At 37.3% G+C, this 288,358-nt stretch overlaps 11 protein-coding genes and 1 long non-coding RNA gene across 17 annotated transcripts in view; 4 read left to right on the top strand and 8 right to left on the bottom strand.

Moving 5' to 3' along the window:
* The window catches only part of pde4bb (phosphodiesterase 4B, cAMP-specific b), a 61,348-nt gene extending 4,373 nt beyond the window's left edge, over positions 1-56,975 (bottom strand). Inside the window, exons 1-8 of one of the 4 annotated variants that reach the window (XM_082173786.1) lie at positions 56,919-56,975; positions 47,915-48,135; positions 36,795-36,992; positions 34,064-34,100; positions 33,878-33,948; positions 33,536-33,585; positions 5,615-5,727; positions 1,283-1,376 (exon numbers count right to left, since the gene is read on the bottom strand). In XM_082173786.1, the coding sequence (XP_082029912.1) occupies positions 1,283-1,376; positions 5,615-5,727; positions 33,536-33,585; positions 33,878-33,948; positions 34,064-34,100; positions 36,795-36,992; positions 47,915-48,135; positions 56,919-56,960 (826 nt within the window). In that variant the 5' untranslated portion in view covers positions 56,961-56,975. Of the gene's footprint in view, positions 1-1,282; positions 1,377-1,533; positions 2,508-5,614; positions 5,728-31,392; positions 31,454-33,535; positions 33,586-33,877; positions 33,949-34,063; positions 34,101-36,794; positions 36,993-46,518; positions 46,740-47,914; positions 48,136-56,918 lie in introns of those variants that run through there. The other 3 variants (XM_082173787.1, XM_082173788.1, XM_082173789.1) reach the window with 3 other exon arrangements.
* A 15,966-nt stretch (positions 56,976-72,941) lies between these two features.
* leprot (leptin receptor overlapping transcript) lies at positions 72,942-79,513 on the bottom strand. Its single transcript, XM_082173854.1, has 4 exons — positions 79,379-79,513; positions 78,797-78,872; positions 78,524-78,707; positions 72,942-74,139 (listed from the first exon to the last, which is right to left on the bottom strand). Exons 1-4 carry the CDS (start codon positions 79,392-79,394, stop codon positions 74,023-74,025), a joined length of 393 nt encoding a protein of 130 aa, XP_082029980.1. The 5' UTR covers positions 79,395-79,513; the 3' UTR covers positions 72,942-74,022.
* Positions 74,150-75,923, bottom strand: LOC309501657 (uncharacterized protein; the record flags this gene model as incomplete). Its single annotated transcript, XM_082173821.1, has 2 exons — positions 74,150-74,849; positions 74,899-75,923. 2 exons carry the CDS (start codon positions 75,921-75,923, stop codon positions 74,744-74,746), a joined length of 1,131 nt encoding a protein of 376 aa, XP_082029947.1. The 3' UTR covers positions 74,150-74,743.
* A 428-nt stretch (positions 79,514-79,941) lies between the features above and the next one.
* LOC309501624 (tyrosine-protein kinase JAK1-like) lies at positions 79,942-98,010 on the top strand. Its single transcript, XM_082173764.1, has 24 exons — positions 79,942-80,090; positions 80,355-80,533; positions 80,616-80,739; positions 81,262-81,394; positions 81,490-81,641; positions 82,445-82,784; positions 82,944-83,105; positions 83,205-83,362; positions 88,903-89,017; positions 89,383-89,578; positions 89,791-89,888; positions 90,961-91,104; positions 91,184-91,271; positions 91,393-91,520; positions 92,449-92,584; positions 92,893-93,044; positions 93,186-93,345; positions 93,676-93,770; positions 94,585-94,768; positions 94,914-95,038; positions 95,870-96,042; positions 96,503-96,620; positions 97,163-97,273; positions 97,406-98,010. Exons 2-24 carry the CDS (start codon positions 80,410-80,412, stop codon positions 97,511-97,513), a joined length of 3,324 nt encoding a protein of 1,107 aa, XP_082029890.1. The 5' UTR covers positions 79,942-80,090; positions 80,355-80,409; the 3' UTR covers positions 97,514-98,010.
* Positions 97,610-109,366, bottom strand: LOC309501641 (phosphoglucomutase-1-like). The gene is made up of 17 exons (XM_082173796.1): positions 109,000-109,366; positions 108,229-108,391; positions 108,012-108,158; positions 107,793-107,918; positions 106,965-107,155; positions 106,683-106,837; positions 106,477-106,592; positions 104,816-104,951; positions 104,551-104,734; positions 102,169-102,303; positions 101,622-102,063; positions 100,927-101,095; positions 100,775-100,811; positions 99,376-99,464; positions 99,071-99,167; positions 98,333-98,409; positions 97,610-98,249 (listed from the first exon to the last, which is right to left on the bottom strand). Exons 1-11 carry the CDS (start codon positions 109,255-109,257, stop codon positions 101,974-101,976), a joined length of 1,701 nt encoding a protein of 566 aa, XP_082029922.1. The 5' UTR covers positions 109,258-109,366; the 3' UTR covers positions 97,610-98,249; positions 98,333-98,409; positions 99,071-99,167; positions 99,376-99,464; positions 100,775-100,811; positions 100,927-101,095; positions 101,622-101,973.
* A 3,343-nt stretch (positions 109,367-112,709) lies between these two features.
* Positions 112,710-119,450, bottom strand: LOC309500211 (angiopoietin-related protein 3-like). The gene is made up of 7 exons (XM_082171776.1): positions 118,871-119,450; positions 117,425-117,535; positions 115,621-115,723; positions 115,424-115,537; positions 115,174-115,269; positions 113,545-113,814; positions 112,710-112,951 (listed from the first exon to the last, which is right to left on the bottom strand). The coding sequence occupies exons 1-7, from the start codon at positions 119,423-119,425 to the stop codon at positions 112,788-112,790; spliced, it is 1,413 nt and encodes a 470-aa protein (XP_082027902.1). The 5' UTR covers positions 119,426-119,450; the 3' UTR covers positions 112,710-112,787.
* Positions 119,451-128,456: 9,006 nt separating this feature from the next.
* Positions 128,457-139,526, top strand: LOC309501632 (KN motif and ankyrin repeat domain-containing protein 4-like). The gene is made up of 10 exons (XM_082173781.1): positions 128,457-128,615; positions 131,964-132,040; positions 132,156-133,682; positions 133,946-134,027; positions 134,129-134,461; positions 134,565-134,649; positions 135,640-135,859; positions 137,279-137,421; positions 137,563-137,763; positions 139,150-139,526. The coding sequence occupies exons 2-10, from the start codon at positions 132,013-132,015 to the stop codon at positions 139,258-139,260; spliced, it is 2,730 nt and encodes a 909-aa protein (XP_082029907.1). The 5' UTR covers positions 128,457-128,615; positions 131,964-132,012; the 3' UTR covers positions 139,261-139,526.
* A 1,315-nt stretch (positions 139,527-140,841) lies between these two features.
* LOC309501629 (low-density lipoprotein receptor-related protein 8-like) lies at positions 140,842-227,449 on the bottom strand. Of its 2 annotated transcripts, none has more exons than XM_082173777.1 (18): positions 227,323-227,449; positions 226,688-226,819; positions 204,434-204,556; positions 191,560-191,682; positions 170,800-171,192; positions 166,525-166,647; positions 165,957-166,079; positions 161,755-161,874; positions 161,095-161,220; positions 159,324-159,495; positions 156,459-156,686; positions 155,053-155,171; positions 154,774-154,913; positions 152,581-152,722; positions 152,037-152,189; positions 150,091-150,339; positions 148,754-148,822; positions 140,842-146,840 (listed from the first exon to the last, which is right to left on the bottom strand). In XM_082173777.1, exons 1-18 carry the CDS (start codon positions 227,387-227,389, stop codon positions 146,509-146,511), a joined length of 2,934 nt encoding a protein of 977 aa, XP_082029903.1. In that variant the 5' UTR covers positions 227,390-227,449; the 3' UTR covers positions 140,842-146,508. The 2 variants fall into 2 exon arrangements, with proteins under 2 accessions (XP_082029903.1, XP_082029904.1); XM_082173778.1 differs by lacking the exon at positions 140,842-146,840 and adding an exon at positions 147,788-148,335.
* A 9,326-nt stretch (positions 227,450-236,775) lies between these two features.
* ebna1bp2 (EBNA1 binding protein 2) lies at positions 236,776-246,461 on the bottom strand. Its single transcript, XM_082172154.1, has 9 exons — positions 246,287-246,461; positions 246,066-246,149; positions 245,111-245,286; positions 240,863-240,986; positions 239,600-239,689; positions 239,440-239,515; positions 239,232-239,319; positions 238,461-238,626; positions 236,776-237,267 (listed from the first exon to the last, which is right to left on the bottom strand). The coding sequence occupies exons 1-9, from the start codon at positions 246,359-246,361 to the stop codon at positions 237,220-237,222; spliced, it is 927 nt and encodes a 308-aa protein (XP_082028280.1). The 5' UTR covers positions 246,362-246,461; the 3' UTR covers positions 236,776-237,219.
* Positions 246,462-248,247: 1,786 nt separating this feature from the next.
* Positions 248,248-272,108, top strand: cfap57 (cilia and flagella associated protein 57). The gene is made up of 22 exons (XM_082171930.1): positions 248,248-248,492; positions 249,273-249,583; positions 251,853-252,103; positions 253,417-253,582; positions 253,663-253,815; positions 254,794-254,933; positions 255,964-256,129; positions 256,270-256,383; positions 257,088-257,300; positions 259,178-259,354; positions 259,453-259,614; positions 259,933-260,088; positions 260,483-260,576; positions 261,856-262,046; positions 262,954-263,127; positions 263,225-263,383; positions 265,446-265,589; positions 265,928-266,044; positions 268,801-268,935; positions 269,022-269,165; positions 269,451-269,580; positions 271,840-272,108. The coding sequence occupies exons 1-22, from the start codon at positions 248,336-248,338 to the stop codon at positions 271,998-272,000; spliced, it is 3,615 nt and encodes a 1,204-aa protein (XP_082028056.1). The 5' UTR covers positions 248,248-248,335; the 3' UTR covers positions 272,001-272,108.
* Positions 272,109-273,437: 1,329 nt separating this feature from the next.
* On the top strand, positions 273,438-277,766 carry tmem125b (transmembrane protein 125b). 2 transcript variants are annotated; one of them, XM_082173746.1, is made up of 3 exons: positions 273,438-273,650; positions 273,777-273,889; positions 276,518-277,766. In XM_082173746.1, the coding sequence occupies exon 3, from the start codon at positions 276,552-276,554 to the stop codon at positions 277,191-277,193; it is 642 nt and encodes a 213-aa protein (XP_082029872.1). In that variant the 5' UTR covers positions 273,438-273,650; positions 273,777-273,889; positions 276,518-276,551; the 3' UTR covers positions 277,194-277,766. The 2 variants fall into 2 exon arrangements, with proteins under 2 accessions (XP_082029872.1, XP_082029871.1); XM_082173745.1 differs by having other exon boundaries at positions 273,438-273,889.
* Positions 277,767-281,741: 3,975 nt separating this feature from the next.
* On the bottom strand, positions 281,742-283,867 carry LOC309501622. Its single transcript, XR_014206965.1, has 3 exons — positions 283,708-283,867; positions 283,210-283,340; positions 281,742-282,274 (listed from the first exon to the last, which is right to left on the bottom strand). It is a non-coding gene; the product is annotated as an uncharacterized lncRNA (long non-coding RNA).
* Between the last annotated feature and the right edge of the window lie 4,491 nt (positions 283,868-288,358).

The raw sequence follows: 288,358 nt of genomic DNA, 5'->3' as shown, positions 1-288,358 counted from the left end.
GGCCTGTTACTCATGAGATTGTTCATTTCAGCACTCGCACACTCAATTCACAACAGCAGCCAGGACTTTTCAGACTCATTGAGTGAGTTCAAATGCACAATTTTTTTTGTACAAGCCACCTACAAGTTCAAAAGTTCATGCAACAGTTAAGTGTTCCTAGCTGAAAATATCCATTTAAACCAGAATGATGGCCCAGGTTGGTTTATGCTGGTTTGATGCTGGGATCAGCAAAGCCATGGTCTTATTAGAGAAGCTGCCTTATGGGAGCAGAAGTGGCAGTGTGCCGATTCTTGTTTATTTTGAGCTTATTGGAGAAGCTGGCAGCCAAAGTCTTAGTGGGTTACATAAGTGTATTGTTATATTGGTCAAATCTAAAATAACGGTTTACGGATTAAACCTGTTTTGTTCAGTTTGTCAGCAAATAACAACAGAAACAGTTTTGTTTAAATAGTATTTTTGCTTGACATGAGAGAGCATTTTGATTCATATTAAATTACAATTTAAGGTTTGAAACAAGGCAAAAACGAACACATTTTCTTATAAAAAGTATTTTTTAAGTTGGCCCAAAGTATGTATTTTTAGTACTCCAGTTTATAGTACTTGTGTCTGATGTCAATTCCTACTGAGGTCTTTAAGAAAAACAAAGTTGATACTCAAAACATGTATTGAAAAAAACATCCGAGTCTCCTGAGATGAGAGAGAAACCTCTTGATTTATTTTCTCCGTTGACGTCCAAGAACCACACGTTCTTTCTTTTCGTTCTAAACACCTCTTGTTTGTCAGTCAGGAGAGCTTGAGCTGCGTGTGAGCTCTCAGTAACACTGCATATTAAGAGTGTTTGTCTAAAAAATCTCCCCGTTGATGACTCTCCTGTTGATGAGTAAGTGCGTAGGCTGTAGGGCTCTGAACGGCAGGGTTAGGGGAGTACAGTGACCCTGTGGCAACTAAAGCAGACTACGGTTTCAGCCCTCCTTTCTCTCACACACACTCTTGCTGCGTAGATTCCTGACCAGATCAGACTGGTTTGAAAAACAGGCTCACTCTCTCTAGCTATCAGTGTTTTCATGGTGAAGTGTTATCCACAATCTTTTATCTCTGTCACCATCTGAGACATGGCTTTCACCATATTTCTCATGATGTTTTGGTTTCTCAGTTGTTTAGCCCACATGTCTGAAACTCTGCATACTGCAGTAAAACCACTGTATGAATCTCTCCTCTCCCCATAAATCTGTTTTTATGCTATTGCCTATTATAAGACGATGAAAAGAACACTCAGACTCACCTAAGAATGTGTTGGAGATGAACTCGGACACCTGGTTTCCAGAGCGACTCATCTCAGACAGATGTGTCAGTTCCCGATTCAACATCCTTTTGAACTAAAACAAACAAGACAAGTCTTGTTAAACTCATACAGTATAAATATTTCTGGACTTCTCAATTGCCAGTCCAAGCAATGCAAGAAACTCAAGCAACATCCATATTAAACAACCAGTACATTCCAAGCGATGTGCGCCGGTTAACCCACAAACACACCTTAATGTAACCCCAGGACACTGAGAGCAGGTAGTTGACTTCAGGCATGATGGGAGTCTTCAGTTCGTGCCTAAACCCTGAACTCCTCTCTTCATTTGAGTTATACACAAACTCTTCTCAGCTCAAACAAAAGCCCAGCGCTGACTCTCCTAAACTCATCCCTCTGTATTCTCTTTCACATCCCAGCCAGGTTCCCATAAACAGCAACAATAAGGAGAAATCCAGATAGAGTTCCATGATATCTGCTGCATCTGCCATACAGTCTTGTTTCTCTCTCTGTTTTTTTCTGTCTCCCTTTCACCCTCCTCTCTCTCTCTCTCTCTCTCTCTCTCTCTCTCTCTCCTGTCTTTACACTCCACATCCTTTGCCGCAGCAAAGACGGATACATGCACATAAACACACAAAACCCACAATGCTCTGCTTTTAACCTGCAAGACTAACAATGAAGTTTTTCAATTTGTATATGCATATTTTTTATGCAATACCCATGCATGATACAAAATAGCTTTACAGTTACTGTATGATATGATCTTTGGTCTGTAGTAATAATCATATCACGAAAATTCTCACATAATCCGAGGTGTTTGCATGAAAAAAAACTCCAGCCAGACAGAAGTAGTAATTACTCAATATTATTAATCAGTCCCGCACATCCTCCACACTTAACAGCAAATATGACCCTTCTGACACATCAGCTTTATTCTCGTAATATATTGTTCTGGGAAGTTTTGAACATGGTTTTGCAACGGGCTATTTTTCTGAAACTCAAACATTGTAGCATGATGTTAGCCACGGCAAGGTCATGTGGGCAATTCCCAGGGAATGCAAAATTGCTAAAATATATATCTTGCCAGTTGCTTCGGATAAAAGCATCTGTTAAATGCATAAATGTAATGAAAGTACACTTCGACTGATAATATAGAAGAACTAGACTGTCAAACCGAGGTCAACAAGTCCAAAAAAATTTAAATTTAATGTAATTTGTTTTAATATAAAAATTATATATAACAAATTATAATCGTTATTTATACATAATACTTAAAATTTATTAAATGTTTTTTGTTTTTTTACATTTAGTATGTTTAGTAAAATAAGGATATAGTTTAAAACAAAATGTTTTAATTTAATAAAAATTGTAAATAAATTATCAGTTTAAATTCATTATTTAAATTGAACTTTATAATTAAAAATGAAGTTTTAAAATGAAACGTAATGTAAAACAAAATCAAGACAGTCAAACTACTGCACTATTCCCCGTTTTCAGAAAGTTGGCAATTTATTTATTTATTCATTCATTTATTCAACTTTTTGCACACATTCCAAAAATGAAAGACAATTCTGAGCTCATAAATTCTCATTTCTTTTAACAACAAACAACGATCAATAACAATCTTTAACAATCTTTCTTATACAAAAGAGGACAACCAATCAAACTCCAATAACTGAGACGGATGAATCGGTTGCTTTAAGATTAAACCCCAAAACAAAATCTCACCTCTCTCCAGCTTTTAATCACACCAAATTTGATCTGTTTCTCCGAGTAGCACAGTCCCATTGTTGCAGCGAAGGAGTTTCGTTCAGTACTGGTGAGCATGTGCAAGGCAGTGCCTGTGAGCTCACTCTGACGGCTGTCAGGAAATGCCTTAGACAAAGTGCTAACTGATTCACCTCACTGTAGACGACAAGCCCTCCTCCCTCTCGACTCTCTCTCAGGTACAGGCGCGCTGAGACCACGCTATTCTTGCTCTGACTGCACACATGGGTGGAACTGACTCAATTACTACTCACAGATCTTCAAAGGCGTGACGAGAAGACTCAGAGTCTTTTGTCGTTCATATTTAATGACGTGAATTGAAGACTTTCGCAATGTAGGTGGATCTCATTATGTGTTGCCTTTCCACTTTCAACAATAAATAATGAACTAACAATAACATTACTTTCAAATAAACAATATAATTATGACTAGAACTTGTTAAAGGGATAGTTCAACCAAAAATGAAAATTAGCCCATGATTTACTCACCCTGAAGCCATAGGTGTACATGCCATTCTTCTTTCAGACGAATACAATTGGAGTTATATTTAAAAAATGTCCTGGCTCTTACAAGCTTGATAATGGGAGTGAATGGGTGTCTGTCTTTGGAAGTCCATCAGAGCGCATCTATTCACGATTAAAGGGATAGTTCACTTTGAAATTAAATTTTGGTATGTTTTAGCTTACCTCAAGGGCATCCAAGATGTAGGTGTCTTTTTTTCCGCAGTAGTTTCAATTTTTATATTTTTAGGTCAAACCGTTCTTGTCTGTCAGTCATATAATGCAGGTCTATGGTCAACAATTCCTCATCGTAATTACACATTGATGGCCTAAGACACGAAACGAGCGGTTTGTGTGAGAAAACGAACAGTATTTATATCGTTTTTACCTCTTATACGCAGACATGTCGAAGTGATCTGATCTGACGTGTACGCAGACTGGTGCATAGATATATACACTAGATGTCGCCTTAAAGACATTCGTTCCAATAAACTGCCGTAGACAAGGCGACATCTAGTGTGTATATATCTATGCACGTACACGTCAGATCAGATCACTTGGACGTGGCTTTGTATAAGAGGTAAAAACGATATAAATACTGTTCGTTTTCTCACACAAACCACTCGTTTCGTGTCTTAGGCCATCAATGTGTAGTTTACGATGGGGAATTGTTTAATTTGGACGACGGGGAATTGTTTTAATTTGGACTCAGTGCTTGCTCTTTGAGACAGTGACCATAGACCTGCATTATATGACTGACAGACAAGAACGGTTTGACCTAAAAATATCAAAATTGAAACTACTGCGGAAAAAAAGACACCTACATCTTGGATGCCCTTGAGGTAAGCTAAAACATACCAAAATTTTATTTCAAAGTGAACTATCCCTTTAAAGTGCTCGACACGGCTCTCCGGGGGTTAATAAAGGCCTTCTGAAGTGAAGTGATACGTTCGTGTAAGAAAAATATCCATATTTAAAACTTTATCAACTAAAATAACTAGCTTCCGGCAGATGGCCGTACGCATCGATTTACGCCAAAAGAGTAACTCTTGAACTTGATGCACAACGTTGTGTGTATTTGTGTGTGTATGTATTTATTTATCACATATATATATGTGATAAAATGCAGTATAATACAGTCTGGAATGCTTCAATGTCAGTGAGGTAATGTGTGTCCTCTATAACTCTATGCTCTCTATCTAGATCTGATTAGGTATCAGGGTAAACAAAGCAATGAGGTCACAAGTGAAAGAGAGGCCAGTGCCAGTGGCAGTACTCAAATAATGCCTGCATGAAAAACTCTGCTTCAATCATTTGGTTAAGTAATGAGTGTTTCAACAGTTTCCTTTCAACATTGATTCCAGTAAATCCACTGAATCCATAACCACCCACACTTACAGAGTTGAATTCATGTGTTTAAAATAAAATAATAGCCGATCGGGCCAAAAGCCTTTCACCAAGACAACAAACTGGATATAAACTATAGGCTATTACAATTAATACACATTATTTTAGTGTTTCTTATTCAATTCTTTGGGTAACAATCAGGCAATCACTTCAAGTTATTGCATGCTTTCCTACCAACAATATAATTGTTTTGCGACAACATCTCAAGATCCCACATCAACAACCCATCATCAATGACGTTCCCAGTATTAACCTCACAGACATGACCAGACTGTTCATGAACAACCGCATACTCTATCCATGTATCAGCATAACATTTTTTTTTTTTTTTAATCCAGGATTCAAAACTGCATTTGAGAGATGTGACTAACCAATAATGGTGCACTATGGAAATAAGATGACTAAACTTTTCAGACTGTCTGAGACTGTATGATAGACCATCATTAAAGATACTTCAGTAGGGTTTGCAGAATATCACAAGAGGTTATCAAATCCTCCTTATTCCATCTAATTCATATACCAACAAAACATTGACTTAGGCTTTGAAATAAAAAAAATGTGTAAGGCATCAAAAAGTCTATCACAAAGAAAGTTAGCATTAGTTCAAATTTGGAGTTTTAAAGAGCAAGTGCCATCTCACCTTGTTGGAGGCCATGTCACTGACGGAGCGGTACGTCTGGATGGTCTCCAGCTGGTCCAGGCACCAGTCTAGCTCCTCCATGGTCTCCACGGCCAGCTTCTGGTAGGACTCATCTGGTAAGAGACACACGGACATGTATTGAGGATCCGGCCTCTGAAAAGGTGGTCCGCAGTGATCTTTCATGGTGGGCTGAGTGCTGCTGGTGTAGTCATTCTGTTCTGATAGCAGCTGGATTACTAGCTCACTGCTCGCTGCATAGTCCTTTCCATTGTGTCTCCAAACTCACCTACTGTGCAGTCTGTCAGCTAGTCAGTCTCTTTCTCCTCACATCGCCTTGTGCTGATGTGTCAATGAGCCTCAGACCCGGGGGAGCTTAGTGGGAGGGACTCTAAAACTCATTCCCTATTTCTCTCCTCTTCTATTGACTGAAAATGCATTTAATTGAAACCAAAATGAGGAGAGAATAGTGAAAATGATTAATGCTCAATTATCTTGTTCGTAAATTATCTTGATGGATAAATCTGATAAAAAAGGAGTAAGAGATAAAAAAAAAAAGAGTAAATAAAATAATATTTTTAAGACCATAAAAAAAAAAACATTTATATTAATGCAAATTAAGCACATTTTTCCCTCCAGGTGTTCATTATCATAATAAGTCTGAATAGTTTACTTTTGTGTTTTTATTTTTGTCTTTATTTTCATTGCTGATTCTCATTAGATTAGAAGTGTATGGATAATTTCCATTAAGTTAACAAACATTTCCTTTAAACCTAATACACAATGCAGTGGTTACTTCAAAATACTGGGGAAAACACCTATGAAAATTTATATTAATTATTATTTTCTAACTTAAAAATATACTTCAATACAAATATTTTTACTTATTTAATATATTCATTGTAAATTCATATGAATGTATTATATACAATAATGAGAGTTAGAGTTTTGCATTATAGTATTGAGTGAGAATGTACTTAATTATCATGAAAATAATGTCATGATGCAAAAAACTCCCATAAGAGTCAATAAGTAAGTTTCGTTTTCATAAAGGGTTAGTTCACCCAAAAATATCCTGGCTCTTCCAAGCTTTATAATGGCAGTGAAAAGTAACTGAGATTTTGAAGCCCAAAAAAGTGCATCCATCCATCATAAAAGTAATCCATACTACTCCAAGGGGTTAATAAAGGCCTTCTGAAGCAAAGCGACATGCTTTTGTAAGAAATATATCCATATTTGTCTGGCTTCCGGCAATAGAGTGGCCTTTATTAACCTTCTGGAGCCGTATGAATTACTTTTATGATGGATGGCTTGAGGGTGAGTAAATTATGGGATATTTTTTTTTTTTGGGTGAATAACCCTTTAATAAAAAATCATTCTGGGGGTTAAAATAAGTATAAAGTATGACCCTTGAATTTTTTTTTTTTTTTGTCAAATGTAATATTTTATCTAATTGAACAAGTTAAAAAGATATACTTTTGACAAGACTGCTGGACAAAGAGTTGACAGGACAACAGTAAAAAGGCCTAAATCTGAGAAGAATGAATTACACCCACTACAAATTCTGCAGATGAAAGACTCCACCACCCTTACAGCGAGCCTCTGATCTTTTAGCAGACACAAGCCTTTTCCAAGGTGGTATTGGGATTTAGCGAGAGATCAGGACTCATAGAACCCCCACCACCTCCATTTGATTCCCCGATAGGGCTAACTAGAAGGAGGTATGAAATCAAAGCCAGGGCTGTGTTTGCAGGAGCAACCCGAGAGGCAAACTTTACTCCCCTCGCTGGCCAGCATCCAGTCAAAGCTCAACAGGAGCCAAGCAAAGTAAACCACTTCCCCGGAGGTTGAGACGCCGCTAAATCGTGGAGCGGATTTCCGTGCGACACTCAGGCTGGAGTCTCCCCTCAGGATGCAAATTTTGTCTAAATTAACCATTTATTCCCTGCCTTGTTGCAGGATGACCTCGGAAATGTGGCACTGACAAGTTCATCTGGCTTCCAGTTCAAACTTTGCTCACAGATCTGTATTGCACACAAACCAGGTCAGTCTCAGGTCAGACAAATGCAAATGCATGATCAATACATAGCAAACATGATCCCATTGAACATAGGGAAAAATATACCTAACTCTTTCCTTCATATACTTCCCCGCCATGCAGCAATTTTTTTTTTAAGTTGCCGGCTGGCGCCCGCATTTTTGACCATTTTCACAAAATTTTCATGGCCCTCAGAATATTGTGTCGTATGAATATCTGAACATACAATATATTAAAAGAAAGAGCAGAGTCTCTGCTTTTAAACAAACAAATAATTTTTTTTTTATTCTAGCTTCATGCATTCTTTTTTTATCAAAACTTAAATGTGGGTAAGTTTAATTAAAAAAAGCAAAACTTTCAACAAAAAGCTGAGAAAATCGTGTTTTTGTCAAAGAATACGTCTGGATGGGATTCAGAACGATGATCAAAATACATAGTGTAGATAGAGTCCATCAACACCCCCAAAGGGTCGACGTTTCATTCAGTAACATCAGGCAGTTTTAATTTATAGGCTGTTTAAAGTTTGATGATAATGTTAATGTGTAAGCAATGATCATGCGTAAGCAATGCTTCTATCGCTTGTTCATTCATTCATTCATTCATTCATTCATTCATTCATTAGACTTTATTGTCCACCTTAGTGGAAATTTGTCTTCGACCTCTCCGAACAGATATGCATCAGTGACACCACTGCTGTTTCTGCTGCTTCTTTACTTTGCCTGTGTTTTTTTGTTCTGGAGATTTTGTAATAATTCAGAAGATATGTAATAGTGGTGCAGGGATGACATCAAAATCCGGAAGACGCTGGTTCCCTCAAGATTTTCGTATGGTTTTTCCATTTATGAGTAAAATAAGGTCTGTTCTATACTTTTAAAAATATATTCAAATAGAAAACTGTTATTTTAAATTGTAATAATATTCCTGTTTTTTTTCTTTTCTGTTTTTGTTGTTGTTGGATTAAATAAATGCTGTCTCGGTGAGCATAAGAGACTTACAGACTCCAAACTTTTGAATTTTATCACACGTCTAATGTTTATTATCTTGTGGCTATACAAAACCAGAAATGTAATGTGCTTCCACTGTTAAAAACAAACCGTGGCAATGCTGACAATGCAAATGTCCTTGCGTTGCATTATAAATTGCACACTGACACAGCCAGGAATGCAGTGGCATGTGACTCGAGATTACTAGAAGTTCCTGTGTTCACGTACTTGAGCATTTTTCAGGCCTCATATTATCCCCACATAACATTTTACCTTTTTAAATCACAACAATATCTTAAGCCAAACCACCGTCATTTAAATCCAAACATTTAGCAAGAAAAAAGGCCCGATTTAAACAAAACATTCAGCAAGTGTGGCTTTCTGCTGTGGATTGACTAAGACAGCCAATTAATTACTATGGTATTCATCATCATGATCCTATAATTGGTCATGTGGCACAAATACCACATGCATCGATTAGCATGAACGCAAACGCTTCAATAAAGTTTATCCCTTGAGTTTAATTGATGAGTTAATCACTGAGTTCCAGCGAGCACCTACAAATAAAGTGACCACATCCAACAATGAGCTCCGGATCCCATGTGCGTAACCGCTGTAAAACCGAGCGAAGGGTTTGCATTAACCCTGCTGACGTCTGTGAGGGATATACAGTGCATTACTCCTGATGAATAAGGTCATTTTAGAGAAGCCTCCTGCGCTCAAGATGTTTCACATATGGAGTCCATTTAAGCCGTGTGTGTAGATCTAAAGCCTGGCATGGATACACACGAATAAAAGCATCAATATGTCAACGCCACGGGAGCTTGAGAGAGAACAACGACTGGGCAACTTTCACCAGGGGCCTAAATGAAGCCAAGCATGTGCCACTGCAACTAGTGATGTCTAAAATTATGGTTAGGATCATTTTGGTAAAATCAGATTATTTTAGATATTTGTAAAACATAAATATTATATTGTCCATAGTTTTTTTTTTTTTTTTTTTAAAGAAACTGATACTTTTATTAAGCAAGGATACATTAAAGTGATCAAAAATGACATTTATAATGCTACATAAGATTTCTATTTCACATAAATGCTATTCTTTTGTTCTTTTTATTGATCAAATAAACCTAAAAAATACATTGTATGGTTTCCACAAAAATATTAAGGAACACTTTTCAACATTGATAATAAGAAATGTTTTTTGAGGACCAAATCAGCATTTTAAAATCTATGTAATATAATTTTGAACATTTTTCTTTCAAATATAATAGAAAATCGACAACATTATCTTAAATTGTAATCATATTTCACAGCATTACTGTTTCTGGTTGTATTTTGAGCAAATTAATAATATAGCCATATGAACATCTGAATTATCTTTATATAATCTCAAATAATGTTATTTATTACAATTTATTGTGTATAGTAAATGACTAAAAATCTACCACAAATCTATTTTCAATCTGATTTAGATTTTTCCTCTTGATGCACATTGTGTTTTCTGTTGCTAGCGTGACACCTGGTTTAAAGGGAGTAAAGATCAATAGTTCCACTTCAACAAGTACAGTAGCAGATATAATCTTGACAACACCAGAACATTGTTTCCTATCAAAACAGGATGAATCTCACCTTTCACAACAGTCAAAAATCATCATGACAAACTGTGCTGGGCAATGTCATTTGTACACGTACGCAAATTCCCAAAAAAAAAAAAAAAAAAAAAAAAACTGTTCAAAATGAACATTATGGTCATATGGCTTGCATAACTTTCATTAAACAAAGACAACAGTATTGTCATTCATTTATACAAATCAATTTCGGCATTATCTTATCAAATTTTTGTCTCATTACAGGCAAAAAATTAACAAAAATCAAACTTCAAACACATAAATCCTACAGGCGTCACGCGTCAACACTGATTAACCAGATTTTGACATGTACATACTGACATTGCACATTTTCAGTACTGAAACTGCAAATCTGATCCAATTACACTAGTAGACAAGTTGATTATTAGACTCAAAGTAAATGTCACAAGGTGTTTCACAATTTCCCTTTCGCCCAACCCCATGACGTACATCACCACTAAGTGAACTTTGAGACTTTTTACCATTGACCTTTAAGAAGTCAAACCTTCCTAGCTAAGGTCTACAGAGCGTCTGACTTTCTGTTTGATCGGCCAACGGTTTGATTCTCTTTACAAAAAACCATAGTGTGAATTTACCCAACATCCTCTCTGTCCCACAAAACCACCTCTGTGAGAGCGTTTGGCCGTTCCAGCCGCCCCTCCTCCCCCTCCTGCCGTACACTGCCCCTCTCTGTGTCCTCGTGTCCCCAGCCGCAACGCTGATATATGGGCCAGGTTTTCCTGATTTCGCCCATAAAGAGGCAAAGAGTCGGCAGCTTCTCGTTTTCGACTGGTCTGCTGGATGTGACTCATAAAGCAGAAAACTCACGACAGATGTATGATTCAGATGCTTTTGATAGTCATGGCCAATTCTATGTCATTTCAAAATGGAGTGGACAGGCTGATGCCGGTAAAATTCTTTCTCAAAAGGTTCCAAATGAAACAGACTGTAGCTGTAGACCATGTGTCTTTTTTAAACTATGGGTTAAAAGGGGACCTATTATGCCCCTTGTTACAAGATGTAAAATGAGTCTCAGGTGTCCCCAGAATGTGTCTGTGAAGTTTCACCTCAAAATACCCCACAGATCATTTAAGTCAAGTCAAGTCAAGTTTATTTGTATAGTGCTTTTCACAATACAGATTGTATCAAAGCAGCTTCACAGTATTAAATTAAAATAATACAACAAAGTTTGTTTCAAGAGGAATTTATTAATTGATAAAATTAAATTAAATATCCCCAAAATATCCCCAACTGAGCAAGCCAAAGGCAACAGTGGCAAGGAACCGAAAAACTCCATCAAGTGACCTAATGGTGTCCTAAAACTCCATCAGGTGACATAATGGTGTCCTAAAACTCCATCAGGTGACATAATGGAGAAAAAAAAACCTTGGGAGAACCCAGGCTCAGTCGGGGGCCAGTTCTCCTCTGGCATTTATGAGCTAGAGGCCGGATTGTAGTTTGAACTGTAGGATTATATGAATGCCTGGCTGAAGAAATGCGACTTTAATCTAATTTTAAACTGGCAGAGCGAGTCTGAGCAACGAACAGCATCAGGAAGACTATTCCAGAGTTTTGGAGCCAAATGTGAAAATGCTCTCCCTCCTTTGGTGGTTCTGGATATCCTAGGTATGACCAAAAGCCTTGAATTTAGTGATCTTAAAGAGCGCGATGGATTATAGGGCGATAGAAGATCCGTTAAATAGACTGGAGCTAAGCCGTTTAGGGCTTTATAAGTCAGTAGCAATACCTTGTAATTAATACGGAACTTTATAGGTAACCATTTATTATACCGTGTTGTAGAGATGCGCGGTTGGCGGTTATAGCCGCGGACTCCACGGGTAAACCGTGGATCGGGCGGATGACGTGACGAAAAATATTATTTTCATTAAATTTGGTCGGGTGGCGGTTGAACCAATCAAATGATTGTTAGGCCTGCTGGTATAAAATGAATTGCACTGTCTGCCAGCTCTCTTCCCAGGCAGTCAAAATTAACGGGAGTCTTCAGAACAGGCTCCTCCTAGTCGTAACCCTGACATGACAGTGCGTAGAGTTAATTAGCCTATAATGTGAATGACTTGTTATTTTATTTCGAGCTTTCTTTCTTTTTGCAAAAGTGCAATAGGCATTAATTAGTAGTAGGCTAAATAGCAGCATGTTGAAATTATTTGCCAAATTGAGTTTTTTATTGCAATGCTAAAATTGTACAGTAGCCTAATCAGGTACGGTCAGGTTTGTCGATGTGCGTTTTATTTAGGCTATTTATTTATTTTTGTCCCTGTGCGCCAATCAGACACGGAGTTAACCGGTGATATTCTGGAGAATGGGGATACAACATAGCCAATAGTGTTCAAACTGCTCTGTGAGGAAGAAATGCGAGCCGATCCTAGAGTGTTATATGTGTGCGTGCATGCTATAAAGTGAGTTAATTCTTGTTAATATGCACTTAGGAGAAAGTTTATGTTGTAATCTTGCATATAACTGTTGATTGTCTGAGTTATTGTAACTAAATTCAAGTGTTTGATCGTGTCTAACTAACGATCGTTACATGCATGATCATATTCACTTCTGCCGTCGAATTATACAATCGCTTTGATTATAATGCTGTCATATTTTATGTTGAGAGAGATCGTTTTTCATGTTCAAGATGTCTGTAGTAAATTGCCAGTATAAGTGTGAGTTGATTTAGTTAAATCAGTTAGAGATTATAGTTAAATGGCATATTCAGATGCTAATATGGCTAATCAAGAAGCTATTGTATTTCACTCTTATTGCAAGTAATATACCACACAAATTGTACTATTGTTTACTATATTGGATTGTTAAATAATTGGATCTGAAGTCTGTATTATTTACTTATTGTAATTGTTATTTATCTTTGTACAGACCACACACAAACATATGCTTCAGTAAAGACATCAAAGGAAAGAACTGTGGTTGACTGAGTTCCTGGGTTCTGATAGGCCCATCCAGGGCGAGTGTTGCTTATCCTACAGTCCTTAAGAGATAACATTCAAATTTCCAATTCCAAACCCAACAAATGGTCCTTCGAGCCGGATTACACTTCCCTGGATTAAGATGTCAGCCAGTTCTGCACCAGTAAACCCTTCGGTTCGCCCAAAGCGCCGTCCAGGCTATTTACAAGATTATGAGGTGGATTTCCCAAGTGTTCATAAATCAGCTTCACCAGTTAGTACTAGAGAACAAGCAGTGGAGTCATCTGATGATGATTACTCTTCATCAGAGTATCTGCAGCAAAACCTCAAAGAGCACACAGTTTACTTGCTTTTTCCCCTTTGAGGCTGACTGTCAGGGATGAGCATCATGACCTCCCAAACCTTCTACAGCAGCGCATTTCCAACTCTTCCCGCCAGTCATCACCACAATGTCCGAATTGACAACTACAGTTTGAATCCAATGCAGAGTCCCTTCCCATTGGTGATGGATACCAGAGTGATCGGTCAGATGCTAGCTCTATAAAGCTGCAAAGGATACCAGAAGAGAATTCCAGACTATGTGAAACACGGCAGGCCATTAAAGCTGACCTTAAACTAATCGAGCCAAAGAAGAGTTGATTCAGCTTTTAGACAGAGCTTGTAGTCTGCAAAGGCCTTTATCTACTCCTAAGACCCAGTCTAATCATCCATCAGTTAAATTCCACCATGCAGAGCATGTGAGTGATGAAGACTGGCCAGAGCCTTCTCCACCCATCGCATATGAAGAGCCAGTAATTATGAATCAGCATGACAAGCAAAGGCTTTACAGCAGCACAAGGTCCACACCAACTTTCACCCCCTGACTCACTTCAGTAGAGAATACTATGGATTTCCGCCATCCAAGTCAGTATAATAAGCAGCTGAGGTATGGTCAATACCCTGCCCAAAGTCGTAAGTATGTTTATGACCACCCATGGGAATCATCCACACATCCTAATACTGAACATCACAGAATGGCATCCTATAATATGGCACCTCCCATGACATCTATGGATCTGACTGAGAAATATTACAAAGGACCATGCCCCACCATTCCATTTTTCCGAAACAAAGATCCAAATGAATTCGCCCGATTAAAAATTGCCTTAGACAACCTCTTGCCACCTGACAGTACTGAAATGTTCATATCAGGTTCTGGTTGGCCATCTGAAATTGGACGATGCTTGTCTAATAGCACAGGGGTTCCCAAACTTTTTTGTTCTAGGACCCACCTAGACAAGTATAATCAATCTCAAAACCCACTTTCACTGGTGCTACCAACTTTATCAGTTGGTCGCACCAGCATGATTTGGTCGCACATTTTTTTTTTCTACATGCAATGGGATTAATCAATGCATGCTGATGGTCTTAATCTGCATTCCCGTTTTGCACTGATGTAAAAAGGCTGACAGTGACAAGCCTTCATGTTAGCAAAATATTTTAAACTTTTAACTCTTAAAAAAACTTTTAAAAACATGTACTGTATGTTCTTTATTGTTTGATTATAATTTTACCGTCTTCACATAGAGATGGGAAATTATAAGATTTTATCAATAATAATAATGCCACTGACGATTCTGATTATCGATCCGATTCTTTAACGATTCTCTTATCGATTCTTGATAGCACTGTGTGGAAAAATGTAGTCATATGGTTTTCAAAAAAAAAACAAGGGGTTTTTATTTATTTTAAAGCTTGAGTAAGCAAACTGTACTTTTTATGTAATTTATGTAATAAATAGAACTTTATTGTAAAGTGTTACTGATTCAAACGTCTCCTGAGTTCACTGTTGGAAAGATCAGGGCCCGTATGTATAAAACTTCTAAGAAATGCTCTTAAGAATAGTCTTAAGCTTTGACTTAAGTGTCAGAAAATACTTAGTAAAGAGTAGGACTTTTCTAAGAGTAGGAGACTTTTATAAAGCAGCTAAAAGCAACTTTCAGTAAAGTATAAGACTGATTCTTAAGTGCTGACTGAAGTGGGACTTAAGTGTTGTAAACTAAGGACTACAATGATGTCAACCCAAAATGGCCGCCCTCAACCACTGAATCAGCCAATTGTGAGCCTGCAAGGATGAGGTCACTGCAGCATGACACCAATCATTTAATCTAATTATAATAAAATAATTTAATTAAGACACTGAAGCTTTAATATTTAAATTTATTTTAAAAAATGTTTTGCAGTGCATTGTGCAAAATTATCACAAATTAGTATTTATGCTGTGGAAACCCTTTTCTATTGATGCGTGTCTCCTCATTCACAGTTGGAGCAATTATGCAAACATGAGTTCCATCAATGGATCCAACAACTCAGGAAAGCCCGAAATACTCAATAAAGTGGCTTTATTTTACTGCGAGATTTGAAGATCAATTGGAAAGTCAAAGAACTGCCATATAGTATTGACCAAAAGTGAGGCCAAGGAAAATTGACACTCACCCTTCATTCAAATAGGGTTACAAATGTGTTAAAGATTTTGTACGCGTATTGTGTAGTTGTGCTTGGAGTCAATTGTTTATTTGTGATAACACAATGAAACATGTCAAACTGTACAGACATCATTTTTAGCCAAGGCTGTCAAACAAATGAACAAGAGAGGACAATGAAATATTAATAACTGACTATGTTGCAGACAATGTATGATTTTTTTCTTATCCTGTGAGCTTTTTAGTAAAAAAAAAAAAAAAAAAAACCTGTTGGTGTAGTTAGCCCTTTTTTCAACAATATTATTGATCTGCCTGGATTGACACCATTGTCTGAGAACTGAACTGGGCTGAACAATGACATCACTGTTTTCTCAGAGCAGCTGTATAATGAACTAAATAGAAACTAATGATCTTTTACAATGGAAATTAATCATCATTGAACTAACTTAAGCTGCACAATGACACTAATTTCTTCTAGAGCTGCTGTACAGCCCAAACTAACTTTGTTGCATTATTTTCCTGTTATCACTGTAAAGCTGCTTTGAAACAATCTGTACTGTAAAAAGTGACCTGACTTAGTCATAATTTGTCAGATAAATATCTTCACTAAGTTTTATTTTCCTTATATTTTGATGGTTTAAGCAAACTTGTAGGGTCATAAAAAAACAATAAAAAAAAACTCTGCACATCACTTTTAGCCACTACTGTATTTAATGTGGTCAGTGACACAATAGTGCTATTAAGACCCTGCTTACTGTGGAATGATGAGCTCAAGTCATCACCGGTGCACTGCTGCTTTTTTCCAGTCAGCAACAATGTAATTATTACTTTCCTTTTTATTTCATTGCTATAAAATCAACTCCGTCATCATTTACTGTAACTCCAATACATCATATTTTCATTGAAAAGTGCGTGGCGACATCCTCTCTGCTGCCATCTTGTTACTCCTAACTAGGTTAAGAGACCTCTTCAGCTCTCTTAAATAATTTAGGAGCTGAGACCTAGTCTTGACACTTAGGAACCTTTATGAATCACACTTATTCTTAAGTCTAGGAATAAAAGTAAAATGACATCATTCTTAGAATTTTGACAGACTTGAGACTAAAATTTTACTCTGAGTGGCTTTATACATACGGCCCCAGTTGTCCATTCATTAAAATGAATCGTTCAAAGGAGTCATTAGTTCTTGAATTGGACATGTCGTGCGCGTTGTGTGATTATCCCAGCAGTTAGGACATTTGTGTCAACACAGAAAACATTTCATCACTGGATAGTTTTTTTTCGTTTAATTGAAGTGTTGTTTTATGTCAGCTGAATGTCTGGGATGCTTTTCAGAGAAGATAAGGCAACAACTTATTTAGCACAATTCACACCCAGCGGTAATTGAGGAAGAAAAAAAAAATCTCCGAATGCTCCACATGAAACTTTGGTCTTCCGACCTTTTACCACCGTGTCGATTTATTTTTATTAATATGTGCGAGGGAGAGAGCGCAGGACAGCGCTTAGTTTGGAGACGGTGAAGTCTTTTTTACACTTTCGCCTGGCTCCGAATAGAGAGAGAGAGCGCGCGCGCGCGACCGAGTACTCTCTCTGCTCGTTCTTTCAGTTAAACATGCACTGTGACTCTGTCACAAGCGCAGCAGTTCATCTACATTACTCAGCGATCAAATAACACTTTGGCGGGCGCTAAAACTCATAGTCGTTTGGTCATTAATCGGACTGGTTTTGTTTCACTCATCATAACGTAAATTTAGCTGCAGCTAAGTGCCTTTGTGCGACCCACCTTTTCTCACTGTGTGACCCACAAGTGGGTCGCGACCCACAGTTTGAAAACCACTGTAATAGCAGACTCCTCCTTACACTCCCCTACACTTTACAGGGACACCATGATGGCCCTCAATGAATGGTTCGGACAGCCCCACCAGGTAGCATTAAGAAGGATTGCTACTATTCTTGATTCTCCTGATATAAGCCGCAATGACCCATCAGCCTTTGAAAAGTTCTCCCTTTAGTTGGTCTGCTAAAGACAGATCAAACTCACATAATCTCACCAATTGAGCCAGTGAGACTTGGTCCACCACACACAAACATATGCTTCAGTAAAGACATCAAGGGAAAGAACTGTGGTTGACTGAGTTCCTGGGTTCCTATAGGCCCACCCAGGGCGAGTGTTGCTTATCCTACAGTCCTTAAGAAAAAACATTCAAATTTCCAATTCTAAACCCAACAAATAGGCTATACTAGTAGGGACTTAAGCCTTTAAATATCTTTGCTGCATTGGATCAGTATCCTTTCTAGAACAGGCAAGAGCTTTCTAGCCTCGCGGCTCGCGTCAGCAGCGCCTTGCATCACCCATAGACCTTAAAACAATCCGCGCATCTATACTATGTTGTAAATGCATTTTTGAGTGGAAGGAAAAACATGCTGTTTTTGTGCATGTATCTTTAAACCTTTAAAAGGGATTTTTTAAACCCATTTTAACATCTGACAGAAATGGCAGAGGGCTACAAAAAAGTGCCATTGCAAAGTGCAAAAAGTGTGTAGCACACCAGTCCTAAACAAGAAAATAATAATACTAAATGTGACAAGAATTTTTACAAATTTTGTTATATGGGTCAGTAACATATAAGGACCACAATACGGAAAAGAAAAAACTTTTGATAATTTAGTAAAAACACAAGTATTTTACCTTTATACTTAATTCTGATTCAGAAATATCATGAATGTCATGAAAAATACTAATATTAAATATGACAGTTTTTGGGGTGTTGCACTACATGACAATACAACCTGAACTAACTTTGTCTTGTCATAAAAAGGTAAAATTATCTGATATTTAAAGAGACTTACTGTATTATTATTTATGTACCATTATATTGTTTATTATTATTTTGAATAAGATTTATTTTTCTGTTCAAGAATGAGTTTTTCTTAATTAAGATATCAGTACAACTGCATAACCTATTATGACTGTGTGTAGAGAAATAAAAATTCCTAAATTTGTTAATATAAAAGTTGTTTTACAGTATGTGTGAATCACATTTTGTATTTTTGAGTAAATTGGAAGCTAGAAAAAAAGATTGTCACGTCATTGACCCATTTTGTGAATCTTTACAGCTATTATGTTTTTGTCAGTGTTATTTTGATCCAAATGACATATCCAAAAATAATGAAACAGTCTGGGACCCCTGCCCACGTCTAACCTACACAGAAATGAACGAAGCGCAGATGTTGAGTTATTTGTTGGAGCTGATGGATTGGTGGAGTTTAGCTCATTGGATCACGTTCTAGAGGCGAGCACATGTTTGTCCTCTGGCACGGCTCATTGGCTCTCACCATCCCACTCTTGTTTTTGTTTGTCTGGGCTTCGCACGTGGGCAGGAGGAATAGAATGCCAAAAAGCTCCATGAATCAACACTGTGTCATCGGGGTCAAATGCACTCAGACCGGCTGCCAAAAATGACGGGCGTGCTTATCTGCCGTCCGAACAAAAGACTTGTGAACAAAAGACTAGCTAACAATAAAAAAATACTCAATTATCTAAAATATCATCATTGATAAAACAAATCATTTTTGTTGGGAGAATAATGGGACTTGGAAAAAAAGAAACATTCGGTTGAAACAAATGATCACAATTTATTCCTCATGTGATTCTGTGGGCCTTTTGCAGTTTTGCCACACAATCTGCATTATGGGCCGAGAGGGTCTTGTGTAGGTTATTTGACATTTATTGCTCCTACGAAACACTTACTCGCGGGGTCTTACTTTCACTGTCTATGACAGTGGTTTTTATCTCAACCTACATCTAATGCTGCATCGCCGGCAAACAACTCTTTTCACGCACTTCCTCTCCTTTGCTTTCTTTCATTCTTGCTCTCTTTCACGTCTGCAACTCATCTTTTGCCTGTTTGACAGCCTCCACAATGCACCATAGAAAGCTCTTGGCCAGAAATTACTTTAGGGAAGGAACGCCGGTCAGCTTTACAGCTCTGCTGACGTCAATGGCATAATTCAAATACTAACCAGGGTGCACGCTTTAAGACCCGCACTGCCACTCTGCAGCCTGGGTGGATCAAAACTCTGGACTGGATCTGCACTGCGAGAAAACATTCAGACCAGTTTAGGGAACACAGAATTCTGAGAATGACCTAAATATCCAAACAACAAGAAATGTGTTTCCAAGCATTTTGAAACAAAAGGGATTCATGTTACTGTCTTTTATCTCACCAATTTGAGCAGGAAACATTAGCAGTGTCATAAATTGATCCCTGAGCTATAAATATTAAAATACTTAACAAGGGTAATAAAACTGATTGAATATATACCGGTAATTGCATATTTGCCAATGGCATATTTGCAAGTTTTGTAAATAATATAATATAATATAATATAATATAATATAATATAATATAATATAATATAATAAATCCTTGTGGTATATAAGTTCAGGTACAGAAGTGAGCTGCAGCTGAAGTTTATAAAAAACTATTCTGATGGATTAATAGTTAATAAGGTTATATCGAATCTAATCTAATCGAATCGAATCTAATCTAATATATATATTTTTTAAAGTAACTAAGTAAAAGTAAGTGTAAGTAAATAAGTAAAAGTAAGTGTAAGTAAATAAGTAAAAGTAAGTGTAAGTAAATAAGTAAGTGTAAGTAAATAAGTAAAAGTAAGTGTAAGTAAATAAGTGTAAGTAAATAAGTAAAACTAAGTGTAAGTAAATAAGTAAAAGTAAGTGTAAGTAAATAAGTAAAAGTAAGTGTAAGTAAATAAGTAAGTGTAAGTAAATAAGTAAAAGTAAGTGTAAGTAAATAAGTGTAAGTAAATAAGTAAAACTAAGTGTAAGTAAATAAGTGTGAGTAAATAAGTAAAAGTAAGTGTAAGTAAATAAGTAAAAGTAAGTGTAAGTAAATAAGTGTGAGTAAGTGTAAGTAAATAAGTAAGTGTGAGTAAGTAAATAAGTAAGTGTGAGTAAGTGTAAGTAAATAAGTGTAAGTAAATAAGTAAAAGTAAGTGTAAGTAAATAAGTGTGAGTAAGTGTAAGTAAATAAGTGTGAGTAAGTGTAAGTAAATAAGTAAAAGTAAGTGTAAGTAAATAAGTAAGTGATAAGTAAGTGTGAGAAAGTGTAAGTAAAGAAGTGTAAGTAAATAAGTAAGTGTAAGTAAATAAGTAAAAGTGTAAGTAAATAAGTAAGTGTGAGTAAGTGTAAGTAAATAAGTGTAAGTAAATAAGTAAAAGTAAGTGTAAGTAAATAAGTAAAAGTGTAAGTAAATAAGTAAAAGTAAGTGTAAGTAAATAAGTAAGTGTAAGTAAATAAGTAAAAGTGTAAGTAAATAAGTAAGTGTGAGTAAGTGTAAGTAAATAAGTGTAAGTAAATAAGTAAAAGTAAGTGTAAGTAAATAAGTAAGTGTAAGTAAGTGTAAGTAAATAAGTAAGTGTGAGTAAGTGTAAGTAAAGAAGTAAGTATAAGTTAGATAGATAGATAGATAGATAGATATTTGGATTTAATTGAAATAGTTAATGAGGTTATATTTTCAGAATTAGGTAACAAGTATAATTATTAAGAATATTAGAAAAATATTATTATAAAAAAAGTCTAGCTGCAGCTGACCAAAAACTTCTACCACCAGGGTTTCAAGTACCAAAATAGGCTAGCTGACTTAAGTACAAAAACATGTAAACACACGCACACTCTAGCATGCAGGCATGGTGTGTACATGAGCACAGATTGTTTACACATCCTGCAACATCTCATCAGAATATGAGCAAAAGCAAACCTGCAACAGTCTTGCTAATATGGTGTATCAGCACAGGTAACCACAAAAACTGTTTACTGATTCACATCCAGTCTGAAGAGAGTATAACAAACAGACATTATGCAATGCCTATTTTGCAATAACTTTTAACCAACCGGTGTTTTGGTGATTTTTTTGTGGATGTTTTAGAGTCCTAACAGAGTAAACAAGGAATCACATTAACTATAAAAATGTCCCACTAACCTCTGACAAACCAGAAATTGTCACAATACTTATTGTCTTCATTTGAAATAGTATTGTATTAAATACTTAAATACTTGAATTACAAGTTGAAACCTAACAAACTTACTTTCTGTACTTTTAGTTTTTTAAGTTGTAAGAAAAATGGTCATGAGCCCGATCGCAGTGCTCCAGTCCAGACAGTGATTTCACACAGCTGCTTTTTCTGTTATTAAACGTTCATTCATCCTGATAGTCTGCTGCACGACCTTGCTTCTCCAGCATGACGGGCTCTTGGCAGTGTGAGAGACAGATTTACATGAGAAAGGACAAACACAGGCCAGAGGATGAGACCTCTCTCCCTAAAGAGCTCCTGATGAAAGTTATTTTCTTCATTTTCTGTTTTTCTTCTCCCTCTCTCCCTCCCTAATTTCTCTGGAAGCGTTTTATGAAGCCGAGCTTCAGATTCAGTGGAAGACACGCAGCTGAAAGTGTTTTGTTATCCATATAACGTGTGTATTGTGAAAAGTTTGTTTTCAATAGAATCTGTTGAACACTGTTTTTACAATGAAAGACCGACGTTTATTTATAGAAACAACAGGACAGTATGTTTGGTTTGTCTGGTTGTGTTTGTCGTATAAATTGTTTGTTTATTTTTGATGATGATGATGATGGCGATTATGACTAAAATCAACAACAAAAAATGACATCCATGAATACAACTTTAATTACTTTATAACAACAATAATTACGGTCACAATTGTTCTTATTAAAATCAACAATAATAATTAAACCAATAATAATAATCAAAATGTATACAAAATATACATAATAAAAAATATATTTATTTATTTTCTTAATGAAAAGATACAATATGCTGTCTATTTATATGTACTTAAACCCACACTAAACTAGATACAGACATAGAATAAGATATAATAAAATATAGCAACGATTAGATAGATTTAAAAAAAGAAGAAGAAATATTTGGTGCATTTTTGTCATTTCCCATGGTACTTTTGTTCATTTCTGCCCAGACATAAATTGCAACCATGCTAATAGTCAAGTCAAGTCAAGTCAAGTTTATTTGTATAGCGCTTTTCACAATACAGATTGCATCAAAGCAGCTTCACAGTATTAAATTAAAATAATACAACAAAGTTTGTTTCAAGAGGAATTTATTGATTGATAAAATTAAATTAAATATCCCCAAAATATCCCCAACTGAGCAAGCCAAAGGCAACAGTGGCAAGGAACCGAAAAACTCCATCAAGTGACCTAATGGTGTCCTAAAACTCCATCAGGTGCCTTAATGGAGAAAAAAAAAACCTTGGGAGAACCCAGGCTCAGTCGGGGGCCAGTTCTCCTCTGGCATTGGATAGAGGCCGGATTGTAGTTTGAACTGTAGGATTATATGAATGCCTGGCTGAAGAGATGCGACTTTAATCTAGTTTTAAACTGGGAGAGCGAGTCTGAGCAACGAACAGTATCAGGAAGACTATTCCAGAGTTTTGGAGCCAAATGTGAAAATGCTCTCCCTCCTTTGGTGGTTCTGGATATCCTAGGTATGACCAAAAGCCTTGAATTTAGTGATCTCAAAGAGCGCGATGGATTATAGGGCGATAGAAGATCCGTTAAATAGACTGGAGCTAAGCCGTTTAGGGCTTTATAAGTCAGTAGCAATACCTTGTAATTAATACGGAACTTTATAGGTAACCAATGCAGTGATGATAAAATCGGTGTTATATGATCATATTTTCTTGATCTCGTAAGAACTCTAGCGGCGGCATTTTGGACTAACTGTAGCTTGTTTATTGAGGATGCAGGACAACCAGCTAATAAAGCATTACAGTAATCCAGTCTCGAGGTCATGAATGCATGAACTAACTTTTCTGCATCAGAAACTGATAGCATATTACGTAGCTTAGCAATGTTTCTAAGGTGGAAAAAGGCTGTTTTTGTAACATAAGAAATATGATTTTCAAAAGACAGGTTGCAATCGAGTATAACACCCAGGTCTTTTACTGTAGAGGATAAAGTAACAGGACATCCTATGATGTTAAAGTTGTATTGTGCGAGGTTTTGTGGGCGGTTTTTTGAACCGATAAGTATTACCTCTGTCTTGTCTGGATTTAATAAAAGAAAATTACGCGTCATCCAATCTTTTATATCTTTAACACACTCTGTCAATTTGGAAAATGTAGCGTTTTCATCCGGCCGTGATGAAATATATATTTGAGTGTCATCAGCATAACAATGGAAACTAATTCCATGTTTCCTTATAATATTTCCAAGTGGCATCATATATATTGAAAATAACAGGGGGCCTAATACAGATCCCTGCGGCACTCCATAGTTTACTGGAGTTATGATCGATTTTTCTCCATTTAAATAGACAAAATGGTAGCGGTCAGATAGGTATGATTTGAACCAGCTTAGTGCTTGTCCTTGAACACCAGTATAATTTTGTAGTCGATCTAAGAGTATTGTGTGATCTATAGTATCGAACGCAGCACTAAGATCAAGTAAAACTAGTATTGAGATACAGCCTTGGTCAGAAGCTAAAAGTAAATCATTTGTGATTTTAACGAGCGCAGTTTCAGTGCTATGATGCGGTCTGAATCCAGACTGAAACTTTTCATAGATATCATTTTGTTGCAAGAAAGAGCCCAGTTGAGCGGACACCACTTTTTCTAATATTTTAGACATAAATGGAAGATTTGAAATGGGTCTATAATTTGCTAGATTATTATGATCTAATTGTGGTTTCTTAATGAGAGGTTTTATAACTGCCAGTTTAAATGTTCTTGGAACATGACCTAAAGATAAAGACGAGTTAATAATATTGAGGAGAGGCTCTTCCACTACAGATAACACTTCTTTCAGTAGTTTAGTTGGTATAGGATCTAATAAACATGTTGTTGTTTTAGATGAAGTGATAAGTTTATTTAACTCTTTTTGTTCTATAGTTGTAAAGCACTGTAATTGTTCTTTCGGGGTGATAATTGAAGCTGAATTGTAAGGCGCGATTGAAGATTGAACGTTTATAATTGTGGTTCTGATGCTTTCTATTTTCTCAGTGAAGTAGTTCATGAAATCATTACTACTGAACTGTAACGGGATATTTTGTTCGGGTGACGTCTGTTTATTTGTTAGTCTAGCCACGGTGTTAAATAGAAACCTTGGATTGTTTTGGTTGTTTTCTATTAGTTTGCGGAGGTGCTCAGCCCTGGCAGCTTTTAGGGCCTTTTTATAACGTGACATACTGTCTTTCCACGCGATTCTAAAGACCTCTAAATTAGTTTGTTTCCATTTACGCTCTAAAATACGGGTTTCTCTCTTTAAAACATGCGTAGTATTGTTATACCATGGTGCTTTATTTTTCTCTCTGACCTTTTTTAATTTAATAGGTGCAACCACATCCAATGTTCTAGAGAGAATGGTGCTCATAGTGCTAGTTAGTTCTTCTAGTTCATCTGTTTGTTTGGGTTCAGGCAGCAGCTGAGACAGATTAGATAAGCAATTTGAGAAATTATCTATGGTGGATGGGAGGATTGTTCTGCCTGGTTGATAACGCGACGCCGCATGACATATTACAGCAGTACGTAATATGCAAGTTACCATGTAGTGATCAGTGACTTCATCACTTTGTGGAATGATATCTATATCGGTTGGATCGGTTCCGTGTGATATAATTAAATCGAGTGTATGATTAAGACGATGAGTTGGTCCGGTGACGTTTTGCTTGACCCCAAATGAATTTAATAAATCTGTAAACGCAGCTCCTAACGCATCATTTGGATTATCTACGTGTATGTTAAAATCTCCAACAATTAATGCTTTATCGACATTGACTAATAGGTCTGAGAGAAAATCTGCAAACTCTTTTAGGAAATCAGCGTAAGGCCCTGGCGGTCTATATACGGTAGCCAAGGCTAGAGATAATAGGGATGTTTTTCTAACATCTAAGAGCGTAACATTTAGTACAAGTACTTCAAATGAAATAAACTTATAACCCGTTTTCTGAGTAACATTTAGAATATCTTTATAAATGGTTGCAACACCTCCGCCACGGCCAATCAGACGGGGCTCATGCTTATAACAGTATCCAGGAGGAGTAGACTCATTAATACCGAAATAATCATTTGGTTTAAGCCAGGTTTCAGTAAGGCAAAGTACATCGAAGCTATTATCTGTGACTATTTCATTTACAATAACTGCCTTAGGTGTGAGTGATCTAATGTTTAGAAGACCTAGCTTTAGAAATAGTTTTTGTTTACTAATAGCAACATTTTCTGTTTTAATAACAATTAGATTTTTCCTAGATCCTGCATTAGATTTATTATTTGATCTCACTAAACGAGGAATAGACACGGTTTCTATGCAATGTTCTACACTAGTATTTATATCAGTTGAATTGGTGCAGCAGAGACTATGATTTGGACTTTTGGTTACTAGTCAAAGGGTATTTAACATTTTGGAGATGTTATCTGACAGAAGATCCGCTCCGAATCTGCTTGGGTGTAAGCCATCAGCACGGAAAAGCCTAGGACGCTCCCAAAACAGATTCCAATTATTTACAAAGAGCAGTTTCTGCTCATTGCACCATGACATTAACCATTCATTTAGCGCAAATAATCTGCTGAATTTTTCATGCCCTAGTCGGTACGTGGGAAGCGGTCCTGACACAATGATCGTTGTTTCAGGCGATGTGCTGCGTACCGTATCGATTAGATTCCTGAAGTCTTTCTTCAGAATCTCCGTCTGGCGCAGCCTGATGTCGTTCACTCCCGCGTGCAGGACCACAGTTCCGACGCGCTCGTCACCGTTCAGGATCTCGGGAACGCGAGCAGCGATTTCAGAAACACGAGCACCAGGGAAGCAGTGACTTTGCACCTTACTTGTACCTAACGTAGCGTGTCCGTGCCGAACGATGGAATCGCCGATGATCACAGCATCGCGTTCTGTTTCGCGTAGAGGGGAGAAGCGGTTTTGTGTCGATAACTCGAAAACCGGGAGGGTCGGAGAAAGTCTTGGTCTAAACCTGACTCGCGTCTTCCGCTGCGGAACCACCCAGGCTTCGTGGTGGCGTGTTGGAGCCGGAGTGAACGAGACCATGGCTGATTGCGACCGATGCTGAGGAACGCACGGAGTAGACGCGGTCGGAGTCAGCGGGTTAGTAACGTTAAACACTGATTTGTGTGCGTCGGCGCGTGATGTTTCAAGAGCCAAACACCGGTCTCTCAGCTCGGCCTGTCTCAATAAAAGGTTGTGGATCTGTTTCTCAACAGCTTCCAGCTCAGACTGCAGTGCGTGAAGCTCAAATGTGTCCTCACCTGCACCAAGCGGTAGACTACTTACATCTGATATATTCGCCATTTTAACAGATGGACAGTGAGTTAGCAACGAAGCTACCAGTGATGCTATCAATATTAATACTAATTTATATTATAAGTTTGTTTGTAAATGAGTGTGGAGAAGACGCGTTCAGCCGTGATCCACGGACGTAACCTTTAAGAGTATGCAGCGTTGGATCACTAATAGGCTTGAGACGCGTCTGCTCAACAGTCCGCGTTGTAACTATGAGGTTTTTTAGTGGTAGGGGTGTAGAGTAGACGCACGATAGGCGAAAAAAAAGTGTTTGTTTATAAGTGAGTGTGGAGAAGACTCGTTCAGCCGTGATCCACGGACGTAACCTTTAAGAGTATGCAGCGTTGGATCACTAATAGGCTTGAGACGCGTCTGCTCAACAGTCCGCGTTGTAACAATGAGGTTTGAGCAGTAGTGCTTCTCAGTGAGGAAGAGTAGAAAATGTTCGTTGTAAGCGGGTTTAAAGAGAAAAATCAAGAATTATAAATCAAATCGATAGAGCTCCAAAAACAACAACGCATTCAGACGCAACGCATGATAATGACAGGACAAGACATTATTCACCGTGTTTGTTGAGTGTTTCTTATTCACCTGAGCTTTTATGAACTCAAAGGCGCGAGAGAAAATAAATAAATAAAAATAGCTGAGCGCAAGGGTGGCGCGTTAACAGGCTAGCGAATTACTAGCGTGTTATGCGTCAGGGTTGGGTAAGCTGTATTTAGTAGTAATATAAACAACTAGAAATTGTAGTAAATGATGGTTCAAAACAAGGAAATACGAGGCTAAGACGGAGCTTACAGCTCCGAAGCAAACACACTCACAGCAGGCAGCGAGAAAAATCAAGAATTATAAATCAAATCGATAGAGCTCCAAAAACAACAACGCATTCAGACGCGACGCATGATAATAACAGGACAAGACATTACTCACCGTGTTTGTTGAGTGATTCTTACTCACCTGAGCTTTTATGAACTCAAAGGCGCGAGCGCGCGAGAGACAAATAAATAAATAAAAATAGCTGAGCGCACGGGTGGCGCGTTAGCAGGCTAGCGAATTACTACCGTGTTGTGCTAGTAGCAACGGAAGCCAGCGATGTTGGGCAAGCCGTATTTAGTAGTAGTATAAACAACTAGAAATTGTAGTAAATTCTGGTTCAAAACAAGGAAATACGAGACTAAGACGGAGCTTACAGCACCGAAGCAAAAACACTCACGCATTAATAAATAATAGATTATGGTCTGTTTATCTCTCTTTGAGTATGTACTTGAGTATGTATGTACACCAGAAAATTTTAATTCCCTCATCATTTATTCACCCTCATGTCGTTTCAAACATGTATGCATTTCTTTTTTCTGCTGAACACAAAATATGTTATTTTGAAGAATTTTGATTCCCACAGAGTTTTGGTTCCCATTGACTTCCATGGTATTTTATGTCCATACAATGCAAGTCAATGGGAACTGAAACTGTTTATTACCAACATCCTCTTCTGGAATTAAGAAGTGCATACAACAACTTTCATTTTTATCCCTTTAAATGAATTATTTACTTAATGTAATTTTTTTAAAGAAAATGTATTTCTTAGCCTTCCCCTTGTGACTTGATAGTGGGATTTGACTGACTTCTGCTGCTCCTGAATGCTTTTAGAGGGAAAAGTTGCCCATAACATCTGGTCAAGGATCAGTTTTCACCGTGATAATGGCGTATTGGCGATTTGGCAAACGATCCCTTGCTTATAAGTGTTTGCGCTCTGGAGAGCATCAAAGGTTTCTATTTACGTGTTTTTACGGCATCTAACAATGTAGCCAATCACAAACATATCTGTTGATTTCTTGAACGCAATGTCCAATCGGAAGGGTTTAAGTTAGAATACACTAACCCGAGTGGAGCGCTCTTTGCACGCTTTCAAGGCGATATCTAATAAATTCAGAATTAGAATAAAACTTTAGTTTTTCATGCTTGACCAGCAGCCACATACATGCAAAGTTTTGTGAGTGACATCCGCTAGATTCATGTATTTGAGCAATTCTTATTTTCATGTATGCATGATTTTTTTCTCCTTTCCCACACATTTTTTTTTTTTTGTATCTCATTTGATTAAGTGTACTAGCCGTCAATCTGAGTGGGCCAGTGTCAGCCTGACCCTTATGTAGCCTCGAGTTAACCCGTTGTAAAAAATGTATCGAGTAAAAGTGAAAGTCAAGCATTTAGTCATGAAACATTTCATTAAAAGTATTAAGCAATGAAGCCCCCGTAATCAAATAACAGCAACATCCTCATGCTGTGTTATTACACACACAACAAGCCATCAGGGACAGCGGTCTGCGTAATACTGCGCAACATTCGATATACTCTGATTTCGTTCTTAATATGCTTGTGTTGAGTTTTATACCATTTTCAGTGTGTGAGTGAGTGTGTGTGTATCTTCCTGCCAGGACCATGAGGCGTCTACGCTTTCAAACGCACAGGAAGTGAAGGTCCTGGTAGGTGGGTGGTGAATGACGTCAATGAGGCTAAGAGGCCTCTGAAACAGGAACCAAAACATCCCACAATCATTTGCCCCCTCCTCTCAACGCTCAGCTCAGTAGATCAGTGGCGTAAGCCTTTACACCTGGAGCGCGTGCACACACACACACACACACACACACACACACACACACACACACACACACACACACACACACACACGCACACACACACCTGCAGGCATTTACTACACATGTGAGCATTACATTTTTTTTGTCGCATATGAAATCACAAAATAAACGTATATATGCAGTAGAAATATTGCCTAGTATATTAAAGGGATAGTTCACTCAAAAATTAAAATTGTGTCATCACTTACTGAACCTCATGTTGTTCTAAACCTGTATGGGTTTCTCTGTTCTTTTGAACACAAAAGAAGATATTTTGAAGAATGTGGGTAACCAAACAGTTGATGGACCCCATTGACTTCCATAGTGGGAAAAAAAAAATACTATGAAAGTCAATGGGGTCCATCAACTGTTTGGTTACCCACATTCTTCAAAATATCTTCTTTTGTGTTCAAAAGAACAGAGAAACCCATACAGGTTTAGAACAATACGAGGTTGAGTAAGTGATGACACAATTTTCATTTTTGAGTGAACTATCCCTTTAAAAGTCCATATGTGTGTATTTGATCTTTTATGTGGTTGTTTTTTTTCTCTAGAAGGTCTAAATAAAAAATGTGCACACACATAAATGGTTCCAATAATGTAATGAAATGCAATTTCACCCCTAATTTAAATAATACATCATTTCATTTAGTATTTCTTTCTTTTGATTTTGGGGTGAAATATGACCCGAATATGCTTAATGAGATTCACTTACTTAAATTCTTACACAAACCTCTGAACACTTTCATGAATTTTATTAACAGCTGTGCACACATAATCCTGCTCTCGCATGCTTACGCACGCATAACTATTCACACCCGCACAAACACACACGCACACATGCATGCAATAAACACAGCTTTTTATATGCGCCGCGGCGCTGCATTTACGCACATTGCGTCTCTGTGGTTTGTATGAGTGTAAGAGGTCATGCAAGCATGTTATCTTACTCAAACTTTCATTCTCCCCCCTCCACCCACACTTCTCTTTTCTTCAGAGACGCTGGGATTTTCAGGCCGCTCAGATGGAGAGAGTTGCGGTGGCCATTGTACTAACCGTGATAAGGGAGTGTTTAAAACGTGCACAAGAGCCCAACAACACCTACTGCTTCATTTCACAAAAACAAGAACATGCCTGGCTTATATTTCACCCCAGAATCAAAAGGATTTTTTTTCATTGCATTATGAAAATTATGCTTATTTTTAAGACAATTAACAATTATAAGAAAAATATAATTAATTCACCAATATATTATTTATATAATAAAGTATTTCAATGTAATAATAAAAAAAAATATTGCATTTGAACAGAGGTGTAAAAAGTACCTGAAAACCATACTTAAGTAAAAGTACAGATACCTTACAACGAAAACGACACCATTACAAATTTTAAGTCACCAATTTCAATACGACTTGAGTAAAAGTCTTAGAGTATGTGATTTTAACAGTGCTTAAGTATTTTACTCGTACTGAATAGGCTCAAAGATGCTCTAGTCTTCAATGCCAGTGAAAAACAAGAAACAGTTTATTTGTGAGGAGAGCGATCACGTTTATTTTCTAAAGTCAAAATAAAACTGAACACCTCAATATTGTAATCGACATAACAGCCTCTTAAACGTCTACAGACACTCAAGTCTCAGTTAAGCTCAAGTGCTCATAAAGGGCATAAGTAAACCAATATCCTTCAAAAGGGTCTCTTCAGTATAACAGATTAATGGTTAAGTAAAGAGAAATAGTCAAAGCCTACTTGCACTGGATGTGCTGGTTTTGGCCTCATAACCGGCTGCAGTCATGTCCTCATTTCATATATGAACACCTGCGATTCACAACTTCCTGCTAATGCACTCGCATTCGCGTAAAGTAGCCTTTACAAGATTTGGTGAGTAAGCCCTGTAACCCTTCAATGCCCTGTAGATGGCGATATCACTTCTTTTGTAGCAGAAATAAATAAACTGCTGCAGAAAAAGTTAGGTGTCATGCAAAATGTAAATGTATCACAATTCACAAATGTATTGGAGTAAAGAGTACAAATACTCATTCAAAAATATAGTCAAGTAGAGAGTTAAAGTAGCAGATATCTTTGATACTCAGTCAAATTACAAAGTAGCCAAAAAGATTCTTAAAGGGGTCCTATTATGCCCTTTTACGAAGTCTTGATTTTGTTTCGGGGTGTACTAGAATATATTTTCATACTTTTATACACATTTTTTTCACATATTTTACATGATTACATCTCCTCTCTCCCCAGTCTGGTTGAGTTTTCGATGAAGCCCCTCCTACCGAAATACAAAATGTGTTGTGATTGGTTAGCTGGCCCAGTGTGCTGTGATTGGCACGTGTTCGGGAAATGTCACACCCCTTCATAACCGCAAGCTCTACTCAGATGTAAATATTAACGATGGCGTCAATTTCAAACCAATGTGCAGAACGGATTTCAAGCACAGACTTTGCAAGCACAGATTTCACAGGACGTTTCAGAGTAATATGTTTTTTTTCTTTTTTTTTTCTCATAGATACGATGTCATCCACCATTTAATCATATTTGTCGGATAACTATGGTCATACAAACAGTGATTGATCACAAAATCATGGATACTTTTCCTAAGTGGTGGTGAGGTCTTACAAAAGCAAGAGCTTACAAAAGCTAAAGTAAACACTACATCAATACTGTAATGTTAGTTAGCAGGCTAGCGGAGCCCTTCGTTAACTTTACATCATAGCTATCATAAAACTACATACAGCTTATAATTGGAACTGTTAATAGAAAACGACTACAAATAATAAGACATACGTACAAGTTGTGATCCATAAACAACAGATTGTCTCGACAAAATGGGAATGGCTAACGTTACGTCTTTCAGGAGAAGCTTTTTTTATATAGCCTGCATTGTACTCTCTTCTAGAAGCTGTTCTCCGTAAAATAAGCAGCACACAGACAAACGTTCAGGTTATAATGTTCAGGAACAGTGTTACAAATAAATGTTAACCTCTCTAAGTTCGTCAGCCTTAGGACAAACGTTTTCCGGGGTGTAAAAACAGCGACAATAACTCTTCATCTTCTCTAAAGCAGCCCAACATGCTTTACTGCGTGTTCCCAGGGGAAGGATTAATGTAAATGTCACCATCCCGGGAAAAAGCTCGTTGTAGTCCCTACCAGCCATTTGTTTTAGCCCTTAAAAAGCAATTTCTGTCAAAGCAAATATCTCCCTTTGCATTGAACTTTGAGCGTCGTAACTTTGCAGATGCTCAAACAGCAACATTACACACTAACTAAAGTTAAAAAAGTGAAATCATAATCAATGACCCCTTTAAGTACAGTAACTAATCGCTTTTACTCAAATACTTTACACCACTGCATTTGATCACCCCATGAAAACCCATAAACACCCAAAGATAATATGGCAAACTGGACTGGAAGAATTGACTAAAAATATTGATGGCTCATCTTGGACTCAAGCATACAAACATTTTTGAATGACTGATTGGGTTCTTCAATATGTCCTGCCCAAACATAGCAAAGAAACATGAGTCTGTCAAGCTACTTCATTGGGCCTTTAATGCTGATTTTAATAACAAAATAATTTGTATTTAATTGACCTATGTCTGTTTTGTGGTGAAATACGAAAAGGCTCCTGACAGGTGACATAGAATTTGAAACGTTTTACATCTTCCACTGAGATGACTCTTTTCCCCAAGTATCCTTTAACACTCTCTTAACTTAGCCAATAAGTAGTTTACCACTTTATATTTATTCATAACACAAATCATAGTCGTCCCTTCATGATACTGTTCAAGTGAAGATGATATGAGTAATTTACATTGAGGTTTACGACCACTATAAGGGAACTTTCCTCAGTCTAACGTCTGTGAATGGATTCAGAAGATCTTACCTGACAGGTTGCCTTTGGTCATTGGCGGCTGACTGCTGACTGGTGATCTTCTATTAAGTGAAGCAGAAAAATAAATACATTAGAAAGAAGAGCAGGAATATAAATAAGAACATTCAATAGAAACTGATTATTCCATCACCAACTGATCACACTAGACTTAGCATCCATAGACATTTCAAAAGACATCATTAGACATTTACTATTATCATTATACGAATGAAGGCCAGTTCAGTAGGTTAGTGTCTCTTCCATCCAGTCTGACAAAACATATTAAGTGAGTTCTGCCCTCTTGTGGTATTTTCTCATATTACATTTTATGAAACGCATGTAAACGTCACTTACTTGCTGGAGGGACACGGCACATTTGTCAGGAAGCTGACATTATTCCTAACAGTGCGAAGACTTGCAAGCACCTATTGAATGAAATAACAGCAAAACACAAAGGACGTGAATAAGTCCACATGTGTAAAATCATTCACATTTTGTTCATTATAGTCTTTCATTCCAGAAAGCAAAAGCCAAACGTACCTGAGCAAAAGGAGTGACTATCAGATCTTCACCATGTCTGACAACCAAAGAACACAAAAATATCATACAGAATACAAAACCTGTGTACTGTATTGTCCATGCTATAATTCGCATTCCGTTCAAAATATTTTACTTTATATACGTAAAGGTTATATACTTTATTAGTTGTTTACTTCATACTAACTTCATGTAATATACTGAGCAGATTATATACTCTCAGATTTAAATAGGTTATGTAATGCATTATTCCTGCATTGCTTCTATAGTTTCACTTCTTTTTGAACTGCAGCTGCAAAGACTTGAATAATTTATTGCAGACGTACTGAGTCCTATTCGTGAAGATCTAACTTACTGCAGAGTTTAATGTCAAACCTACTCTCACACACTTACCTGTATGTGTGTGGTTTGGTGAACCTGAAGACCTTGATTTACTGATTCAGGTGTGTTAAAATGAGCTAAATTCTACTGGAAGTTATGTTAGACTGTGAAATAATTCATCAAGTCAAGGACTATTTCTCCGAGGAGGCTAAACAATAGTATAAAAACAGTATAAAAATAAAATAAATATGATGTACTATGAGATCAAATCATATATAAAACACAATGTAAGGTAACAGCAAAATTCAGCCTGAAAAAATATATATAAGCTTCCTAATTTCAGAAGTCAGTCAAAACTTTAAAATATAAAGAACTACAGGAATAAATAAATGAAGGAATAAATCAATATGGGGGAAAAAAATCATACAGTGTAATATATATATAAATAATAATATATATATAAAAAAGATTAAATAAATGTACTTTTTTTTTTTTTTATAAATTACTAAATAAATAAAAAACTAAAAATATAACATAAATAATATATAAAATAAAAAACTAAAATAAGTAAACAAATGAATAATTAAGTAAAGACTAACTACATACACTCTAAATGCCAGAGGAGAACTGGCCCCCGACTGAGCCTGGGTTCTCCCAAGGTTTTTTTTCTCCATTATGTCACCTGATGGAGTTTTAGGACACCATTATGTCACCTGATGGAGTTTTAGGACACCATTAGGTCACTTGATGGAGTTTTTCGGTTCCTTGCCACTGTTGCCTTTGGCTTGCTCAGTTGGGGATATTTTGGGGATATTTTGGGGATATTTAATTTAATTTTATCAATCAATAAATTCCTCTTGAAACAAACTTTTTTGTATTATTTACATTTAATACTGTGAAGCTGCTTTGATACAATCTGTATTGTGAAAAGCGCTATACAAATAAACTTGACTTGACTTGACTCTAAACAAAAATGGTGCTAAATAGCACTAAAAGTGGTTCATTGGCTTGTAATCATAGGGGAACCACTTTAAGTGCCATATAGCACCTATCTTTGTCAAATGGTGCTTAACCACCCCAAAGAACCGCTAAAGAACCGCTGAAGAACCAAACTGGGCTTAACAGGTTCTTTAAATGGTAGTGGTGCTATATAGCACCTTAACCACCGCAAAGAACGGTGAAGAACCGCTGAAGAACCATTTTTTTTTAGTGTGTATGGTAAAATCAATTAAACAAATGCAGTTTAAAAACGACAAATAAACAATAAAATAAAATGAATAAAAAATATCAAATAAATTCAAGAAAGAATAAATAAATAAATAAATAGTTTTCTTGTGATCTCGACTTAATTTTTTCTCATGATCTTGACCTAACAAATGTTGTTTCTCGTGATCTCTATCTTAAAAGTTGGTTATTATTGGACATTCGTTAGACATTCAATCATTTCTTCAACATTAAATGACGTGTAATCACAAAATAGTGTCAGTTCATGCTGTATATCGTTCAGATCATGTATGTAAAGCATAATTTCGAAACTAAACAGTTTTTTTCATCGGGTCCAAGCACCAATGGCCCATGACCAAGTAAACATTTTAATAAATATATCATGTTTATTTATGAAATATTTTTTCAGATATTATAATATTTTATAATACTGGAATGCAGAAACACTACACAGTATTTATATAACTTAAGACATGTTAGTAAAAAGTAAATGGAATACCGTAATTCTTGCGCTGCATGTGCTTCTGAGCTGGTGCCAGGTTATATGAGAATTAACTAGATCTATGCATTTGTTTCCATTCAAAGGGATGGAAACCGATAGAAAAAGATTAAAGGTTCATTATCCTGTGGCTTCCTCTAGTAGGCAACATTAATATCAGTTTAGAATTTGCTGTTAACCTCCCGAGCATCATAAATTCATGAAACTAAGCTTGTTTGCTCAGATTTGTTCTCCACGTCATTTAATGTTGAAGAAAAGACTGAATGTCTAATATCAAACCAACTTTATCGCAGTTATAATTGGGTTTTTTTATGTCAAGAGCAAAAGAAAACAACTTTTGTTATGTCGAGATCACGAGAACATTTTTAATTGACTCTTAAGGCTTCCGTACTAACAAATAAATAGTGCTGTTTTTTGTGTAAATTAATATCTTATATCTAGTTAGGATGTTTATAATTTTTTTTACATTTTGCTATAGTATTTCTCGACACTTTTTACAATCACAAACTTCTCGACTTTCATTGCAGTTGTGGGCAACATTAAATGGAAAGCATGCATGGATACACACTTCAAAAATCCCCTTGAAAAAGTACATCGAATTTGGCTCACAATTTTCAACAAACTGTGATGAACTGTAGCTGGACTAAGCACTGTTTAACTAAGTGGACTAAGTGCTGAGTTTTTACTCACAACTGTTCTCCAACAAGGGAGGAGTTGCGAGAGGTGGATTTGGGCGAGAGGTCATAGTCACTGTCTGAGCGGTAAAGGAAAGACTCTCGCCGTTGCCCGTGACTGGCCATGTTGGGATGCAGGACCATACCAGAGCCCGGTGACACTTGTAGGTCCAATGGACTGCAGCCGATAGAGGGTCCATTCTCCACCTCCAAACTACACAGACAGAGACAGACACGTAAGGTCAACATGGTGATTACATGAATAGAATACCATCCCACAAACTAATAATAAAGTCTGCAAATGGAAAATGACGATCTGCATGCAAAAATCACACCCTTTATTGTTTAAATCTATAAACAGCACATCAAAACCAAACCAAACCAAATGTGGTTGTCACTTTAACAGAAGTCTGTCAGACGGTTTCTTCCTGTAGACGCGGCTGTTTCTTATTGAGAGTAAACTGCAAAGTGGACCAGACTAAATTACTTTGCAAGAGAGAAAAGACATTTTTTAGTTTATGAAAGTACACACTGAAGTGTACTCTCAGTAAACTACTAGTAGTTTATACTGCAAGTATACTTGTATGTTTTCTTTAAGTGAACATAACATTATACTTATAGTTTACTATTTATATATTATTTTTGCACTTGCAGTATACTACTATGTTCAAATATAGATATTATTTTATTATACTTGAAAAATACCTTTAACTGTACTTTAATTTTAAAAACATTTTATTAGCTTCATGCATCCTTTTTTATCAACACTTGAATGTCGGTAAGTTTCATAAAGAAAGGCAACATTTTAAACAAAAAAGTGGAGAAAATCACATTTTTGTCAAAGACTACGCCTTGATCAGATTCAGAACAATGATCAAAACACAGATGGAGTAGATCGAGTCCAACACCCCCAAAGCTTCACAGTCGTGTTCTCTTCATGGGTTCGACATTTCTTTTGGTAAAATTAAGCAGTTTTGATTTACACGCTTTTTAATGTTTGATGATCACGTCATTTTACATTTGAGTGAGCAATCTTCTATCACTTGTTTCAGCTTGTTCTTCTCCTTTGTTTTGATCCGGAGATTCTGTAGAAGATGTGTCATAGCGCCCCCTACCGTATAACAGTGAACTATGTAAAAAAAAAAGTATATTTAGGCTACTCGATCAAAAGAGTTAACACAACTACAAGCCAAGTATACTTTGAATACTTAATTATACTTTTAAGTAAACCTCGATCAAAAGATTGAGTACAAGTACAGGCCAAATATACTTGGACTTTTCTCTCAGTATAAGTCAAGTACACTTAAGTGTGTATTTCTGAGAAGTACATAAAGTATATTTCTGAGAAGTATATAAAATGTAGACTGAAAGTATTGTATAGTATATTGTATATGTATTGGGCAGCCATTGTAAAATCTGGTTCCTGAAGCAAAACCAGATGAGATGCTAGACAGTGTCACATGAAAAGCTCAGAGACCTGGAACACAAGTCAGGTTCAGTCAGTCTCCACAGAGTGAAGACCGATAAAGTCATTAGGTACAGGGGGGGAAAAAGCACACAAAAAGCAAAAAGGCAAAGGAGAAAGAAGGATGTCAGAGTTTAAAAGAGAGATGTATACAGAAACTATTGAGTAGAAAATAATGTAGTCAATGCAAGAGCTAATAGAAAACAGCACTGAACAGAGATGAAAACATTGAGAGGGAAGAAAGGGATTGTGGAGAACAGGTCAAAATTGATGCTTTGAAGTGAAGGTCATTGAGCTGCCTGCTTCAGTGAGAAAGCAAAGCAATCCATTTGAGAAAGACAATTTCCCTTAAATAATGTTATATATATGTGTGTGTACTGTATATATTTATATTGAAAACGTCTCATGTTACGACTGTAACCATTGTTCCCTGAAAAGGGAACGAGATGCTGCGTCAGAAGTAGTGAAGCTAAGGGAATGCCTCTGCATGATTGCGTCTGAAGCACCTGTGTAATCACTCATTGGTGGAACGTCGTACCGTGATGCGTGTTGGCGTACCGCGGAAGCTATAAAGGATGCCTGGACCAAATATAGTCAGCTTCTGAGTAATTTGCACACAGGCATACAGGAAATATGGCAGGGCGACGCAACATCTCGTTCCCTTCTAAGGGAACAATGGTTAAAGTCTTAACCTGAGACGTGTCGCAACCTTCCGAGGGAACTCGTTCTACATCAGAAGTAGCAACGCTATGGGAACGATAATACCCACTATGCCAAACTGACAACTGCCGAATAGAGGAGGATAAAAGGCCTGCAAGACTACTGAGCGAGAAAGCCCTTGAACTCTCACATGGACAGCAGGTCTTTACCTCTGTGTGCCATGAAGGTAACATGATACTAGAGGGTGTCTCCCTTGATATAAGCAAGAAGCTATGGCCAAGCAGAAAATAAATCCCGAAGGAACTCCAGCACTGAACCAACCTGGCAGGGTCCAACTGGCGATTCCTGCACCATGAAGTAGAGACTCCACATCAAGGCATATATTTTCCTCATGGAGGGAGCTCTAGGGTTAGGATGGTCTCAACAACCTCAGTTGAGAGATCAGTGTTCATGAGTTGGTCCCCTCAAGGGCCAAACCCATTTGTCTGGGCAAAGGTTTTTGCCCCCTGCCTGGGACAGAAGGTCCCTCCTGATGGGAATCTACCATGGAGAGGCACCTGACTCCCTCCATATCTGCTCTGCCTGGCTGCAAATTACAGCTTTCATTCAAACAGAGAGAGCTTGACAGAGACAGAAACACCATTACTATATCCACTACATATATACAACACACTATAAAAAGCACAGCTAAATGTGACATGTATTATAATGTGTTTATGTGCAGATTGTTTTAAGTTCCTTTTCGAGGGAACTTCTACACTGCATCAGCTGCTGACGCTATGGGGACGCGTCCTTGTGGAACCTGGTGTCTGAGGCACGTGTACAAACACGCCATTCAATAGCCAACAAAGTGCTATGACGTCGCAAGGTGAGCCCTAGTGCATAAGAAGGGTGCCTAAGAACACATCATAAGATTCTTTGTCATCAGGAAGCCGTTTGTTTGTGTGCTGTGTGAAGATAGCTGTGTGTAAAGAAAGAAAGAAAAATAGAAGGTAAGCAGACATTCAAACACTGTGTTCCTCCATGCCCTTGTTTTTTAATGCATGGCGATGGGCACAAGCTGTGTGTTATTTGTCTGGGATTCTCAAATGGGGCTGGATGCATTCATTGCGATGATTCTTCATTGAGGAAACTCCCACTCGGATGGCTCAAGATGCTGAGCCCCCGGACTCAAGCCCTGCAGAGTCATAAGTGTGCAGCTCTAATGAGCCTTCCTTTTCTCCCAGATCTACACACTGGGGTGCATGGAGACATACATACTCTGCTTGCGTGGTTCATTTGGCTTCGAGTTATTCAAATGCAGAGGCGCTGCGCAAGCAGGGCTCTGGGTGGATGCCCCTGGTGTAAAGAAATCTAGCGAATTACCTTTCCCCGGGGGTATCCTCATCGTTTAAGGCTCCCCTTTTGCTCTCTAAAGCACCTGAGGCGGTCTCTGAAATGCGTATAGCCACAGATCTACACTGCCGTGCAAAGGCAAGAGGCCATAACTTAACATAACATAAAGTTTTTGGTCGAAAATGAGTTATTGATCATTTTGGCACATTCAAGATCTCCTTTATCATGTGGATAAGTATCTTGAGTCAATTTCGTTGTTTTTTCGAGAAATGTGAGAAACCAAGGCAGAACCCCGTTACACCAGTTACCGCTCTTTGGCTTTGTTTTGGAACGCTCAAATTGAGTAACGGTACTCTGCCTTTGTTTAGCCGTGCGTCAATATTAAGTTACTGTGCCGGTGTTCTGTCAAATAACGCTATCAGATTGTACGGTGTTCTGCCTTTGTTTTACTGTCCATTAAAATTTGCAGCATTTAAATCACGGTGTAGCCTGTGTACAGCTACCATCAGTCCCTGTAACCTCTGAAATGTCCTCAGAGGGACAGCTTTTTCCTGCACAAATGTGATCAGTTTAGTATGTTCTGAAACCGCTCCATTGACAAACGTGCGATATCGCGACGGATATATGCAGAGTTGACAGAAAAATTTTACACATGCCGCAGCAGGTGAATACAACAAAGAACTAGCGCCTCGCCTCACCCAGGTTGGGTACCGGACCTGTTTGAAACACTCATGCATCTAGCTGGCAGAGTGCCAAAATGGCGCCGGCGCCTTCAGCACCGTCCTGATGCTGGCTACTGTATACAGGCCACCATACAGACTTTATCAAATAATTTGCTGATTTTCTATCAGAGTTAATACTGGCTGCAGATAAAGTCCTAATTGTTGGTGATTTTAATATACAGTTAGTTAACGAAAAAGATGCATTGAGATTGGCATTTAAAGACATTCTGAACTCTATTGGAGTTAGACAACACGTCAGGACCAACTCATTGTCGTAATCATACTCTAGATCTAATATTATCACATGGAATCAATGTTGATGCTGTGGAAATTCTGCAGAAGAGTGATGACATCTCAGATCATTATCTAGTCTTGTGTATACTTAATTTAGCCAAGGCTGCAAAGCCGACTCCGTGTTACAAATATGTTAGACCAATCACTTCTGCCACTAAAGATTGCTTTATTAATAATATTCCTGATCAGTTTAATCTCCTCAGCATCCCAGATAGCTTAGAAGAACTCGATATTGCGACAGAAACTTTAGACACAGTTGCTCCTTTGAGCTTAAAGAAGATTAAACAATCCAATACCGTGGTACAATGAGCACACTCAGGCCCTCAGGAGAGCAGCCAGAAAAATGGAGCGCAACTGGAAGAAAACAAAACTAGAGTTTTTTCGCATTTCATGGAAAGAGAGCACGATTGCATACATAAAGACCTTAAAAGCTGCTAGATCAGCTTATTTTTCAACCCAATTTGAAGAAAATAAACAAAACCCTAGGTATTTATTTGAAACAGTGGCTAAATCAATGAAAAAATAAAGCTTCAACCTAGACGTTTCCAAGCAGCACAGCAGTAATGACTTTATGAACTTCTTTACTTACAAGATTGATAATATCAATCTTAGAAAATTATAAATATGTAACCGTCTACTACATTTGATACTATTGACCACAACATTATTTTAAATAGACTCGAAAATTATGTTGGCATTAGTGGAATTGCATTAGCATGGTTTAAATCATACTTATCTGACCGTTATCAGTTTGTAGCAGTAAATGAAGAGATGTCTTATCGATCACAAGTTCAGTATGGAGTACCACAAGGCTCAGTACTAGGACCATTGCTGTTTACTCTGTACAAGCTATCCTTGGGAGATATCATTAGGAAGCATGGCATTAGTTTTCACTGTTATGCTGATGATACTCAGCTCTATATTTCTTCACGCCCTGACGAAACTTACCAATTCACAAAATTAACGGAATGCATAGCTGATATAAAAAACTGGATGACTACTAATTTCCTACTACTTAAAGGGATAGTTCACTTTGAAATTCATTTTTGGTATGTTTTAGCTTACCTCAAGGGCATCCAAGATGTAGGTGTCTTTTTTTCCGCAGTAGTTTCAATTTTGATATTTTTAGGTCAAACCGTTCTTGTCTGTCAGTCATATAATGCAGGTCTATGGTCACGGTCTCAAAACACAAGCACTGAGTCCAAATTAAAACAATTCCCCGTCGTCCAAATTAAACAATTCCCCATCGTAAGTACACATTGATGGCCTAAGACACGAAACGAGCGGTTTGTGTGAGAAAACGAACAGTATTTATATAGTTTTTACCTCTTATACGCAGACATGTCCGAGTGATCTGATCTGACGTGTACGCAGACTGGTGCATAGATATATACACACTAGAGGTCGCCTTGTCTACGGCAGTTCATTGGAACGAATGTCTTTAAGGCGACATCTAGTGTATATATCTAAAAAAGACACCTACATCTTGGATGCCCTTGAGGTAAGCTAAAACATACCAAAAATTTATTTCAAAGTGAACTATCCCTTTAATTCTGAAAAAATAGAGATTCTAATTATTGGACAAAAAACGTCCTCACGTAATAACCTAGAATACTGTCTAACACTTGATGGCTGCTCTGTCAAGTCTTCGTCGTCGGTTAGTAACCTGGGTGTGCTCTTTTGATACCAACCTTTCATTTGAAAGTCACGTTTCTAGTATCTGTAAAACCGCATTTTTCCATCTTAAAAATATATCTAAATTACGTCATATTTTCTCAATGACAAATGCAGAACAGTTAGTTCATGCGTTCATGACATCAAGGCTAGATTATTGTAATGCTATTATGGGTGATTGCCCTACACGCTTAATAAACAAACTACAGCTGGTCCAAAACGCAGCAGCTCGAGTTCTTACCAGAACCAGGATGTATGACCATATTAGCCCGGTTCTGTCAACACTGCAAACCTGTCCACCACCGTTTCAATGGCAGTGCCAAACAGTCCCGAGGGCGAGACAGGAGCATCAAAGAGGACAGCTTCATCTGACTCCTTGATCCCTGACAAATTAAGCCAATTGCTGATCTTATAGAATGGCATGGCATTATATAGATCAGTGCTTAAGACTCGTTTGAAAACAATTCATTTCATTGACTCAGAGTCGACTCTTACTTTTGAAAGACAATAACTTTATATACGGTGCACTTTCAGATTTAAAACTTTGCAGGATGTTTTCATTCACTTAGAGCTGTTATACACTACATGAAAGGTCATTTTCAAAAATCCATAATTAAAAAAATCCCTTTAAATTAAAAGTTGAATATTTTTTAAGCCTATTAAATGTTACAATTTATGACTTTTAATTATACTGTAATGTTGATTGGCTATAATTACTCATTTCATCCCCAGGAAATTAAGAAAAAATCCATTTAACAGAGACATCAGTAGCAGTATTGGTATTGATTATACTGGCCTTCATGCATAGTATTTAGCATTAAACATATTTAAAATAGACTGTCTTTATGCTTTATCTATATTAATTTGGAGATTCACTAGTTAATTTATTTTAATCGATTGACAGTACTAATATATTTATATATATATATATATATATATATATATATATATATATATATATATATAGATGGAGCTCACAGTGAGTATTTAACCATTCTGTAGTCTCAATGAGTGTTGAAAACTAGATAAGTCAGTAATTATAATAAATATTGTACATGATAGTAAATTTTTTTCATATCTGAAGTTTTTAAATACCTTAAAAACAATTCTTTGGTACCTTGGAATGTTTTTAGTGATTTATCATTAAGATCACTGCTTATAGTTATTATTACAATATCTACTAACCAACTGTCTGTTTTGGGTTGACATAATGAACAGAAACAATGCAAATCAATTATAAAAGAAAGGATATTGAGACGGAATCTCAGCTGACAGAAAAATAGGTCACAGAGCGACATGGTTAAAAGGAACTGGGAGAAACGACATTGGGCATTATGCCAGAAGGTTGCGAAGGGTGTCTGACGGCAGACTCAGAATGATATAAAAAGCCATCAAGGGTTGATAGAAGAGCCTAGAAACTATCACCACCTCTTACGTGTATGTGTGTGTGGTAACAGGCAGCTATTGCAAGAGTCTAGTTACTGCTGAAAGTGCAGAATCATCATAAGTGGCATCTGGAGGGCAGAAACTCTGTAGGGAATATGAGGACCCAACAGTTTTTAGTTTTTTTTTCACAAATTCATTTTTTACTTTTTCTAAAAATGTGAAAAGTGCTTGCCCATAAAAAACTCACCACTGTGCTAGAGTGTTGTTGGTGATAGCTTAAGTGTTTTGTGTAGTAGCTAGGATGTTGCTAGGGTGATCTGGGTGATTGATTGTCCAAGTTAAAGTGCCAGGAAACATTTCATAAATGCTAAAAAAAATTATACTTTTTTAACAAGAATGCAATCCTTAAAGGAATAGTTCACCCAAAAATGAAAATAAGCCCATGATTTACTCACCCTGAAGTCATCCTAGGAGTATATGACATTCTTCTTTCAGACGAATACAATCGGAGTTATATAAAAAAAAGTCCTGGCTCTTCTCTGAATTTGACACAAAAAAATTGCCTGTAGGTGTGGGTGAATGTGTGTTTGAGTCCTGTGATGGACAGGACATCCATCCAGGTTGTCCGCTGCCTGTGGCCAGCATCCCTGCAACCCACAGGTTAAGGTGGAATGGATGGATGGATGCAATCTATTCCTGTGATGGAAAGGCTGAATTTTCAGAGTCATTACTCCAGTCTTCAGTGTCACATGATCCTTCAGAAGTCATTCTAATATGCTGGTTTGCTGCTCAAGAAATATTTCTTATTAATATAAATGTTGAAAACAGTTGTGCTGCTTAATATTTTTGTGAAAACCATGATATTTTTTTTTTTTCAGGATTCTTTGCTGAATAGAAAGTTCAAAAGAACAGCATCTATTTGAAATAGAACACGTAACTTAAAGGCACACTATGCAAGATTTGTACCTTAATATAACAGCTTCAAAATCATTTATGGTAAACAAACTCGTAGTAGGGCGAATCATCCCGATAGCAAAGCAGGGGGGGACGCCGCTGGCAAAACCAGCAATGCAGGTTTAAGAGGTGGCGCCCCAACAAATTTCGCGAGAATCACAACTTGCTTTACGGCACGACGTCACATACATCAACAACATATGAAGCAGCCTCTATGGAAGACTGTTACTGACCTCAAACTTTTGAACAGCAGTATGCACACATACATGCATACAATATACACAGTATTCATGTAAATATAGCAATTAACTTAATTTTTTTAATTTATTAAACTTAATAAAGACCTCTTAATTATTGTCAATTGGGGCAAGCAGGGTGGGGCCAAGAGCCGTGGGAACGGAGCGAGGCCGGTCTCGAGTTTCTCATGGAGGAGCTTCGGAAGGATAAAAGGAGGAGTGACGGCAGTGAAGGACCAGGCCTGGATTATATATGTTGTGCTTTATTATGTCATATGCAGCAGCCGTCCATGAGGGGCTGCTGCTTTACTTTCGTTGTTTGTTTATTTTATGAGATTAAAGTTTTGTTGAATGTTCGCCAGTTCCCGCCTCCTTCTTTCCTGAGCTTTAACTTTGCTACATCAAAGGTTTTTTAATTTTTTTTATTAAACCATTGTTATAGATTTGATCACATTATTTGCAATGCTCCATGAGATGGGTGTTTTCATATACTATTTTATATACTTTTTTGCTTCAGATCATAGCTAATGATGTATTGACTTTGATTCAGATGTAATGATGTGATTCCCTTCTGAGCTTGTTGGTTTGGTTTATTGCTTAGATCTCTGTAAACAACGCCTACAGAGAAATACTTCTGTAACCACAGCTTCAGGAAAATCAGACGGTCACTGTTTCACTATTCCGATCCTTAGAAATTGCTTAGATACCTCCCTCAGTGACGGTCGATAGATTTGTTTTAACCCATTTTACAGCTCACTGGGTGAAAATCCAATTCCATAGAAAAGTAATACCAGCACATCAATAAACCACACAATTTGAGGTTTCATTCATGTCCAAAGGCACAAATGCTGCACTTAAATATGAAACAAATTTCCCTAGATTAAAGAGTATAATAATCATCCATCCTGGTGGCAAATATATTCAAGAAGAGCTTTTGATTTCAATAAAAGCTCACAGTAAGACTCAATTAAAGCAAGGATACAGCAAGACAAAGCTGCAAACACTGAGTCTTACCAGGTATGAGACACAGCCACTGTGAAGCGTCTGCGTTGGCGGATAGTTTTATTCACCACCAGCTTTCTGAACATGCCTGGGGAGTTCTGAGGTGAGTCTCTTGCACCAGCTGTGTGCTCTTTCACATCAGACTGACAGCCTGTGTCCAAACTGATCTCCATCCTCTGACTGACAGGGCTAATGTCAGAATCTTGTTTTAGATCCATGAGGAAGTGTCATACACAGAGATTTGTGAAAACACTAAGCCTTAAATCCAGCGGTTTGGCTGTAGAAGTGTGTGTTGAGGTGCTATGTAGGCCGGACTCTGTTTACATTCAGTCTCTGTCACAATCTGCTTCAATCCAACCCTTTTCCCTTTATCCTCCCCTCTTGCCTACTTGTCAGGCCTCTACCCAGAACGCCCTCCCCTCCCAAGAGTCGCCTTTCTGGAACATTCTTGGAACTTCTACATGTGCAGCCTACTTGGCCCAGTTTAGATGGAGTATGAACTTGATCCAGACAGACAGGTGCGGATGGAGAGGCGGAGTTCGGTGAGACATTTGTTAATGTTAATACCAGGTTTAAACAGCAATGTTTCAAAGCTGACAATTTTTGATCGTATCACCCAAAACAGATGGTAAAACCAGGTGTAAATGGGGTCTGCGTGAAATGGTTTATTTTATTTTATTTTATAGGATTACTTAAGGGGTTAATTGATAACATATATTATGTATATTCCACAAAAATATATAGCATATATCACGCATAGCATGACAACTGTGATTTGAATGCCGTGTCAAGACAAAATTCTATAAAAAGAAACATTCAGCATTTGACATCCTTATAGAATTCAATAACAGAATAGGCTATTCTATATTAAGGAGAGCATTCTATGAAGTTCTAAACATACACTACTATACACAAAAAAAAAGTTGAGCTAACTTAAAAAGTTGCCTTATTTGTTTAAGTCAGCTCAACTTTTTTTTTTACAGTTATATATTATATATATATATACACACACACACACTACCAGTCAAGTTTAGAATAATTAACATTATTAAATAAAAAAAGAAATGCCGGTTTCTCTGGTAGTGGGCGGAACTAATGCGCAATCTGCAATCTCATTGGCTGGCGCTCCTCTATTACCGTCCCGTTTTGATTTTAGCAAATCAGTTCAACCGAACACTGACAACGTGATTAATATTCATGAACCCAGCAGCTCATCAATCCTTAGTGCATTGTACATTGTTATTAGTAGTAGAATTAGTAGTAGTATTTTGTAAATGGCAAAGTACAATAAAATGCAAATTAAAATACAAAGCACTTAAAAGTTAAACTTTGTGTCATCTTGAAATATTTATGTGCAGACGCAATTTTCTTATGTTGTATTTGTCATTGCATTCAAAATTGAGCTTACCTATCAGGGGGAACTGGTGTGATATCTATACGTGGTGGAGTAATGAAGCCCAGTGACGTGGGTCTGGAAACGTGATCTTCTTGAGGACTGCGGGCCCTCTCTGTCTGTCTCCATGACAGCGGCGGCAACACAAGGGTTCCTGAGTGCCGTCGGGGGCCTCGCCAGAGATCCACGCCCAATGTAGCGCCTGAAGATGTAGATCCCGAGAGGTCCTTGCTGTCCTAACATAATAAGAATAGAGCAGAAATGTATCCACTATTCAAGAAACACCTACACACAGTAGGATAATCCAATAAATCGATGAACTAATTAATACATAAATTAACAAATGAAAGAATATTTGCAAAGAATATGGACTGTTTACAAAATCCTGTAGTGTGTTCATGCACACACTCCACTACACTTCAATTTTATGAAACACATCATTATGGGAACTTACAAAAAATTACTTTTTCAGTCAGCTTGGCACATAAATGATGTTCTTCTCTTGGTTTGTTTAGGTTGGGTTTAGGTTAGGTTTCTTTGGGTGATCTGCGGCGCTCTAGGGAGTGAGCCTCTCAATTGCGCTACATGACTGATATATAGAGCCCTTTTCTGTTTCTACTACTCCAGAATGTTGACTCTATCTCCTGACAGTTCTTTATAGATACAGCGTGTTTAATGTCTGGCTCCCTCACAGTGATTGCATATCACTGTCAGTGTAGCCTCTGGACAACATCCTCTTTTAACAGCCTATAGCAGGACACTGAATATATCACCACAAAATATGTTTATAGTTCAATTAGATTTGCCAGGAAGAGAGGAGTGTTACCAGGAATTCCTCGAGGACAGCCTGTAGATTGGGAGCATACAACAGGGATAACTGATGAGAATCCAGAAATTGAGAAGGGAGAGAGAGAGAGAAAACAGCTACGGCTTCTGTTTGACTGCTTGAGTATCAACAGAAGTTTAAGGCTATAACTCTGGGAAATCTATTAAACACGTTGATGGACAGCTGTATGCAATTGCAGGAATTGGGTGGATCTCATGAATCCTAAAGCAATGCTATAGTATGATCATATGCATTTTAATGTTTTTATACAACAACAAATAGGGACTAACTGAATATACAGTACAATGTTGTCATTTGACATCTATATTGTCAGGGTTATGTTACTTTAAGTTTGGTTGTCATTTCATTCTTGTGTTGTTTCTGTTTCTTGTATTTCCTTTCAGTTTAGTTCTTGGTTAAACCTTGCCTTAGTTACGAATTAGTTTCACCCGTGTCTAGTTTAGTTGCCTTTGTTTGTCCCCCGTATATAGCTCTGTGTTTATGTAACCTCTGGTCAGTTGCCATCATTGTTTTGCGTATGGTTTTGCTTATTTATTATTCCTGCTTATTTATTCTCCAACGACCTCCTTCGTGTTTGATTTGTTCAATAAAGATTATAGAAAGAGTATTATTCTTCGTGCGTCTTTGATTACCACAGCAACTATGACAGAAGACAAGTAAACACAAATAAGAATAACATGGACTGCTTAGTGAAAAAGGGCCGTACACTGGAGGAGTACCTGGAGGAATTTCTTGAGCTGTATCACGAGGCGTGCTGGGATGATGAGGCCTTCTGCAGTGGGATGGATGACATTTTAGGCAAAATGCTGCTGTTGAAGAAGGGTCACAGCCCCATAATTGACTTCATTGTTAACACCTTGTGGGTGTGCGGATCCTCCTTGACCGTGGGAGTCATCAAAGAAGACAACATCAGCTCTGACTCCCCAGAACCAGTACCACCTCCAGCAGCCATCTCTCTGCCCGCTCCACACAGGATAACTCATCATCTCAGCCCGGAGTGTACCACAGTGGCAGAATAAACTTCCGCCACAAACCAGACAATGGACACGGCCACGGAACCAGAGCCCAAGCCCACCAGGGACCCTGCGCTAGAGCCCCCTCCAGCCACGGAGCCAGAGCCAGCCATTATGTCCGCCCCGGAGCCTGAGCCATCTTGAGGCTAGAGCTTGCTGCCAGGCTCGTCTTGGAGTCAGTGCTGACAGAGCAGTCCACCCCAGAGCCAGAAGAGGAGCGCTGGCTTTTTGATTTGTGGACCACAGAGCCAGTCCCAAGCCCTGAACTCTCTCCTCCTCAGTCTGTCTCTGTGAATTACCTGGATGTTCCCACCCGTTATTCTTCCCACCCGATTGTTCACATTCTCTCACTGGCTCCATGTACTTGCCTGGACTCGGCTGCTTCGCTGGTACCACTCAGCTCCTCTGCTCTGCTCTCGCCGCTGGTTTCCTCCAGCTCCGCCTCGGCTTCTTCACCACCAGCTCAGCCTTGTGAAGTGGATTCCCTCCAGGCCCATGATGCCACCTTGGCCTGTCAGCTCGTTGGCTCCACCTTGGCTCTACTCTCCCTCGGCTCCACTGTCATCCCTTGGGCTCCACCTTGGTCCTTCGTCATCCTGGATCTGCCACAGACTTACAGGCCTCTGGCTGCGCCTCAGCCCTCCACCCCTTCGATTCCTACAGGCTCCCCCTTCCCTCCGCCTCCTCCTTTTTCCTCGCTCTCCCTCCATTTTCACCCCAGTCTTTCAGGACCCCGTCTCTACCTCTACCTGGACTCCCAGTCCTGCTGTGTCACCCAGGACAGTCGTCCCCTTTGGGGACCCTTTGTGACAGGGCTTCATTCGTTCACCTGCTGATGTTGCATAACAATGCACAGCTGCTGACCTTGGTGAAACACATTTGTACCTATCCCTATTGACAATTTTTTGTACAAAAGCATTGTTACTGACAATTTTACTATACAAAAATATTTTCCAGGACAAATAATCATTCTTCTGCACACTTAGGTATTTTTTTCTCACTTTCTCTGACTGGAAATGACAGGTTTTCCAGTATGCATGAGAACCCCATTTCATTTCTGCAATGCAAAAATAAATGAATAATATATCAAATTCCAATGACTGCCATGTGAAAAAAGTATATATTACTGAAATTGTTATTTATATATATAATAACATTTGGTTTGCACTTTTTGAGATTCACGAATTTCAATTATATAGTAAAATTCCATCAAATTGAATTGAATAATCCTTACATATTATTCATATTATGAATTAAGAATTTTAAATGAGCAAAAGTATATTTGTCATGGATTCACCAAGCTCCACATTCACTCCAAAACGTTCATCTACCGAATACTAATCACCTGCACCTGTTTCCTATCTGCACCTCATCAGCCACTGCATTTAATCACACACCTCAGGTGCATTAATTGCCTAGTCTCAATACAGACTAAGGACTTTCTACCAAAGAAATATTTACCTGGGATACCTACCTCCAGCGATCCTAATCTCCATTGTTCCTCGTGATCCCCTTGTCTCTTCTGAGGATCTCTGCTCCTTCGTCTGGCCCCATCGTCACGCTTCCTCGTCACCTCGACTTTACTTACCTGCAGCAAATGAGGTGTGTACGTTCCAAGATTAAGCCGTCACAATCTGTCACTATCCCTGCAAAAATAAAGGGCTGGTTAATTCATTGTTTATTATTACAACTTGCCTATTGCCATATTTACTCACCTGTTTGTTTATGCTCCTCTGCATCAATAAACTGTTAAACTGCATATGTGCTTCTCTTGTCTGAGTATACTACCTGTTACAATATTACAGTAATGTAAATGATCAATAAGAATATGGTAATGATTTACATGAACTGTCATCTAAATAATGCCACCAAGCCAAATATGTAATGGTCTTAAAATAGAAATAGAAATATATATATATATATATATATATATATATATATATATTATTATTATTATTATTATTTTCTTTTTTCTTTTTTTCTTGAGCAATATTATACTGTAAAGTTAAAGCTGCAGTCTGTAGTTTTTCCTCTTTGTCACCATCTCTGTTCGAAATCTGCAATTGCAGTTTTTTGCGGAATTATCAACTTTACGTGGGTTGTGCCTCGGCACGGCAATTGCGGCTGTCAGTCACCGCGCCGGTGTGGATACTGTCATTCGGAATCACAGATTCTTCTTTTTGGAAGTATGACCAACAAAGAATTTTCACCGGAAAATGTCATCTGAACAAGTAACATCCACTTTTGTTCTGACCAACTAAGGGAAAAAAAGCATTGCAGTAAATCGCGTTGATTGAATCTAACGATCGCTTAATATCACGTAAAACCGTGCAAATTATGCTTTCTCAAATTGTTAATGTTAAAAACATCAGCACAGCATGGGCTACATTTAATGCCCTTTCGATATTTATCCTTGTTTTCACATGGGCCCGGTTGCAGTCTCTTTTTTTTTTTGTAGCCACTCCGAAGTCTTTTGCATTATACAACAAGTGAATCTCCAGTTGTCACTGGTGATTGTCGTTTGAACCTTTCTGGATCCGCCACCAAATTGATACGTTTAATTATATCAAGTGCTGTGAGAAAAGGCTATAAATCTCCACCTCCAACATCCTCACATACAATATAGCCTACTAGCCGAGACACCTCCTTTATGTGTGCAGATGTGACGTAATGACGCAAAGATATGCTCGAATTTCACGCAGAAATCCACCAATACCACTGGAATTAAAAACATTATTACAAGCTTACCCGTTTTGAATCGAGCTAAGGCAAGCAGATAGTGTTGAACACTGACTGGTTACTTGCTCAAATTTATTTTGGATAATTTTTAACCCAAAAAGGTTACAGACTGCAGCTTTAAGCATTAAAAAATACACAAACATTGGAAGGCCATGGAAAAAATGTCTCATATAAATGAGAGGGCCCAATTAATGGAGGGGAAATTAATTGAAAGGAAAGGGGACTCCCATGAGAAGTGTATGAAGTATCATCTAATAATCATGTCACGCTTTACAGATGTTACAAACAGTGGAGCCAATGCAATACGAGTGATGCCGCCTCAGTTCAGACAGCATTAAAGCCCTGAAGGCTTCCACGCTCTGGAGTGAATGAGAGCAACATTGAGGACGAGAGAGAAAATGAGAAATTTCCATTGGTTAAATTGAGAGGAACATGGTGAAGGGTAACACTGCCCATAGGCATTGATCTAATAAATAAGTAAACAAATACATAAAAGAAAAATAGAGATATACATGAACACTATGTCCAGAGACCGGACGATCGCTGGGAGGATCAGTTACCTTGGCAACCACTCTGACTCCTTTAATAATGAGTTTGATTGAGGGTTAAGCAACAAGGCTTGTCAGTAAACACGCACAGCCCGTGTTTCAAGAGGGGAGGATAGAGTCTTGGGTTTGGATACAACTGGAGAAAACCAATGCTTGGCTTCCTTTGGGCTTCACAAAATCCACTTCAAGTATTTAAAGTGGAAAAAATGTGGCTGCCCATTAAGAGTGGAATAATGGTGTTACTTTATGCCCTGCAGTTTGGGGAAACAGTAAATGCACAAATCAATAAATCCCTTAGAGACAGAACAGACTCTCTTCTGTAGCTTAGAGAAACAGATGGGCAGCATGTCCTCTTCCTGCGGTCATGTGAGAGTCACAGCGCACACCCTTCTGCCTCACATTCACAGAACTGTAAAACCAGACTACTAATGGTTCAATATGTGTCAAGTGAAAAATTGACAAATAATTGTGTGCTCTTTGAAATACAGATTTCGTAAGTAGCTCATATTATTATTATTATTATTATTAGTGGTTCATTTCAATCAAAAAAGGGAAACTGAGCTATATCTCGTAATATGTTAACACACTTAAAATGATTTCTCATCGTACATTGGACTTCTGTTCTATTTTTGCATATTTAAAATGTCAATAACATTGATTGGACAAATACAGCTCGCGGCAGACATGTGACCTGTTTGTCCAGCTGTGAAAATGTCCACTGATGCAGTTAAAGGAACCGTATGTAAGAAATGTATTTCAATTAATCATAAAATGGCCCTGATATGTCACTAGACATTAAGAAATCATGTTCATTTCAAATACTTATATCACTGACAACAGTAGTCCGGCCAGGATATTGTCATTTAAAAGTGAAGTTGCAGCCCTCAACTGATGTTGATGTTGTCATCTTGTGTTTTGGCCTGATGCTCCTCCCTCCACCTATCTACTAATCACGAAGTCAGTAGTGTTTCGGCATCCGGGTTGCCAGCTCTGCTCTAGTTATCACAGCTGCAGCTACAAACGTGTCGGATAAAAAATGGCAGCCTATCTGGCAACCTCGAGTCAGGGGGGAGGGGGAGGAGATACACCGCTCTACAGTAATTTGAAAGTGATTGCAGTACCAGTTTTGGCCACAATCTTACATACGGTTCCTTTAACAAATAATACGGTGAAATAATATTTAGATCCCTGTTTATTGTACACTGTAAAAATGTCCCGTTAAATTAATAACTTTATATTTCATTAAGTGATATCATTTTAATGTTAATAATTTCATAACTGATTAACTTTGCACTGTTATTGAACTGAACTGAATCAACACTGAACTAAAATGAGCTGAATAATGACACTTGTCTTCGGTAAAACTGCTTTACAGCTGAAATTGAATTTGTTTCATGATGAATTTTGCAACATTAACACTTTTGTTTTCCTATTGTATAAAGCCCTATACAAATAAATGTGAGTTGACTTGACTTATATACTCTATACTTCAATAAGCTCAACTGGAACTTCCCAAATTAGCTTTTTTCCTTATTGTACTGATAACCACCATCATAATACAGGCGGTACATTAGAAAGCCTCATGGTTGCCCTGGAACGATTGTATAAAGTCCTATAAACGCAGTATGAATAGTGTGTATGTTTAAAAAAATGTTTGGAGTCTTTCTACATCTGAGTGGCAGAAAAGCTCAGCCTCCACTCTAATCAGATGCACTTGTTCTAGAGAAGGATTTCAATGAAGATGTGGATGTTAATCATAGGCAGGAGAGGTGAGGGTCAAGCTTTCATTGAGTGGTAGCAAAAAAAGGTGAGAATAGCCTTTTCCGACAATCAATATCAGCCTCATTACTTCCCTTTATTGTGCACATACTTGCAAACAAGTGAAGGTAATGTTCCTCTATATACAGTAACCTAATCCAGAACTTTGTGGATGTTCATGAATTCTCCATCTCCAAAAGGCTTTGCTGACAGCTACCTCGAATGAACAATGTTAATACTGAGTACAACTTTTTTTAAAGGTCATGTATGCCATTTCTGTGTGATTAATGCTACACCAGATGCAGAATAAATAACCGTTTACCCAAACACTTTCAGTGCTGCTTCCACCAAACCTACAGTCACATCAATCATTTTTCAGACAAACCGGTTGTTCTGTTTCAAAGACATGCCATGGGTTGAGCCAGAAGCTCTAGGTTATTTAAATAAACAGAGCAATGTCTTGAAAGCATCACTGAGTGACAGTTTTAACATTCTGAGAAATCAATGCAGTTTCCTCTGCATAATAAAGTCAACATGAAATCACTTTTGACCAAATTTACTCGAAAAATGTATTGGGTCCTATTGTGAACAATTTATTATTGCACATTTTTCTTTGCAATCTCCCAAAATCACTCAAGTCCTCCACTCCAACATGAATAACTGTCATAGAGACCCATGTTCTTTTAAACGTTTTGCTAATGTTCCCTTTAATTAATGAAAATTAAATTTCTGAATGTTTTCTTGGTTATGAGAGCATTAAGGTAAAATTCCATTTAATCATTTTGCAAACATTATGGGAACATTACTTATGAATGTTCTCTGAACATTCTGAAACAAGTAGTAACGTTTAAAAAATGCTAGACGACCATCCAACTAAAACGTTTAAAGTCCCCCTGTGGTGAAAATCAAGTTGTTAATGTTGTTTATATGCCGATGTGGTGTTTTTAATATGGTTTAAGACAAACAATGTGCAAATTCATAAGTCAGCACCATGGCTGAGTATTTTCCCCTTAAAACTACAGTGAAAAAACACTGTGTGAAATCGCTGGTGTTTCTGACGTCACATACCTTGTAACCAATCACGTCAACATGTGACCATCAACGAGTGGTTCTCTGAGCTGGTGGGTGAGTGGAGGCGGGGCTAATTTGCATATTCATAGACCCGCGTATACTAAATGAGGCAAGCTACAATCAAGCTATTTTAAGGCATGAATAATTTTTTTCAAGGAAAAAACGCTTAAATATGTCATTTTGGTGATCAAAGATGAGTTTTACGAGATAAAATTATTGACTACAGGGGGACTTTAAAAAAACGTTCCATGAACGATGTATAAATAATGTTTTTGTGCTAATGTTTTAAGAAAATTATTAAAGACCAGATGAACAAACATTCTATTAACGTTACTGGGAGCACTTTTCCTAATCTAATCAATTCCTGAAGGACAAAAGAAAAAAATTCCGCCGACATTTTGGAAGTAAAATGGGTAGTGAATGCAGTTTCTTTGTCTCTACGATGACTTAGCCTAACCCTAAATGTAGATGAAATACTAAGGGGAAGAAACACTTCTCCTTTAAACAGAGTGTAAATAATATAATTTACGTAAATTAGAATTAAAAGACTGTAATACGTTAAGCCTAACCAACAGAGTTCAGGTAATTAAAAACATGAATAACACAAATGACTGCTTTTTTTCATCTCTGATCTGTCCTTTCTCTGTTAAGGTTTTATGGTGCCTGCCATCTCTTTCCATGTCCCTCATAAATAGCTAGCTATTAATAATATGTGTATGCGTGTGTGGGTGTGTGTGTGTGTACTTAATTGGTTGTTTATGTTCTTGTGGTCATGCTTGCCTAGAGCTTGTTGATTGTTTTAGTTCTTTCTCTTGAAATCGAAGAGCATAACATATTATTGCACAGAAAACCTGGCTGTATCTCTTCATGTAACATACAGTACTGTACCTGTATAAGTTAACAAAGGGCAAGAACCAACAAGTGATTTTGCTAAACGTCTAAATAGCATTGGCCTCTGTGTGTGTTGGAGTGAAGAAGACAGAAAAAGCACTGCGTAGCATTATCTTCTATTCATGTTTAAGCGCAACAGTAAAATGTCTCACATCAATAGGTGTCACTGCCAAAACACTCCGGCTCTTCCTCATGTTCTCAGCCGACAGCTACAGCTCAGAAGGTTCTTTTGTCTCCTGGGACTCTCCGCCGGCATACAAATGGACTTCTGCTGTGAACTGTAGCCAGAAGAAAAAAAATCATTAGCATAATTCTTCATCAAACCCTCCACTAAGCCAATTTACCAAATTAAAAGTCACTATTGTCTCAGTTTTGCTATATATTTCTTGTGTTAAATAACATGAAACTGCAAGACAATAAAAACCAAATAAACATCAGATTATAAACATAAGGGCGTACTATCTCACAAGAATAGTTCTAAAATATGATACTGTATTTCACATTGACTTAATAAATAAATAAAATAGAAAATAGCACACAATTTCATTGTACATTGTAGGTTTGTTTAGATTTGTTTACAGAAGTAAAAATAAAAAAAACTGTAAATAAAATATATTTTTAATATATTTTTAATAATAAAATAACATTTTGGGTGTTCAATATTTACACTGACTGACACCAAACTTATTCTTGTTTGTTTGCACGTGATAGCACCTGTCCTCATGTTTCGATAAATTGCTTGTCACTCTTACATTGGTGGAAAGTTCTTTAGTGCTCGGTACAGTCTGAACCATATCTATACTGCAAGACAGCAGCTCGATGAAACCGCACTGGATTGCTGAGAGAAATAGGATAATGACACCCATTATAATCAACAGAACTGAGCGTAGAAAGCTTTGCTGATTATAATGGGTGTTTATTCTATTTTAGGCTCTTTACTGTTGCACAAAGGCAAGCAGACCCATGTATTGATAAAAAAATTTTTTTTTAAAAGCTTCTAATTAATGTCAGTAACTGTTATCTGATAACATATTGAGAATCGCACATTGGGTGTTAAATTATGTCATTACAGATGAAAAGTAAATGGACCACCCGCCAAGCACCATTTTACAACCGATTTGCACATGAGCAAATACCCTATATATTGCATCTTCCGGGTCCAGTTGTTCAAAAAAGTTGAATCTGGATCAATATAATCTGGATTTGAATATTCTGCGTTTTGCTATCCAGGATCAGAGGATCTCTTAAACACAACAAATACTGATGGTTTGATCTAGAACAAAAACAAGACTTACATGATCCAATTTCAGAAACCGTTTTTTTTTTTTTTTTTTTACAACCAATTTTCAAGACTTTATCCAATTCGATAACCAAAATCTTATCATATATCTTTTGAACAGCTGTGCCCAAACAGTAAATATAGTGCCTGGCATTGCTGAATCATTCATACGTGCATTGGAGAAAAGTCCAAAATAAATTCGCATTTTTTTAGAAATGTTATATTTAATTTATGTGTAAGTCTGAGGAAGGTCGATTGATCAAAACGTTGCAAATAAAAGTTCATAATGATTGCAAGCATTTATATATTTTTTATATTGGAAAAACTAGGCCCAGCAGATGTCTAATGTCTGGTAACTTTTTCTGATCTTAGCAAGCTAGTTAACCATAAACATACTTTAAGCAATCTAGCTAGGATATTATAAAGCTGACTAGTTAGTTAATTTAGCTAGTTTAATTTCAGGTATGGTGGAAAACATGGTCCCATTATGGTCATGGTCCCTATATTTATACATGTATACATTTTTCTCTGTGCACCTAATCTGCACATGTGCTCTTGCAATAACATTTACATGTTTCCATTAAGTAGGGTGCCCCTTTTGGCTTATAAGCATCCTTTTGATCTTTCTGTGATTTACCAAAGCCCACGGACTCCACAAATGCTAGGTAGACTCCACTAGGTAGACTACGGCCCTGTTCCAAATGGCACACTTCATAAGCACTTTCGGTCTTGTGGACTTACAAATGCTGAAACCTAAAATGACACATGGGACACCCTACAGTCTCATGGACTTAAAGGCACAATATGTAATTTTTTTGCTTTAAAAATAGCAAAAATCACTATATCTATGTTATATATATTTTTTAGTTGTGTACTTACATTATCCCGACTGTTTCCAACAACTTTCAAACCAGGAGAAATTTTAATTTAATTTTTAGACACGGCACGTTTCTTTATTTCCGTTTTGTCGCAGTCAATGGCGTCATATCCGCGTTGTCCCTGGTTTCCGCTTGTACTGCCATGGCAACCAGAGCTATGAACCAGAGCCCTCTGATAGTAACCAAGACGACAGACGTGGACCACTGTAGTTCGCAATGTCTATCTGCACGCTGTTGTTATTTCGTTCACACATTATGGACCATGGCAAGCAGACTTTGGATAAAAAAGGAGAACTAAACTGAGAATCAATATCAGCGCGGCGTTTTCGAGATGCCTAGAGCTCCCATAGACAGTATATAAACGAGAGCTCCACGTCCGAGACTTCGACCGCTTCTACATGTACTTTATTAAACAGGTGAGCACATTTGCATAAAACTAATCAATGTTATATAGTTCAACAATGATAAAATGTCAGAATATGATCTGTATGTTATTCTAATGTTGATCTAGCTTACTGCTAGTCTCATACAGACAAACTAACACATACATTTCAACACATTCAAATGCAGTTTAGTGTGACAGTGTAATGTTAGACCAAGTGAAACAACGCTGCGTTACCTCACAAGTTTAATTTGTCTAATAAACTGATCTGTGAGTTGTAATTCTGCACTCGTGTAGTTCGGTAGAATGAGATGTCCATTCCTTTTATATCCGCGGGAGTCGCGTCGCGTGTGGAGCTGATAGCTGTCTCTTAGCAATCCCGAACTGCTTCATATCACAGTCATGATAAAAGCATCGATGTATTCAGTCATCCATAAACATTATTACATCGGTCGGCTTGACGTTGACGACAAGATCCATAATTCTTAGCAAATGTTGCGTCATCAAACTACGCCTTTGTTATTGTAAATATGTTAGCGACCCCTAGTGGAGAAAAAATTCCATAGTGTACGTTTAACGGACTCGCGCACGCGGCAGCCATTGTAAGTCCACAAGACCAAAAGTGCATATAAAGTTTGCCATTTGGGACAGGGCCTAGTCATTTTAGGTTTCAGAAGGGTGCTCGCGAGGGTGCTATGCGGTCGATATGCGCCCTCGATGCGCACTTTTGTGCGTAACGGAAGTGCGGACTCGTAGGAAGACCGCAAGTGTTTAGGGTGCCATGTGGGACATGTTTGTATACAATCACTTCTCATTTATCTTATTTTGGTTTGCTTTTATAATATAAATAAAACAAGAAGAAATAGACTAATATGGTTGAGAAAAATTGTTACACTAATATTGGGTTACTTGCAGCAATCGTTGCATATACAGTAGTTTGTTAATAATATCTGCCTATCCTTGTAGCAGATTTCTTCAAATTTAGGTTAGTCAGATAATGACAGTGAATCACAGTCTTCAAACGGTGCCATAACAATGTCTCATAATTGGCACTGAGATCAGAAGTCTGACTGGAACACTGTATGACTTTGTGTTCCTGAGCCACACCAGATGGCTCAGTCCCCTGCCTTTGAGATCCCTGTCCAGCTTAAACATTAACCTTTTTCCAAGCATCATTTCTTTTAACCAACTATGGCATGGAAATACTTATTTTGCCTGTACTATATTTTACATGCATTCTTTTTGCATGATTTCATAATTAAAGAGGGCCTATTATGCCCTTTTACAAAGTCTTGATTTTGTTTTGGGGCTCTACTAGTATAGGTTTTCATGCTTGAATATTCAAAAAACTTATCTGACCTTGACTTGATCTATTTTGGGCTGCAACCATACTGATTTATGACTGCAAGTACGAGGCAAGATGATAGGATTAAAGCTACTCCTACTAAGATAAGTCTTTATAAAGCAATATCACATGAGAAAAAGCACAGCTGATATACGGCCATAACACACTCCTGCAAGTATTAAATAAACAAGGAATAACAAAGGAGCGTAAGTGACAAAGAATCTCTTGTGTGTTGTGCTAGTTTAAAAGATGAGTCAGAGCCTCCGTTAATAATTCGAAAGCATAGTTAAAATTAGCAATGACACCTTGGGTCATTGGAGTAACAAGAAGGCAGCATGATTGTGCTGATTGATAATGCTTTTATACAACAGTTCATTAAACATGAGGTTAATATTCTGTAACTTACATTTAGACACACAATTGCTAGTTACAGTACTTCAAACTGCAACAGAACCGTGACACCAGGTCAGTTTTGTACAAATCAAGTGAATGATTCAATAACTACTTCACCAAAGAATGAATCAGCATTTTTTTATGAATTGATTGAATGAATGATTCATTGGCTTACTCATACAGACATCTACTGATGTAACAATATAAGAAGGACTCACTGAAAAATTCCAACCATTCGGCCTAATAGACAGACTGACAGTCTGTCGGCAGCGAGCAAACACAGACGAGCAGAATGATACAAAAAGTGAAAGTTCCAGCTTTTGGCATTGCGAATTACATAATCGAATTAAAACTATGGGGAAATATGTTGTTTATTTGTAAGTGTCTAAGGCAGTGGTTCTCAACCTTTAAAAAAATCATTTTAATACAATATTTTGGTCACACTTTAGTTTAGGGTACAATTCTCACTATATTAACTAGTTTTTTATTAGCATGCATATTACTAGGATATTGGCTGTTTATTAGTACGTATAAATCACATATTAATGCCTTATTCTGCATGACCATATTATACATCCCTTTATAATTAATACCTAATACTTAAACTTAACAACTACCGTACTGACTATTAATAAGCAGTAATAAGGAGTTTACTGAGGCAAAAATCATAGTTAACAGTCAGTTAATAGTGAGAACTGGATCCATAAACTAAAGTGTGACCAATATTTTAAAAAATTAAATTTTAAATCTTTGAGCTCGGCATTACTAGGAAATTGTGTATCCTATTTATGATAGACACGCCAATGGAGTTTTAGGATTTTAACAATTAACAAAACTTTTCCAAATCACACTTTTAAAATTAAACTTTTAAACATAAAATGATCCAGGATTTGCAAGACCATAGGAACCCTGGTTCTTCAATGGTTGTTATTGATTTTGTTTTATATCCTGAGGCCCGTTTGCTTGAGAGCCTCTGGTTTGATCCCCAGCTAGTTACTATACAGTATTACATTAAATTGAGTGGTCAACCAACCCTTTCACAAGTAAATTGACTTGTTTTTTCTACATTATCATGTGCATCATTACGTTCAATAAAATTCAGGGTTTCATAATACAGACAGATGGCCTAAATCATCAACAATATACTGTTTGCCTTTTATTAGCCTTTTCCAACCCAAATAAAGTAGCCTACTTGAAGTTTTTGGTCTGGGATATAAGTAATGAGGTCTTGATGGATTCTATCTCACTTGCATGCAGTTTTTATGCTCTAGGTGGAAAATGATTGCCTGGCCTCTTGAGCAGAACCTTGATTAGCCAATTTACATTTCTGCTCCACACTTTCTTATTTTTCAGTTTCTAATTTAGTGGTGGTACTCAATTTGTTGGACAGATTTTCCTAAGATAAAAGATTAGTTTATGCTAAATTAGAAAGGGTGATGGATTCAATTAGGTGGAAATTTATTTTACGTAGTTTATAAAAAGCAGGTATGAACTGTGTAATCATGTAAAGGGGAAGGAACAGGTAAGCTGGGATGTGATTATCTATATTTTACATTTTAATTTCTCCAGCCACCACCTACACTGAATATAACATTTAATATAAAGCCATCAAAACTGGTCATGTTAGCCAGTATTGCTAACACAACATGTAGTTTGTGATGTTTTGATTTCACTTTAAACAGTACAGTTGCCTTGTCTCAGAAAACCCATAGCTGGACAGTGGACGCCAAAAGTTCACATTTTGTGTTCTGTATCCACAATACAGACGTGTATTGTGTATTGAGTCAGGCGCAATATGTTATCTGAGCCGAAACAAAGACTCCATGGTGCTCACCAGCTCCACAATATTTTTACCAGAACCAGCGCTTGTTTATATCCACCTCCTGTCCCACCACTGATCTGAATTGAAGCACGGGTTATGTTTACTTGGTCGATAAAATAATGTGTCCTTGCATTAATATTTATGTATGGAGGAGAGCAAAATATTTACAGATGTACAGTCTGAGAGATTTGTAACTTCTTCAGTTGGATCTATTTATTTTTGTTCTGCCAACCATTTTAATTCAAGACAAGCTCTGAGAAGCAGGGTTTTTAATTTCCAAAACAATTACCTGCATTAAATGAGTGTGACACTGACAATACAACCGACTCCATTCCTAAACGAATGCGAGTTACACTGAACACTGAAAACGTCATTCCAAAACAACACTACTGGTTCCCCACGTAGCGTGACGGCGACGCCTGTAACTATAGTAACGTGGCCATCTTAACCTTAAGACTTAAGAGAACAATTAAGAAGCCAACACTCTTTATTACACCATGAATTACTCAATGATTTCCACATCCAACATGGAGCAAACTATTAGCCCGTTAAATTGATTCCAGGATGAAACTGGATGTAATAACAACGAGGCACAGATTTGTCATCGTAACTATTGTATTTGTTACATTTCACAAAATTGGTGTCGAAAAATATATCGTTCAGAACCGGTTTCGAAGTCAAGGTATCGGTATCGATATCGAAAATCACACGTTCAAACTGGTCCAATTAACCAGTAAAATGTATCTATTTGCACCCATAGTAAAAACTATGGTGTCACTGCCCAACTTCCTCACATTATTTAACAAAGATGTCTATACATCAAGAGATAATGTATCCAATTGCTATTTTAGCTCAACCATTTGGGAGCTGAAGAAAAATCGTTTCATATTTTAACATTATGTGCAGACGAGACACAATAAAGTGATCAACAATTAAAACTATTTTATGTAAACCTGTTATCTGTTTTTTTTCTTTCATTTATTTATTTTGTCCTTTAATTAATATACTTTTATTCAGCAAATATGCATTAAATTGTTCAAAATGGCAGTGAAGACATTTATAATGTTAGAAAAATAAAATAATTTTCTATATTTCAAGTGTTGCTAAAATTTCTATACTTCAAAGAATCCTGAAAAATTTATCCCTGTTTCCACCAAAATATTAAGCAGCACAACTGTTTTCAACTGATAATAATAAGAAATGTTTCTTGAGAAGCAAATCATCATATTAGAATGATTTCTGAAGGATCATATGACACTGACGACTGGAGTAATGATGCTAAAAATTCATCTTTGAATCACAGGAATAATAGAAAACATTTAATATAAATAATAATATTTCACACTATGTCTGTTTTACTTTCTTTTTTATTGTATCAAATAAAAGCATCCCTGGTGGACATAAAATATTTCGTTCAAAAATATTTCAAAATCTTACTGACACCAACCTTTTGGACAGTAATGTAACTGTTAAGCAGCATTTCTATTAAGCTTCACAAACTATTTAAAACTTTTGTGATTCCTGACCTGAAAAAAAAGAAAGAAAAAAAACATTAATCCCAATTGAAGGGGTTGGGGGTCGGGGTGCAAGGACTCCTTGGTGGATAGAAATATTTTAAAATAATTAAAATAATGATTTATTTTTATTTTTATGCACACACACTCAGAACCATAAACGTGTGAATTTACACTACTGTTTAAAAGTTTGGGGTTGATATCAATGTTTTATGTTTTTGAAAAAAGCCATGCTTTTTTGTTTAAATCAAAAACAGTACAAACATTAATATTGTGAATATTATTACAATTAAAAATAACGGTTTTCTATTTAATATATTTAATTTTTCAAATGTATTTTTCCCCTGTGATAGCAAAGCTTAACTTTCAGCAATTTTTATTGTGCACCCACCCCCCAAAAAAATTTTGTTTGAGATTTGTTTACAATCCCAACATGGACCCCCTGTTGAAGCCCCTGACTAACTGCAATATCCTGTGGGCAAAGGCAATCACAAACAGATTAGCTGATGTCTCTCACTGGCCTCTGGCCTGCAGGACAGTCATTGGCTCTGTGCTGTAAACAATCTCAGGACAACACAATGTCACGCTATACGATGCATACTCATTAATGTACTCACAATGCTCAGTATAATTATTGAACATCACTGTCTATACTATACAATCCACTGGCACACTGCAACAACTCATTACAAAACAAACAGCCTCTGGGTTCGCCAACTCTTTGTTTCTCTATCTACATTAATAAATTTGATTTGTACCATGTCATTGTCTATTGATTGGGCAGTTATGTAAGAATTACATAATTACATGTAAGAAACAGACAGTCCATCATGTAACACCAAGCAAAACATATTGGGGAATGATAGCTCAAAAGGTCATTTCAGGTAAATGCACTGCCCGATATTTATACATAAACTTCAAACAATTAGACCTTAAAAACATGTCCCAGTTAAAATCCCAGTTTTTTTTTTTTTTTACCTCAAGGGGGCCAAAACAACACTTTCCATGGAACATTTCACTAATGTTAGTGAATGGTTTCCATTTGGTTATTTATTTTGACGTGAAACCAATATCTAACATTTTAAGAACATTCTTTTTAGGTTTTTAAACTAACATTCATATAACATTTTGGGGACCAAAATATGTTAGTTGTGCTTTCATTGATCTTGCCTGAAAACAAAATATACAACAAGGGCATATGAGCTGTTCTCCTGATGTTAGTGTATTGCACAATTTAAAAAAAAAATTTTTATCTAGCATTCTAAGAACATTCTAAGAACATTCTTAGTTTAGAAATATAAACTAACATTCCGAGAACGTTTAGGGGACCAACATTTGTTAGTTGTTTTAGCATCAATTTTGCCTGCAAACAAAATATACAACAAGGGAGCTGTTCCCCTAACATTACTATAAGGTTCCATTTGGTTATTTTTTGGGTGGACCAAATATCTAACGTTCTAAGAATGTTCTTTTAATGTTTTTTAGAACCTTAAACTAACACTTCCAGATCATTTCGGGGGCCAAAGTTTGTTGTGTTTGCATCGATCTTACCTGAAAACAAAATATACAACAATATGAGCTGTTCCCAATTAATGTACGGTTCCCATTTGGATATTTTTGGGGGTGAAACCAATATCTAACATTCTTTCTGGGCTTTTTAGGATCATAAACTAACATTCCCAGAACATTTTGAGGACTAAAATTTGCGTTTTCATCAATCTTGCCTAAAAACTAAATAGCGATATAACAGGGGCATTTGAGCGGTTAACGCTTCCCATTTGGTTATTTTTTGGTTATAGATTGGACCAATATCTGATTTTCAAGGAATGTTGTTTTTAGGTTTTATTGTTAGAACAATAAACTAACATCTTCAGAACACTTGGGGAACCAAAGGGCTGTTATTTTTGTTTGCATCTAGGAGTTGTTCTTTTTTAATTGGTATGATGTCTAACAGATCCAGTATACAGTATGTCCACTACTTCTAATGAATGGCAGAATACAGTATTGAACAATGTACAATATGTATGTCAGGGTAAGAGACGGAGAGACAGAGCTGGAGGAAATGAGGATGGGAGCTGCATGGGGTTGGTGGGGAGAAGATAGCGTGATGTGAGATACATTTTTATTTGTCCTATTAGGTTTCAAGGTGGCAGCGAATACTAGATCTATTTCCTGCACACACAAAAAAAGTCAATAGAAAATTCCAAGAGTAAACAGGAATTATTATTCAAGCCTACATCCTACATCATTGAATTTTCCATTGAGCAAGCCGTCACACAGAAAGGCTAGTTTTAATGTAATAGTTTGAAATTGAACATTAAAGTCCAAGTGGAGTATATAAATCAAGTCGTCTCTATATGCCAAACTGCATGAAAAAGTTAATTTTTCAAATGCATATGGTAATGGTAGTAATGTAATAAGTGAAGTAATGTGGTGGTATACACAACTTTTATATACAATACAATTGGCTGCTCATTGGATTTAAGGCAGATGATAGAAGGAATGAATGAAAGAAAGAACCACGTTGACTTATTGTGCATATATTCAACACAGCAACGCAGTTATTAGTCTGATAGCATGTCCATGAAATTTGTATAACGTCAATAAATATTCATGAGATTGGATGATGATCACACTTTTCCCAGAACAAACAGTGAAAAGGGTATCTGGCAATAAAGTTCATCGAGTTAATTAACAAAATTAAACATTAAAAAGCGTTGTTTTAAAGATAAAACAACCGTATGTCAGTTAAAAATATTCAATAACATGACATCTCCCAAAACACCTTCACGATTCACTGACAACCTGCGCGTGCCTTGTGCACCGTTTGAACAGGTCGTCTTCATTAGACCAAACGAGATGAACTTCAAATGGCCTGGGATTTTCATATAGTCCAGATATTTCGTCATTTAATATAATTGTATCGGCACTTTAACAGATCACTCTTACATACATGAACGAACGATGTCACGTTAACGGATGCAACTAGCAACTTACATCTGCCTACACAGTCACGATGATCGCGAGGCGATTCAAGTCGTAAGTCAAAATGCTTAGAAAGCGACAATGTAATGTTCTCCTTTGTCAATGAAGTGCACGAACTAGTGCACGGTTGCTTCGTTGTATGCAACGAATAATAGCCCGCGAGACCGAGAGACCCGTGCAAACTTACCTTATAGCCTATGCATGCGCAGTTGTTTCGAGATGATAGTCGCCGATGAACGAATACAAACGGCGTGAGAGCAAATAAAACAGACCTTTCCGTAAACCCCTCCTATCCTATTGCAAGTGGTCACCCATCACCAGCGGATGGGACAACCCTCCTCCTCCTCCTCCCCATCCTCCTCCTCTCTGGGACTCTGGCATTGACGGTGTGCTGTGATCCTCCTGACACCCCTATTCCCTCCAAATGAACGATAATGGAGAAGATGAAAGAAACCAGAAAAAAAAAGAATCACAGGCATTAAGGGAGACTGCGGATTGGTTCATGTTCTTTATGCTATCTATCTATCTATCTATCTATCTATCTATCTATCTATCTATCTATCTATCTATCTATCTATCTATCTATCTATCTATCTATCTATCTATCTATCTTTTTCTTTCTGTCTGTTCTTCATCCTTCCTTTCAATATATGATTATTTATTTCAGATCTGAGTTTTACGCTGCCTGTCACAACTCTCTTTTGTCCTCACCAGGAACATACACTACACTACCCGATTTAAATAGGGAAATGCTTAAGAGTCTGTGATTGGATCATTATTGCAGTAATTATTATTTTTGTAGCATGTTATGTATTTGGCAGCAGTTCTTCTAACCCTAATAGCTTTTAATTTCTTAAACAAACATGTAGTAAGACACATCATGGCCAACTGTCCATATTCCAGGATGACAATGTCAAGATTCATCAGGCTCAAATTGTGAAAGAATGGTTGGGAGGGAGCATGAAGTATCATTTTCACATATGAATTGGCACACATGAATACAGACCTTAAATTCATTGCAAGTCTTTGGGATGTGCTGGAGGAGACTTTAAAGAGAGCTGGACTCTTGTATTGTCAATACAAGATCTTGACCAAAAATGTATGCACCTCTTCCAATCATAGACTCTTAAGCATTTGCCTATTTAAATCAAAAGAAATTTGGCAGGCAGTGTATTGTCAAACATGTCTTTCACAAGTTATAGGCTCAATTTACAGTTTATCTTAATCGCTTGGGCACATTTTTCTTAACATTCTCTAAACTGTAAGCTCAATTGTCACAAAAGTCATTTTGGGTAACACTTTATAATAACGTTCAGTTGTAAGTCGTTTATAAGTGGTTAGTTCATGATGAACAAAACATTCATAAATGATAAGCAAGTGATGTGCTAACATTTCATGTATGTTTTGTAGATTCCGTTACCAGTCATTTACAAGTGATTAGTAAATGATTAACTAATCATTTATGAAACATGACTATGCGTTCATAAATTATTAATAAGTGATATGTTAATTATTGTATGTATGTTTTGTAGATTAAGTTATAAGTCATTTACAATTGATTCGTTAATGATTAACTAATCATTTACAAAACATGACTATGCGTTTCATAAATGTTGAATAAATTATGTAATTTTTTTTGTATGTATGTAGCAATTAGAGAGAGCAGAAAGTGTTGGAAATGTATACACGTACAGATCATTTGTAACAGGTAAGGAACAGTGATCAACACAATGATGTGTAACACATTTACAAGTGATGAATAGTTTACACTTTAGATTAGGGGATGCAGAAAGTGTTGTAAATGATTTATTCATGCATTTACACATCATTGTGTTGAACTCTGTTACTTACCTATTACAAATGATCTGTACATGATCTGATCATGTTTCGTAAATAATTAGTTAATCATTTACTAATCACTTGTAAATGACTTGTAACGGAATTTACAAAACATTCATAAAATGTTAGATTATCATTAACTAACCAATTATAAATGGCTTACAACTTAACGTTATTATAAAGTGTTACCTCACACGGAGATCTGAACTTATTGTTTTGAGAGAAAAAAATCTCATTTGAGAATTGAGTCAAAGCGATTGAGAAAAACTGTAAATTAAAAGTTAATTTAGCTTAAAAGTGACTATTCGGGGACATAACCGTGTCTATTCCATATGAGCATTCATCTCTATACAGCCTCTGTACACTAAGTTGCTTTATATATTGTGCTTGAGACACATCACTAAACTTACAAGGGGAAAAAAGCGCGACCAAACCATCTACAATGTCATGCACAAGGCCAGTGTTACCTGTTGAGTAATTATAAAATTAAATAAAAAAAGAATGAGTAAAATTTGGTAAATGAATGAAATAAATATATCAGAGGATCACCGGGCTGTTTCCAGGCAACGGTTGTGAGGTATGAGATTCATGGCCACTGGAGGGCCCTTCCTAACCCACAACTGCCATTTTTAGAAGAACTATCCTGTATCTCTCCAGCGTCTCCAAATTATGAGCATTATCATTTATGAAAACTAATTCTGAAAGATTTTTTTTTTTAGAGGCATGAATGCAAGTGACTTAGCAGTTGCCAGTCAAATACGCTTATTCATTGATATTTTCTGAAAGTAAACATCATGCGTCTCTTATGAATGATGCTGTTGTATTTCAAATGCTTGTCAGATTGACAATCCTGGCAGCATTTCTATACCACTTCCCTCTTTAAGTAGAATATGTGCCATTTAGAACATAATTTTTAAGGCATCAATATTTGAAAATATGCACAGATATTCTTATTTAGGACACCTCTGAAGACAGTCTTCCTCCTCTTTAATAATCATCATTCAGTCTGGCCGCTTTGATCACGCTTAAAAATAGAGCAGAACTCCCCAGGGGAGGTCATTACCGAGTGGCTTCGCCGCCGTTAGGACCACTGTCTGCGGACCACTCATTTATTTATTTGAATCTGAGCACAAGAGGAGCGCTCAGAGAAACACACAACTCAGCAGGATGGGTCTGTCTTCCTGTCTTCAGCCTGGGTTTCTGTGGCATTTAATCCCTCCATCATTAAAGTATTGAAGATTTTTGAAACTTTAGCCCTTTCCTTGCAATACATTACAGTATGCCTGGGATTTTGCATAGTAAAGATAAGTCTGGATATTTTAAGTGTTCATCTAATGTGGTCTACTATCGACAGGGAGTGATGCCCTCAAGGTTAAAAAAAGAATGCAAAAGCATCATAGAATTATCATAAAAATAGTCAAAATGACTACTACTGGTTTTTGAATAATACTTATTCATTTGCTTATTGGATTTTTAAACTAATGCAAAGTTCTGTGATGAAATTCTAGATGGCTCAGACTAAGAGATCCTTAACTCAATCTACTCATTGATGGCCTAAGACACGAAACGAGCGGTTTGTGTGAGAAAACGAACAGTATTTATATCGTTTTTACCTCTTGAACACAGCCACGTCCAAGTGATCTGAGAGCGCGGGCGCATCCTGCTGTGTAACGTGTGCGCAGACTGGTGCATAGATATATACACTAGATGTCGCACTAGATCTAGTGTATATATCTATACCCGCCCGCGCCCTCAGATCACTTGGACGCGGCTGTGTTCAAGAGGTAAAAACGATATAAATACTGTTCGTTTTCTCACACAAACCGCTCGTTTCGTGTCTTAGGCCATCAATGTGTACTTACGATGGGGAATTGTTTAATTTGGACGACGGGGAATTGTTTTAATTTGGACTCTGTGCATGCTCTTTGAGACAGTGACCATAGACCTGCATTATATGACTGACAGACAAGAACGGTTTGACCTAAAAATATCAAAATTGAAACTACTGCTGAAAAAAAGACACCTACATCTTGGATGCCCTTGAGGTAAGCTAAAACATACCAAAATTTTATTTCAAAGTGAACTATCCCTTTAATTTGTACAGCAGCCGCATGTCTTACTCTTACTTGCTCACAGCAGCAGCAATAACAGCAGCAGCATAGCAGATCTATTCTGCAAAGACCAAACATCAACATTGTCATATCCATTACCATGCCAAACACTCCAAGAGTTGTCATGACAGAACTGCATTTATTTTGGTACAAACTACCTATTAGGAATGGTATGGAGCCCCTAAAGGGATATTGTGATGGAAAAAATATGAGATGGGAGGAAAAAATATTTCAATGCTTTTGTGGTCTCTGGCAAAAGTTCTGTATTCCCCCGAGAAACTTTGGGTTCCCTCGCAAAGAACTGAAAAGGTTTGTGAGCGAATGCAAAGTTTCTCGGGGGGACGCAAAACATTTGCGAGAGACCACAAAAGCATTGACTTATTTTTTGTCCCATCTCTTATTTTTTCCACCACCATGTCCCTTTAGGGGCTCCGTCTTAGGCATGCAAAAGTCTTAGGCATGTTAATACCCCCCCATTAATTGTAATAATCCAGTGAGATTTGTGTATGCACAAGGAGTCTGACAACAGCCAGTATGGCCATCTTGGAGACGTTCCCGCAGTTCTTCTGGATTTAGTCTGTCTCAGTTTTTTCTGTTTCTTCATGTAATCACAGACGGACTCGATGATGGTGAGATCAGATCATCCCGGCTGTTGTCAGACTCCTTGTGCATACACAAATCTCACTGGATTATTACAATTAATGGCAAAAAGAATATTTGGAAATGTAAACTGAGAGAGGGGGGGTATTAACATGCCTAAGACTTTTGCACAGTACTATATATATTGCTTCTCAAATAAATGTCTCTTGTTTGTAAGGATGTTTAATTGTTTTTACTAGAAAACAAGACATTAATATTAGGAAAATTAGGTTTTCATTGTAACATACAGTGTATGAAAAAGGATCATCTTTGAAAAAGGAGGATTTCATAAATTAAAATGGAGGCCGATTCATTTTATGCAAATACAGCCCAAATTACCAAAAACACTTATGAAGACATTAGCAGGAGACCACTTAAGTTTATAATAAGCACTGAGATTCTGGAGACCAAGACCTCCATCGCCTAAACTTTTCACTTTACCAGAAAAAAACCCTGTTCAGGATAATCAATTGATATTGACAGACCATACAGGTGCAACAATCCAGAAAAAGTATTTCTTTTTCATACCTATCCTATTGAAGCTTCAAGTGATTTCTCAGCTGGTCTCTGCTCAAACTCCTACAATAGTTGCCACCTCCATATATGAAATCATTTGTTATCCATCTAGCATGTAACATCTTTACTCTCTCCACTGGCATGCAGTATCTGCAGCAAACATTGGGAATTAAAGCCAGATGTAAGAGTATGATGTAAATCTAGATCTGTCATTGTGCTGTCACTCACGTACATGTTATATTGCTATGTAAATGTCTTTAAAACAGTCCTTATATACTGTAGTCACAACCTTTGAATGGCCATCCTCTGCTCTGTAAGTAGCTTGGCACATTTATTACATACCTGACATTGACAGAAGTCAAGACATTAGTCAAAAGAGTGTAATTTTAAACAAACAGTTATGCCATTTATGTATATTGGTTACTGTAATGGTATTTGGTTACTGAAAAAGACAAAATGATGACAACAAAAAAGAGAAAAAAATCAAGTGTATTTAATTCGTTTGAAAGTGCTTAACAGAATCAAAAGTCACAAATGTATATCAAAACATGTGATTCAATGAAAATTGAGTCTAACCTCAAACCAGATTTTAAACAAAATGAAAACCATATGATCCATAATCCTTTATAAAATATTAATGACAATACCAGTAGTGTGAACCTGAACACCATGCCTTTCAGGTGAAATTGGATCTCAAAGATTGCATTTGCTACATAGCCTATATTGAATTACATAATCATGTCATAGTGTTTCATAAGATTTGATGTGGAATTATGTCAGTTATAAAAAATTTTTTTCTGGAATGGCATGCATCATGCTGTTTTAATAAAAAGACTAACTGTAATAAAAGAACATTCTAAAATCAATGGATGGCTGTTTATGATTGTGTTCTGCACACATTTTCTTCCTTTTTCTACAAACTTGTGGATGTAAACAAGGAATGAAGGAACAGAACAGCAGGAAAATGTCTGCTTTGGTAAACGGATGTAAACATTTACAAGTTCAAGAAGGTTAAAGCTTAATGGTTCCAATTCATAATTGACATTAGTGGCATTGCAAAAAAAAACACACACACACACAAAAAAAAAAAAAAAAGGCAACAGCAAAAACACTCAGTTGACTGCCATGGTTACAGTGCTTCTGTTTTCAAACACAAAGTGTGGCTTTAACTCTTAAGGTGACAGTGGCATTGTTAGTCAATTAATTACGCTTCATAACTGGTAGAACTGGTAGAGAAAAGGATCATCATTAATAATTTAATCAAGGTAGTTAAGTACTAACAATTCAAGATGCGAAAAAATTTATTTTTTAGTGCAACTTCATATTTAAGTTTTTTGAAGCAAATCATTGTATATATAGAGTCATGCATAGGCTAACATGTATGCAAATGAAAAGGCAGAAGCAGAGTAACAGAGCAGATAAGATGTGACCGAGAGTAAAACAAAGCAATGGACACAGTCTCTGTCAAGGCCTGGGTTCATTAGCATTACCATTGGAAACTATTTCAAGTTTCATAATTTATAGTGTAGTGATGTACTTCCTCCTGGTGGGTTTTACCACTGTTCCCAGCTGAAGTCATCCCCACGCCCGAATGTCAGGAAGAAACCCAGAATGGTCAGAAAAATGACACTATTGCCTCCAATTACCAGGCCACAGGCACCCCACTGAATCTGAAGAGGAAGAGAGACATTAGTTTCATTCATGGTGACACATTTCATTCAGTGTACTATCTGGTAAAACCCATTCGCTGCTTTAGAAAGCATATTCTGCCTGTGTATGCTTTTAAATCATTTTGTGGACATGTGAGCACTAAATGCAATCTGAACAAAAATGGAATGAAATTTAATTTGTGCCTCCAGTGATATTGGAACATTTAGAGGTTTTTCCCTCTTGTACAAAATCTGAATTATTGCCATAACATCGGAGATATTATTATATGAACAAGCAAGAAATAATTTAATTTAAAACCAATAAAGGGTAAGTTCACCCAAAAAAATGAAAATTCTGCCATTAATTACTCACCCTCATGTACCCGCAAGACTTTCGTTAATCTTCGGAACACAATTTAATATATTTTTGATGAAATCTGAGAGATTTCTGTCCCTCCATTAATAGTCTATGCAACTACCACTTTGATGCTTCCAAATCTTCATAAATAGATCGTAAAACTAATTAATGTGATTCAGGCGGTTTAATCCAAATTTTCTGAAGAGACACGATCCTTTATATGATGAATAGATTGAATTTAGGCTTTTATTCACAAATAAATATTCATCAACGCACGTGTTCTTGCGGAAGCTCAAACGTGTTGCGTAACACGAGAATGAACCTCATTGGTTCTTGCAGAAGCTCAAACGTGCTGTGTAACACAAGAATGAACCTCGTTGGTTCTTGCAGAAGCTCAAACGTGCTGCGTAACAAGAATGAACCTCATTGGTTCTTGCTGAAGCTCAAACGTGCTGCGTAACACGAGAATGAACATCATTGGTTCTTGCAGAAGCTCAAACGTGTTGCGTAACACGAGAATGAACCTCATCGGTTCTTGCAGAAGCTCAAACGTGTTGCGTAACACGAGAATGAACCTCATTGGTTCTTGCAGAAGCTCAAACGTGTTGCGTAACACAAGAATGAACCTCATTGGTTCTTGCAGAAGCTCAAACGTGCTGCGTAACACAAGAATGAACCTCGTTGGTTCTTGCAGAAGCTCAAACGTGCTGCGTAACACAAGAATGAACCTCATCGGTTCTTGCAGAAGCTCAAACGTGCTGCATAACACGAGAATGAACCTCATTGGTTCTTGCAGAAGCTCAAACGTGCTGCGTAACACAAGAATGAACCTCATTGGTTCTTGCAGAAGCTCAAACGTGCTGCGTAACACAAGAATGAACCTCATTGGTTCTTGCAGAAGCTCAAACGTGCTGCGTAACACAAGAATGAACCTCGTTGGTTCTTGCAGAAGCTCAAACGTGCTGCGTAACACAAGAATGAACCTCGTTGGTTCTTGCAGAAGCTCAAACGTGCTGCGTAACACAAGAATGAACCTCATTGGTTCTTGCAGAAGCTCAAACGTGCTGCGTAACACAAGAATGAACCTCATTGGTTCTTGCTGAAGCTCAAACGTGTTGCGTAACACGAGAATGAACCTCATTGGTTCTTGCAGAAGCTCAAACGTGTTGCGTAACACGAGAATGAACCTCATTGGTTCTTGCAGAAGCTCAAACGTGCTGCGTAACACGAGAATGAACCTCATTGGTTCTTGCAGAAACTCAAACGTGCTGCGTAACACGAGAATGAACCTCATTGGTTCTTGCAGAAGCTCAAACGTGCTGCGTAACACGAGAATGAACCTCATTGGTTCTTGCAGAAGCTCAAACGTGCTGCGTAACACAAGAATGAACCTCATTGGTTCTTGCAGAAGCTCAAACGTGGTGCGTAACACGAGAATTAACCTCATTGGTTCTTGCAGAAGCTCAAACGTGGTGCGTAACAAGAATGAACCTCATTGGTTCTTGCAGAAGCTCAAACGTGCTGCGTAACACGAGAATGAACTTCATTGGTTCTTGCAGAAGCTCAAACGTGCTGCTTAACACGAGAATGAACCTCATTGGTTCTTGCAGAAGCTCAAACGTGCTGCTTAACACGAGAATGAACCTCATTGGTTCTTGCTGAAGCTCAAACGTGCTGCGTAACACGAGAATGAACCTCATTGGTTCTTGCAGAAGCTCAAACATGCTGCGTAACACGAGAATGAACCTCATTGGTTCTTGTGGAATCTCAAACGTGATGCGAGGTGAATCACAACACTAAAAAAACTTTGATTTGAAGCAAAAAAGTTTTTGAAATTTGGACAAAAAGACAAAGGTACAAGATTGTGTACTTAACGACTTTAGTGATGGAAAGAACTACAATAGCATGAAGCATTATGAACAGCATGGTCAAATGAAAAACAATGGAGAAATATATAAAACTAATCATTTACAGAGGTTGATTATATATATATAATATTTTAAGTTTATTACATATACAAAGATTTAAGACCGAGTGGATTACGTAATTTGCAGTGCATTATGGGAGTGGGCGGAGCTAAAAAGCTCTTTTGAAACGTGTTGCTTTTTCGACTCTGACTGGTGTAATTTTCTGTATAGCATCATGGTTAATGTCGTTTTTCACCAGTAATTTTGCTGTTAAACATGATTATTTTTTATATTTTTTTATAAGCTGAAATAATGCGGGCTGACGTCTTCAGCAGAAGCTACCATACCAAATACCAAGTTCAAAATAATTTTCCTTTGGAGAAAATGAGTGGATTATTTACTTCCGAAACCCGACTGTTGCACTTTATTTTCAGTACTACTGTATAATTCAAAAACATCCTCATTCTTCTTCATCTGTAATAATATTAATTGATTCATTTTTTTATTAAAATTAAAATAAATATAGAAATTAAAGTAACATTTTACAAAAAGGTCCCATTTGATACTGTATTAACTAAAATTAACATTGAGCAATACATTTATTACAATATTTATTCATCTTTGTTAGCATTAGTTAATAAATATAAAACTGTTTATTGTTAGTTCATGTTAGCTCAGGTCCATTTAATAATATTAAAAACTTGTATCAACTTTTGATTTTAATGATGTAGGCCTATTAAAAGTTGAAATTAACATTAACTAAGATTAATAAATGCTTTATAAGTATTCTTCATGTTAACTAATGTAGTTAACCTCTCAGGTTACAACTGTAACCATGGTTTTCTGAGAATGGGAACGAGATATGGGATCGCTCCTAACTGCCATTAAGTTTTATTTTATGCTCTGTCTCAGTACTACTCACAAACTGTTAGAAAATGTGTTAAAGTCCCCCAACTATGTCAATACTAGGGATGGGTATAGTTTTCAAAATTGATACCTTGACTTTGATACCGGTTCCTGTATGATACTTTTTTCAATACCAATTTTATGAAATCCGTTTTAACAAGATTACATTGTCCAAAAAAAAAACTTTTTTAGACTCATAAAGGCCACTGGGGGGCAGCACTGGCAAAAGTAACCTAATGATTATCAATGTGTCGGGAAAAAATAGCAAGGAGACAATAATTGTTTATTAACAAACTAGTGAGTTTATTTCTGAATCAGTGTTGGCTGCAAAGATGAAGCTGACATTGCTGACTCGACATCTCCAGTATAGTGAACGTGTATGCGCCTATAGATAGAAAAGCACCTTTCATTCAAGCTTTCTGTGAGGCAAGTAGCCTATAAGCTGAGTTTCGGTTCATCTGTGACGTGCTCCAGTTTTTGTAGCAGTTGAAGACGGAGCAACTTTCTGCTCTTAAGTTTATTCTGTGCACTGTCAAGTGCTTCATTAGATTTGTTGTGTTGCCATCTTGTTATTTGCAACCTTGTTTCAGTTCCTTAACTTACTTTCGATGTAAAAGTCTTTGCTATGGACTCATAAGGACAGTCTTTGCTGCCATCTAATGGTGCAGTAATGTCGAATAAAGTCGAAATCACAATCACTAATGGACCCTTCTCAATACCAAATACAGCATGTTATTTCTATAAAATAATATTTACTGAAATAATATATAATTAAACAATATTAGTCATTATAAAAGTATTAGAAGTTTGTACAATAGGAAATAAACAAGCAAACAGTTCAATCAAAAGTACAAACGCAGAGCTAGTTGTAGAACATAACAGAAATACCCAAAATGAACTATACCTCATGTGTAAACTATCTACATAAGAGCCAATGGCAAATTCCCAAAGGACTGGCCGAGACAAAGCTGTTCTCGGCGGGTACATGAGCGCTGAACGCTGATCAGATACGAGACCCAGAACGAACTGGTTTATAAAAAAGAAATAAATACTTATAGATATAAATACTAAATAAAATAATGGTCCTAAAAATAGAATTATTTCGTTTTGTGTGTTATTTTATTAGGTTAAATGTGACATGGATATGTTTTTACTCTATATGTATAGGCTCCATATCACCAACCCTGTCAAAATGTTTAGAATAAAAAAGATACATTATATATTGTGTACTCACCACAGATTTTCTTGCTAGCACAATGGGGAGCCCATAGGCTGACACCACGATTCCAGTGGTTAAGAAGTATGCAAGCTCTCTGCATGCATTGCTTGACTCTGTGTCATCTGCATGCCTCTTGGCTATTAAATTTGGTATAGGTGACAGAATATAGAAGATCAGGACAAACATGGGCCAGTACTGTCTGTGAGGAAAGAAGCACAAGTTAGTTTCTTGAATTTCTGCACTTCAGTCAAGTAAAAATCCTTACAGATGGCAAAAACATGGACCTACCCAAAATGTTGCAGTGCACATCCCAAAAGGAGAAGGGTCAGTCCAAGTGCACCACTGAAGGACAACGCAACAAGAGCTGAAAGGAATAATAACTCAGATAAGTCAAGGCCAAGGCTTTGAAAACATTACGTGTATTTGTTGCCTCCTTGCGGCAATAGCTCGCTACTGCAGATATGACGTACTTTAAGTAAATAGACTGTAAATAAATAAATTCTGTAATTTTTTAAATGTATAAGATCATTTTGTATGTTCCTTTTCATTGGTTAATTACTGAATCGAAAAAAGACTGGAGCACAACAGTAAAAGAAAGTTCCTAAAGTAAAAGTAAACCTACGTAAAACTTGAACTCTAGTTGACAACTTTACCCTAAAGCAACACGACACCTAATATACTTTATTTAATCAATCGACACCATTTGCAATTATATCTTTACTTTGATGCAACGATTCATGTAACAATCGGTAGTTTAAACTCAACAGAGTTTACAAGACTTTTTAGCTGAATGCGATCTAAAGCAGAATGCACTCGTAAAATGATCGGTGTGGTTTTGCGATCATATCAAGAGTTGCGTTTTAACTTTACCTTTTATTCCTGCCATCACTCGCAAACGCCTTTTGTTTTTAGATCTTTGTGCTAAATGTTATGGACTGACTTCCTATTTCCTCTTCAACTACTGATCCACCCTTAAAGGAGCAGAGCCTTTTAAAATCTACGAGATGAGAATCCACTGATCTGAAGCTTTTCAGAAAAACAAGTACAACATCTATCTATCTATCTATCTATCTATCTATCTATCTATCTATCTATCTATCTATCTATCTATCTATCTATCTATCTATCTATCTATCTATCTATCTATCTATCTATCTATCTATCTATCTATCTATCTATCTATCTATCTATCTATCTATCTATCTCATCTGTAAGGCTGTCTAATAATAATAATAAATATTATAATTATTAATGTTAAAATAAATGAAGGTCTAAAATGCATAGTATTTAACCGAGTTTATATTGGGACAAACTGAAACACTAAAAAATGTAAGAAGAAAAAAAGTTAAACCAAACAAAATGACAAGATCCGAGAATAGAAAATGGCATTATGTGGAAATGATTTGAACGCATTTCTTACCGTAAATACAAAGAGTTTTTTTTTTTAACCGTCGAGCAGCCAATCAGAATCAGCGTGTTGGTCACGTAGTTTATCAGAAGAATGTCATCATCAGTTTCCTCGGAAGTGAATTGCTGTCTGAGAATCTGACGATCTTGTTTCCTGCTTGTTTCGCACTGGACGGTAAGTTAAAATCTTTTATAAGTTTATAAGTTTATTAATCATTTATAAGTTAAACAGACTTTGCTGTAATATTCCAGACACAGCGACGACATTCAGAAACCAGACAGAAGTGTGTTGAGCGTTTCCGCAAACTTTCTGTTTCTGTTAAACTGCCTGGAAAGACTCCAGTGTTCGTGAAGACATGCCTAACTGTATTTTAAAGAGGAAATGTTGTTATATATGTGACAGAATATCCATTTTGCTTAAGTGTTCTGTAATTTTTAGGTATAGAAAATGCCCAGCACTTCGTTAATATAGTGGTGAGCAGAAGAAGTCGGTCATGGCCTCGGCGATATTACAGGGGCTCGAGGTCCATTTTTACCTGCCAGAGAAACACCAGATCATTCATCTCTCAGGGAGTTTCACAGCAGAGGAACTGTGTATTGAAGCTGCTAAGAAGTTGGGTACGTTTTTCAGCCTTTGTACAACTTGAACATTGTATTACGACAGAGAAATATGAGACTCACTGTTGTCTCATTATTACAGGTATATCACCTTTGTGTCACAGTTTGTTTGCCCTATATGATGAATATAGCAAGCTCTGGCATCCGCCCAATCACTCCTTCAACATTGATGAGACAACCAGACTGAAGCTTTTCTATCGCATGAGGTATTCCTCTTCTTAGTCTTTTCTCATCTAGTTTTCCTTCCCAGTTTGGTACAGCAGCATTTTGTGAAACTACGGGGGTGATGGCCTCCCTCTAGGACTGTAAAACAAATGCACTGTAAAATAAATGTAAATGAAAAATGACTTTACTCTAGAGTAGAGAAATTGCCCTAATTTCTTCATAATTTTGACTTTTGATCTTATCATTTAGATTTTTTTGGTCATAATTTAGATTTTTTTGGTCATAATTTAGATTTTTTTTGGTCATAATTTTGACTTTTAATCTCATAATTATGCTATAGTATGTTATACTTATGACTAGAATGTAATAATTTCAACTTTTGATCTCATAACTTCTTTTTTATATCTAGCGCATGTCATAATTTTTATGAAAATAATGCATGAGGTGCCCGTTGCGTTCCCAAATGCTCTCGCAGGCTGTCAGATTATAGGCAATTAATGGGAAAAACTGTACAGATATTTGAACTCTTCCCTATTTACATTATAACCACATTTTTGTGGCAGGTTTTATTTTACGAACTGGCATGGGAACAGTAAGACATCTCCTGCAGTGTGCAGACACACTCTTAAACGAGGGAACGGTTCTGTGGGCGCAGCCGTGCTGGATGTAGCTTCACTAACGTACCTTTACGCACAGGTACGGTGACACATAAACACTGGACAATGTTAAAGGACTGTTGTTCAAGAAAGTCGTGGCTGCTCATTAATTTAATGTGTGTTTGTGTTTGACAGAGTCAGACTGACTTTCAGAGTGGTCTGGCACAGCTGCGTAGCGCTCGTGATGACAGTGACGTCCAGCAGATAGAAAATGAGTGTTTGGGTATGGCTGTGATGGCCATCTCCCATCAATCCATTGAAAAAGATATTCCTGTCTGCGACTTTGAGTAAGAGCTTTATATTTCTTTTTCTTTTAAATCTGAAATACATTTTAAAGTACATTTAAAAAAATATAAATCGATATGTTTTTCTAAAATATATATTTTTCATGACTGAGACTATAGGCTATATTACCAAACATCAATATATATATTTATTTATTTATTATTATGTTGTTTTTATTTATTTTTATGTCAAATTGTATGATGGGTGCAGTTTTACACACACACACACACACACACACACACACACACACACACACACACACACATATATATATACATACATACATACTGTATGTATGTATGTATGTATGTATGTATGTATGTGTGTGTGTATTAGCTTTTATACAGTATACAACCATATTCATTTAAATTAATGTGATGTGGTTATTTAATTAGTAATTCAAATTAATAGTTATTTAATTTGCTTTATTTAAAAAAAAACAAAAAACTTAAAACAACAAAAAACTTAATAAAAGTGAAGTATATTTAAAAACAAACATACACAAATGTTATTAATGTATTATTGTTAATAAGTATGAATTATTAAGCCATTGCTTGTTATAGAAAAATAATTAAACTAAATTAACAGTTGACTTTCATAGTTTTGATACATGTTTAGACTGAATATCCTAATGAGCTTTGATTTCTGATCCCCTTTTACATGAGATGGAGATCACAATTATAAAGTTGAATCATCCCAAATTTCACCCCCATGTGATCTAAGAAACGATTTTAACATTGATGAGTCGTTTTATAACTATTAAAGTCTATCTGTATCTTTCATTGTTACATTTTATCTTTGTCAGGTACAAACATTACATTCCCAGTGTCCTTTACCAGTCCATACGTCACAGGAGCATTCTCACACGTCTACGCATCCATAACGTCTTTAAAGTGTTCCTTGAAGAATTCATCAGGAATACTGTGGAAGGCAACAAGATCAGTACGCATGACCTGAAGGTCAAATACTTGTCGACTTTAGAGACTCTAACTAAACACTTCGGCCAGGAGGTGTTTGAACCCTCTTCCCTTATCATACATGACAATGAGCAAATGCTCAAAGACTCCAGCTGTGTCGGTGGTGTTGACCACAAAATCCTGGTGTCTGGCACCTCTGGCATTCACTGGTGTAAAGTCGCCTCTGTGGTAAGAAGGCCGTAGTACAAATAATATCCACATAATAATCTAACATAATAAAACAATAACAACTTTATGACTTCTGTATTGTAGTGTAGGTGCTGAAGTTTAACACTTTGGTTTAGGGCTTGGTTGAATTATCTCTTGACAATAAGTTTCCTTTTTCAGAAGAGACATAAATCAAAGAGAGACCGTAAGAAACTGAGTAAAGAAGCATCAAATGATCAAGGAGAGGATAGATGGACACTCTTTTCAGACTTTAATGAGATAACGCATCTTGTCATCAAATGCTGCGTGGTTACCATCCACAAACAAGACGACAAAAGCATGGTGAGGATCACTGTGAGATTTGTAATCTGTCAGTTTTGGTTCATTTAGGATAAGTCATAACTTCATAAACCCTTTTTTTATGTTCTTGATTTTCTCCAGGAGCTGACGTTGGCATCCCACGAGGAGGCGTTGTCCTTTGCCAGTCTTGTAGATGGATACTTTAGGCTCACAGTAGATGCACATCATTTCCTCTGCAGGGATATTGCTCCTCTCTCATTGGAAATTAACCTAAAAGAGGGCTGCCATGGTCCAATCAAGTTAGTACATTCACTCATCGTATTTAAAGAAATAGTTCACCCAAAAATAAAAATGTTAAGGAATATTCACAGTGATTTTTTTTTTTCCATTCAATGAAGTCAGACAGTAATCAGGGTTTTGAATCTGAAAAATAGCTTTTTTTGAGGAACAGACCAACATTTTATTCAGTATTCACCAATAAACTTTCCCTCCGCGGTAGCTCTCAAATCTGTATTTTTGCTTATTTAAACCTGAATATGTTCAACAGAATTTTGAAACTTTGGGGTCAGTAATATTTATTTTTAAAGAAATGAATACATTTATTCAGCAAATTCATCAAAAGTGACAGTACCGTATTTTCCGGACTATAAGTCGCACTTTTTTTCATAGTTTGGCTGGTCCTGCGACTTATATTTAGGTGCGACTTATATATCAAAATTAATTCAGACTGAGATGAACCAAGAAAAAACATTACCGTCTACAGCCGCGAGAGGGCGCTCTAGTTGGCGGAGTTGTTCAAAAGCGACACCAAGGATGAAGAAAATGATGTGGAATGAGATCGCGGGAGCTTGGTGAACTTGTTTACTGGTAACTTGCTTGTTGGACTCGCTGGCTTATGTTCATTTAGCCTATCCAGCCTCCTAGGTATATGTTCTTTATGCTATTGTGTAGCTGAATAACTGTTAATGTGTTGCGTTAACATACCGGACACCTATTCAGCATGTTGTTCTGTGTAGTTGAATAACTTGCCTTTCCAGATTAAATGTCTGTTCTTGGTCTTGGATTTTGTGAAATAAATTTCTAAATAAATGCGACTTATAGTCCAGTGCGACTTATATATGTTTTTTTCCTCTTCATGATGCATTTTTTGACTGATGCGACTTATACTCCGGAGCGACTTATAGTCCGGAAAATACGGTAAGTACATTTGTAATGTCAACAAAGCTGTATGTTTGATATAAATGCTGTTCTTTTCATCAAAGAACCCTGCAAAAATATATCACAGTTTCCTCAAAAATATTAAGCAGCACAACCATTCCCTTTCGAATGAAAACTCGCACTGTGTCCTAGGACGCTAATGGGGAATGCCTCCAGAATGACAGGTGTCTGAAGCACGTGTCAAAACACGACAATAACATTGGCCGGCGACAGCCTATGACGTCACTACTGATGCGACCAGAGTATAAATAGGGCGCCTGTAGTGCACGTCATCCTTTTCTTGTCTTCAGGTCCGTTTGTTTATGTACATGTCAGAAAGACGATCACTCAGCCACGCGTGCCTCCGTATCAGAGCGATTCTCCTGGGAACTGAGAGCACTGCTCATTGGCCCTCATTTATCAATCTTGCGTAGAAACGGGCGTATATGTTGGCGTAAGATTATGCTTACACTCCTCTCACCGCCTGATTTATGAAGCTGTGCGTACCTTTGAAATCCAGGTGTACGCAATACCTGCCTTTGATAAATGCTGCGGCTGAAAACGATCGTCATTAGAATAACACGCCCCTATATATTCAAGTCTCCGCTTCCCCCACGCCCTCATTTTACGCCATGGACACACGGAAGACGGCAAAGAAGAGAAACTTGGATGAGCAAATGACCTATCACAATGCATTATTTTACAGCACGTGTTTTGAAACAATTAGCATTTAATTTCGTATCACCTCACATGTATTGGGGTGTACAATGATGATGTGATGTGGAGTACCATTCATTCACATTAATAATTGCATGACAATTTGTAATATTCTTCTTCTTATTATTATGGTTTTTATTATTAATGACGCTTATTGTTATTTAGAAGAAGAATGTCGTTATTATTATTATTATTATTTGTATGATCATTATTACAGTATTATTTAAAAGAAGAAGAATGTCATTTTTATTATTTTGTCAGTCTGAATTATTTTTTGGTCATTGAAAGCCTTTCATTACAGAACCCAGTCCGTGCGCACCTGCCGGGCCTAACCATCGTTTCAAAGAATAGTACGACGGCGAGCGCGTCGAGTATAGAGTATTACCAACGCATTCTCATCCTAGGGCGTCATATTTGGGGAGGTGCGGGAGCCAGGCGAAAGTATAAACAAGGCTTGAAACGTCAGGTAAACCGCACAGGCTCGCAACTGAAGGAATACGTATATGCCTACAAATCAAATGCTTTGGTAAAGTCACACAAATTAAACATTGAAGTCCATGTTGCACAAAAATAAACACTGAAGTTTATAATTACTATATTGTTTTTTTGTTAGTTTTTTTACAGTGGGTCATAATATATCATATATTTTAGTTTGTCAGTGCGTTTTGTGGTGTTAGGAATTGTTTTTCTGCGCATTTCCACACTCAGTCAAAACGTGCGTACACCACCTCCTGAGCTGGCGTAGGATTTGAGCGTGCCGTACGCCAACGTCCATATTGATAAATCTCAAAGTCACCGTGGTTTTGGGTGTACGCTGGAAATTTGGTGTACGCACTTTTGATAAATGAGGGCCATTGTGAGGTGCGCTTTGTGATGCATTCGCGAGACTGACTGAAAGAAACAGGTAAGAAGCTTTTACTTATTTGTTCTGTCCTGAGGGATAGTAGTTGGTGTTTGCACGAGCTCGTTCGGCTCTCGAGGGAGTCGAAGATACTCACAGTGATGTGTTTGTTTCTGCTCTATGCGTGATTCTTTATTAGTGATAAAGTCAGGCATTTAAGCGGAAAAATGTTCAGTTGACCGCGCTCTTTATGGTGCGGTCGCTGTGATAACCTCCTTTGTTGTTTATTCGGTCTCAAGGAATGAGAATAGAGCACCTGCACCCCGTGGTTCGGGTCACAGAGGTGGTGGGTGGAGCAAAGGGAGAGTCTTATGAGATTCTGTTACTGATGTGTGAGGCCTAATTCTGTGGAATTAAATACAGAGAGAGTGAAAGCAGTTGTTATTTTCTATCTCACAATAGCAGTGCTCTTTGGTGGCAATCTCTGGAACATGACAGGAAGCAGGTTTTTTTGCCCTAGTTGCGAACCTTTCCTAGTTGCATCTTCGTGAGTGTTGGAGTCTAGAGAGCCCGTTTTTCCTCATGTTTGACTGAAGCACAGAACCCTAAGTCGGGTCTTGAAGCAGGGTCCTCCAGTACCTGGGATGAGCTATTTTGATCTTGAGAACCCGACAGGAAGTGGGATTTCTTCCCAGGTTGCAAACCATTCTTTGCGTAAGGTACCTTCAGGAGTGTTTGGAGTTTGAGATCCTTAGAAAACATTGTTCCCGAGTGGTCGCAGCTAGCACTCAGCTGGCTCCCCTTGATGGAAATGTTTTCATGGTTGAAAGTTAGTGGAATCCTTAATAGTAGGATTCCCAACTCCCAATGAGAGAGCTTGGTTTGTTGATGGAGTCTCAGTTGAGCACTTATACGATGCGGCTAGCACTTTTGCTTAGCCCTCTTACACTCTCCTGTGATCTGCGATCAAGGAAGGCTTAGAGCTCTTCTGGTCTCTGGACTCCAACAGGAAGTGGTCTGTTTGCCTTGGGCGAACCCCTCCTGTTGTACGACACCTCTTGAGAGTTCTGGAGCCTAGAGACCAAATCATATTACAGGTTTTACAATGGTTGTAGCTAGCCTTAGCTGGTAGCTACCATTGGTCATTTAGGATGAGCATGAAGTAGAACAGTGGTTGCCTCCTTGGTAAGCAGTCCTTGATGTAGAACGTAGTTAGGCCTATAGATAGATAGATAGATAGATAGATATTCTTAATAACTATATTTATTTATAACATTTTATAACACACCTTTCCACGACATGACCATTTTTATCTTATTTTCCCTTTAAGTATAATGCTAACACTTTTCTACTGTCCAGTGATAATTTGGAAAGAAAATGATCAAATATACAGTAGCAATGAATGCAACTTTAATTGTATGGAAATGGAAAATTAAATAACACCCAGAGTGTGTTTTTTCATTCCAATGTGCTACTTTTCCATGTAAACAATGTAAACATCACCCTAGACGTGATTGACCGTTGCGCTCACATCTGACTTCCATACTTTTATGCATAGTTGTCTATCATGCATGACGCGGCTTTCTAAAACGCAGCACTCAAGTTAAAACAACTTTCGTTTTTAGACCTGCACTAAACTTTTTTAAACCGCAAAAACGTGTCCTGTGTGAATGGGCCCATAACTGATTAGAAGATAAACAGCACACGCTTATTTCAGTGCTGTTATTTAAGACAACAGTTTGCAACGTTCATTCAGTTTCAGTTTAACAGCATTAACAGCAAGCCAAAGAGGGCAAGGTTTCAACTGAACTAAGCTATACATATGCATTTTAAACACTTACATTATGTTCTTGCTCCATCCATGCAATAAATGCACGTTCTTAAATGAGCGAGGTTTTCTTGCTAATTTCATCTGGGTTTGAAATGAATCAAAAATCAAATCAGGGCAGTATATTAATATTAACACTACAAGTTTACATACATTACGAAGATGACAGGTAATTCACACCTTGATAGTTGCCTTCGCCAACATTTCTGCCCTTTTTCGCGTTTTTGTCAGCCTCTGCTTTTCTGCTACAGATTTGAAGCGCGTGACGTGCCGCGCCGCGCCGTTACTTTCAAGGAAATGTAGGCTACTGAAAATTTCTGGTGTTATTTTTGGGGATTGTTTGAGGCATTCTACAGCCCTTCATTAAACCGTTCAACACATAATCCACTTGCTTTTTATTAATGCACAAATCATAAAAACAGATTAATACTATCTGTTCCTAAATTTTGATTGGGTGGGCAAGGCAGACGTCTAGGCCCATGCCTAGAAGCTCATGAGACCTCCATTTGTCAGGGGTGTGCCCCTGTGGCGACTGACAGGGTATACTTAAATCCATAGCAATATTCGCTTTACGGTATTCTTTGAATACCAGGTGTAGCCAGGATTTCTGGCCCTCGGGAAATGAGTCACAACGACCGTTGGTGCGTACTTCCAGGACGGGAAACTGTGACTCCGAATCAGTTCCCCGGTTGTTTTCAAACAAATGTATCTCTGGTGAGCATACGAGACTTTCAAAAACAATAAAAAAATTGTTACTGACCTCAAACATTTCAATAGTAGTCTAATAAATTCATCCCATAATTCATATAACATTCCATAGACCTTATTCACTGCAGCACCATCTTTGATTTTCAACGGGAATGAAAGCGAGGCTGTGAGGCATAGACATTCATCTCTTCAGCGGGTTGTACCATCATTTAATGTGTTTTGGGATTGTTCTGCTGACGAAAAAGCAAAAATGTTTTTCCAAGAGATTTCAGTTGACAAAAAACTCCAGACAATATGAGCTGTGGAAAATAAGTGATCTAAGAGCTTTATACAGCTTACAGCAGATGCCATTGAAAACACAGTAAGACTATCCCTCACAGCCTCGCTTTCATACCTTTCATACCTGTCATGGCGCTGCTCTGAATCTATTGCTCTTATTTAATTGCTCAGCATGTTCATCAGCATCTACAAATGTAATCAATAATCACATGACAGAGAAGAATGTCTTTGGACCGCAGATGTAATGGTATCTTATTTGTACCCCTCAGTACTGAATATGCCATCCATAAACTCAAGCACGAAGGTTATGAGGAGGGCATGTACCTGCTGCGCTGGAGTACTCATGACTACGACACTATTTTCCTGACTGTCATATGCAATGAGGTAAACACTGTTACTGTACATGCTGGAAAAGAGGTTTCAGTAAAAGTTGTGTATGTCAAGCAAATGTAGAATAAAGGCCGATTCACACTGCACCCACAGACGGCACTGCGACAGGTTTTGTCGGATCAGTGTGTTACCCCTGTCGGAGCTTGTTTTCGGTAATTGAACGCGCTGAATCAGCGTTTGTCAGTCTTAGACTGCCTGAGAAGTGACGTGCTGTAATCGGGTGACTGTCGCGGTTGGTCTGCGGCTGTCGGTGCAGTGTGAATTGGTCTTTAAGAAACATACCTTAAATATGAAAATAAGTTTGCGTAATAAGATATTGAACTGAAGTTGAAAGGTCAAAACTGACCTTTTTCTTTTAGAGGGATTATGATGGTGGCATCACCAAAGCCTTCAAGAACTTCCAGATTGAAGTGAGCGCACAGGGCTTCCTCCTGACTGGGACTGATGTTGCGAAACCCACTCTGAGAGAGCTGACGGACCACCTGTCTTGCCAGGATCTCTCAACAGGCCAAACCAGCATAAAACTTGAGCGTGGCTGTCCACCCCAACCAAAAGGTACTGGAGCTTCCCTCCAACATATTACCTTCTTCAACATATTACTCTCTATATCAGTAAGCACTGAGTAAGCACTCCCAGAAACACCTCGATTGTAGTCTTGGGTTTTCTTCTGAGAATGAAGTAACTGTTCGTAACAGGGTGACTAAAATCATCCTTATGACTTAAAATATTGCAGAGACATGAATAATCTTCCATTCGCTGCTTCACAGAGCAAACCAACCTCGTCATGATGACCAGAAAAGATTCAGTGTCACAACACTCGTCATTAAACATCTTCCATAGGATCTTCAAAGAGGACATTACCCAGGTTGGACATCAAAACTGTGTGTTTATGTACACGATATTAATAAAGCTAAATCTGTTTACTAGAAAACAAAGAAGTTTTCTTATAGTGAGAAGTTATTTCATGGTGTGTCCTGCTGGAAGATCTGACCAAAGCGGGCAGCTGTTGTTTGGAATATAGTAAATGGTTTTAAACTGCCGTTATGTTGCAGTGCTTAAAACAAACAAATCCGCAACAAAACATCCATTAGCTGGAATTAACCAGCTATATATATATATATATATTTATTTATTTATTTTTTCTTGAATTTGGCATGAAATGGAAGTTGCGATTAGTCTTTTTTTCTTCTATAATTGTGATATATCTGAGAGAAACATGTAGGGCGGGACTTGATTTTGTCCATCAGGAATTGATTGGATCATTTGATATTGCTCTGATGTCATATGAATGACAGGTTGTCCCGCCCTCACTCCAGTAAACACGTCATTAGTGAAGACATGCAAGAGGGAGGGGGAATGCATTTTGATTAAATATTATGAATGCACATTAATAAAAAAAAAATGATGTGCATGGATAAATAATTTGTAATAAATACTGCAATATTCCATAAAAATAATATTTGCCCATTTTAATTTCGTGGTGACTTTATCCTGTGTTTTTGCCTTAACAATCTTAACACCCTTAAAAAAAGATTTGTGTAAAATAATAAGACTTAATTTAAGCATCAAGCCATGGTAGTGTGATGTATGTTTAAAACCTGAAAAATAAATTTAAAATGTGTTCTCTAAAAGCAAGTTTTACTTTACATATCAAGTCAATTTGTCTAGTTTTAAGGATGTTTATTTTTACTGGAAAGCAAGACAAAAATACTGATTAAGAACATTTTGCAGTCTTGAAGCTGTAAAATAATTGAGGTTTAATTCAGGTTTCGCCTGAAGATGTCATCTTCAGGTTTACAATGGTCTACCAGTCCAGATCAGCTATTGTTTTCTAGATCAGATTGGGTTTTCCAATAGGGACGACTAGATAACTTTTATCTGGAGCTTAGAAATGGAAAGAAATGGTCTGTCTTAAGAAGCTGATGCTTGTTAAACAGGAGAAACACCTGGGTCAAGGCACTCGCACAAACATCTATGCTGGGAAGCTGAAGTTGAGAAATGAGGATGATGAGGGGTTTTTGAGCCATGAGGTGGTGGATGTGGTTCTGAAGGTGCTGGGAGCAGGACACAATTACATTTCAGTAAGTGAAAACCCATCTTTTGATACATGAGTAAAATAAGGGGCAATTGCTTTCACAAATACTTCTGTACTTCTCTTAGGCCTTCCTGGACACAGTCAGTGTAATGCGACAGATATCCCATAAACACATGGTTCTGATGTATGGCATATGCATGCACAGCATGGACAGTAAGTGTTCCCGCTCCACAGGACAAAAATGCAAAAGAATGTATTTGTATTTTTAAAGTTAAAGGAATAGGTCAGCCTTTACTGCAGATGATCTCACGTCTCATTGCTGTTGTTCTGCCAGTCATCATGGTGGAGGAGTTTGTTCAGCACGGCCCTCTGGATCTGTTCATGAGAAACCATCGCTCTGATCTCACACCCTCCTGGAAGTTCCAAGTTGCGGAGCAGCTTTCCAGTGTCCTCAGTTATTTGGTACAACATTTAAGTTTGAACTTGACGTAACAAGTTTCACCCTTGTTTACATTCTGTGGAATATTTCAAAGTTATGGGTCAATGATTTAATGACTGTAAATGATGTATTTAAGGTGTACACATCTTAAATATTTATAGAAATTTTTTTTTTTTAGAACACATTTAGTTTAGATTAGTTCCCAATCAGTGCTATTTTATTATTTTATATTAGCTTTATTTTTGTATTTTCAGTTTTCATATTCATTTTACTTGAGATTTTTCATTTTCTTATGTTTTTTTTTTTTGACAATTGTATTAGTTTTTGTTTTTTTAAATATTTATATTTAGCTTTAATTTCAGTTAGTTTTAGTGTTGGTAATTTTAGCTTAGTTTTGAAGGTGTACACATCTTTTAAAAAAGAAAATGAATAGTGTTAAATGTATTTTTCAAGGTAAACCAGTTTTAGTGACAGCCCTGGTTTATAATAATTTAAAAAACTTTTTTAACAAAGAAACAATAATGCATGATTATGGCACACTGTTTGACAATACATTTTTAGCCTTTTATTGACACTTTTTTTCTTTATTGCAATCACTGGACAGTTACACCACCTAGACATTTTACTTTAAGATAGCAAAAATATCAAATTTATTCATTTTAATTCAGAAATGTAAAACCTGTTCATCAAACATGTGTATTCAAGTCATTGTCTGTATGACTTGCATTTTAATGTATTTTTGAATAACTAAGTAATATATCCAGTAAATTATATTTACTGTAATTATTAATGGATCCCAATTATAAACTACATTTCCCAGTGGATGATTTGATGTCCTGCTTTACCCATAGAGGTCTTAATAGTAATATAATTTGTAAATGCGTAATTTAAAACTCTCTAGTGGAATCTTTGGGACAGAAAATGGACTCAGTCTTATTTTCTCTCTTTCAGGAGGATAAGAAGCTTGTCCACGGCTATGTCTGCGCTAAAAACATCCTGTTGAAGCTGGATGGTCTAGAAGGACAGAGTGGTCCTTTCATTAAACTGAGTGATCCTGGACTGTCCATTTCTGTGCTCAGCCAAAGGGGTAATATGCTAACCTAGCTACAGTAGTTCTTTTTATTGTTGCCATTTTATTCGATTTAAATATCTTAAAGTAGAAGAAGAAAAATATGAAAACTTTTAGATATCAACCTGTATATGCGATGGACATCGGTTACACTCATCTTTGCTCACTGCTCTGAAGGTATCTTGAGTAAAACGGCTCCATATATAATGAAGCACATATACAAGACCTGAAACCGGAAGCAGTGCGACCTGTTTTACAGAATACAGAAGTTTGTTGAGCATAACCCCTATTTCGCACTACTAACCCTCATTGTGCCTGTTGGACAGAGTGTGTTGAAAGGATCCCCTGGATCGCCCCGGAGTGTGTTAATAACCCCAACGCACTGAGCGTTGCAGCAGACAAATGGGGGTTTGGGACCTCACTGTGGGAGATCTGCTACAATGGCGAGGTGCCTCTGTCTGATAAGAAACTCTCAGAGGTGCTCGACTCTTTCTAATACGTTTCTACATTTATACTTGAATAAAGCAGCTGTTGTTTTATTGTAATTGAAAACCATGTATTGTCATTTGCTTCTTAAACTATATTGTTTTTAATCTAATCTCTATGTGTACATGAACAGAAAGAGCGATTCTATGAAGTGTGCGGTACTCTGGTCACTCCCAGCATCAGTGAACTGGCTGATCTGATCTCCCAGTGCATGAACTATGACCCCCGGAAGAGACCGTTTTTCAGAGCCATAGCGAGAGAGCTGGGCCGCATCAAAGAGCAGCGAGAGCAAGGTATCTGTCACATAATATCATACAATGACTAACACAGATACTAGTCTTTAACTCTATTTTAGCCAATGGATTTTTTTATTTTTGTAAGAATTTTTTTTATCAAGTGCATCAAAAGATTTTATATTTCACCCGACAACCAAAAACCTTTTTTTTTATTTATTAAAAAAGCATCATCATTATAGTTTAAAACCCTCTTTTAAAAATCTAATTTTCATTACTGTTATTTCGGGGGAAAAGGTATTATTTACATTTTAAAATACAACTGGAAGTATACATCATGTTAGTATTTGCTGTACTGAATTTAATTAACTTTTTATGTTTTATCTACAGAACTTCCCATTATATCAGGGGTAATTCCTCCACAGGAGACTGATCCTGCAGATTTCAAGAAGAGATTCCTCAGGAAAATCCGAAAACTTGGAGAGGTACTGGACTTTTAGTCAAAAAAAGTTTGGTCCGTAAATATTTGGATTTTTTTAAATAGAATTCTAGAACATGGAATTTTTAGAACACATTTTAATTTAGTGTAATTTTAGTATTATTTATATAATATATTATTTATTCATTTGAATTTTGCTTTCATTTCTATATATTTTTTTTTTTTTACATTTGTGTTCAGCTTTAATTTATATTTATTTTAGTTTTAGTACTTTCAGGTAAATGCTAATACAATATTCTTTTTATTAATTTTCTTTAACTAATATTTATATTTGATGTTCGAACATTATATTTTTCTAGTAGTTTTAGTTAACACTGTTGCTCCTAAAAGGACTATTATGATTACCAATAACCCTAGTAGAACAAAAGAAATGGTTACACCTTATTTTAAGGTGTCCTTGTTACAGTGTAATTATACATTTAGGTACTGAGTAATATTAATTAACTACGCGTACTTACTATAGGGTTATGGTTAGGATTAGGTTTGTTGTAGGGTTAGTTGCATGTAATTATGCATCATTTATAGTTATTACTTTAGTAACTCAATGTAACGTGTAACAAGGACACTGTAAAATAAATGTAATTTTGTATTAATTTTTTTGTATAGTATAGAATTTATAGAATAATTTTATAGGAATACTGTATAAATTCTTTAGAATTGTGAACTAGGGATTCTAATTGGAAATCTGGACCAAGTTAAACCAATTTCACACTCATCCCTCCTAAATCTCATAATCCCCCTGGAATAATGTGTCCTTGAATCATTATCTGTTTATATCGTTCTTTGTAAATCTTGTCCAGGGTAACTTTGGGATGGTGGAACTGTGTCTGTATGATCCTAATGGAGATCAGACAGGTGAGCTGGTGGCCGTCAAATCTCTGAAAACAGAGAATGAGAGCAGCAACCTGAGAAAAGAAATCAACACCATCAGAAACCTTTACCATGAAAACATCGTCAAATACAAAGGCATCTGCAATGAAGAAGGCAAGTGTTCACATCTGTGTCTAATCTCGATGGCTTACACCTTTATTGAAAAGATTATATACCTCAGTTACAAAAGATAATATAGCCCAGTTATATATACACTCGCTGTATTACTTATCGCTTGCGGTTAATGTGTGTCACTCAGGGGAAACGAACATCATGCTCATTATGGAGTATTTGCCCGCTGGCAGTCTGAAAGACTACCTGCCTCGTAACAAATCCAGCATCACACAGAAGAGACTGCTGCTTTATGCTCTTCAGATATGTCAGGTAATATAGCCAACATGGTTACTTTTAAAAGTAATGTGATACTCCCTAAAAAAGTAACTAATTACGCTACTTAGTTACTTTTTATGGAAGGTATTGTCGCGTTACTTTTTCTCACCTGGCTGTAACTATCTCTTTTTTGCAAGTGTTTAACACAGTAATTTATTTAACAACATAGCCTAAATAACCCACCTTCATTTTCTTTTAAAAACATATAATATTACTATAGTCTGACCACTTAGAATATTTCCTGACCCCTATAGCTAGGTATGCCATAGAAAATATCTCTTAACATAACAGGTTAATTTTACCTACTGTACAGCTCTTTTTATTGAATGTTGAAATTAATGTGCTTTGTTACATTTGTACTTTTTGTCTGTTCCCGCGCACACGAGTGTGCATTTCTAAGTGACTATGTTATGGAGAAGAGAGAGAATTCAGTTGTCAAGTGTTTAAGCAAATGAATTGAACTTAAAAAGTAACGTGCGTTACTTTTTATAAAAGTAACTAAAATATTAGTGTAAATTTATAATGTTACTTTACTCAATGCATCAAAAAAGCTGTTACACTTCCCTAGTCAAATAAAGCGATGTATACTGGATTCTTACTGGAATTTCTATAAATATTGGAAATGTTTTTATAGAATTAATAGAACAATTAAATTTTTTTTATAGAATTCACAGAATTTTATTTAATTCATAGAACACATTTTAGTTCCCAGCCAGTGTTTTTTAGTGTTTATATAATTATAGTATTTATTAATATTTTGAATATTTTCAGTTTTACAGGTATACAGTATATTGTGGGTTTGACTGTTTCCTGTGTGTTCATCAGGGAATGGAGTACCTGGGATCTCAGAACTACATCCACAGGGATCTAGCAGCAAGGAACATCTTAGTGGAGAATGAATCACTTGTGAAGATCGGGGATTTTGGCCTGACTAAGAGCATCAAAGATGATAAGGATTATTACAAAGTGACAGAAGAACAGGACAGCCCTGTGTACTGGTAAAGCAGCACCCATTTCTGCTTAGATTGGACGTTCTTTAACTTTAAATATTTTAATCATCACTGTTATCATCTTGTTTTTAAATTTGTTGAATATTCCTATAAAGGAGGAATAGACTTTTCTGAAGAGTTCTCAGATTAGCCAATGTTTTATACACTACCATTCAAAAGTTTAGTATCAGTAAGATGTTTATTATTATTATTATGCTTATGCTCACCAAGGCTGCATTTATTTGATCAAAAATACATTAAAAACAGCAATATTGGGAAATAATTTTATAGTAAAATAATGTTTACTATTTTAATATATTTTTAAAAGTAATTTGATCCTTTGATCATTACTCCAGTCTTCAGTGTCACGTGATCCTTCAGAAATCATTCTAGGATGCTGATTCGCTGATCCAGATATTGTTTAATTCCACAGCCGCTACCGTACACTGATTGTGCTCTGTGTGTGCAGGTATGCTCCAGAGTGTCTGATTAGTCGGAAGTTCTATAAGGCATCTGATGTTTGGTCATTTGGGGTCACCCTCTATGAAATTATGACCTACTGTCACCATGACAACAGCCCTCCAAAGGTGAGCCACCCCTGGCCATTACAAACCTGATATTGACTTCATTGAATACTTCAGGTAACCCAGTGACCCATTCGCTGGTTCCTGTTAAATGTTGCCAAAGTCCCTTTCAAGGAAAGTCTGTTCACTCGGCGGCCATATTTGCAACCCCTCCGGGCAGCTATTTCGAGCATCCAATACCAAATCCTATCTACTTGAATGGGGGAAATCCTGAAATCTCAAATACTGCTTGCCAAACTCACATTTGAATCACATGTTTCAAATCAGCAACAAAATCTGACATGAACTATCCCATAAATGTTATGTTAAAAAACACATTTTTCATGCTAGACCGGCCAATGCGCATTTGCAGCCCTAAAATGCACCTCTCTCAGAACACTGTTTCAATAGCAACCGGAGCTTCTAACAGCAGCTGCAATGACTTGATTGGCTTTTTTATTTAGAAGGCTGGACTTACTATTCCGCCATGTTGCGCTTTCTCCCACGTGTGCACCGTCTTTGTTTATTTAAATTCTTTGATGTTGCTAAAAATGTGTCTCTGGTAGGTTTTTCTCAGCACGATTGGTCGGTCTAATGGGCAGATGACTATGGTCAGACTGGTAGAAGCTCTTGAGAAAGGCTGGAGGATGCCATGCCCAGATTCATGCCCTGATATGGTAAGATACTTGACCTCTGAGAAACAGCCACCCATGGAGGGGCTGTTATTTGGTGCATTTGCACACAAAATGAACCGATATTACACTGTATTGTGGCCAGATTCTTCAATGTATGTGTCTCTGTGGCTGCAGGTGTACACTCAGATGCGCAGGTGCTGGAGTCAAGCCCCAGAAGACAGAGTGGACTTCGAGAGCCTGATTAAAGAGTTTAAGTTTCTCATCTCTAGAGATAACATCTAACGTCCTTTCATCTCATCAGGTTCACCTACAGAATTCAGATTCATTTGGTCATGTTTTTCTATACCTATTTCTCTGTATTAGATTTCATTTTTAAAAATATTTTTCTATACCTTCCTCATTATACTACTAACTATTTTGCACGTTTCTTTCTCTTTGAATCATTGTCAGTTAATAACCTACCTCCAAAACCATCTCTGTTTATACAGTGTATTCTTCCAGGTACTTGGCTAACGAAACAGCCTACACTTAGCATTTAAGGATCAAGTGCTAAAAAAGACTAAAAAACTAAACCACATTAAATATAATGTATAAAAAGTTATTTTATTAAAGGTAAAATGCAGAAGTGCCTTATATTATCACAGGAGACATTTGTTATATTTTACTGTAATATCTATGACGATAGATGGATGGATAGATATATAGATAGATAGAGGAGTGGATGAATATTGTCATAATTGTCAAAAAATATTTTAAATAAAATGCTCCTTGGTTTTAAATGTGTCCTAAAGACATTGTTTATTGTTCTGTAAATCCAGTTCTGTTTGAAAAAAAAAGTTCTGATTTGTGTTTATAGGATCACGTTATATTATCTAAATGTGTGCTAGAAGTCATAGGTTATCCAATTCTTTCAAAGAGAGAGAATGAGTCCATTCCACCAGTTCGTCCATTTCTTGCTCCCAGTGTTCCCGCCCATCTGAACCCTGAGCAGGACCAGGAATCTGGGGGATCAGCGCTTCTGATGGGGTACACATAGCAGAAACTGAGGTGAGGTGGGATCTCCGAAAGGACACACACAGTCAGATCTACAGGACCAATCACCTGGAGCTCTGCACTGCATGTAGAGTCTTCTCATGCGTTCCACACGGCTGCGCTTCTTTGGAAGCTTCTGAACATGGCTGCACATAATAACCGAAAACTTCAAATACTGTTCTGGTGTTCAGCATTATAAGGGTGTTCCAGTATTAGTAAAGCCCATTATATCCACTTATTAAAATCAAGCATTGATAATGAGCTTGTATGTTTGAATGGAGTGCAGTTCTTTACTACTCTCTATTCTACAAAATTAGCAAAAACAGTTCTTCGGATGATATCGATGTGCATGGAAGCCCATTTCCTCCACATAAGAATCATGCTTTAATCACAAAAAAAAAAAAAAAAAAAGAATCATGCTTTGGTAAATCATAATTATGACATAAAAAGTCACAATTCTAAGATTAAAAAAATCGAAATTATGAGATACTACGTTGTAATTTTGACATAAAAAACAATATGACATAATTATGGCTTTTTATCTAGTAATTTAGACTTTGTCAATTTCGACTTTCTATATCAGTCAAAATGATAAGATAAAATGTCATAATTACCTTACATTTGACTTTTTATCTCAAAATTGTTTTGTGGCACCACAAGGAGAGCCTTACATATAGGAACAGAGGGATACAGGACATTACAAGCGTTCCTTCATCTCAGAAATGTAAACTATATTTCATTGCAACTAAATTGTAATAATATCTAAGCTTGTATGTAATGAGTGGGATGTGTATTACATCAACTCACATGTTGCGCTGCATTTGAACAAGACAATCTTTATCACCACTTGCTGACCCAAAATTGACTGCACATCTCTCTGTATATTTGATGAATTCATCCAAAGCTGTAATAAAAAATATCAACTAATTTTGGCAGACCATCTCCTCACCAGACTTTATATTTTTTAAAAATATGAAAATATTTTTAAAAAATATGAAAATATTTTTTAAAGGAAAACGTTGATAGCAAATTAAGCACTTCTTTTGCTTTTCTGATGTATTCCACACCATCATCACTATACAGTAAGTAAAGTCTTAAATGAAATCACTTACATTCAGTTCCGGTCAGAAGTTCTGGGTTAGTGGTGGCGATTTTCATCCATATGACGAGATACTCCTCAAAGGCAATTCTACATACTCGTCTGGTAAAGAAGAGGATAGTTCACAAATCCTATATATTTTTTTTATGATATACACTCACCTAAAGGATTATTAGGAACACCTGTTCAATTTCTCATTAATGCAATTATCTAATCAACCAATCACATGGCAGTTGCTTCAATGCATTTAGGGGTGTGGTCCTGGTCAAGACAATCTCCTGAACTCCAAACTGAATGTCAGAATGGGAAAGAAAGGTGATTTAAGCAATTTTGAGCGTGGCATGGTTGTTGGTGCCAGACGGGCCGGTCTGAGTATTTCACAATCTGCTCAGTTACTGGGATTTTCGCTCACAACCATTTCTAGGGTTTACAAAGAATGGTGTGAAAAGGGAAAAACATCCAGTATGCGGCAGTCCTGTGGGCGAAAATGCCTTGTTGATGCTAGAGGTCAGAGGAGAATGGGCCGACTGATTCAAGCTGATAGAAGAGCAACTTTGACTGAAATAACCACTCGTTACAACCGAGGTATGCAGCAAAGCATTTGTGAAGCCACAACACGCACAACCTTGAGGAGGATGGGCTACAACAGCAGAAGACCCCACTCATCTCCACTACAAATAGGAAAAAGAGGCTACAATTTGCACGAGCTCACCAAAATTGGACAGTTGAAGACTGGAAAAATGTAGCCTGGTCTGATGAGTCTCGATTTCTGTTGAGACATTCAGATGGTAGAGTCAGAATTTGGCGTAAACAGAATGAGAACATGGATCCATCATGCCTTGTTACCACTGTGCAGGCTGGTGGTGCTGGTGTAATGGTGTGGGGGATGTTTTCTTGGCACACTTTAGGCCCCTTAGTGCCAATTGGGCATCGTTTAAATGCCACGGCCTACCTGAGCATTGTTTCTGACCATGTCCATCCCTTTATGACCACCATGTACCCATCCTCTGATGGCTACTTCCAGCAGGATAATGCACCATGTCACAAAGCTCGAATCATTTCAAATTGGTTTCTTGAACATGACAATGAGTTCACTGTACTAAAATGGCCCCCACAGTCACCAGATCTCAACCCAATAGAGCATCTTTGGGATGTGGTGGAACGGGAGCTTCGTGCCCTGGATGTGTATCCCACAAATCTCCATCAACTGCAAGATGCTATCCTATCAATATGGGCCAACATTTCTAAAGAATGCTTTCAGCACCTTGTTGAATCAATGCCACGTAGAATTAAGGCAGTTCTGAAGGCGAAAGGGGGTCAAACACAGTATTAGTATGGTGTTCCTAATAATCCTTTAGGTGAGTGTATATTACAAAACTTTAAAGTAAGAGTCAAAAGATTTGTGGTCTTGCCTTGCGCTTGACTTCGGCCCCATATCTGCCACACCGTCTGATTTAAATGGTGATAAAGTATTGTTTGAAAGTATTGTCATTTTAATATGATTTTGGTAAATGTGATTTATGATGTGCAAGGAAGAGTTTGTGAACATGTGGGTTATTCTTACCCTCCAGCTCCTTGCTGTTCGTAATGATCTGTGTTGAAGGAGAGCAGGACAGCATATCATATGCTTCCATGGCTACTTATTTCTTTAGCAATATGCAAGAGAACAATATAAAATGAGTGTGGATTATAATGACTCATCAAAAGCACTGTATGTGCATGAGGCCTGTAACCTGTTGGAATGTGAGGGAAAGTTTGGCTAATCATGGAATAGGCTCGTCTGATTTAATTATTTAACTTTCTTTTCTTTTTTTAACCTGTAATTACATCAGTAAAACCAAAAAAAAAATTAACAAAGATTATTGAATACTGTGACTTGCTTATAGTTAGTTGACTAATGGGACCTTAAATAGCCTTAAGTGGAAACCTTTTAACTACACATCAGGTTGTTTAACCTTGAACCTAAAATATACATAATATAAGTTATGGCCTAATGCCTGTATCAGAAGAAATATATAAATATATAACTCTCTTTCTGGGTAAACGAGACATTTATTCAAAATTTACTGAATATACAGCATAGAACAAATGGGACAGATGGGCAACTGTGCAATACTCTTTTACACAGACGTTTTACCCAACTCTTGACTTTACATCAAAACCCGTAATGAATGAATCATGCTGGAATAGCACATTTAATTGTTTTAAAGACACCATTCCTTAAATTATATATTCGTTATCATAAGTTACTTAGCCTACCTGTGTGACAGCTGCTTGCCAGTATTTCAGCCAGTATAATATTACATTATTAGTTGACATCAGTGCTTGTTTTTGAGTCCAACATGTCGTTGTTGGGCAGCGAATTCACGAATACAAATTTCGTCAGTAGATAGCTCATGAATATTAATTAGTTTATGGCCGCGTTGCTCGGTAACCTTCCTGAAACGTCAAGTGACGTAATTAATATCCATAAGCCAAGCAAAGGTGAAGCTCGAGAGCGTCTGACTCTGTACTCTCTCTGATAAGGCGAGAACACGTTGCAATTATATTTTTCGCTGAAAACAATGTATAGAAAAAAAAGAATGAAAAAGTAAAAGGACATTAAAAGTAATCATGTAATAACAGTTGGGCCTCTTCGCCCGGTTCTTTCATGTATCTGTGAAAGCTGTAGGGCAATGGTGACGAGCTCTGCCAGCGCCACCTGTGAAAAAAAATGATTCAGTTAAGTTTAAATGTTATATGATAAGCAAGACCTAAGTATGAATTTTAAAAGAATAAGTTCCATACGAAACAAGTCATCACTTACCTGTGGGTCCTGAAAGAGCTTGCTTAAATCTTTCTCAAAACTGTCGATATACAGGCGAACTGTGGCTCCGAAACTATCGGTCCCACTAAGACGAAAGATTATGCGAGAACCTCCTTTAAAAATGATCCGCAAACCCTACAGGGAATGTTTACATGTTCTTAATATTTATGTTGTAATGTTATACAATTCATTACAGACATTAATCACAGAGTATCCCTATTCCCATTCCCTGCCTGCCTCCTTTGTCAGCGAGATCTTCCCTTAAACAAGTTAAACGCCAACGGTAACTCGCCCAACACCCGGTTTCATTGGTCAACTCAATCCACGTGGCCTGTGGAAAGGTTTAGACAAAAACAATGCAAAAACTAATTTATTTATTAAATTAATGCTTTAGATGTAAAATAAAAGTAAAATGTATTTAAATAAATAAAAATGTTGAGTTAAATAAAATAAAAAGATGTAGGATAGAGAAACTAAATATTTTCCAAATAATATTTTACACTTTTATAATACATATATTTTTATAGTATGTTGGGACTTGATACATAGGGGAGCGCGGGGCACAACCTAACGCGGGGCTAGTTGTAACACGCTTGTTTTAAATACTTCCGCACATGCTTGGATGACGAAACTTTGTGTATTTACTAGTTGCCATATCAACACTATATAGAAAAAAAAAATCCGCCAAAATGGTTTTTTTTTTGGAAGATATCCATAGACATTTATTAAACCATAGCAAAAGTAAATTTCTTACTTAAGTTAATTTTTCATCTCTATTTTTTGTGTTTATTTAAAATAAGACAAATCTGATATTATTTTAATCTCCAAGATGTTATTTAACTGTTGAGATAGTTCTTTAATGCTTCACTAACTAGCAGAAGACACTAGCAGGGTTTAAATCCCATTTGTGCAGGCGGGGGCATGTTCTAACACTGCGTTACAATGTGCCCCTATTAGAAATATGCTATTATATTCTATACTTTTATTAATTTTATTGAGAAAACGTGAGAAAAAGGTGAATAAAGACTGAGAGTCAATGTTCAAAAATTACTAATTATTTATTTGTTTTGAACTATGTTGTATAGCTGTGTTTTCATGTGTTCGTAGTCAAAACTCAAAAATGAGTTTATATTTAATTATTAAAAATTGCCATTATTTTATATGAAATTTTTTTTTAATTGTATTTTATTTAGAAAATATTTTAGTTTGTTTTGTATATTTTTTTTATTAGATCAGATAACATTTTAAGCTGTCATATGTTATGTTACAATGTGCCCCCACACATGTTACAATGTACCCCACCTATGGGGCATGTTGTCACATTTCACTTCCATTCTTTCGGGGTATATCAAGAAAAAAGTATATACTGTATTAATAAAACAAAAACACATAATTGTACTAGACATGTGGGAAAGTAATGTGGGAAAAAATAAATACTCTGAACCATAAGTAGATTTACACAAACTGAGAAAGTCAAAAAGCGTTACTTTGTGCCCCGCTCTCCCCTATATAGCTGTCTGGAAAAGGTTTTTGTATATAGACTAAAACTATTTCAAAATGCTATATTCTGCTTCCAGGCCAGTAGTTGGCGATGTCACTTTGTAAAGAAACACTACGCTCCTAGACTGAACATGTAATACATTTTCACAAATTCTCTTTTTTGTAGTTTACATTGAGACGATAACGATAGTTTTCAAAAACGGTCAATTTGAACCCCCTTTAAAAAAAAAAGTGTTTTGATGTGTTTGAGTAAATTGACCCTATTTACTTTGTTAGCGCATATTACTAGTCTTGTGGTGAAAAATGTATCCGTGCAAGTTAATACACAGAAAAAAATAGTTTGCCGTCGTAATCTTTAATCAAAGTCTGAAAAGTTACTTCCGGTCTGGAATGGTGTTCCTTCTCTGATGATGTAGGTTTGACGGCTTGGGTTGGGAAATGCTTAACCACTCCCCTCAAACCGTTGGTCTGTTATGAGCAGAGATGGAGAGGAGGAGCGCTAGAGTAAAACCCTGCCCTCTGGACAATATTCATTTTCACTGGGAAATACGTCACAACACTGGAGAAAAGTCGTTTGCAACTTCCGGTTCACGAAGTTTTCAGTTTTTACGTAAACTCCCCCCAAAAGATAGAAAACCCAGGATGTAGACAATCAGCACCGTCATTGACCAATGAAATCGTTAGAATCGGCTACTGGGCGGAGTTAGCACTTAACTGGTTTGGGGGAAGAAAATTAAGGTTATTTTATCAAAATGGCATGTTGATATTTCATGTTAACATTTTAGCTACATAGTTTTTAATAACAATTAAATAGCTAAATGTCTGCTTTTTTGGTTTCTTTACTTGTATAATATATATGGAGAATCTACTATAAAACAGTACCTGATTTCTTGAAATGGTTCCATCCACAGGGTCACTGTACTCAAAATTGTCTGCCGCCTCCACTTGGTATTTCTTTCCCCCCACAGTAAACACTTGCCCAATGAATGCCTTGTCTGAAACCACCAGCTCAAGATCCAACATCATCTCCACAGCCGCATCTAAATCCACCGCCTCATAATCAAATCTGTCATGTGTACATATGTCATCAATATGAAATGTCTGACTTGACTGTATATGAAGAAGTGGTATTTTACTGATAGTACACCTGGTGTAGTAGTTCCTCCCGTAGGTTCTCCAGTGGTCTGTCATAATGTCTTCTACACTTTGCCTCCTCACTGCTAAGATGGACAGCCATGCTAGCACTGCCCAAAGCCCATCCTTCTCCCGGATATAATCTGAACCTATCAAGAAGATATAGCAAATTTAATCATATCTTCGTTGCCCCATTTTTTGTTGTGGTTGTTTCTTCAACTTCAACTAATCAGTTTTTTTCTAAAGTTACTTTACTTGTTTACAATGGAAGCAGAAATGTCAGTGATGAGCATATGATAAAAAATAATACATGTTTGAAGAAAACAAAATAAATCACAGCAAAGCCATAGAATAAACATTTGGGTTTACCAAATAACTTTTTTTTTTTTTTGTGAAGAACAATTAAATAACCTGAAGAACTTTTTTCAAGAACCTTTTGTACAATCGAAAGGTTCCATGGATGTAAAGATTTCTTCATGTGCCACACTGTTACTGTTTGAGCATTAAAAAGGTCTGCAAAGTTACAAATCACACATTCCCTATTCTCTATATCAGTAAATGACAACGTCTCCCTGAAATGCCTTCATAGTTGTCTCGAGTTTTCTTCCAGAAACGAACACGTCACATTATTCCTTATTTAAAAAATTCCCCCCGACATGCACAAGAAAAGGGGGAGAGGCCCTGTTTGCATTAATAGTGTGTTGAAACTTATGGTTATGGTAAAGGGCGTGACATTTCTGAAACATGCTCGAAGTGGTCACCCAATCACAATACACTGATCCAGCCGACCAATCAGAGTACATTGCGCTTTTCAGAAGAAGGGGCTTCACAGAGACAGGAACTAGACAGAGGTGCGTTTCCCGAAAGCATCATATGCAAACTATGGTCGCAAGTTCCGTCGTTATTTGCATAGTTCAACGAGTTGTGTTCCCCATAGTTCTAACGAACATTCGCAAACAGCATCGCAAAGTTGTGTGTTTGGAACGACAGCTCTCGACCTGTGGTTAAAAGCATAGTGTCTAGTTTGCATGACATGTGGATTTAATAAATCCTTATTTTGAGCAAAATAAGCAAGCTGACATTCAGTACAATCTGTATCTTTTATTTAGAGTATATACAAATGTAATTTACGTCTTTTAGTTTGTCAAGAGATTTAAAGCACCATTTTTGTAGAGTGCCGATTACCGTACATGCTCTAGTACATAAGATCGAGACTATGATTGAATCTGGCAATAAAGCAAGATAACTGAGAATTAATTAGATCTCAAACAGATTCATCAAAAGTAGTTGTTACCCACCACGTGCGTGACGTCATTAACCAATATGGTTGAACGACCAATTTGCGACAATATGGATTCTGGAAACAGTCGTGACTGTGGTAGTTAAGCAGAGAGTTATGTCGCTGTCCGGGAAACGCACCCTTGAGCGTTACTAACAGACTGGGGAGAAAGGAGGTGCAACAATGTCAAATATGAGAAAATAATAATATTTTTTGAACATTCAAGCATGAAAACCTATTCAAGTAGACCCCAAAAACTTTTGGAAAAGGGCATTATAGGTCCTCTTTAAGAGATGTTATTGTCTGCATCGCCAAAAGTTGCCATAATTGAGAACAATTTTTTTTTTCTTATTATATATTTGTCTTTAAATGATTTGGTACTGTACATTCATTACCTGTGCCAAAACTTTCCTCCCCACCCAGTGAGAGACGTCCTGCGTCCATCAAGCTCCCAAAAAATTTCCAACCAGTTGGAGTCTCGTATAGTTGGATCTTGGTGGCCCTGGCCACCCTGCATAGAAGCACAGAGTGAGTCGAGATGCAGATGATCTTGGTAAGTGAACATCTTTAATAATGTGAAACATTTAGGAGTAATATTCACATGTCTAGAGCTGCACTGGTGGGCATACTCCTAGCAAAGCCTCTTACTCCTGTGTGCTGGAAGTAAGGAATGCAGAAGATGTTTGCAGCAATGACGGCAACTGAGTCGGAGGGGTTTACAAAGAAACCATGCTTCCCAAGGATCATATTACGGTCCTAGAAAGAGAGCGAGAGAGTGACTGGGTCAGTACGGGGTCAAGAAAATGTTATACTGACTGTTACTTGAGCACTTTTGCTTGGGTCAAAAGGTTGTATAGCAAGGTCGTGATGTCTCAAAACCTACACCGTCACCATCAAAAGCAGCTCCAAAGTCATACTGTCCACTCTTCATTGTCTCAACAAGGTCTGCGCCATAGGTCAAGTTGGGGTCTGGGTGGCAACCTCCAAAGTTTTCCAGAGGTACACAGTTAATGGCTGAATTTGCAGGGGAGCCCAGCTCCTCACACAGGATCTTCTTCACATACGGCCCAATCACTGTAGAACCAATGGAGGTTCAATAACAAAAGTTCAGAATCAGACGTTTTAATGAGTCACAAGACCAAGTTGTACATATAATGATTCATACTGAGAGCCATCCTTTCTTTACCTGTTAAAACATTTTCATTGATTCAATTTGAATAAACTCTCGCTGAAGGAATGCTCTGGGTTCAATACAATTTAAACTGCATCTACAGAAACCATGACATTCTGTTGATTACCAGACTTAAAACAAGCAAACATTGCATTTACAGTAATGCAATTGCAATGGAAGTCTTCCATGGACTCCAATAATTTCAAGGGACTCATCAATGTGGTATGGAGTTACTCCCAAGAGGAGAGCTGAACCTGCTTTTAATATTATGTCAGATGGCTTGTCTTAATCATTCAGATCACAGCCTGTATCTGGAAACTCAATCTCGCAGAGAAGTGGGCAGCAGTGCAAGTCTAAACTCATCCCTATCCAACTGCCATGCATGGAAGCATCTTCGACCCATTAAGTAGATGCAGCTGCTACTCTTAATGCTCTTTTCAAAATGTGGAGAATGAACTTGATGAAGCGTTGGCTATGGTGGTAACTCAATGGCTAGATCAGTCTGTTTCTATATCTGTGGAAAGAAATATGGTTCCTCACCTCCATGCATGGCATCTAAACGGATTTGGATGTGATTGTCTCCTGATAGTAACTCCTTCAGGATGGCAAAATCGAAGATGTTCCTCAGAGAGTTGGCATAGGATTCAACTGGGTCCACAATTTCTACTGCATGACAGAATATCGACAGGACATTCTGTTTATTTTTTAAGCCATTCTTTTGAATCAACAGCTCAGAAGTTGTGTTGCAAATGTTTTCACCTGTAAAAGGTTTGAATTTGTTCTCCAGGTCGAAGGATTGCTTGCCAATAGTCCCTAGATCAACTCTGAGTTCAGGACAGATGGCATATTCCTCTATGATTCTGCTCATTTGGAAGATTTTATTTGTGACAGCCTCTGGTGCTGGACCTGCATTGAAGATTTACAATGATAAAAAAACAAAAAAACAATCTTCATAATCACATGTGAGCTATTTTACCTCCATTGGCAGTATTAAATTTGATGCCAAAGTCTCCGTCAGGTCCTCCAGGGTTGTGACTGGCAGTAAGAATAATCCCACCTATGGCTTTAATCTTCCTGATCAAGCACGACACAGCCGGCGTCGACATGGTGCCATTCTGACCAATCACAACACGACCCACCTAAGAAATTCATCAGCCCCATTGAATTAAACACCATTTGTTGCTGGTCATCGTTTTTAGCACATCATGTACAAATTTGGACCAACATCATATGAGAAATTATAGAGTGGTAATGTGTTTACTGTAAAAAGTTAATAGAGCAAAAACTTGATCAAATGCTCTTTCCACCTGTGTCAGATCCAAATGGGCAAAATTAGAAATCTATTAGAATCTATTAGAGAATGTTCTCTGTTAGCTGGATCTGTACTACCTACCATTTGTGTCAAGAATAAATATGGAAAGTGTGGAAAGTGGAAAATATGGGAAAAATTTTAAGTGGTCAGTAATAAACCAGTTATCTATTTGATATTTATTTCCTCACACTGTTTATGTTGAAAATGTACTCTATTTGGAGACCTAGTAATGTACTCTATTTGGAGACCTACAGTATTTCTTGCCATCAAACTACAAGAGTATAAAGTAGGCCTATAATATACTACAAAAGATACAGTGCAGGTGTCATGATGCATCTGGGAAGAGAGCCAGGTGTATATAATGATAACCTGGATGAGATTTAGAAACACATAGTGGTTCCTCATAAGAAAATAACTGTAAGAATTGCAACTGACCCCATTAGCAGCAGCCATCTGCACTATGACCTGAATTGCAGTCGAATTGAAGTAGCGTCCATCTCCACCCACCACCATAGTGGAGCCCTGCCTGTCCCGCAGGTCGATGGAGGAGAAGATGCACTGAATGAAGTTGTGCAAGTAGTTCTTTTTAGACTGGAAAATATGGACCTTCTTCCTCAGGCCACTGGTTCCTGGCCTCTGGTCGAGGTACGGAGAAGTAGGCAACGTCAGCACTTGCAAGGGACTATCGTTCATTGCTCCAAACCGTTGAGGAAGACTAAAGGAGAAGCTGTTATCTCCTCGCAGAGGAGAGAGAGAGAGTGGCGGAAGGAGAAGGAGGAAAAGCCTTGTGCCCTTATGGCATTCCCGAGAGTTGGATTGAAGTTGTTAACGGGCTAAAATTAAACTTGGTAACTGAAGACGGCTTCTCACACATGTGCATGGGCATCACTGTCAGATTCTCTTGCCTCCAAAGGCCTATTGAGGCAGATGCATAAGACGGCCAACAAGGGCTCATTCATGTGCACTATTTGCCCAGGCATTTACTCAGAGGCTAAATAGAGCTGGTTCTGAGTGAATAAGCCAAGGGTGATCGGGCTGTAAACACTAAATGGGTTGTTTTGACATTCTAAATCTCCCAGGATTATTCAAGATCTGAGCAGCTAATGAAAAACATGCCACGTCGTTTTATAACAGGACAGTCAGGGTTTGGGGACAGTCAGGGGGGTTTGGGTATTGACTGCAGCACGTCTAAGATCCTTATGGATGAAATTACTGCGTTGATGTGTTGATTATAACAGGTGGTTTAGCTGGCTCCAGAATAAACTGAATAAAAAAAGACCCAGGGTAAGTCCTTACTGCAACAAGACTAGGGCAATTGGGGTAGAAAGAAAGGAAAATCATTTAAGATCCAGGCAAGTTGCGAGGTGAGACCACCATGGATCAGATTTGTTTGTCCAGCATAATTGGGTTGAGATAGGGAATTTGGAGGCCAAGGCAACACTTTGAACTCTGTGTCATATGTCTCAAACTATTCCTGAACAATTTTTGAAGTGTGGGAGGGTGCATTATCCTGCTGAAAGAGGCCAGTGGCATCAGGGAACATTGCCATTAAGGGTGTGCATGGTCTGCAGAAATCTAGGTAGGTGGTACATGTCAAAGTAACATCCACATGAATGCCAGGTCACAGGATTTTCACAGCGCAACACTGATTCCCTTTGCCTGCCTTCTTCCCATAGTGCATCCTGCTGCCATCTCTTCCCCAGGTAAACAATGTACCTGGCCAAACACCCAATTTATCTGACATAAAACCTGATTCTTCAGACCAGGCAACCTTCATCCATTGCTCTAAAATAAAGGAAATAATGTTCTGACACTTACTTGCTCCTTGTAGGTGCTTTCGGCGGTGGACAGGAGTCACTCTGACCAGCTTGTGGCTATGCATTGACATAGGCAGCAAACTGTGATGCACTGTGTGTTCTGGCACCTTTATATCATGGGCTGCATAAAGTTTTTCAGCAATCTGAGCTACAGTAGCTCTTTTGTATTGTGCAAGACGGGCTTGCGTCCGCTACCCATGTGCATCAGTGAGCCATGGGCTCCCATGACCCTGATGTCGGTTCACTGGTTGTCCTTCCTTGCACCACTTTTGGTTGGTACTAACCACTGCATCCCAGGAGGTCATTGTGATTTTGCCAAGTAAAGCCGCGTTTCCACCGCAGGAACTTTCGGGGGTGGGACTTGGGCACTGAACATGTTGATTGGTTGATTCCACGCAGCATTTTATTCAACTACCATTCTTAAAAGTCTGTTGCGAAACAATGGTGATGATACACAGAGCAACTTTTTGAGCAATGTCGCTGGGCAATGTTGCCGTGACCGGGCAACCAGATGAGACACAGGGCCCACGACCGATCTAAATTATCCAGATAGAAATGTATTGCCCAATGGGAAAGTGCCCAAGCAACAATCGCTCGGCAAGATTGCCCAGCAACATTGCTCAAAAAATTGCCCTGTGTATCATCACCTTAAGAGTTGTTTGCTATTCAAATCAACAATGGAGTTTAAAAATACGACCAATGGGCCGACAACAAGGTTCAGGCTTTATTAAAGGGGAACCATGCCGTTTTTTTTTAGCTTAATTTACCTTAACTGAACAGCTTCGCAGTCATTGGAATGGTTATATGACTTTTTTCGGGTTGAATGGTGGCTGTCTCGCTTCCCCCTAGCGCCTTTGAGCGGAAAAACCACCCTTGCAACTTTGGGCCGGCGGGCCACAGGCCTCAGCGTCAGGAAGTATCGCGTGATATCAGGTCCCGTGATGTAACGAATTGCTTTACGGCACTGCACACATGCTAGCCTTCTGTGTATCATACATGCCTCAGTTGACATGGCTCTGTGCGTTTGCCGGCTTCTTTGAAAACAAATGCACATACCAGAGGGAGAAGATGGGAGGGGGAGAGTCACCAACGAGTTTTTATGACAGTGTTGTCAAATATCTATTCCGAAGCTGTAGGGGGAGCTCTATAGAGAAACTCGCAAAAAGCGAAGAAATTGCCAAAACTGCATAGCGCCGCTTTAAGTTTATATGCAGAGGACGAAATCCAGCATGAACTGGAAAGCCGTGCATAGTCCTATGTCGTCGGACTAATTCCTGGGACAATTTGTTCCAGGTAATTTTGGTGGAAACGTGGCTTAAGACATATTTTGTAGATCCTAACCATATAAATGTAGTCCTAACCATATCCCTAACCTAACTCTACTAATATCTTATCTATAAAATCAGAGGTGATTGATACATTCATAACACTGCTGTAGAAGTACCTAACCCTGGTTGTAAGCCTAAACTTGACATAAACTTTAAACTTGTCCCTCAAATCTGATTGGTTGATTTGAATGTTGTTCCAGGATCAACAAAGATGCTGATGCAGGAACATGTTGTACTTGCACTTTCACCTGTACAGTCAACACCCCACAAGACTTACTTTTTCCCTCTGCTTCCAACATATGAAATTCAAGAACTGACTGTTCACTTGCTGTCTAATAAATCATACCCCTTGACAGATGCCATTTTAACCATATAATCAATGTTACTCTCTTCATCTGTCAGTGGTTTTAATGTTGTGGCTGATCAGTGTATGTATTATTTTAACAAACTTGAATAAAAAAATGACTGCAATTATTGACAATGCTCAGAAGAGGGCAATGCTGCATCAGCTACGAACGTCCTTGCCCGCCCTCTCTCTCTCTCTCTCTCTCTCTCTCTCTCTCTCTCTCTCTCTCTCTCTCTCTCTTCTTTCTCTCTCTCTTGCTCTCTCTTTTTCTCTCTCCCCTCCCCCTCACAGATTTACTTTTTACTTTACTGTCATTTATTTTATTTTTTAATTACATAAGATGTTAAAAAAACAGCAAATATAATTGAATTTAATGTTAATAAAATTATAAATATAAGAGAATATTTATTAGAAGTAGTTCAAAAATAGCAAATGACAGTCAATATGACATTTGAACACATGGATGAAACTGGCTCTCAGAAGGTTAAATGAGAGGTTTCCTGGTTGGACTCATTGCAATGTAATTAAGATGACTGGTGGAGAAACTGAATCATATGTCCAGCGGCCTAATCATAGTGTAAATGTCCCATTTTTACTGCATCGTACTTGATATTTTTATACTCAACAAACTTTGTCATGTCCATTAAAAGGTTATTGTAAAAACCAGTATTCATTTGTTCAACATGAATGTGAATTGGATCCCATACTGTGTTTCTGCACATACTGTTGATATTAAGGGGTTTGTGGCTTTGTGAGATGACTAATGGAGATTTTTGAGGCCTTGAAGATGGTGGTTCCCCTGCCAGGTTTCCAGTGGGTTCCCTTTTTAGGAGGTCTGCTCTGAATACACTTGCCATTCAGGTTAATGTCGCCGCAAATGCTAAACCACCACCCACCTAAAGGAAACAGCAGCAGTCGTGTACAGAATGACACATTTAATTAGCAATTTCCATGCACACAAAAGCATATTATGCACAAAAAAACACACAGGGTTTTTCCTCAAAATAGGCTCTTTAGGCACAGGCAAAGCAGTACTTTATATATTAATTTTGCACAGCATCTCTCAATGAAAGCTAACAGGGAACATTCTCAGAACGTTCTCTCAAAGTTATAAACAAACGTTCTTCCAGTAACGCTAATGGAACAATCGTTCAAAGTCATCTGGTCTTTAATAATATTCTTAACTTAAAAAAAACCCATTATTTATACTGTACTGTGCATCGTTCATGGAACTTTTTTTCTTGAAACATTTTAGCTGGTTGTTCATCAAACATTTCTTAAATTGTTAGCTACTACTTGTATGTTCCAATAGTTTGCAAAATTATAAAACAGAATGTTCCCTTAACATTTGTACAACCATGAAAAAACGTTTTTAAAACATAAAGAAAAAAACTGGACATTTTGAACTTTCAAAGAACATAACGTTTTCATAACTTAATGGGAACGTATTTATGTTAGCTGCAAATGATGGCATGTAGGCCTACTGTACCTGTGTAGTCTTGGGCACAGTTTGGATCCTGGTTTCCATCGTTGTGGTCTTTAGTGGAGAACCTGAAGCCAGTGTGTTCGTCCACAGCAGAGCCGGACTCAGCCGACTGCAGCTTCAGATGGATGGTGTAGTTGGAGGCAGCATCCTCCAGGATATACTGATAAACTATGAAATGCTTCTCCTTCCTCCAGTCCTCTATCTGAACGTGCAGGAGAGAATGTCCCTGATGGGCAACAGCATAGATCTTCTTCAGCCCCAGCCAGAACTCACCTATCAAACACAGACATCTGAGACATCTAGCTCTCTGTAGTGTTAGAAATTTTAATATTACTTTGGAATATTATGGCATTCCAATATCATAATATATACAGTATGATGTGATCTAATTACTATAGGCATTATTTCACATTTTTACAAATTAACATCACTCATTTTAATAATGCTACAGTTTAGATATATAAAATTATTAAAAATAAAATAATTATTATTATTAAACGTATATCAGCCAAGTTGCATGCAACCATATTAATTATTTAAATTTTGCACTTGTAATGAAAATTATGCTTTCACGGTATGTGTAGTTTTGTTTCCCTGAAATATATTATGTATTATTCTGAGAAAATGCTGAATATGCCACTCATTTTCTTTTCAATGTTATGATCTTTCGGACATAATTTCTGGTGGTCATTTTAATTATGTTTCAAACAGGAATAAGCTTCTGAAACACTGCAAGTTAGTATAGGATTTACTTTGAAACCATTTAAATGTGAAATGTTGAAGTAGAAAGACTGAAATAGTATTTTTTTTCTTCTTTTTTTTACAGTGTATACAGTTAGAGTTACATTGTTTGGTCAAGCTCAACGTTTCAACTTTGTAAAGGGAAACAAATTTTTTATTTTTATTTTTTTTTTCACAGATTTTCGTTTTCAGTTTTATTTTTTATAATGATCCACTAGTTTTCCACTGACCTTCAAACTCTTATTTTAAATTGTATCACTGGCACAAAATATTTTATAAAATACATTTTAGAATATTTATATTTATTTTTGTATTTTTTACAATAATTTACAGTAATTTGCCCACTACCAGAAATGTTCAAATCTTTTCAAATGAAATAAAGTCTATATAAAAAAGTTTCTGCCTTTTATTTTTAAGTACAATCAACTTGGTTGTGTAAGTCATTTCAACTTAAAGTAGGCCACATTAAACTGACTTATAAAAAAGATGAAAATTGCTTAACTTATTTTGATGAGTTAAAGCAATGTTAAAATATAAGTTGTCATCACTTATTGATCATATATTTGTTTAGCCTGCACTACGACACAAGGCTGTAACCACATGCATGACACTATATTTCTTCAGTAAGTAGGCCTATTCTAAAAGATATTATGCCTGGATTTCTCATGAGAACAGATTAGGACAAGGATGGCAACATCATAAAAGTGGAATGCTGGTCAAATTGCACATACTGTGAAATTATGTTGTAAAAGATTATACTAAAAGTAGAATGTTAAGATGTCAGACTTTCTCAACACCAAACACACAGCACTCCATTGTGCTCCGCACTATAATCACAGACTGAACACATTTACTCAAGTTTATGAGCACAACATCCTTCATTTAACTCACTGCTGAAGTCTCCAAATCCATCTTCATACTTCTCCCAGGACTGGTCAAAGTCCACAGAGCCGTCATGTCTGCGCTGGATGACAGTGAACACTCCCTCTGTAGATGACAGACCAGTATGCCACAGTCATCTCAAAGTTTAATGCGTCTTTTGTTGTTGTTGTTGTTGTTGTTGTTGTTGTTGTTGAAGGGAAACACCTCTGGATGTTTTAAGAATTCAGAGATGTGAGAAAGAAATATGCTTTATTCTTACCCTCGGTGAATTCACAATTCACAAGAAAGGTTTTCGACTCGTGTGGTTTAATAGCATACAGGCCGCTGAATTTCTGTCCTCGGTTGAAGACCTCGCCGCAGTCTTTTGGAAGATCTACAACACAACGTGACATGCTGGTGTGTAACTGAACAGATGCAGTAACATGTTTCAAAGCCGTTCATTCCTGCCTCCCCTACCGCTTGAGAAGCTCCCGTCGGATGTGAAGTACGGAAGGTATCCCGCGAGGCTGTTGGTTTGGCGGTTCCTTCGCGAGTTTTCAGCAGTTTCTTGGATGCTGAGCTAGATAGCAATTTTGAAAACACAGTTTTACTCAAAAAAACTTCATAGTCTATTCAGACCAAGGACAGAAGCTACAATAACTATGACGTTTTAATAATCATTCTAATTCTATGAGAATAGCAGTCGACAGTAGCCTGGTTAAAACCAGACCATTCTCAGTAGTAACTGAGTTATGGTCTGGCAAAGCTTCATTAATAACTCATTTCCAAAGGGGCGTCACCAACGGACGTCACTCAAATGCCTCTGGGCACAATTGGATAGACCTAAAACCAATCAGAGCGATCGTCATCATGTAAAGCCATATGCTGCGTCCCAATTCGCCTAAGTTACACTACGCCATAAAAGTATGTACTCTTTTTGTGAAGAAAAGGTATTTACTTTTGAATGTGTAGCAAAAAAGAAGGCAAGCTTTGGGACATACTACTTCGTCATCTTTATCGGACGGATCTGTCGCGTGCATCCTGTCACGTAAACTGCCCTGTCAATCATCTTGTCACAGTTAAAATCCTCTATTAAATCTAATTTCATTTCCTACCGTTTCGGAGAGAAATGTAGTAGCACGTTCATCTGCCAGTGGGTCTTTCATGGAGACTGTCCTCATGTGTTTTCAATTTGAATATAATAATGCATTTAAAAGTTGCTGCGCTTCACCAACGGATGTCGCTCAAATGCCTCTCGGTGCAATTGGATAGACCTAAAACCAATCAGAGCGATCGTCATCGTGTAAAGCCCGCCCCAACGTTTCTGATTGGTGCCGCGATTTCGAGGGATTAGAAATGGGCTTGAATGAGCTCTTTGCCAGACTACTTGCAGAGCAAATCTAAATTTGCCGGAAGTTGTCTGGGTTTTCCCAGGCTAAGTCGACAGTGGAGAGGAACAATATTGTTGGAATCACTTTCAGAAAGATTTTTTTTCCATCTGATGAACAATAAAAACATTAACAGCCAATCAGAATCCATTATGCTTTCAAGAGCTAGAGCATTTAAAGTCATCATGAAATCAAAATGGACAATTCATCTTTTTTATGGGACATTGAAGTATTTATTATGAATGATTTATTCGTGCACATATAGTTTTTTTTTATTCATGTGGCCACATAATCTTTAATCAAAATAACTTCCCCTCCCTCTTGCTCATCTCTTCTCTTCTCTGATGAGTGTTTACTGGCGTGAGGGCGGGACAACCTGTCAATCACATGACATCATAGCAATAACAAACCACAACCATCCAATCAATTCCCGATCAAGCCTCACCCAACATTTATCATCTTTTTCAAGAAGCTGTTTCACTCAGATATACATAATTTTAGCGAAAGAAAGACTATCACAAACTTCCAAGTCATGCCAAATTTAAGATTACAGAACTGCAGCGCATGCTTAAAGAAACAATGTTATTGTGTATTGGTGTGGATGCTAATATAGTTATCGCTCTTGGTGTGAATGGGCCTTACGGGGGCCTCCAAATCCCATATCTGGCTCAGGTCCTGCTTTCATTATAGGTCTATGGGGTATTTATCCTCATTTTATTGTCTGCTGGATGAAAAGTTCCATCACTTAACAAAGCAATAGCATACTTCATCAACAAGCAGCATGATTTAAAATAGCATTCATTTTTTTAATTGCAAACTGTGCAGGATGGGTTACACACTGACAGATCATATCCACAGTTATAGTTATCTTAAATGGTCTCTTAATATTGTACTTTATTTTCCAGGCCCTTGATCTTGGTCCTTTGGTTGTTGAGCTGCTCATTTTGTTCATTCACAGCCTTCAGCAGATCAGTGATGCTCTTTTCCTGGGTCTGGATTATCTCCTAATAGACAACAGCAACATCTTAGCATCTTTTCACCCTCCTGGCCACGGTATAGACACTTCACAATTCACATCTGTTGTGAATGAGATGTTTTCTCTGCGTTATTTTTATACATCATTTATCAAACATAAATGTGAACTTGGCAGGGTTATGCACCATTCATAACTGATATTATGAACAAATTTTTAATTCCTGAAGTTAAACTGAGGTAGCAAACAGGATATTTCAAATCAAATTTGGAATGAATTAATGCATTAAGATTAAATGTAGACCTGGAGTGCAATGTCCTTAAAAAAAAAAAAAAGTACTATGTTAATAGGAAGGTTGTATCATTGTATTATGTTGTGCTAGAAAACACATTGTAATTTTGTGTTGTGTATTTAATTTAATGGAATTTTTTTCTGGCTGAACATTACTTGTACCTTTTCCGTTTTTCTACATTAATATAATGATATGCATCATTTATGTACATTTCACTATGTAAATCATTTTTGGACCATGGCAGGAAAACACATTTCCCATTATGCACTATTTATGTCACATTGTCAGTCTGTTTTGATTTCTGTCTTTGTCTGTGTTCTGTCAATTAGTTCAGTTCTGTGTGATTTTTTTTTATGTTGAATATTTGTTTTTTATGTGTCTTGACTTTTTTTGTATTCTTATTCTTTATATACATTAAATTGCCTTTCCCCTCGGGAAACTCTGTTAATTTGTTTACCTTAGTTTAGAGAAATATTTAGGTGATACTTTATTTTACAGTGTCTTTGTTACACATTACTGTAGCAATTACTTTAATCATAATAATATTCAAATAACTCTAAACCAAATCCTACCTAACCCTAACCCTATAATAAGTACATGTAGTTAATTCAAATTACTCTGTTCTTTAATGTATAATTACACTATAACAAGGACACCTTCAAATAAAGTGTTATCAATATTGATATTCAGTTGTGATTTTATTTATTTTTTACATATCAGGGTATAAATAGACATATTTTGTTGAATACAATGTTGTGAATATAAATGTTTTGCACAAAACTTGGAGTAATGAAATTATTATTTTTTGTATCGCATTTGAGTGATTTCCTTTTTCTTTTCAAGTCTTTTCAAATTCCACTTCAACACATGGAAAACATGTGACCGATTCAATACAAATTCACAATTATGTATTAAAAACAAAGAGCATAACATTGTGAACCCTAGAACCTGAATAAATGTCAGAAAACTCTTTACACGCACCAAATGAAAACAAGAAAGATGATTAAGATGTTAGGTGTGACCTATTAATAAATCATCTAGCGTGTTTGCATTTGAGCCAATTCATAATCATACCTTGAGCGTGGAGATTTCTGCAACCTGCTCAGTTGAGAGCAAACTCTGGGACAGACCACTTAACTTCTCCTCCAAGCCTCCCACCTGACTCCTCAGATGATTCCTCTCTTTTATGATATCTTCCACTTTGGAGTTGATCTTCAGCGACAGACTCTTTATTTCCTCATTATTTGCTTTTAAGAACACAGTGGTCTTCTTTAGTTCTTCCTCCTCCTCCTTGATTTCACTGGCCAGCGCAGAAAGTTGGTAGAAGGATTTGTCAAAGATGTTGAGCTTTTGGAATATATCATTGATCTGATTCTTGGTATTCTGCACAAAGTCCTTCAGGCTATGGCCCAGCTGTAGGAGGCCGTTCGCCAAAAGCCGAACTTCGTCCAGAGCCGCAAAGTGTAACCGAGTTTCTGTCTGATGTTCAGGCAAGGTGAGCTCTGTAGGAAAGGAATGAGACAGAGACGACACCAGAAGGAGCGACAGTAAAAGCACTATCATGGTTGTTTCTTTTAAGCTAAGACTGATCAGTCGAGTAAGAAGGCCACGGTTTTGAACTTGTTTCATATGCCTCCTCCTGTCGGGCTGTTGATCATTAAACAGCATGGTGGTGACCCCATTTAGACCTCTATAAACCCCAACGCTGTCCCAATAGGTAAATAAAGGGTTGAAATGCACAAATACCACAACATTTCAGCTATATACACATCATGTATCAACATCATCCGTCAAAAGAGAATTTGGATTAGAGCATGGTAAAGGTTCAATGACAAATGATAAATAAAATGTAAAAAATCTTTTGGAAATCTTATGCCAACACTTATGCCAAATTCATCATTGTTATTAGGGGCCAAGCACTGAAGGTGCATAGGTACTTATTGGATCCGTTAGTGCAGTGGTTCTCAAAGTGTGGGGCGCGCCCCACTGGTGGGGAATAGAGACGTGACAGGTGGGGCGCGCCAAACGGGAGGAAATTTTCCTTTTTATGGCTTTATATCTTTATCCAGACATCCCAACTGTCCCGGAAGTTCCAGGAGTCTCCCACATATTGATAGCTGCTCCTTGACGCCCGCAAATGAGATCCAATCTCCCGGAATTGTGCACTAGAGAGTGACTGCGCGCGCATGTGTGTGTGTGTGTTTGTGTGACTATAAAGGCATATTAATATTAGCGGAACAAACTTTCACGCCCATAGCTATATCTATGTTTCGTGCCGATGGGTAGCATGCTAGTGTGGGCAATAAATAAATTGTGCAATGCAAAACAGGCTCATTGCAGCCACTAATGCAGGGATAAATAGACCTGTCTTGCCAAATGGATTTATCTTCTTTTCTTTTTTAACAGATTGCAAAGTGGCACTTTTATTGCTTTTCTATTTTTGAACTTGATACAAATTTTGACACAGCTGAACTTTTATTTTCTCTATTTTTGAATTTCATGCAAATTTGGACACAGCTGCACTTTTATTTTCTCTATTTTTGAATTTCATGTAAATTATGACACAGCTGCACTGTGTATTTTTGAACTTGCTGTTATTTGATGTAGATAGTTAGTTTGTATTTAGATATAACTTGTTACTATACTGATACTACTTGTTAATTCAATAAATTTGAACATTTTATTTCTTTAGCATGTTGAGGCAGGTGGGGCTTGGAAATTCCCCCTTGTCCAAAGTGGGGAGCTACCGAAAAAGTTTGAGAACCACTGCGTTAGTGTTATTCAAAGTATTATTCCATTTTCTTCTTCCACTCCTGAAGTCTATGGCAGCCCATAGAACTGCTTGTGGGAAAGTTGATGAATTTGGTACACAGATAAAGGACAGTCACTCTAAGCTGCCCAGACGGCAACATAGTGTCAGCCCAGATCCAGCCCAACACATGGATTCCACACGGCCCAGATTTGGGCCGGATCTGGGCTGACACTATGTTGCTGTCTGGGTGTCACCAGAGCAATTTGGAGTTTCTAACTTAAACCCTCTAGCGCCACCAATTGTCCAAAGTTTATACTAATAACTTTTGAACCATAAGGGCAGGAAACAAAATTTTATGTCATTTTCTGTTAGGAAAATTTTTCCGCCATTTTGAATTTTCCAAAGTACTTACTTTTTCGAACTCCTCCTAGGCCGTTGCTTCGATTTTCACGAAAATTTTACCAGATCATCTTCAGACCATGCCAACAAAAAAAAAAGATGTAATTCAAGTTGATTCGTGAAACTGTTCTCGAATAACGTGTGAATGAATTCAACAAAATGCACGTCAAAATGAACATGGGGCTATATCTCTGCAACCCTTTAGCGTATTCTGACTAAAATTGGTGTGTGTTATGACAACCATGACCCGAGGCTACCTGCACAGTTTCGATGCAGTGCCACCTAGTGGTCAGGAGATATGAAAAATGGCTCTTTTTGAAAATTAATATTTTCTAATAAATAACAATAAAAAACATGCAAAACTATTTTAATTCTTGTCAAGAATTACAATTGAATTTTTTTCTTCATTTATCATAATTCAGTACAGCTGGACAACTATTTTTAATGTATATTTTGAATTATTTTTGTAGTATTTTGAGTAGGCTTTATGTGCTCTGATTGTGAGCTATATTGATTTAGGAGAATGAGCTGCTGTACCAGATTGTTTTGACAAGATGGAAGAAATAGTAAGGATTTTTTTCAGCCATAAACATCTCTTCTAGAAGCTTACTATACCGCACACTATGAAAATGTCCAGGAGACCGACAGTAATTTGAATAGTTGGCTAGCAAAACAGCAAAACAGTTCCTGAAGTTCTTATAGGGCCAGTTCACACAGAACAATTTTTGCATTCCATTGCACTGCTTTTACATTTTTTTTTCTTTGTAAATATGCAGTAGAAGAGCATCTTGACTGTTTTTAATGCACCAGCCGCGCAGTTTCAAGTTCAACTTTTAGTTCAACTGTGTTCTTTTCCATTCCACTGCCATAATAAAAGTCGGTTTCAAAATAGTGGACCAATCAGAAGAAGCTGTGGGCGGGGCAAGCATGTCAGCATGAGTAACACTTGGGGTGAATTTGGAATAGCAAAATACCATACTAATACATACTTAAAGTGTCCCTATTATGCTTTTTCAAAAAATGTATTGCAGTGTGTTATATAGCTGTCTGTGAATGTAAACGGTCTGCAAAGTTGTAAAGTCGAAAGTGCAAGATAAATAAAGTTATTGTCATCCAAAAGAAAGAATCGACTCTGAACCACCTAAACGAGTCGCCAGGAATTCCAGTCTGCTGGAACAAGATTTGTTTTACAATCTTTAATGTTACATCGGTCAATCACGTTAGTGGTCAGCGTATTCTTCCAATGTTTCATAATCAGATTGATATGGTAAACTCAATGCCATTGTTACTGTCTTTACTGTATGAACAATCGCTGAGGACTGAGGAAGCCTCCGGAGCTGAAATTTAGTCATGGTAATGGTCGTTCGATTTCCGACACTTGCTGTAAGCGGTTGACCAATCACAACAGACTGACAGATAGTGGAACACTTTTTATATTTTACCATTATTTTGAAATTCAAGTGGCAACTTGCCCTTTCCGATTATAGAGCACTATATGTGACACACTGTGGTTATTATGACAAAATATCCCTCCATTTAGTAATGACAGTTTGATTTTGAAAAATTAAAACAGACCAAAACAACAAGGTTGCCCAAGACTGTTGTGTGTGTGTGTGTGTGTGTGTGTGTGTGCGTGCGTGTGTGTGTGTGTGTGTGTGTGTGTGTGTGTGTGTGTGTGTGTGTGTGTGTGTGTGTGTGTGTGTGTGTGTGTGTGTGTGTGTGTGTGTGTGTGTGTGTGTGTGTGTGTGTGTGTGTGTGTGTGCGTGTGCGTGTGTGGAGTCATTGGGCTACGGCTGCTAATATCATTAGCTCTGACTTCATACAGCTCTCCAGTGTCCTACTCTTCAAAATACAAAACCAACTATTAGCTATAACTACACCGCTGTCCATTGCCATATGGCACTTAGATTATTTCCTGGTTTCCTGAAAGATCATTCTGTCTCCCTGTGACTTCTATTTAAGCAGAAGACTCAGGATGGGGTGACCTCAGAATTTTTAATGACAGTCGATTTTTTTCAACTGGCTCAAAAGTCAGCGAGTGAGCCAAAGAAAACACAGATGATTTTATAAGAGGTTAATCCTAACAACTTCATGAACTTTTGTCATGACCTTCACAAGCAGAGGTCTAAAAATAAAAATGTGTGAGTTCTGTTGCAGTCAAAGCAGATTTCCAATAAACGTAAATCAGAAAGCTTTGGGCCTCTTCCAGTTAAACGTTAACTTGCATAAGGATAACACAGTAGAAACAACAAACCTGACCTTATACCTCCATTTCTGTCCAAAACAGGGAATATGTGTTTGTCTGATAAGGTGTCCAAGTAAAAATTTGTGTGTGTATCTTGGGTTTATGAATCATACTTTTGTTGTTTAGGGCTTGGATGAATGCTTGAATTTCTCATGGGCCAGCAATCAATCTTTATCCCTAGTTTGCAGTTTGTTTGGTTTGTGGACTCTTTTGAAGAAGGATTGATGAGGCCACATTTGCCTCCTAATTATGGGTTTACTGCAGCAGAATACACACAGGTTGTACACAATGCACATGATTTACAACCTTCTCTTACATCACTGATGAGTCAACATGTGGTACACATGTGCATACAAGCATGGATAAGTGCACATGATGTGAATATATTTGAGACAAATATAGACAAAATCTGAATTCAGTTAAGAAGGAAACTGAAATAGCTAAATTACAGTAATTTCAAGACAGACTATAATGTATGTTATCATTTAGCTAGTAAAATAACCATACAAGTGAAGAATTTATTAGCATAAGTAAATAACAAATCATAAGACATGGTTCAGAATTGGGTTTATTATATTTGATTTATTTAGGGCTCTACAAATGTCCATTTATTTCCCTGGAGGCAAACACATATACAGGTAAATAATCTAAGCAGGGAAATGTTTTATATGCTAATATAGTTTCCTATATAGTTTCCTCTCAGAGACACCATTTGATCCCATTAAAATGAGTTTGCAGAACTGAAAGCTTTTGAAAACTTTAAAGGGCATTGTCACAATTTGAGTGTTTGTCACGTTTTTAGTGTGTTCATGTCTGATTTGACTTTATTTCTAAAAAGAGACTGCTGCACTTAGATCCTGTTTTTAATGTTCAGTTCTGTCACCGTTGGTTGCAGCAGAGATGAAACAGGATCTAAGTGCACCAGTCTTTATTTAGAAATAAACTCAAATCTTAACAAAACAGATTCTCAGGAACCGGATCATGAACAGAACACCAGACCACAGATGGATCGAGCAGTCTCCCTTGTCCGACTGCGCGTCTGCGCCAAGGGATTCACTCACTCGAGGACCACATCAGAGACTTTTTGAACATTGCTAATATCACTGACCTTCCAGACTTCGCTTTGACTTTTTCCTTCATTTTTGACTCAACAGTTACAATCCAAACTCATCCGTGATGGTCCTCGAGGGTCACTGAGTGAGTTCCTAGATAATGCCCTTAATAATGCGGCTCTGCTCTTACGACATTCATGCAGTACCCATCACACCAGAGTCCCCAGCCGCACGCCTGAAGCTTCAGCCAAGACGACCACTGTGGTGAAGAGATGAGTCCCACCTTAGGACCTCAGTAGTATGCCTGATCTAAAGCTGTTCTCACGATAACTTGTTGAAGCTAACGTGAGCTGTTATGTAGGCCAACCGCTAAATCCCACTGCTATGTACAAAATAAGATAAAAGCAGTCTGTAAAAACATTTTAAGCAAGTAGTCTAGCAGTTTTCTACCATCAAGTAATATATTTATTTGTAAATGCTTTTCACAGTACACACAGCTTTACAGAAAAACAGACAACTATTGCATAGTATATGAATTGTATATGTAAGCTAACTAAAAAAAAAAAACCCACTAAGAACGAGAAATGTTTAATTTCAAAATCTATAGCTTCAGTTATAAACTAGTATATGAAACATACGTTAAAATACTGTAAGGCAGTAGGCTATGTTGTTGTGGGAAGAAGGAGACGGGAACCGGCAAACGTTCAAAGACTTTATAAATAAATAAATACAAAATGAAGCTCTGTCATGAATCCTGTCTTGTGTTCCCCTTGTCTTGTGTGGACTTTTGTTACAGTATTTCCTGTTTTGCGCCATGTTTTGTAGTCCTTTGTAGTTTTTCTTGTTGATTAGTTCCTGATTGTTCCCAGGTGTGTCTTGTTTGCCAATCACCCCATGTGTAAATCAGTGTTTCTCGTGGTCTTTGTCTTGTGTTGTCCTATGTGGATGTTATGTGTGCTCTGTTACTGCATTTGCATCCTCCTCTGTCATTTCTGAACTGCCTCATAACAGGCCAGTTCCCTTTCGAGGGAACTAGTGTCAACTTTCGTGTCAACTAGTCTATTGGCGAGAGTGAGCGTCCCGACCAGGAAAGGATAACAGCACATCCGATCTGACCGGCGTTAGCTTCTGTGCGCAAGCGCTCTGTGTTTATGGCCAGGCACAGGTTTATGTTGTGGCCATTGCAGCCTACCATGTCCCCCTGGGGGGTTTATCTGTCGGAAGAGATCCTCTTATAATACGTTTCCTTCGTGGCACCCTAAGGCCTGCAGTTCATACCAGAGTTCCAGCTCTGTTTCTCCCTTCGAGCCTCTTGATTCTGTCTCAGAAAAGTTTCTGACCCTCAAAACTGTGTTCCCTCTAGCCATTTCCTCACTAAAAAGAGTAGGAGATCTTCAGGCCCTAACGGTATCTGCTTCGTGCCTTGAGTTTGCACCCGGGATGGTCAAAGCGTTCCTCTATCTGAAACCAGGATATGTACCAAAGTTTCCAACCAATGTACCATGGCCTATCGTACTGCAGGTGTTCTGTCCTCCTCCTTTTAAAGATCAAGACCAGGAGAAATTGAACCTCATCTGTCCAGTCAGAGCACAGAGCTGCCCTTTGGAGAAAGTCTGATCAGCTGCTGGTATGCTTTGGGCCCCCTAAAAAAGGCCTTCCTGCAAGACAGACTGTTAGCAAATGGATAGTTGAGGCTATCTTTCTTGCATATGAGGTTGTGGGCCAGCCTTCAACTTTGGCCACTAGAGCCCATTCTACTAGTGGTATGGCGGCCTCCAAGGCCCTAATTTCTGGGGTGTCTTTCAAGAAGTTTGTGATGCAGCAGGCTGGTCTTCGCCGCTTCACTTGTCAGATTTTATGACCTAGACATGGATTCCCCTGGGTCTAGAGTTCTCATGTCGTGACAGTTTTAACACGACAGGTTCTTGGCCGAATGGCGTTCGGGCATTCTCGTTCCCAAAGTGTTATCGACGCAGCGCGAGTTCCCTCGAAAGGGAACGTCTCAGGTTACGACTGTAACCATAGTTCCCTGAGTAGGGAACGAGACGCTGCGTCACTTTGCCATACTTCCTACATCCCTGTGATCGACTTGCTTCGGCTTTTTCGAAGCTAACACCTGTCAGACGGGATGTGCTTTTATCCTTTCCTGGTCGTGACGTCACCCGTCACCCGTCACTAGTTGACACGTGCTTCAGACACAATCACGCAGAGGCGTTCCCAAAGCGTCATCAACGCAGCGTGAGTTCCCTACTCAGGGAACTATGGTTACAGTCGAAACCTGAGATGTTTTCAGGAAACTGTGCCATTTGTGCCTTTTCCTACTCTTAGACCCAAAGTACCAGGGCTATAACTGTCAGAGACAAAATATTATGAGAGTAAGAAAAAATATTATGTGGTTATAGCCTTGCACAAAGAGTTTATTTATTTATAAATCACATTATTTCAAACCAGTACGTCAGTTTGGACTTCATATCATTTAAAAATACATGGTTTATTTAATTTACATAGTTTATATCTTGTCTAAATATATCATTGTTTTAAAGTTGGGAAGTCATAACATAAGGTTGAGCAAAAAATGCGGGATGATTTTAGGGGACAAAACTGTAGGAAAAAAAACTAAGTTGTATTATAAACAATCTCAATTTAAGAATTGTTTTCTTCTGCTATATAACCCAATCAAACGTAGATGGTGATGAACAGAGACTTGCAATTTGTCTGATATTCTGATGAACAAATAACAATATTTTAATTTAAAATGTGTTTTGCTTCACACAGTGTAAACAGTGTTAGGTCTTTAAAAATAAAAAAAATGTGTCAAGAACGACAAACTGACAAAAGCAACTGGCTGCTATTGGCAGCAAAAGGAAAGTGGACCTGCATGTTTCTTTTGTCACTGAGTTGTGGAAGTCTAGCTATGCATGCTTGTTCCCATCACTCATGCAGGACCACCTCAGATGACTGAAGTCATTCTGTTTGGTGGGTGTCACATGCAAGCCATGCATTTTCTTGTGGCTGTTTTATGTCCCACATTGCATGTTAGTCAAACTGTTAGATTGTTCCTGTAATTTTCATAGTTAGCTCCACCAAGTGACTTTACACATTATATACTGTATAGAGCATAGAGCCACAAGCATGCAAACCATCAAATTGTAATCAAAAAGTGTTTTTTATGCACTGCACTTTTAAAAAGTGTACTTTGTAATAATGTCAAATTAAAAGTTTTACTTTAAAGTACATTTTAAACCATTGTTTTAATAATCTTTTATCATGCTTTAAAGTACATTTATTTTGATGTGTTGACTAACATACTAAGTGTGTGTTAAGTGTAAAGTGCTTGATTAAAATTAGTAAAGTAATTATGAAATTACACATATACTTAAGTCCTACATAACTGGGTCAAAATCCACTAATGCATGTAATATATCTTTAAATTATAATATATTTTATTTAATTGTAACTAACAAGCAATCAAGTGTCTGAAAACATTACATTCAGTTTGCACAAGTATATTCGTTTAAAGTATGTTGTTTCTATAATAAGTACTCTTTTTATAAGTAGGCTATGCTATACTTCACATGGGAAACTAAAAGGGAAAAAAAGGACATTCCTTTTCAGCTTTTTAATCAGTTGTAAAAGTAGTCAGCCTTGTTTTCTGATCAATAAGCACCGCCTGGTTGATGCTGATGTTGAAAATCTACAATAATACTATTAAAAAGAAGACCAGAGGAGAAAGGAGATACATAAAGAATGAATGGCATGTCCTGAGGGAGCCTCAAACACTCTGTGCCCTGTACTCATAAAAAAGCCCTGAACTATTTTCATGATTATAATGGATGGTGAGCACTAAGTTACAGTGGATTGAATTACACTTAAAGTGTGTGGGTGGGCGTGTGTGTGTGTGCTCTGAGATTCTGACAGGTTACTTTGGGGTCCTCTTTCACCCAGTTTCATGTGGGAATAGTTTTGTGAGTGCCCCAGTCCTCTTCAAGTAATCTCGGGCCCCCTGCCATCACATGAATCCTGTTTTGAGAAACATCCCTCAGTTGCAGTTATGCACAAAGCCCCGCCCACCTCTCAGTTGTTAATCCCGCCCTCTTTCTTTCATTGGAGGAATTATGTAGATTGCCTCCCACCCACTCGCTCTGATTGGAGAGGGCGGAGCCATGAAAGGCCCGAGTGCCTACATCCCACCTCCTGTTCCACACACAATAACACTGCTTATGTTTTGCAAGAATTTTACATTGGCATTGCTTGAATGTCTTTGGTCTGCCTTCCCCTCTGAAGCCTCTCAGATGAAGGAGAAAAGTGAAGAGGTGAACAGGCTACACTTCAGCACGGAGAAGACACAATGCCAAACCTGTGATATTTAAGGTAAGATACAGCCCTAAAATACAGATTTAATTATGTCTCAATGTATAAATAAAGAACTCAGAGAAGTAAAGTCGGACACACTTTAGATTAGGGTCCAATTCTTACTATTAACTATTACTTGTGCCTCAATTAACTCTTAGTCACTGGTTATTAATAGTTAGTAAGGAAGTTGTTAAGTTTAAGTATTGGGTAGGATTAAGAGATACGATCATGCAGAATAAGGCATTAATATTTGCTTGATAAGTATTAATAAACAGCCAATATCTATACATGCCAATAAGCAAAGTTAATAATAAGAATTGGACCCTAAACTAAAGTGTTACCGTAGAGTCAAAGAGTTTGAGCAAAAGTTTATTTCATTTAACTCTGGATGTCCACTAATTTACTTTTCTTTTTCTTTTTTTTTACTCTATTAGAATATTGCAAAAAAGAAAGAAAAAGTTTTTAGTGTAATTCGGGTGTGTCGTTTTGACTTCACAAGATAGCCTACATGTAATCTGTTCATTTTGCACAAACAAATTCTCAGGAAGTCCAAATCTCAAATCTGATGAAGTGATTGTTTCGCTAAAACAATAGAGAGACGTCCTGGATTGCTTAGTTTGTGTGACAAGAGGTCTCAGAAAGTGACTTGAAAAGACTATTTTTGAATTTTTCTCAGACGCTTCGTGCTGAATGTTTCACGTGTGTTTGATTATACAGTGAGTCTGAATTTACTTTGCTGCACACACGTCTTCTCGTGTAACTGGTGTGCGTGTGCATATTGCTGTTGGCAAAGAGCCAAGATTGTCGACATGGTCCAAATACTGTGGACAAAATCGGGAATAAAGATGGAACAGACAGACAGACAGACAGACAGACAGACAGATAGATAGATAGATAGATAGATAGATAGATAGATAGATAGATAGATAGATAGATAGATAGATAGATAGATAGATAGATAGATAGAGTGTGTCTTTTCTCACAGTAGTCATTCTCCAGTAGCAGAGACTCTTCAACATAAAGTGAAAGGGTGATGGGGGTCAGAGAGCAGGAGAACCGATCTCTGGCTTCAGTCCTCCAGCCAACTCCAAACAGAGGAGAAAGAATGAGGATCTGAGCCAAGGAAACCACACCACTTACAGGGCCAAACAGGAAGAGTGAAACGTCTGTCTATTGTGTGTGTTATAAATGTGAGTGAGTGAGAAAGTGTGCAGGACCAGCAGTCTGTTTTATGTAAAAGTGAATCAGGCCCACTTGAGTTGTTAAAGGAGCATGTCAAAACACAGCTAGCATAACATTTGCTATTCAGAGAAGAAACAGAGAACAGGTAGTGTCATCTGACACCTTTTTAGTGAGAAGAGAAAAGCCACACAGTCATTTATAATTTATGGATTGTGCAGCAAAGTTTCCCTGTTTATGAAGTAAAAACTTCAAGTTTTAGCCGACTAGTTTGAAACTCTTTGGAGGAAATGTTAAGTTTCCAGTTTGGTCTTCTTTTTTTTTTCCATCCTCCAAGCCTGACCTAAAACCTGAAATTGTCCATTCCTTTAAGAGGACACTGTGTTTCAAATTTTGTTCTTACAGCGGTAGCAGTTTTTAGTTTGTCATGAGTTTCAATCCAATTTGTGGTGTAAGAAAGAATGCTGTGGAGAGAAATGCATTTAATGAGAGGAGGGATATTTTTTTCCCTGTGTGCGGCAAAAAAGGAAAGTGAACAATAATCATTACTGTGAAATGGAGTGTGCTGTACTCAGTGAACACAGACTACATTGTGAAAGTGACCAAGTAAATCCCAAATCTATAACAGTAGCTGAATTAAGATTCTGCATGAAAGCTGGTTGTATGCTAGAAACAATTACCAGCACTCATAATGATTTAGTATTTATATTACAGTTTTTTGTAATAGTGGTGCAAATAAAATTTCAGGCCAGAAATATACTCTACACAAGTACTCAAGGGGGCATTAACATCAAATTCTGTGTCTTTACACATCCAGTGTCCAGTGATTTGTATGCAAATCTGAACAATACATTTGTGAGACTGAGAGTGAGACAGAAAAATATCATATGGTACAACATTTAAATAAGCATATCAAGTAGTAGAAAATGTGTAAGATGTAGTAGTTTAGTTGATATCACTCTTGTAAAAGCTCTGGTTGAGACGTAGCAATGTGGCTATTAGTTTTGCGATCACACTTTGCTCATTTAATTCATAAAGTTTACAATCATTCACTCCACACTCTCATTTTTGCATAGTGATTTTAGAGGTTTATGTATAATCTCATCCTATGCTATACTCCTAGCTAACCTGTTATCCAGCAAACATAAGGATTGAATGGGTCTGCTGAATATTTCTCCTTTTATTCTGTAGAATTTGTTTGTTTTGAAGATATGATCATGCCTTTCTGAATAAGGTATTCGGCATCGGGCACATCACTAGTAGAGGTGATGCTGGGGCCATGACACTGTATGTGTGTCTTAAGTAAATGTGCACATACTTGTTTATGTTAAAAATGTGTGTCCATTCTTGCTCATAGAGGCTGTCTGTAATGCAGAGTTGACCTCAAATACAACTATCTGGAAGTTTTTAGTGATACCGAAGACCTTGATTTACTGGTTCAGGTGTGTTTAATTAGGGCTAGAGATAAACTCTGCTGGAAGGTGGCCCTCCAGGAGCAGGATTGAACACCCCCGGCTTACTGGCTATTTATGGATTTTCAGGATACAGGAAACATTTGTCAGGAAACTTTCTATGAGTGTGTTTCAGGCAAGAATCCTGCAGCCCCATTTTCCTGTCAGCAGAAGACAGTCTCAGCAATGCATTTTTTTTTTTTTTTCTGACAGTGCCCATATACCTTGCTTGTTATATCAGTTCTTTCAGATCAGTTTGCCTTAGCGGGAACTGAGGTATCTCACAACCAAAAAAAGATTAGCCCATATTTCTGTGCTTGTCTGGCTTATCTCTATCGATAGAGTAGAATGGTGGGACAGACAGGTATGAAGGACGGACGGCTGCAATTTTTGATAAGATGTATTTCTTCAACACGTGTGAGCTATGCCAAGGAGTGCATCTGTGGTTGTCTGTGTGTATGTGAGCCAGTGGAAGTGTTTGGTCTCAGCTGTTTGTGTGTTTACTGCATAGCTCACATTGTTTAGGCTGTGGCTGCTTCTGTGGTGCCTTGAAAGTGCTGCGTGGTCAAAGAGAGAGATGAGGAGAGAGACAAACAAGAAAGAGACTGGCTCTGTAAATCTGCTGAATACTAATGCACAACCTACTCTCACCTCAACTTGTGTTCCCAACATTCAGAAGCGCTTGATTCTGTTAAATTAAACATCAAAAGTAACAGAAATGTATCTTTGTCCTCAGGGGGTAAGAGACACAAACCCAAAAGCCACATGAAGCTGAAGACAGACTTATGCTAAGAACAATGGATACCCAAAAAGGTATGAATCACCCAGTTTTTGTTAAGTCGTAACATTTCCAATGATCTGAATAAATTTGGAGCAATTTGGATACTGTGCATCACTTCTACAACACACCTTTGTGTTTTTCTTTTAGCGAATGGCATCTCTCCAAAAGAGAATGGGAGCCAAAGAAGACCACCTTCCTATTCTGTAGAGACGCCCTATGGATTCCATCTGGACCTGGACTTCCTTAAATATGTGGATGACATTGAGAAGGGCAACACCATTAGGAGGGTGCCAATGCAGCGAAGGCAAAGAGGGCGAAATAATGGTGCCCTGTCACGTAACTTAAGCCTTCCAGGTTATGGGTGCAGAACTCCAGAGTGGAGCTCCATCAGTACTTTATGGCCCAAAACCAAACTAGGAGACTCTCAACAACATTTTGAGTTTCGATCTAGTGACAGTGTGTCTGCTGGCTATGCCAGGAGGAGAGAGCCCATCTACAAGTCCTTCACATCTGCAGAGATGGATGCTGATATTCAGGCTTTTGATGAGCAGCCTTTAGGACATTATGTCAGGCCAAATCTCTTGAGAGCCTCCAGTTTACCCTTGACTGTTTTACTGAGAAAACACTCTGAGTCAACCGATGGTCCAACTAGCCCCAGCAGCCCCAAGGAATATCTAATGCGGGAAAATGGTTCCTCTGAAGATGTATTTCATACATCCGACAGCAGGATGGGTAGGGCAAATGGGACCCTCCAGCGGCTCACTGCAGCACTTGAACGAGTTGGGGAATTGGAAGAGGAGATCAGAGTCATTCCTGAGCTCAAAGCTCAGATATGTATTTTGCAGGAGGAGCGAGAGAGGCTTTTAGTCCAGTCACATTCCCAAAACAAAACCACTGGGCCACTGAATGTTCCTACTGCTTCTCTACACATAAATAACTGGGGCAGTCCCTCTTCTGCCAGAGAAAATCAAGACAAAGCAAGTGATGACTGGATGAATCGAGAATATGACCGGCTTGAGGAAAATGTCAAGGCTTCTTCTGAACAAGTTGATGCAGTTGCAATGCCTTCAACTAGAATTCTTCCAGAGATAGAAAGACATAAGACAGTCTCACGAGAAAAGGATCTCTTAGATAATGGAGACAAAACCAAGTCCCTCACTGAAACTCTCCAGAGGAAAGTTGTTTTGTTGGAACAGAAACTTCATGAACTGGAGGTAGAGCTGGATAAGACAAGAACTCTTCTGAAGCAGCAAGTAGAGGCGAGTCATTTCAAAGATGAGAAGATTAAGCAGTTGACTATACAGCCTGTAATTGGGCACACACTGGCCAGGGAGATTTCATCTGAGATCTTCTTAGCAAGTAAACACAATCTTGAACCTGTGGTAGAATTGCAGGAACCACTAATAAGTGAGCAAGAGATGCCAACAGAGGAGGGAATCCCCCCTCAAGTTCTGGATCAACCTCCAGTATCACATGCAGACATGGAGCACCATGTGAAAAGATTGCAAGAGCTCCTTCAGGAGCAGTGGGAATGCCTTTGCAAAGGCGACTCATCAGGACAAATGTCTTTCGATCATTTGCCGCCAAGGGTCTGCACCATTCAAGAGCAGTTAGCAACTTTAGTCACGCTTCTATCCCTCTATGTGTTTCCTTCTGGGGATGTTTCTCAACCAGGTATGACTCTACACTTAGTCGTACCTCTAAGGATATAACAGCTTGTCACTGGGGCATTGCTCTCAAAAGGTAATAATATGCAACCTTCAGGGGTTGAAGCTAAAAATGTTGATTTGTTGAGGGTACTGTCCTAGTGATACGCTGCTCTACATGCTCTTTTTTCTGACTGTGTATAGTACAAAAATATTCTTGCCAATATATGACGTTATTAAAAATGTATATAATGCATTTTTATCTTTTGTGGCCTTTCTGTGAATTTCAAGACTATAAAATGAAGGAAATTCTTCCAGTTGTGAAAGAGAACCCCAAGACAGAACATTTGTGTAAAGTCAGCACAAGAGAAAGGTAAATACATATCCCCACATTGTGCACTTTTTTTTACAGACTAATTCACTAAAACAGTAACTGCAGAAAACTAATGCTCTTTGACCTTCAACTTTCTGAAGTGGGAGTGTGGAGACAGAGGGAGTAAGTAATGCAATCAAACTACAAGAGCATACAGAAGTGGATTCTGACCTCAACAAGAATACGACACAGGAGGAAGGCAAACTATGGACCACATGGACAATGGACTCCAGTGTGCAGACACTTAAAAGTAAAAATTCAGAATTCAAACCTACAGAAGATGTCGTATATGTAGAGACCACAAAAGAAGACGATCTGCACAAGCAAATAAGTCAGGGAAGAGCTCTAGAGGATCAGATAGAGGAAGAGAGGAAGGATCCCGATTGTTTGAGAGTGGATTCGGATCAGAAATCCCTGGCAATTAAAACAAACAGGTGAGCGCAACTGAATTCATCTTTAGATATTACAACAATATCTTTCAGTAGCTTTCTTATACATTTTAAACACAAATGGAAAACAACTTGTTTTGTTTTCTAGGGAAGCTGTTAATAAAGATTTCATAGAGGCATGTTGTTTCCTTAAAGACCATATGGATAAAGTGTCAGAACCTGATGACGAAACGGTAATATTCAAACTAACTAGTTTATATTTAATATTCCCAACTTATTGACCTATTTTGGGCAGTGGTGTGTAATAACTTAAAGCTAGTAACTGAAAGTTTTCTGGTCCAATCCCTGCAGGGAATGAGACATGAACCATCAAACCCTTGGGTGTTTTCAGGCCTGTAGATCATTTCCTTTGATCCGAAACAGGGATTCAAATTGTTACAGTGTTGCAATTTCTTCTTGGTTCTGTTCTCTTTCACAAGGCAACATTTCTAAATGGACCAAAATTTGTTAATACAAGTCTTGTGCGAGTAAACTATCCTCTCATTAGTCAAAGTGCATCTTTGTGCACATCTGTGTGCATTCCGCTCATCATCCATCAGCTCCGTCGTTGTGCTGAACTGTTCCATTGAGCGATTAAAGCCCATCTCTTGAGACTCTAGCTAAACACCTTGTAAACGTTGTTATTTTTATACGTTTTGGACAGTTGTTTTAAAATATGTTAATCTGACCAAATTTCAATCAGGCATTTCACTTCGTCTTTGCTATAAGTTAACCCACAATTCATTTTGAGAGGCATTAGCAAAACAAACTATTGCTTTTCATTCATACTGTACATTGTGATTCTGTACATTCATTGGTATGTTGGGTGGGATTGCTTCCTCACCACAAGCCAACCGCTCCTGAGTTCGAGACCACCTTTGTTTAGGCGTTCTTTTTGGTGTGGGTCCGAGCGCGATTGCTTTGTTCATACATGCCTAAACGAACCGAACTAAGGAGGGAAATGTACCAGGTTCCGAAACAAACACTCCAAACGAGCCAGGTGTGAAAATGAATATTTACTTCCTTTGGTAACATTGACTCTGCCAAGACTGCCAGTTAAAGTTTTTCAATCCTCTCAGTCCTATATGCTTGAAAAGGATTCTGTTGTTTTGTTTGTTGCTATTGTTGTATCCCTCTTTTGAGTGCTAACTTCAGTTCTGGTCTTCTTCTTTGCTGATTTTCAGAGCAAGGCTCTCACTGTTGTGTTCCAGCAATGGTTTCATGTCTCTGCTGAAGAGGGGGCATGTCCCGATATTGTTGCTTTGTATCTCAGTGAGGTTAATTCACGAACACCTACAGTCCTTCAGTTCTTGGTCAACATGTTGGATGACAATGGGAACACTGCCCTGCATTATAGCGTGTCTAATTGTAACTTCAGCATCGTAAAAGTCCTTTTAGACACAGGTAAGTGGTAATATGTTCACTGTTTTTTTGTCTCCTTTTTTAACTACTTGGAAATCAATGTTTTAAAACAAGTATTTCATTGTGATGTAGAAAATTACATTATAGAATCACTTAAAGATAATGAAAGCAAAATATACTTCAGTGGGAAGGGTCACATTCACTGTTTTTACAGTGATCAGCAAAAATCTAAAAGCCAACTGAAAAATACTATTGCCATTTTGTAGAGGGAACTAGAATAATGCTAATTTCCGGATTGGCTTTACCATAGATATGTATACATAGATTCCTTATTTGTCACATTCGAGAGCAAGTTGACTGAACGTCTGCAACCATAGTTAGATACATGAATATCTATATATGAAATAGACTTCAGCAGATGATTTTGATAAACTACAATACAAGACGGAGGTATCAGCTAACACGGCATTAAAAAGTTACCAAAGCAAAAACATTCAAAAGTACCATAGTAAAAACTTGTAATATTGTGTTAATACATATAAAAACACAAACCAACACATTCTCACCTGTGAAAGGTTATCCCATTTCTTTGAGAGTTTCACAACCAGAAGCTGCGCAATGTTGTGGCATCATTGATTCTTACTGTGAGTAACGACACGCTGACCGTTCCAAGATGGCAGGCAAGCTGACGTGTCTGGAGCGGTCAAATGTGGCATCTATGTACACATATATGGGCTTAATTTCATCTTGGTCAATGGATTATAGTATGTGCTGTCTTTTTATGCTCTGCATATAGCAATATGCCAACGTCAAACTCAATAAATCAATTGTCGGTTTAGTCTCTTTAGTGCTTCTTGTAAGTAGTGCTGTATTTTTAGTGTGGTGCACATGTTCCGAATGAGTCACTTGTGGAGTCCCCTTTAATTGCCTTAGAAATGCGGTAGACAGGAAGGCAGCTCACTAGCGCTTAAAGCAGAGCTACTCTGTCCATACACAACTTTGTTTGAAAATTCACCTTGAGGTTGTCCACTTTCCAGCTTTATTTTTTGGTTTCACTTTATTTTGATGGTGCTTTTAACATATTATGTTGACTAGCCTATAAGTACCATAGCACCTACAACTCTCATTAGAGTGTCAGTAGAGTATTAGTAGACTGGGTTAGAATAAGTTTACATGTAGTTGCAAAGCTACTTATTGTCAGTAGAATGTCTGTTGGAGGAGCATCACAATAAAGTGTTAACAGATGTTAAGCAGACAGTCTACTAATACTCTAATTAGTTGACATGTAGTTGCAAAGGTACTTATAATCAACAGAATGTGTTAAAATAAAGTTTTAGTAATGCAAATTGAAGAAGGGTTCAATTTAAACTTTACAGTATAGTACAAAAAGTGTCAATATTTATAAAGAGTATAAACCCTAACCTAATCTAATAGACACTTACTGTGATTGCTTAAACTTAGGTGTATGTGAAGTGGACCTGAGAAACAAGTCTGGCTACACCGCTATCATGCTGGCCTCCTTGACAGCCGTAGAAACACCAGGAGACATGAAAGTGGTCCAGCAGCTGATGGAGCTTGGTGACGTCAACGCCTGTGTTGGCCAGGTGATGGTGTTGCCAGCCAGATGGCACAGTGTGCACTTTATATCAAATGATTTGTTGGAAATGTTTGCATAAGATTTGGCATTTTCTGTAATGTTTCAAAAGATGGATGTGTTTGCTTCTGTTCTAAATAAATGTCTTTAGGTCGGACAAACAGCCCTCCACTTGGCAGTAAGACACGGACGTGTCCCGATGGTGCGTCTCCTGCTAGAACAGGGAGCGGATCCTAATGCCCAGGATCACGCAGGAACCACTCCACTGATCAGCGCCTGTGATCGGGGAAACGTCAACATTGTGCGCGTTTTGGTGGAGGAAGCAAACTGCAATGTCAATTTAAAAGACAAGGTAATTTGTCTTGCACGCTAGCTAGCCCAAACTTTAACAGAAAATAAAAACACCAAACTAGACGTTCATCTAACAGTTGTCTTGAGAAGGAATTGTTAATTCATAGTCATAATATCTTTCTTGTCATATGCAGGCATACAAGGGAATGCTTATATTATTGCTATAATAATTCTTTCATGCAAATGAATAGCTTTATACAATTGTTTAATTTACGGCTAGAAAAAGTTTTTCTCTTCTGAATGATATTTATTAGGCACAGTAGGTGCTTATTCCATTTTTAATGTCAGGCTTTATATATTTGTCATATTTACACATACATTAGATCTTTACATTGTCAAATTACTTTTGAAGTCATTTTAGAATGCACATTTTAATGTTGCTTCCCCCATTTACCTGCACATGAATGCATATTAATATTTTGTAATATACAGAAGTGAGCAAATTTTTCATCAAAAATGAGTTTATGCACTGTAACAAAAATACAAGCTGCACTTTATTGCTTTTAAACCCTCCATGATGGCTTGACTTCCCATGTAAGGGCATTACAAACACGATTCAGTCAATATGATTGGCTGTGGAATCATCATCTGAGGCACAGGGCTGTCCCTAAATTTCATAAAAATGCTGCTTTTGTCTGTCTTTAATATTTTGGTGAAAAAGAAAACAATGAAACTTTGTAGAGTATGTTCAGTGTGGGTTGGCAGAGCCGTTTCTGCCAGGCAGCTGAACTGTAAAAAACTGCGCCACCTACTGGACACAAACCTGACTCTGAACTCCAGAAACGGTCATTTCATTTTAACATGATGTCAGCCTCACTCTTCAAAACAGCAACAGAAAGTATATGTGAAAGACATCTCAGGAATAAGGTGTTGGTCTAATCACTTTCTGTGTTAGCTCGCCTCTATATCAGAGAATGAGAAAGAAAAAGAAAGTGAGATAATGTGAATGCATGATTAAATGAAATCTGTAAAGTCCACAGCTGAAACTAGCATGCTAGTCAAGTCGCATCTGTGTCACATCAACACAACTGAAGATCTGCTCTGAGAACTAATAAATCCTCTAAAACAGAGCAGGTGCTGTAAAGACTTCCTGAGATTTTTCAAGCAGAAGTTTCCTGTATAATGTCCACCTGTTCAATTCGCCCATATGACATTCAGGGAATGATGAATAATTACCACACACACACACACACACACACGTAAAGGGGGGGAAATGATTTCAACCGCATTTACCACTGATGTCAATTGGTAACATCAGTAGCAAATGTGGTTCAAATCATTTTTTGATAAAGACTAAATACATAACGATATCCACATGCTGTTTAGATTTGAGTAAATCTCATGCATTGTCATCTATCATATTCATACATCTGTGTTTTGTCTCTAGGCTGGTCGCAGTGCGTTATCTCTGGCAACACAAGCCTCTCATACAGAGATAGCAGACCTTCTGAAAGCCCGCACAGAAACCAAGAGCTCAGACAAATGCAAGGTGTCTTAACGTGGATCTCGCAGTCATTTAAACATTCATGTACAGCTACTGCTAAAAAAAATCAATAAAATGTCAATATTATAATTTATAACATTAATAGTAGTTTGCTAATGTAAAGCTTGTCAATGTAAATATAACAGTCTCAAAACTGACAGTAAAATCTAAAGACATGTATACCACTCTGATCAGGAAAATGTTTTGTAATTAACCCAGTTTCATTTTTAGTCATTATATGTCAATGAAATAAACTATTCAATAAAACATGTCAAATCCTTTGGGTGGTTGACTGTGTATTTAAGACGAACACAATTGAATGCGATCCTTCTGGCATTTTTAAGTAACATAGTTTGCTTATCTAGAGGACTCAGTACGGTAAATCATCTTGACCATGTACATCTAGATATGAATAAAGTCACTGTGGAAAAGGTAAGCATACAGTACAAGTGGGTAAATGCTGTTAATATACAACACAGCATTATATTTTGAGCTACAGTGGTATTGTTAAAAAGCAAACCCTTTTCACTGTAGCGACACAATTCCTGAGGCAGTCCAACAAGATATAGTGTCCTAGAATGGAAGACTAAACACCATATGTCTTGTTTGAGAAAGAACAGAATCTTAAATTAAGCATAAAAATGAAGGATTGCGATAATGTTGCTGGCAGTTTTTTGCAACTCCAAACGTCATTCTCCCTACAATTTTTTTCCAACATTTGACGTTCGTATTGCATAACCAGCAACATATGTTTGGCTTTTCGGTAGCTCACCTGGTAGACAGCATTGCCCTTATAATACGGAGCATCCGGTATGGGTCCTGTGAAACACAAGTCACGATAAAAGAGCTTAAAGACTTGCATCAGTCAGTGTTGCTTCAGTGTTTTAAGCTGACGTTTGCTTTTGTTACCACTCTTGGTTCAGGGCCGTGTTTAGAGTGTGTGCTACGCTTTTTTCAAACGTGATAGAGCATTAACCTTTAGCACCTCTTAGGCCGCAATTACATAAGTGACCCAATTCTATGTTTTTCCTCCCATGTGGCACAGGTCGGATATAACCCACAAACGAAGCTGTAAAAAAGCACATGGATTACGATATTCTCAGATTGGTTTCAGTCCTCATTCACATGTGGAAATAAGTCTAATGTGAATCGGATTTTGCATTTACGTCTGCCATGTAATCGGACAGATCGGATATTCCCCTGCAAATGCGAGTCCGTCATTGTCAAAAGTGAAGGTGGCGAATGACGTCAACTCAAGTGGACACCAACAGTGATCACATGACTCTTAGTAATGGTGCAATGGAGGACTAAGGCTAAACTCAATATTTTGCTGACCTTTAAAGCTTGTATTATAATTTTTTCTGCTTCCATAGCAAATCGTGCCATTTTAACTTCCTTTTCGGCCCAAGTTTTTCCTCGTCAATATTGGGTTGTTTCGCCAAGTGCCTAGCAAAGCCACTTGAAGGCAAGCATGCAACCTTCGCTGAAAAAAGGCAACGTTTGCTAACGCTTTGGTATGCAGAAAAGGAGACAAGAGGTTTTTTTTTTATTAATGGATGTCAATGGAGGAGAGGCTTCACTACACTGAATAAACGTCTTTTGTGGGAAAACAGCTTATCATTTAAAGGGGTGGTATAATGCCCCTTTTCACAAGATGTAAAATAAGTCTCTGATGTCCCCAGAGTGTGTATGTGAAGTTTTAGCACAAAATACCTCACAGATTATTTTTTACAGCATGTTAAAATTGTCCCTTTTTGAGGGTGAGCAAAAACGTGTCGTTTTGTGTGTCCCTTTAAATGCAAATGAGCTGCTGCTCCCTGCACAGAGGGCGGAGCTTCGCTCTGATTACCTCACGCAGACAAGCGCTGAAATGTCAGAAACTGTTCTGCCTTTTATGTTTCAACTGGAGTCGAACAATGATGGAGAGACTCAAGACGAAGTGACAACATGTAATGTGATTGGTCATCAAGACACACGTGATGCAAGTTAGCCGTTACGCTTTTTCCAATGGTAGAGCCACAGACCCTCATATCTGCCAATAATAAGACCATCTCTGTGTATAGTGTAAATGCAGATATCGGATATGGGACACTTTTAAAAGATGTCAGCTAGGTCGTCAAAAAAATTAGATATAGTCAACCAATCGGAATCGGGCATCAAGACCTGCAGTGTAAATGCGGCCTTATTGAACATTTCATTTACGAACTGCCGCAATACACACAACCAACATAATGCAACATCAGATTCACATTCATCAGTTGAAAAGTGAACACGTTTATAGCACCACTTACTGGACATTTCACTTTGAAAAAGTCGCGATAATTAGGCTATATGGGCTCAATCGTTAATTACCGATCAGAATATGTGATCTGCATTAAAACACTACCTTTGGGTAGCTATTTATCATTTCTTACTATGAAAAGATAAAAAAATTCAATGAAACTCCAAATGGCAGCAGATTTTTTATTTATTAATTTTTATACCAATTTATAGAGACATATAAAGAGAAACATTTGAAATACAATGAGAACATTATGCCACAATAAAGTTTATGCAGTGGGAGATCAGACAGAATCAAATCAGCGTTCATAAAAATCACAAAACAAGGCACCAAATAAAAGAAAGAAAAAAAGATTGAATTTTGTGTTTGCAAAATATAGTGCAATAACAATGTCGTTTAATAAAACTACTTAATTAAAATGTTCTACATTAAAGAACATTTAAAAATGGAAAAATAAAGAAAATTCAAAGAAAAGTAAAAAAATATTAACAGCAAAAATGAATAATACCAACAGCACAGAAACACTTTGGCAGAATATAATATTTTACCATCAGAAAACAATGATCATATATTCCAAATAAATTAGTTCATAGGCAATACTGTTATCTAAAATCTTATATACATTTTTACAAAGGTGTATCAAAAGTATTTGTATGAAAACATATTTACACTTCTCATTTCATAATCACATTACACACAGATTTAACTTCCACACCACAAAAACATGCACTCTGAATTTACATATTAATATCCACACACACACACACACACACACACACACACACCCGCACGCACGCACCCCCCACACACATACATGATATTTAATGCTCCTCTCTTATGAGGGAGTCTTCATTTGAAATCCTAGAGCGATGCTCTTTCATATTAATGAGGTAACATCTGAATGCAGAATCTGTGAATGAACAGCTGATCTTACTTCACACACTAATGAGAAAAAAAAAAATCTGTTCTTTTGTCTATTCAAAGTATACAACACTCAAGACACCTTCATAATATAAAGTATAAAGGGGGAAAAAAAGCCTCAGTGAGTGAATCTCACGAAACCTGACAAGAACATGTCCAAGTCATATTTCACCACAAAATCAAAAGAAAGAAATAACAAAATTAGATTTTAAATAAAGAGAACCAGGGACTATTAAGATTTGTTGCATTGACAAATTAACACATTTGCCCCTGGTAATTCTCATTCTCATGACAATCTACTTATTACTGTATGAAATCAATGAAAATTGTGTGTATTTTGTGTAATTTATGTATCATGATAGTATTTGTTCGAGGTAAGTATGATATTTAAAAAGAAATTAAGACATAACATTTCTGTGTCAAATAAATCAACGAATCCTTAAAAAAACATTTATCACAATTTCCCACTGTTTTCAACACTGATAATAATCAGAAATGTTTTTTTGAGCAGCAAATCATCATAGAGTGATTTCTGAAGGATCATGTGACTGGAGTAATGATGCTGAAAATTCAGCTTTGCATCACAGGAATAAATTACATTTTAAAATATATCCAAATAGAAAACAGTTATTTGAAATTGTAATAATATTGTCAGATTTATCAGAGAGCAATCTTTCAAAAATATAAAAAATCTATATGCAAATGATCTTTCTTTTCATTTAGGGTGAAACGTGACCTAGACAACAATACTAGAACACAATCCGATTCATTTCATCTACTATTTCAACAGTTATTGACAATGTAGCCCTCTAAGAAATCTCTCTTTCCAAAGCCACTCTTTATGCATCACATCCTGCTTCAACCCGCTGTACATAATGTCACTGCAAGGCAATCAAGATGCATTTGATGTTTTCAAAATTTTTCTCGACAGTGGATGCATTGTATCTCCGATGCCAATTGATAAACTGTAATCCGATCCCTCTCTCTACCATCTCCCTGAGACAAAACGAAACATTCCCACAGCACACGACAGAAGAACGCAGAGGAACCCCTGTGTCAAAAACAACCGCACGAATCAATGTCCAGCATTTGGAATGTATGGCCTTTCAGAGCGTCATTAAAGGTCGCCACGTCTCTTACAGTGAGGCATGAGCGCTGGATCTGCTGAGCAGGCTGTCTGCACATATGCCAGTCTGAGATACTTTTTCTCCAACGTTAACGTGATTCTAATGTGTTTAGACGTTAACATAGTGCTTACGTAACCTTTAGCTCAGCGCCTGTAGCTTTGCTAGACCCTCGGGGGGACTATCAGCTTATGTTCTCCCCGTTTCTCCACTCAGGAGATAAACAACAACATGAAAGTGAATGCAAGTGGGCGGCACGGCAAACCTGTTCCGCATGCGACAACCCCAATAACAGAAACAGACGTGTGAAACTGTGACATTTCAGAAATTACAGCTCGTGTACGTGTAGCAAAACGCCGTTCGGTGTGAACCACATGAGACCTCGCTGCGTAGCGCACTCGCTCTGACCCTCACAGCATCTATTCCGACTCTGTGTGATTACAATAGGGTTTGTTCCACTAACCAGCGTGCTCTGCCAGTTTCAGTGTCTTGCCAAGTTGTAGCTGCAGTGCGGTGGAGCCCCACGGGTCCGCAGCCTCAACACACACTCGCGTAATTGCAAGGACAATGGCTTTTCATTTGCATGCGAGTGAGTGATGAATAAAGAATGTCTCTGAATGAAAGAATGAAGCAAACACACCAAGAAAAAGTGGATAATATTGCTGAAACTGACAAAAAAAATTATCAAATTTTGTATTGATATCTTTCTTTGTTTATAGCTCATTTTTTAATAGTTCTTAGGTTCTAACTTGACCATCTTAAATGTATTTTGCCAAAGTTAATAATGAATATTTTATTATAAATTAGCATTAAAGTGCTCCTATTATGCTTTTTTGAATATTCCTTTTCATGCACTGTGTAATATTGCTGTTTGTAAATGTCAAAGGTCTGCAAAGTGTTAAAGATCAAAGTGGACGGAAAATAAAGTTATCGTCTCCTAGAAAAATGATCGATTGTGAACTGCTGAAACGAGTTGTCAGTATTTCCAGTCTCACTTGTTACAAACCTATGTAACAATCTAACAAATTTGCATAGTGCCAGTCTATGGTCTTCATTGGCTGCCCGCAAATGACGTCTACTTTGACCCGCCCACAAACACTGTAGTTGTAGCTGACTGTAGTCTGGAAGAGTTTGGTTAGTGTTGTCTACATGTCAAGAAGACGCTGTTTTCAGCGCTGTGAATACACTTCAAATGCACTGCATGCACTTCAAAAGGATTCGCGGCTGGAATTGATATGAAAAACCTACGCTATTGTTTGTATCTCTGTTTATCAAACAGAGGACGCCTCCAGAGCTGAAATTCAGTTATGGTAATAGGCGTTTCGTTTCCGACATGCGCTGTAAGCGATAGACCAATCACAACAGCCAGTGCTGTCTGACCAATCAGAGCAGAATAGACCAATCACAACAGACTGGGCCATCTGACCAATCAGAGCAGAGTAGACCAATCACAACAGACTGGGCCATCTGACCAATCAGAGCAGAGTAGACCAATGACAACAGCCTGGGCCATCTGACCAATCAGAGCAGAATAGACCAATCACAACAGACTGGGCCGTCTGACCAATCAGAGTAGAGTAGACCAATGACAACAGACTGGGCCATCTGACCAATCAGAGCAGAGTAGACCAATGACAACAGACTGGGTCGTCTGACCAACCAGAGCAGAGTAAGCTCTCAGTAAGGAGGAGTTTAAAGAGACTGACTCTTCGAAATAACCGATTTCAGACTCTTTGAGAAATTAGGTAATGGTTTTTTGACCTTGGATGGTGTAAACCTATTGTAGGAGACCTCCAAAACTAATTTATGAATCTTTAAAATAGCATAATAGGGGCACTTTAAATTCAACATGAAACAACATTTGCAGCCCATTTTACTTTCATAATATGACGTATTTGTAAATGAAATTTGAGTATTTCATGTGGAATAAAGGGCAGGTCTTGATTTTATCCATTGGGAATTGATTGGATCATGAAGAGTGGTCTCCATATGACAGGTGGTTGGTTGAAGGGGGGGTCAATCAAAAACAAAAGTTGGTTCAAAATAATTTTTTCTTTGGAATAATATGCAGAGATGAGTCGTGCGTGGTACGACCAAACACATAGGAAAGATAAGTCCATGTTCATTTTATGTTAACTTTAAACTATGAGGCTACTGGTCAATTACTGTTAAAATAAAACTTGTATGCGATACAGGTAAATGATTTTTAGAAATGTTGTACATTTTTTAAACAGTTCATGAATGGTTTATAATTTTTTTTCAATATTAAACATTACTATAATTATAAGAGATGACACAAATTGCTTGTTTGCATTTTCCAGTGGCATTGCTTGTCACCATCAACGGTCTACATCTGGAAATGTTACTTTTGTAATCGCATCAGATTTTTTTTATTAAGCCTATAAAAAGTACTTTATGATTATTTAAAATATTTCATTTAATTGTAATAAATGGATTCATTCATTTTTAATTATTTGGTTAATTCATTATGCCTAAATCAAACAAAGCAATAAGAGATTAGAATTAGAAATTAGGATCCCTTTTTTTCTCTCTCTACAGCTTTAGCTAAAGTGCTGGACATTGATAGTCTCTAATAGACTAGTTACAATATTTCAGTAGTAAATTTAATGCCAGTAACTGCGCTAGATTTCTCTAGGATTATAAGATAAATATAAATAATGGAGGTTTGAAAAGGCTTGGCCTGGTGGTTCCAACCAGCAATAAAATGACGATAAAATGGACCAGATGAATATGGGACTGAAATGATAACCCTTTCCTGTAGTCCAAGTATTTGCACTCCAGCATTCTGCAGCTCACTTTAAAACCTGGCCATGTTAAGAATGATTCAGCTCGATAAAATGCTATTCCTGCATAGCTTGGCATCCACATGTCGGTCCTGCTCTCTGCGGTCACAGTATTTCTAATGTCGTCTCCTTTTCACTTAGTACTAGAGATGGTGGGTTGCTCTGTGTACCAGTGAGTGGAAGGGTCTGGTAAACCAGTCCCCAGAGGCAGAGTGATGAATGGCGGGCACGTCCCGGTGCCGACTGGCGTCATGCCGACCACGGGTCCAGGGTAAGGGTGGTGATGCCCAGCGAGCCCGTCAGTCCGACCGATATGAATCTCGTCCTCTTCCGTCTCTCCTGTGGTTTTGCGGTAGACTGGGTTGTCGAAGTTCATGCTTTTGGTGCTGTTCCTCCTCCAGTTGCGGTAAACGAGATAAACGCCGGTACACAGCACCCCGAAGACCACTGTGGCAACAATAGGAACTGCATGTGTTTGACATACAGCGTGAGGGGACATGTTAACACACAGTTGACTGGCGGTGGAATGACTGACAGGACAGCCAGAGAGACAAACAGAATATACTATAAGATAGATAGAGAGAGAGAGAGAGAGAGAGAGAGAGAGAGAGAGAGAGAGAGAGAGAGAGAGAGATAGACAGACAGGCAGGCAGACAGACAGATAGAGATAGACAGACAGATAGAGAGAGAGAGAGAGAGAGAGAGAGAGACAGGCAGGCAGACAGACAGATAGAGATAGACAGACAGATAGAGAGAGAGAGAGAGAGAGAGAGAGAGAGAGACAAATAGATAGATAGACAGACAGATAGACAATAAGACAGACAGATAGACAGACAGACAGATAGATAGGCAGATAGACAGACAGGCAGACAGACAGATATATAGGCAGATAGACAGACAGGCAGACAGACAGACAGACAGACAGACAGATACAGACAGATAGAGAGATAGATAGACAGATAGAGAGATAGACAGACAGACAGACAGACAGACAGACAGACAGACATATAGAGATAGACAGACAGACAGACAGATAGAGAGATAGACAGACAGACATATAGAGATACAGACAGCAAGAGAGATAGATAGACAGATAGAGAGATAGACAGACAGACAGACAGACATATAGAGAGATAGACAGACAGACAGACAGACAGACATATAGAGAGATAGACAGACAGACAGACAGACAGACATATAGAGAGACAGATAGAGAGATAGACAGACAGACAGATAGACAGACAGATAGAGAGATAGATAGACGGATAGACAGACAGATAGAGAGATAGACAGACATACAAATAGTTAGAACGATAGACAGACAGACAAATAGATAGATATATAGATAGACAGACAGACAGACAGACAGATAGATAGACAGACAGACAAATAGATAGATATATAGATATACTGTAGATAGACAGACAGACAGACAGACAGACAGACAGACAGACAGACAGACAGACAGACAGACAGATAGATAGATAGATAGATAGATAGATAGATAGATAGATAGATAGATAGATAGATAGATAGATAGATAGATAGATAGATAGATAGATAGATAGATAGATAGATAGATAGAATATGTAAAATTAAAGGAATAGTTCACACAAAAATAACAATTCTGGCATTTATTCAGCTTTATTTATTCAGCCTTATACGTCAATGCTCTGTTCATCACACAAAAGTGTTCATGAGTCAGAAGGATCTTTTTTATGGTGCTTTTGTCATTTTTTAAGACTGACAGCCTCTGTAGACTTTATGTGTGGAAAAGAGCAGCATCAACATTCTACCTAACATCACCTTTTGTGTTCCACAGAAGTCAGTCAGTCAAAACGGATCGAAACAGCAGGAAAGTAAATGATGACAGAATTGTTATTTATGGGTGAACAGTTTCTTTAAATTGCCTGGATTGAAACCAATGATAGCAAAAGAGAATGAGAATAGCAGAAGAAAACTAAAACAGAGGAGAGAGGGTTGATAGGGAATGAAGAACAGGCAAAACTCAAATATTTCATGTTCATCAGAAAAGCAAATTGACAACATTCTTATATGGCTCTTAGAAATGTAACCTAATAAAATCTTAACATCTGCTCCATCTGCAATGCAGCACACTTGATGTTAGTCAGATTTTTCACAATATTACCAAGGGAATTTCTTTCTGGGTTCACAAAGACAATAAAGTAGAATACATCTAAATTCATACAGACACCACACACACAATCATCTCCATACAGCTGAGTCTGCTGCCCTGGGCTCACTCACCTTGCAGTTAGAGCATCGGTGAGAAACACTGGTGTCATAATGTGCTCAAAATAGCACAGAGCAGGACCCTAGCGGCCCCTGGGAGCCAGAGAGGTTGAAGATGTACATACCTATGGGAATTACGACACCAAGCACTGCCACTGTCAGATTACGGCCAAGGAGAAACAACTCATTGCCAGCTAGAAGAAAATTAAAGAGAGGAGCATCAGTTACACATTTGTTTAACCTATTTATTTAAACAAGATGATGTAGCTGATTGACTCATTCACTAAGCCCACCCCAAAACAGAGTGACAAATTAGGGCACCTCTGACAGGCTTTCAGGCTTTTTCAGTATGCAAAAGAGGACAAAAAGTTTGGAGGGAGGATCAAAGTTTACAGTCGTTTACAGTAGTGAAGTCCTGGTCACATTATCATCTAAAGCAGGGTTTCCCCAACCGGAGTTTGTGAGTTGATGAAAACCTAATAATTAACATTAACATAGTAACATTAAAAAAATGGGACAGCACACTTAATCGAAATAAAATAGAAATAGCAATTATTTTATTATTATTAGGAAATCAAAGGCTGTGATTTAATTGAAGTATATAGTCTGTTAAATTGTGTATTTCAGAGTGAAGATTGGCACTGTCTGTTAATTTACATGCAAGCAGCTTATAACACTGTTTTCAAAGCAGTACATTTCAGTAAATTCTGAAATGATCGATAGTTAGACAGACAGACAGACAGACATATAGAGAGATAGACAGACATATAGAGAGATAGACAGACAGACATATAGAGAGATAGATAGATAGATAGATAGATAGATAGATAGATAGATAAGATAGATTTACATTTACATTTATTCATTTAGCTGACGCTTTTTATCCAAAGCGACTTACAATTGCTATATATGTCAGAGGTCGCACGCCTCTGGAGCAACTAGGGGTTAAGTGTCTTGCTCAGGGACACATTGGTGTCTCACAGTGGATTCAAACCCGGGTCTCTCACACCAAAGGCATGTGTCTTATCCATTGCGCCACCACCACCCATAGATAGATAGATAGATAGATAGATAGATAGATAGATAGATAGATAGATAGATAGATAGATAGATAGATAGATAGATAGATAGATAGATAGATAGATAGATAGATAGATAGATAGATAGATAGATAGATAGATAGATAGATAGATAGATAGATAGATAGATAGATAGATAGATAGACAGATTTTCTCACTGTGTAAGCTCTCAGCTGATTTGCATTTTTTGCAGTCAAAGCATTTCACGCCAACCCACATAATAATATGAACTTCCACTTAAGAGCATATTTGAACAAATTTCATTCGGGAAATCGGTCCTCTGAAACAATCTGTAAACTCCTCCAACCCACCAGCAGTAACTAGGATGGTTTAGCGAAGGCTCAACTGAGCAAGGTTTCTCCTGTGCATGAAATCACACTTACAGTGATGGGACAGGTTGCTCAGGTCTCCTGGTGTGGTGCTGGATGCCCGTGTTGGCCTGCGCTCTGCTGTAGTATTAGAGGAGACGGCCGCTTCCTCTGGGCCGGAAGTGAGGAGTGATGAGAGAGTGGTTTCAGCCACACTATCGGACTGAGAAGTCACTGCTCCAGGGGACTCCGGGGCCCAGCCAGCTCCCGTCTCCATGGTGTTGTTGATGGGGACAGTAGATGTTGCGGCAGTGTCGTTCTGGACTGGTGGTACAATGACATGTTATTCATTAGTATACAAAAATAAGTTGTCAAATTAATAAAGCTTTGCTTAGCTCCAACATGCTGTCCTAAATCAAGTGGGGGGCTGGCGAGCACTTGAGATATTAATAAAACATATTTAATGTAATTCTTTTTAATTAATCTGTACTGTATATACAAGTGTTAATCTCAGATTCAACTGTTTAGTCGTTTAGTCCCTGTCTAGTCCTCGTTTCTCTAATTGTGCTCACCTGGTCCTCGTGTGCTTCCTTGCTTCTTGTCTTTGCTGGATGGTTGTGTTGAGTTCATGTCTTAGACCTTTATCTAGTTTCGTGTTCATACCCAGGTGTGATTGTCCAAAGTTCTCTCTGTAGCTTCTTGTATCCTTGCAGTTTTTGCTTTGGGGTTTTCTTCTCTTTATTATTTAGCCATCTTTAGTCTTCTTGTTTTACTTGAGCTTTTCTAGTTTAGTGATGGGAAGTTCGGATAATTTTACTGACTCTCTCGTTCGATCTCGTTCATCAAATTGAATGAATCTTTATTCGAGTCATTTCGTTCATTTAAGTGGCTTTGAATGTTATAATTTGAACAGCCAAATTCCCTGAACACACCCACCTACGCAATCTTGATCTTATTCTGAATTAAGTAATCATTATAATACAGCCAAAGATAATTTTCAGGGAACATAAATAATTACTTTACCTTCCGAGTCTTTCGTTCATTTGTCACATGACGCAATGAACGGATCATTTATGAATGACCCATCACTATGATTGATAGATTTAGTTTCTGTTACTGTGGTTTTCTCTTTGATTTATTTAGCCTGGGTTTACATTTATCTAATACCTAACTTTCTCCAGCCGTGGACTTGTTTTAGTTTCGTTATTTACCTTAGTCTTTTGTAAGTTTTCTTCTATTCTATGTATAGGTTTAGTTTTTCAGTCACATAACTCCAGTGTTTGCCCTGCCTTGTACTTATTTAATATTTTAGTGGTTTAGTTATTGTGTCTTGTTTCTCCCCTGTTGTGCAAACTACAGCTACATGTTTTGTTTTATTATGGAAAAAAATGCATAGAAAAACAAAAAGCTCACACAAAAAAAGCATACACTGACTACAACATAATCCATTTTTAATATATCATTGGTTCTCTGTTGTATTTGCATGTGTTCATAATTTCTTTGTGACAGCCAGGCCAAAAATTATGTCCACACATTTTGCCATGTCTCATTGCGTTATAAATAATTATAATAAACTCCAAACACAACTACATAATATGCTTAAATCTTTAAGACATTTTTAATAATGATTTAATAAGGGGTAAAGATTTCGGTTTTTGTTTTTGTTTTGTCTTTTGTATATATATATATTCATATATATTTGAGCTATAATTTAAATATATATATATATATATATATATATATATATATATATATATATATTTGGGACACCTTTTTTGATTGGAGGCTTGTGCCCCAGTAACTATGGAAGGCTAGAAACACCCCTGTTTGAAACTGTTGCATACTGTGACTAAATCACAGCCAATCAGATGTTTAAAGTGAAAAATCAAGCAATCAACAAATCATTCTGTTGCTTGATGTGATTAGGACAAAACTCCTGAAGAACTAAAACTAAAACTCATGGACGTGATCATGTCCCACCTAGCCAGGACACGGTATAAGGCACAATGTGATGAGCTCACCTGGTACACATTGTCGTGTGTCAGGGCTGAGCTCCTCGCCGTCGGGGCAAGCGCAGGTGTATTTGGGTGAGTGTTCGCTGATCTGAGGAGCTCGCAGACAAAGGAAGTCACAGCCTCCGTTAGTCACGCCGCCCAGGTTACAGCTGTCAGGAGCTGCGCGTACACACACACACACACACACACACACACACACACACACAATGATAAATCATCCATCAGGAGACGACACAACCATCATTCTCTGAGCCATATGGGTCAAACACACTTCATCTTCAGTCTGAGGAGACTTAAAAACTATGATTAATTTTCAATAGTAAACTGTTGATGTTTTTGGTTTTTGGTTCCAGATTCTAATATCAGAATTACTGACATGCAGATTAAAACAGAAATGGCTGGCAAGATGGATTACAAAAAGGAGAAATCCGATTCTGGGTGGATTTCATAAGGTGAATTAAAAACGTAGTATTTAGTACGCCATTAGTCAAAAATGTCAAAGAAAAAGGATGACAAATTAATAAATATAGCTGATCTGAAGTCCACACACCGCCAGGTTGGCTCAGCTCGTGGAAAACCACAATATCATGAGGGTCATTGAGGTGCTCGGCAAGGCTGGTCACATCTTGTCCTGTGAGTCTGTTTGCGCTGTAAACGGCCTCCTTCTCACGGTCCGTCCAGTACACCCGATCCTGAGAGAAACAAGAGTCAACATTGCTAGTTGGTTGCTAGGAGGTCCTGGGTGGCTTTAGAGCATTGCTTAGTGGTTTCTAGGGTTTCCTGGGTGGTTTCTATGGTGTTGCTAAGGTGTTCTGGATGGTTTTAGGCATTGCTAGTTGGTTGCTAGACCAGGGTATTGCTGTTTGGTTGCTAAAATGTTCTTGGAGAGTTTAGAGTGTTGCTAGGGTATTATGTGTGGTTGCTATGGAGTATTCTGTGGTTTTTGTGGGGTTGCTAAGGTGTTCTGAGTGGTTTAAGGACATTGCTAGGTGGTTGCTGGGGTTTTGTGGGCAGTTGCTAGAGCATTGCTTGAATATTCTGGGAGGTTTTAGAGTATTGCTATGTGGTTGCTAGGGATTCCTGTGTGGTTTCTAAGACATTGCTATGGTGCTGTGGGTGATTGTGAGAGCTTGTTGGTTGGTTGCTAGAGCTTGGAAGGTTTAGAGTGCTGCTATGGTGTTATGTGTGGTTGCTAGGGTGTATTAGGTGGTTTCTAAGGTGTTGCTAAGATGTTATGTGTGGTTTGAGGCTTTGCTAGGTGATAACTAGCATATTTATGTTGGTTGCTAGAGTGTTCTTGGAGGGTTTAAAGTGTTGCTAGGGTTTCGGTTTCTAGGGCATTGCTAAGGTGTTGAGGGTGGTTCCTAGAGCATTGCTAGGTGGTTGCTAGAGTTTTCTTAGAGGGTTTGGAGTGTTGCTAGGGTGTCCTCAGTGGTTTCTATGGTGTTGCTAAGGTGTTCTGAGTGTTTTTTGGGCAGGGGTCCTCAAAGACTTTGAATCTCCCTTCTGACACAACATGCATGATAGCTTGTGGTACAGTCAGCAAGAGATCCAGTCAGCAAATGCCACTTTAAAAATGAAGAGGAACCAGGCAAAGCACCTCTTCATCAATCTGCTAGCATCACAGATACTGAAGTTAGCTTCAAACAATGAAAAAAGGGCATCCTGGGTAAAACAAATATCTACCTAGTGACTAGTCTCTCACAAGCAAGAAGGCTGCCAAGAAAAAATTCCACATTAAAAAGTCACACATTATTTTGTGTGGAAGCTGTGTTACTGGGGTGAAATCCACAGCAGGATCCTCTGTCCAAACTACAGCTGCCACAACAAGACCATTAATTCTGCAGCTGATGTGTAGGTGTATAAGATAACAGCCCTTCAGCATTTAGTCCGCCTCTGCTGTGAGATCAAGTCAATCTTAGATTAGTGTTGCTAGGTTGTTCTATGTGGTTGCTAGGGTGTCTTAAGTGGTTTCTAAGGCGTTACTAGGGTGTTTTGGGTGGTTTTAGGGCTTTTGTGCTTAGATTAGTGAGCTCACCACAACTTGAGCCATGCTTGTGTGAAAACACTATAATCTTCTTTCTTCCTATCATATCCCCCACCCAGAACCCATCCCTATGTTACCATGGAGACCACTGAGCTTAAGCAGCAAAACAATAAAGGGAATTATCCCATATTAAAATACAATACATCACTGAAGTAGGATGTTGAACATGAATAATTCTGACCATGATTCAGTTTTACATTTAAAGTGGCTTCAGACACAGCTTCAATCAATTACCACAACATTTCACAGCCCATAGTACTAGCCCCTCACCTACACATGCCACTTCTATAGATGATATATCGCCCAGGGAAATTAATTGCTGATATTTATCCATTCTGAGACCACTTTGAGGTCAGATTTTTTAAAGTAATACTTTTATTCAGCAAGGATGAATCAAATTGATACAAAGTGACAGATTTCTATTTCAAATAAATGCTTGTATGTATATAAAAAATATCAATGTGATCTGGTCTTTAAAACTGTAATTCTGAAGAAAACAAGTTCTGCAGTTCTGAAAATGCTGCCATATAAATAAAATCTCAAAGTAGAAAATAAGAGAGGCTTTAATGCTAACTCGGCTATAAGTTACTGACCAAACACACACATTTACCGACTAGCTGGTGATAATCACAGGCATATAAACACACACATACAGTTTGTGTGGAAATAGAAGAAATATTTAGGAGGCTCACTCACCTCGAACACAGCGAGTGCGTAAGGGTGGCCGAGTCTCTCGCTGGAGAACAGGATGACTCTGCGATGGGACCCATTTAAATCCACACTGGAGATCAGGTGTAGTTTTGAGTCCACCCAGTACAAGCGCTTGCCAACCACATCTGCATTCAGACACACAACACTACTGTCAAAGAGCCTGGACACTGCAGATCACCCTTACTGATTCATAAGAGTTGCATAGAGCTCAAATGGTTTAGACTTAGAGTGCAAATAACAGAAAGGAAGGACCATAATTCCTACCGAGTGTGATTCCATTGGGCCACTCAATGTCCTCAGACACCAACACCTGCCGATCAACACCGTTCATGCCAGCCTTCTCAATCTTGGCCCTGATCCCCCAGTCAGACCAATACATGAACCTGTGAAGACAAAGTGTTCACCAGAAAAATAAAGAAAAAGAAAAAACATTACTTCCACTGAGGTTTCAACCTCCATAAATCCAATACGGCTTGATAACAGTGAAAATGCTCGGAGTTGCATGTTGTCGTTGACAGTGATTAAAAATGTATGTGCTTTTTAAAAATACATAAAAATGCAATTCATAATACAGTTACTTGAATACACATTGATTTTAATGTTTTGGGAGGGTTGAAAATGTCAAAACTGTCTTGATGCCAAAATGAATAGAAAAGCATCATTAAAGCAATGTAATTCTTAAAAAGACAACCTTATTAATTAGTATTCTTTATTTACTATTATAGTAAATACTAATGTTTTGAATTGTCATTTTTATGTTTTCCATTTTTATTTTTATTTAAGTTTGTTTTATATTTCTAGCTAATTTATAATTTATTTTGTATTTCAGTTTTAGTAACTTTAGTACTTCAGTTTAAACTTTTTTAATTTTAGTTAGTTGCCAATTGCAAAATTTCTCTTAGGATTTTAAGTTTAAGTTTTTTTTTTTTTTTACCTTTAATTCAATCAACAGAAACCTTCCCACACAGCGAGTAACGAATTGAGTTCCCTTTCGCATCCCTTTGCGCTTAAATATTTAAATTGGCAGGGCTTAAACTTTTGTGACGATGCAGCGCTGGCCCGCCAACTGTCCCGAGCGTCATTCACGTTTGTTCACGTTCATGTTCTCACAACATTGCATTCTTAGAATTCATAAAATTGTTACTAGCCAACTGGTGATTGGCACCGTTTCATATCCTCGTCAATACTGGCGCTTGGCAAATGTTCATTTTTACATCACATTTTTAGAGTCATAACATTTAAACTTTTCTTGAAAATGGTAGAAAAGTTTTTTTAAACCAAATGAAACCAACATGAACACAAAGATAAAATGTATAACTTGCCGTATAAATTTGAAACTAGATGTTTAAAAGATTTTTCTCTTCACTTCACTTTTTTGTCAGAGGTGAAGGTTATCGCAGAACAGTCTTAAATGACTAAAATAAAATAGGTTTGTCTATTTTGTGCCATTCACTATTGTGAGCAAACAACAGCATTTTTGCAGCTATTCATATGAGCGGTCAGGTTATCTCTATGGATTAGTAGAATTCAATAACATTTCCTCTGTTATACTCCACAGCCTCCATGTGCATGGAAAGCTTATCTTATCATTTCAGTGACCTTTAGAGGCAGTCTGGCCTTTTGTGGTTTTGTTTTTTAGACTGGCAGTGTAGAGTCTGATATGTGCTCACCCTCTCTCTGGATCCACAGCGATGGCCCGTGGTTCGCTCAGATCGGTGTTGATCAGCACGCGTCTCCTGCTGCCATCCGCTGAAGCCACAGAGATGGTTCTGTCGCCCGAGTCGGTCCAGTAGAGGTTGTGCTGAACCCAGTCCTGTGCCAGCCCTTCAGGGGAATGCAGATCCGAGTCGATCAGAGTAACGTGTCGAGACGGGTCGCTCGCCTCGTGGATGTAAGCACTGCAGAGACGTGCAGACAATTAGAGGTTCTGCTATTAGACACACTGGGTCCACTAGTCAAATCAAATAACTTCAGTTGGGATTGTTTTATATATCGTGACAGAATGAGGAAAAATCCTCTGTCGACAAAGATCTACTGTCATTTATTTTGTAAAACGTAACAGTCAAATATATTCAGAGTTATGCCAGTGAAAATAAAGTGAGGCTGGATCACTGCAGAAATGAACATTTGTGTTCACATTCAAGCTAGAATTTTTGATAACTGCCTGACTATACATGTTAATAAGCACATTTTAGAAATTGTATTTCCTACATGGTTTTCGCTCCAATCCAGCATTTATTTCAAAATTCACGTCAAAATACTAGCATTCAAAAGTTTGTCGGTAAGATTTTTTATGTTTTTGAAAATCACGATGTTGCCTTAAAGCTGACAAAAACTACAAGCAATTCAAACACGATTGTTGTTTGTTTGCACTTCTAATGAACGGAAAGTCAACTACATGTTTTTTATGCACATTTTATTCATTTTATTTGCATCTTGGTGTTTACATCCACCATTATTTGTTAATGATTTAGATTTTTGGGGGGGAGGAGCTGAAAATATCAGCATGGTACAACTGTCTTGATATCAAAATAGAGAGAAAAGCCTCATTAAAATGCAATTCTTGAAAAGAAAACCTGATTAAGTAGTCTATATTATTATTTCTTAGAAATATATCATAGTATCATAATCATATAAAAGTTATGTAGTCACCAAAATGAAGAAAAATCATAAAACAGGAAATGATAAGTCTCTTACAACATGTCTCTTACAATGTGAAATCCCCAAAATCACATACAAATATGTATTGGAAAGCCAGGTAATGTAGTACTGATACAACGGTTGGAAAAGTCTATTGTTGTATGTGGTATAGTTTCACATAATTTACATCTACAAAAAAATAGTACATACTGTAATGTGCAGAACGCCGTAAACAGCAATAACTATAAACATAATCCTTTTGTCAGACACTTGATGAGAATCTCATTGGTCCAAAAAACACTTATATTACTTAATATTATTATATTTACAGTACAATAATAGTCAAATATGTTCTGATTGTCTAAAATCGCTTTCTAATACTCAAACTTCACTTCACAGATCACATGATCTACACACCATCTGACGTGTTCATAAGTGTCACAGGTGTCTCAATAAAGTAATGCCACAACTCTCATAGCCTTCTATTATCAGCTTCCATTTCATCCCAAACTAGTTCAAGCTCACAGCGGAGACGTTACGGCTAATGACTTTACACTTTATCCTCAGTTATAGGTCCAAAAGAGACAGACAGAGAGAGTGCAGGGCAGAGTACTGCCATTTAATAAGATACCATATCATTTTGGGCAGCCGCAGAGGTGTCTATTATTAGGAAAGTGAATGTCCCCAATTAGCAAGATCAAATGGAATGTGCAATTAGGAGGAAAGAGATGGACTGTAGAAAAAGGGTTTTTTGGAAGTTTCAAATGAATTTGTAACAGGGCTAAATGGCAAGAGTCAAAAGATATCCTGTATTACATTTGACCTGATGCCTACACAGGGCACTTTGAAGGGAGAACAAGCATGGTTATGGCAGTCACGTTGCAGGGTCATTTCAAACCGTGCTCAAACTAAAAACTTTTCCGAAGCCAAAACTTTTTTAAAGGGATCAAATGATGGACAATCTCAGTGGATTGATATAAAAAAAAAAAGGCGATATTATAAAAGTCTTCCTATCGTCAACTATTTAATACACTTTTTAGCCCATCTGTATTTTGTTTTTATAACTTGTCATTGCTGCGGTGCCTGTGATTATACTGAAAATACACTGAAAAACACAACGTTTTTCTGATGAAAGTGTTAAAAGCACACACACATATTTAATTTTTAAATAAAAACAATAATATGTAATATATCATTATCTATTATTTCTGTTCTTTTTAACTTTCTATGAATCAAACAGTCCTGAATTGTTTTTATAATAGTTTCCACAAAAATATTAAACAGCACAACTGTTTTCAACATTGATAATAATAAGAATGTTTCTTGAGCAGCAAATCATCATATTAGAATGATTTGTGAAGGATCATGTGACACTGAAGACTGGAGTAATGATGCTGAAAATTAAGCTTTACCGTCACATGAATAAATTACAATAATATTTATTAAAATAGACTGTTGAAATTGTAATAATATCTCACAATAATCAAATTAAAGCAGCTTTGGTGAGCATAAGACCCTGGACTTTTGAAGATTACTGTGCACATATACATATTCCCAAGGAACACAGGCTTTTGAATGGAACACCCACATAATATTTGTTTCTGTAATATGGCAGTTAAAATGTTTCTTAAGTGCTGTTTTTCTGCCTCTCTGCATCTCATCAGAATGATTTCAATGGTGTGCTGTCTAGAGAGTAAGTGTGAGGGAGAGATATGTAAATAAATGGAGCCGTATCTCCTGAGTTCAAAATAATTAACATATCACAAGCATGTGAAGCAGCAATTTACTGTTAAATGAAGCCAGGCTCTCATAGTAATGGCCAAGGCTCCCTTTTAAGTGCACAGCCAAACAGTTTCCATATTTACAGCATAACTAAAAGGTCAATATGAGGTCACCTGTATATTTTGTGTTGAAAACGATCACACCAGAACATGCGGTTGGCGGCGACGTCTATATCAATGGCCACTGCGTTCTTCTGAGTAGGAACCACCTGTGTGTAGTCCCTCTTCACCAGGTCAATACGCCTGATCTCGTGCCTGTTCGTGAACATCAGGTAAGGGCTTTTTCCTAAAAATAAATACAAGGACAGATGATCACAGAGAGTAATAGATGACTTAGTATTGAAACAGAGAGAGATTAATTCTTCAGAAAGTTGCAAATGATAAAAAAAAATTCTGAGGTTGCTGACTACCACACTTTTGTAAAAGATATTATTTTTAAAATATGAATTTAAAGACATAAGAAATTCTTTAAGAAAATATAATTATAAATAAAATAATGTATTACAAAACGTGTACACACACACACACACACACATACATAATATATATATATATATATATATATTATACATATATATAATCTGTCTTGCAACTTGACAAATAGTTTTCACAATCATTAGGATGCATACAAATTCACACGGTCTTTTCATCTCACCTTATTTCATTTCGACTATAAACTCACAACTTAAAAAAAAAAACTGTTTTTGCTGAGGTGCTTCAGATGTTGCTGTACGATCAGTTTGTTTGTTTTTTACACACTGAGGGACAAATTGAAATCGTTCGAAACTATTAGAGAGGTAATCAGGAGCATGTCACAGATACTGCCGATGTAATTTAACCTGTATGCAACCCAGAATATTCCTGTAGAACTACGTTAAATTAACACAATGATTTATAAGTAACAGTCAGCATAAGCAGTGTCTGCTAACGATAACAAATACACAAAGCCATTTACAGAGAGAATGACATCTTTAACATTTACATGTACTGTAGATTGAGAGCAATACATAAAGATCATAATAACTCCAGTCACAAAAAGAGAAGCAATAGCCCTGTGTGGGATTCACTTATCTTTATCCTTCTTAAAAACTGTTAAGCATTGCATTTCTTTAGCTAGCTCTCTACATCACACACACACTGTATGTCTGAGCGCCCCGGGACTGTGTCTTCTACTTGAAGGCTGGTGAGCCGTAGAGGGCACAGGAAGTAGCAGTCAGTCATGTGATAAGATCTAATTGGACTGTCTGCAGTAGCTGAATGAAACGTGCTGGCAAATATTTAAAAATTATTTAAAGAGCGCACATCCTACATTGTGATCTAATGTAAGATGACCAGCTGAAATGGGTCAGTGTAAAGCATCAATGTTGGGCTGCAAAGAGCTTCTGCAAAGAGCTTTTATTTTTCAAAATTAAATACATATGTATACATAATATGTAATATATGTCATGCATTTGTATATTACACATATTATACTCTTAAGCTCACCAAGGCTGCATTTATTTGATCAATAAATACAGTAAAAACTGTGAAATATTACTATAATTTATTCCTGTGATTATAAAGCTGAATTTTCAGCATCATTAATCCAGTCTTCAGTGTCACATGATCCTTCAGAAATCATTCTAACATGTTTAGTGATTTGGTCCTCAAGAAACATTTATTATAATTATAGAAGTTGAAAACAGTTGTTCTGCTTAATTTTTTTGTGGAAACTGTGATTCTTTGATGAACAGGAAGAACAGCATTATATTGGAAAACTAATCCATAACTGAGCGGTTTAGTCCACATTTTCTGAAGAGACACGATCGCTTTATATGATGAACAGATTTAATTTCGGCTTTTATTAAACCATCATAAACATCTGCTTTTATAGTATATATCTTACCCTCAGCTTTACAGGTCTTGCTTACGGGGTCCATCTCATACCCAGGGTGACATTCACACTTGAAATCCCCTTTCAGGTTGATGCAGATCTGACTGCAGGCATCAGGGTTCTCACACTCATCAATATCTGCAGAGTAAACAGATACACTGCAGGCATGATCACTCACTCAAGACAGGTGAATATCATGGCTACACTGTATGGTACAAAGGAGGATGTTATGAAACAGAATAGTGAATAGACATTTTATACAAATAAATAATAAATAGTTTGTTCTGATATTCATGAGGTCTCGCACACACTGCAGTGACTAGTTTACAACACTGACATTGACCCTGTGGTGAAATAAATTTATGTTTACTGTACCAGCAAATGCTTTCTCACATTAGCTTTGTTTGGATTAAAACTTCAAGTACTTTTGAGTTTGAAAAATTCTGTACATAGTAAACATCAGAACATCTCTTCTCCTGTCTCGGAAAGCAGATTTTTAAATCTTCGTGTGGAAACTTATTTTAAGTGGCGTCAGCACACTGAAACACACATAACTTGGCACTAGCGAGTTGTAATATTTGAAAATTATTAGTGCAACTATTAGTGCAGTAGTCTATTATATCAGCTTTACTTTTACTGTCAAAGTCATCTCATCATTGAGTCAGGTCTGACCTCCACATGTCCTCTTGTCCAGGAGCTTATAGCCAACAGGACACTGGCACTCGTATCCAATGGGACGATCCACACAGATGTGTGAGCAGCCTCCGTTGTTTAGCAAACATTCATTCAAACCTATGAAACAGAGAAGGGATGGGTTAAAATGTAAGTTTGTAAATATAACCCTAAATAAAGTGACATTTTGGACAACACAAATATCAATTTAATGCACAATAAAAAACAAAAACAGATTTCCCTTGTTTTAAAGCATAAAAACCTATCACTTGTAAAAATTAAGTATGCTTAATTGAACTGAATTAGCAATTGTAGTGTACTTAAAAAAAGTATATTTAAAAAAAAACTGTATTATATTAAATAAAACGCTATTTAAGTGTACTTAAAAAGAGTACACTTTTCAATAATATTTCTTAACACTTTTGAAAAGTGCAATTTGTAATAATGTCAAAGTTGAAATGAAAGCTGTCATTCAAAGTACACTTTAAGTGTGTTTTAATAATCTGTCATCATGCTTTTTTACACTCATTTTTATGTGCCGACTAACATACTAAAGCACATGTAAAGTGCTTGACTAATAATTTGAACTGTGTCATTCGATATTACATTTATAGTTACCATATTTTAAATGTACTAAATTGCAACTTCATCATTAGTATTACACATGTGTAATTACAGATTTTAAATACATAACATACAAGTTTCAACAAATGACATCAAAGTATATTTCAGTTTCCCATAAATTCGAGAGTATACTTTTAACATTATTTCAAAGACAAAATAATTATGAATTCACATATAAAGATGTAATTAAATCCTACTTAAGCGGGTAGAAAAACACACTCTAAAGGTCAGTTAGTTGCATTTAATATAAATTTACATTTTAAATGCTTTTTTTATTTAATTGCAATTAACATTCAATTACTGTCAGAGTGTCAGAAAACATAAAATGTAGTTTGCACTCAAGTAAATATTTTTAAAGTATAATATTTTGGTAATAAGTGCCCTTTTTAAAAGTTTGATCAAGTGTACAAGTTCACATGCAAGAGATGATTTACCACATGATGATTTCATTTAATTGAATGCAAAAAATACAAGCCATTTGAAAACAAATTTCACTTGTATGCAGTGTAATGTTAATATACCATGTTATAAAAACAATTTCGTTTTTTTTTTTTTTTTGTAACAGGCATGCTGTTAGTAATAATAACTAGTGCTTAGTATGTGTAGTAATATAACTTAAACACATTTCCATATTGCCAGAAATAATGTTTATATCACTTCAATTTGTTCCACTTGTTTAATACCACTGGGGTTTCATTAGGCTAGTGGAAAACTAGTGCTGACTATAGAAACATGATCAAAAATCAAACATATTATTAGTCATACGTTTTTTTTCTTTCATCCAGCAATCTGTGTGTGAGTGAGAGTGGCAGTATAAAAGTTAATACATCCAGCACAATTACCAGCTTCATGCCTCGTCTACATTCTCAAGGGTCCGTTTTAAAAACACACACGAGTGCGGGTGACTTTACAGAGAGAGCATTAAGACGGCGTTGAAAATTTCAGGCTCTGACTCATCTCATGACTCAGTCTGTGGAAGCTAGTGTTGCAATATTTGCAGTTGAATCCCAGGAACATATTGTGTCTGAGAGCTTGAATGAACATATTGAGTACTCTGTGGACAAAAATTTAATGAGGCAAAATGGAGACGGCTATGTGGGCCAGAAACGAGCAACAATGTGCTTTCGCTTTCTTCAACCAGGTGTTCTCTCTAGCTCTGAGTTCATTAGTAGGTGCTGGCATCCTGACAAAATACATGGAAGTGAACAATTTAGGGCAAGGCAATGTCGCTTGGAGCCAGCCATATGCCAAATGAGCAGCAGAGGCTTCTGGATTAAAGAAGAAGACACAGAGGCCATTAAGACAGAGTTATGAGCTCTTTCTCTGGAGACTGCGATTATTGTGGCACATGGGTGAAGGTGGCATTTATGGGAGGAGGATAAGGGTGCAGGTTTGGAGAGGAGACACACACACACACACATACACACACACACACACACACACACATACACACACACAGACGCGTCTCTAGAACAGCCACAACGGGCCATCATTCCTCTTTGATGCTAATGAATTCTTTGAGAATATGGGAAGCTTTTCTTCTATTCATCAGAGGAAGATGGTGATACATCAGCTCTGCCCCAGATAGTGCTGGGGATATATGAGTGTGAGAATAAATATAAAAAAAAATCCTGTTTTCTCTTCCCTCTTTGAACAGCTGTATAAATTACGAAACACTTTCAACAGTTCTTCAGCAGCATCCTGGGTAACCCATTTGGTTTGGGTTTTTTTTAGCATGTTGCTGTGAAGTTGCAAATAAACAGAATGATCTGCTTATTTTACCTCAATAAACAGAATGATTTGACGTATCATCCCTATGATTAATGATATCCCTATGATAAGTGTGAGCAATAATAAAAGAGATGGTACAGACAGAAGATCAGTTAGAAAGAAAATAAAGACATTTGATATTTGTGGTTTTTAGTCAATGCCTGTTATAAGTTTATAAACTGTTTATAAACAGAAAGCTTAAAAAATTCAATGCAACCTGATGCATTCAGATTTTTAGGTTCTGACAAATATTTGACAAATAGTATAGACAATAATAATAGACAAACTAACCTTACTTTGCTTTTTCGGTTCGAATATGTTTGTTCACTAAATGCCTCATTCAAGTCAAGTCAAGTCAAGTTTATTTGTATAGCGCTTTTCACAATACAGATTGCATCAAAGCAGCTTCACAGTATTAAATCATTCAGCCAATTTAAGGCAACTACAGATTTCTTGTTTAACAAATTTTCACTTGGTAACACAATAAACTGATCTATCATTTGCCATTTACAGTAATGAGCCAAAACATTATTACCATCTGACTAAATTATGTTTAATTAACAAAGTTCGGGAGGAACACGTTCAAATTGCCTAACCAATCAGCAAGAAATGAGGCCTATATATATATACAGAGCCGACTTACCTATGTTCATTGACAGTTTTCTGCATCCTACACTCCTCACACCAGAGATACAGAGGGAGCACTCTGGGTTTGGGCCAAAATACCGAGCTCGGAGCCCTACCCTCGGACAGCATGCCAAATACGCATACCTTTTATTCTGTTTAAATATTTGTAAGTGTGAACTCGTGAATGTACTGTTAGATCTCAGCTTGCTGCCAAAACAGCACGTTAAGAGCCCTGAAGGTGTCCTGTGGTATCTGGGACCAAGTCGATAGCAGCACATCCTTCAAGTCCTGTGGGTTGTGAGGTGGTGCTGCAGTGGATTGAACTTGTTGGTCAGCAGATGCTCAGTTTAACTGAGATCTGAGAATCACCTTGAACTCTTCATCCTGTTCCTCAAACCATTCCTGAACAATGTGTGCAGTGTGTCAGGCTGCATTATCCTGCTGAAAGAGGCCACTTCCACCAGGGAACACCATTGTCATGGAGGTCTGTACCTGGTCTGCAACAATGTTTAGGTAGGTGGCACGTGTCAAATTTACATCCTCATGAATGGCCGGTCCCAGCAGAACATTGCCCAGAGCGTCACACTCCGACGACCGGCTTGTCGTCAGCCCATCACTTCCCCAGGTAAATGGCACACACTCACGTGACCGTCCATGTGATGTAAAAGAAAAAGAGAACCTTCTTCCACTGCTCTAAAATCCAGTTCCAACACTTGCAATCCCGTTGTAGGCACTTTTGGCGCCGGCATAGGCACTCTGATTGGTCTACGGCTATGCATCTTTATACGTAGCAGAGTATGTTGTGATGCACCTTGTTAGGCGATGATCAACACTATCAGCTTCACCTGTGACTGGTCATAATGTTTTGGCTCATCAGTGTATATAGTTTTATAGAACAATTAATATGTGAAGTGAACTATGCAATCATTGTTTCTGAAGGTGGAATCAGCTTACAAAACAAAGATATCTGGGAAAGGTTGTACATACAGTAGCCCTCAACACTTGACACACAAACCTCAAGAACGATTGTAAAACTTAAAAGTGTCTCAAATGTACGATCAAAAGTCAGAGGTTTCAGTATGAACTCAAATATTTGTAATCAAATTCTTCCAAGACCAAATAAACTATCCACATTCATTTTACAGCTCTTTGCTCTGTTTGTCAACAAATAGGTTTCTTACTGCACTCCTTCTTGGGTTCGTCCGACCGATCCTTGCAGTCCTTCACGTTGTCACACACCTTGCTGCCGTCAATGCATTCCCCATTCCTGCAGAGGAACTTCAGAGGTCCTTCACACTTTGTGGCTATAGCATGATGGGGGGAAAAAAGACAGAAGATGCTTACAGAACAGATGGCAGGTGATTTGTTAAGTTGATTTCAATTTTGTTTTGTTTCCTCTAACATAAGCATAAAAACTCAGAAGTCCCCAGTGCACAAATATAGACTGGCGTTTTAACAGACGTGGGTCATTTAGGTGAAGACTCTGCACATCTTTCTGAATAAAAGCCATTTTCAAAAGGATTGGCCAATTTATTTCCACACATGAAAGCTTATTACCGCTTAGACACAGCCCTCTTTGAGCAGGACACGCTTCTGCTATGGGGAGACAGGTCTGCACTCATTAAACTTTGAAGGGTGTCGAATTAAAGGGCGGAACCAATTTGATCTCTGGGAAACATTTCACCCTGCTGAATAAGCAGCACAAAAGATCTGTGGAAAGGACACATACACACACACACCAAGACGTACCATTGACACAGCCAGCCTCATCGCTTTTGTCGAGGCAGTCGTGTATTTTGTTGCACTGTTTGATGCCGTGGATGCAGGATCCGTCTCCGCACTGGAACTCATCAGGTCGGCATGTGAGCAGAGCTGCAGATGAGCACAAACATCAGCCAAACCCTGACACATAGACTCCAAACAGACCGTGATGGGGTTTTATCTTTACGGAACATGCTTTGGAGCTTCATAATTGGTAAAACCCTTATGAATACAAATGTAGTCTGTGACTCAGTAAAAAAAAAATTATAAACATTTTATATACACATCCAACCCATTTTTTATTCGATCACTTAAAGTCACTTGTGCATTTAAGATCACTTAAATGCATGTCACTAGCATAGTCACACTACTCCCTCTGAAAACCTCCAGAATCACCCTTTAAAGTCTTTTCACAAAATACTGATATAGTTCACTCATTCTTACACATCTACAGTGGTCTATCAGTCAGCATATATGTGTGTGTGATTCAGGTACAGGGACAACATTTTCCCTCAAGGATAGTAATACCAGAATCTTGTGGTTACATTTTTGGACCCCATGAGGAAAACAACTTATAAATCATACTAAATATATATATATTTTTTGAATATGTAAGAATACAGAAAGTTTTCTGAGATAGGTTGTGTTTAAGAGTGGGTTTAAAGGGGACCTATTATGCCATTTTCACAAGATGTAATATAAGTCTGTCCCCAGAATGTGTCTGTGTGTGTCCCCCCTATTTGGGGGTGAGCAATATATATATTTTTTTTGGTGTGTGTGTGTGTCCCTTTAAATGCAAGTGAGCTGCTGCTCCCGGCCCCCTTTCCAGAAGAGGGCGGAGCCTTTACAGCTTGTGCTTTGGCCACAACAAAACTGCAGAATCTCACGCAGCCAAAATGCCGGAAAGTGACGGCCTTGTATGTTCGAACAGGAGTCAACACTGGTTGAGAGACTCAGGAAGAAGTTACAACTTTTAACTGAAACTGAACGTTTCAGAATGGCTAGTGGATAAATGTATGTACTATGTAGTTGTTGTGGAGTTATGATGATTCAACTCAACGACTCCTAGTACCATCATGTTAATCTAAAAATCTTTCAGAAACAACTTTTGTGACCCTCGTTTGTGAAGCAGCCCAGCGTAAAATGATTTGCGCAAATATATAACACTTCAATGACTTTCTTCAACACATTTCCTTCATAAATGAAATTCAACCACAGTGATCAATCCTTAGTGGCTGAGATGCCGGGAGTCTATGGAGACGTTGGTACATCCAATAACATTTCTAATGTTTTTGGCGCAGACATTGTATATCTGAAGCTGCTACAGGGAGGAAACAGAAATGGCGGACTGCTGCGGCTCACTCAGGGCGGGATATATGCTAAAGGGGCAGATCGTCACCAGTCATGGGCGGAGCTTACGTAAGAAAAGGGGGAAATCTGGAACCGCTTGTTCAGAGAGACTGGTCATGATTTATGAGGATTATAAATAAAGGAGTGGGTGGATTTTTACCATTATTGGCTGATTTCCACACACACTGTGGACACACATTTATACTTATAAAAGTGAATTTTGCCCAGCCCTATTAAGGTTAAGGAATATAACATACAGCTTGTACAGTATTAAAATCATTATGTCTATGGAAAGTCCCCATAAAACATGGAAACCCAATGTGTGTGTGTGTGTGTGTGTGTGTGTACACATTTATACAAAGCCCAAACACACAGGCACAACACTCCACAGAACATTTTCAATAGGCAACATGAAGCTGTTTGCAGTAAGATTTGAGACAAATCCGACCTGATTTAAAAGTTTGCGTGGTGGGCATGACAGTTTAAAGGCACTTTCAAAGTCCAAGAAAATCTTTAAAAACATAATCTAATACTAAAGTGTTCCTCTTTAGTGAGTGTTTCTGGTGAGCTGCTTTTGAATTACAGAGGCTTAATTATGCAAACACATCTGAGTACACAAACCATATTGCCCATTATGAAGTTCAAAGTAAAACCCCCTGAAACTCTGCATAAGAACAAGGGATTAATGTGATTATAGAGCAGTCTGTGGTAGATGTACCCTCCCTATGTTTCAAGGGCTTTAAGATGCTCAAGGACATGCGCTCAAGTTGCCTAGCAACCTCTGCTTGCCCGTTTTCCCTCCGGCCTGGGCAAAGTGACATCGTAATTGACCTGGACGTTACCTGACAGTGGGAATGAAGAAAGAGGAAGCATGTTTAAAACAAGCACTCTGTGAACTTATCCGGCCCATGAAGTCAACCTCAGAGAACGAGAATGCATCGTAATTAAAATCAGGCCCTCTCATGGGCACCTTGTCTCTCTCCCATGACTCCTGGGATCTTGTTGTTTACCAAAGACGCTCTTCTGCTATGTCAGATAACAAACACCTTGAGGAAGCTCCATTCTGTCAGAGTTGCCTGGGGAACGAGCACGACAGCGGAGATGTGACATTTGAATTTTCCAAGCTTTGAGGGAATGATGTGATGCGGAGATGATGTGACAGAATTTTGACAAATCTGATTTCTGATGCACATCAAAGTCATTGCTGGTATATATGAAATTAAATTGTGAACCATCTTGTGCGATACCATAACTAGGGCCAGGCGGTAGAAATGCATTAGTTTAGAAAATGAAACGGCTTCAGATATGTGACTTGTCCAACCAAATTAATAATGTAACACTTGTTTGAGTTTTGAAAATTAATGTGATGCAGCTGTTTCTGTACTGATGCCATACTTCATTTGCTATGAATAATCACAACCTTTTGGTTTGTGGACATCAAATCAGTAGACATAAAATCCAAAGAAAAACTAAAATATCCAAAAGAAAAAACAAAACAATTATTTGGTTTATCAAAAAATGTGAATGACTACATGGTTATGTAACATATGTTTGTCAAAAAACTTTGTTTTATATACTGTTTCCGTGTTATTCAAATCACTGTGGTTTATGAGATTTTGGTTTTTGATTTCTATAAAGGTTACTACAAAGGAACAGGTTTATATCAAAGATCTAAAACAAGTTAGTCAACTTTAGTGATAACCAAGCAAATATTTAATGATCATAATATCTGATATCTCGGTAGAACTAATAAAACTGAATTATTAATAAAAAAAAAAAAAAAAAATTGAATTTAGTGAACAAACTTAAAGGGTTATTTCAAGGGCTATCCTTCTAAACCCCTAAAACTTATTTAATCTTCAACACACTAAGATATTTAGAAAACCATATGAATCAAGTGGTTTAATCCAAGCCTTCTAAAGAGAGTATTATTGAGTATACAATTATTTTGTATGATGAACAGATTTAATTTATGGTAAATATAAGCTCAATCACGCTTGCCTGATGCGTGAGAATCTTAGGTTTTTCAAATATCCCTCTATTTGATTAAATTATTACATTTTCTTTACACAAACTGTGTAATATCAAAGGCAGTGTACTATACATGCCTTCACTGTAGCTGTATGTCAAATCCTTTTTTACGCATTATGATGTGGCACAAAATGAAATGCTGTATAGGTTGTGCTGGGTAGTTGCTACATCCATGAGCATCACCCTTGTGCAGCAGTTAACCTCAGGATGTTGCAGGGGGCTTTCTATGTGTTAAGTGCACTGTAAAATCAGAAACATAGCGTACTCTACATGAATGCACAAACACTTGGCTAATATACTGCAAATGTGCATGAAAATGTGTGTCCTGCCTGTCTCCCCACCAAATGCTTTGACTCACGTGGCAATAATGGCTTCCACAATAAGAATTGTCATTGTGTGGGTGGAATTGCTAATAAATGTCAGGCAGTCAGAAAAATTATCTACTGTGAACTATCGCTTTTCCATCTTTGGCGAAACCTCACACTATCTGAGGGAATTTAATTCCCATCGGAGCATGTCAGTGCGACGTGCCCTTCAGAAACATTGTTGGGGTCGTGTGACTCGTGTGGATTCTTCCATAAATGTGGTGGTGATGCCCGAGCACCTTTATGCACACTGGGAGTGTTTGTTTTTTGTATATCAATGCTGCATCCAACAAGTTCAGTAGGTGAAAAATGAGTCTGAGGGAAAGATGCACATCTATGTCAAAAAGGGTTGAATGAATGGTTGAATGAACCAATTCCCTAAAGTAAACCAATCAAATTTGCTGAAATGAATCCCAACTAAAACACAAGTTGACATTAAAAAAATGATAGTCAAATTAAGGGAGCCACTTAGTTGTACAGTGAGATCCTACAGGAAGAAGTGATGGTGCACACTCACGGCAGTCCACCTCATCCGACTTGTCCTTGCAGTCAGGGTCCCTGTCGCACCTCCAGGTCAGTCTCAAGCACTCCCCACTGCCGCAACGAAATTCTCCAGCACTGCATTGCAGTCTCCGGGCGGGTGGAGGAGCCGGTCGACCGGACCCGCCCCCGCATCGCACCGCCCACTCATCAGAACCGTCAGAGCAGTCGGGGTCTCCGTCGCAGGTCCAAGGCTGAGGCACACACTCGGAGCTGTTGCAGCGAAACTCGTGCGGCCCACAGGTGGGTGGAGAGCACTTCTCCTCATCGCTGCCGTCTCCACAGTCGTCATCGCCGTCACACACATAGACCGGTGCTAAACATTTACGGTTACGACACTGGAACTCCCCCCCTGAGCAGGACCTGGCGTCTGGGGACAGGAAAACAGAAATGAAAAGATATATCAATGAAGATGAAGAATATAGATGGTATAGATGAAGAAATATAAAGGAAAAGACCGTCCGACTGACATGACTGACATCAACCACAAGTTCTGCTTAGTGGTAGCTCATTCAAAGTGTGCAAAATTGTTTATTTCATTCAGATGAAAGCACAGAGGACATTTTTACACTCGCCATCCAACTCGTAACATTTTAAGTGTTTTTACAAAACACACTGAAACTGAGTTATTAATGGTACTATAAGAATTTAATATTTAAAATCCTCTTCGTCCCGTGTGAGACAAAGGCAAAGTTTGGGGTCGTGAGATTTTGATATTTTAAATAAATTAATACTTTTATTCAGCAAGGATGCATTAAATTGATCAAAAGTGACAGTAAAGACATGTATAATGTTACAAAAGATTTCTATTTCAAATAACTGTTGTTCTTTTGAACTTTCTATTCATCCAACAATCCTGAAAAATGTATCACAGTTTCCACAGAAATATTAAGCAGCACAACTGTTTTCAACATTGATTATAATAAGAAATGTTTCTTGAGAAGCGAATCATCATAATAGAATGATTTCTGAAGGATCATGTGACACTGAAGACTGGAATAAGATGCTGAAAATTCAGGTTTGCATTACAGAAATAAATTTCAAAAAAATATTAATTTCAAAAAATATTCAAATATATTCAAATTGTAAAAACATTTCACAAAATTACAGTTTTTACAGATTTTTTAATGCACCCTTCAGCATAAGAGACTTCTTTCAAAAACATTAAAAAAAATCTTTCAATGATTTTTAACCAACCCCAAACTTTAGAGTTAATTTAGTTAATTTAGAGTTAGTTTGAGTTCATTCTAAACGTACTTTGACAGGACCTCACTAGAAAGTAAAATAACATTTAAAAAAATCAATACTATATAATAAATTCAAAACTACAAATACAAAAGACAAACAGGGTGAACAGTAACACTGGATGAAAATATAGCAGTAACTGTATGTTAGAAGAAAGTATATTTCATATTAAATTTTTTTAATTAAATTAACTTCACTTGTACTGTAAGATGTTTTTATCATCCCACCCACATTTTTTGCTTCTAACAGGTTTAGAGACTTTCCAACAGCACACATTTATCCTGTGTCTGTGGAGCAGACAGATAGCAGCTGAAGTGAGAGGGGGCGGGGAAGTAAAGCACAGGGGGCTCACAGAATGTTACCCGCTAGGAATGAGAGGGGCAAGGGAAACACAGAGTCTGAGCACACGTCAGATATCTACAGAAGCAGGGGGGCACATCTCAATATTTGCCAGGATCTGCTCAAACTCAAAGCAAACATAGTCACAATTCATTTACAGATTTGTTCATTATATAGTGGACTCACATATTGTGCCTGTTAAATTTAAAGAGAGGGCCTATTATGCTTTTTGACATTTTCAACCTACTTTAGTGTGTAATGTTGCTGTTTTTTTTTAAAGATGAAAATGGTCTGCAAAGTTACAAAGCTCAAAGTCACTCCAAAGGGAGTTATTCTGTATATCAGCAACAGTTTCTGAACACCCTGAAACGCCTCCATTGTAGTCTTACACGGTTATGGTACGAGGCGTGACATTTTCGAAACATGCTCAAAGCCATTGCCCAATCACTCACTACTCACTGGCCCAGCCGACCAATCAGAGCACAATGTGCTTTCTGGAAGGAGGGGCTTCATAGAGGCAGGAACTAAACAGAGCGTTACTGACAGACAGGGAAGAGAGGTGCTGAAACAATGTCATGTTGTTGAACATTCAAACATGAAAATCTTTTCTAGTAGACGCAATGACAAAATCAAGACTTTGTAAAAGGGCATAATATGGCATCTTTAAATGGATATTTCACCCCCAAAATTAAAGTTCTTTCATCGTTTACTCACTCTCATGTCAGTTTTTTTTTCTTTTCTTTTTTTGCATAAAATGAAAGTCAGTGGAGTCCAAAACAACATTGGGCCCCATTTACTTTTATTGTACTAGACGAAAAAAACACTGAGATACTTTTCAAATAATTTTCTTTTGTGTTCCACAGAAGAAAGCAAGTCAAACAGGTTTGGATCAACACGAGGGTGAGTAAATGATGACAAATTTACATTTTGGGGTGAACTATCCATTTAAATTGAAATTAAAAGAATTCAAATAGAGATCAGTAGAGATGTGTTTTTTTTTAATAAAGGGGTCTTAAGAGATCACATGAAGACAGAGTGAACGACCTGCAGATCAAAGGCAAGATTTTAATGGGATATCTGGGAAACCGGTTTGATGGTAGCGATAAGTGGAACACATAGGGAGCATAATAGGGAGGGAGACATGAAATTAGGAAAGACAAGGAACAACGGTTACCGAACGGTTGCAGGCATTTTGCTTGTAGTTAGTGTGGTCATTTTCACCAAAAAGAAAAATCCATTTTAACAAATATCAGCTTAATCGACAGATTGTTTTATAATAGTTAGAGGTGTTTACTAAGGTAAGCATCAACTACTATAGCTCATACTTATAGGTAGGGCTGTACTGTCCCAGTCGATTAGTCGATTAATTGGTCGATACGTTCTGGTTCGACCAAAATTCTGATTGGTCGATTTTTGGCCGCGTTCATTTCATCAGTTTTGCCGCGTTTGTTTCATCAGTTTTGCCGCGCTGAGGCGCGCTCATTTCATCAGGTGGAAAGCACTAACTGCTAATGGGGGTGTTTTCAGAGTACCCTTGTTTCACTGTAACAGTCTGTCTTCAGAACACCCCCCTTGTTTTCACCTTTTTTGGATTAGCCCAACCCAAGAGAGAGCGATAACTATAGAAGGTTTGATGCTGAATATTATTTATTTAATTGTGAGAGCGTTTAATAGTCAGGCCTCTTCTAACATGTCAACAACAAAGAAATCGACAGTGTGGCAGCATTTTGTTAAAACTGATAACAGGAAAAAGGTCGAATGCAAAGTTTGCAAGCAACAGTTTTCCACAGCTCGACGACAAACATGACATATCATCTAAAAGTGGTAAGCTCACTTGTCTGCGTTAGCTTGCCCTGTCTGTTTTGAGTAGGCTATATGAACATATCAGAATTTGCATATTTCAATGTTTTAGTGTGATAACCTAACTTTTTTATTTTTTATTTGGAGCCTAATGCGCAATTGCGCTGTGCTGTTGGTTGTGTTAGTTTTGAGCCTAGGATGCTTTATTTTTCAGTTATGCACTTTATTTCGTTTCTGCTCTTGATCTGGTTTGTTTAATAAATATTCTTTTTTTTTATTAAAGTGGACGTGCCTTTTGTGTTTATTGAGTAAAAGCTTTAAGTTAATAGTCTATTCGTGTCTCAGCTGCGAAGCTGAGCTCATGTTCAGCCTCGCTCGGTGCGAGGACATGCACGGTGAAATGATGTGTCTGACAGTTATAACTTATTATTATAACATATGACAAAAATAATTGTCTAAATTATGTTGCATATTCCTCAACAGTTCTTGTGATGATATCACTAGTTGACAACATAGTACTATTTTCGGAAATCATAAGCTATTATATTGCGTTTTTTTTTTGTTTTGTTTTTTTACCGTCATTTTTAGTCGATTTTAGTCGATTCTTAGTCGAAAATTTCAGGACTTCAGTCGACCAAGATTTTCTTTGGTTGAGTACAGCCCTACTTATAGGTTTACAGATTTAAACATTATCTCTATTATTTGTCTATGCAATCCAACTAATAATTTTTCTATAGACTCCAACTGTATGTATCCTATCTCCCAGTATTTTATTTAATGTATGTACAAGAGATTTGTGAATCATGTGAGCAGCTCCAGTATAAAGGCCTCTGGCTTGAGATTAGCCTAGATTAAGTGCAGATTAATGTGTGGGAACAGGCAATTATCATCACTGTGCTAAAAACTCCCTCCATTTAGATGATTCATTTATTCCAGTCAGGAAGCAAAATCCCTACAGCTCTTGGACATAATAGTATAACAAACAGTGATATATACTCCTCATGGTCTGACACTGTTTCAGATTAGAATTTGTATCTTCACAGGGTATTCTGGACCGCCATCTTAAGTGAGTCAATTAGTAGCTGCAATAGTCAGTTAAATATACAAGTAATCTATGTAATAAACATGTTTTAATTATATTTATTACATATATAATGTTTTTTTTTTGTATATGTATATTATGATTTTGATATGATACATTTTAAAGTAAAGTAAATTACAATATTTATGTTATATCATAATCTGCGTGACCCCGTCGTTGCCTTTCTTTGATAACGGTGTATGGAGTTCTAAATGAGCGATTATTGTCAGCGAAGTCCACTTCAACAGATATCCCGTGCTCAGGGAGTAGGGACTCGGGAGCAGTGAACACTGCGCAGGGTTGCTGTCAATTGGAAAACACCTTAGTAGAGAGCTTCGTGAACTGAACTGGGTGTGTCAGAAAAGAGAGACATACAAAAAGTGCGGAGCGGTGGTCCTAGGGACCAGGATCGAAAACAACTGATGTTCACTACAGGGAGCGATCCATTCCAGACTGACGTCAGATCTAAATGCAATTATGCAGTGAACTGTGGAGGATTACTGCCCTCCTGAAGCAAACCTTTTGTCATAGAGGATGAAGATTCTATCGTGGGGGACAGCCTACACATAAAGGCAGGTGTACATAGTGCTTATGCTCACCAAGGCTGCATTCATTTTATTTTATTTTAAAAAACGGTAATATTATAAAATATTATTACAATTTAAAATACATTTTCTTTGAATTTTAAAATGCTTTTCAAAATAGTGTACTGTATATAATGTAATTTATTCCTGTAATGCAAAGCTGAATTTTCAGCATCATTACTCCAGTCTTCAGTGTCACATGATCCTTCAGAAATCATTCTAATATGATGATTTGCTGCTCAAGAAACATTTCTTATTATCATCATCAATATTGTTGATAATAATAAGAAATGGAAGGAAATCAAATGATTATTTGATCAATAGAAAGTTCAAAAGAAATGAACTTATTTGAAAATAAAACTGAATGTATCTTTACTAATTTAATGTATCTTTACTGAATAAAATAAAAATAAAAAAACAATCTGACCCCAAAAATAAAAATATTATTAAAATATAAGGTTATAAAAAAATATTTTCTTATATTTTCTTATATTATAATTCATTATAATTATGACTAATTCACAATAAATTAAGGAGCTATTTCTATCTGACCCATGACATAAAAATTACTTTAATTGGAGTAACCATTGGAGTAACAATAATATTAAAATAAAATAGGAAGAGAAAAAAAATCGATTAAAAAAATGAAGCACATTTTTAGGTTACCTAACAAAAAGTGACCTCAGGAAGGAAAGTTATTCCAGAACTGAACCAAATTATTACATTTTCTTTTGAATGACCTGCGCCAATGAATTTTGAACAATACGACCAAGAATAATAGAGTCAGATTTGACATATTGACCAAAAAAATTCGTAGTATACTATTTAGCGTAAAAAGGCAAGGGAAAATGAATGAATATGCTTGGCAGGGTTTTGGAATCTGAGTAAATGATCGGTCTGCATTGATTTTTCTATAGCTTTGAGCTTGAACCCAGTCAGCAGTGCCTCTAAGGAGACCCGGGAGTGGTGAATGTTGGAGCGGAGCCAGTTTGACCCAGTTCCCTGGAAACTACACTGCCGTGCCTGTGATGATGAGGGGTTCTGATTAGTGGAGGTGAAGCTGTGGGCCGTGTCCAGCCTGAGGGGAGAGAGAGGTATGGTGGACCAATCCACCCACATTAGTGTCTAATAGTGCCCACTGAAAGAACACAGAATTCACCACAGTGAATCTTTTTTGTGGGTTTTTATATATATATTTATACAAGTATATATTTAAACCAGAAGATGGACAAACGTTTATGCTCTTGGGCACAAGTGTACTCAAAAGTGGGGCCAACAATATTTCAGTAATTCCATGCAACTGTCAGACACAAAATCCTTTAGTCTTCAACAAGACAACATTTTAAGAAGGTATTGCAGATTATTGCCAGTGGGAAAATATATATCTTATCTATCTATCGATCTATCTATCGATCGATCTATCTATCGATCTATCTATCGATCTATCTATACAATATATATATACACTCACCTAAAGGATTATTAGGAACACCTGTTCAATTTCTCATTAATGCAATTATCTAATCAACCAATCACATGGCAGTTGCTTCAATGCATTTAGGGGTGTGGTCCTGGTCAAGACAATCTCCTGAACTCCAAACTGAATGTCAGAATGGGAAAGAAAGGTGATTTAAGCAATTTTGAGCGTGACATGGTTGTTGGTGCCAGACGGGCCGGTCTGAGTATTTCACAATCTGGGCCGGGTTTCCCGATAACGATGTATCTTTGCTCTTAAGAGCGCTCTCTACGTGCAAGGTTACGAACCTTGCGTGGCAGCAATTCCACGAGCGTTTCCCAAAAATGCACTTAACATGAACGCGCGAGAACGCGTTTTACGTGCTACTTAAGAGTCGCTGTCCATTCGCGAAGTGCTGAAATATAACCTTATATGGAATCGTATTCTGAACGTTTAGCCTTAATTATTAGATTTAACCTAATAATCGTCATCTGTGGATTAGCAATCAAGACAAGTCTAAAGTCTGCATTCAGGCGGAGATAGCCTACTGACAGAATGCAAACAAGAAAAGATACCTTTCAAAAAAGATGAAATTAATGTAGGCCAAATTTTAGAGGAGATAGAGCGAAATAAAGATGTTATTTTTAACAGATTTAAAGGACACCATACAAATAAGGAAAAACAAAACATCTGGGTGGACATTGCAAACTAACTGCAACCCGGGGTGTTCAAAGATCAGGGAAGGTGGTCTGCAAGAAATGCCCAATACATGGCTGGTTTTCGTGCAAGTCATTGACAGATTTTTTTTTTTTTATTCATCCATATTTTGCCCAGTCTTTGAAGCATATATCCCACATTACTTCGTTCTTTTATGATTTTTTTTTTTATTCATTTAATTTAGATGTGTATTTTTTTCTTCCCTTTTTTATTATTTAATTTATACATTCATTTAAACAAAAAACAAGTACAATAAAGTGTACAATAAAAAAGTACAATTGTTATGTGGATGTGTGGAGATGAACCCAATTGCAGACAGTAGTCACAGCAACACAGTTTATTGTACAAATAACAGGAAAAACAAAGCCCACGAGGGGGCAAAACAAGACAAGACAGGATTACAGGTAACTAAACTAGACTATGACTGACAAACTAGACTATAACAGAAACAGGATCAAACTACTACTTAGACAAGACTCTCAACAGACTTTCTCACGGACAGATCTCACATTGATTAACAATGAACCGGCCCAGGACAGCAAACACAAGGGGATAAAATAGGGAGCAACTAATGAAGAACACAGGTGAAAGCAACAAACTAATCAGGAACACAGGTGAAACAAAGATGACTAAACAAGGGTAACAAGGGGGCGGGGTAACGAGAGACAACGCAAGCACATGGCCAAACAAATGGCCATGTGCTGCACATGAAACATGGGCCTGTCATGATCCTGCCTCAAGACCAGGGAAAATCAGAGACAAGAAGGCAGAATCATGACAACAATAAAAACCTTATATTTGTAATCACTTTGTAATCTGTTAAATCTAGATAAAAGTGTAATCTGCCGTTTGTCCTGCAGGTGACCTCATAACTCTGTCTTCTTACGATGCACTTGGGGATTTACGATTACTCCAGAGCACTCGTAGATCTACGATGATTTTTAAGTTCTACTTAAGTTACGATGCTTTTGGGAAACAGACCGTAATATTAAGATCAGTCGTACGATCGTTTTTACGAACTACTTCGGCTTACGATGCTTTTGGGAAACGCAGCCCTGTACCGCACAATGCATTGCACTTGACCTTCCATTTCCAGTGTGATGAATAAACCACAAAATGTACCATCACCTGTTTTTTTCTTGTTTCTAACTCATTTGATTTGACTGTCAAAATGAAAGACATTTTTATACTAAACTGGATTTGAAATGCAAAATATATATATTTTTAACTACAATTGGATGTCACTCACAGAATTAAACATGCATGTAAAAAGGTATTGTGTAAGATGTAATATGGTTATGTGACAATAATATAGCATATTAGTGTTAGAAATGTTTATTGTTGCATATTATTTTTAATAATACACTACCATTCAAAATGTTGGGGTCTGTAATATTTTTTTTAAATAAGTTAATATTTTAATAATTATTAGTAATTAATTACTAGTAATTATAAATACTTAATTAGGCTACTATTCATTAGTAATTAATAGTTGCTGACTTTTGTTCAGTAAGGATGCTTTAAATCATCATATCAGAATGATTTCTGAAGGATCATGTGACTGAAGACTGGAGTAATGATGCTGAAAATTCAGCTTTACCATCACAGGAATAAAATAAAATTATTACACTTTTATTGTATTTTGTATTTATGAAATAAATGCAGCTTTAGTGAGCATAAAGGACTTATTTTACCTATCCCAAACGTTTGAACAATAGTGTATAGTAAGCAGTGTACACTGCACAGTATGCACTGAGTATTATGCTAGTACTCTGAACATACCCTAAGATATCTTTTTGTGTCTTGAACGGCTAATCGATCAGGTAAAAGAGCTGAACTGTGACAATGTCAGTAAACAGTCATTTATTGCACACTAGATCTGACTAGATCTGATGCTGAGAGGGTTGTTGCATGTGATTTTACATGATGAGCAATTTGAGCGTCTAGAGGGGCTGATAATCAAACCTGCTCAGGAGAATCATGCATTATTCAATACATGAAAGACTCAATTAACCAAACGCCAAAAAGAGATTGACTTTAATAAGTTACCCACTGCTTGCTAACGCTGGTGATAAGGAAGGATCTGAGGAGGACGGGAAGCATGGTACCAGCATAGTGTGTTTTTGATAAATGACTGGCAAGGAGTGTATTTCTGTTACAGTGCATGTAAATCTAATTTATGTACAGCCAGGGATATGATGGATACTGAATGATGACAAAAGAGTTACGATCAGAAATAAGTCAGAGAACTGCAGTTTAGCACCTCCTACACAATGTGTGTGTGACGCATAACATACCATAATGTACAGAGCTGTTCAGTTTGCAGTCTGAAAAGCCAGAAGACAATTAACATTCAAACCATAGGTTCCTTTCTAATCTTATATTAGATATGCTATTGTGTTAGTAATTTGTTTAATTAATAGATAATTGGCCAATTTAGTGGTTCTATTTAGGGTCGAGTAACATTGGAGTTTATTTTAGAGGTAAAAACGTGCTTTTAGTGATTCATCATGAGTGTCTTTTAGATTTGTGTCGATTTCTTTAATAACAGTTTTGCGGTTGTAGCTGTAGTCAGTGGTGAGTTGAGCTCATGGTCGAGTTGAAGAGCGAGTGTGTTTAGAGGATGAGATTCTGCTGAGGTTTCATTGGCGAGGAGGGATTTATATTGGACTGAATCTGGATCGGACTGATGGAGTTGATGCCAGAACTGAACACATCTCTTCTGGATCTCAATGTTCAGCGGGTACAAGCTTAATTCAGCCCTGCAACCGTAGTTTGACGTGCTTCTGTGAACCCCTAAAATGTTTTTGTTACGATTTCCCAATCGTAGTTTTTCTACTGAAGTTTTATCCCAATATTTTTAATTTAGTACTGGTCCCCAAATTTCACAATCATATAAAAGAATTGGTTTTATTATTGAATTTAATTATATAATTTTATCCATGTTTTAATGGGTAATTTTAAGTGACCGCATCGTGACTTTATAGCATAAAAAGCCCTCCAAGCCTTTTCGCTCAGTGTTTTGAAAGCCAGACCGAAGCGTCCCGAAGCGCTGATGTCGATGCCCAGATGACTGTAGCTAGTGCTGTAGGACCTGCTCTTTATACGTGAACTGGTGTTTGTGTCCCTGAGATCTGGCCTTCTTCTGGAACACCATTCACTCACTCAACTCACTCACTCACTCACTCACTCACCTGAACTCACACTCATTCACTCACACAACTCAATCACATTCACTCACTGAACTCTCACTCACTCACTCACTCACTCACTCACTCACTCACTCACTCACTCACTCACTCACTCACTCACTCACTCACTCACTCACTCACTCACTCACTCACTCACTCACTCACTCAACCCAACTCAACTCACTCACTCATTCATTCACTCAACTCACTCACATTCACTGAACTCTCACTCTACTTACTCACTCACTCACTCAACCCAACTCAACTCACTCACTCACTCACCTGAACTCACACTCATTCACTCACTGAACTCTCACTCTACTCACTCACTCACTCACTCACTCACTCACTCACTCACACTCATTCACTCACTCAACTCACTCACTGAACTCACATTCACTCACTGAACTCTCGCTCTGCTCACTCACTCACTGAACTCACACTCATTAACTCACTCAACTCACTCAACTCTCACTCTACTCACTCACTGAACTCACACTCATTCACAAATCACTCACTCACTCACTCACTTATATTACTCACTCACTCAATCACTGAACTCTCACTCTCACTCACTCACTCACTCACTCACAAACTGCACTCTCTCTCTCTCTCTCTCTCGCTTATCTTACTCACTCACTCACTGAACTCTCACTCTCACTCACTCATTCACTCACTCACTCACCTCTTTCTCTCACTCACTCACTCACTCACGCACTGCACTCTCTCTCTCTCACTCGCTTATCTCACTCACTCACATTCACTGAACTCTCACTCACTCACTCACTTATATTACTCACTCACTCAATGAACTCTCACTCACTCACTCACTCACTCACTCACTCACTCACTCACTCACTCACTCACTCACTCACTCACTCACTCACTCACTCACTCACTCACTCACTCACTCACTCACTCACTCACTCACTCACTCACTCACTCACTCACTCACTCACTCACTCACTCACTCACTGAACTCTCTCTCCCTCTCTCTCACTCACTCACTCACTTATATAACTCACTGAACTCTCTCTCTCTCACACTCACTCACTCACTCATATCAATCACTCATTTATATTACGCACTAAACTCTCTCTCTCACTCACTTATATCACTCACTCACTCATCCTTCATAGTGCATGAACTCAAAATTTAAAAACGAACAAAGCCTCTTTATGAGAAAAGCGCCTGCCATGAACATTAATTCTGATTAAACAAAGTGCATCAAACCATTGCTCATATCGAACATAGACAAAAAGATACAAATAACCTATATCAGATATGTTTAGCCTTACCCTGTGGTACTATAGGTCAAAACAACAGGAAAAGAAATGATGCAATACTGAGAAACAAGCACGTTCATTGAGCACTTTGTGTGAATGCATTGAGACGTATCCCGTCTGAGCATCACTGCAGTAGATTCAAGTTATGAGGCTTTCAAAAGTGGATAATTAGAGGTGTATTACACTGCAAATACTTCACAAAGCAAGGCAGGAAATCAATTATCATCAGACCCAGGTGAAATATCATTTTGAGCCAGGGCTCCCGTTCTCCTGGCTCGATACTCTGATACTGGCACGGATGAACTGATCAGGAGTCTGAGCGGTGAGAGAATGCCTGGGCTCTCAGTTTATAGCTTGATGAAAATAGAATCATGATTACCTCTACAGAAGGAGAGAATGTATCAGTGCTGCCAAGACTTGAGCCTCTGATGAGGACGGCTGAATAAAACACTGATTGATAAAAATAATCTGGAAAACATACAACCATACTAGCCCATCCATCCAAAATGTGTTTATGGCTGTTATTGAAGATGCATAATGATTAATTAGCCTTTGTGTTTCGCCAGGTCTTTTAACACATATGAATTATCATCTCCCACCCCCTAGCGTGAAAAAATGGTTGGAGGCTGTTTCATTTGCTCTTAATAGGGCAATTAACATTCTGATTTATATCTTGTGAGATTGCAAGAGTTTTTAATGTTTCAGATGGAATTGACTTGCAACAAAGGAGGATCAGAAGCAGGTTGGTTTTCAATTTTCGATATATTATTTAAACTATATCCGAGTCTTGTGTTTAATTAAAAAAACAAACCTTTATTTAAATGGCCTTTCAGTAAAGGATTTTAAAATGGCATTAAAAATGTTGACACACTAATGCTTCCTCAGAGTGTGTCCACAGAGATGACCTGCAGGTTAATTACAATTAACAAGTGTAGGCTAGTAAAGGGACCAGATCATAATCAGAAAAGAACTAGACAACAAATTATTCAAAACACAGACAGATAAGAAATAATAAATTATGTAAAGTTAACTAAAGATAAGCCCAGAAAATGCGCTCTGGATGTTTAAATAAAATAATAGCTGGGCTGTAATAATAATTTAAATATCTCAGGGACACAATCACTAATGTAGACAGTCAGACAGACTTTCTACGATTTCATATTTTTTCTATAATAGTATAATAAAATAAATAAGATTTTTCATAATAATATAATATAATATAATATAATATAATATAATATAATATAATATAATATAATATAATATAATATAATATAATATAATATAATATAATATAATATAATGTTACACTTTATTTTAAGGTGATGTAGATACATTGTACTAACACAAATATGTCCTGTGTAATATTAATTAACTACATGTACATACTATAGAGTTACGGTTAGGGTTTGGTTTAGGGTTAGGGTTAGTTACTTGTAATTATGCATAATTTAGTGTTACAATTGTTACATAATTTATTCATCTTTGTTAATGTTAGTTAATAAATATACAACTGTTCATTGTTCATTGATAATATTAACAGATGCAACTTTTGATTTTAATAATGTATTAGTGAATGTTGAAATTAAGATTAACAAATGTTTTAGGAGTATTTTTCATAATTTTAACAAATGGAACCTTATTGTATTACCTATTTTATATAGTAATATAATTTTACTTAGTCATTGTATTCATTTTATATTATTATTATTATTATCATAAGTTTATACTGTGATTTATATTTGGATTATAAAATATGTAGCTCAAAATTATGATATTTTATCACCTGCGAGACTATCCTTTATTTTAACAGGCAGAATTGGAAGAAGAGACAGAGAGATTGTGGAAAATGAGGGAGTGTGAGAAGCCATTAATGAGAGACAGAGACTGGAGAAATACTATTACGAAGAGCAAGGGAAAGGGAAGCTAGAGAAAGAGTCAATTTTCACAGCTTCTCAAAAGTAGGGCAGTGAGATTCACAGCGGGGGTTTGTGAAGACACCTGATTGGCTGAGGTGAAACAACCATGTTTAATAAGCAGAGCTCAAGCACCTCCTACCAAAAGTGTTGAAACATTCAATGAGCATGACACATGAGTATGAGCCCTTCCACTAACATCAATTCCCAAGAGTCCAGACAATTTATCAAGAAAACCTTGGGCGAGGATGTCAAGGACACATTTTTGCCGGATCTGCTTCTCCTTAAGAATACTTACTTGGTGGTACAACAGCCTATAGCATTCATTCTTAGTTTAAGCTATACAGTGTCACAAAGAGTTTCAGACACCTAAGCCACACTTAAATAATAAATGTATTAGATAAATAAAATTGCATCTACAAACAAATAATATTACATTATTTCTTTGAACTAGCTTTTTGAATTGTTTTTGCATTTGAAGCCATTGCCTCCTCATGTTCACACCTAAACCACAGGTGTAGTTCATCACATTAACTAACATGATCCACTAACCAGAGTTTTTTCATTCATTTTGAACGATATCTATGAGTGTGTCTCAATCAGCTCCCTAGTCGTGACTATTCGGCCATTTTAAGGGCCTCAAACGCGAAATCCTACCAGTGCACTGAAACACTGTCCTGTCCAGTCCTACCACACTGTTTGCTCACAAACAAAGTCCCAAAATGCACCCTGAAAACCAAAAGTGTGCTTTCTTTTAAATAAATGTCACTTGGTTTGATATACTGCTATAAAATGCAATAACTTTCATTCATTTTAAACGTAAATACAAGATAAACTGTCGATTGATGTCTGGCCAACACAAAAAACTAGGGCAGCATGATTATGACAAAAATCACAATTGTTAGTACTTCCATTGATATTGTATTAAAGGAGAACTTGGTAACTTTTTTAACTTAATAAAACTGTCTAGAAATCATTTGGATGGTTAAACAACCTGTTCTGGTGATATTGGTGACTTTCCCCGCTCCCCCCAGCGTTCCCAGGCGGAAAACCAACCTTGCAACTTGCAACACTACCGTCCCGGCAAGTTCGAAATTGGAAGTCTCGTGATAAGCGAGAACTAGAACGAGAACGAGCGCGAAACACAAATTGCTTTACGGCAATTCAACATAAACACACACGCATGTATGATGTATTACCAGATTACCCACCTCGGTAGACATAGCTCCACGCGATACAGTTGGCTTGCTCCGATCAAAACAAACGCACATGAGCAGCGGTAGCGAGGGGGAGGAGGCCGCCGCAAATGAGTTTTTTACGACTGTGTTGTGAAATATACACCCCCCCACAGCTGTAGGGGGAGCTCGTGGGGAAAACATGCGACAACAAAAGGGAAAATCAGCGAAGAAGTGACAAGAGTTCGCTAGAGTTACCGAGTTCTCCTTTAACAATTAGCCTATTTAAATCAACAGAATTTATAATAAAAGAGATTTTGTTTTTATGTAGTTAAACATTTAATCAAGACAATTCGCATTAACACTTTTAGCAGCTTGACAAGCAAAACTGTTAATGCTGAATAAATTATGCAGAATGCGAGTACTGGAGTACTAAAATGGTCTCATCCCATAATAATTACTGAAGCTGCTCACACGACGGCTAGAGCTCTGCAGTTCAGAGAGAGTTCACTGCCTGAACCCTTACAAACACTCCTACAATAAATGAAGTTGTCCACACTGCAAAATTAACTCTTATTTACACTGCCTGTGCCTTGATTTATGAGAAAGTTGCAGTTTTGTTCAGTTATAAAACTTGTGTCAAGTGATGTTTAACACTGGTGTTGTTCATTGGGGGGTCACACTTATACTGTTGTTTGGTTAAAACAGACTGAAGACAATAAGCGTAACAGTTTTTTTAGTTGAATAATATTTGGAAGTAACAGGAAGTGGGCTAAACTGGGCAAATTAGCATGAGAGCGCAATTCCAAAAAAGCACTGATGGGAGAGGAAAGTTCTGTGTGTGATCTACTGATGACGTGCAAATTAAAGAACAGACGCAGCCAGATCATTTCCATAATGACCAACACAATCTACCAGGTAGTGTCTGGTTTAAGACTTGCTTTTTTGGGGCGGTAAATAATGGCGCAAACACCAGTAAATTGACAAGCGCAAACCTTAGTAAATAAAATCACCTTGCATGATTCATTTAAAGGTTGTATAAGTGATTTCAGGCCCAAAAAAGGCCCAAACATAAATGATCACATTCATCTAATCTTTCCTAACGATCTGCTAGCTGCTCGCCCCATAAGCAGGCCGTCAAAAAACGCGTCTCTGTAGGCAGCCTAGGCTCTGAGATCTGCACACAAAAACAATTGGTTTCACCAACCACTCAAAACCAAAATAAATAGTGTTCCAACCAATCACCGACAGGGGGAGGGTGTTGTGAGGTTTTGCGCTCGTGCACGGCTGCACGCGAAGTCACTCCTCAGAACTCACAAACACATCCTAAGACATTGCACTGCACAGTGCACACACACACACACCTGACTCCAGTATCTCCACCTTTCAAAAGCCTTCCCGATAACTATTCGTGTCTTGGAATAAACACGATGGTATTCCCTCGCCCTAATCCTCCTCCTCCTCTTGGGGATTGACTCAGCCATGTTCAATTTCTCTTGTTCATTGATAGACGCTGGCTTCTTCTTCAGCTCCGACTTCGCGTGCAGCCGTGCACGAGCGCAAAACCTCCCAACACCCACCCCTGTCGGTGATTGGTTGGAACACTATTTATTTTGGTTTTGAGTGGTTGGTGAAACCAATTGTTTTTGTGTGCAGATCTCAGAGCCTAGGCTGCCTACAGAGACGCGTTTTTTTGACGGCCTGCTTATGGGACGGGCAGCTAGCGGATCGTTAGGAAAGATTAGATGAATGTGATCATTTATGTTTGGGCCTTTTTTGGGCCTGAAATCGCTGATACAACCTTTAAATACTCTCCTCCCATAAATATTGCGTCTGACGGGAAAGTCCTACAAATGCATATGCAACAAGATCAGCTGCAAAAATAACCCTGTCCACACCTTTTCAGCGCTAATTTTTCTTTAGTAAATCCTGACAGTAGTTTTTAACACCAAAAGACGGTTTGCGCTAGCGCAAGCTGTTAGTAAATCTGACCCCAAATGGCTTAAAAAAACATACTAAACAGAGTTAAAAAAAGGCCAAAAGTTTTCTGTGATTTTTACAAAAATTGTATTAGCTCAGTACAAAAACCATTGCGCCTAAAGAGTGTCCCCGTAAACCATATATACAAGTGTGTGTGTGTGTGTGTGTGTTCACATATAGCAAGTGCTATAAAAGTCACCAAGTTTAAAAAAAAAATCAAAATGTACAATTTAATGACCAGAGCGAGAGGGTTAAATTCCCCCTGTGGTGAAAATCCAGCTTTTAATGTTGTTTTATGTCTATGTGGTGTTTTTAATATGCTTTAAGACAAACCATGTGCAAATTCATAAGTCAAGACCATTGCTGAGTATTTTCTCCTTAAAACTGCAGTGAAAGAAAGACAGTCTCAAAAACGAGGTTTTCTGACGTCACAAACAACCTTGTAACCAATCAGGAGTGCGTTTCCCAAAAGCATCGTTAACCAACTATGGTCACAAGTTCCGTCGTTATCAGCATAGTTCAACGAGTCGTGTTTCCCGAAACCATCGTACGAACATTGGCAAACAGCATCGCAAAGTAGTGTGGTTGGAACGACAGCTCTCGACCTGTGGTTAGAAGCATAGTTTCATGTTTGCAAGACATGTGGACTCAATAAATCCATATCTTGAGCAAAATAAGCAAGCTGACATTCAGTACAATCAGTATCTTTTATTTATAATACATAGAAATGTAATTTATGTCTTTTAGTTTGTCAAGAGATTTAAAGCACCGTTTTTGAAGAGTGCGCATGTGCGAACATGTTCTACTATGTAAGAACGAGCCTATGATTGAATCTGGAAATAAAGCAAAATAGCTGAGAAAAATTTGAAATAGTCCTCACCTTAGCATTAATTTGATATCAAACAGTTTCATTAAAATAAGTTATTACTCCACCTCCTGCTGCGTGACCTCATTAACCAACGTGGTTGAACTACCAATTTGCGAAGATACGGTTTTGGGAAACAGTCGTGACTAGCTAGTTGATTTCTTCAACGATGCATCATACTAAGGTAGTTAAGCAGCGAGTTGCGTCGTTGTACGGGAAACGCACCCCAGGTCAACGTATGACAGTCAACGAGTGGCTCTCTGAGCTGGTGTGAGTGAGTGGAGGCAGGGCTAATTTGCATATTCATAGAACTGAGTATACTAAATGTGGCAAGGGTTGCATTGAAATGCAATGAATGCAAAGTAAAAAAAATTCAAGGTTAAAAACATTTAAATATGTAATTTTGGTGATCAAAGATGAGTTTTAAGAAATAAAATTATTGACTACTAGTTGGGGATATTTTGGGGATATTTAATCTAATTTTATCAATCAATAAATTCCTCTTGAAACAAACTTTGTTGTATTATTTTAATTTAATACTGTGAAGCTGCTTTGATACAATCTGTATTGTGAAAAGCGCTATACAAATAAACTTGACTTGACTTGACTAGACAACAGGGGAACTTTAAATAAAACATACTTTTTCTGTACGGATCAGAGTGTTTAAAACTCAAAGGACTGTCACTGAATGACCTGTAGACTAACCTAGTGTTGCACGGTGTACCGATACTTCAAAAGTATCGCGATACTCGGAAATTAAAAACGTCACGATACCTACATTTATCAGTATCGATACTTAAAAAAAAAAAAAAATCGCCTCCCTATGGACGTCTGTTTTTTTCCTGACGCACGCAGCAAAGAACCTGCCGCTGTCAGTGTCATGTGACAAAACACTACAGCGAGATGGCTGCATGTGCGAGCACAAGTGGTCCACGACTCGTAGAAAAAGATGACGCGAGGAGTGACATATGGAAGTACGTTGCCTACTGTCGGTACACGATCCGTTCCACCTGCACGATCCGTTTCACGCATGCGTAGTAGACGCAGTAGAAAACGCACATGCGCAAATGATAATTCTGTTTTGCGACGATTTACGACACTGCACGATCTGTTCCACGTAGTTCTTTCTTCATGTAAGTGCAGATTGTCTAGGCAGAAATGCATATTATGTTCCTTATTGTCTTCTGTAAACAACATTGAAGGGATCATTTTCCTCATTTAGATTATATAGACCCATACCATACTAATACAAAATTACTCAACTTAAAAGTTAACTAATATTAGCAGCTTTTAATAATAAAAAAACGACACAAACCGTCTTTGACAATACTACTGACCTCAGACCAAAACACGGCAAGTTAAGCCTAATACCATACAGCAGTGAATCGCAAAGGAGAGAAGCCTATGGAGGAAACTGATCATGTATGTTAATGTAACAACTCACAACTCCTTTATTATTTTTGGATTGGCAACCACGTAAACACATCGTAATGCATAGCGTAAGCTACATTTAAAAGCATCAAAATAGACCCGCTGTGAAATGTTAAACACAATACAACGTTACACAAATATGCCGCAAGTTGTGCCATCGCATGCGTGGTTCCGATAGTGTAGGAAAACCGTGACGTTTTCTACTACGTAATTACGCGCATGCGTGTACGGATCGTGCAGGTGGAACGGATCGTGTACCGACACCTACCTTGCTCTGTTGCACGGTGCACCGATACTTCAAAAGTAAATCGGAAATGAAAAACGTCACGATTCCTTAATTTATTAGTATCGATACTTCTAAGAATGACCGCGTTCCAGATTTGTAAGGCCGGTCACACACTGGCTGCGTGTCGTGTCCGTTTTTATTTCGGCTCCCATGTTAACTGCCTGCGTGACACACGCGTCTGGGCGCAGCTCGAGACGCGCGGAAAACGTGTGCATGCTACAAATAGAACCGACGCCTATTTTTCACGCGACATGCAAGCCTGTTGGAAGCGTTTCCAGGCAAAATAGAATAGGAAAAGATGTTTCTATGTCATTTTGACACGAATACATATTAATAAATGACATTTTGATGTTTGAAAGTTTTGACATAAATACAATATCAATGTAATTAAAAAAAATATTATCGATTTTCAAATATTGCACCTCTCAATACAGAACGAATTATTCTGTAGCCTATTTTGCCGTCAACACTGCCGACGTTGTCTTTGCTGCTATATATTTATGTTTAACATGAAGTATAGGCCTTCCACACATCTCTCTCTCCCCACATGTCAAATATATCACCAATGAGGCTTATATATGTTACCAATATTAAACATTGTTTAATATAATCGCTGTTCATATTGTTATTCAAAGTTCAGAATCAAGATAAAGCTCTTATGTTTCTTATGATAAATGAGATAATGCTGCTAAATTTATAAAAAATTTTACCTTGAATGTCAGTGCTCTAATTTACTTTTTATATTTTTATATTTCATATTTCGTTCAAATGTTTAATATATCTGCTGTTCATTTGTTCATTTATTAGTGTGTTATATGATTAGTATGTTGTCCCGGTTTTAAAATAAAGCACAGCAATGATATTTGAGTGTTTCTCCCTTTTCAGGAAAAGTATCGAAAAAGTATCGAAATCGCAATACTTGACTTGGTATCGGTATCGAAACCATAATTTTGGTATCGTGACAACACTAGACTAACCTAAATGTCTCACTATTACATTCATGCGCACAACAGGTATATCTGTGATTGGTTACAATGCTCAACCTCTGCAAAACACTTTGTAAATAGAATAATTACACAACAGGCGCAGACCTAAATTAATTGCTATAATTGACTCTCAGTTGTAACTGTCTAGTACTACAATTGTCCAAACAACACGTAATTGTCCAGTACTAGAGTGTTTCAATAAAAGACAGAACATAGACTTGTGCTCCGGAAATAAAACATTGACTAGGTCTCTCTCTCCTCTCTGTGCCTTTCAGAGCCTCGACTGAAGCAGATCCACAGCACTGGGGTGAAAGTATGTTCAAAGTATCACCTCAGCCTTGAACAAAACTCTCTGTGGAGAATCAAACACACAGTCTGAGAGAAAGAGAGCAGACTCACCTGCTGCACAGTCCGCTTCATCTTCGCCATTTTCACAGTCTCTTTCTCCGTCACACCGCCAGGACAGCGACACACACTTTCCTCCACAGTCAAACTTCTCTGGTGGACACGTCTGTTTGACTGCTGTGGAATAGAAGCAGATGTTTGAACATGTTAACCTAAAACGTCAAATCATTCTGCTGATCTCACTGTGTCTTCTTGCCTAATGTTTTATGAATGCTATGAATTCGGACATACTACTCAGCACACATACTGTTTTTCAACAACTATATAGTATGGAAGTAGGTTTGTCGGGACGCAGGTTTGGTTCCCAATTGATTCCAACTGTTGAATATTAGCATGTTGCTAAGCTAATGACACAAACACAAGCATGAAAATAACCACCACAAATATTTGGTAAAAGTAATTAGTAGGTACTTTTTTTAATCAATACTTTTCAGTATTGAATGAAGTTTATATAATATTGATCAGTTTTTTTTTTTTACACATCACAGTGCATTCTGGGATTGTCTTGTTCATGAAGGACACCTGTCACCATTTACTCACCATTTACCATAATTCTGTCACCATTTACAGTGGTTAAATGGTCAATTTAAACAAAACAACATTGAAATTGGAACAACAAAATTATCACAGAACGAAGACAGAGTTTTATTTTGGGCTGAACTACTATATACTTTTAAAGCAGCATAAGTGTACAGATCATTTGAATTGGTGAATCAGTTCATTCAGTTAGTAGTTCATTCATTTGAACAGTTCATTAGTTCAAAGAGTAAATGATCCATTTTATGACTCACCGCCGAAATGTCCTTTTTGTAGCAAAATATATAGTTAATTGCTGCTCTTTGAGATGAGGCAAGTGGATCTAAATGCAGCCGTATACTTAAATAAACAAATAAAACAAAGAAACAAGCAATGATTAATACTAATTAAATGTAACAGAGTGCTCTTAAACACAAGCAACGCCAAACAAAGAACAGAAAAAAACGGAGGTTTAAGTGCTTCATTTTGGGCCCACCTTGAGAGTCCGTGAAAACTAAACTGAAACTAAAACTAAAGTGACAGTAACAATAAATGATTTCATCTTGCATGGGATCTGATCATAAAAAAAAAAAGTTAAATGCCTCATAAAAAAAAAAAAAAAATGTAAATATGATAATGTTAATGACAGCTGTAAACAGGGTCTCAGAGCTTTTCTCTCCTGGCATCCTTCAAAAGAATTGTTCACCCAAAAAAGAATATTGTCATTATTTACTCACCCTCATGTCGTTCCAAACCTGTATGACACAAAAATATGTCAAAATATCAGAGGGTGAGTAAATGATGGCAGAATTGTTGTTTTTGGGTGAACTATCCCTTTAAGTGATAGTAAACAGGGTCAGGCGGCAGATCAGAGGGCCCGTGGCCCTCGTTTTAGCAGATCTGTCCCCCTCTCTCCTTCACAGTCACGGTCAATCTGCTCCATTTGGCATGGATGTCTGTTGATATTAGATAACAGTTTGAGAGGTATCAGAAATGCAGGCATAAATAAATCATCTCTGGCTGCAGAGGCCTGGAGAGCCGCCACAGTCAATGAGTCTGCCGGGGCCATTCAGCTGCTCTTATATCATGAAAGAATTCACAGGGGCCCAACACGTTGTACCAATTAGCCTGGCCAAGGATATGTTGTATACAGCTCCATTGAAGCAGTCAGTTTTGACTTGAGTGAATTTATTATCAATCGCTGGATCTGTTTCATCATTTAAAGGAGTGATACACATCAAATGGGGGAGTGATTTCTGCATTATTGCAGCACTTGTCCAACCCTAAAGTATCATTCATCAACCAAGATGGCTGTCATTAATCTTCCTGACTTTATTCAAATATGCTTATATTGAATGCAAGTCAGCCTTGCTATTGAAATAGTGTGAACCAACAGTGTCATGTCATAACACTTCATGGCATACAAAGGATCTGCAATGCAGTAATGCAGTGTTTTAGTGTGCAGGAGGGTGTGTGTCAGTATTCATTTTTTAACTGAAACAATTGTAATGCTTCAGAGATTCATAAGCCACCAAGAGAGGACAGACTAATTCTGAAAACATCAACAGGACACATTAAATGTGGAGCTTTGTTCCCAAACCTAGTGAGCTGTCTTGCCGTCTACAGCCTACATCAGCTGACAGGATCTATCTGACATGGAACCTAATAAGTGACAGATTTGGAACGTTCTTCACAGCATGTGTGCCACACAAAGTAGCACCAATCATGTGAAACACACAGGAGACTTGGTACACAATTGTCAAACGGTAGAATGTCGCTAAGCTAAAGGCACAAGAACAAGCATAAAATATGCAGCACAGAGCACTCAAATATTTGCTAATGGTAATTAGATGGAGCTATCAACTAATAATTTTACATTCTAAGTATAAGTGCTGTTATTGTTCTTTGAAAATAGAACTAAAAAATTTTTTTTTTTTTTTTTTTTGAAAAAAACATTTGTTAATTGAAATAAAGCTGAAATAAATAAATAAATAAATATAAAATTAAATAAATTTAAAAAAAATATAAAAATTACATAAAATTACTAAAACTAAAATGAAAACAAAAATAAAAACTAGTTCAAAATGTTTATAAATGCTATAATTGTATATAAAAATACTAAAATAACAATGTGAAGTATCTTTGTCATTGACCAGGTTTTACATAGTTTTTTTGTTTGTTTTTTGTTGTTTTTTATAATCAGAGAGCATTCTGGGATTGCCTTATCTGTGAAGACACACATGCAATGCTGCAAAATGATCTTCAACCTTTACTCATCCTCATGTCATCCCAAACGTTCTTTCTTTCAAAAGATCAAAACAACACTGGACTCCAACATTTCAATATTTATACTGTGTCTTTTTGCAAAACATTTTGTTACACTAAATAGCATGAACAAAAATCAGCAGCCTCAAAAACACTTTCACAAGGAACTTTGTATAAAAATATCAGAAAAAACTACTTACTAATATATATTTCAAACATTAATAAAGACAATTAGTTATAAAATAAGAATAAATAAATTAGCAGTAGCACAATTAATTCTACTGAACAAAGTGCAAGAAATCAAATATAATCAAATGTAAGATAACACCGCATATAGTTTTTTTTTTAAATGATAAAATATAGATAAATCCTTATGAAAGTTACACAAGTTATTCAGTCAAGGTCAGTCACTTTACAAGGATATTTTGACATATATTTTGACCGCTCCCGGGTCCGCATGACAGCTTTCACATCACCAGCTTTTCATACAAACTGTGCTCTGTTCGAAGTAAACTGCCAGTGTGAAAGCCCCCTAAAAGGATTTGGTTTTAAGAGGTACGGCCTGCTATTTCTGCTAAAAAGCAGGAAAAGGGAAGAAAAGGAGAGTGAGAATGTCAGCAAGGTCAGAAGAGCTTTCTTCAGCCCCATGTAATCTCACACTTGTGTTGTCTGCAGAGAGGTGTGAGGTAAGAGTGCGGTGTCGTGAAAAGGTCGCGCGGTGGACTCAGAGGAGACATTGGGCTTTGCTGATGGCTATTTGATCAAGGGCTTCTTAACTCCACTTCATCAAATCAGCAGAGTCAAATATCACCGCTAGTCTCTAAACACATTAAATTGATCCCCACTTCATAGTCAATTCTGCTGTCAGAAGAGCTGCCATATGGAAATAGAGTACAGGAATATCATGTGCCGGAACATTAATGTAGTCACCTTTAACTTAAAGCTGCAGTGTGTCATTTCTAAGCCACAAGCGACACCAAATAGAATAGCAATATACATTAGGGGCTTTCGCACCAGATAGTTCTAGGAACTTCTAGTTTTAACCACCAGGGTGGTTCCCCGAGAACTAATGGTTCCCATAGGAACGTTTTCCTGTTGCATTCGCACCGCCAATAGGAACTCTGAAGTGACGTAAGCCGCGCTTGTTGTTGGGACTTTTATTTTGACGGCACTGAGAACGCCAGAGCCTGAGCAAACAAACAGTGCTCGCATTCTCCGTGTTCATTAGTTTACGATCTGTCTAACAGTCCCGTTCTAATACGTTATTGGATAGAACTGTTATACATAGAAAGTAGACAGTAATGAAAAGTTATTAGCGTATGTCGTGTTGCTAGCTGAGCAGAAATACATAATCATGATTCGCTTGGTCTCCTCAAAGTTCTCCTCAGCGTAAAGGTTAAGAGGCCCATCTATCACTGTTTTCCATGTTCGTAGAGCTAGTTTCTGGAGTAAATATATAGGCTATAATCTGTGTGTTTACACATACTTTTAAAAAATGGCGGATGCCGGTGTTTTGCGTGCGTCCGGCCAATCAGCATACACTAACGTCACGGATAGGTCCTATAGTGCTGGTTTAGACCCAACTCTGAAGTACAAGCTAAATGAGTTCCTCCAAAAGAGTTCCTAGAACTAAAATTGTTCCTAGTTCCTGCGGTGAGAACGCGCCAAAATCCGGGTACGTCCGCCAATAGTTCTAGAAACTATGAAAAAGTTCCTCCAGTGCGAAAGCCCAGTTTTGGAGCTGAATATGTGTTTTCTGAACAACAACAACAACACTTTTAAAAATTGTCTTTACTATAGAAGCTGGTTTCTGCCATGGAATAAAATTAATTAATTAAAAAGGTCATTTCAAATTTTTATCTCACAATTGCGAATTTATACCCCACGATTCTGACTTTATAACTTGCAATTGCGTGCTTGGAGCTTTTATAATAGCTTATAAAAGTTATAATAATATTGCGAGTTATAATAATAAATTTATCTTGAGCAGCAAATCAGCATTGAAATGATTTCTGAAGGATCATGTGACACTGAAGACTGGAGGAATGATGCTGAAAATTCAGTTTTGACATTACATTTTAAAATATATTAACATAGAAAACAGGTGTTTTAATATTTCACACTATTACTGTTTTTACAGTATTTTTTATCAAATAAATACATGTACTGACCCCAAACTTTTGAATAGTGGTGTATGTACAAAAACTCAACTTTAACACAATTCAATTTTACTTTTATTAAACATTTACAGAGCACTAGTACAGCGTGACTCTTGTTAGCTCCATTGTTAACATGCTATTGAGAAACAAACTAGGTCATTTCTAGATCTGGGCCAAATTAAAGAGACAGAAAGCTAAAAAAATAAATTATTTAAGCACTTTTTTAGTTCAGCTGGTATTATAGTTCACTTCATAGACAGATCAGCGAACTAGTAATAATCCTTTGATTATAACTGAGTAATGTTACAGCCAGACAGGCTTCGATATACTGAAGAAAAAGATTTCATGCACTAGTCCAGCAGTGATTTAAACATATTGGACAACATATGGCAGTCAATTACATAAAGTGGGGCAGCAAAGCCCTGGTTGTGCTGTATTTTGACGGTAGAGATCACAAACATTCTCAGCTTTCAGACACTAATGCTTTCCTTATGAATGTTTAGCTTTTCCTTTTAAATGCCGTTAAACCGGCTTTTATCATTCCTGTGTGTTTTTCTGCAATAGGAAAATGTTAAATGTGCTGAACATGGAAGCATCATTCATTTTTAAATAAGACATCCATAATAGTGTTCACTAATGTGAGAGCACAAGGTTACTCCAGCATGAAATCTGTGCGTGACAGACAGCGAAGGTGTGTGTGTGTGTGTGTGTGTGTGTGTGTGTGTGTGTGTGTGTGTGTGTGTGTGTGTGTGTGTGTGTGTGTGTGTGTGTGTGTGTGTGTAGGAATGTACTCATGCTGTACCTTTAGGTTTATGTGCATGTGTGTAAAGCGTGGCTTATTTAGCCATCATAATAGAAGGTGAGCATCAGTGATCCTACTTGGGAGGACAGGTTAGAAAAAAATGCAGATAAGCAATGAAATTTATTTAAATAATAAGGAATTCATTACAAGATTCCAACTAAAATTAGGGCTGTCAATTTGTATTTTGATCAAATAAATGCAGCCTTGGTGAGCATAAGAGACTTCTTTCAAAAAAAAAAAAAAGAAAAAAAAAATTATTCCAAACTTTTGACTGGTAGTGTATTGATATGATTTATTTTTAATAGATCGACAGCCCAAATAATGACATTAATTTGTTTTTAATTTACACAACTAAAAAGCACAAAAAAAAGAAAAGCAAAATGACAGCAGATTCAAAGCTTAGAGCAGTTAATGTAATGCGTTTAGCGTGGACAGACAGATTGCAGCAAGCCCGGTTTGGACATGGTGAAACTCTGAGGATATTGAACAGCTCTAGGCACAATCTCAGGGTTGCCATCTCATAACACTTTCTTTGACAAGACCTGAATGCTGAAGTAAGTCGTTTGAGGCAAAACGCTAAACAAAGCCTTTGAAATATTGCTGGATAAAGTACATGCTTCATTGTTTATGGCAGCTATACAATTTAAACACGAATGAGGTTTTGTTAAGTTACACAGGTTCAGCGCGGTCATAGTGCTTTTGGGGACAATTTACAAGATCCAATTATTCAGTTGCTATGAGTGTTGTAGAAAAGGTCTTCTTTCTTTGCAAGAAATCTCTCAAGTCAAGAAGCTGCAGATGGCAGCTGTACATCTACCAATCCCGATCGCATAACTCTCTTTTATACCATTTCACTGAGGCTGTCTGGCTTCTCTTTAAAGGTGGCATGCCAACAACTGGTCAATTATTTTTTTTATTTTTTTTTTTATGTCAAAACAGCATATGACATTTAAAGGTACAATATGTAAGAATTTTATGATAAAATATCCCAAAATCACTTGCACAGTGTGATATTTTTCCTGCAGTTGTGTACTTACAATATCCCAAAAGTTCCCAAAGATTTTTAATTTCAGAGAAATTCCAATTTTAAATAATTGGCCGTCCCGGAATCCCTGTTCACTTATATATGTAATACACACGTAATATCCGCGTTATCCCTGGTTTCCGCTCGTACTGCCACAGTAACCATGGCGACAGACGTGGACAACAGCGTTATGTTTAGCGGCACGCTCACGCTGTTGTTGTTGTTTTGTTCAAACATTATGGATCATGGCAAGCAGACTTTGGGAAAAAAGGAGAACTAAAGCAAGGATCAATATCAGCGTGGCGTTTTCGAGATGCCGAGAGCTCCACGTCTGCAACTAACTTCGACTTGACAGAGCTCTTACATGTACTTTATTAGACAGGTGAGCAAATGTACATAAAACTAATCAATGTTATACAGCTCAACATGATGAAATGTTAGAATATGATCAGTATGTTATTCTAATGTTGATCTAGCTTACTGCTAGTTTCATACAGCCAAATTAACACATAGAATAACATTATAACTTTCAACACACTCAAATGCAGTTTAGTGTGATAGTGTAGAAACAGTGCTGCGTTACCTCACAAGTTTAATTAGTCTAATAAACTAACCTGTGTGAGTATTATTCAGCACGTGCGGGTAGTTTGGTGAAATGAAATGTCCTTATTCCTTTATATCCGCGAGGACATTTTTCTCACTGTAAAAATTGGTCTTTATATATTAAAATATATATATCTAATTTTATATTTTGGTAAGACTATAAAAGTATATAAAAACAATCGCCAAAAAGTTGGACTAGAAACCTGTGAACTTAATCTTTAATCTTTGTCCCGCCAAAGATTTATTTTGATCTATTTTGATCATTTAATGTGACAATACCAATAACGGAACAAAACAATCTGATACTGTTTGTCAAAATGTCCTGTGCATTTAATCTTGGAGTGTAATAGATCTGCCACTTTTCCATGTAATGTGTTACTTTGTTGTTCACTTTGAGTCCCTCAGTGACTAATTACCAAAGTGATAATTTTTTTATTTCACGTATAATAGGATAAGTTAATATTGCAAACTGTTTCTTTGCATTTATTTTGGATTTATTATGAGTATACTGGGCTGGGTATAAGGTACTTTGTTGATGACCGTGTTTGTCCGCCACCACCGAAGACCATTTTTGACACGGGAAAAACTCTGTATAACTAAAATGAAGTAACATCAAATACAATCCTACACAATAATACTCAGTCTATAATGCATAACAACTATTTATGCAAATGAATAGACCTCCAAATAAACAGCATCTAATTGGTTCTTATATCTTGCCTGTCAGCTAATGGTTTTTACACAGAGCATCGGTCTTACTTTGTGAATTCATTAGAAGAGCAGTTGTTGAAATGTGCCTTGAGAATTTATTCCATTTAAATGCATTAGATAACTCTTTTGTGTGGCATTTCTGTTGAAGATGCTTCTTAAAGATTATGAAATCCCATTAGCATGCAAACTCATGAAATGAACAGTCGCCTATACTGATGAAATAAATAAATACAATAATATACCCATGCATTAGCTGGAAGTAAATGACTTATTTTTTAAATCCACATTACTGGCATACACAAATTGAACATGATTGTCTCTTTCTGCTGAAGTTAATGCAGACATGGAGCGGAAAGAGCAGAAATGCCGCAGGGAGCTCTCATATTTGAGCTGCAGTCAATCTAATATGACGTTTCATGTTCCACAGCTGTGCTCCTCACCTACAGATGCCGGTATACTGTAGTCATGGAAACAGAGCCATGGTTTTATTGTGCAACTCACAAAATGCTCATATTGGCCACATGAAATCAATATAATCACTGTCTATTTTTTCACTTGTCAAAACAGCAACAAGAGGCCTGTTGGACAGACTAAACATGTTGTTTTTGATTTACTGAGTACCCATGTGCTCAGCTGAACACATTGAAACAACTGAAACACTATGGTGGCTGGAGAAAGTAATATGGCCAAAAGCATAATGGCCTTGAGTGATGTAATGCTTTTATAAAAAGGCACCAATATAAAAATTACAGAACATCAAAACACCACATCCAAAAATGAGTTACATTAATAATACTCTAACAACAACATAAAGAATAGTAATAATAAGTAGCATTATTATTAATGCCAATAATAAATGTGACTATTTAATGGACATGGTGTCTTACTGATATTAACGTTGGTACTGTCCATATTAATCATAGACATTTTTCATTCCTAAAACATTTGTCTTCTTCCAGTGTTGAAATAGATTTTGAGTCCCAGATGTTCAGTGTAAAGACTGTAGTTTGCCTGCCTGGTTCATTAATTCATTAGACTGCTTACAGCTGCCAAGCCATGCAGCAACTCAGCACATTAATATTGAATCCGGCTAATGTGTGGTCACAGGTGTGCGTTTACAATAACTTTGAGCTGATATTCAGAATTTAGAGTTGGAACTATAATAACTTTTTTTTTTTTGCGCCTTTAAAGGAGCTTCTCAAAGCGTTTCACAAGGTAAAAATACAAGGAAAATACAGCATAAATCAACAATAGTACATTGGTGTATTAAAACAATAAGAAATCAACAATGTTACCGCAATTAACAGTAGGCTAATTTTCTTTAAATTGTGTTTCCTGAATTTCAACAGTAAGTTGGTTCAACAACCTGGGAGCAGCTACAGAAAAAGCTCTGTCACCCATGGAATATAACTGTGTTTGATGGACAGCCAACAGGCCAGGCTGAGAAGAGCCAAGCGGGAATAAATAAAGACTGAAAAGTAACGGTCCTAAAATTGAGCCCTGAGGTATGCCAGTAGAAACTGGTCCAATATCATGTTTAGAATAGCCTATGCTTCAGTATGCTGTTCAGACCAGTTGGATTCTTTATTACATATTTACATACTAAAAAGGAAGAATGGACAAACATACCAAATGAAGGAACAATCCACAGGACAAAAACTACAAGTCATTCTATTTTCTCTGTTTTATCATTTAGTACAGTGGTGAAGTTTTGTCTTGGGGTTTTGTCTTGACTGTGGACTCATTCATCTTTAATGGGAACTCTAGCACAAACAGCCCTTTCTGTAGATGTCTCTCATGTTTTCCCACTGAACATCATCCCTGAACACACATTTTCTGAACTGGTTGGGGATGGGGACTGAATCATTCATGATAAAAGTGCACACGCGATAGCAGAAGGTAAAAATGTAATTAAATACTAGATGAGATTCTCTGATGAGCTTTGAAATAACTTCCGCTGAATAAAATAACACTCCTATAATTTGATCCATGGGTACAAAATACATTGAAAAGGAACTGAAAAGAATTTCAGCCTTGAATACATCACAAAGCCGTGAGTACATAAGAGTTTACGTGATGCTATCTACATGAACTCTACAACATGTCACATTTAATTTTCTCACAGAGAGGAAAGAACATTAACTGGATAAATTAATCAGACCAAACATCAGACAAACACAATCATGTTTCTGGACAACAAACACACTGGGTGGCCAATCAGTGACTGTGTTTAAACTGAGAGGCCAGCTTGACTTCAGGTGCAGTTTATAGGAGTGTGTTTAATATTAGGAGCCTAAAGGAATGTTCTGGGTTCAATGCAAGCTCACTCGGCAAAAAAAAAAAAAAAACGACTCGTCCCACATTTCACAGTAATGCATTATGGATGATTCATAATAAGGCATTCTGGGGGGTTAAACAACTGAAATGTGAAGCTTGTATTAAAATTGCAGCATGTATATTAACTCTTCTGTACAAAAAGTATGTAACTGGAGCTGTTGAAAGTTATCTATGTGATCCCTTTAATGCTAAGATTTCTTATGTGGATAAATTTGCCCTGTTGACTTCTATTAGAGCGATACTGTAAAAACAATTGTGCTTGTTTTTACAAACTGAGGGTTGAGTCAAAATAATTTTCTTTTGCAGAATAGGCCTATCACAGATGCAATTTATAGTACTTAACTTAAATTGAAATTGTAACAATCCTTTAAATCATAAATTCTCAACCAGGGGCCTCGGCAAACTTCCCCAATAGGTATTATTTAAAATTAATTAAATCACAACAACTCACGGAATAGTTTTGCCATGTTTATGATAGGAGTTAAACGATTTCAGATTTTTTTAAGTCGACATTTATGTGATTGAAGTTGACGTCAATAATGAACAATAAGCCTAAATCTTGGGCTGAGACTCGAAAGCGGGTTACCTTATGCACAGCTATGGCATATGACACAGTGCTGCCCACAAGGCTATTGCTCCTACATAATAGCTTATTTTAATCAGTTCTTTTGTCTTTGGGTCATTATAGTGAAGCTGTGGGTTTTAGTTACTAATAAATATATGCTAGAACTTTTCAGTTTCTAAGCTATTTTATTGATAAATCACAGAACAGTGTTGACAATACATTTTCTGCGCAACTGAATGTTTCTGTGTGCGTGCGATCTGCACGTGATGTGCGCGCGACTGTCTGTATAGTGTGTGCGTTACAATGCAGCAGTGCATTCGTTTAGAACATGCATTTACCCGATTAATTTTGAGCATCCAGATGGTATAATCAAACTTATATTGTGGAGCGATCTCGTAGTATACATTGATTTGTCATTTTAACTGTTGGAAACGAAGCGTAAAAGTGGACTTCAAAGATTTCGTATCCTGTTGCGTCCTCTATAGCCTATGATCAGCGACTAGTTGATGTGAAGCCTAAATCACTCCGCAGAAGTAGCAGTGCTTCGCCTTCTGAGAATATAGTTCCCAGTATGTATACGGTTAGAAGATGGTTGTGTCTCATGTGACCTTGTTATTCGTACACGCTGTGACTATACAAATCACAACATGTAAATAGGAAAATGTTGGCGTTATTTTGTCACTTATTGGGAGCAGTATGCTAGCTGGAGCCTTTTACAAACAGTCTTTGTGCTAAGCTAGGCTAGCGGTGGGTGTGTCAGACAGAGTTACAGCACGCACGGAGATGAAAAAGGTATGTATGGACTTATCTAACTCTGGGGGATACGGTGAATAAGCTAAAGTCCCAAAAAGTCAGCGTGTTCCTTTAAAACATCATGGCAGAACATTAAAGTCGACTAGTCTGTGCAACCCCTAGTTGCAATGTTAAAGGGATAGTTCACCCAAAAATGAAAATTCGGTCATCACTTACTCACCCTCAAGTTGTTTCAAACCTGTATGAATTTCTTTTTTCTGCTGAACACAAAAGAAGATATTTTGAAAAATGTCTGTAACCAAACAGTTGATGGACCCCATTTACTTCCATAGTATTTTTTTTTCCTACTATGGAAGTCAATGGGGTCCATCAACTGTTTGGTTACCGACATTTTTCAAAATATCTTCTTTTGTGTTCAGCAGAAAAAACTAATTCATACAGGTTTGAAACAACTTGAGGGTGAGTAAATGATGACAGAATTTTCATTTTTGGGTGAACTATCCCTTTAATGTATTTGTTCTTGGTGGACTAGATTTGCTATGCTTACTGCTGCTTCAGAGCAAGTATGGATTTGCTACTGCTAATAGATACACAGACATGATGCTGTGAGCATGCAAGATATGCTGCTGCGGCATGAATAGACAAACATGTATCCTCTAGCAGATCTAGGCAGGTGAAGCTGGGGGAGGTGGAGGGTTACAGAGGAACTCTGATAGTGCGATACAGGACTAGTCTACAGCAAACACTGAACCAGACTATTTAAATTGTTGAGCAAGCAATCTCATTGGCTGTAGAATCAGCAGAGGCCAATCAGCTTGTGCCATGCAGTAATGATGTGATTCCTTGCAGATTGCATGTAAAGGACCCGTCAGCCTGCGCCCTCTAGAGTTTCATGACTGAACTAGAAATTTAAAAAAATGCAAAAAAACAAAAAAACACTGAAAGATGTACAATATTAAACTGGCTTATTTTTACCAGAGGTACATGGCTTACATATGGGAGGACCTTTGAATATTGTCTTGGACAAAGTCGGGCCTTGGAGTCAAAAAGGTTAAGACCCACTGCTTTAAGCAAACAATTAAACCAAGAAATGAACAGAACCAGTAAGAGTTTTATGATGTGATGTGACTTACTGCAGGTGGCATCAGCCTCATCTGATCCATCTGGACACTCAGGTTCTCCGTCACAACGCCAACGACCAGGAACACACTGACCGTTCGCACACGCAAACTCTAAGGGTGCGCATGTGTTCTTCACTGCACATGGAGAGAGAAAAAGAGAGTTAAATGCTTGTACAGAATAAAATTTCAACACAGAATTCGCTCCGATTTCATCATGACTATCTTCATTTGTGTTTCGAATATAAATGAAAATCGAATGGGTTTGGAATGACATGAGAGTACCGGTAAGTAAATTATGACAGAATTTTCATTTATCCTTTAAACAAAAATGTAGAAAGTAAATGCACTTGCCAATTGTCATTTTTTATAGTCTATTTCACTTAAAAATAATAATAAAATGGAGGAGAGGAAAATGAAAGGTACAGTATGCATAGAAAACAGATTTACAGCTTTTGTAATACTGCTGAACTCACTGATCAGAGCAGATGGAGCTGTATGCAATAGAGCATGGACAACAGTCTGGAGCCGCAGATATTATATGCAGAGACACTGCTCTCCACCTGCCGAGTTACTTACAAACTCTCACAGACCTTCAGTGGGCGGCAATCACAATACCCTAACACAACTCCACAAAACCTGTCAACAAACCTGAAGGATCCACTGCGGCAATGCTGCATCATATTCTTTCCCCACAGCTCTGTAAGGCCTCCTATTGTCCTTGGACTCTGGTAAAGGCAATGCGTGGTGTGGGCCAGTAACCAACCAACAGGGACGCGTCTAATCAAACGGAATGCACCCGCAGCCCTCCCCGAAACGTCAAGCTGTGCATCTGACTCATCCGAGATCGTGTTTTTAACAGGAACATTACATCAGCAGCTCTCTCTTCTCCTTCACAACAGTAAACACCCGTTTATTGAGCAGATTGTAATCATGATAGACCCTTCGCTAAGCCCCACTTTGCTGCTGACCAATCCTACCTTAGCAACTGTTGCCGGTTGCTCTTTTTAATGCAAGTCTGGGGATCTGTGTATTTGGACAGTTTAAAATAAAATTTGACAGGAATTACCTAAAAAAAAGTTGTTAGTCTGCCATTTTTGTCAAAAATGCCAAAATATGTAATTTTATATTATTTAAAAGAAAAACATCTGATAAATATATCATGCCAAACATTCCATCCAGTCCACATAAAGATTATTCATTTGGATTGATTAAATTGGTACATTTTACTTAAAAATCACACCGTGCACTGAAGTCTCTATTGTAACGCTTGTCTGAGTCGGAACTGTAAACAAGGAAAGCGGAGCTTAGCTTAGTTTTTTTCTATGACTACAGGCACAGCTGTTAAATTGGGAAATTGTACTATAAGCTGTTTAAAAATTAAATTGTACTTTTTTTTTTTTAAACAAAATGTGAGTGGTCAAAAACACCACCACAATGCTACACAATGCTGCTAGCTGAATTAAATCAACACTAAACTGAAGTGATCTGAATAACGACACTTTATAGCTGAATTAAATTTATTGTATCATTAATGAACTATTATTAATCATTATTAACTTCATAACTGATGAACTTCGCAACATTGACATTGTAACTGAACTGAACTGAATCAACACTGAACTAAAATGAGCTGAATAATGACAATATTTTCTTTGGTAGAGCTGCTTTAAAACTGAAATTGAAGTTGTTTCATAATTGATGAATTTTGCATTAACGCTCTTATTTTCCTGTTTATTACTGTCAAGCTGCTTTGAAACACTCTGTATTGTATAAAGCGCTATATAAATGTGACTTGGGTTGACTATATTATTGGATGTTTGCCAGGTATTTCTTTGTAGTTGCCAAGGTGTTCTGCTGTTTTTTGCACATTGATGCATTCTTCTCCTTCAATAACATTTTATTTGTATTCCCCCACTGAAGCGAGGTGCGAGAGTAAAGAGAAAAACGGAAAGAGCCGGACTAAAGTTATCTAGTGTTTTTGTTTTTTTTATGATAATTTATGCTCAGTTTTATCAGTCAACGACTGATAACAATTGCAGGATTAGAGTGAACTAATTAGCAAAATTATTATGTTTATTAATAATGATAATGTTAAAAAAATGAAACACTGCGCATGTGCACATGCCTGCACGTAGATGAAATTGTGATGCATTTAATTTCAGTGGGATGAAACTCTAATGGTTTGACATTTCAAGGACAATGAGGACATCTGCACTAAGATTCAGTGATACACTTTAAAGTTGTTTACTCACTAATAACTGTTTTCACCAACTAGTGCCATCTGTTAGGGAGGCACTGCTGCTTTTTTTTAAATTAAGACAGAATGGTACTTTCAGAGACAGAAAAAAGGAGGAAAAACAGGGATAGAAAGAGATGGAAAAAGAGAGGAATGTAAAACTTCATCTGAAATCTAGTTATAAGCAACAGTGTGTCGTAAATAGATGTGATGCGATAAGGAGATAACCAAAAAATGATCCTAACCACTCATATAGCTGTGATGAGTGGCAGGACATCTGAACAATAGCTTGGTCTCTACTTAGTAGAAACAGTGTTAATTACATTTATTTTTCTTTCAATACTTAAGTATTGATAACAGTTTGAATTAATAATGGACTATTTTAACACATTAGTGTGTTTTCCCCCTATTAAAAATATCCCTTAGTTAGCTTAGCAACATGCTATGCCATATTTAATTTGGTGCAAATGAAAAAAAGCCTATCCCTTGTGGAAAATAATTGCTCTTAATTATATTGAATGTGCACTAATGTGCTTAAAATCTTAAAAGTATATTTAAAAAAATATTATGTATTTGTATATGCAGATATCACTTAAGTGTACTCTTTCATGACGTTTCTTAACACACTTAAAAGTGCACACTGTAATAATGTCAGATTAAAAGTTTTACTTTAAAGTACATTTTAAATCATTGGTTTAATTTAATCATGACAAATGTGTTATTAAGCCTTGTTCAAATTGAATATGACATCTACCCAAACTAAGGTTCATCGTGATTTGCATAAGATGTTTCAAAACGGTCCCATTTTGGTTCGGATGCTGCCTAAGAAAGCAGCTACATATTGTATATAGGCACTAGATAGAAAGGCAGCTTGGTAGGTTTTGGATCAGATCAGATATGTAATAGTACTGCACATCATAACCCAATAACAAGATAGTTTGTATGTGTTCCAGTCCTTTGAGTTTCACCTCCTGATAAGAAATAGAGTTCAGCTTGAGCGGCTCAATCTGGACGCTGTAATCACCCGAGGCCTGCCCAGTATAAACCAGATATGCTTCTCCTTTCTGTCAGAACAGGGCAGACAAGCGTACTTCTATCCATCTCTACATCTTGTTTTGGTCCTGCAGTCTTCCATCACTGTGTTCTAGTGTGATTTAAAACTTTCTGTTTCACGCACAAAATAAAGTTGGAGCAATAGGCCTACCTGAAAACAGGATTGAGACATGATGGAAATATAAATATTTTACTCCCACACATACACATGCACACAAACTTACACCAACAAAACACTATGTCATAGTTTTGTTGAGAAATAGTTTATTTCTGAGTCTCCCATTCAAGCAAATGGAAGATTAGCATTTCATTGGTAAATATCATCCTTGAAATTAAATAGTGTGCATTTGGGAAATGAAATCACATTAGGCAGGATTTGCAGCAGTGAGTCTGGGCGCCAGTGGGAAGTGGGGTGAGAAGAGCTTCTGCAGTTCAAAAATCCCACATCTCTTCTGATGCTAAAATCCCGAAAATCAAAAGGACTCTCTGAGAATCCAAGTGCATCAGACAGTAGATGCTTATTTTATGGCAAACCACAGATCCTGGTTCAGAGTAGAGCTGGTAATCGAGTAAGCTGATGATTCTTTTGATGACATACAATCTGGTAAGAAAGTAATATGTTTTGTATATCTTGCAAATCTACTAATCTACCGACAATTTTGATGATTAATTGAGTAATCCACATTGTGTGGTTTGGAAAGCAATCTGTGACAAAAAGTAATCTGCCAAGTGTTTTGATAATTAATCGAGTAACTGTTTGTTGCACATCTTGGTAATTGAGTAATCTGCCAACAACATTCTTGATTAATCGAGTACATTTTTGTTGTACATCCTAGTAATCGAGTTTTTTTGATGAAAATGATGGTGGATAATTGAGTAATCTGCATTATACAGATTGGAAAGGGAGTAATCTGACAACTGTTATTGATTAATTTAATTTAGTAACCTTCAGTAATCGAGTAATAACAACTTTTTTGATAATTAATCGACTAACCTTTGTTGTATATCTTGCTAGTCTAGTAATCTGCCAATTATTTTACATTAGAGTAGAAGAATGTGTGGACAAACAATAGATCAATCTAAGTACTAATAGGTTTCTTTTTAACCAAAATTTGTGTTCTATGGGTTTTTTCTCATAGAACACAATTATTAGTTTTTAACATTATTAGCAACATGCTAATGTGTTTTTTTTTATCAATGAACCTTAGTGTAAACAATCTACTGATTATTTTGATGATTAATCAAGTAACAGTTAGCAACCAACACTTTTGTAGATTAATTGAGTATCATTATGGTGTACTGCAGATTTAATCATTTTATTTATTTACTGTAAATAAATATTCTTTATATTAGTAAATAATATAAAGTATTCTTGCTCAGACCCTGGTGTATGGATTGTCCCTCTATATTACCAATTAATTGAGAATAATATACATTTTAATACAAGATTTTTTAAATCAAGTACTCGTTTAATTGAGTAATCATGAGTCTTAAATGAGAGGAAATGCTCAAATCACACAAAACACACAAACATCTCTCTCTCTTTTTCATTTCCTCTCCCTTTCATATAATACTACAGGATTTCAACAGGAGTCTGATCCAGAATTAGGGCTTAGGGACAAATTGAAATACCTGGAGCTTTGAACACCCGCGCTCCAGAGAACAGCCTGTCCCCAATCATGTTTATGTGTGTAATCCTCAAATAAATGTCTCTATCAAATGATTGGACATGCTTCACATATCAGAATATAAACCCATGACATGCCTTCACATCTAATCCAGATTCACTCTTATTTTTATCCTCGTATCAACAAAGGAAAATCAATATTTGGCAGACTGGCTAGAATTAAAAATTATAGTTCATTATCACAGATGCTGATACAATTTTTATTTTACTTTACTATTTGCTATTGTGTATTTGAGTTTAAAGCCACTAGTAAAACAGTGTTGGAGGGATATATCTTCTATTATAGCACTATAAGGATTTGATAATGAGTGTACTTTAATACTCTCAGTGGTAGTTTTCTGCTGCTGTCTAATGGTCTCTCAAGGGAGGTTAAAATAAAATACAAATTTTTTGCAGAGCTTCACAAAGATGTATATACTGTCATCAAACCATTTATTATACTGATATTTAAAAATGTTTTTGTTTTTTTTACAAATATTCTAATGTTTATTGAAGTTTATTGAACTTGGAATGTGTAAAACTACACAATTTCATTATCAACTAGTCAGTGGGTTCTCTAAATGGCCAGTCAAATAGTTGGTGTCGGTTATATGGGCGCTAGTGCAGTAGTAGGTCGAAGGAAGGGCTAGAACTGCACTGGCACAGGTCCAACTTCATTACACTTCACTGAACAATCAATTTCCTTCCTCAGTATTACTGAACTTAAAACTTTATGTGCACAATGGCTACATCTAGTCATTAAATTAATTTATTACGGGCTGTAACTATGTAGGGACATCAGTGGAAAATAAAATAACTATGAGAAGTAATCAAGTCAAATAGCAAAACTGGTCACCAACTAATTTTTATGAATTATGAATTGTTTTGGCCCTAATGATTGACTTGATGGTATCAATTGTGTCAATGGTATCAATTCATTTACATTTACATGCAGTACAAATTACATGTGTCAGTAAGTGCTGCAGAGGAGACGTTGACAGAAAATTACGAGATCACTGAATGACACCAAATCTAGTCAGTTTGGTTAGATTTCTGTGGATGGGGAGTCAGACTACAACAGTGGTCTCCAATGCAGTGCCCACGGGCACCTGGTGATCGTTTGGAGCGTGTGAGTCAACCAGAGCGCATTCTATAAATAAACATATTTCATAATACTTGCTTGACATAAAAAAAACACATTTAAAGTCCCCCTGTAGTCAATAATTGTATCCCTTAAAACTCATCTTTGATCACCAAAATTACATATTTAAACGGTTTTCCTTGAAAAATCATTTCATAATACCTTAAAATAGCTTGAATGTAACTTTACACCCTTGACTTATTTAGTATATGCAGTTCTATGAATATGCAAATTAGCCCCACCTCCACTCACTCACGTCAGCTCAGTTAGCACCTAAGAGTCAGTCTTAGACTTTTCTAAACTTCTTTATAAAAAGCTCCTACTCTTAAACAAGTCTTACTTTTTACTACGAATCTTTTGACACTTGTGTCAAAGCTTCAGCTTATAATTAAGAGGATTTTTGAGAAGTTTTATACATACGGCCCCTGATTCACTTCATAGGTTGGTTTGGTTCTTGGCTTATAACTCTTTAACGAAGACTCTTTTCAAATGTCTAATAAAAATATGAATGGGAAAAATACTTGTGGAACTAAGGAACCAATCAGAAGAATCAATATCAACAATGAAATAAAAAAATAATATAATGCTTGCTAGAAATCATTCACAATATTTTCAATATTTCAATAATAAAAAAGAGATTTCATTATTATTCCTTGGAAATATGATATGAAACCAAATATATTTGCAGCCTGAAGCATAAGGTAGAGAAACAGCAGTAGCTCTCACTCACAATAAGGTTGGAGACCTCCAGCCTACACGTTTTTGATCAAACACATAAGAGTGCTCATGCTACCTCAGAATAAAGGGTCTCTGTGTGTGTGTGTGTGTGTGTGTGTGTGTGTGTGTGTGTGTGTGTGTGTGTGTGTGTGTGTGTGTGTGTGTGTGTGTGTGTGTGTGTGTGTGTACATTTGATTAGCAAAGTACACACAACTGTGTAGGCTGTTTCCAATAGACATCATTTAAACAGCAGTGTGCAAACATCAAAAAGCCTTCAGCCTTCTTCTCAAAAAGCAGAGCACCTCCTTCACAATTGACAAAGATCCCTCCGTATTCTTAATAGCAAATTTGTCTCTCAATCAATGCTGGATTTCTACACAGTAATACTTCACTGTTGACAAATTGGTCGTAATTGTTAATCTGCACTCTCCTTTCTTTCATCCTCTCAATATGTTTGCGATAAATGTTGAAGAAGGCCATTTCTTCTGCCACAGCTGCTCTGTCGAGTCTGAGCGTGACACTAGATGAAAACACAGCTTTCAACGCCCCTTCTTCTCTGGGCAGGTTTCAGCCCAGTTTTCCTCAACAATGATGCATTTGGACTCAGAGCTCAGTGCAGCTTTGATCACCGAGCACAAGCCTCGTGGGGGTCGGGCGGTGCTTGGCAGGGGGCACGCTGCCATCTGGTATTAGAGCTCAAACATTAGAGATGCACTACAGTGAAGCTTCAGAAGTCAGTACTGATGTTTGTTCTGCTCCTCAAGGCTAGATTTCACCTGTAACTGTGGATTAAGGATAGTTTTCCAGGTGGAGGAGGGAGCGTCTCACCTTCTAGACTTGGTTTCTAATAAGGCTCTACTTTATTGGAATTTACCACAATCACTCGATGGATTTGGTTTGGGATAATTCTGTACAGTTTAGATTCAGATTGGTCTTCATGAAAAGTTAAGTAGAAAGGAGTAGTGGTATTATTCTCTATATATGCTGGTCGAACTGGGACTAGTCACAGCACTTGCATATTGTTGCCCTATTGTTAGTTTGATTGCTTCTATTTCTCGCCTCATTTGTAAGACGCTTTGGATAAAAGCGTAAAACATTTGAATGTGACTGTGGCAACATTTTAATAGGTTGGTTTAATGCACATTTCCCAGCAATTTGGAATTGAAATGTCTGGCGAGTGGCGCTAAAAGGTGAACGCAAACATGAGTTAAAAACACATTTTCTGAAGCAACCATGACATTTTCGCTGTTTCTAGTCTTTCAGCTCTTTTATCGTGACTCATGTTTCACAGGAATCTAACCTTCACATCACAAGTGCAATGCTGTACCAGATGAGCTACTGAGCAAGTCTTCCACATTAGAAAAGCCGTAGATAAGGAGCTGGTTATGTGATGCAAACATCAAAATGTATTAGTTTACAAATCATGAGTTATGGTACAAGAGTTTTGAGGTCATTTAATGTAGTATTGTGTATGTAGTATATCCTATTTTCTTCTGGAAACAAACTTTGTTGCATTAGTTTCCTGTTATCTCTGTAAAGCTGCTTTGAAACAATCTGTATTGTAAAAAGTGCTATATAAATAAATGTGACTTGACTATTGTGCATGAAATTAAGTCCTTGTTAATCGATAATCTGCACCTATGTGCAAAGGGACAAAAGTTGTTGTTGTTTTACTGCCTCTTGTGTTCATTTGATCTGCAAAGCACAAAGCGAAATGTACCCTGAGCAACGTATTTCAGGTTTTGCAGAAATGTCACATATTTCTAAGGAGACTGGGTTGATAGCTTGTATTATGTTGTAGTGCTTAATATTTGAAACAACCCAATAAAGTAAATAAACATCTTTCCCTTTGGGGATTTAAGACAAGTTGGAGGTCATCCTAACTTTAAGAGATTAATTATGATGATTACATTTCTGATATTTTTTATTCTTAAGTTTTATCTTAAAGTCCCCCTGTGATGAACATCTAGGTTTTAATGTTGTTTATATGTCTATGTGGTGTTTTTAATAGGCTTTAAGACAAATCATGTGCTAATTCATAAGTCAACACCATTGCTGAGTATTTTCTCCTTAAAACTGCAGTGAACCAAAGACAGTCTAAAAAAATAGGTTTTAAATCGTTGGTGTTTCTGACGTCACAAACTACCTTGTAACCAATCAGGTCAACGTGTGATCGTTAACGAGTGGATCTCTGAGCTGGTGTGAGTGAGTGGAGGCGGGGCTAATTTGCATATTCATAGAACCACATACACTAAATGAGGCAAGGGTGTAGAGTTACATTAAAGCTATTTTAAGGCATGAATCATTTTTTTTAAATACATCATTTGGGTGATAAAAGATGAGATTTAGGGGATCAAATGATTGACTACAGGGGGACTTTATGTAAAAAGATAAGAATATTCTTGAATTTGTTTGAGGACACATAATACCCTTTATTCTTAAGTTAGAAAATATAGCAGTTAAGAAGAATTTCATTCTTAGGAATGTTCTTTGTGAATCCAGTCCCTTGAGTTCTGACTTTCTTCCACATCATCAGTCACATGGACTATGTTGTAGATGGAACATCAATTTACTGCTTTAACAAACATTTGAGCAGTGGCAAGACTAGCATTAAAATCATTACAAGTTAGACAACACTACTATTAGAATTAGCATGGCTGACTTAGCTTCAGAGAATGTTGGCAAACCAAGAAGCTCTTTTTTACTTACATAATTAAGCCCGCTAGCAACAATGTACCACAGTCGCAGACATAGCGTTCACTTAGCATTAATGCTAAATGGGTCTGTCAGGATTAGGCCATTTATAAGGCTATGTTCTGCTGAGTCACAGTAAGTCAGATGTGCAAAGCAATGTAGTTTTTCCTGCTGGCCCTCATTAGCATATGCCCAATAAGTCAATATTGTGGAAATAAAGAGACAATAAGTAGTTAGATTGCTTTCTAGTGTGCTGCTGTGCCACAAAAAAAAAATCAGAGAAGGCATTACAATGATTAAACTCTTTTCTAAATAGTCCCGATGGGACATGTAAGTTTTCAGTGAGAAGTAATTTACCTTTCTACACTAAAAGCAAAAATGTCAGTAAGTATTAATTCATAGCCAGAAACCTGCTGCATCTCTTCAATAATCAGACAGAAAAAGCATTTAAGCAGAACAATATTATAGATTCCTGTTAAGCGCAATAGTTAACAAATACTGAGTGGACAGACTGAGCCATCAGATAGTAGAAGCTCTCATAGAAGACTGTAGTAGTCAGTCTTTGATGTCTGCTCTGTTGTGGAGAACACTTCTAATTTTCTTTATCTCAAAAGAATTGAAAAATTCTGTCATCACTGAGATATTACATTCTCTCTTTCGGCAGTTTAATCTCTATCGTTTCATTTCAATTCATATCAGTAATGAAACAATGGATTTCAAGAGGGACAATCAATGTCAGAAGATAATAATGCTATTTTGAGCTAAATTCCCATTTTTGTAAAATCGGAGAAATAACACAGATGGTAGGCCTAGTCAGTGGTGCTAAAAACACAACCGTTCAGCATAGCTACACTGATCTGTGCGTTATGAAGCTCTTAGTTTTTGTGATTTTGAATGGCTAAAGCTAATAACATGGATCAGAGAATAATCACTGCAAATTCTTCGCAATTGCATGTGAGCCGCAAAACGACACAAATGCTATAATCATAACCTGATTTAACTCAAAACACACTGTAAATGAAAATTCCTTTACTTTCACAAAATCAAAGCATATTTCAACCCAATTTAAAAAATAAATAAACAATATTTTGTTGAAAGAAAAAATAAAGCCTAATTTTTGCACTGTGACTTTATTTTCAATACAATTCCCTCTCAAATTCCCATTATTGTAATGCAGAAAAAAAAAGAAGTCATTACTTTAATGAGGAAAAAAAGACACGTTTAGATATTTTAATATTTTGTAGTGCCTTAAATTTATGCTGATTTAATAAAGAAAAAAGTCATTTTACTGTAATACAGTAGAAAAAGTACTTCATAATAATACGAAACATCATTAAGATTAATGAAAATTACAAAAAAATACAAATAAAATATCCAGATGCAGTACAGTAATGAGAATTTGGGAATTTAAATTGCCTGACTGTAAAGACAATAATGTCACAGTGTAAAAAATCTTGATGGTCCTAAAAATAGCTTTCATTCTAACTTTTCTTTTCCTTACATTTTACATTTATGCATTTGGCAGACGCTTTTATCCAAAGCGACTTACATTGCATTCAAGGTACACATTTGACATTTTGTCAGTTCTTGCTTTCCCTGGGAATCGAACCCATGACCTTGGCGTTGCTAGCGCCAACGCTCTACTGTTACTCAACTGTGCTGGATTATTACACGTCATGTTTTCATGACATTCACCCTCAAACACATCATATGGACCTGACCGTAGCACCAGTTGCGAGACACACAAAATGCATTGTGTATTTTTTTGTTTTTGCACCAATAACTAGAAGTTAATATATAGAAAACATTACATACATTTGAATTAAATGGTCTCTCAAAAGACTAAAATCCTAAATGTAAACAGACGCCTACTGTCTGAAAGATTTTCTCCTACAGTATAAACAGCATCATTTTTATCCTACAGTATAAACAGCATCATTTACATTTATGCATTTGGCAGACACTATAATCCAAAGCGACTTAGTGGGCATTCAAGCAGTGGCGTGTGGTGGTCCCCACTGTGTGTATGTGTGTGTGTGTGTGTGTGTGTTTTTACTTATTTTTAGTTCAATGTAAATTCATGTTAATTTCCATATGATGTAAACTTAGTTTTCCATTTACGTTGCTCTAAGCAGACCATGACCATGTCTACATGCCTAAATGCATTGAATATACTGTATTATATATATATATATATATATATATATATATATATATATATATATATATATATATATATATATATATATACAGTATATATATATATATATATATATATATATATATATATATATATATATACTGTATACACATTATGTATGTAAACATGTTCATATTGATTCTAAATGAATAATAATATGATACAATATAAATACAATAAAAGAAAAAGCAATGCTATTTATCTGTATCTGTTATTTTTTAATAGTGCCCTTATTTTTGGCCCATTAGTCAATAACGCCTCTGTAAACACAACCATGGTCACGGGCACAGAGGTGCAGCTTTCATTTAACAGAGCTGAATGAAATACTCTAAAAGCCAGCTCTCTCACAGATCATTATTCAAGATCATTTTGATTCATTTTGATGTGACTGAAAGTGATGATGATATATGAGTGGATGAGCCGTTTACTTTGCAATTATTCTGTCCATTTCAACAGTCTGACCCAGATTTGTGGAAGCTTTGTGAACATGATAGGCGAGCATTATCACAATTGCAGAGTAATGAGCCAGACATAGCATGATTGCCAGGTTTTAAGGTGAACTTTGACTTGTATCTCGCCGCTACCACACCTAGAAACTTTATCCAGTGGTGTCGTTCAAGGAGAGTGTTACTTAAAGGAATAGTTTACTTAAAAATGAAAATTCTGTCATAATTTACTCACTCTCAAGTTGTTTCAAACCTGTATGAGTTTATTTCTTCTGCTGAACACAAAGGAAGATATTTTGAAGAATGTCGGTAACCAAACAATTGATGGACCCCGTTAACTTCCATAGTAGGAAAAAAATACTATGGAAGTTAATGGGGTCCATCAATTGTTTGGTTACTGACATTCTTCTTTTGTGTTCAGCAGAAGAAAGAAACTCATACAGGTTTGAAACAACTTGAGAGTGAGTAAACGATGACCTTTAAGAAAGACTATTTGACAAACATATGGGAAACTAGAATAAAAATGCCGACACATGCATCTCCACTTTGTCCAATCTCTATCGTTTCATTTCAATTCATATCAGTAATGAAACAATGGATTTCAAGAGGGACAATCAATGTCAGAAGATAATAATGCTATTTTGAGCTAAATTTCCATTTTTGTAAAATCGGAGAAATAACACAGATGGTAGGCCTAGTCAGTGGTGCTAAAAACACAACCGTTCAGCATAGCTACACTGATCTGTGCGTTATGAAGCTCTTAGTTTTATTGATTTTGAATGGCTAAAGCTAATAACATGGATCAGAGAATAATCACTGCAAATTCTTCGCAATTGCATGTGAGCCGCAAAACGACACAAATGCTACTTTGTCCTCAAACAATATCAGAGTTTTTCAGTTACGTGAACAGATATGTGTTGTGCATCCAACAACGGCTCATTGGAAAAACGTGCCTCTACCTACACTTTTTCAAAACTCCAAAGATGTACCAATACAGTATATACAAACCACTGCAGTTTCCAGGTGAAAGGAACACTAGAGGCAGTAAAACACCAACAACTTTTATTTCTTTTTACACAAAATTATGATTCCAGAGGTAGATTATCAATTAATTAAGACATATTTTTGTGCGGTTTCTTGAATGATACTATGTTATAACCTCAGAATACTTTTACAATAGCGCATGATTTGTAGACTAATACATTTTGATGTTTGCATCACATAACCAGCTCCTTATATATGGCTTTTCTAATGCGGTCACCTTGCTCAGTAGTTCAGCTGGTACAGAATTGTGGTGCCACGGTAAAAAGAGCAAACTAAAATGGCATGATTGCTTCAGCAAATGCGTTATCATCTCACATTTACTTTTGTTAACACTATTGGGTATCTTCTGGGTTTAGTGTAGGTGTTATTTGCAAACGCGATAGAGCATTCACTTTTCAGCGATACATTTAATTCCCGAGCTGCCGTACATGCAACAACAACCAGCATAAATAATCAAACATTGCCAGATTCACGTTCATCAGTTTCGGATCAAACTGAACAAGCTTTTAGTAGAGTTTTGCAAGAGGCAACGTAATTTGATTGAGCAGAAAGGTCGCCACAGGCACGTTTTTCCAAAGAGCCTGGTTTGTATGCATTGGGTGAATTGGTATGAGCTGATTCCATGCTATTCCTTGATGTCAACGTTAAGCTCTCCTGCTCAGCATCCACTAATCTTCCCGCAGCATCACCCTGACTAATCACAGATAATGTGTGGATTTGAACCACTGAGTTCCTAATAGCAACATCGGGGCGCTGGCTCATGAACCCAGATGACACAGGAGGGGAAGACAGAAGAGAGAAGACACCTCTCAGACGGATAATCTACCGTAGGGATAAGGAGACTTGGTTAGCTCAAGACACTAACCCCACAGAGGCCTAACGCTCGTGTCTCTCAAACTCGGGTAAAGGACATATCATGGATTTTCCTTTCTCATTTAAAAGACAATGCTTTGAAACTAAAGTTCAAAATGCATTCCATTTATGGAAGTTTAAAGTGATAGTTCACCCAAAAATGAAAATGTTGTCATTGTTTATTCACCCTGATGTCATCCTTATGACTTTCTTTCTTCTGCAGAACACACAAAAAATACATTTTGAAGAATGTTTTTAGCCAAACCATTTTGGTGGCCATTTGGGGCTTTCGCAACGGGTAGTTCTAGGGTGGTTCCCCAAGAACTAATGGTTCTCCTAGGAATGTTTTCCTGGTTGCATTCACACCGCCAGTAGGAACTCTATAGTGACGCAAGCCACGCTTGTTGTTGTGACTTTTATTTTGACGGCACTGAGAACGTCAGCCAGAGCCTGAGCACGCAGTGCTGCTCACATTCTCCGTGTTCATTAGTTTACGATCTGTCTAACAGTCCTGTCTAATACGTTATTAAATAGAACTGTTATACATAGAAAGTAGACAGTTAAAGTCCAGTGTTGCTAGCTGAGCAGAAATACATAATCATGTTTCGCTTGGTCTCCTCAAAGTTCTCCTCAGCGTAAAGGTTAAGAGGCCCATCTATCACTGTTTTCCATGTTCATAGAGTTAGTTTCTGGAGTAAATATATAGGCTATAATCTGTATGTTTACACAGCTTTTTTTTTTAAATGGCGGGTGCCGGTGTTTCGCATGCGTTCGGCCAATCAGCATACACTAACGTCACGGATAGTTCCTAGTGCTGGTTTAGACCCGACTCTGAAGTAGGAGCTAAATAACTTCCTCCAAAAGAAGTTCCAACAAAATTCGGTCCTAGTTCCTGCGGTGCGAACACGCCGACATCCGGCTACTTCCGCCAATAGTTCTAGGAACCATGAATAGGTTCCTCCGGTGTGAAAGCCCCTAATAGCATATTGCATAGACAAAAAACACTGCAACATATCTCAAAGTATCTTCTTTTGTGTTCCACAGAAGAAAGTCATACAATTTTGGAACAACATGAAGATGAATAAACGGCAGAATTTTAATTTTGGGTGAACTGCCTGAAAAAAACCTGATCATTCACAAACCATTATAATTCTATCGCAGCCATGCGCAAATAACACAAAACCAGCTATATTTACAGATTTGGCCCATTCTGATGATCAACAATGCAAACTATGTCTGTATGCAAATATTAGCCAATAACAGGAGCATTTACACATAGAAAATCTTAGAGGTACAGCAAAAAGCAGGCTGTTTGAAGTCAAAATAATACAGGTAGGTGAATTGCCCTAATGTGGGACATTTTTTTGCACTTTAGATTTTTGTGACATATTGCGATGTGTAACCAAAACATTAAATCCACACCCAATACCATTTTAAAAACCCCAGGATGTGCCCTAATCAAATCAAAAGAGAAAATTCAGATAACCCATTCATAAGAGAAATTATAGACATATTAGTGCTCTTATTGCAAGTCTGCAGCTTCCTAATGTGGGACAGTTGTGTCCCCAATGTGTGACACTGAAAAATCTATGATAAAAGACCAAAAATCACATTGATACATGTAGAATAGTAAAATCTTATTTTGTTTTAAGCCTGGAACACACCAAGCCGACGGTCGGCCGTCGGGCAGTTTCCGTGCGTCGGCCGACTAAATCTTCTCAGTGTGTTCCGCACCGTCGGCTGAAATTGGTCCTCGTCGGCTTTGTAACGGCCGATTCGACATGTTGAATCGGCGTCGGGCCGTCGGTGAAAGAGGGAACTCTGATTGGCTGTTCAGCTTAGTGACCGAGTCAGTGCACGAGAATAATAGCAAAATAGCGAGCAAAGTCAAAACGGTACAGATAGAAGGCTGTTCTAATGATATGTCATCTTATCTGAGTGTTCCTTGGCGAATATTTCAATATTAACACGAGAGGAGTGGAATAAAGACAGTGTTTAGCAGGATTGATATTCAAAACGGTAAGCACGCACTGCTTTGTTTACGGTTTGTGTAACGTTAACTGCAGCCGGCAGCGCCGGTTTCCCTTTTTGAATGACGAATATAGACGAATATATCTGCAGAAATAGACAGCTGTCTCATTTACACGCAGGCGCAGAACGTGCATTCTAGCTGACAGTCGGCTGTAGTTCTCTCGGTGTGTTCAAGTGCAGCTTTTTACCCCGACGCGAGGCGACAACACAGTCGGCTTTCATCAGCGCTAGTTCGTCTGCGTCGGCTTGGTGTGTTCCAGGCTTTAGATTCACTGGAGAGTAGATTTAGGGACATTCCATGCCCTGGCCAAAAGTCTCAGCTGAGGGACCCCACCATCCTCAACAATCTGCCTATACTCCTCTATGGCTCCTTTCATCCTGTCCTGCCTCCACTGATTAAGTTTCTTTCTCTTATCATTTCCCTGTTTCTAATGTTAAATCTGCATTAACAGTATTCTAATATTGCATTACATGACTAAAACCATGTAAATAACCATGTTTGTCCCACAACCATGCCCCACCACACATTTTAGACTCATTGAAGTACTGTCCCACATTAGGCTGATCATGCTGTCCCAGATTTGGAAACCACATTTCCTAATGTGGGACACTAGGAAATTTTATAAAAATATTAAATATATAGTTTATACACACAAAGTTACACAATTTTTTGATGGACAAACATTTTGATAAGCATATTAGGCTAAAAAGTAGCAGGATTGCTTTGTTTAAAATGTATTTAACTCCTTAATATCAAATTTGTTAAAACTCTGTCACTGGCCTTCGGATGGTCTTCACACAAGGTGCCTCCTGTTTGATGATTGCTCCACCCTCAAATATGATTGGACATTTGATAGGTCATGTGATTTTGATCACATGACACCACAGCTTTGTCTAACCCATAGTTGCACTGTCATTCATGTATGTATGGGGGACCTACAAACACTAGACCTTAGGTGTCCCACATTAGGCAGTGTCCCACATTAGGGCAATTCACCCTATGTGTTTCAACTGAAGCAGGATAATCAGAGACAATGTGTTTTGCATTACATTAATGGGAATTTGAGGGTAAAATAAATTGTCCTAAAAATAATGCCGCAACATTAAACATCTTAAGGCTCCTAATAGTAGACTTTTTAAAAATAATGTGCACCACGTTGTGTACAATAAACCAGGAACATGCATTAAGAAAGTGTAAATTGTGATTTCATGTTCTAAATGCTAATTCTAAAGGGCAGCATGAGGGTGGAAAATGGATATGTATATTAAATTATATAACTGTTACAAGTGCAAGAAACCTTCACTATAATTATATGTGGTCTTTAAGCAAAAAACATCAAATGCTACAGAAAGTCTAAGCTGTATAATACTATATTCATATGGTATAATTTAGACAGACTTGTAATATTTTGTTAGGAAGGTCTATCCAATGCTCAGAAGGCGAAAGGGTTGGAACTTGGTAATTGTCTTTTCAGTATAGTTAAAATGATGGGGAACGTCTCCTAACTCTATAATAAGAATGCAGACATCCCATGAGCCTTTTATCATTATTAGGATCTTTGCTCTTCGCAATCTTCTACAGAAATCCTTCAGAGACGCTTTCTTTTAAATAAAATTTCTCAGTCCGCTCTGTTTTGAATTACTCCTGTTTTCTTATTCCCTTTCATTCTCTTCCAAACATCAAATCTTACGTCTTACTCTCCTCTGGTTTTGCTCTTTTATTCTGCTGGTCCCTACATGAGTGCTTTCCACCATTCTATGAGTGGGAGTCTGCACACAAACAGGGCTCGCACTCAAGCCAAATACAAACGTTTTTGTTTTTTTCAGGTAGACGGAGGGAAAAGCCTCTTGAGGTGCCCACAGATGGGGGCTACAGCTGTGCTGAGGGCGTGTGGGGTTGCGGTGCTGTAGTGATAGTAAAAGGGCTGTATTTCAGTATCACCTGCCATACGCTATTAGTTACAGTGAATCATTGGACTTCTTTGTAAGCATTGATTCCTGTGAACCTGTTTGAAACAGCCAATCAGGGCCGTTAAATTTCACATTCAGGGTCGTCTGGAAATGCTGTTTCTCTGACGCAGCATGAAACAGAAACGCATATGAACGTTCACATTATGATTGCCACTGAGTCTGAGACGAAGGAAGCCTTCCTGCCTCCTCTGTCGTTATTGTTCATACAAAATCACCTCCCAAAATTGGCACAGCTTTAAAATACATTAAAACACTTTGCTCTTGACAAAAAGAGAATGCTCATTTCCATATACGCAACACGTATGGTCTGGAAATGTATTGTTTTATGAATAATTCTGGCTGGTTTCCTTACCCTTGGATGATAAAAGGAGGAAACTGAAAGGAGGAAAATATGGGAGAAAATTGAGGGAATTAAATAAAAAGAGGTCAATATGTTGGATCAACAATATTGGCACAGCTCAACACTTTGTTTCTGTGCCAGTTTTTAGTGGAACAAGGTGTTGAAATTTGGATCAGGATCAAATGGCCATGTGTCCAGTCATATCGGCAAAAAATCTGATAAGAAAAAAACTCGAGCAAGTAGATTACTGAAGAAATTACTATAGTCTACCGTATGGTGCTTCAGGAACCAAAAACGTGCCAAAAGTAATAGTGATAAATGACAATGTTTTTGTATGATAAACAACTATGGGTCATTCTCGCTGCTTGCCAAGTCTGCATTATATTATCATCTTCCAAAAAGAAAAAAAAAAAACCTGTAATATTGTGAAATATTCTTTCAATTTAAAATAACTGTTTTCTATTTTAATAAATACAAATAAATAAGTTATTTCTGTGATGGCAAGGCTGAATTTTCAGCATGAATTACACGTAGCAGATCTATACAGGTGGAGCTGAGGAAGATAAAAGATATATATATATATATATATATATATATATACTTATATATATACTTATATATATTCAAATTACCAAAATTTGAAGCAAGCTGCAGAAATCACTATTACTCTACTCTACCATATGGTGCTTCGGGACCCAAAAATGGGCCAAAAGTAATAATAATACATTTCTATGTTGGATTTTTGACTAAGACATTTTTGTTTATTTTGTGTACACTCGATGATACCCAAAGTAAAATCTGGGTCCTAAAGCAAAGCCGTTTCTATAACAAATGTGCTGCTTATCACAATTATCACTTGATGCAATTTACGCTTTTAGTTTCAGATTATTAATCATTTCATACTGCAGAAAGACAGTTCAGCACTCAATAAGCCTGACAAATATGAGTCATCTTCATGACACATGATCAAACAACTGCATCTGCACTATGGAGAGGGCAGGTCACGAATCATTTTAATCAGGAACACAGCACACGATTCTACGCATACGCATGGCCTTGTCATGCATTAGAGGCGGATGTATAGACAGTGTGCGGATGAATCTGTTGGATTTGACATGGGGGTTGGGATGGTGGTGTAGGGGGAGGATAAAAGGGACACGGGGGGTTGGGGAAAAGGACGGAGGAGCATCAGGGGAATCCGTTAGGGCGGAGGTCAGCTCTGTCTGTGCCAATAGTTGTTGGAACAAGGTGTAGAATTATAGATCAAGATCAAGAATCTATTTATCTGGATGTAATGCCAGAAATTCAAGCAGGCTTTTAAATAGCTTCATTTTCGCTCTGTTCTATAAAATAAATATAAATAAAATAATACATATATCTCCTAATATTGTAATACAGGTTATTGAATAAAGTGGAGAAAAAATGTTATGACAGATAGGATCCCACATGGACGTGTTGCATTGCTTGGATACAATAACTTCAGACTGCATGACTGCCCTTTGTTGAGAGCAATTGAAGGAGCAGTCAAAACAGTAAACTCAACAGGCGCATGATGCGGTGACACATAAACTGCTTAAGAAAACAAGCATTCCTTTTGGCCTGTTTTCAGCTTAGAGCAATAACCCGATGCAATGAGGCAAGACGCACTTGACAAAAAAGGCTAAAAAGTTGCTGTACAGAACACATATGCATGGATTGTTCTTTAACCACCTAATGAAAGAATGATGCATGAAATGCCTTGCTGGAAGAATTCCACCGTTTTTGTTTGCACAGTTTATGCTCCAAAACAGTCAAATCAGATGCAATAAGTAAAAAATGTGGGTACACTTTAGGTTCTCTTCCACTGCGTCATATGACTTGGCTCGTCTTGCTTTACTTTGGATCTGTTTGCTTTTCCACTGCAGTTTAGTACCGCTTCAATGTGGGTGGGATTATAGACTGACAGTTATAGTTGCGCCGCCTCTACTGCCGTGACATCAACGCCTGCACCTCGACTACTGACCACGATACAGCCATTTCTTTTCTCAAGTTTCGAGTGCGATGGTTTTTTAAAGCAAGTCGTTTAAAAAAGTCGAGCGAACAAATGATACTGTGGTGGCTGTTGCTGACTATTTAAATCTAGTGGGTTTGGTGTCTCGTGTGGCAAATCCAATGAAGCTGGTAGTGACGATTCTCTCTGACCAATCAGTGATCTGCGGTGTTTACACGTCACGTTTTAGTATCGGCAGAGCCCGTCTACGGAGAGCCTTGGCACTTCCTATTAGCCCCATTGTATCGATCTTGGTTGCAGTTCCATTAGAGTTCCACTGGAGGTGATCGCGGGCGAGTGCAGACTGAATGGGAGTCTATGGGGCTAGACGGCTAAATGTGTCTCTTTCACCCGACTGCCGTTGAGAAATCTCCGATTTAATTGTAGGTTTTGCAAGTTCAACATGGGTTATAGGTCGAAAGTTGAATGAACGAGTACTTATTTCTTTTCGATTTCTTACAGGTTGAGTTGTTGTTGCCCATAACACGCTAGCATTCTGCTAATGACGTCAGCATTCTGACGTCATTGACATTTTAAAAGACTTTTTAAACCAAATAAGTGACTCTAAAAAATCTAACACCCAGCAATGTGTAATTTCTTTGCATCTCCTTTCGAATACAACATTCAAATTACTAGACAAAAAATTATATCCTGAGAAAAGTGGATTTTGAGGGTTTTTCGCCATAGACCTCCATTCATTCTGCACTCGCCTGCGAGCGCCCCCGCATGGACAGAGACGTGTTACTGCAGCCAGTCCAGAAACCGGAAGTAAGCAGAGAGTGCCAATTCTCTTCCTATTAGACATTCTCTGGTATTGGTACGGCTCGCTTTGAACCTCAACCGAGGTGGTACTAAAAAAAGTACCAGGTTTTTGGGTGGTACTAAGAATCAGTGGACCCCCCCTCCCCCATTTCAGTAACTGTTCAGTTACAGTTACTCTGCATTAATGAAATAAAATATGAAATAAAATGTGTGATTTGGAATTTGAACATGCAAATGGATAATGGTATTGCTATGTATATACACTACTGGTCAAAACTTTGTGGTCAGTAATATATTTTTTTAAGAAATTAACACTTTTTTTCAAGTAAGGAAGCATTCAATTGATCTAAAGTCACAGTAAAGACATTTATAATGTTACAAAGGTTTTCTATTTCAAATTAATGCGGTTCTTTGGAACTTTCTATTCATTAAAGGATCCTTAAAAAGTATCAGTTTCCATATTAAGCAGCACAACTGTCTGTTTCCAACATTGATAATAAGAAATGTTTGTTTGCTCGAGCATTAAATGATTTCTGAAGGATCATGTGACACTGAAGACTGGAGTAATGATGCTGAAATCACAGCTTTTACACCACAGGAATAAATTACATTTAAAAAATGTATTCTATTAGAAATCAGTTATTTTAAATTGTGATGGTATTTCACAATATTATTGTTTTTAATGTATTATATTTATCAAAAATACAGCCTTGGTGACTTATTTCAAAAACATTAAAGAATCTTACTGACCCCAAACATTTGCAAAGTGGTGTATATTGTATACATGTCTCTACATTTACAAAAATCGACATTTAACAAATAGCCTACTCTGTGAAGAATAACTGAATGAAGAGTGTGACAACTACAATCCCCATTACTCCAATTAATTGAAAATAATTTCAAAAGGCTTTTGAAATAATTGATTATAGCTTTTGATGCTAATCAGTTATTATTTGAAAAGCTCAAAAGTCACTCAAACAAAGAAGTAATGCTTTGGTGGGAGGGCTGATTTTGACATCTCGTTATGCACGGCTGCTGTTCTCACACACACATGTGTGTGTCAGTGTGAGTAAACGCTACTCACGGCAGTTCTCCTCATCGCTGTTGTCAGAGCAGTCATCATCATCATCGCATCTCCATATGGTGGGAATACATCTCATATTGTTACACTGAAACTGTCCATCCTCGCACTCCGTCTCAGTGCCAGTTTCGGTACCTGAGAACGACAGTGAAGAGAATTACAGTCGTGCATTTGCTCTTCTACTCAAACCAATATAACCTGCAACCATTACATGAAAGGAGAGCAATATATCTACTACTGCACAGTAACACATTCCTGAACCGAGCAAATCCAAACACAATGTGACCAGCGATATGTTACTACACGCGCACTTCAATGAAGCCATGACAAAGAAAACGAAAAAAACACACTCAAACCTTTCTTTCTTTCATTCCTATTTGTTTCTGTTAGGATGGATATGAATATGAAACAATAAATTCATGCTGCCACATCATCAACCTTTAATATTTTACTCGTGCAAACTAGATTTTTAATCAAGTGTTGTGTGTGTTTATAGAAATGTGTAAACGCAAGGCTGCCCGCGTAGAACAAGTGTTTAGTCTCGCGCATCCACGAAATAACCAACACAGCATCATTCACACAGTCTAATAAAAAGGCAGATAATTTCATGTCGGGAAAAAAGAGAAAATACAACAAACCTTTTGCTAAGTATAATTCCGAAAGTAAGAAATGAAAAAATAATAATTTCCCAATTTCTGTCCACATTTCCGAAACGGGTTGGAGTGTTCATCCACAAACAAAAGCGTGTCCGGATGGCGTCGCTCCTTCGCTGAATCTCCAATAGATTCACTGGCAATTTGAATCAATGACGACATCAAACGTAAGCGAGTATGAATAACTGCACTGAAGGGTAGTGTGCCATCAAACACTAATTACTAGATAGAATATGAGGCATGATGGAATCAAAACAATAACAATCATGGTATTATTAATATTGTAGAGATTATTTTTTTTTTATCTATCATCATTTAAAACCTTTTACAAGTTCCCCAATTTTATTTATTTATTTATTTAGCCAGCCAGTATATATTTTATATAAAAATAAAAATAAATTATTTATTTAAAATATTATTTACATTTACGTCTTTATTATATATATATGTTAAAATGTTACAACTTGAAAATGTTGGTCTAGAGATTTTTGGCAAGACTAATACATTTCATTGTATTTATTAATTTCACTGATGCTAAAGTGACTAACAGTACAGTTAATTTAATCTATATATTATAATTATATATTAATCTAGTTTTTCCTGTGAATTTCCAAATAGATACATTGAAAACAGACATTGAGTGCATGGACAAACAACGATGTACTAAAAACAGGAACGTTTTTCCTTTGCGTTTTGTGTACTGACAACACGTGTTGTCAAAAAAATATATGGACGACGCCCCTTCGCTCTCTTCCATTGGTGAGAAGTGAAGCCGCCAGTGTCCCGATATGGCGCTGACATCTTGGGACTTGAGTCTGCGCAGTAGCGATTTCGGGACCAGACCTGCGCAGTAGTGAGCAGGAAGTAAAGCCGCGAAATCAAGGCCCCGCCCTCACTCTTGGTGTGAAATAATTAATTATAGAAATTTAGATATTAAATCCCCTCCTTGAACTGCCACCTTATCGTGGTGGAGGGGTTTGAGTACCCGAACGACCCTAGGAGCTATGTTGTCTGGGGCTATATGCCCCTGGTAGGGTCTCCCAAGGCAAACAGGTCCTAGGTGACGGGTCAGACTAAGAGCGGTTCAAAAACTCTTATGATGCCAACAAAATTGAGGACCGTGACGTCGCCCGGTATGGCGCAGCCGGGGCCCCACCCTAGAGCCAGGTTGGGATGAGAATCAGCACCTCCAAATCCGAGGCCATGGTTCTCAGTCGGAAAAGGGTGGTTTGCCCGCTTCAGGTTGGTGGAGAGTTCCTGCCTCAAGTGGAGGAGTTCAAGTATCTTGGGGTCTTGTTCACGAGTGAGGGAAGGATGGAACGGGAGATTGACAGACGGATCGGTGCAGCTTCTGCAGTAATGCGGTCGCTGTACCGGTCTGTCGTGGTGAAGAAGGAGCTGAGCCGTAAGGCGAAGCTCTCGATTTACCGGTCAATCTACGTTCCTACTCTCACCTATGGTCATGAGCTGTGGGTTATGACCGAAAGGACAAGATCCCGGATACAGGCGGCCGAAATGAGCTTTCTCCGCAGGGTGGCTGGGCGATCCCTTAGAGATAGGGTGAGAAGCTCAGTCACTCGGGAGGAGCTCAGAGTAGAGCCGCTGCTCCTCCACATCGAGAGGGGCCAGCTGAGGTGGCTCGGGCATCTTTTCCGGATGCCTCCTGGACGCCTTCCCGGGAAGGTGTTCCGGGCATGTCCCACCGGGAAGAGACCCCGGGGAAGACCTAGGACACGCTGGAGGGACTATGTCTCCCGGCTGGCCTGGGAACGCCTCGGGGTCCCCCCGGAAGAGCTGGAGGAAGTGTCTAGGGAGAGGGAAGTCTGGGCATCCCTGCTTAGACTGCTGCCCCCGCGACCCGGCCCCGGATAAGCGGAAGAAAATGGATGGATGGATGGATGGATAGATATTAAATTTAAAGCTCCAATCTCCTCAGTCCTCCAAAGATCCCGAAAAAAAGTCTGTTGGTGCTTCAGTGACTACTTCGCTCAGAGAACCTGTCAATCACAGCTGTCAATCATGACGTCACACCACCGTTTATATAGCATCAAATAACTAACTAAAAACAAACTTATTTTAAAAACAAACACTTGAATTTACATCAGCGTGATAAAAACTACAGTAAATGACAGAAACCACCTTCGGAAAAAAAGATATTTAAAGTGTAATTAAATTGTTTAGTTGGTCTCAAGTCCCGTTGAATAACACGGGGAGGCGGGGTTTATGACCTATACTAGGACCAGTCACTGGGGGGCGATCGAGACGTTTTGGCTTCACTTTTCAGGGCTTTTGCGGCACTTGGTTCACACAGATCCCGAAACAACTAAACGCTGTATTCTGCTGCCAGGCCAGTAGTTGGCGATGTCACTTTGTAAAGATACACTACGTGCCTATAGAGTAAAACGCACGTAAAACGCATGCGCATGACATCACCGTTTTCAAAAATTCGTGTTATTGTAGTTTGTGTTTTCAGGCCAAACGCTTGTCGTGTAAATGAACGCCTAAAACGCATAAAAAGTATTTAGCTGAAAACGGTGTCGTGTAAACGCCCCGCCCCCTTAGCCTAAAAAATTTCATGAAACATAGCACCACCCCTCCGGTATGTACACGTGCATATCCTCAAAAAGCGAATCACCCTGAAGCAATATACAGAAAGGAAGCAAGGCAGAAAAAGTATGAGATGATCAGTTTTTAAATTGCATTAATTATAACCCTTATTAGGATAATGGGGTTAGGTGACCTTGTAAAAGAGTTACAGTAATATATATACTGCATCTGTGGCACTGTGCCAGCCTGAACAATTCTGTCAGTCAAAACTAGGCCAGAGCGACCCTGACAGGATAATCAGTCATTTTAATAGCAGTAAGATGGGGCTGAACTCAACCCCTCCCCCGACTGCTTAACTGTGAATGTAGCCAACCACAACAAAGTATTCAAAGGGGGGAAAAAATGGACAGGGGCAAAGAGCCTATTGTCATGAACCTGGGCATGTACCCAGATTATGTAAACTGGCAGCAGGTGGCTGCCAATCCACTTTAGGGATACACACAAAATGCCACTGAAAAAATTGAAAAAGTTTTATAGAAACGTTTGAGCAGATGCTTTAAAAAAAAAGTTTTTACCTAATTGCACCTAGATCAGATTATACATGTATTCAAATAAATCAATTATACGTTTTCATGTGATATTTTGTAAATTAATGAGGAACAATTCTGCATTGTGTGAACTAGAGTAAGTGAAACCAAACTGAAACCAAAAGACTGGATTCTGTTACCTTTTTAAAGCTCTAGCTGTGACATGTAACAGAGTAATTAGATGAAGATGTCATGATTTGACTATTCAGGGTTGCCCGATTGCCCTTTCCAAAAAAATAACCAGACAGTTGACGTCACCCATTGACTTCCATAGTATTTTTTCTTTCCTACTATGGAAGTCAATGGGTGCCGTCAACCGTCTGATTACCAACATTGTTTAAAATATCAATGACCCATCGAACGGATTAGGAAAGGTTTAAACCACCCTTTCCAATCCGATTGAAATTTCAATCCGATTTGGCCAATTAATTCCGACTGACGTGGTTACATGTGACTTCCGACTGTGCTACTCCGATTAGGCTACAAATGGATTATGGGATCCATAAAATATTGTAGGCCTACATCAATCCCTTGTTTACAGCTTTGTTTTCTTTCACACATTATGGAACATCAGCCTTGACAGGTCAACACAAACAATTAAAAATTTCAACAAAATTCACTTCCGATATCGGAATTCTAATTTACAGAACATCCGAACAAAAGTAGGCTATCTAGCCTAATTTAAAAATGGTAAAGCTTATATTTGAGCTTCGATCTTCATTGTATTTGGAAACACTTTTTTTTTTCAATTTTGGTTATGACTACCACTATATGTCAGATATTTCTAAATATTATAGGTTACACCAGCAAACATTGGTCCGACGGCAACCTCGTGGTGTCCCTGCCAAAAATAGTAGCGTTAGGACGGCATAAATCGATATAAATAAATAAATAAATAAATAAACGATAGGCCTATCTATTATGTAACACAGAACAGACACATCAAAGACGTCCGTTCAACTTTCATTTTGGAACTATTTTTTAACCATGACGGGACGTGTTGGAGAGACGTATTTTCGGTCCAACGGTCAAATGTTTGGTGGGACATATGCCATCAATCATATTTTAATTATTTTTTGTTGAATATAAAATGAAAAGCTTTCATTTATGTCAGTTTGTTATAAATGTGCTTCTTGTGGTAAAAATTGCAAGTCAAAAGTATTGTTTAATTTGAATAGTCGCACCTGGCTTTAGGGGAATTCCGCAGAGTCTGGACGAGCATGAGAAAGTCTCACGCCACTTAGCATCACGTGACGTGAATCGTTTCAGCCAAATTTAATTCAGAGGACACACCCCTGCAAACGAAATTGATCTAAATGAGACACATTTATTTGATATTTCAGTGATACTGATATTCGTGTCTTTAACGATGGCAAATGTTTCAGCAGCGACACCGAATTATCGAATAACGGCAGGGAAAGCCGCGCGCACTCCGAAGTGCGCGAGATGCCGTAACCACGGCTTCGCAGTCCTGTTAAAAGGCCATTCGGGAAAATGTCAGTTCAGGCAGTGCGTGTGCTGGAAGTGTGCTCTCATCAACGAGCGGACGAAAATCCTGGCATCTCAAAGACGAATTAAATCCGTTCAGGGACACGAGTCTCCGGCTACCGACCGTCCCGAGCAGACCGCTCTATCTGACAGGAAAACGGGTAATAATAGTTCAACTAACGGAGTGAGCGGAGAACCCGACGTCAGCGCGAGAAAGGGTAATGCTATCAATGCGCCCGTTAGTCGACACGGCACAAGTGATAAAACGTACACTGACCTCCGCGGTCCCGTTAGCTCGGGCGCGGTTTATAGTGACCTGAAGACTCCCGCGGGATCGAGCGGCGCTCTTGGAGGTTTGTGCAGCTTTAAAACCTTAATTTCTAATTAGTAATTAACGTTATTTTATTTCAACTCTAACCTTTATGTTTAAATAGCCTGGTGCAGGTATGCCGTCACTTTGTAGGCCAACCTATTTCGCATCACACTGGTTCCCTCGACAAAAACCCAATAGGATTTTCCCATAGGCTTTCGGATTATCGCTAACCTGAAGTGCTAAAATGCTAACTTTTTAAATTTAATTATTATTTTTTATTTAATTTTTTTATTCAACTTTCAGAAAAGCATACAATTGACATTTAACATCAAGCTACCTGTTCGTTTCTGCGTTTTGGCCTACAAAGTGATGTCATACCCGCACCACTCTATTTAACCACTAGGATGCACCAATGTATAACGTTAACTTAACCAACGACTCTAAGTACAGCGTGTTACTAAATCTGTAACTGTTATATACACAAGTAAAACATTATATAATAGACCAGAATAATTATTGGAAACATTAGTACTATAATTAAAAAGGGATCAGTATAGTTTACATTCCATGTACAATTTCATGTAATTAAAATCAAATGAATCAAAATCTAATGAACTTTTCATGCATTGCAAATGCACTTTATAGTATTATTGAAAATAAATACATAAATAGGCACTTTTTACTTTAAAAAAATACTTTTTGTAACCTAATCAGGGTACATGCGAGTCCTTACAATGTATTATAAATGTCTGTGTCTTATATTCAGTTTGATCACATGTAGGGTCAGAAAAGACTTAATTATATTTTTAAAAGTTGAGTTAATATGTACGTACATCCCAGAAACAAACAGGCATTGTCTCTATGAAGAAAAGATGATTGGCTGACTCTTTTAACTGTAAGGCGGGACTTCCGGTCTATTGGCTGTATAGTTTCACCCATTTAACTTTATATTTGCATTAAATTAGTTAAAATTAGCTATTTTTTGTTACATGCCAAAACATTTTTACACTTCTAAGCGTAAATGTTTAAAAGTTATTTGAAAGCATAACCGAATATTGTATAATACTGGATATATCCACAGATTCACCACCTTTTCCTGGAGAGTACAAAATTACAGAGGCATACCCTGGGCAAATGTATCCAGCAGAGATGTTCGCAATCCCTCTTCCCATGCACCCGCAGTACACGGACCGATACATGTTCCCGGCGGTGCTGGTGAGCCTGAGACCACCTGCACCAGGAGCCTTCAGGGAACATGTTGGATTTGTTCCCTTTCCACCAGGAGCGCTGTCTTATCCACTGGAGAGTCGGGAATTGCAAGTATGTTCCACAGGCATGATTGTTCTGCAATGGCACTCATGAAAATGCCTACAAACTATCACGTTCGTAATCACAATGTGAGAGTAAGCACAACATTTGTAATGTATCTTAAGTCTTTTGATACACTACCATTCAAAAGTTTAGGGTCAGGAAGATTTTTTTAAAGAAATTAATACTTTTATTCCTTAAGGAGGCATTAAATGGATCAAAAGTGACAGTTAACATTAATAATGTTACAAAAAGATTTCTGTTTCAAATAAATGTTACTTTAAACTTTCCATTCATCAAAGAATCTTGGAGAAAAGGGATCAAGGCAAAAATATTAAAGAGCACAACTGGTTTCAACATTGGTAATAATAATAATTGTTTCTTGAGCAGCAAATCATCATAATATAATGATTTCTGAAGGATCATGTGACACTTAAGACTGGAGTAATGATGCTGAAAATTCAGCTTTGACATCACAGCAATACATTACATTTTAAAATATATCCAAATAGAAAACTGATGTTTTATATTGTAATATTTCACAATAGTGCTGTTTTACTGTATTTTTGATCAAATAAATACAGCATTGATGAACATAAGAGACTAAAAAACATTACCAACCACAAACTTTTGAATCATAGTGTAATTATTATATATGTTTTATTATTACACTTACATATAACTTTTTAATCTCTTCACCCAAACTTTTGATCAAAGGGCTTCACTGTCACAAGAATACTTTAGGCTGCTCTCACTTCTAAGAAAAAAAAAAGAGAAATTATGTCTATTTCTTATTCCCCGTTATCTACAGTCGACTTACAGTATGTGAGAGGTTTAAAAAACAACAACCTTGAAACCCCAAAGCTAGTTTAACTTATTTGATGTCCTTTTTCTACTAACTTCATTTTCCATAATCTGCAGACGGCAGTCCTGCAGCGTCAGGCTACAGCTGAATAAATCTAACATTAGGGAAGAGTGTAAATCAAGAGGAAGATCATGTTTATTAACATTCCGTTTTCAGTCAGTTCCAGATTTTCACACCAAACCCTGCTGTTGTATTTATGCTAAGTCTGAATGTCCTGTTCTCGTGTTTGCTCAATGTTCCACAGTATAGTCCGTACCTCCCATATCCAGGGCTGAGAGATGAACGTTCCCAGCATTCCCAGTGTCACATGAACGGAGAGCAAGGAAGATCTGAGGTTCCTCCTCAAGCTGCAAGTGTCCCAGGTATTAAATATTAAAACATGTATTATGTATTGTTGATTATTCTGATAATACTAGGGGAAAGGAAAAACACTCCAACTGATATGATGTGTTTAAATGTTTCCCATTTCCTTTTAGTGTGTAATGTGTCTATGCATGTATAAGATCTGCAGTTACAAAGCTCATAGTGTCCCACAGACCTGCCTAAAACGCCTCGATCGAAGTTCATATATTACTTCCTCAAACGTCTACGTCACAATATGAAATATTAGCATAATGCTCACATCATGCGAGGTGAATTGGCGAATTGAATTGTTGTCATCATGTCGTGGAGACGCTGTGTTTGGATGCAAAAGCAAAACCCCTTTGTTTGGCCTTCTGAAAACAGCTATAAACTCTGAAACTGCCATAATAAGGGCTGTTACATTTCCAACATACACCTGAGGTCTTTGACCAATCACAATGCACCATGTCAGCTGGCCAATCAGAGCGCTCTGAGCTTTTCGGAAGGAGGAGCTTTTTAGAAACTTGAATATAATCAGAGCGTTTCAGACAGACTGGAAATCGAGGTGCTGCAATAATGTTCAGAATGGCATTAAAGCACGTTAACCTATTATTCCACACCCAATAAACAAACTAATGAAGCATCATGTGGCCCAGTATATTTTTCCATATCAATATATGACCAGTTGTTGGCTGCATGTATTACAACAAACTTAAATATCACATCAGTGATTTTAACTGTTCAGCAGCTAAAATATTATGGATTATTTTGATGACAGTACATGATACCTAGCAAAACCTGAAATGATTGTTCAGTGTTCTGCTGTATTTTAAAGTGTCTTGGTAGATGCATTGATTTGAAATGCATTTTTTAGTAAAATATCTTTCTTTTTTTTTTTTACTCAAACATGATACTCTAATCAGATTAAAATTGTTCAGATAGATAAATAAATACACACTACATATTTTACAGATTAAAAATACATAGCCTACATGTAGTAATACATTCAGCTGCTGTCGTTTTTTTATGACAAAATAATTTCTTTGGTGCCAGAGTGGGGGGAAAAAAAGGTCAAAACTTTCTTCTAGTTTTCCATATTGTTCATACAGATGTCCGTTCTGCTTGCTCAATACAGAAAGCCAAGTTGGTGGTAACCAGGAACCAGATGCTGTGCCTGTTGAAAGTCTTTCCTCAAGGAACACACCCTGAAAAGATGAGCCCTTCAGTTTCTCTTCGACTGATACCACATCATTTGTACAACACACGCATTCAATACGTCCTTTTCAAAAAATAGTTCTCATATTCCTTTTCAAAAGAAGTTATGACAAGTTCATTACAGTGACATTACATGTTGTATTCATGATTTTCAGAAGATACAGCTGAAACCACTGCGGTCTTTGTTCCAGTAAAGGCAATAGTTTGACATTTGTTTTTACACTACAGTCGATTATGGTATCAGTCTTCTTGTGTTGTTGCACAGTTTTTGAACTTGACGCCTATAATTCCAATAGATACGATTGGAAAGTTGAATGTTAAAAGCAGTTATGCTTGATATTTTTATATATTTTGTCCTGTTGTTTAGACTTCATAATGAAGTAATGATGTTTAGGATGTTTTTCCCCCAAATCTTAAAAAATATTTAATGAATAAACGGTTCCATTCTGAAGATTCACTGTCTTTCTGATTTTGTAAAACTCAATCAAAGCGGCTCTCGACTCTTAAATCAGTATTTTCTACTCTGCATCTCAGAGATCCCGTTTGTACTCTTGAAAAGAGACATTACGATTCCCGGGATGAACGTCTCACTTCATTTGCTTATCTGAACCCAGACGGCACAGGAACGACACCGTCAGAATACTACAACCAGGACCAGTGGGCAGATAAACTAATTACAATCTCATGAATATTAATGTGCTCCTCTGGCACAGAGCATTGCTGAATGTGAAACTCAGATCCAGCGAGTGCCAAATTCACATTTGTATACAGAATGCAAGCAGTATGTTTATTCCCACTGCGAATACAAACATCAGTACGAAAAGAGAGTACAGCTTGCTGGATCAGGACATCTAGGTAAAACTAGTTTTACAGTCACTGTTTGTTTGTCTCTTTACATAAAAAAAACATCACAAGGGCAAAATAATGTAAATCTATGGTATACTTTTCAGAATTATGTTATGGTGATCATAAATGGTTTCCAGTGGCACCATTCTGAAGGGTTTTATGTGTGGTGTTAACATTAGTCTGCTAAATACAAACATTAAAAAAAATCTCTCAGGTGACATGAAGTCTTTTGAAATATACAAAGGTGTTTGACAGGGGAAAAAAGAACAGAGCCCTGACTTCACCTAAGTAATAAGAAATAGAGGAGATTAAAAAAGTCCTTTTAATGGCGCAATCCATTTCAGTGAGAGCTACTGATGGGAAGATACAGCTCATTTGCGTGCCTTCATTTTTCTCCTCGTCTCCTTCCCTGGCCGTTTCTATATAAAAAGAAAGAGATGAAAACATGTGGAGTCTTTAAAAATGTTACAACGAAACAATAGTAATTCGGCTACATCTACATTTGAAAACTTTTTCTTTACGTTTTGGTCTTTCACCCACACAGACATGTTTTTGTCCTGCGAAAAAGGAGCTTTATGGAAGCTCGTTTCGGCCACAGAAAAAAGAAAATTGCGTTTTTTTCTTCTGACGAGTTATAAAGTCACAATTACAAGTTATAAAGTCAGAGCTGTGTGATATTCTGAGAAAAACGTCAGTCTTTTTTTTTTTTTTTACCTCAGAATAACTCGCAATTGCGTGTTATAAAGTCAGAATGGCAAGATACTGACTCGCAATAATCTTTTAAATTGTTTTATTCCGTGGTGGAAACAAGCTTCCATAGATTTTTTGAAGATGCTCTTCCAAGTGGATAGATTTAAAAATGCAGTGTTCGCGTTGTAGTGTGGACTGTGAAAACGACAATGCATGTTTAGTCATGTTACACATTGTATCAATGAATATCCATGTTTATACCAGTATGTGCCTGCTATGCGCTATTCACTTTAACGGTTTTGCTTTAAAAATAAATGTTACTTTGTACAATCTTCATTACATTCCTGCAAAGATGACTGACAAATTTACTCACAACAAAACGTGAGGACGATTGTGTTTTACACCATACATGGACTAGTGATTGAGAGCGACCTGGACTCGCCAGTAAATAGTGAGATATTTTACTAATAAAATGAATCATCCAATTGAACAGCATGAGAACTTTATTGTCTTTGGCCGGTTGCATAAACTGCTTAGACTAGTCTAAAAGTTAGTCATTTTTGTCTTCAAGCCTTGTCTTAACTTTTTTAAAGTCTGTTACATAAAAAGGTAGATTGGTTTAACATGAATAGGAAAAGAAAGTCTGATTACTGAGATGATAACTTGTTTAACTGCTAGCTGTTCAGACTAGTTCTTAAGTGACAGTCGTAACATAGTGGCTAAGAGTATGCATTAGGCCCCGATCTCTCGGTGAACTTTTATTATGTTTTACACTAAGATAATTTTATCATTTTCTGACATTTTAGTGAGGATGAGAAACTTTTGGAAAAAACGCTTAAATGCTGGTGTGGACAAAAACGTCATTTTCAAAATGAACAGATTCAGCCTAAAAAAAAAAGTAATAAAAAAAAAAAAAACTTACATTCGTCTTGCCTCCTTTGCCGCCTCTTTTCCCACCTTTCCCATGAGCCATTTTGGCCTTGAATCCTGAAACGTCGTCATGGCTGTCTTTGGTGTTCCATTTGGTGCCCTTCTTCTTGCCCCCAAAGCCAAACCTCTGATCCTTGTATTTCTTCTTAGCATTAGGACTAAAGACAGCAGGACAAACATTTAATATCAAATAAATAACAGGGCTCCAGATTGACTATATTTAGTTGAGGTCGCACTGGTTGCCACGACTACGTTGCCCAACTGATAAGAGCTGCGATTTCTGTAGCATATGAGAAACATCAAACGGAAAACACCATTTGAGCTGCGCATTCAAATTCAGTGCAGATATCAAATCATACAGTGCTGATGTGGGAACCAGGAGAAACAATGTGCCATAAACGAAAAAGATATAGAAGGCTTTCCAGTCCACATATCACCAACAGTCACCATGAATCTTAATGTAGTAATGCTAACTGTAACCATGGTATTATGGCAGAAATAGTCAAATGTTTTTACAGTATTCATTGAGAGAAATTCAAACACTTTCAAGTGCTTCAAAGTTAGTCTGGAGCCATATATATATATATACACACACACATACTGTTACAAAACGGTGCATTTAAGCCGCATTTAACTAAACATTTTGCCTCTCAGGTCTTTAAATCAACTCTTTGTATAACCTGTTGAAAAATAACCTCAATATACAGTTTGAACAGCTGAATTATAATACTACTAAAAAACAGCAAATATAGTCATTGCTTACTTTTTTTTGTTTATTTGCTTTTTTGCTGCTGGCCCTTTCGGTTTCGGATCTTGATCTCCTTCCAGGAATTCCAGTTTATCTGTCATTCCTGTAAGACAAACAATGAGTGAAAATTCTCAACTAGTATAAGAAATACAAAACTTTACTCAGATAACCTTGGTAATGATCTGCGATTAAGTGAAAACATGTTGCTCTGATGAAAATGTACCTTTCTGATATTTCTTCACAGCTGACAGCATTGCTTTCTTCTGTTTCTGCCTGTTCTGAATCACCTGTGTCTGAACCTGTAGAGCCAGAGATTTAAAACAAATGTCTGTCCAGCACCCAATAACAAACCCTAAAAACATAATTTAAAGAGAAAAACTGACCTTTTTGCCATATTTCCTCTGTTCTCTGAGCTTCTTGGCCTTTTCTGACTTCTCCATCGCTGCTTGCTTAATAAGCAGCTTTTTCCTAACCTGTTACAAACAAACAAGAACCTGGAAAATTTAGATTATGAATTGACATTGACAGTGAATTTTAATTAATCCGTCTTGGATTGAAGATTTGCGTCCCTTGTTGCCATTATTATCTACTCAATTTTTGGGGGTCTGTAAGATTTTTAAAATGTTTTAAAATGATTAATGCTTTAAAAGTCTCTGATGCTCACCTAGGCTGCATTTATTTGATCAAAAATATAGTAAAAACAGAAATATGAATACAATTTACTATAACTTTTCTATTTGAATCCATTTTAGAATGTAATTTATTCCTGTGATCAAAGCTGAATTTTCAGCATCATAACTCCAGTCTTCAGTGTCACATGATCCTTCCGAAATCATTCTAATATGATGATTTGGTGCTCGTTTCTTATCATCAATGTTGAAAACCATAACAAGCTTATTATTTTTGTGGAAACAGTAGCTATGCATTCATGCAAAGTTGCTAATTTTACTTATGCGCAAAATTGGAATTTAGCTCATTTGCAAATAAAGTGCTTTTTCCATCCCATGTGTTCAAGAGAACAAAATTGTCACAAAACATTTGTAATAGAAATGGAAGTTGCTGCAATCGGGGAAATCACTGTTGCTCTTTTATCAAAAATGACTTGCGTCTCAAGAGCACGCCGACGAAACGCAGTCATGTCATCTTGCGTTCGGATGCTGGTGTTTGGGAACGCAATCATGAGAAACTTCTGGAATATACATATTTTTAAACACATTTTTAACATGTATGCGCATCTAGGCGTTTCCATCCAGCATTTCTTTATGCAATATACCAAAATGAGCATAAAAAAGGTGGATGGAAATATGGCTACTGATACGTTTCTTTCAGGATTCTTTGATGAGTAGTAAGTTCAAAAGAACAGCATTTATTTGAAATAGATATGTTTTGCAACATTATGTCTACTATCACATCTTTTGATCAATTGAATGCATCCTTGAATAAATGGATTCATTTCTTTCAACAACAAAAAAATTCTTACCGACCCACGAATGGTAGCATATATTCGTGTATCATTGGTTTTTTAAAGCTTGCCTATGGGATGGAGAGACTATTGGCTCTCCTACTCTCATTGTGCAGTGGACAAAAAAATTCTATAAATCAGAGTTGTCAAGTCAAGAGACCAACAGTTGTGCTCATTCTCTTACCTTCTGCATGTGCTGATCGGTCTTGGCCATCTCTGCAAAGTAATCTTCTGGTCGCTTGGTAGGAATCTTGAATTTATGCAGCTTTGGCAGCGCCAATAAAACAGTTGCTTGGGCCTGTCTGTAGCTGTAACGCAACAGTTCACAGTTATAGGGATACTTCACCCAAAAATGAAAAATTCACCTTCAACCTGTTCCAAAGACTATCATTAATTTTCGGACCACAAATGAAGATATTTTGAATGAAATCTGAGAGCTTTCTGTCCCTCCATTGACAGCTACACAACTGACACTTTGATGCTTCAAAACGTTCAAAAACAAATCCACATGAATTGAGCCGTTTAGTTTCTTTTTACTAAAGAAACATGATCGCTTTATATGATGAACAGATTTAATTTATGCTTTTATTCACACATATACATTGATCTGTGAACATGAAAAAAAGCTCAACTGAACCTCATTAGTTCTCGCACATCAAACAAGCATGCTTGAGCTTCTGTTTACCACAACTGATGTGCGCATTGAGGAATGTTTATATGTAAATAAAAGAATTAAATCTGTTCCTCATATAAAGTGAGAAGATTTGGACTAAACCGATTCATATGGATTAGCTTTACGATCTCTTTATGAACTTTTTGAAGCGCAAAAGTGGTAGTTGAGTAGCTGTCAATGGAGAGACAGAGAGCTCTCAGATTTCATTACAAAAAATATCTTCATTTGTGTTCAGAAGATGAACGAAAGTCTTACGGGTTTGGGACAACATGAGGGTGACTAACTAATTAATAACAGAAAAGACAAAAAATTTGGTGAACTAACCCTTTATACTGAAGTACATGACACTGAAAACTATGTTCAATATAAATAAAAGAGCTGCACGATTCTGGATAGGGTTGGGAATCGTAAGACATTTTCCGATTCCGGTTCCGCCAAACAATTTCAGTTTCGGAACAAATAAAAATTTGTAAGGGAAAAATGCACAATCCTTTTTGTGTTTATTTCTTATACTTGTCAAATGAGTTCAACAGACCGGTAATGTCAACAAATTCAACATATTATTTAGCAATTTTTGCAAAAATAATAAATTTTTCTCAAGGAAAATAAACATTTCTGGATTCTCTAGGATAATTTGGGACCTCTCCTAGCTTATTGTATCTCCAGCAGTGGAGAACATACCCTCTCAGAAGGGGTAGAATATGCTTGAACATGTAAGATGTGTGTAGAACAGAATATTTTTTAAATCGGTTTGAATGATTGATTCATAAAGACTTCACTTGTTTCATTACTGGATGAATCAGCGCTCTAGCAGTTAATAAACAGAACAGCATGCGTCTTGTGGAAGAACATTGTTGCCGGAGCTACTTCTCTCTGTTTATGTCTATGACGAGTCCCGCAGGTACTGGGTTACTCCGCAGCGGTGCTGACCTGACCAGTGTAACTAGTCCGAGTCTAAACGCTTATTACAGGCTTACCATAGTGATTCAGAATAAGACGGTTTGAAAAAAGGCATTCATGATGTACTCGCTCGTTGTATAAATTTGGTCATTTCTGAAGACAAAAAAGTTAAGGACTGCAGCTTTAACAACAGTCGTCTTGATGAATGTTTTGAAGCATCAGATGTAATCGATACACTCGTGATTTGAAGCGACTAAAAAGGTGATTTACTCTGTTTTGGTTGCTGCCGTAGACATCAGTGTTTATACTCGAACTATAAACTTTTATATCAGTACTTCTGTGATCATTTGAATATTTGTAACAGAAATATCGATACTGTGTGGTTGAAAAGACTGAAAGTAAAGCAGTTTCATATATATTGACAACTGCTCTCTCTGGGTCAACGACAGCGCAGACAGATTTGAATGTTCCGGTGTGAAGTATCCACAGTGTTCACTACTCACTACTCCTCCTAATGTGTGTGCACTAACTTGGATAGGTTAAAAGCAGAGGACAAATTTCAGGTATGGGTTACCACACGACTTGGCCTTCACATGTCATTTACTTTCAAAAAGTGGTTTGCTCTATTTTGATCGCTTCCGTAGTAGAGCTGTAGCGGTGCGTCGATGACGTCGACGCCAAAATTACGTCGACGTCATATTTTTTGCGTCGACGCTTCTTTATTTATTATCTTTTTTTTTTTTTCACCATTCCCGGAGGTACAGCTCGCCACACACACACGTCTCCTTTCTCTGCAGAATGCCACAAATCCGCTCAACCAATCACAGCGCACCATTCCACGCATTGTAAACAGTAACGGTGGCGCTCTGACACCCGGCATCCTAGTTTTCCTTATCTACTTTGCACTTTTTGATCAACAAACAAACAAAAAAAATAATACATTGATGAACCTGTGGTGGATTCTGCCGTAGGGAAGAAACGTAAGCCATCGAAATCTAATCATTTACGTGAGGAGATTAAGAAGATGAGGCACGCGGGAGGGAGAAATGCCGACTGATGCTTGTTCTCACACGACAGCGTCAAACTTCTGTCGAATGCTGACACGTTAACCCCAGGGGATCTTTTAAAAAACTTTCAATTCTTGTACTCAAAGTCAACGAAAACCGAGCAGGACCTAAGCCATTTTACAGCTGATCGCCGTCAAAAAAGAAGGTCGCCGTCGTTCAGAAGGTATTTCTAGCGATGGCTGATTGAATGTAGCCTATGTTTAGTCCAGATTAGTATTGACCGAGTTCAGAGGCTGTCATATGTGGATCAACTACTGTGTAGTTTCAATGTGAAAATTAACTTTTATATTGATTCAATGGATTAATTGCATGAAAAAAAAAAGGATTTATCACATTTATACTATATTATTCAGAAGTAAACATTGTAGCTGACAGTGTGTTTATGTCAGAATGTTTATTTTTAAACCACAACCTTCTAAGTGCTTCTTTTACCAATATATTTAACATATCTTTTGCATTTCTCATCCAAACAACGTCAAACTTGGCACTGCACTTACTCGTGCCCAGACAGCTGTCGAGTTTGAAATCCATCGGAGTAACGGCTCGACAGAGATATGCGAATAACAGACAGGATAAATAATTCCAATTAGTCGTTAGATTAGTCGACTAATCGATAAAATAATCGCCCGACTAATCGTTTAATTAATAATCGTTTACCCCAGCCCTATTCCGTAGACATCAGTGTTTATATCTAGCCTGGGTTTCCCCATGCTGCCTTGTGCGCAGCGCGATTTTATTCACGCTGCTGGGCAGCCTGGACACCATGGACTAGATTTTAGCCTCAGCGAGGTAACCAATCACAGAACAGGGAGGGAGCAGCAAGACGATGACGACGTCTATGCGACACACCAAAGCAGTTTGTTTATATCTATGGATCCAACATGGCATCAGACGCGAAGTTACCTTTCGATGCAGCTTTAGATAGTGTTCTAAGTAGTTTAGAACGCAAGTTTATTTCGTCTTCTTCCTCGTCGAATTTCTGTCGCTCTACATACGTCATCTGGTATAATTGAAACGATTGGCTATGAGCTACGTACAGGCGCATTTGATAGACATTCGTAGCGCCCAATAAACGGCTCTGGGCATTCGCAAACCACGCCTCAAATACGAGAAAATGAACATGTGGTTCCCAGACCACGTCTCAATGAGAAAGAGGTCTGACGTTAGCCAGGCTAGTTTATATCTGAACTATTAACTTTTATCACAGTACTTCTGTGATTATTATGAATATCTGTAACGCATAAATAACGATACTGTGTTTGAAGACACTGTTTCATACCTACACATTACAACTGCTCTCTCTGGCTCAACGCAGATCTGAATGTTCCGGTGTGATTTTGCCAAAGGTTTAATAGACCATGCCGAATTGTTGTAATTTAGGAAGGAGATTGCATGGGTGTTTGAATCGGGATTGTGCTCTTTTAATGATTAATCGTGCAGCTCTAAAAAATAGGTACGTTTAAAATCTACACCACCAGAAGACCGTAAATTATCACAGGCATCTGATCAGACATTTTGTTTCCAAATAATATAAATAGTATCAAATAAGTGTTAATTCAGAAATTTCTCATGCATGCTGGTTGCTATCATTAAATTGAATCTTAGCTTTCTAGATATCAGTTTCTGCCATTAAAAAAAGAAACGGTCCGTCAAGAATTAAAACTGAGGTACTCTCATAAACGCATGTGATTTCCAAATAGGGAACATCCATAAATAAGGTATAACATCATATACAAGTGCACAAAATAAGTCAAGCTGCATTCCTTGTTCTACATGACCAAGTTACACTTACAAATACATCTCCCTCTGAAAGTCATCCTCTGCATTGATATCGTCACCGCCTTCTGATTGTTGTGCTTTGCCCTCTGCTTTTGCTATGAGGTCAACAGCTGGGAGATTGGTGAGGTCAAGCCTTTCAGCCCATGGCAGGCTCCTCTTAAACTCAGCAAGGCATTTCTTCAAACCCTCCTGAATGAAAAACATTGATTATGGCTTAGATTTTTCAATAAATCACAATTTATATACTAAGCCTATGAAGCCTGTATCTGTACGATAATAGATGAACATTTGTAGCAAGTAAAAGACCTTTTAGTATCATTCTAAAAATGTCCACCTTCAGGTCATAGTAAACATATATTTTTTCTTTAAAATATTTAAAGATTTTTATAAAGTAAACAAGAAAAACTTGCCTTGTTAGCAATATTTCAATATTAAGATTTACTGGACTAATGCAACTTCGGTAGGGATGCACCGATATGAAAATTTTGGCCAATACCAATAATTGTTTATATTTCAAAGCCGACGATAACCAATGTATTGACCGATGAATCTAAATCCAATTTTTTATTGAATTTTTGAGAGCTTGATTACAAAAACAAAAGTCTCACAATAAAAAGCCATGTCCCAAGCACACAATTATAATGTTCTCATTATAATTGTATGTAGCCTATATGACAAGACTATAAAGCACATGTATGATCAAGACGAGCCTTGATAATAATATCATACTGTATGAGCCATAAAAGCCTGATGTATCAAATATGATACAAAACCTAAACATGCAAGCTTTTACTTGTTTATATTCTGTCTACAGTCTAAAGATTCGCTAAACAGTTCCATTTAAAATGTTTGTGCCTATTATTTCATGTCAGATTTTACATGGTATTATCATACAAATTATGTTAGTTATTAAGTGTTGGTCATATGTAATGTATGTTAATGTGTAAGAGCAGCTCTGGTCAACTCACCACATTGTTGATGGCTTTCTTTGGCTCAATCAGAGGAACATTCATTCCAGGTTTAAGCAAACCCTTGGCGAAAGCTTCTTGCAGCTGATCAAAGAAAATTAGATGACACAAATGTGTATTAAATTACGCACATTTCTTAACCACTGGTTGTGTTGTTAATTCGTAGCATGAAAATGTGTTCTAATGTAAAACAAAACACGTGAAATGCACTATATTCTCACCTCGTCGTCTGATAATTCCTCATCGTCTTCGTCAGAATCAAGCCCCAACTGGGGATCCTCAACTATTTCTACCATAATCAAATAATATAGAACGAAAATGAGACAAATAAATACAGTAACAGAGACTTCACAGCATCCAAACGCTTCACATGTGGACAGCACTGCTTCTTGTGGGTGTGCGGAATATTATAATCCTGACGGAAACAGAAAACGACAAAGAATGGTTCCGCCGCTGGGAGACTTGCTTTTTTCGTATTTATTGTAAGTTTACGGCATACGTGCATAATTTATACGTTTATATTAATATATGTAACAAAATAACAAACGTTTAAGCCCAAGAGTTATTTAATTGTCAGGAGCCCCCTCAGTATTCAGGTAAAATAGGTCAGGGGACGTCTACTGCAAAACCATCAATATATGAACAAATAGACAAATGCTCTTTTTAATTATATTTATATATTTATATAATTTAAAGCATGGCATCATAATACATGTATAAAATGCGTGTGCTGTGTAAGCATTTTAAGTCATGATAAAATAAATCCATCTTGAAAGTTGCTCATGAGTGCAGTTGCTCCATACTTTCAATAGGGCGAATTCAAGTAAAATGAGCCACTTTGTAATTTATACTTTTCTTTATTACTTTTGTAAACTTTAAGGTCCTGCTTTAATATTTTTATTGAGTTCAGTTCATATAATGTGTTATTAAAAGAACACCACAGACACAGTGTAATCACCATGGGAAAATATCAGAGTAAAACTGGGAGTTGTGAAAAATATGATACACCTGTGTTTTGCCAGATGAGAAGTTTATCTTTTTACTCGTTTAATTCATTTTATAACTGTATCAAATCTATCTTTACATTTCTTTTATAACTGTTTTCATTTTCCTTGCTTTTATTTTGTGTTTATTTTAATTCCTTTCTGTGAAACACTTTGAATTGCCATAGTGTATGAAATGTGCTATATAAATAAACTTGCCTTTCCTTGCCTATATTTACAATAAACATTTGGGGATCATGCACTCTTTCGTGGGCCATCGATGTTTTATCAAAAAGTCATCCTGTGTCTTAATTAGAAACTATAAAAACACATGGTTTATTAACACATCTAACAAAAATGTTCAACAACATCAACAACATCGTTATGAAATCTGATGATATAGATATTGATGAAAATGAACTCAACTGGGAACTGTGAGTGATTGGTTGTATGATTTATTGGTGTCATGTTTTGATGTTATTTTATGTTTCTATGTATTTTAGAGTTATTTACTATTTATGGACAGCACTTTGGTCCATTCTAATGGTTTGGAAAGTGCTTTATAAATAAAAGTTGAGTTGAACCAATAGGCTAACAAAAAACAATAGCCTACGAGGAACATTTAAAATGTAACAATACTGTAAAACTTTTTTCTTTCTGTTATCTCTAAACACTTCAAATGAACTGTAACTGTGTCCATATTTTAAAGCTTTGATGCCAATGTCAGGCCATTTAAATTATTAATAAATTATTTTGATACTTTTTTGTCACGTCATGACTTCATCGTGCTTTGTATGGACGCCATCATGTGGTCTTAATGGAGAACTGCAGCTGCGGTTTAATCGTCTTGAAACAGGACAAAACCATTCCTACTTCAGAAGTATTAAATTGGTTATAAAGATTCGTTTAAAAAAAATCTAATTACAGATTCTTACTACCACACCAACGTCGTCAGATTCCCCTATCCCCAATTTAGGACGCGTGAACCTTTCCCTTTTAAATAACGCGACGCTTCTTCAATGTCAGTGGCGCTGTTAGAAGTTCAGCATTTTCAGCACATTTTAGTGTACCATTATATATTTATTTAGACATTTAAAGTATTAGTTAGCTGTAAACAATTTGTGGGCGGTGTAACGGGCGTGTCTGACCTCTCTCTCTCTCTCTGTGTTAGCTTGTTGTTACCCTAGTAACTTATCAATACTGCAGCGTTAAACAGATGCAGAGCAAACCAGACAACTCGTTTAAATTGTATTTTTCTACAAACTGTTAGCTAATAATTTAGTCAAGATGGCTACTGTAGTGGCACAGTCTCATTATATATTCGGATTGCGGACAGGAGTGAGGAATAATTTGTTGTATTTTGATGAGCAAACCATCATATTTCCGTGCGGAAACAACTGTGTGCGCTATAACATCAACCAAAAATGCCAGAAGTTTATTCCAGGTACTTTATTATAGTAAACATTAATTTTTAAACACTTCATACGTATTTTAATAGGCTATATATTATATGTAATATAGTAGGCCTATGTCTTGTAGGCTATATATTATAGGCTCATAATATCATATGATAAGTATTAACGTAAATTATATCATTATCACTTGTCTCACTAGTCTTAATATAACTATTACTGGTTATTAACTGTATTTCTTGTGAATATCTGACTCATACACACATATGGGTCATATTTCTCCCAATATCAAATTAAAGAAATAAGAAGTTAGATTTTACTATAACTTGAAACAAATAAAATAAAATCTTAAAATATGTTAAATATTATTGTAATGAATGTAGCCTATACATTATAGTAAATGTAATCTACTACTTGAATTTATAATGATTTTAATAAAATAAAATAAAAAATTCATCTGTGTTTAACTGTCATGAAAATAATATACCAAGGCAAATAAAAAAACAAACTTAAAGGGATAGTTCTCCCAAATTGAAACCGGCTGTTCCCTCAAGTTGTTCCAAACCTGTATGAATTGCTTTCTTCTGTTGAACACAAAATAATATATTTTAAAGAATACTAACCAAACATTGACTTCCATAGTATGGATAGAGAAGAAATATTATAGAATACAATCAACTGATTGGTTTCCGGCTTTCTTCGTGTTCAGCAGAAGAAAGAAACTCATACAGGTTTGGAACAGAATGAGGTTGAGTATGTTGGTGACCAGCATCTGTTTCCTGTGTTCTACTGTCTTGTCTATGTCGGCACAGGTACCGAGAGAAGTCAGGGCATGAAGGCTTTGGCCATCAGCACAAACAGGCGTTATCTGGCTGTGTCTGAGTGTGGAGAGAAAGCCACCATCACTGTGTTTGATCTACAGCACGAGCAGAACAGGAAGAGCAAGGTGTTGACTGGAGGAGAGATCCCAGTGGATGAGTTTGTCTGCATGGCCTTTTCTCCTGACTCGAAGTATCTGATCGGTCAGGCGGGAGGGCCGGACTGGACTCTCTTCCTCTGGATGTGGGAAAAGAAGAAGCTGATGGCCACTGTGAAGACGAGCACCAGTGGCCCCATAAACCAGGTAAACACAACTGACTTCAAACGATCATATTTCACCCCGAAATCAAATGAGAAACTCAAGACATTTTATTTTCCATAAAGAAGATGAAGTCTATTTTTAGGACTATTCATATTTTTTGGCACTGTGCCATTATTTTCATGATTGAACATAACCCTAAGCAACCAAAAGGCTCATTACCGTAATGCTGGGCATTTTACTTCAAAGGGTGTTTGCTGGTGTAGTTAATAATTTTGTCATTTGTGATAATGCAATACAAATATATTAAAAATCACCATAAATTAAAGGTAGTAGAAAAGTTATAATTAATTATCATTGCTATTTAAAATATTTAATATTTTGCATTACATGAGAATTATGGTTAATTTTCATGATAATAATGTCACAATAAAAAGAGATGATATGGTCTTAAAAATATTAGTCATGTTCTTTAAGCAAAATATGATTTCTTATGTCTTTCGATTGTTGGGGAGAAATATATGACCCACATGTGTTCTTGATGGGTTTGAGTCACCTAGACATTGGTCATCAAGATATTATTAATTATATTAAAATGTATTATGATTTCTAAATCTTATCACATGGTATATGAGAATCAGTGATATCGGCATTAACTAAAATATATTAAAACCCTTTTTCTGAAGCTGAAATAACATAGATATTATAAATCATATAAATATTAGATGAAAAAGTTTAACTAAACGAAATTAGAAATGCTAAATTGAAATGACTAACGGGAAATAAATAAACCCTAAAACTTAACTAAATTTAAAACTAAAATTGAAATGCGAATTGTTTTAAAAACCTAAATAGTAATTTTTAAAGCACATTACTGTCACAGGGCTGGTTATATAAACACACAAATGCAATAAGGTAATATTTAATAAATCCAACAGTATATTGAACAGGAACAGAGCAACACTTTCACATTAGACGACACCAAACTGAAACAGAACTGAACATATACACAGGTGATAATGATTGTGATTGATGAGTGCACAGCTGAAAATAATTAGTGTCTTACACTCACCTAAAGGATTATTAGGAACACCATACTAATACTGTGTTTGACCCCCTTTCGCCTTCAGAACTGCCTTAATTCTGCGTGGCATTGATTCAACAAGGTGCTGAAAGCATTCTTTAGAAATGTTGGCCCATATTGATAGGATAGCATCTTGCAGTTGATGGAGATTTGTGGGATGCACATCCAGGGCACGAAGCTCCCGTTCCACCACATCCCAAAGATGCTCTATTGGGTTGAGATCTGGTGACTGTGGGGGCCATTTTAGTACAGTGAACTCATTGTCATGTTCAAGAAACCAATTTGAAATGATTCGAGCTTTGTGACATGGTGCATTATCCTGCTGGAAGTAGCCATCAGAGGATGGGTACATGGTGGTCATAAAGGGATGGACATGGTCAGAAACAATGCTCAGGTAGGCCGTGGCATTTAAACGATGCCCAATTGGCACTAAGGGGCCTAAAGTGTGCCAAGAAAACATCCCCCACACCATTACACCACCACCACCAGCCTGCACAGTGGTAACAAGGCATGATGGATCCATGATCATGTGGCTTCACAAATGCTTTGCTGCATACCTCGGTTGTAACGAGTGGTTATTTCAGTCAAAGTTGCTCTTCTATCAGCTTGAATCAGTCGGCCCATTCTCCTCTGACCTCTAGCATCAACAAGGCATTTTCGCCCACAGGACTGCCGCATACTGGATGTTTTTCCCTTTTCACACCATTCTTTGTAAACCCTAGAAATGGTTGTGCGTGAAAATCCCAGTAACTGAGCAGATTGAGAAATACTCAAACGGGCCCGTCTGGCACCAACAACCATGCCACGCTCAAAATTGCTTAAATCACCTTTCTTTCCCATTCTGACATTCAGTTTGGAGTTCAGGAGATTGTCTTGACCAGGACCACACCCCTAAATGCCATGTGATTGGTTGATTAGATAATTGCATTCATGAGAAATTGAACAGGTGTTCCTAATAATCCTTTAGGTGAGTGTATATGAATTGTATAAAGATTAATGCTTACTATAATAAAATATATCTGGAGTCCCTGGAATAAACTTCTGGCATTTCCACATGAAATATGATGAAAACTAATTATTTAATGTTCAAAGCACACCACCCTTTTGCCATATGCAAAAAATACTGTAACGTAGAATTATTTAAGTAAGTAAAGTGTTATTTTGACGACAGGTCAGAATTACTGCAATGATCGAGCTTTCCTAACACAATCTATCCATTCCCATTCACAGGTGAGCTTCAACCCTCAGGACAACACTCAGATCTGTGTGAGCGGCAACAAGGTGTTCAAGATCTTCCGCTATGCTGGAGAAACCCTGAAACAGTCCAGCGCATTTAAAACAGACGCCCACAACTTCCTGTGCCACACCTGGATATCCACAGAGAAGGTGGTGGCCGGAACAGAGGCAGGTCAGCTGATGATGTTTGAATCAAGTCGCCTACGTTGGGAGATAAATGTGGCGTCCGTGCAGAAGGTGAAGAGGTGAGTGGAATGAGCTGTGAGGTCATGTGCTGATGACATCATTTAATTTCTTTTTTCAGATCTTTTAAAACTATTTTTACCATTTAAAAATAAAAAGTTTGAAAAAGGAAAAATTCACTTTTCTATTTATTTCTGTTTATCAATGAACAATTGCAGCATGAAAAATTCATCATTTATTTATCAAAAAAAAAATTCACAAATATAATGAATATATTTTGTTAGAAAACATTTCAGAGTAATAATACTAGAGGTAATTCTCATATTAAAAGTCCTTTTTAATTAATTATTTTATTTTATTTCTCATAATTATTGATTCAATATTTTTTTCTTGTGCCATACTGGTTTTACTGTAGTTCATGTATAATTTGAAGCTTTTTTATAATTTATTGTTTATTGGTTAATACCAATTGGTTGACGGTGAAAATGACGGTTTTGAAAATAGTGTTTTTAACATTCCTTTAACAAAATGGCTTCTTTGTCTTGCTAAGGATAATTTCATAACTAGCATTTTATGTATCAATACATTCAATTCAATATTTTCACACTTTTTGCATCTTTTGACAAATTTCCACCTTAATATGTAAGAAAAAAATTCCGTTCAGTGGTATTTTTCTTTATTTTCTTCACACATAAGTATTTAATCTTAAGCTTTTTATTGACTCCTGAACACAAGTACAAGTAACCTTAGAAAAAAAGTACACTAACCTTAAAATTAAAATATAATGGGAAAAGTTGTAGTGGAAATGACCCACATGAAAGGAACATTTATATACAGTAAATCATTTCAAAACAGTAAATGTTCATACTGTTATTGTTTTTATTGTTTAAACATGCTATAAATCATATTTTTATGAAATATGAAATATTATTTTAAGATTGAAAGCAATAAAATCTATACATAAAAGGCATTAGAAACGTGTGAAATAGTTGAAACGTTTCTAAGACGTTTTTAATGTGACGTTCAAATTTCCAAAGAAAGCAGTCAAAATCTGTTATATAAAAATCACACTCTGGCACATAAAAATGTCACAAAAGTTGAAAAAATATGTAATAATTTCAACAGCATGTACATAGGTTTATTGAGTATTATTATGTCATGTGACAGTCTTATGATTGTTTTGATTATTACCAGTGTTTTAACTTCCTGGTACATTTAATGATGATCTATAACCACCAGGTCTCCTTATGACATTGTTTTGGCAAAACAATGGCTATAATAGGCCTATTCGCAATATTTTTAAACTCTAGCATATATTATGCTATGAATGGGGATTACTTTTTGCATGTTGTCTATTCTTGACTTTATCTTGCAGTCAGTCAGAAAAGCAGGACTCAAATGAGCCCTCCTCCGCCCTGCCGCGGGTGACAGCCATTGTAGGTTATTCTAGTGGATTCGTTTGCTCCGCTGGTCCTGGAACGGCGTGTTTGTTTGAGAAAATCGAGGACGAGGACCAGTACAAGAAGACCAAAGACATAAAGGTGCCTCCCCATTCAAATGATCACAATTAGTGTTTGGGGTTGGTTGATCCTGCAACTGTTTTCTCGTCTTGTCACCTCAGATTCCTCCAGAGGCGTTCAGTAATGATTCCAGTTCTGCAGAGCATCAGGAAATCAGCACTCTGTGCATCAGTCCATCAGAAGAGACCCTGACCGCCAGTACTGACCGCGGGCAGCTCTACAGCATCCAGCTCTCCGTAGTGGAGTTAGAAAAGGTGCCGTTTGTTTGTCTCAGTGTAATTTTAATGTTATTTATTTTATTATCAGGGCATGGATTTCGGTATTGCGCAAAATCAGTTAAATATGACTATTTATGTTATTCCAATTTTAGTTTTAGTTAGGCTTTAAATTAAACTTATTTTTATCTCATCTTTAATAATAAATAAATAAATTAATATTTACATTTTATTTTATTCCAGGTATATTTTAAAGGGGTGGTTGATTATGATTTCACTTTTGTAACTCTAGTTAGTGTGTAATGTTGCTGTTTGAGCATAACATTTACATAAACCCCGCCCCCTGAACACGATTTATAGATTATCAAGACAGAATATGCTTATCAATGACTAGAAGATAACTACACATATGCTACATAAATTCATCAACTAACCATTCAGAAATGTTGTTCTTGAGTCTCTCCATCATTGTCTGACTCCGGTTTGAACATAAAAGGCTCAAAGTTTTTGACATTTTCAGTGCATGTCTGTGTGCGTGCAAGCTGTTGTAGCTCCGCCCTCTGTGCCGGGAGCAGCAGCTCATTTGTATTTAAAGGGACAGACACAAAACGGTGTGTTTTTGCTCACCCTCAAAAATTGACAATTTTAACATGCTATGTAAAAATATCTGTGGGGTATATTGAGTTAAAACTTCACATACACACTCTGGGGACATCAGACTTATTTTACATCTTGTGAAAAGGGCATTATACCACCCCTTTAATGAACAAACTAGTTTTTATATGGTTTAAGTTCACAATGATTACCCTGGTCTGCCTTGCCCATCTTTACTGTAGTTTTGTGTTCAACAAAACTTCACTACTAAAATGAGCAAACAACTGTGAGAGCTATTGTGAGAAGCAAGAGCAAAATCTCACATCATAGCAGCCGATCTAAGAGATGATCTACACATAGTTCTGTATTTATCCATTATACCAGTCATGACTAATTCAGCTCTTTTTCCCATTGTTTTATCAGGGTGATCGTGCTCATTTTGAGTACTTGTCTCAATCGTTCCATTCCAGCACTGTCACCGGTTTGTCCACCTGCATCCGCAAACCGCTCATTGCCACCTGTTCCATGGACCGCTCAGTGCGCATCTGGAACTTTGAGACCAAGTATGTTTAGCTTTGTTAAAGAGACAAGGTGTTGTGTCCTTCTGCTTTATTATCTCTCACAGTGAGCTTTAAAGCATTATTCGTCTCATACTTTTGTTTGAAGAGACATTGTTTTCATTTTGGCTCTTTATGCTCTTGGAAGAGTCTGTAAAAGCAAAATTTTCAAATTATCATATTTTTTATCATATTTATCATAATAAAATATGATGATTGATAGTGGTCACTTTGCGAAAATATCCACATCTATATATTTTTAGATTGTGTCTTGGTTAATCTTACAAATATCTTACAAAATCTTACTAAACAATCATTTTAAATTCTAATAATATTTTACAATTTTACTGTATTTTTGATCAAATAAATGAAGCCTTGTGTGCATAATAAGCTTCTTTCACAAACATTGAGAAGTCTTACTGACCTCTTACTGAAATACTTTTGAATGTTAGTGTATTTAATATTATTTAACTTAGTACTTATATTAAAATATCATTGTTATTTAACATATTTAAATAATATTTTAAGTTGATTTTGACAGCCTTAAAAAGTTTTTAAAAAGCTAATAAATTCCAGGGGCCAGTTGCATGAACATAGCCATTATGTTAAGATCGTGTCTTAAGAACTAGTACAAATAACTAGCAGTTAGGTAGGGGTAATCAGTCTTATGTTTGGGTATCAAATTAGACCAATCTACGTTTTTATGTATCTGACTTAAAGCAGTTATGCCCAGTCTTAAAGAAATTTTCTTATGACTAATGCCAGGGACACATTTAACGGACTGCTTACAGACTGTTTCCAATGACTGGAGCCAATTTTAAACACTGACTGTGAACACAGACTGAACTGTCTCTGACTCTGCGCGTTCGGGCACGATCAGTCATAAGTATCAAATCATATTCATAATCGGCCTTACAGTCGTTAAATTGTGTCCCCGTCTTAGCAGTTTATGCAACTAGCCCCAGGTCTAAGCCGTCAGGTCTTTATTAGCAGGTACAGTTAGATATATCCAATAGAGTTAGTGTTTGTTGTCCAGTGATTTAGAGATGTATAAGGAGTTCCAGGAGGAATCCTACAGCGTAGCTCTTCATCCCACTGGACTCTACATCCTGGTGGGATTCTCAGACAAACTCCGTTTCATGACTCTGCTCATCGATGACATCAGGACTTTGAAGGAGTTCACTGTACGCAGTTGCCGTGAGGTGCGTCTCTGCATATCTGTTCAAATTTGCTATTATCTATTCATTAATGTATAGAAAGTAAGCATTGTTCTCATTCATCACATTCCTATACACCTTGTTGATTGGCTGTGGTGGCTAATTTTCCATACATTTGTTCCCAGTGTGTGTTCAGCAATGGGGGACACTTGTTTGCTGCTGTCAATGGAAATGTGATCAACATCTACTCCACTACCACGTTTGAGGACGTCCTGAATCTGAAGGGACACAATGAAAAAGTATGTTTTCTGAATGAAATAGATCCCTGGGAAATCACCCTGGTGAAAAAAACATATATCAAAATGTTTTTAAAATAAATGTATTTCATACTAAGTAGACTATAAATCCATTAACATATTTACTGATTAAACTTTTTAACTAGTTTAAATAATTAAATTTTATTCGGAGTACTTCTTTATTGCACAATGCACATTTCTAATATCAGCATTAGTAAGGATAGTATGATCTCTGTATAATATCAGTCTTTAAATGCAAGATATTTAAAATGTACCTAAAGTATACTTGCAATAGTTCCACTTTAGCACAATCAAATAAACATAAGTATAGCTTTAGATATACCTCAGCACTATATCTGGATAACTAAAGGATAACTTCCGATTAAAATTAGTTGTTCCACTTTAGCAGATTTTAAGTATATCAGTTTAGTATACTAAAAAAGTACCACTGCAGGGTATTTATATTAAGTACATAAATATGTAATTGTATTTCTAGTATACTTAGCATAAAATAAATGTTTTTCATAAATAAATGTTGGTATATTTATTTTTTACTAGGGTAGTTACTAATCCTCATGTTGTTCCAATCATATGTGTATTTCTTTGTGGAATATGATATTTTGAAGGAGGAAATCCCCAGATGTAGTGTTGCCTTATTAAAACTTGGCTCTTTAAAGAGTGTTACAGTCCATATTATTGTGCCTTAGGTGCGAGCCATAGCGTTCAGTGCAGATGACAGTCGTCTTGTGTCATGTGGCATGGACGGGGCGGTGTACGAGTGGAATACTCTCAGCGGGACCCGTGAGTCCGACAGCGTGCTCAAGACCTGCAGCTACACAGGGGTCACCATCTCCCCTGATGCAAAGACATTCTTTGCTGTCGGGACAGACTGCACTTTGAAGGAAATCCAAGACTGTCAGGTGGGCACATGAATGCAGTCTCAAAAGACTTTTTCACAAAGCTCAGTCACAAAACAACTTTTTTTCACTGTATTACAGAACTTGATTCAGTAAAATGTAGTAATTTAAATCCAGGGTTTTCAGTATATATCAGAATTTATTTATTATGTGAAGAGAACGAGATATGAATTGTCTGAAGGAAGATGTGCAGGCATGCTTGATGCATGGCATCTTGTTCCCTTCTCAGGGAACCGGGGTTACATATGATATGTAACCCTAAGATGTTCACTTTCGAGGGAACTCATGCTGCATCAGTTGTTGACACTATGGGTATGTTAATACTCACTACGCCATGCTGACCAAGGCCTTCCTGTAAGCTGTGAGGTCACCAAGCACAATCTTGTCAGGCCAAGCACTGAAGAACTTAATTGGCCTTGACCAAGAGTTAAACATAAGCATTAGTACCCAATAGGACGCATTCCTGTGACTCTCTAGCCTTGCTACCAAGAAAGCTCAGTGTTATATGTGCTAGGAAAAAGCTTCCATACTCAATTGTTTCTGAAATGGGAACTTTTGCATTAGGACCAGTCCGAGGCGTCCTAAAAATGCGGCGCTCAAGTTAAAAGAAGTCCAACTTTAAAAAAAACGTATTTCTAGACCTTGCACTTTTTTTCTATTCCACTGACCTGCGCCTCGCATTTTTGATGTTGATTCTGTGTGAACCAGCCCTAACCCTGCTTAACCCCAATCTGATAAATTGGGAAGGGTGACAGATGAGAGACTGGGCGTTTCTTGCAACTAAACCCCTTTAACTCTCATTTGCCCAGCTCACATTGCAGAAGAGTATACCATATTCAAACCTACAGAGGGGACCATATACTTCTGCTTTAAAGCACCGCCTGATGAATGGGGAGGATGCGACATACAGTAGTCCAAGGTCGAAGGTCAATACCCATAAGATAGATGAGAGAGTGCTGACCGCTCACTGCAGTTTAATCCACACCAGCCTTCATCTATCAAGCTCTACACTCATGAACATTTTGACAAATTAGCATGACCCTGCTTTAATCCCCAATGGGATAAATTGGGGACGGTGACAGATGAGAAAGTGGCCCACTTCTTTTGACTTTGACCACCTGAGTTCTCATCTGCCAAGCTCTACAATGAAATTGAGTACACTGCGACCAACCCTTGAGAGGGGAGCATGTAAACCTGCTTTAAGCAGGGTAGACCGGGGAGAGAGTAGGCCACTTTTTGCAACTTAAATATGTCAGTTCCACATTATGCTCTGTACTTATAGAGATATCTGCCAGGCAACATATCCCTGCTTTAACCCTCAATCGACAAATTGGGGAGTGTGACAGATTCTGAACTGTCAAGCTCAACACCAATACAGATATTTACAAAAGAGCATAGCCCTGTTTTTAGCTCCAATTAATTGGGGAGGACAGACCAATTGCTTTACAATAGCTTTATGTGAGGAAAAAGCTCAAATTAACCATAAATTGCATATTTAAGGGTGCACTATGCATGATTTTCAGTTACTTTTTGTAAACTCAACATTCAAATTTGGCCCCTCCTCACAGACGGAACACTGCCAGAAGCCACGCCCCCTGCCCCTGACATGATATATCAGTTGCCCCACCACCACACACTTCTAGTAGACCATAAGTAATGATTATTTTTCTATACTTCATTATTTTTTTTAAATCCTGCATAGTGCCCCTTTAAATATAGCACCTCACAGCGCATTGCACCAGGTTTGACATCAGTGGAGTCAAATGGTTGTCGCATTTCTTGTGAACAATTGTGGTGCAGCATATTTGAATCTTTTGGATTAAACGAAAACCATCAATGATCCCTCAAAATAAAACTTTGTGTTAATATTTTTGCTGCAGATCCTTAGGGAAGTGCCTTCAGGCGATGTGGTTTGCACCACTGTTGCTATGTCTCGTTCTGGACGAGCGCTCTTCGTTGGAACCTCCACCGGGACGGTCAGGGCCATCAAATACCCTCTACCCATCAAGAATGCCTCCTGGCTAGAGTACCAGGCCCATGCTGGACCTGTCACTAAGGTTTGCACTGCTAAAATTCATTGGAATTAAGTTTCCTTTGAGCTCCTAGTCAGAAGTCAAGCATGTTTTTCATTAATGCTTTTATCTTTTGTCTATAGATGATTATCACTTTTGATGACCAGTTCCTCCTAACAGTCTCAGAAGACGGTTGTCTTTTCATCTGGAAAATCATTGATAAAGAGGGACAAGGGTTGAAAAGAGAGAAGGAATTAATATACACAGAAGAGATCCTCGTCACCAAATCAGACCTTGAAGAAAAGGTAACCTGAGGAAATATTTTCCCTTGTGTTGATCATTTCATTTTTATGTTGGTCATTATTTTCCCTTGTGTTGGTCATTTGTATTTTTTTGCAGAAAAATCAGTAATACTTTGTTGATGTAAAGTAGCATTGATTATTTATGCTTAAATGAAAAAAATAACATTAAGCTCAAGTTTTTAGGTCTTCAAATCAGTAATTGTGTTCTTGAACCATCTCAATGGTGCATAAAATGGTGTGTTTAAGAGAAAGTTTAGGAAATATTTTGTAATGTCATTAATATGGTGAAGCTAAACGGCAAAATGTTGGACCATCTTGCAGAATAAAATGATTTTGGATCTGAACACAACAGTGGATGCGCTCCAGGAGGATAACAAGTACCAGCTCAGCCTCAAGGAAATGACCTACAAGGAGAAGATCAATGAACTCAATGAAAAATGTCTCCAACAGATCAGGTCACTAAATACTGAGAAAGAGGTCAGTTTCAAGAGACCCAAAATTCTATTTCTATTTCATAACACAAATGGCTTATTAAAGGAATAGTTCATCTAAAAATGTTGTCTCACCTTCATGTTTTTCCAAACCTGAATTAGTTTCTTTCTTCTGTTGAACACAAACGAAAGTTATTTTAAAGAATGTTGGTAACCAAACAGTTGATGGCACTGATCGACTTCCATATTAGAAAAAAAAAATACTATGGAAGTCAATGGATGCCGTCAAATGTCCGGTTACCAACATTCTTTCAAATATCTTCTTTTTGTGTTCATCAGAACAAAGAAACTCATACAGGTTTGGAACAACACGAGGGTGAGTAAATGATGACAAGGGTGAACTATCCTTTTAAACTTATAAAGTAAATTTTCTATTACAGATCCTGAAGACAGAAAAAGAGAAACAGCAAGCAGCCCATGTTAAAGCTCTGTCAGAAATCTTAGAGAAACATGATAAAGAGCTGCAGGACATGGGTAAACAAAACATATTTCATTCATTTTTACAATCTTAATGATAAACGTTTACACTACCAGACACAGCAGTGGATCTCAACATTGTTCAAGACTTATTCCAAGGTTCAGACAGCGTGAAAATACTGAATTGAGATCTCTTTCACATCTTCATGCGTTTGAACAGACATATTCAAACAAAATTGTTAAAACGCCCGTCTTGGCAAGTATCCTTGTAAACATAGTCAGTTATGCCTTAAATGAATGAAAACAGTTAAGAAATCAAATGAATGTGTAACACAGTATATCGGATCCATGCATTAGCTTTTAAAGTGAAAGCAACCTTTTATTCCTGCTGCTGTCTGTGTTTTTAATGCAAATCAATGTAAAAAATAAAAAGCAATGTATGTATGCACAAATAGCAATTTTCTGCTTGACTTAATTCATATACAGTCAATAGGTTTCCCAAAACCATGGCAACAAATTAAAATAAGAAGTATGTCTTCATTTTTTGTTGTTTTAGCTTATGCTGCCTTCGCTTGATAGCGGAATTATTGTAAATACGAGTTTCCTAGTTAAAAATTGGACATGAATGCCCTCTCAAGTCTTATTTACCACTGGGAAGCTCAGGGATAATTTTGTTACTCAAGTTCCCGAGATGGACTGGCCATAAACTTTAAACATGGCGGAGAGGAGAACGATTTGCTGCCCTTACTGATATTCTTTAGTGGTTTTTATAAAATTTGTGTAAACATTTTAAGAGTGGTTTGTCTTGTTTTAAATAATTTTAAGGCATCTTGAGGCTGATATAAGATACTTTTCTTTTGTAATTTTTTTTTTTTCATTTGTATTTTTTTTTCATAGTTTTAATGACTTCACTGTTCTTCTAAAATGTGAAAATAGTAATAATAAAGAATCCAAGAGCTTTCCGAACTGATAGTGAACGAATAATCAAGGCTTATTCTTTTCTCTTCCTTACAGAACATGTTTTCTTAAGAGTTTTTTTTTTTTTGACCTCAAATGAATTAGGCTTCTACTCTTCTATTAATTAATTTCTAGGCTTCGTAAAGTCTTTTTTTGGTAATTTTATATTGGTATATGTAGGTCTAGAACTTTTTGGAAGATTCCTATGTATAATGTTTTATCGACAAGCTCATGACAACTTAAATCAAGACTGAATTAAAATAATTATGCTATTATTGTGCTTGTAATGTTTAATGTAATGTTAACCAGTTTACTATCTTCAGAAGCAGCCGGTTCCCCTCTCAGAATTATCCAGGCTAACTGAAGCTGCTTTTCACAGAGTCAACCAATAACCAGAAGCTCATGCTGGAATATGAGAAATACCATGAGCTACAACTGAAGCTTCACAACGTTCAGCAGGAATGTGAGCAGCAGCTGCACAGCATGGAGGAGAGCAAGACCCGAGCCCTGGAGGAGATGATGCAGTCTTATGAGGCCAAGCTGGAGGAGAAGATGATGCTGTTGAACCAGGTAAAGGCAACTACGAACACTTAAGCCACATTCTCTGCTGAAAAATCCAGCATGAATTCCATTTTGGTCCTGGCTGGTTTATTATAGTGTTGGTCTTGCTGGTGGACCAACACACTCATTCTGTTCTCAAGTAAAACTGTTTCCCATGCTGGTGACCAGCAAACCATGTGAAGCACAAACGGAGATACAGCAGTGGCCAAAAGTGATGTCCAGCCTAGGAAAATTGACATCTTCACCCTTTATTCAAATATTATTGAAAAATGTGTTGTTTTATTTGTGATAACGCAATGAAACATGTCAAATTGTGTGGACGTAATTTTTGGCCAGGTTGTCATACAAAGAAATTATGAACGCATGCAAATACAACAGAGAACCAATGATATATTAATCACTGATTATCCTTTGTCCTGTGAGCTTTTTGTTTTTCTATGCATTTTTTGTTTTGTTTGCATAGTAAAATAAAACCTGTTGCTGTAGTTTGCCTTTTTGCCAAATAATTTAGTCAGATAAATATCTTAACCAATTTTAGTGTTTTGTTCTTCACTCATATTTTAAATATAAAAAAAAATATATATATATATATATATATATATATATATATATATATATATATATATATATATATATATATATATATATATTTTCCCCATATTTTGATGGTTTAATCAAACTTGTAGGGTAATAAAAAAAAAATCCCTTCTGGACATCACTTTTGACCACTACTGTATGTTTAATAATTCAATTATTCAGTCTTTGGCTGTCAACCTCCAAAAAAAAAAGACCACCATATGATCCATATTAGTGTGACTGTCGTTATATAAGTCTTGTGAAGTCCTACGATTGTGTGAGGAGCATGTTGAAATTTGCTAACAGAATAATATCTTGCCCTTTTCTTTCCACCTTGCAGTTTCAGGAGGAATCCCAGCAGAAGGTTCGGGAATTTGAGGAATACATAAAGAAACAGGAGGTGGACACAGATATCGAAATCTATGAAATCCGCATGAAATACGAGCAAAACTTTAAGGAAGAAAAAAAGGCCAACGCTACGCTCAGAGTGGAATTAGATACCACAACAAAGTCGGTGAGTGACTATAATTCGGTTTTGAGTTCAATCCTGCAAAGTACAGTGTATATAAGACGAGCTGAATCTTATGTAGGTTGGGTTGTGTGTCGTATAGTTTCATGGCCTGCAGACGGAAATTGATAACAGGAACTTGGAGATCGAGAAGCTGAAGCAGGAAGTGCAGAAGCTACAGTCGGTGATCAAATCACTGGAGAATGACATCAGCGAGTTGAAGGCCACAATTCGGAATAACAATGGAATTATGCAGGACAAGGTGAGCACATATGAACCCTGTTCATAATGACATGAGGAAAAGCAAGTCAAGTCAGTTTTATTTACATATAGCTCTTTTCATATTGTAATAAGCGATTTGTCTTTCTATGCTGAAGTCGATCATTCTGAATGACAAGACACAATCACAAATCATTCGTCTACAATCCGTCTCTCCTCGTCCATATTTGATGATCAGTATTCAAGAGGAGCAGCACTTTGTTTCGTTCCAGTCAGATTTCAGTGTGGGCACCGCTATCAGACGCAATCCTGTAGAAATCAAGTGACTAATGGTCGAGGCTGATTAGAACTAAAATTCACATTTACTTTTTATCCCTGTTCCTTAAAGGTATAGCGGAGGATTTTCCCGAATTTTAGAAAAGAACCGCCCTCTCCACTTTTTGAAAAAATGCACATGCGCAACACTCTACCTGCTCCCGGAAGGGAACGCCTATTAAATGTGTGCACGAGAGAGCATGTACGAGCTAATCATAGCTTACATTAACTTTTACTAGCAGTGATTTTAAATGGATTTCTCCAAATAGCATGCCAAACTTTACCTGTCAAGTAGAAACTTCGCGACTGAGGCATCAGTGGGAAGCCCAACCTGTGTTTTGAGCGCACGCCATCGTGTGAATCGTGTGCACGAGCACGTACGACGGCCTTACGTAAACATATCACCAGAATGATTGACACTTAGGAGGACCAATAGTCTTGATGATCCACCCGGAAAAAGAAAATCCTCCGCTATACCTTTAAATAACATTTGCCTTTCTTAGCAGTTGTAGACAGGATTACAAATGGCTAATTTCGCACCCTCCAAAGTCATAGAAACCACTCCAAGTAATGCATCGATCATTGTCAAGGTCACCAGTTAATCACCGTCTTCACTACATGTCCCATCATCCTCTTCGGTTCCCACCTGCACACTATAAGCCATTACCTATCACCTGCACGTTATCAATCACCATGGACACTAATGATCTTCACACCTGTCTGTCTTTGTCTCTTCATCTTCTGTGTATTTAGTTCCTGCCTGTCTTCAGTTTAGTGTCCGGTATTGTTTGTGTCATGTGCACACTGTTTCGTATGTTGGCTTATCGCGTTTGGAATAAATCCTCTTGTTATTTGAATTTGATTCATCTTCATCTTCATCTTCATTTGGGAACCGAAGTGTTACAATCATCTTTATTATTAATACAGACATATTAATTTGTATAGCACTTTTCATTCATGGAATGCAGCTCAAAGTGCTTCACAAGCATAAAAACAAATATTGGGAATACAAATTCACACAATGTCAATATAAAGATATTTGAAAACAACTATAAAAGGTTCACAATGTAAAATAAAGGAATTGGCCCTATAATTTCACCTCAATATCAATATAGATAATGATGAATATAGATAAACATAAAAAAAAAAAAAAAAAATACAAGAGAATCAGAAGGTAAAATATTGCTATACTGATAAGCAACTTTAAAAAGACATGTCTTAACCCGCCTTTTAAAGATATGAATGCTAGTATTCACAATCCAAATTTTTGGAGCACAGTGGCTAAAAGAAGTACCACCAGATTGTATGAGATTAGCGCTAGAGGATCGTAAACTATGAATTGGAACGTCTCTCGACAGACAGTCTGAAATGTATGAAGATGCCAGAAATGCAGTGTTTTATTAAGCAATAAAAGAACCTTAAATTCAATCCTTTGATGAACTGGTTACCAATGTATTTCCATTAAAACCGGTGTAATATGCTCTCTCCTTTTTAATTTCATTAGTACTCTGGTTGCTGCATTTTGTATCAATTGTATAGAACCCTTAGGCAAGCCAGTGTACATAGCATTACAATAATGAAGATGAGAGAAGATAAAAGCGTGAATGAGTGAAAGATGAGCGTTTGAAGTAAACATGGTTGATTAAATAAATGTATTATGGTTTAAGAAAATCAATCACAGAGCCTCAATTAGTTTAATTAATATTGGCAAAAATGGATTTAGTATTGTATTCATGCCATCTGAGTCCAATGGACTGTACATGAAAGGAATATCTGCTTTGTCTCAACAGGAAAAGAGCATCTATGATCTGAATAAGAAGAGTGGCACACTCAACAAAGCGCTCGAAACGCTGAAACACAGGGTTGGATTTATGGAGGAGGAGATTGCACCAAAAGATAATCAAATTGAAGAGCTGAAGGAGCAGATCCAGGAGGTGTTTTACTGCATATATGTCATGTCTCACACAACTATAAGTAACTTTGAAACTACATGTCAACTAACTCTCATTAATTTGCAACTGCATGTCAACTAACCATCACTAGATTATTAGTAGACTGTTAGGGTTTGAGTTAGTTGAAAAAGTTGACGTGTACTTGCAAAGTTACTTGTTGTAACTTGTATGAAGTTAGTAGAATGTCCAAAGAGGACTATCGAAAGGAAGTGGTATCCAGAATACATTGTCAGATGTAAATAAAAAACAGTCATTTTATATAAACCAGGTTATTGTTACGAACACAGTGTGATATAAAGAGATTTGTGTGTGTGTTCCAGATGGAGGGAGAGTTGAAGGAGTTCCATAAGACGAACACAGAACTGGAGTTGAAAATTGATGAACTGAACTTAAAATTGAAAACCAAAGACAAAGAATTACACAAAGAAATGAAAAAGGTTAGTACTGCGTTTGTACTGCGAACTAACTGTTCCTTAAATTCAGAACCCACTGTCCATATTTAATATTTCCTTCAATAAGTCATAAATGATAAAAGAATTATAAAATAAGTTGGTCATTGAGAATTTTTACAGACTTTATACATTAAGTGTGCTATGATTTATTAAGAACATAATTAGGGATTATCAATTATGTAAAATACTTGGGTATTTTCCTTGATTACTATACTTAAGTATTATTTTGGGGGATTTAATCTGAATTCTTAGCTTAATTACATTTTCAAAGAAAAAGAAATTAAACTTTTTACTCCTTACAATTTTATTTTGACTTGAAGGCACTCGTATATTTTTGCAATGGTGTTTTGAGATTTGACTTATTTTTATAACATCAAAATTGATTGGTCAGTGGTAACTGTCTACTACATTGTGAATGACAATTAAATCAGTAATTTTGCTTTATTTTAAATAAAAATTCTGTCACACTTTAGTTTAGGGTCCAATTCTCACTATTAACTATGACTTTTGCCTCAATAAACAACTAATTACTGCTTATTAATAGTTAGTAAGATAGTTGTTAAGTTTAGGAATTGGGTAGGATTTAAGGGATGTAGAATATGATCACGCAGAATAAAGCATTAATATGTGCTTTATAAGCACTATTATAAAACGGTTAGTTCCAATCCTTGATTCTGATTGGTCAATAGCTGTGCTTTATTCACGATAAAACACGGCTATGAGCGCTTCACCCAATGGTTCTATGTATCACTACAACACCCCTAGCAACCACTCTTAAGCGAGTGTAAAGTTACCTGCATTCACAGTAGACATTGCATTTCCTTCAGGTCAGTCCTATATTCATCATAAAATATTCCGTTTGAATGTCCGCTGCGATATCTTGTCCTTTTAACAGTTTAACATCTGTCAGTTGCGTCTTCCTTCTCCGTGAAAACAAGTTTGAGTCTTTTCAATATAAAAGTCTTCTCTACCGACTGACTCATTCATAAGACAGTCTTTGCCGCCATCTATTGGCGAAATAATGTATGTAACTTCTGTTGCTGTTTACGGCCAGGGACTATTTTTTCCAGCGGAAGGAATGCTTTTAGTGTTTTTACTTCATGAAAGTTGCATAGATAAATATTTTTCGGCTTTAATATTTGTATTGTGTGGCAACCGTTTTATAAAAGCAATAAGGTACGAGAGGCTGTGCTGTATCGTGAATAAGTAACGGCTGAAGGGGTTGCAGGCACTCCGCTTCGCGTCGTGCCTAACAACGCCCTTCAGCCGTTACTTATTCACGATAGCTGCTACAGCACAGCCTCTCGTACCTTATTGCTTACATAAACAGCAATATCCTAGTAATATGCTAGTGAGAATTGGGCCCTAATATAAAGTGTTACCAAAAATTCATATTGGCCATTATTAAATGTTTTTTATTAGATGTTATGAACCTTGAAAACAAATAGCATTTAAATGAACATTATAAAATGTTAAGTCTTTTGTGAATATTTATTGACGTTTTTACCAGGGAGTGGATAAAGTATTGTAATTATTTTAAAGTAAATAAATATGATTAAAAATGCTTAAACAGGAGACTCTTCTCTTGTTGTTATTTTTTGCTATTGTTCTATTTTTATAATACTTGCGTACAATAAACATTTTTTGCTTTCACTCAAGTATGTTTTTGACTAGATATTTTTAATCAAAGGTGCAGTAAGCAGTTTCTGAGAAACACTGTTGATATTTGAAATCAACCCAAACAAACACACCCCTCCCTTCATTTCTCCGCCCCCAAAATGCACAAACACACAATAGGCTATAAGAGCGGATGTCTCTCTATCATAGCTGAAGCAAAATAATGCTTCACGAAAAATAAAGAGAAGATGACGAACGAACGACAAGGTAGAACATACAGTACACAATACAAGCAAGAGTTTGTTGTAAGCCGCCAGTAGCACAGCAGCTCCAGACAAACAATGACACTCAAAACTGTCCTGTTACTAGAGCTAAACAACAGAAAAACTTGTTTTCCAATGTTACTCGCCAATGTTACTCGCGTATGAAGCAGAAACAACGCAACCTCGCCGTCCGTTTTCAGGCTTTCTAGCTGGAAAACTTTACTAATATTAACATGGGTCCCAAAGCTCTTGCCTGATTATAACCCTTCTTTTTCCACTCACCTTTTCTCTTTTGTAATGTCTCTCAGCCATCTCTCTTTCTACAGTCTTTCTTCAAATCTCTCTTGCTTACTCTCCTCCCCCATCATGAGTGGACACGCCCCCTACTGCTGATTGGCTGCAAGTGTGTTGTAATTGCTGCTCCATTCACTTTCAACAGCTATTCTCAGAAATGTACCTTTAAGTAAAATTTTCACTCAGTATCCATACTTTTAGTTTGAGTACTTTTACACCCCTGACAGAAATAATTTTCATGCTATTGCCAATAACCAATAAATGGCTGTTTTGTACAGTATATTCTTTACAGATCAAAAAAAAAAAAAAAAACTATAAACTAAAGTTAGTACTAAAAGTGAATAATAAAAGTGAACTTCTACATTATGATATACAGTACAGGAAAAAGATTCATTTTGAGGTTTGCTAAAGATTACCTTTAACAGTATTATTTATTATTATTTTGAAAATTGTTTTTAAAACGGACCTTTATGGGAACATTAGATGACAATTAAATATATAAATATACCAATGTTCTAGTTGTACTAATAATTTTTAAACGAGTGCCTGTCCTGCTGTCTTCTCCAGGTGCAGGACTTTGGGGTTCTGGTACAGAGATTTAAAGCTGACCTTCACACATGTGTGGAATGCATTCAGGACCCAAAAAGACTGAAGGACAACATTCGAGAGCTCTATAAATGTTACGTTCAGCCGTCAGATATGGTAAGCTCAAGACATTGGGGTTATTATTCATATTTCGGTCTGTTTTGACCTCCAGTGAAGCGAGCTTGTGTGGTGTTTGTCTGTAGGTGGAGAAAGTGTCAGTGCACACAGATTTGCAGAGGGAAAACAGCAGACTGAGGGAGCACTATGAGAAGATTGTCACTACTATGAAGAAACAGATTAGCAGAGATGCAAGCGTCTTCCAGGCCAACAATACGAAGCTCATGAAGGTGAGAGGAACAAAAAATGACAGTGTGGAAATGAGTATCTTCAGTCTAAATCGGACACGTGCATGTAGAAATCAAGCGTAGCGTTAGTTCTGGCAGGGTCACGTCAGTAATGCTGATCCACGTCTACCTATAGAAATACAATCCCAGACAGCAACATAGTGTCGGCTCAGATCCGGCCCACATCTGGTACATGTGGATTCCTTGTGTAGAAGATGTTGGCTGGATTTTCCTTAAGTCACTGTTTCTGTTTGTGTGAAAGTTCTCACATCTGCCATCTGTGTCCAGGACAACGTTGTTCTTATGAAAGAGATCAATGATCTGCGTCAGGAACTGCGCACGGTCCGAACACAGCTGCACAACTACGAGAAGCAAACCAACTTCAACAAGAACATCAAGGGCTCTGCTAACTCAAGAGGTGACCCATGTTGACTTGAAACTGATTGTTTTTGGTGCGTTTTTACAAATGTTAACCTTTCAGGATTGAAACAAAATGCCACTGGATAATAATGGACCAACTCAGATGTTAACCCATTTAATCCCAAATTTTTCCCAGAGATGAAATTTATGAGTTTGTGTGGTATTTGCAAGTATATTAAACAATCAATGTCAATAATGTAAAAAAATATTTGAAAAGTCCATGAAAATAAGAGTTTTATCTCTGGTCACAATTGTGACCGGTGGTAGAACACAGGGAGTCTAAGTCTATGGGGTATATAATAAATAAAAAATCTCCAGAAATTAGTTTGAAGACAGAATTAAATTGTTGAAGTGATTTATTCGATTAACAAATAGTTAAACATTGTCTGGCCCAGTTTAAAAAATGACAAAATAGCAATCCTATGCAGCAACATGGCACAAATATTTTAATTAAATTATGATGAAATAATAAATTATAGGAAATTGCTTAGAATGCAATCATTATAAATGATGCAAAATACTTAAAATTACAAAATGAAAAGAAAAAAACATACAGAAATAAAATAAATTAATTAAAATAAACAAATTAAAATAAACAAATGATTCAAAATTAGCCTATGGTAGGAAACATGTAACAATGCCAAGGAACATGTAACAATTCATGAATAACAGGAAAGCATCACAAAAATTATCAATCAACAGTCACAACTGTGTGCTGGTGTGGAACTCATTATATATCACCTTCCTAAAGAAATAACAGTGGAATTATATTTTTTTTTTTAAATCACAACTGTGTCCTGCCTACCTGTGTTTATCAGCCAGTGGGCAACACCATCAAACCTGGGTATATCAGTCACAGCAGCTGACATTGAGGATGGCCTCCCTTGTCCTTTTGGTGCAGTACCAAATATTTTCAGGAGACTTTGGGCAACTACTTGCTGAAATCCAAGGAGATCATAGTCACAATTCATGACATCTCTGTGGAACAGCCAACTGTTGATCACAGCACTGTGTAGAGTCCAGGCATGTCATGCTTGAAGTTGCATCCACCTGGAACACCAGCTTGTTCAGCCAAACCCATCACTACACTGGGCCCATGACCTAACCCAGTCTCTGGAAGACAGAGCATATCCAGCTCCAGCAGCCATATCACCCTGTAGTCCAAGAGTGGTCTCCCACTGAAGCTAAGCAGGGCTGAGGCTGGTTAGTACCTGGATGGGAGGCCTCCTGAGAAAACCAGGAGTTGGTGCTGGAAGAGGTGTTAGTGAGGCCAGTAGGGGGTGCTCACCCTGTGGTCTGTGTGGGCCCTAACACCCCAGTGTAGTGATCGGGGACACTACTGGCAAAGAGGACCGTCCTTCGGGTGAGAATAACAGTGCTCAGAGAGTCACTCTGGGGTCATTAAAAATCCCAGAATGTCCTTCGAAAAACAGTAGGGGTTTAACCACGGCATCTTGGCCAAATTTGCCCCTTGGCCTCTGTCCATCATGGCCTTCTAATCATCCCCATATACTGACTGGCTTCATCACTGTCTCCTCTCCACCAGTAAGCTGGTGTGTGGTGGGCGTTCTGGTCCAATATGGCTGCCGTCGCATCATCCAAGTGGATGCTGCACATTGGTGGTGGTTGAGGAGATTCCCCCTTCCATATGTGAAGCGCTTTAAGTACCCAAGTGCTTTATAAATGTAACAAATTATTAATTATTATTATTATTATTAAGTAAATCCAAAACTTGACTTAAAGTCAGTCTGAAAGAGAGTTCATAAAAATAACACAGAATTACATATGGGGAACATAGACTCCCTGTGTTCTACCACCGGTCACTATTGTAACCGTCTTCATTTATCTGCAGTTTCACAACAGAATAAAGCATGTATTAATTTAATTTCAATGTGTATGTATAGGTAACCCTTTCATGATGATATGTGCAAAAAATGTATAAGCTATTCAAAAAGGAACTTAGTATTCTTACCTGTCCTTTCTGAGCTTTTATGTCATCCTTTCGTTAAGACGACAGTACCAAGAAATAAATGTGTGTGGTCACATAACCAAACAAACTAATCATGTTAGACCTGCCATAAACTCTTATAGACATCTTACATTTTCATTATATATGAATATGTACTTCATAATATGAGTTACTTTTTAATTTCACACTAAAATATGCAAAGAAAAATTGTGGTCACAATTGTGACCAGTGGGATTAAATGGGTTAATGTTGGAGGTTCTCATCTGCCCTTTTTCTGTCCTGCTTCAGGTGCAGCTTCAGCAGGGAGGGCTGGCTTGATGACGGAGCAGAGCTTTGAAGAAACGGAGAAGATCATCCAGTTTCAGCGACTGGAGATCCATAGACTCAAGCAGGAGATTCTCGGCCAGACATCCACATCCAGAATAAAACTACCGCCGCTTGCCAACTGAATGTACTTCTTGTTCTCCATGCCTGAATAAAGTGTATCAAATATATGTCATATGGGTGTTACTTTATGAAACGACGGAGAACACAAGAAAAACAGATTTAAATAAATGTTCCAGATATTTTCAACTTAGGGTTTGTCAATTGTACTCTATGAATTCCGTGAATGAACCTGTATGGATGAGGTTTATGAAGAATAATTTGAACAAATACACGCAGAGCAATTTCTAAATGATCATCCATCCGTAGAATAGCTTGTAATTTAAAAATGCAAAAAGACTGAAAACGTGTAATTTAAAAATGCATAGAAACTCATTTGTTATTACTAATTAAAATGTTTTTGAGTGAATATTTTTATATGATAAGCTTGAAAACACAATGGTAAAAGATGCTCATGTGACAACATTAACACGGTAAATTAAGCAACCCAGATTTTTATTGCAATAAAACATGTTTCATTTCAATACATCAGAAAATCACTGGCTACCTATAGCTTCCCTCATCCGACCTTAAGGCTTTGTCATTGTCCTTCATTGTCCTTACACTTTGTAAAAATAATTCTATTTAAAGGGTTAGTTCACCAAAAAATGAATATTTATCCCATCATTTATTCAACCTCAAGCCATCCTAGGTGCATATGACTTTGTTCTTTCAGCCAAACACAATTGGAGTTAGCCCTATATTAAAAAATATCCTGGCTTTTCCAAGCTTTATAATGGGAGTGAATAGTGAACTGAGTGACGGGAACTGATTTTGAAGCCTAAAAAGCACACCCATTCATCATAAAAGTAATCCATACGGCTCCAGGTGGTTAATAAAGGTCTTCTAAAGCAAAGTGATGCTTTTTTGTAAGAAAAATATTCAGATTTATGACTTTTATAAACTATAATCACCGGCTTCCGGTAACAGCCGTACCCGAGTCGACTTCTGACCCGACGCAGAAGCAAAGGTCCAAACCGCTCGTCTGTACATAAAATATTCATCCGAAACATAGACTTCTATATAAACTGAATCAATAATAAATTGTAAATGTGTTCAACATTCTTAAATACTAGTAATAAAGTGAGCAGGATATATACAAATTTAGGGCACGGCTTCTTCAGGCTTGTATACATGATATGCGGAGTCCTCCACAGCTCTACTCAGTATGAATTTCCTATATGATCCTATACAAATGAGGTTTATGAAGAATAACATGCCACACATGCTTTTCTGGATAATCAGCACATATAAACACTGAGAAGAGTGGCTCTATTGTTGCTGAGGCGAAGTAAACTTATGTCATGTGAATGACACCATCCTTACAGTCACAAAACATCCATTATGCTGCAAGCGTGACATCAGAGATTCACTTCGTGGGATGTCCCTCAAGTCGGCCTATTGTCTTTCCCACAATGCTTTGAAAGACATCCTTGCTTTTCAGTGTCAGTCAGCCTGCCTGCTAGGCGCACACATGTGTGAGTGTGAGCGCTTGTGTGTGCTCTCCATTTGCGGACATGCTGTTTAGTGTGTCGCTAAGAAGACAATGAGAAACCTCTTATTGTCTTGGTGGAATGTGGCAGAAGACAACGGGAGAAGTATGTCATTGCCCCGAGTGCTTGGCACCAATGTCCAGTCAGCTTGCACTGTGACACACCACAGAATGAGAGAGACAGGTAAACAAAATGACAAAGAAAGAGAGATGTGATAGTTACCAGTCCTGCGCTGCAGCCAAAGCAAATGAGGATGGTGTGTGTGTGTGTTTGTCAGAATTAAGCTTACTAAAATGTCACTTTCTGAAGCAGGAACATGAATGAAAGTCTTATGTTCAGGATACAAGAGGATCACATTTGGAGATTGTATGATGCTTATTCAAAAGTTTGAATCAAGGATTGGAAGCATGCACTGAGGAAAGGTGAGGAAAATCTCCATTAGTTACAATTATCTCTGTGGTTTATGATGATGGATTTTATCATTTCTTCCAGCGTGTTGAAAAACTATTTCAATAGTATACACTTCATTTAAGTAATGGAGGCATAGGTAAAGTTGTTTAAAAAACAGGTTGGGTTACACATACTGAAGCATTTATTTTGCATTTAACTGTTGTAACACAATTGTTTTAATAAGTAAAAAAATAGATTGAGTTGTTATAGAGACGTAAACTGGCAGTGTCTCTTCACAAGTTTGAGACATTTTAATGCTTTTTAAGGTTGTGTAGGAATAGAACCTTGATAATTTCAGATTGCAAATGTTCCAATAATTAATCATATATACTCACAAACTCATGAGCTTTGAAGGATAACTGAATCAGAGCGTTTACTGTATCTGTCTTTTTGAGTGTGTGTGTGTGTGTGTGTGTGTGTGTGTGTGTGTGTGTGTGTGTGTGTGTGTGTGTGTGTGCTTAAGGTTTGGAAAACTTAAAATACTGACTGGTTGTTTATAAATGCACATTTGCATTTAGAGTTTTTGTGTTTGTTAAAAAAAAAACATTAAAGTCCCCCTGCGGTGAACATCAAGATTTGAATGTTGTTTGTAGGTCTATGTGGTGGTTTTAATATACTTTAAGACAAACCGTGTGCAAATTGCATAAGTCAATACGTTGGTGTTTCTGACGTCACAAACTACCTTGTAACCAATCAATCGTCAATGAGTGTGTCTTATTTGCATATTCATAGAACCTCATATACTAAATGTGTCAAGGGTGTAGAATTACATTCAAGCTATTTTAAGGCATTTAATAACATTTAAATATGTAATTTTGGTGACCAAAATTTTAAATTAAAATTATTGACTACAGGGGGACTTTAAAACTTGTAAACCACAATAAAAAAATGTGTTTCTTCTAAAATATGTATTACACAAAATTAGAACTTGATGAGTGCATGCGGCAGTTGCCTCAGACATTAAAGGGAATAATTGTTTTACTGAAAAAAACTGGTGGAGAATTTACTTGAAATAAATTTCAGAAATAATTACAAAGAAATAGCAAATGATTAGTGCTCTCAAATCAACTAATCGCAATAATCACATCTTACATAAAAGTTTGTATATGTATATATATATATATATATACACACTGTATATATATCATTTTTATTATTATTATACATTTTATTTATAGTCACCTTACATTACATTCAAGGACACATTACAAACACAATAAAACAACCAACATTTTACAACATATCATTATTACAGATACAAGTATAAAAGCAATCACATAAAAGCCAGCCTAAAAACATTAGTCTTAAGGAGAGATTTAAAAAAAAAAGAAGACTTTCACTGTTTCGCACATCCTGTGGCAACAAGTTCCATAAATAACAAGATGCATAACTAAAGGCTTGGGACCCCATAAAAGTTGTGTGAGTTTGATGGAGAACAAGAGTGAGTGCAGAAGATGATGTTAAAGTATGAGTAGGAGTGTAGATGTGAAGAAGATCAGATAAGTATGAAGGGGCCAATTTTTTTAGTGCCTTTTAAGAAGAAAGAAATTAAAATCAATAAAATATTTAACCCTGAGCCAATGGAAGTGTTGTAGTATGGGAGCAATGTGTGATGTCTGGAGAGAAGCTTTGACGGCAGGCCATAAATAAGTGTTACAGTAATCAATACAGGAATTGACTAAAGCATGAACAAGAATCATAGTGCTCTTTACTGAGAGAGCCGGATAATATCGATAAATATTACGTATGTGGATATATTCCAAACGAATGACACTGTTTATATGGGATTCACCTTCAAATGATAAAGTGATGTCAAAGATGACACTCAAACTTTTAACCTGTTTAGAAACAAACACTGGAAAATTTTGGATTTGGCCAGATTGGTTTTTGAACCAACAAGTATTTCAGTTTTAAGTTTAAGAAGATTTGATGCGAAACACTCTTTAATCTCAGCAAAACAATCTGAGAGGATAAATGGGGGGAAAGTAGAGGTATAGGTTTGGAGGACAGTCAAAGTTGGGTGTCATCGGCATAACAGTGGAATTGAATACAAAATTTCCTAAAAATATTACCAAGGGGTAAAAGATAAATAATAAATAAAAGAGGACCCAAAACTGAGCCCTGGGGTACACCAGTATTGATGTACGAAGGCTTTGATCTAAACTGCTTGTACAAATTAAGTACAGCCTGTAAAATAAGATCAAAACCAAAAGATTGTGTGTGTGTGTGTGTGTGTGTGTGTGTGTGTGTGTGTGTGTGTGTGTGTGTGTGTGTGTGTGTGTGTGTGTGTGTGTGTGTGTGTGTGCGTGTGTGTGTTATATATTTACAAACCTTTATGTTAGATGTGATTATTTGCAATTAATCGATTTGACACAAATAATACATTGTTCTAAACATGAAATTCTGAAGTAGAAAAACTGAAGTACAATTTTCTTTTTAAGAATCTATTTTCAACTAATATATATAATAAAATAACGAATATACTTATAAATTAATAACAACCTAGATAAATAAATGCTGTAAACTTAACTTATGTTAATGCATTGAACCTTTATGTAAAGTGTTAATAACTGTAAAATGTGTCATGTCTGACCATACAGCGTGGAGACAGCATACCGCCAGACAACCCTTGAGATGGAGCTTCTCCCTCTGAGTCCTGGAGCACACCATCTGCATGCGGACCCTTTGTGGCTCCAGCGCCAAGCCGTGGAGGACCAGGTGGAGCTGTGGTGGTTCAAAAAGCCACACGTCTCTCTTGTGTGCTACTGCTTTTCAGTGGCCATGGTTCTGAGCCTGGGCTCGGCTGGCGTGGGGCTCCTCTCGACCGCCTCTTCCGCTGTTGGGCCTTCTGTACTGTGGCGTTTGGGCGTAGGATCTACTCTCTGTCTCCTGGCACTGGTGGTCCTCATGAAGCAGCTGCTCAGCTCTGCTGTGCAAGACATGGGCTGCATACACAGCCGCAGACGCATCGAGCAGCTGCGGAGTGGAGGAACGGCAGATCCCGTGCTGTTGCTCTTCACTGGCCTGGCGCTGGTGGTCTGTGGGACGACGCTTCTCAGTCTCACCAAGTCAGACATGCTGCTTTCTGGTGTGACCCTCCTGGCCAGTGGGGGCGCTGTGGTGCTTGGTGTGATGGCATATGGAGTGATAGTTTATGTGCAGGGGAAGAGAAATGCGAGAAGGCGAAGGCGACGAAGGGGGAGAGTGTTTACAGTGACGGGACAAAGGAACCGTCCATGGAGGGATTCAACATCTAGTCAGTCGAATTTGTTATGAGAGATAAATTGAGAATTCCTTCTGCCCCTGGTTCCTACATGATGATAAAACTTATTTCCACATATTGTTCTATTAATTTTTCACCTGCAAAATAAATGGCATTATGTATTCTCTGCAGTTTGTCTAGAAGACATCTTTGACAATCAAACACCTCCAAAGCAAATAGCATTGCCATTTCTTGCTTTATGTTGTATTTTCTGAGCGCCAGGCAATGGAACGCCCTTATAGTTGGAAGTCAAAGATAACAAGTAGGAATATCCCATATCGATATGGAAGAATTCTGAATGTGTATGTGCAGTAGATTACAATAAAGCATATGCCTTAGAATACTTTATCCCAAAATGCAATGCATTCAACTTCACCGTCCATCTGATGAATTCTGGCCTTCTTCTCGCACTATTTCGGTGGCAAAAAAGTAAGTGTACTATGCTGTTGTTTACATGAAGTGTGTCGTTCCACACAGCTGTCCACAGATAGCACCAAAACCAACAGTGTCAACAGTTATTTCTACACACGTTTCAGAGGAAATCAACCAGCTCATATTTGTTGAATGGCCAAAACAATAACAAGTACCCAGACAGCAACATAGTGTCGGCCCAGATCCGGCCCACATCTAGTACATGTGGATTCCACCCGCACCAGATGTGGGCCGGATCTCGGCCGGCACTATGTTGCTGTCTGGGTATGCACACTTTGCTTAATAAATCTATGAAATCTATATACAGCTCTATAAAATATAAGTGGTAGCCGACATGTGATGTAGTTTAGCTGTAAAGTAAATTGTGATGCGCTCTTCGTGATTATGTTAATTCACATAAACTAAATACATTCTAATCTAATTTTATGCTACGCAGTTATTGTGAAATCTATGTACATAAGCATCTTTGTTCTATTAAGTGTGGAAACGACAGAGGCTGCATCCTATTTATTTTGAATAAATTACTTCACTACCGCTAAAAATATATATATGTGATCTGGACGCATTACATTCGCCATGTTGTCATTATCATGTGACCTACCAGCGTCAGATACGTCGCTTCACTGCCATTCATAAATCCTCTCCCGTGGCCTCATGGGATGGTAAGGTGTATCATATGCACACTTCAGAATGTTGCCAGAAGTAGTAGGCTAGGTCTTCTTGGTACTTTTTGTCTACTCTTTTATTAAGTAGGCCTACTGTGAATTCAGACACTTTTGTCACATACTGTTTTCCCACAAATATATAGCAGAGAAGTATTGATTTCGGATGCAACCAGTGTCTTTTTTCATGTCTGAAGTAGCCTATTGAATACTTCATTGAAAAAAGTTTATTTTAATTTAATTTTTTATTTATTTTACTTTTTATTTATTTTACAAGACGTTAAGGCAGATATTCAAAAGAAATGCCACAATGTAAAATAAAGATTGAATGGTAAACAGTTATTATGGATGGATCAATTACATAAATTGGAGGTGTTCATGCTGTCATGTGAACTTTGTGATTTAAGAAAACAAATCTAAATGCTGCAACAAAAGAGAGAAAGAAATTAAAAGACTGAATGGATGGCAGGAATGGAATAACTGGATGACATTTGACAAAACGTGCAGAGCACACACTCATTGGAATACTATCCCAGAATGCAATGTGTTCGGCTTCCCCTTCCATTTCCAATCTGATGAATGGACCAAACTGCTAGTGTATTGGCACACTACTCATACTATTTCTGTGGCAAAATGCCTGTCCTATACTGAATTCATCCTCTGTCTTGACTTGAAGTGATGCTGTTATGTTTACTGTGCGTCTGCGTCTGTCATTCCACACAGTTGACTACAGATGGCGCAAAAAGCTAAAAGTCTAAACTAATGTCTACATATTTCTTTTCCAGACTAAGCTGTTCATTGAACCAACTCACATTTGTTGAATGACTAATGTTTTAAGTATGCACACTGTTAGGAGATCTTTATCAATTTTACAAAAATGTTCTGGCAAGCAGTTATATTAATTTAGAAATGCTTTTATTGTGAAATCTATGTACATACAAAGCATTGTAAGCATCTTTGTTCCATTGGGAATGACAATGTCTCTTTTTTTTCATTTGCTGAATTGAAGACACCACAAGTTACCTTTTTTTCTTCTTCTTCTTCTTTTTAAACGAGATTTTTAAAGGAAAATCTACACTTGAAAATAAAACAAACAGTGAAGAATGAGCTAAATAACTTAACAATTGTATGGCAAACAATTATTATGGGTGGATTAATTACATAAGTTTGAGGTGTTAAGATGTTGTTTGAACTGTGTGCGATCATAAGAAAACAAATCTTTGGGGATTCACCTGAATATGAATGGAATTTAAGTTAAGAAAAGTTAAGATTATTCAACAGCATTTGTGGCAAAACTTAATGTTTATTACCACTAAACATACATTTCTTTTCTTTTTTCTTTTTTAAAATGAGGCACTTACAGTGGAAGTGGATGTTGCCAATTTTGGAGGATTTAAAAGTAGAAATGGGAAGCTTATAATTTTTATAAAAGCACATATTCGTTCTTATTTTAAAACCTGTGTATCATATAACTGTAAAGCTGTTTAAACCATCATGTTTTTCAGTAATTTTCAGGGTTTCAGGTGTTATGTGTCGCGATGATGACAACCCGGTCTCATGAGATAACTTAACTCTCTATAACTAATTATGAAATCACAGCTAGAAAAAATTAAAGACTTTATATTTTACATATATTTAAGGCTTTTCCAAAATTAGTTTTCTACATCTGTCCATTAACTTTTTTTTTTTTTTAGGTTGCGGATGTGCCGTCATTTATTACTGACTTATTGGGTAAATTATTTTTGGCAAATTGTCTGAAACTTCACACACATTCAAATGCATTTTCACTATCTAAGAAGTAGTTTAATGCCCTTAGTTTCAAAAACATTAAAAAAGCCTTAATGATATTCAATCTTGTGCTACAATATTTCATTTGGAACTAACATGTGAAAATGTCAAAAACTTGACACAAATTCAGATGCAACTTTACTGCCTGTGTAAAGTATGAAACCATGTCTTAGAGTTTCAAAAAGCATTAACCCTTAAACGCATACCTCGGGTCTTTAGTGACCCGGGGCGTCATTTACTTTCCTCTTCATTCAGTTTTTAAAGTAAGACATCAACCTTCTTAGTATTCCTCAATCAATTCATTATAAACAATATAACAAGAAACAAAAAATAAAAAATAAAATTGTAAAAGAATAGGCTACCTGTTTTTCCATTCATTTTTTGTAAAAATTGCATAGGGTCGCTAATGACCCGAGGTGTGTAACAGTGTAAGTAGCCTATATTTTTTTCTGCACAACAATAATTGAATCTTCAATGACTGAATAAGTTTATTCCACAAGGTGTCAATGTCTGATACTCAATGATGAAGTGACATTTCACTCATAGTTACCACAGGCAGAAAACAAAAGAATAGGAAGTATCATCAGCAAAGTTTTTGGAGCATTTGCTTGTCAGTGTAGTGAGACCAATAGTGGCATCTTTCCTGACCTCTGGCTGTAGTATGGATCACATCTTCCAATCTGGCATAGGATAATGTAACAAAATGCCTGACTTTTACAGCAATCTATAACTTATATTCTTTATCTCTGCCATCACCCTCTCTGCTTCCATCCTCATTGATCCTCAACTTCTTCCTTTTTTACTTCCTCTCTGTTGTAAGGCTGGAAAAACTGGAAGATGTCGAGCCGTCTCATTTAACATTTTAACTCTCTCTTGCTAAATTATCATTTCCATCCGAGACGAAAACACACTCAAGTCCATCACCTCGGTATTGTCTTAATTTACATTTCTTTCCCTTCACCCCCTCTTCCCCCATCTCTTCTATCCACATGCTGAAACCATCTGAAATTCACCCAAAAATCTATATGGTTTAATGTGAACAACTATCATACAACACTAAACATTCAGTATCATTAGAAATGTCTCAGTGCGACTGGTACAAAGGCCACCAATCCACAAAGAGTGTTTATAATGCCAAATGCAATTGGGCTACATTGTAAAAAGCACAATTTTAATCCTACTTTTTATGGAATATTGCACTATTGGCCTATACATGTTTTATCTGTCCACAACATTTTTCACGTGTCCTCGTAATCTTAAATCAAAATAACTTCCGCTCCCTCTTGCAGTTCATCTCTTCTCTTCTCTGATGATGTGTTTACTGGCGTGAGGGCGGGACAACCTGTCAATCACATGACATCACAGCAATAGCAATCCACAACCATCCAATCAATTCCCCATGATCAAAATCACGTCCCACCCTACATTTTTTTTGTTTGATAAACCGTTTCACTCAGATATAAGTCAAAATATGGATAAAAAAAAGACTATTGTAACTTCCATTTCATGGAACTTTAATGTGGGCTTCTGCTGCTGCCCATTTACTTCTATTGTAACGGCCATACTTTTACTTCTATTAAACAAAAGGAGGGATGAACATCATGCCATACCATGTTGATTAAACTTAACTTGTACTGAGATCAGAATATTGCTTTAAGAAACTGACTGCTAGAATGCATATTCTTTGAAGAACAATTTATTTGAAATAGAAATGTGTAACAATATTATATCTTTACTGTTAATAAAAGCATACATTTAAAAAATGTCATAGTAATTCCAAACTTTATGGGGACATAGCAGTACACGGACAAAACCAGTTTATATAATTTCTGGAATGATCAGTTCATCATCACTGTCTTCAGCATCTTCCAGTTGGTTCTCCTCTTCCTCTTCTATCTCTCTCACACTTGCCTGGATGTAGTTGTCCTCGATGAAGCCATCATCATCCTCATCATCTGAACTTTCTCCAGTATGTCTCATTCTACCCCTCATGCCACGCACTGGGATTTCTCCCTCCAGCGCTCCGGCTTGGTTGATCTGGCTGGCTGTTTCTTCGTCCAGTAAAAAAGCGTGACTGTTTCCAGCCATCCGGCACCATCGGAAGAAACGGTATCTCACGGCCAGTGCTATGAGGAGTCCGATGGAAAGCACTGCTGTCAAAGCACCGAGCACAACAGGCCAGCTGGAGTTCCCTTCAGCGACTCCTGTTGTGTCTGACGAAAGAGGTTACAGTACATCAGGAATACAGAGTGTATATTGTTTTTGATGGCAGTGGCTTGTGTCTCTATGAATTCACAAAACCATACATTGAAACATATTGGAATATTTATTATTTCAGAGCTTGGTTCAGGTCAAGTTTCAGTCAAATAAAAGCTCTATGGACAGAATCCTTACCACACACTCACACATATTGAGTTTCCATTTTTTTATGAGGACTTTCCATAAACATAATGATTTTTATACTGTACAGACTATATATATATATATACAAACATAATTCACATTCAATGGAAGTTTAAGGTCCAATGCATTGCATGAGGTTAAACATTAATATAGCCACAAGACCTACTGTGATACATTTCCTTAATATTGTCTTTTCAATTCCTGTCATCAAAGCCATTAGTGTGTTCAACATGAATTACATTGGTAATGTGTAACCAAAGAATTAAGCTGCAGTATTACAAAGTATATATGGACCAAATAATATAATATAATATAATATAATATAATATAATATAATATAATATAATATAATATAATATAATGTAATGTAATGTAATGTAATGTAATGTAATATAATATAATATAATATAATATAATGTAATATAATATAATATAATAATTTATTGTCTGTGTGAAGTAAAAAACAAAACAAAAATCGATGTTTTGAACCCAGAACATTATTGTTTAATTATTACTGTGCTGATTTTAAGAGGTGTAACGTGTATGTGTTATTTAAAAAATAAACACTAATGCTCAATTTTGGTACTGTCATCAGCTTCAATTAGAGGTTAATTTGCTTTTTAAAATAAAATTTCACACAGTTTTTGCCATGCAAATAATCTGACAAGAATATATATATGATGCATGTTTTATGTTTGACAGGGCTAAACAGTGATTAAGGCATTAATTAGATAATGTTCGTTACCGTTTAATGATGATGAAGTTACTTGTTTTTCTTCAGAAGTCAGACATTCATGTGCAGACATTGCCATAACCAAATATGTCATTAGAACCATATTAACTCTGTGATGCATGATATTTCCCATGATGCCCTATCTAGAAGAAACAAAATAATTTTGATAATGATCATTTTTGTTGTTTCCATAAATCACCCTTAGTCTGTCATATCAATTTCCTGATATGGAATCACATGGTGAAACAGTCAAAGCATTACATTTAGTCTAAATTAGAAGTACAATAATAACTCATTTTGAGGCACAGAAAAGACAAGAACTTACTTGATAATATGTTATGTCATGTTACTGTAGCATTAATGCTTAAATACAAGAATGTGCACAAGTGCACTGCAATGCACAATAGTCATATGACCATCATGTGATCAATTGAAAAGAGAAATACATTATTATATAGTCAAAAACATATTGAAATAACAGTAAAATTAATAGAAATGTTTTATACATACCTGGTACAATATATTCAGCGTAACTGATTATTTTTGCATCATGTTGGAAAAGTGAGGAGTGAATCACAATGAAGGCATCTTGAGCAAAGGTTGAAAGAGGTGTAACTCAGCTAGGTTAATGGGTAATGTTTATTATCTGTTAACTCATTTCTATTTCCTTCTGTATTTGCTGATATCATCTGATCTACATTTGACATTTAAATACAGTACTGGCTTAAAACATAGTCTGTAATAGACTCTTATAGTTTGTAAAAAGTTAATAAAAATAGTTTTCCCTTGTGAAAAAAGAGTACAATTTACAAAGAGTACTTGTTATGCAAAAGAATATACTTAAGAGTGACCTAATAGTCTACAGAAACTTCCTTCTAAACTACAGGAGAACCTATATTGGTGCTAGAAGAGGTGTTAGTGAGATCAGAATGGAGCGCTACAGGTTCCAATGTCCCATGGAGATATATGCAAATGAACTGTCCTTAAGATAACATGTTAAGCTATCTGGCACACTGTTGTTCTAAATCCAAAACTTTAAAAAGAAAAAAAGTTTAGTTCATCTCATGCAATATTTATCAGTCACGGCCTCCTTTATCCTTCTGAGGGCTGTTCCATAAAACAAGATTAGAATACAAGACAGGCTTATTTTGGTTAGTCAGACTTATTGTTGGTGGATTCTGTTTCATATAGCAAACTTAAAATAGTTCAAACTCAGTTACTCTGGCAACTTATGCTGGGAAACTAGCCTTGTCCAGGGCAGGCTAACTGTCAGGCTAAGCCTGAGTTGTTACACAGATCCTCTAACACTGACCGACAGGAACACAATGATATTACCACTGGCACTCTCATACCATTATTTGACTTTATTAACCACTATCAGTCCAAAAATAAATATACAGTATACAGAAAATCAACATTGATAATGATACACATGATACAAGGATAAATGAGACAATATAGACCTACAAAAGTGTTAAATTATATTGTATATGAAATGTTTATGTTAACGTTTTTATATATTTTTTTTTTCTTTTACATAACAATTGATATTATACAATAGAATTTATATATACAGTGGGGAGAACAAGTATTTGATACACTGCCGTTTTTGCAGGTTTTCCCACTTACAAAGCATGCAGAGGTCTGTAATTTTTTATCATAGGAACTCTTCAACTGTGAGTGGCGGAATCTAAAACAAAAATCCAGAAAATCACATTGAATGATTTTTAAGTAATTAATTTGCATTTTATTGCATGACAGAAGTATTTGATACATCAGAATAGCAGAACTTAATATTTGGTAAAGAAACTTTTGTTTGCAATTACAGAGATCATACATTTCCTGTAGTTCTTGACCAGGTTTGCACACACTGCAGCAGGGATTTTGGCACACTCCTCCATACAGACCTTCTCCAGATCCTTCAGGTTTCGGGGCTGTCGCTGGGCAATACGGACTTTCAGCTCCCTCCAAAGATTTTCTATTGGGTTCAGGTCTGGAGACTGGCTAGGCCACTCCAGGACCTTGAGATGCTTCTTACGGAGCCACTCCTTAGTTGCCCTGGCTAAGTGTTTCGGGTCGTTGTCATGCTGGAAGACCCAGCCACGACCCATCTTCAATGCTCTTACTGAGGGAAGGAGGTTGTTGGCCAAGATATCGCGATACATGGCCCCATCCATCCTCCCCTCAATACGGTGCAGTGGTCCTGTCCCCTTTGGTTTTGGTTTTGGTCTAAACTCCACTCGCCGTGTTTGGAGGAAGAAGAAGAATGAGTACAACCCCAAGAACACCATCCCAACCGTGAAGCATGGAGGTGGAAACATCATTCTTTGGGCTCTATTTTTGTCTCATCAGACCACATGACCTTCTCCCATTCCTCCTCTGGATCATCCAGATGGTCATTGGCAAACTTCAGATGGGCCTGGACATGCGCTGGCTTGAGCAGGGGGACCTTGCGTGCGCTGCAGGATTTTAATCCATGATGGCGTAGTGTGTTACTAATGGTTTTCTTTGAGACTGTGGTCCCAGCTCTCTTCAGGTCATTGACCAGGTTCTGCTGTGTAGTTCTGGGCTGATCCCTCACCTTCCTCATGATCATTGATGCCCCACGAGGTGAGATCTTGCATGGTGCCCCAGACTGAGGGAGATTGACCGTCATCTTGAACTTCTTCCATTTTCTAATAATTGCGCCAACAGTTGTGGCCTTCTCACCAAGCTGCTTGCCTATTGTCCTGTAGCCTACCCCAGCCATGTGCAGGTCTACAATTTTATTCCTGATGTCCTTACACAGCTCTCTGGTCTTGGCCATTGTGGAGAGGTTGTTGGAGTCTGTTTGATTGAGGTTGTGGACAGGTGTCTTTTATACAGGTAACGAGTTCAAACAGGTGCAGTTAATACAGGTAATGAGTGGAGAACAGGAGGGCTTCTTAAAGAAATAACTAACAGGTCTGTGAGAGCCGGAATTCTTACTGGTTGGTAGGTGATCAAATACTTATGTCATGCAATAAAATGCAAATTAATTATTTAAAAATCATACAATGTGATTTTCTGGATTTGTGTTTTAGATTCCGTCTCTCACAGTTGAAGAATACCTATGATAAAAATGACAGACCTCTACATGCTTTGTAAGTGGGAAAACCTGCAAAATCGGCAGTGTATCAAATACTTGTTCTCCCCACTGTATATATATATCCTACAGGTTTTCTTTTCATGGCTGAATGTTTTGTGCCCAAGATTGAATTGTTAATTGTTTTCAAGATTTATGAATACATTTCTCTCTGGTTTTGTTTGGCAGCTGTAGTACATTTTTATGGTTATTAGAAGAACATTACGATCTTAAGAAAAAGCTTTTAAAAGCCGAAGTTACAATCACAAAATTTAAAATAGATAATTACAAAAGCACTGGTAAGATGAATCTGAGCTTTGTAATTGGCCTACAGTATATTAGCCTGCATTTGATTAACCCCATTACAATAGTCCCTTTACAGTTATTCATATTATAAAAATACACTTACTTGTAGGTTTAAAATTCTAAATAAGGCACATCTAATGTCCAACAACAAATATTTTAGCATATATATATTTTATGTACTCTATTATGTCTTTCAATTCAAACACTTTTAACACAATTATACAAATGGACAGTTTTAAAAACATAATATTTCCCCCCAATAAATATTCCTTATTTTTCCTTCTACTTTTTTTTCCTTTTGTGATCACCTACCCACACATCAATAACACATTTCTAGAACAATAACCAATAAGTACATAGACACTTTTACATATGAAAAAAGGAAAAAAGACAAAAATATATAAATAAATACAAATTAAACATTCATATATTTATATCAAAGTCTTATAATGACACTTATGATAATTCCTAATAAGTTATTCAAGTAATATTATTTAAATATCAAATAATACCAATATTAAATAAGTAAATAAATAAAAGAACAAATAATTAAAAGGGAGGGAGGGTTATATAAAAAAAGTAATTAATGTAGGCTAATATTTATTCCTTTATTTTATGGAATATTCTTTGATTTTAGAGTTGCCCATATCTTTTCTAAATGTATACTTTTGCTCTTAATTTCACGTTATCCTCTCTATAGTGTACTTTAGAAACTAAATCTAACCAATCATTTAAAACTGGGGATTCTTGCTTTAGAGAAAAAAGAAAAAAAAAAAGAAAAAAAAGTGCTTTAAAAGCTGTAGTTATCAGCATTCTAAATACGTATAAGTCATCTTTATTAAGTAACATAGGTCCTATACCCCAAACTATATTTATCTATCTATAACTATATCTATCTTTATTATATTTGGTTTCTTAAAAATGTCTTCCCTGAATTACTTCTGTTCAATCTTTTATTCTTAGTATAAAATATAGGCTATGAGTGTAATGAGCTATAAGTTCACTGCAACTTATCCAACATCCTACAGATAAAATATTATAGTTAGAAGATAATACTAATTCATTTTCAGAGCAAAATGTATATTTTAGTCAGAATTATTGCGCTCCTGTTTGGCGCGCATGCGCGCAGCAGCGCTCGTTCAACGTGAAGTTTAGCAGCAAAATGGAAATATTGGCACGATGGAAAATATACCTGTGAAATTTAAGTTTTGCACTGAGGAAAACACCATTTCTCAAACGCATAAAACAGCACAAAATACTATGCTGTATGATGAATGGTGGATCGATTTGATCCATGATCGACCTCTAGGGCTGCTTTAGAAACGGGTGCACATTCAATTATCCAGCCTTTAAACCTCGATCAAATTAGTTGGATTGCGTGAACATTAATTACCTTTTATGAAACCTCTTTAGCCCCAATTTATTTGTTATAGGTTCATTCAAGTCAGGCGTTGGAGCTTAATCCCCGCTTTTCTTAGCGTCTCCTCTCCACTGAAAATTTATTTGGAGTGAGTAGGCCTACAAGATAAGACATGACTATAGAAAAAAGAAAAGAAAAGAAAAGAAAAGAAAAGAAAAGAAACTTGACTGAAAATAGAGATGTAGGCCTATTCACCTTGGCTGCATGTTGTCTTGTGTATTCATGCATAGCTATGTCATATGACAGAACATTACATTTAGCTTGTTTTACTAAAACACATAATTTTCAGTAAAAAAAAAAAAGTAATAAGTGTAGGTCAGCATTTATCATTA

Source organism: Leuciscus leuciscus (genome assembly GCF_965113295.1).
Source record: "Leuciscus leuciscus genome assembly, chromosome: 6".
In the NCBI taxonomy this organism is placed as follows: Eukaryota; Metazoa; Chordata; class Actinopteri; order Cypriniformes; family Leuciscidae; genus Leuciscus; species Leuciscus leuciscus.
The sequence above is the reverse complement of the archived record's forward strand: the minus strand, read 5'-3'. Positions and strand labels throughout refer to the sequence as shown.

Coding starts and splice junctions, on each gene's coding strand:
- ebna1bp2 (XM_082172154.1), bottom strand. CDS start 246,361: ATGGTAGAAATAGTTGAGGATCCCCAGTTGGGGCTTGATTCTGACGAA. Junction 238,627..239,231: donor AAGCAAATAAACAAAAAAAA/GTAAGCAATGAC, acceptor TGCTGTCTTTAG/TCCTAATGCTAAGAAGAAAT. Junction 237,268..238,460: donor GCAAAGGAGGCAAGACGAAT/GTAAGTTTTTTT, acceptor CTTTTTATATAG/AAACGGCCAGGGAAGGAGAC.
- cfap57 (XM_082171930.1), top strand. CDS start 248,336: ATGGCTACTGTAGTGGCACAGTCTCATTATATATTCGGATTGCGGACA. Junction 260,577..261,855: donor TAAAGAGCTGCAGGACATGG/GTAAACAAAACA, acceptor TGCTTTTCACAG/AGTCAACCAATAACCAGAAG. Junction 268,936..269,021: donor ACGTTCAGCCGTCAGATATG/GTAAGCTCAAGA, acceptor GTTTGTCTGTAG/GTGGAGAAAGTGTCAGTGCA.
- tmem125b (XM_082173746.1), top strand. CDS start 276,552: ATGGAGCTTCTCCCTCTGAGTCCTGGAGCACACCATCTGCATGCGGAC.
- leprot (XM_082173854.1), bottom strand. Junction 78,708..78,796: donor TGTGCACTGCAACATTTTGG/GTAGGTCCATGT, acceptor CTTTCCTCACAG/ACAGTACTGGCCCATGTTTG. Junction 74,140..78,523: donor TGCTAGCAAGAAAATCTGTG/GTGAGTACACAA, acceptor CTTCCTCTTCAG/ATTCAGTGGGGTGCCTGTGG.
- LOC309501632 (XM_082173781.1), top strand. CDS start 132,013: ATGCTAAGAACAATGGATACCCAAAAAG. Junction 134,462..134,564: donor CTGGCAATTAAAACAAACAG/GTGAGCGCAACT, acceptor TTTGTTTTCTAG/GGAAGCTGTTAATAAAGATT. Junction 137,764..139,149: donor ATGTCAATTTAAAAGACAAG/GTAATTTGTCTT, acceptor TTTTGTCTCTAG/GCTGGTCGCAGTGCGTTATC.
- LOC309500211 (XM_082171776.1), bottom strand. CDS start 119,425: ATGAAACAAGTTCAAAACCGTGGCCTTCTTACTCGACTGATCAGTCTT. Junction 115,538..115,620: donor CGACGGGAGCTTCTCAAGCG/GTAGGGGAGGCA, acceptor GTTGTGTTGTAG/ATCTTCCAAAAGACTGCGGC. Junction 113,815..115,173: donor TGGATTTGGAGACTTCAGCA/GTGAGTTAAATG, acceptor TGTGTTTGATAG/GTGAGTTCTGGCTGGGGCTG.
- LOC309501641 (XM_082173796.1), bottom strand. CDS start 109,257: ATGAACGATAGTCCCTTGCAAGTGCTGACGTTGCCTACTTCTCCGTAC. Junction 107,919..108,011: donor CAAATTCAAACCTTTTACAG/GTGAAAACATTT, acceptor TCTGTCATGCAG/TAGAAATTGTGGACCCAGTT. Junction 104,735..104,815: donor GGGAGGAACTACTACACCAG/GTGTACTATCAG, acceptor TACACATGACAG/ATTTGATTATGAGGCGGTGG.
- LOC309501624 (XM_082173764.1), top strand. CDS start 80,410: ATGGCCTCGGCGATATTACAGGGGCTCGAGGTCCATTTTTACCTGCCA. Junction 93,346..93,675: donor CAAAGAGCAGCGAGAGCAAG/GTATCTGTCACA, acceptor TTTTATCTACAG/AACTTCCCATTATATCAGGG. Junction 93,771..94,584: donor AAATCCGAAAACTTGGAGAG/GTACTGGACTTT, acceptor AATCTTGTCCAG/GGTAACTTTGGGATGGTGGA.
- LOC309501629 (XM_082173777.1), bottom strand. CDS start 227,389: ATGTGGACAGAAATTGGGAAATTATTATTTTTTCATTTCTTACTTTCG. Junction 161,875..165,956: donor CGAACCCAAGAAGGAGTGCA/GTAAGAAACCTA, acceptor TCTGTTTCATAG/GTTTGAATGAATGTTTGCTA. Junction 156,687..159,323: donor TTTCAACACAAAATATACAG/GTGACCTCATAT, acceptor ACGTCTCTGCAG/TGCTTACATCCACGAGGCGA.